The 244,728-nt window shown below is 40.5% G+C and overlaps 10 protein-coding genes, 1 long non-coding RNA gene, 2 other non-coding genes and 1 pseudogene across 23 annotated transcripts; 8 read left to right on the plus strand and 6 right to left on the minus strand.

The window, feature by feature from the left end:
- The first annotated feature begins 606 nt into the window (after positions 1–606).
- On the plus strand, positions 607–48,746 carry LOC115045873 (paired box protein Pax-7-like). Of its 6 annotated transcripts, none has more exons than XR_003840908.1 (10): positions 607–893; positions 1,808–2,064; positions 2,730–2,874; positions 3,152–3,280; positions 18,785–18,984; positions 26,652–26,817; positions 29,376–29,575; positions 40,739–41,003; positions 45,719–45,922; positions 48,076–48,746. XR_003840908.1 is itself a non-coding variant. In XM_029505813.1 (9 exons), the coding sequence occupies exons 1-9, from the start codon at positions 809–811 to the stop codon at positions 45,832–45,834; spliced, it is 1,563 nt and encodes a 520-aa protein (XP_029361673.1). In that variant the 5' UTR covers positions 607–808; the 3' UTR covers positions 45,835–48,746. The 6 variants fall into 6 exon arrangements, 4 of the variants coding, with proteins under 4 accessions (XP_029361673.1, XP_029361675.1, XP_029361676.1 ...); XR_003840907.1 differs by having other exon boundaries at positions 45,719–45,918; XM_029505813.1 differs by having other exon boundaries at positions 45,719–48,746.
- A 14,878-nt stretch (positions 48,747–63,624) lies between these two features.
- On the plus strand, positions 63,625–74,258 carry efhd2 (EF-hand domain family, member D2). The gene is made up of 4 exons (XM_029506466.1): positions 63,625–64,050; positions 68,044–68,191; positions 68,281–68,415; positions 70,501–74,258. The coding sequence occupies exons 1-4, from the start codon at positions 63,764–63,766 to the stop codon at positions 70,630–70,632; spliced, it is 702 nt and encodes a 233-aa protein (XP_029362326.1). The 5' UTR covers positions 63,625–63,763; the 3' UTR covers positions 70,633–74,258.
- A 1,931-nt stretch (positions 74,259–76,189) lies between these two features.
- On the plus strand, positions 76,190–91,563 carry LOC115045695 (protein FAM107B). Its single transcript, XM_029505486.1, has 5 exons — positions 76,190–76,244; positions 76,458–76,526; positions 83,189–83,291; positions 87,406–87,547; positions 91,444–91,563. Exons 1-5 carry the CDS (start codon positions 76,190–76,192, stop codon positions 91,561–91,563), a joined length of 489 nt encoding a protein of 162 aa, XP_029361346.1.
- Positions 91,564–96,422: 4,859 nt separating this feature from the next.
- Positions 96,423–109,771, minus strand: mfn2 (mitofusin 2). The gene is made up of 18 exons (XM_029507055.1): positions 109,445–109,771; positions 107,490–107,671; positions 106,238–106,373; positions 105,957–106,119; positions 105,725–105,849; positions 105,289–105,397; positions 105,013–105,120; positions 104,455–104,608; positions 104,030–104,097; positions 103,585–103,706; positions 103,352–103,478; positions 103,082–103,186; positions 101,882–101,984; positions 100,276–100,496; positions 99,903–100,058; positions 99,628–99,824; positions 99,366–99,500; positions 96,423–98,014 (listed from the first exon to the last, which is right to left on the minus strand). The coding sequence occupies exons 2-18, from the start codon at positions 107,665–107,667 to the stop codon at positions 97,945–97,947; spliced, it is 2,277 nt and encodes a 758-aa protein (XP_029362915.1). The 5' UTR covers positions 107,668–107,671; positions 109,445–109,771; the 3' UTR covers positions 96,423–97,944.
- A 3,282-nt stretch (positions 109,772–113,053) lies between these two features.
- LOC115046725 (zinc finger protein PLAGL2-like) lies at positions 113,054–121,612 on the minus strand. 2 transcript variants are annotated; one of them, XM_029507286.1, is made up of 3 exons: positions 121,476–121,606; positions 119,274–119,311; positions 113,054–118,323 (listed from the first exon to the last, which is right to left on the minus strand). In XM_029507286.1, the coding sequence occupies exon 3, from the start codon at positions 117,902–117,904 to the stop codon at positions 116,621–116,623; it is 1,284 nt and encodes a 427-aa protein (XP_029363146.1). In that variant the 5' UTR covers positions 117,905–118,323; positions 119,274–119,311; positions 121,476–121,606; the 3' UTR covers positions 113,054–116,620. The 2 variants fall into 2 exon arrangements, with proteins under 2 accessions (XP_029363146.1, XP_029363145.1); XM_029507285.1 differs by lacking the exon at positions 119,274–119,311 and having other exon boundaries at positions 121,476–121,612.
- A 36,108-nt stretch (positions 121,613–157,720) lies between these two features.
- On the minus strand, positions 157,721–167,285 carry LOC115045696 (tumor necrosis factor receptor superfamily member 14-like). Its single transcript, XM_029505487.1, has 8 exons — positions 167,241–167,285; positions 166,739–166,749; positions 161,141–161,193; positions 158,939–159,070; positions 158,748–158,906; positions 158,572–158,635; positions 158,023–158,109; positions 157,721–157,868 (listed from the first exon to the last, which is right to left on the minus strand). Exons 1-8 carry the CDS (start codon positions 167,283–167,285, stop codon positions 157,721–157,723), a joined length of 699 nt encoding a protein of 232 aa, XP_029361347.1.
- Positions 167,286–171,158: 3,873 nt separating this feature from the next.
- Positions 171,159–178,666, minus strand: LOC115046301 (tumor necrosis factor receptor superfamily member 14-like). Of its 2 annotated transcripts, XM_029506587.1 has the most exons (10): positions 178,280–178,666; positions 177,780–177,903; positions 175,516–175,609; positions 175,263–175,400; positions 174,511–174,666; positions 173,889–173,976; positions 173,622–173,785; positions 173,476–173,506; positions 173,259–173,304; positions 171,159–171,889 (listed from the first exon to the last, which is right to left on the minus strand). In XM_029506587.1, the coding sequence occupies exons 2-9, from the start codon at positions 177,819–177,821 to the stop codon at positions 173,274–173,276; spliced, it is 744 nt and encodes a 247-aa protein (XP_029362447.1). In that variant the 5' UTR covers positions 177,822–177,903; positions 178,280–178,666; the 3' UTR covers positions 171,159–171,889; positions 173,259–173,273. The 2 variants fall into 2 exon arrangements, with proteins under 2 accessions (XP_029362447.1, XP_029362448.1); XM_029506588.1 differs by lacking the exon at positions 178,280–178,666 and having other exon boundaries at positions 177,780–178,224.
- A 9,219-nt stretch (positions 178,667–187,885) lies between these two features.
- On the minus strand, positions 187,886–191,403 carry LOC115045697 (uncharacterized; annotated as a pseudogene).
- A 4,964-nt stretch (positions 191,404–196,367) lies between these two features.
- On the plus strand, positions 196,368–200,433 carry rpl10 (ribosomal protein L10). Of its 2 annotated transcripts, XM_029506305.1 has the most exons (6): positions 196,368–196,469; positions 197,678–197,736; positions 198,171–198,278; positions 198,553–198,691; positions 198,831–198,993; positions 199,361–199,732. In XM_029506305.1, the coding sequence occupies exons 1-6, from the start codon at positions 196,447–196,449 to the stop codon at positions 199,514–199,516; spliced, it is 648 nt and encodes a 215-aa protein (XP_029362165.1). In that variant the 5' UTR covers positions 196,368–196,446; the 3' UTR covers positions 199,517–199,732. The 2 variants fall into 2 exon arrangements, with proteins under 2 accessions (XP_029362165.1, XP_029362166.1); XM_029506306.1 differs by lacking the exon at positions 198,171–198,278 and having other exon boundaries at positions 196,432–196,469; positions 199,361–200,433.
- Positions 197,853–197,985, plus strand: LOC115046913 (small nucleolar RNA SNORA70). The gene has a single exon (XR_003840985.1). It is a non-coding gene; the product is annotated as a small nucleolar RNA SNORA70 (small nucleolar RNA).
- Positions 199,130–199,262, plus strand: LOC115046914 (small nucleolar RNA SNORA70). Its single transcript, XR_003840986.1, has one exon. It is a non-coding gene; the product is annotated as a small nucleolar RNA SNORA70 (small nucleolar RNA).
- A 727-nt stretch (positions 200,434–201,160) lies between the features above and the next one.
- On the plus strand, positions 201,161–206,435 carry dnase1l1 (deoxyribonuclease I-like 1). Of its 2 annotated transcripts, none has more exons than XM_029506298.1 (9): positions 201,161–201,254; positions 202,941–203,117; positions 203,795–203,883; positions 203,981–204,070; positions 204,204–204,316; positions 204,411–204,523; positions 204,716–204,873; positions 205,484–205,580; positions 205,714–206,434. In XM_029506298.1, exons 2-9 carry the CDS (start codon positions 202,968–202,970, stop codon positions 205,885–205,887), a joined length of 984 nt encoding a protein of 327 aa, XP_029362158.1. In that variant the 5' UTR covers positions 201,161–201,254; positions 202,941–202,967; the 3' UTR covers positions 205,888–206,434. The 2 variants fall into 2 exon arrangements, with proteins under 2 accessions (XP_029362158.1, XP_029362159.1); XM_029506299.1 differs by having other exon boundaries at positions 201,188–201,254; positions 202,899–203,117; positions 205,714–206,435.
- LOC115046141 (uncharacterized) lies at positions 206,149–207,591 on the minus strand. Its single transcript, XR_003840917.1, has 3 exons — positions 207,462–207,591; positions 207,288–207,375; positions 206,149–207,184 (listed from the first exon to the last, which is right to left on the minus strand). It is a non-coding gene; the product is annotated as an uncharacterized LOC115046141 (long non-coding RNA).
- A 1,259-nt stretch (positions 207,592–208,850) lies between these two features.
- On the plus strand, positions 208,851–216,253 carry LOC115046139 (tumor necrosis factor receptor superfamily member 14-like). Of its 2 annotated transcripts, none has more exons than XM_029506303.1 (10): positions 208,851–209,094; positions 209,581–209,704; positions 211,849–211,942; positions 212,074–212,199; positions 212,826–212,981; positions 213,517–213,604; positions 213,708–213,874; positions 213,991–214,022; positions 214,194–214,239; positions 214,344–216,253. In XM_029506303.1, the coding sequence occupies exons 2-10, from the start codon at positions 209,663–209,665 to the stop codon at positions 214,364–214,366; spliced, it is 774 nt and encodes a 257-aa protein (XP_029362163.1). In that variant the 5' UTR covers positions 208,851–209,094; positions 209,581–209,662; the 3' UTR covers positions 214,367–216,253. The 2 variants fall into 2 exon arrangements, with proteins under 2 accessions (XP_029362163.1, XP_029362162.1); XM_029506302.1 differs by having other exon boundaries at positions 208,853–209,094; positions 215,606–216,253.
- The last annotated feature ends 28,475 nt before the right edge of the window (positions 216,254–244,728 follow it).

Raw genomic sequence — 244,728 nt, forward strand, 5'->3', positions numbered from 1 at the left:
GAAAGGAAAGCTTGTCACAATCAGGTGGAAAATAATAAATTAGAGAAAAGAACTGAGAATCAGTCAACCTCCCCAATGAGGCTGCTTTGGTGTTTTGTATTCTACTGTGTAATAGCCTAATTTAAGAGGCACACACTGTGATGCTCAGAGTATGTGTGAGTCTTTACATTTGACACAATCTGACATTGTCTCCATTGTGTGCATGATGTACTGCTGCAGCAGCTGCTGTATTTCAAGGCCAGTGATGTAGACTTTCGCTGTGAATGTATCGTGTAAGCCTGTCAAGTGGTGTACGGACCGCGTGCGTGTGTGTGTGCGCGCATACATCTTCATCGCTCCGCTCTCCCATTGGCTGCTGGAACTTGTTGAGCTTTTCCCTCTCGAATAAGAGAAGCTTCCAAGAACCTATCGGTGCTCAGCCCCCCCCCCCCCCCCCCCCCCCCCCCACACACACACACACACACACACACACATATATACACACACCCCCGCGGCCCAGAGTTGTGTAGGGGACTGTGAAAATAGTCCAGCCTTCACACCAGTTAAATGAGCTGGTGTCAACAACAGACCAGCTTCATACTGTGAGCACATTATCAGTGCAAGGACTCCTGTCGGCCTGATGCTCCGGGGTCTTTCACACACGTATTAAATCTGTTCTGCTCCGACATTCTGGATGTGTCACATATTTACTACCATCAGCACATTGTGACCAAAACGGCTACACTTGAACTGGACTTCAAAAAACGTAGCACATTTTTTTCTTTTATTTTTGTGCATTTTCTTTTTCTTTCTTTTTTTTAATGGTGCCATGTCGTCTTTGCCAGGAACGGTACCGCGGATGATGCGCCCGGCTCCCGGACAGAACTATCCCCGCAATGGATTCCCTCTGGAAGGTAAGCTTTAAAAGCAACAACCGCTGAGAGACACGAAGGCCTTTACATCTGGAAACAATCTTGAGAGCAAGTTCAAAACTTCAGCGATCAACGTGAAAATAATAATAAAACTATATATATCCAAATACGCACAGCGATCCTGACTATACAGGAGGGTTTAATTAGTTTTTTTTTTTATTGTCGGTAATTAGCTGCAGTATCTAAAGGTGTGAGGTATGGAAGCATTTCATTTATTTACTACTTTAGCAGTAAAGGCAGTTAAAAAAAATGCCTGAATACCGAGGAAAGTCTCAAAAATCTGGAGCCAAAAAGAGATTTCCTCAACAACAACACGGGATAGAGGGTAACATCAATATGAAAAAGTTTGACAGCTCATCCTTGGGTTGGACGGCCCCGAACGAAATATCTCACCTATCACCAAAAAGTAGGCCTAAATGCTGTCGGTTTAATATAGTAACTAGCAGTGTGACATGAATATGCTCAATAATATATGTTAAAGTTACATTTCTATTATTAGCCCTACACTGGCAATCTCTTCAAAATTAAATCGAGTAGGCCTGCATTAATAAAATGTTCACAATTAATACAATCAAACTGAAATCGATCATTTTAATTAAACAATAAATGTAAACTATCTTTATATAAATTATATGTTCAAATTTTATTTGACCGTGTTTAATTTAATATATATTATATTTAAGGAGAAATTCTAAATGTAAATGATCAAACCTTTCTAAATTAATACTGTTAATAATGTTCAACCTACACTAATATCAGACCTTTCGATCCAACCTTCATCACTGTTATCAGATCAATGTTATTATGATGAGTGCGTATAAATATGATCGGATCTGTGTGATCAGACTGGTGTCCTTATAAACCATTTGATGAAATCCTCTCGTCTTGTGAAACAGACTGTGACCTGTCTCCCACAGTGTCCACTCCTCTGGGCCAGGGCCGGGTTAACCAGCTCGGCGGGGTCTTCATTAACGGCCGTCCTCTGCCCAACCACATCCGACACAAGATAGTGGAGATGGCCCACCACGGAATCCGGCCCTGCGTCATCTCCCGGCAGCTGCGGGTCTCCCACGGCTGCGTCTCCAAGATCCTCTGTCGCTACCAGGAGACCGGCTCCATCCGGCCCGGAGCGATCGGAGGCAGCAAGCCCAGAGTGAGAAGACCCGGCAACAGCAAGAACACCTATAAAACATATAAATATACAAAATTAGTAACAACAACAACAACAACAACAACAATAATAATAATAATAATAATAACCACTCACATTCACACTCCTACGGACAATTTTAGAGTCACCAGTTAACCGGAGGAAAACCATGCAAGAACGAGGAGAACATGCAAACTCCACACAGAAAGGCCCCATGCCTTTTTATTGTTATTATTATTATTATTGTCTGTATATGCATTGTTAGCCGTAAACTGATTTTTTAATATAAGTCATTCTGTTTTCTCAGTAAACTACATATTAGAGCTCGTAAAATCATGACATATGAACTGTAGTTTCTTACCCTGCAATTTTTGCACCACATCTTGTAACACATCTTTGAAGAGTGTTATGCATATTTTTGCACAAGAAGTTGATCTGAATATATATATTTCATTAATTCGACCTTTGTTTGAAGCACATTGCCGGTGTATGCTGTTTATACTTCTTTTGTCTGATTATTACAGCTTACCCCAACATATGTTAGAATACAGCTGGCAGTGGGTTAGATTTGGTGAGGTTTGAGTGACGTCCTTCCAGACCTTTGATTCGTTGCTCTCTCTGCGCGGCCCTCCTTTATTTTAATTTGCTTTTTTCTGTCTCACCTGTAGCAGGTAGCCACCCCGGACGTGGAGAAGCGGATAGAGGAGTACAAGCGGGACAACCCCGGCATGTTCAGCTGGGAGATCCGGGACAAGCTGCTGAAGGACGGTGTGTGTGACAGAAGCACAGTTCCTTCAGGTGAGGCCCTCCCTGGTAAGCCGCGTTTCATTCTCCTTTGATTCTCCTGCTGTTTTCCCATTCAGATCAATGAAAATACCATGTTCAAAATTAGGGCCAAGCTTGTGGAGAAAACTAAGACGATTACTGTTGATAATAGTAGTATTTTTAAATTGGCATGTGGTCATTACTCTGTTATTATTAATATATTGTTCATTATTATTATTGTCATGATGGGTTTTCTTAACATGAGCCTGTTATTCTGAATATTATTTCTGACTCCTTGTCGTTGATGCTGCCTGTGTGTCCGCAGTGAGCTCCATCAGCCGGGTACTTCGAGCGCGCTTTGGAAAAAAGGACGACGAAGATGAGTGTGAGAAGAAGGATGAAGACGGGGAGAAAAAAACCAAGCACAGCATCGACGGGATCCTCGGCGACAAAGGTAGGCCCAGAGCCTGCATGGGCCTGCGCGCTCAGCCGCGGCGTTCACTGCCTGCTGTACGCCTTCGGTTGCTGACTAATGTGCGTTAAACGGGCCGTTTTGTCTGCCCGGGGTTTTCCTCCTCTGAGCTCCACTCCCAGCAGACACAGTACACACAGCAGGTCTGCTGGGAGTCCGCTTAATTATTAATGATGAGCAGCAGCGGATTGAAATCTGCTCCCACCGGTGCTGTTAAACGCTCCTTTGAAAGCGATGTTGACACATGACCGACGTGCCAGTCAATATCAATTACAGGCGGCACGGACACGGACTGGGTGGGGGGTGGGGAGGTTACACAGCAGCCTGTAAGGATATGAGGAGCCCAGCGTGTGGGATGGGAGTTTCAGTGCAAGCACCAATACAGCTGAGAAAAATCGACCCGTGAGTCAAAGTCAGATTTTTCATTTCTGCTCACAGCAGCAGGCACCAGCGGCCTTGAATGTCTCATTTGCTCGGGCAGAGCGGCCTGGTGTTCCATTTCAATAGAATAATTGTGTGCACAATGATGAATCGCTAATTTTAAGGTTATATAAGTGTTTAGTGTTTCTCACTGGTTTTGATGGGCACAGCTTGCTGTTAGTGTGCGTTGGTTATTTGGAGCTGTGGTGCTTCCTGACCCTGCTCTCTGTTTTAGACCTGCCCTCATAACACATCAGCATCCCTCCCTCTCTGTCATCCTAGCCTTGCTTTTAATGATTTGAAGATTTAGCCTATTAAAGCTGGTAATGGAAAATGTGTGCATTGAATAGTTGTTTGTGTTGCAGAAGGGTGTAATAGCTCGCAGGCATGGTAAGAAATATATTTATCCCCTATCAGCCCTCACTCTACAGTTCCAGGCACATGCGTCCTGTTGCAGGCTTTAAAGCAGATTAAAGTGAGCCTTTTTATTTCTTTTTCACTTTCATCTTTCAACCGCTGACTTCGTGGTGTGAAGCCCGCGGCGTGAATCCATGAGATTTTGAAGGTTTCCTCTTGTGTTGTTTACATTGTGTTTTTAAATACTCATTTCATTTGTTTTTTATGGGATTGATTTTAGTGACATGATGACAGAGACAGAGAAAGTGAGAAAAAATCAACAACAAAAAAAAAACTGTGAGTGAGCTGAGAGAGAGGGATTAAAAGATAGAAGGTCTGTTTACCAAAGAGCCAACTTTATTTATTTTAGCTGCAAAGAAAAGAAAAAAAAAACACACACAAAAGAAAACAAGAAAAAGACATTTATGATTCCATCTGTAACAATGAGGTAGCAGCATTTTGACAGATTTAATATGAATGCAGTGACTACATTGTGAACATTGATTTATTAGGGCTCCATGTATCAGCTCAACTGCAGGTCACATAACCTGACAGAGGCTAATGCTCTTTTCATCTACACTCTAAGGCAGCAGTTAGTCACTGTGTGATGCTGCTCTCAAAGATACGCAGAACCTATAGTAGAAAAGCCGCAGTGTCAGTTTCAGAGTCCAGAGTAAGCCTGGTTGAGAGAAAAGAGAGTCGACAGCGGAGATGGAGGGAGGACTTCAAACAAATCCAATACAAGTGACAAAAAGGAGCTTTACAGCAAGCGCAGGCTGTGGGAAGTTCGACTGCAGCTATTAATAACACTTTTCCCCGGGCAACCACACTCGCTCCGCTCCATCTGCACTTTCTCCCAGCTATTTTGCCGGGTTGAAATTGAAGGAGACCCAAATGTTAGCTGGAGATAACACAATCATCACAGCCTTGGTCCTTGGCTGTGCATCTGTGTATTAAAGTGGGATTAACCTCCCCTCTCTCCTGTTGCCACCTCACACCAAAATGCACATTTTAAGGGATATATCAAAAAAAAGAGAGAGAGAGAGAGAGAGAGAGAGAGAGAGATGCAGGGGCAACACACAGCACCAGTAATAATGCTACCATCTTCATCATTGTCATGATAATTGTGTTGACATGCATTCATCGGCTCTGACTCTGAGATATTTAACTGTGGAGACCAAACAAATATTCAGAAGAATCATCCAAATTTCTTGCAGTCATGGTTTCAAAAAGGAAGTCGTTCACTGATTAGTGTATAAACAGCCCTCAGGCCCTGAGTCTTTGTGTCACTAATGCAAATACATTCAGTCTTCCATGGCAGCATGAAACACAATCAACACCTGGACTACTCTGTCACATTGTCACACTGTATTCATGTGACAGTTTTAAGATGAACTAAAACCAAATAAATTTGGTTCTGATTATTGAACTACAGCTTTCTCAAAGACTTCACCCTGGTAAAAAAATATAGAAACATGGGATGGGAAATGGACCATCATTCACAAAATAACATCTAACCCTGCCTCTCACATTCATAGTATCAGAATAAAATTGAAGTCATGTGACCTGATGTGGACATCAGCTGGTTTTGGTATTGCAGGTGAAGGATTCACTGTAAAAATATGAGCAGTGTCATGAGATAACAGATGAAATAAAATAAAAAAACAAAACACATACAAACAATTACCATTATGTAGACAAACAAGCTATTTACTTATTTTGTGGGATTTTTTTTAAATGCTATTTATTTATTTTATGTGATCATATGAAAGATATTCAGGTACCTTTTGATTTTGCACAGTTCATCATATAGTTAAATATGTGTTAGGATATTTAATGGGGCTGCTTTCAATATTAAGATTTAAGACTTATTATTATTATCATTTGCTGCAACATCTAATTTATCTGATTTATCAATTATTCACCTTCATCAATCAGGTGAACCACTGATAGCTTAATATAATGAAATAATTATTGCTGTTGTAGTTGTAGTAATTAAAACAGGATGACCGCTGCTTTCCTTGTTTTATTAACATTTCTGTCAAGCTTGACCTACTTGTTGATTTTCCTTTTGCATCTTGTAGCTCTCTGGACTTCTCAGTGACATCGCTGACAAAACAAATATATATAAAGGTTGGCCTGGGTGGGGGCTTTGAATAGGAGAATAGCAGCCCACTTCTTTGCCATGGAGTGTTCAGTAGCCACCGCTTAATCCGCCTTTCATTTTGCCGACAAATGCCAAGAATCTTTTCTGGCAACCCATTGGGAAGCTGATCAGCCAACAAAAGAGGAGTAGCGCACAAAGAACAAACACGCAAAACAGGGTGAGGGCAGTCAGAAGCCTTGGGCAGCCCATTAACAGCCCATTTGCAAAGGATACACACAGTACAATGGTGAATAGAGAAATCACAAATATAGCACAAACAATATGGCAGCAACAAATTAACAGATTGTCAACATTTTGGTTGGTCTTTAATTGAATTGAATCCTCACTGTGTTGTGAGGTGTAGCCAGAGGTGAAGATTCATGTGAATGTGGTTAACCTACACCACATAGATGCGTTTGTGTGTGTATTATGTGTGTATATATATATATATATATATATATATATATATATATATATATATATATATAGAGAGAGAGAGAGAGAGAGTTAATTTAAAATTAGATCCCAAGGCTTCAATCACACCAGATATGCTGAGCTAAGTCTTAGATCATGAATATTTGTTACAGTGTTTCAGTCAGAAAATGTAAATAAAAAACCATAAAATATTACAGAAAGTATTTAAGAGGTTAAATATCTGTCCTGTGTCAGTGTGTCAGGCTTTGAGAGCGAGACGTCTATTTCCAATTCATTTGTCCCTAGAACCCATTCCACACAAACCTCCACTCTCAGCTTCGTGCAAGATCACATACCGCCAGTGTCAAATGTAAAGACTCCTCATTAAATGGCCCTTTAGGTTCCTTCTTTCATGTACAGATGAATTCATTTCCACACCAGATGCTGAAGCATTTGTCACTTTCATGAAATACTAGATTAAAATCCTCTGCATGTTGTCAAAGTTGACAGTAGAATACATGTTGATTTACATGGTCACTATTCAGAAGGCTAGCACAGTGCAGCCTCTGGCTGGACCCTTAATTCAGACTGGATAACATGCTGAGGTCATCACCATCACTGCTTTGAATTATTGGAGTTGTCTCATTCTGAAAGCCAAAATTAAGATTTTGTGTTTATATATATATATATATATATATATATATATATATATATTATTTGTCATCTACTACAGCTTATCTATTTCAGGGTCGTGGGTAGCTGTTAATTTCAGTTTATTATTAGTGGAGTCTAGAGATGATGTAGACAGAAATGAAATATGTTTTATTGATTATTCATATTAGCAGTCCATCCTGGAATTTTGTACCTGGAGATGGCTGAAGTGACTGGATGCAGCTCTGAAATCCTGATTGAAATTTTCGAACAGAGGTCTGTCTGTGAGGATCTGTGAGATCGCTTATTCGTGGTCTTCTCCATCACTCCATGGAGTCACCAAATGCCCCCATCGAGTGTAATGGCTGGAAAATTACCTTGAACGTACAGAAATTAATGGGGTATAAAGGCTCTTTAATTTGGGGGGTTCGTGCTACTGAAAGGTATGAAAGTGGATTAATGGCCATTTTACTGTCACCGCGTTAAAATAATTGGAGCCACAAATTCACAATCTCACATTCTAAGGCCAAAGAGCCAAGAAATATTCAGAGTGTGAAAATGAAGGTAGGAGCACAGTCTGAAGAGTGGATCTTATACAGGGTTTAGGAGCACTTTATCGGACTGTCGGTGACGATGGAGAGAGGAGGATCATGGGGATGAAGGGAGCAGTGATGTACACTGAATTATCTTCAACAGATTCACTGACAGATGTTTCTGCAGATTGACATTATATCGGCCTTTAATACCTTTGGCAGTTGTGCTCTGAGCAGGTGCGTTGGTCCACATTGCATCGGTTGATAAAAGAAATGATTGAGTAAAAAATAAATGTATCTTTGTCAAATGCATAACTTCTTGAAGATTCCCTCTCACAAACTTATGAAGTCAGATCAGATTGGTCAACACTTCTAATATTTAGTAAGGAGGGATGGGGGGGGGGGGGGGGGCAGCACTCTTCCCTGCTCTGTCATGTAAGGAACCCGCACAAAAATGCAGAAATGGTCATTGGCACTAAAATTGCAACTCACAATTGATTATCTCTTTGCATTTCATTCAGGGTGACTGTTAGGATCTAGAAGTGTTACTGTATATATGGACTGTAATTACAAAATGATCCTGATTGTTGTGGCTGTTCAGGCCTTTGCAGTGCTGAAGAGAAAATGAAAAAAAAAGCGGGTCAGAATGGATCAGTTAAAAATAAAAATTAATACAAAAATAAAATAAAAATAATAGAAAAAAATTATAAAAATAAAAATAAAAATAAAAACAGAAATAATGATTGGACATTGTACATGATCAAATATTTTATATATTTTGTATTTTCATATATATATACACTTGAAAATATATATATACATATATATTTTCAAGTGTTCAGCCCTAATCATTATTATAAAACAGGTCATATGAAACTGCAGCTTTGATATGGATTCTGCCCTTTTTTATTTTCAACTTCAAATTATTAAAATTGTATAAATAATTTTATATTTAATCATGGTGAAATGACGCTTTGCTCAAACTGCAATATCATATTTCCAGTGGTTTTGGGCCAAGTGATGCTTTAACATGAAAGAGTGGATCATGATTAGGACCTTTTTAAGTGTGTATTGGTTATATAGATTTACACATTGTTCCTATGTGATGAGGCCCATTTTTTATCCATATCCCCACAACACAGACCAAATGACTAATTAAAGTAATTAGTTGCTAAAGGTGGGTAGTTTTAGTATTATATTGTGTGTAAGAGGGAAAAGAATCCAGGACCAGGACAACAGGGGTGAGAATGAGAGTCTCTCTCTTCTGCTTGTTAATATTTGCAGCCGCAGACATTGAGTGTATTTTAGTCTTCAGATACACAAACATTGACCAAAAAAAACAAAAAAACAAAAAAACAAAACTGAAACCAGGAGGCCCCATCTGTTATATGTGCCTGGATTTACTATTGAAGGAGTTGATGAACTCTTGCAAGTTTATTAAAGAGATGAAAAAAAAGATGAACCAAAGACTTGAAGCGAGCAGGCTGACAGTTTATAAAGTGGCGGCCATTGTGGCCTGGAGGCAGATGCATGAATACCTCTGAATAGACTCTCTCAAAGTGACACGATTGAGCTAGACAACAGCAAAAATGGTGAAAGAAAGCTTCTCCTGTGTGCTGCTGAGCTGAGCTGAACGGTATTTCTAATGCTGCCGTTCTGAAAGGGCCCAGATCTGCAGGGGGAGGGTCTGTTACAGTCCCTCACCACATTTGGGCTGCAGTTAGGGTGGAAGTAAAATCCTTCTTGAATAATGCTAAAATTGTGTCACTGCATTTGATAAAAAGAGAAAGGGAAATGGGATAAAAACTACTATACAGCTGCATGTCCTCTTAGCAGAAAGAGTGAAAAAGATGTCAGGTGTCTGTTTTCTTCAAAATGCTCCGAACAGTTCACTGTGACCCTCTGTGGTGCAGATAGGGATACTTACGACTAAAAGAGGTATTCCTTTGGAGTAACCATAACCAGTCAAACTCTTAAACATATAGTAATGACACTGCAACTACTACATCTAATAATAATAATACATTTTATTTATAGAGTGTTTTAACAACACTCATAGAAATTTTACAAGAGGCGAGTCAATAAAAACAGTAAAATCATACAGAAAAAAAAGAAGAGGAGAATAAAGTAGGTGAAAGAGTAATTGGTGATCAGGTAAATGAGGGAATTTGGAGTCATAGAAGGAGCCAGTGAGACGTGGGATTGTTAGTGGTGTTTTGGTGCTCTCCAATAGAACCACAGAACCTCAGCATCTGATTGTTTTCTACTTCCTCCTGTATCATATAGGCGGAGGTCAGTTATGACTGCTCTCTGGCTGCTGGTTTCTCACATTCTCATCCTGATCTGGACTCTAAGCCTCTTTTGGACACTTAAGTAAGCTTGTGTGTAAGTTCTGTTTTGTTTTCATGAATTAAATAAAAAATAAAACAGATGAATGAAGAAAAATCACTTGTTTGCCTTAAAGATGTTTGGACTTTGGTGAATTATTATTTATTTATTTATTAAGTCTCTGTCTTTAGTTTCAGCACGGACCAAAAGACCAAAAAAAAAAAAACAAAACTAAAAATTCCTCCTTTTTATTTTATGGACCAAACTTGACACACAGTCCAGATAGCCTTTTGCTCTTTTGTGTTTTTGCTGAAGCAGAACTCAGATCTCTTTGGGTTATGCTCTCTTGTTGTGGAATCTCTGTCTTCACACTGGTCTCCAGCAGGTGTATGAAGATCAGTTCAGGATTTTCCACTGCTCATTTTAAGTTTCTTTGACTGTATATTCAGGATCTAAGTAATAAGATGCCTTCCAGAAGGCCTTGATACATTTTTCTGGATCGGAGTCACAGACCCTACTCCTATTGACTTGTTTCATCCAGTCCATCAGTCGCCACTGCTTTATTTTGATGTGTCTGAATCCAAATAGCTTCTGCATCCTGATGATAAGTATTAGGCACAGTACTTTTAACAAGTAATTAGTTATTCTTACTAGTTCCCTCAAAAAGCAGCTGAGCTAGGAATTGATTTCGTCAGCATTATAATAGTCACTAGTTAGCAATTAAGGTAACCATTGTGTTAGATTGTTTTTTAATGTACCGGCATTTTAAAAAATCTATTTGTTTTCTTTTTAATGGAACTTTAAATTACATTTATTCAATTTTATTTTAAATAAAAACAGAATATTATATATTTTTAAAAGAAGGAAATGGAATGCTAACACAATTAATTATGAACAGAAAACGCTTAAATGTGTGCATTTCCAGGTGGTAAACACTATGTTTGATTTGCCTCGACTCGCCATTGATGTATGTGTCCCAGTTGTGTGTGTGTGTGTGTGTGTGTGTGTGTGTGTTCATATGTGCAGGTTTGTGGTACATGTATGAACACCCACCCACCTCTGCCTGTGATTGGCTTACCATAACTTTACTGTCATGATAAGCCAATCAGAGGCACTTTACCTTAACCACTCATCATCACTTATCATGTTTCCCCCCCGCCCCCCAAAAAGTAAAAACTAACTTTGCAGCTCCTCATAGGTTGAGAGCTTTTGATGACAGCTCAATAAACTCAATAAACTCAATTATAGTAATGTGCCCCATGCAACTGTCAGTAACGGTAAGTGTTGTAACCATGTAACCAACACTTATTAGACAGATTACCTGTTACTGAAAAAAGCAATGCTATTTATTTTAACTGCCTTACTTCCATCACTGCTGATGGTGCATTCAACCCTCAGTGAGAGTCACTGGATGTCACAGCAGTTATTTCGGTTACAGTTTCATCTGGCCTGCTTTAAAATGCAGTGACAAATATGTGAAAAGCTTTCGCTGTCCCAGATAAGCCCGGAGTGACATTAGCAGATGAAAACACCTATCCTCCATCTCCTACAAATGCACCAGTGCCTTTCTAAGCTTTTGAACCAAACCAGCCAACAAGCACAAATCACTGCATTTTCTTTACTCTGCTCTGATTGTTAATCTTTCTTCCAAAATAGGATTATTCTATTGCTCTTTAAAACTTCCTGCAATTGCATTCTCTAAGCCTGCAGCTGTCCACTGAGGGCTTTGCTGTGTCAAGTGTATCTTAAGAGGGCCTCTTATTATTATATTAGCTCCCAGCTCTAATCTTTATCACTTTTTATATTGACAGTCCACAATTTTTGTTTATGGCTATTTTTATCTGCTAAATAAAGACACATGTGTGCCAGGGCTTGCGGAGGAAAGAAGATAAAGACTTTGCATTAATAACAGTTTGCTAAGACATAATACCCTGATAAAGCAACATCTTTGTGTGGGCTGGATTGAATTCAGTGCCAGTTTTGTAGTATTTAGTGAGAGTGTGCTTCTCTCCTGTAATGGCTCCTACACCTTCTGTTTGTGGCTGCAGTTATGTGTTTCTTGCAGCAAGACAGCAAAAGTTTGGATTTCAGAGTTCCCACATCTTTTGGAAAATATTTGATCCATTATTATGAAAGTGTCTATGCTGCATACGCTGCAGTCCTTCTGCTTACTGTATACTTTTGGTGCATTAGTTGTAACTAAATACCATTGTGTGGAACTGTGTTGGAACAAAAGCAGGAACAATGCTGAACTGTGAATGGAAGTGTGAGCGGAGGCAGTAGCGGCATGATGCCGCTGGTCTCAGAATCAGCTCAGTTTTGCCCATTTGAGCTTGAATTTGAGGCCTTTGTTGAGAGACCAGCTCCTTGTGCCAACTGGCAGATTTCACTTCACTTTCTTTTGTGCTCTTGGAATGATTTTTAAAACTTTGGCTTTCGTCTCATTAGTTGAATGTTCAGACCCTGAATTCAAGGCTTGTATTGTACAGGCATAAAGATCCACAATTCAAATGAAAATATGCTGTAGCAGCAAAAATAAAATGAACCTGCAACTGATATTATAGTAAGCTGTGTTAAAAATACACATTTAATTGACTAAAAACCACCAGATTTCACCAAGTGCTGTTTAACCACAGGGAACAATCTGTAAAGTCTAAATACACGTATTCACATTTCCAGTGACATGAATCGTTTTTAAAAAACAAGGTGTATTCACAAACATGCATGATTCTGGCCTCATTAATCCAGCCGATTGTGGATAGTTCAAATGCTATAAATAAGGATGAACTAACATCCATCCCTCTTCTTTTTCTCTTCCTCCCCCCGTCTGTTCCTCAGTACCGTTTGACCTCTTTAGTTCTTAAAGTGCTCAGCTGCTCAGCTTCATTGACTCAGGCTGTGAGGGTTTATTGAAGCCATGGTGACTGCAGTTGGGGCTTCTTGTAGTCTTTCATGGTGAGTGACCCCCTGGGATGCTTCCTTTACTGGAGATGAAAGGGCCCAGGAGGCTCCTGGCTCTTTAAGGTGAGCCAACTTTGTCACTGAGGCAGCTGACCAGTCAGACTTGCACAAAGGACCTTAAAACAAGTGCCGAAGAGCCACCTTGACTTCACTGGCTGTGGAGTCTTTCTAATAGTTGATCAGTGCATTTGGACAGTAACTAAAAGTGGATCGCAGCTGTACCTACACCAAAACTAGTGATTTTTTCATATAAATGACATATAAGTTTCATGCAGCCTCCTCAATCTCTGTCCCCATTGTTTGGTAAAGAGTTTTACAGCATAGGGCCTGGATAACATACCTAATTGTCTGTTTGACAACTGACAGTGCTGTAAGGGTCATATTGTGTAGACAAGTGCTAATAATGTACACTGCCTTCCAAATTATTATGCAAGTTGGATTTAAGTGTCATATACATTAAATTTTTTGTTTTGGAAATTAAACTCATGGATGGTAATGTTTCTAAGAGCACTTTGGATCACTGAAATAAATATCAGACACCTGTGATTATTAGTCTGTCAGGTGAGCCCAATTAAAGGAAAACTACTTAAGAAGGATGTTGTTCAGCAGGTCGCAGATTTCAAGCAACATGGGAGAAGCTGGAAAAGGTACGAAAATATCATGAAAAAACTTAAGCATGATCATTGTACTATGAAGAGATTTGTGGCTCATTCGCTCGTTCGTGCAGATAGAGGCATAATGAGGAAGGTTTCTGCCAGACAAATTCAGCAGATTAAGAGAGCAGCTGCTAAAATGCAGTTACAAAGCAGCAAACAGGTATTTGAAGCTGCTGCTGCTGCCTCTGGAGTCCTGCCAACCTCAAGGTGTAGGATCCTCCAGAGGCTTTCAGTTGAGCATAAGCCTACCATACGACCACACCTAGGCAATGCTCACAAGCAGAAACAGTTGCAGTGGGTCCAGAAATACAGGTAGACTAATTTTCAAACAGTCCTGTTTACTGATGAGTACCATGCAACTAATTGGTCCAGATGGATGGAGTAGTGGAGGTTTGGTGGATGGCCACGATGTCCCAACAAGGCTGCAAAGTCAGCAAGGAGGGGGTGTTATCATGTTTTGGGGAGAGAGCTGGTAGGCCCCTTTAGGGTATCTGAAGGTGTGAAAGCAAAGCAAAGTATATAGAGTTTCAGACTGACCACCTTCTTCCATGGTACAAAAAGATGAACCGTGCCTTCCATAGAAAAATCATCTTCATGCACCATCTTATGCTGCAAAGAATACGTCTGTGTCATTGGCTCAAAAAATCAATGGATGCCAGAATTGTGAAAGTGTTATCAAAGAAGGGATTCCATGTTAACATGTAACTTGACCTATTAAGATGTTTTTGATTGAAATAGCTTTTGGTTTCAGGAAATACTGTATGACCTCCTAATGCTGCAAATTCAACAAATTACCATTTTTAGTTCTTTACAACCTATAAAATGTTTTGAAATTCGGTCATGGCATAAAAGGCATAATGATTTTTTTTTTTATTTTATTTTTGAAAGGAAATATTATCATTGGGAGGTTTGTTCAGTAAAATTCAAATTATACTCTTATATGGTTGACTTTTGCATTGACTATTTAGGAAAATCAGAGGAAAATATCAAATGCATAATAATTTGAAATGCGGTGCAAAAACAGCAAAATACAGAACCCAAGCCTAATTCTAAATTTAAGCGTGTGCACGCGTGTGCGTGTGTGTGTGTCTCCTTTTTCTTTTGTAAAAAGTTGTGCATGCAAATAAACTGCATGGAACTGCTACAAATTGCTCTACATGAGTTATGTGAATTTTTTTTTTTTTTTTTTTTTTTTTTTTTTCTTCCTCCCTTATGATTCTGGTCCCTTGCTGCCGTAACTCTGTCACCTGCAAGGCTCTCAAATTGGTACATTTAAGTCAACTGGTTACCTTCTGCTCACACTGGGAAACACTGTACTGAGACTTCATCACAGCAAACTGCACAGATACTCAGATGCTCAAAATACAATTGGATATTAATGTAGTATTACAGGGTGTTCTTAAAGTGTCTTTACATCTTAAAACATTTATTACAAAAGCAAATTAACAGATAAATATGTGGAAATTATTACAAAATGAGGAGAGGCACGAGGTGGCCATGGAATTGGGCCATCACTTCCTAGGGTTAGGGCATTTACCACTACCTGTTTAATCAACAGGGTACCTGAAATACACAAATGCAATGTGATTAAAAACCACTGAGTGCATACAACAAATCTTTAAGATATCTCATCAATTACCTTTTGTAATTTTTTTTTTTTTTTTTTTTTTTTTTATTGTAAAGAGATTTTATGGACACCCTGTAACTCTCCCTGGAACAGGAAACAGAATGATAGCCCTCATTATTAAGCCATCACACTGCCCATAATTCTTTGTGTGTGTGTGAACATGGATGTGTTTCTATATAATCATATTTACTGTGTAACAAAACCAGGGTTTAGTGTGAAACCCAGCTGTTTGTTATTTATACCACAACACATTTTGCAAACCCTGTGAATGTGTGTGTGTGTGTGTGAATGTATGTGGCGCATTCTCCTGATAAGACGTACCATCGAGGGATCTGGTGGAGACAAAGATGAAGTCCAGGTTTAGCCCCTCTATCGGCTCTGGGCGTCTGTCTCATTACCATAATCTCTGCTTTCCATTATCAGCTGCAGGAGAGTGGCCGACCCTCCTGATCCACCAGCCTGTCAAACTTTATTCTCCTCCATCCTGGGGATCCTTATTGTGGTGCCATCCAAACCAAGTATGGAGCTGCTGCTAGCATGTGCTGCCAAACCACCAGTGTGGTTGAGTTTGTCAGTGCAGCTTCCTGGGCAGCAAACTTTATTTATTACCCAGGGATCTGGGTCTAAGGGGCTCCCAACACTCCTTCACACTTTTACAATGCAATATACCTGATTCATTTTGGTAAAACATTGTTCTAATTTACTCAACTTACATATTTCATTTTGTGGTTATCATTACCATTAAGGGCTCACTTTCTTGTTCTGGTCAGTTCATGGATTTCTTCCTTTTTCTTCTCGTTGTGTCGCCAGGACCCAACCTTTCTATCTGTTCTTGTGTCAAACTTTAACGAGATATATACTGTTCATTGGAAAAACCTATAAGTAGCTCTTATAATGCATGCAATATTCTCCATTCAGAAGCCAGGGGATGATGAGAAGTGAAGTTTTCAAGGAGGATCAGGAGGCAGACCATTATTTCAGTGAAATAAAGTCTTCTGTTACATTTACACAAATGATACCCAAGCGCACCCACACACACAGGTTCAGAAGGTAAATAAGTCAAACAAGCTAAAACTATTTGGTTACCAGATCCTTCAGGGCTATCTAAATTAGCACACAGACAGACATACACACACACAAAAAAAATATATTGGATTTTCATACTATGTTGTTTCAAATATTAGATAATTGACAAATAAGGACAAATGTAAATAGAGAATGACGGAAGTGACAATAAGATGACTGATTTAGGAGTAAAAGAATTCTTAAGGAAAAAAAAAAAAAAAGCAAAGCAGGCAAATAAAAGCCACAGGCCAAATCCAGCAGAGAGGAAGAGTCAGAGAGAGAAGAGACTGAGGCAAGAGTGCCTAATTTTCTCTCATATCCTCCCTCTCCTCCACCTCTGCCCCTCTCCGCTCTTAAATCCAGCAGCATGTGGAAGGAAAACAAATGGAGTCCATCCCGCTGCAGCTGCACCCCGAGGACTCGGCGGTGCCTTTTGGAAAGTGATCCCAGCCCACTGCAGAGGCCTCAAGTGTTGTCACACTGCGTTAGTGCCAAATTGCTCTGCAAGCAAACAGCCCCACCCCCACATCTCACTGTTCCTTCACCTACCCACCAGCAACAAACAGCCCATATACTGTATATGGATGCTTTCTTTACAGATGTGCGTGTGTATAAATATATGTTGTTGGGTTTTTTTGTTTGTTTTTTTTTACCTTGTTTCATTGGAAAACAAATCTTTGCATGTAAAAGAACTGATTTAATTAATGCAGCAGCATGTCCTGCGGCCACATGTAATCCTTTCAGAATTCTCTAGCGGGAGCTTTCAAAGGGGCACTGCTAAGGGGAACACAAAAAGATATTCTCCGCAAGACTCTTCCAGTGGCCTGTAATGGGAGCTTCACACTAATCCCATAATTCCTTGTTTAATTAAACTGAAGAGCTGACCCTGTAGTTGTCTCAGCCCATTTGATGAGCTTTTTCTCTCCTTACCTCACTAGCACAAACTTAAGAATGACGATGCTTGTACAAACCAATAAATAAACCACGGGAAAATATACATTCTACCCTTCACTATCAACTACTGCACTGCAAAATGCATATACTATACATACATACAGGCTGGGGTTCAGGGAAAACATCAGAACAGACGACGGGAACATGGTGAATTGTTATCTTGACACTGTGGAAACTTAACTGCTTTATGGACCCATTTACAACAGTAATATGCACCAACATACACAGGTCCAAAAAATTGCCAACACCCCTGTGCTGACATTAATATTGATCATTTTCACTTTTTCCTCTATACAAAAGCTGACTTTAAATAGGCTCTGTTGCAATATCATTGAAAGGGAATATTAAAATTGTGACTAATTATACGTTACCAAAACACACAGGTGTAAGGAACTACTCACAATATAACAAAGTGGGAATATTCAAATCAGTGATTTCTCTGACTGCATTGGGGAAAAAAAGGTGGCAGGTTGAACCAATTTTCTATCAGCATCCATTAGAGTCAGCATCACTAATCAGTAGAGGTCCCTGATTCAGATTCGGATTTTCTGATTACTTTTTCTGTCCCTGATCTTGTCTGGTTGCCATTGGTTTGGTTTTGAGAAAGTAATTAATACTTGCTTTCCTATTCCTCTTGATTTCAGGGAGTTGAACATCATACCCAAAAGTGCCACAGGATTGCCTGTAGCACCTACTATTTCTCCTTCACAGCTTGATGTCTTCTCCAAAACTTTGGCAGAACATGAGATTGATTAGCGTGATACTATTGGACAGAACCTGTCCTTTTAAACGTCCATGTTTTTCCAGATACCAATTAATTGTAAGTTGAGATAGAGTCAGCTGCATATATCACATAACCTCCTTGCAAACTTGTTTAATTTTGGTGAATGTAATTTGATCACTACATATGACTAGGTGGCGTTTGCCTAAACCTGTTTTTCATATTATTGTCACTGGACAGCCTTGAACAAAAACGGATATGCAGGTTCTTGTTCAACCACTTGGGTGGTTGAATCTGAACATTAAATGGTAAATTGAATGACTGAATATTTTGCACATTCTCATTTTGTACAGTAAATGTGAATACATTAGATCTCATTTGCAAGGCTAATGTTTTGGATCACCTTTGTAGTGAGAGTTACTACATGGCCGCAGTTATAAATATGGTTGTGAAATCACATCCATTTTCAAGGGATTGGTGAAGAATTTAAGATTATCAACCTACAAACAACAAATTAAGAACCTTTCGATTTTGATTAAATGATGAAAGAGTTGCCACATGTTCACATGATAAAATATGCTCACAGGAAGTGATGCCTTCATGTATTTGTCCAGGCAGTCGGATGGATGAAGTCTCAGACGTGGAGTCAGAGCCTGACCTCCCCCTGAAGAGGAAGCAGCGCAGGAGTCGGACCACATTCACAGCAGAGCAACTGGAGGAGCTGGAGAAGGCTTTTGAAAGAACCCACTACCCTGACATCTACACTAGGGAGGAGCTAGCCCAGAGGACCAAACTGACTGAGGCCAGGGTCCAGGTAACAGACTGCCTTCATCCATCATATCTGTCTCTTTCTTGGTCTGTTTCTTTTTGTACCTCAAACAGAGCCCTTATAGCAAAAGTTGTGATGTCCAGCTCCATAAAATGGAACACTCACTCATCTGCTTTTATGCGGGGGTGCGGGGCTGCTGGAGCCAATCCCAGCTCACATCAGGTGAGGGGTGGGGTACACCCTGGACAGGTTTGCCAGTCCATCACAGGGCCAACAGAGACAAACAACCACTCATGCTCACATTCACACCTACAGTCAATTTAGAGTCTCCAGTTAACCTATACATACATGTCTTTGGACGGTGGGAGGACCTGGAGGAGACCCACGCAGACATGGGAAGAACATGCAAACTCCACACAGAAAGGCTGGGAACCAAACCCGCGACCTTTTTATTGTGGGGCGACAGCGCTAACCACTACACCACCATGCTCCCCCACAGCTGGTATGCTTTCCCATAATGACCCCATTATGATCCAGATCATGTTGTAATGTTTGCCACCATTCAGGCCACATCTATGATGATTCCACTGACTTACTCATTCCTTGGTGGAGTGGATAGTGTTAGTGCAACCTACCTCTTGGCTGTACCTGAAAAATGGATGACACATCACTTCAACACAGATGTGACTGTAACTTGAATTTACTGTTTTAGAAGCTAATAGTTGCAAAGTAAGCTGGAAAGACATACCTGTTACAAACTGAGCATTTAGGCCAGAGATGAGGTATACTGCAATGTTCATTTGTAATCGCGAAATACTGATGAGTATATGGAAGATTGTTTTGATGAAAGCCATCAGAGTTAAACTTTATTTTGAATTCTCCTCATGTTATTCTGAGCTGTAGTGATGAAGAGGAGAGAAAAAGCTTCATCACTTTCAAGATTCCTGTGGGATTAAGTCTTAAATTAGATATTTGTTCTGTTCAAGTTGAACTTTAATCTTTTTTTTTTTTTTTGCTGTTTTTAGTGTAGGTAGGGTAGAAGCTCAATTTAAAATCAGAGTGGACACCTGGAAAGACCTTAACATTTGTCACTTATTGTGAAACTCATTGTAAACTAGTTTGCCCTTCCTGGAATACTAAAGTGATAAAGATGTTTTCAGTGATCTGATTGGTATCAGAAGCCAGGCTGTTGGCAGGCTTTGATCTCACCTACTTAACCCCCGTCAGAGCAGGTGAACCCTACTGCATAGCCACCATGATGATCTGCCTGGTGTGAAAGTTGACCAGGTTTCTGATACTGTTTAGAGTGGTAGAGTTTAGTCAAAAATATCTGGATAATGTATAATATCACTTTAGGATCAGATTTATCTGTATAATTCCGTAAGACCTCACTTGATTATGATACCTCACAGATCAAATTTCACAATTACCCACTGACTCCAAGTACTGTAATAGTCAGTAATGTGTCAGCATTGGAAACTGTACTTTGTCTGTGTTTTGACAGTTGAACAATGTCCGAGTGATGCTGGCAAAAGTACTGTAGAGTTCCAACAACAGCTGTTAGGTGTTCAGTAGTGGGGTGGGGGCTGCATTCTTCATGCATGTCTCACTCCCCGATCTTGGCTGGTATCTATGTTTCCCACCACTTTAAAGACCACTACTCACTGAAAAATTCACAGCAGATCATATAAAAGTCTGGCTTTCTCAAGGGAGCTTTAATCCAAAACAGCAACATGGATCAATCAAGAACTCTGAAAAACCAAGAAAGTGAGACGCTAGCACAGAAGGGACGTTCAGAGGTACCTGCGGTTATCAGAAGTACTATTCAATCAGCATTCACTGATTCACTGACACAATTCACTCAACTGATAGAAATGGAAAAGTTAATGAATCTTTGGCACATCTGGATGATTCTAAGAATACTTTATCAGGAATCAGCTGCAGTTCTCCCAGTTTAGGGGTCACAACCTCTAATGTTCCTACCACTGGGATCACTTTAGGCCTTCAACTTCCACATCAATTCCAGCTCTTTCACACTGGTATACTTCTTGATCTTTTCTCTGATCGAACTGTCAGCTACAATGGTCATATCTATGACAACTGCTTTCTTCTGCCTCTTGTCAACCCCAAAATAATATTTGGTTGGTTAACCAACAGCTGTTTGTAAGCCTGGAACTTCAAGTACCGTAGTCCCACCATCTCTGCTCTGTTGTTCTCTACCACTGTCAGTGATGTGTCATGGGGACTTGGGGATTTCTAATTCACACTCTACACAGATGCACGTTTACCATACCAACCACTCTTATTGTACACAATCGCAAATTGCATTCTTGAATCCTGACACTACGTTCTGGACTGTCTGAGGGACGTCTTTGCACTGTCTGCACCTTGGTTCCTAGCTGGTGTGGTGGACACTTGCCTCTACAACCCCATATGGGCCTACAGGGTAGCCCTTCCTAATAATTCTTGATATTATCCAAGTGCTAATATAATGTAATTAATTAGAATGATTTAGATCCACACATTTCAGAGGCTGTGACAAATTTTCATCAAGACATTTTACCAACTGCCATAAAAGAAAATTAGCAGCACTGGGCACAGAGTGTTCCTTAAATGTGGCATAGCAAGGACAAATTTCTTTATCCCACAGTTTCCTTACTTAAATGATCCATGGATTGGGACCCTTCCTCTCTACAATCTACACCACCTTCTTGGGTCCAAGAAGCCACATGCATGGTTTCTCACATCACTGCTATGCAGATGACAACCAACTATAAACGTTGTTCCTGCCAATCAACCACAATGTTTCGCACATCTTGGCCCATCTCTCTGACATTTTTGCAAAGATAAAGGAGTGCTATTTTAACCAATAATTATGTAAGATTGTATTCCTAGTCACTCCAGCCAATCAACACAATATCGATATCACCTCTTCATCTCTTACACAAACCTGGGGGTCATGTTTGACGATCAGCTGTCCTCTGAAGATGTTTCATATATCTTCCAATTGTGCCGCTTTCATCTACACTACATTAAATTAAATTTGATTTATACAGCACCAAATTATAACAGATACTTGGATGACCCAACATATCCCTCCAAGAGTAAGCACCGTACGACAGTGGCAAAGAAAAACTTCCTTTAAGAGGCAGAAACTTCAGGCAGAACTGGGCTGAGGGAGGGCAGCCAACTGACTCGGCTGGTTAAGTTGAGAGAGAGAGAGAAAGTTGAGAAAAGGAAGGATAGAGAAAGGATAAAGAGACAACGAGAGCAGGAGAGAATAATACAATAAAGGCACAAGCAAAACGTAAACATGAAAAGAGGATTAATGACTGGTACTACTGAATGTGAATTCATAAATATCAGCAGTAAGTAAAAATAATAATGAAAACAGTAATGATGTTTAATGGCAGTTAATAATAATGAATAGTAACTATTGCAAAAGCAAGTGTTTAGCAGTCTAGTCTTTGTCAGAGAGGAATGTTTTAAGCCTAATGTTGAAAACAAAGCAATAACCCATCCCCGGACCAATACTGGGAGTTGGTTCCACAGAAGAGGAGCCTGATTGCTGAAAGATCTGCCTCCTTGATTACTCTTGGGGACTTAGGCTTTTCAGAGAATTGTTAGAGACATTGTGATAGTAATGAATTACAGTAGTCCAGTGTAGAGGTAGCAAATGCATGGACTAGTTTTTCTGGATTTTCATGAAAGATGTTTTTTATTGCACAAGTGGAAGAATCTACTCTAAATCTTCTTCAAAATTTGACCTAGAGCGTGGAGGTCAAATTTAGAGAAGCTAGAAGGCTGATGAAGTGGTCAAAAAGCAGAAACAATGAGGAGTAGGCATTTGTTCCTCAGTTATGTGCTCTGTAATCTATCCGGGGCCTGAGGGTACTTTCCTTCTTTTTAAAAAAGAAAAACCCTGCTCCCACGAGAGAAGATGAGGAGTGTATGAGACCTGCTGCCAAGGCCTAATGGATGTATTTCTCTACTGCCTCATGTTCGAGTTTGGAAAGGTTGAATTTGGCAACTGGAGGGAGAGAGCATTGGGGAGCAGCTCAATGGACCAGTCGTATGGATGGGGTCGGGGCTTAGGTGGGGACTTTCTCCTTACTGAAAACTAGCTTAGAAGAAAGATGTGTCAGATCTAGACGCTCACGAGGTAGAGTGTGGTTAGGACTTCGGGGGTACAGATAAGTTGGAGGTTGGTTGTTAAAGTAATAGTAAACACTACATCTGATAGTCCTAGCACATAACCACTCTATGTGGGGGTTTATGAAGTTAAAGCCACCAAGGACCTGATGTGAGTACTAGGAAATGGAATGACAAATAACCAAATGCTTTGTCTGGGTTACCTGAAGAATAAAATTGAGAGGCGCAGTCTGGTGTGTAACCCAGGCTGGGAGTCCACCATCCAGAGCACCAACATTTTGGCTAAGGGAGTGGAATAACTGGGAGGTGTGCAATGGTAGTTTACTGTACAGGGGGCCCACATCTGCACCAGACTCAAAAAAAAAAAAAAACACTATATGGACCAACATCTTTACTGAGGTAAAGCTGCTAATGCAAACTACAGTAGCTCCATATGCCCTTGGAAGGGCTAAGACAACAATACACAATCTTTGGCCACACAGTCTGTGCAGTAACCCTCATAGAAGGGGAGAATTGTATGGACCTGTTTTGATCATGGAAACCGAATCAATGGACAGATAATATTAGCATAAAAAATGATTTATTATTTTTTATTATTTGACAATATGTGAAAATGAAAAATGCACAGTTTTGGATGAAACTAGCATATAATTTTAAAATACAGTATATTGCATACCATAAGGCATACTGCATTATAAGGTGCAATATCAATGAATGGGTCTATTTTCATACATAAGGCGCACTGGGTTATAAGGCGTTTGATTATAATTGGATTATGACATGGATTTGAAAATTGGGCTTACAAAAACCTAACATTGCCTTGACGTCTAATTGTAGTAAGGTAACACTGACTAAATGTTGGATGATGATTGGTTGCCAACACTACATATTTAGTTATCTAATGTTGTCTGACTTTGCAATCCATATCCAACCGAGAACCAACGTTAATACAACGTCCCTGTGTCAGCTGGGAATGCTCCGACAATCCATCAAACTGAGCGGCTTCGTTACTTACCAAAGTCGCACTAAAATATTTTGACAGATTTTTGAGCGCAATCTACCACATAAAATTGGTTCGAGGTCAGTAAGTACAACAAGAATTCATACATAAGGCGTACCAGATTAGAAGGCGCACTGCCGATTTTTGAGAAAATTTAAGGATTTTAGGTGTGCCTTATAGTGCGGAAAAAACGGTACTTCTCTTCTTTTAGCCTGCCATCCACAACAGTTGCCTACATCTGAGCAACAAAACACTCATCTGGACAAAGACTTCCACCAGAAATCCACCAGTGTAGATCTAACCTGAAAGCAATGTATGGACAGGTATTACCAAAATATAATTCTCCCTTGAACAGTTCAAGGTTAAAAGGTGTGTCATGGTGTGTGAGCATGAATGCCATTCCTCATAAAAAATATTTGGGAATACTATTCATGTGCATTACCACGCTATTTATACACCTGTACTGTTCATTCAGGAGACAATTGTATGTCAGTTATATGAAATGAAAGTTATTTCAACATTTTCGTCTGCGAACCCAAAGCAACAGGAGCAACTGACAGGCTCATCAACACAAGGGTTATGTTGTTAAACAGAGGGACATGGGTGTGTGTGAGAGAGTCGGAGGTTAACGAGGAGATTTGATTTCAATCTGAGAGCAAGTGAGTGACTTCAGTGTTTTGAAATTCATCCTAGATGTCAGCTCCCTACGACACACACAGCGGTCATTTTCTGTGACTCTTCCATCTGCATGGCGGTCAGTTGCAGAGGGAGCTGCAGAAGTACCTCAGGGCAGCAGCACCTATTCTAATTCTAATTATTAGAGTCTCCTGTACAGAAATAGAACTCCAAATGATTTTCTCCACTTGAAAGGCGTATTTTCATTTTCTCTAAATGAAAAAGTCAGATTCCTGGAGAAAGTGAGCAGGTGCAGAGCTGGGGGCAATACGTAGATTCCACTCTGGATGTATGCTGTGCATGGTGTGTGTGTGTGTGTGTGTGTGTGTGTGTGTGTGTGTGTGCGCGTGCATGTATTCACCCATGAGTAGTATTGTATAGGTGAATTCAAATGGTGCAAACGTTAAAAATGTAGTTACACATGTGTCCTAATGAGCCAAGAGTGGAGAAGAGACAAGTCCAGGCTGGGACTCGCTTTGAGCCTTTGGTATTTACCTGGCTTTAATTAAGAACTAGAAATTAGTACTCTACTGAGCTGAAAACGAGCACAGTTTTGCGTTTGGCAATACATATCTTTGTCATTTGACAATCTGCCAGATTTGGCTCATATTTCTGGAGTAGGAAGTAGGTATGTGTATTATTCTCTTACAAGTTTTTTGAAATTACACCACAGCTCAGGATGGGTAGTGGCTATGAGGCTGTGATACACTGATAGTAGTATAGGCCCTTTACCTCAACGTACTTTGAGATTCTAATGTTTGTCTTTTTAGGTGGTTTTTGTGCATCATGCAAGCAGGCCTCTCTGAGTAATGAAAGAAATACCTCACCTCTATAAAGTGGTGTTACTTCTACCTGTGCTGCATGCATGGAAGATCAAAAGAGCTTGTGTACAGCTGGAAACAGAGGGTGAAACATCCTGGTTAATTGTTGTGTATAGCAATCAGAACAATCGTCAGGTCAATCAGACTGGAGTTGGATCATATTTTTTCTTCTTGTGTTTCCTCAGTACAACATATTTTATAAATAAGATGGCATTTATTTATTATCTGACTACACCAATTCCGCAACCACAGTTCACTTCTGTCTTCATAACATTACAGACTATGTTCCCAGCTTGGGTACCAAAAGTTGAAGAATGTTGTGATTTGTTATAGTACATGTATAATGTATTTTCTAAATAACCTCTGCACATGAGGTAAAGCTTTGAGGTGGTGTGGCCGGTTCTGTGATCAGTCATGTGTGAGGCATTTAGCTGTGGGTTGTTGACGCCTCCTCTCCCTCCTCTTTGGTTTCTATTCATTCTACTGAGGCTGCTCAGGAATCTGCAGCCCGTGAGGATTAATGCATGATTAATCACACATGCTTCCCCCATTTACACTTAATAAAATTCACCAACACTTTACTGACATACCGTTTACTCCCTCTTCAGTGCTGTAGATCGGTCGGGATTGTCTTTCCTGACATGTCAGATTCTTTTATGCTCTCCCGATGCATAAAATCTAAAAAACACGATGTTACATGTTATTTTCATGATGTCACACCACCAACAGCACTTAAGTCAATGACAGTAATTTGTAATTGCTAATGCGGAGTCTGTGTGCTACTTGAACACTGTTCACCATACACCAGGATTATATCTCTGTCACAATTCAGGGGCCTCATCCTTGAGAACATATTACATCACAATGGCAGGACTAAACTATGTAATTTCAATCTTTACTTTAAAAGTGTCCTTCTTTTGCAACAAAGGCTCCAAAATATCAACCAACCTCTTCCAAGATTCATTGCATCCTTTATATGAAAAGCTTTCCCTCACAGTGACAGGGCCGCAGCACAAACCCACTCTGAATCAGTTTCATGACTGATAACCTCTTTTTTTTTTCAGGTGTGGTTCAGCAATCGAAGAGCAAGGTGGCGAAAACAAGCAGGAGCCAATCAGCTAGCAGCATTTAACCACCTGTTGCCTGGTGGATTTCCTCCCACAGGGATGCCCGCACTTCCAACATACCAGCTGCCAGAGTCCAGCTACCCAACTAACACCTTGTCCCAAGGTAGAACAGATCACACCATCTGACTAATAATAACACCGCAGGATTGCTAACACCATGAGTTAGCACTCCCACAGTATTATTTACAGATTTTTTTTGCTGGTGAGTTAAAGCTCTATTAAACAGAACACCTACAGCACAGGGGTAGAAATGTGATGCTGGGTCCAACAATCCCAAGAACCCAGTGGAGACAAGACATCTAACCAGGAACACAAAGGTGAACTGCAGCACCCAGGCTTTCTAACTTGCTGCTCCGTTTTTTACTATTATCTGGGTTCATGTTTGTTTAACGTTTAACTGGAGAGATATGTTTAATTGTTGCTAATGATACAGTGGGAGTTATCTGCTTAACTGTCAAATGTCCTGCTGGAAGTTTGGAAAGCTCCCTTTAAATTTTTTATGTCCAACACAGCTCCTCCACACAGGAAAGTGACCCAAGCACGGCGCAAATTCCATTCAGTCTAAAAGCCCCATCAGAAGTGGGCTTTAATAAATCTAAATGTCTCAACATAACGTATTTCATTCATCAGGGTTCCTGCGGGTCCTTAAAAAGTCTTAAAATTACCATAAATTTGCTATAGGTATTAAATTTCCAGACAGTGTGTTTAATGGCGATGGGAAAGCACAGTGGTTGGCCGCAAAACATAGTGTGCAGCCCGTTTGTTTGATTAACTTAGTACAAAGCCTGTGTAGTAAATGAGAGACCCCGCCATTACTGTAATAGCCGTTTTACGGTACGTCAGCGACAGATTGACGTCGGGCTGCATGCAGCCATTACGCACCATGGTTGCAGTCGAAGTCATAGACATATATTTATGTTTATGGTCGAAGTGTCACACTGCCTGCTCGAGTAGTGCGTGTGCGTCGCAGAACCTGTTGCTTTTTCATTTTGGCGCCCATATTAATGGCTCAGAGCAGACACACTGCCTGCGTGAGCCGCTGCTGCGGCTCGTCATTCATAGATTTGAACTCTCGCCCATTGAAAATGACCTGTTTAGAGTCATATAGACATCATACCATCAACAATCCATAATGTACATCAATGTTGCAGTCATATAACTAACTGTGTTTTTCACTAGCACGTATTTTTTAACTTGTGACAGATTGACAGGACCATGTATTGCGCCTTGATCTGCTCCATAGGGGAAACCTGCTTGTTTTTGCTGGCTTTTGAATTTTGGAAAATTGTCATACATAATTACTTCACTTGAACCTTACTGCAACATGCAAAGATAGGGAAGTGCAAATTTCACAACAAAGGGATTGAAGAGGATGCATTTAGGCAGAGGCAAACCATCCTATTAGGCAATCCAGGCATTCGCCTGGGGCCTCAGGCCCCATACGAAGCCCTTTGGGGCCCCCCCAAAATGCCCTCTCTATATTTAGACAGATGCAGGGGCCCCCAAATCCTTGTTTGCCTGGAGCCCCCAAATGGCTAAGTCCACCACTGCATTTAGGTTGTGGTTGGTGCCTGCTGAAACAACAAATGAGCACGTTTACATGCATAGTTAAGTCGAGCTACAGTTATCGCTCAATAAAGAACTTTTCATTGTCCCAGTATACATGCACGGGAGTTAAATCAAGCTATTTGTTGAAATCATGTCGCCTCCATTACGATAGGTGGCGGTATGCACTCTTTCAGCATGTGGGTAATGGGCGACTGCTGATTTACCTATGACAGACCACAGCTGAGGTGGAAAGAAAAAAAAGATCGGTGAGCTAGCAAGTTAGGGACTTGGAGGTAAACTGGAACGATGTTCTATGTGTTAGCAGTTAGCTGGCATCTTTTGTCTGACCGCCTACATTTACGTTTTAAATGTCGTTCAACTTCCAGGTCATAGCTTGGCACGAAACTTAAGCACATGCGCAGATCAGCTCTCCTGCTCTAGTCCCGACTCCAGTCCGATTGTCTGTATACATGCAACAGTAGCTCAGCTTCGTTCGCATTATCTATGGGTGTTAGCTCTATAATGATAACTTTGATTTCAGGTGAGCTAACGTGTTTACTTGCACTTTAAAAGTTCAGTTTCGACTAATGCAATAAATCGAAGTGTCATGTAAACCCACTCAATGAGGCAATGAGCAAATTATGCAAATAGACATTTTCGTTAGGGGTCTCAAAGCTGTCGAGCTGTATGTGGCCGCGGCTAGCCACAGCTGGGCCAGGCTTAAATTGTCTCAAAGTAAAAAAAATAAATAATGAGTCTTAAATTTTATTTTTTGAGGTCTTAAAAAGGTCTTAAAAGCATTATATTTGACTTTTAAAATGGTGCAACAACCCTGTTCATGGTTCCATGGTTGCAAAATGGTTTTTCAACCAGTACAGTTAACAATCGGAATATTAGTTCAATTGACCTTTCTACCGTACAGTCCAGCAACCAAATACACAGTCAGGGGGAAACTGCTGGTCTTCCAATAAAAATTTCTTGGAATTTGAAAAAACAAAAAACAAATCCAGAACCTATACCGAATTACATGTGTTATTGCACATAACAACAGACTGGGGTGCACAGAATTGTTAATGTCGCTGAACTAGTGTGTTGGTGTGTTCTGCTCTGTAGATGGTGGGGGCACAGTTCACCGTCCCCAGCCCTTACCGCCTTCCACCATGCACCAGAGTGGTCTGTCCAGCACTGACAGCAGTTCCACCTATGGTCTGGCTTCTAATCGCCATGGTTTCTCCAGCTACCCTGACACATTCATGAGCTCTGCAGCACCAAGCAACCACGTCAATTCTGTTGGCAATGGACTCACTCCACAGGTAAGACATGCCGAACTACATCAACATGTCTCAATGAAGATTAACACCCATGAACTCTTGGCAATATCTACTCCGTCAAGAATCAGGTAGCTCGACCTGAACATTAGCCACATATACTGGGCACGGGTTTGCCCGAAGGGTGCCAGCCAGTAGTTCCATTTGGAGGGAAATGCATTAAACTAATTTATGTAAACAAAGTTGAGAGTGCAAGAAAAAGCAAAGGCATTGGTAAGTTAAACTGTGTCAGTTATATGTAGTGTCTAAAGCCTGCTGCGTATCATGTCCTGTGGCAGCTATTGATAGCAATGAAGTTTAAAGATGACACGTTTGCACCCAAGCCAGCATGTTAATAAATAAAAATTTCTTGGAATTTGAAAAAACAAAAAACAAATCCAGAACCTATACCGTCAGGTCTATTACACGCACTGTACATCATAAAAACACTGAAGACATTCAAACTACTAGGATACCACAGTTGAACCACTGCCTCAAGGCTTTGAGAAACACAATCACCATTCAAAGCATCTCACATGGAGGCTCCATAACAACTAGCAGTTTTAGCTGTCTCTTTATATATATTGAAGGGCTGAGCACTCCACACTACGAGAGCCTTTTGGTGGCGTTTGATGCCCCAAAAATAATAATCATGATGTCAGGACTGGCAAGAAATGTTTTCTTTTGTATGACATAAATTCACATGATAAAATGGCTCAACAGCGCTACCATGAAAGTATTATGTCAACATGAACAAAAGGTCTCTTGGACCCATAGCATAATTCCCACAGGAAATCACTAATCTCAATATGGAGTCATACTCAAACCTCCACCTACTGGACACAGAAAGCAAACATTTGAATGGTATGTTCCATGTGTGTTACCTACCGCATAATGTACAACTGGTTAGTGTTCTCTGGTGGCATGTAGTGGACACTTACAAAACAGTGTGAGAATGCCACCCCTGATGAAATGTTGGGTTTTTCTTGGGGATTCTGAGATGCATTGGTGTGCTCTGGCCTGTTGATCAGTGTTAGTAGCTTTAATTTCTTCTTTGATTTTTTTTTGTCTTATTTGCTTCTCTGAGTTTGTGCCGCAGCTTGGACCCCTCAAACCTTTTGATTTGAATATTGAATATTGATTTGAACTGCATTCATTTTGGACATGATATGCTCAATTTACTTCCAGTGTCGGAGGTCAGGGCTTGATGAGTCTTTGTTTCTTGTGGCTTGGGAGATAGAATAGGTTTTGCACACATTTCAGCTTGGGCAAGCCAAGATAAGATGGATTTATTGTCACTATATGCAGATGATATAGTGGAATTTCAATGTGTTTAAATACATACATACTTACACCATACACCATTCAGACATACAAGACGATATATAAATTAAATACATGCAGCAGTATTAAATGATAATATTTTTGCCCAGGTAATGGAAAGGATGAATGCCCCTGATGAGAATAATGCAAAGCAAGTTAAAATAAAATATAACATTGCACAGACGTAAAGTTATTGCACTGTTAGTGAAAATTATTGAGCACATAGAGGTATGAAGTTGTGAGGCTATTCCCTAGGTGTTTATTGAGGGTCTGGATGGCTTTGGGGAAATTACTGTTCAGGAGTCTGTTTGTATGCACTTTAATTGTCTTGTACCCCTTCCCTGTCGGGAGGAGGTGATGAGATTCGTCCCTTATGATGGTTTGTGCTCAGGAGAGATAGGAGGTCTAAGCGTGAGTGAGGGGAGAGGGCATACCTTTTTGGCTGACTTTATGAACCTCTATCCCTCTCTGGGATGGTTAGGGTTAGTGTAGGAGAAAGTAATCAGCAGCTTGTCACAGAGGTTGTTTCTTTTCAGGAGACACAGGAAGTGCAGGCTGTGTTGCACCTTTCATGTTCAGCAGCTGAGGTGTGGATTTACAAGGAAAGATTATCAGATATGTGGATTCTTGGAAATTACAAGATGTGGGCGATTTCCATTCTGTCCTCATTTCTAAAAGTGGGAGAGTGATCAGATCGGCATGTCCTGAAGCTCAAGATCTTGTTTGTGACTGGTGCCAGGTTGTTTGCAGAGCACTAGAGTTTGTGGACTTCATCCCAGTATGCAGACTTGTCCTCACCTGAGATGACACCAACCACTGAGGTGTCGTCCCTGAACTTTATTATGGAGTTGGAGGTGTGCAAGGGTGAACAGTCAAGTATAGAGAGCAGTGAGCTGAGAGCTATGGTGGAGGAGAGGTGGGGGCCTCTCTGACAGACTGAGGGCGGTTAGTGAGGAATCCAGATGCAGGAGTGAGAGAAAAGGCCCAGGTGACAAAGTTTTCTGATGAGTATGTCCCATATAATCATGTTGAAAAGCTGTAATTGATGAAAAGAATCCAGACATAGTACCCACTGAACCCACCATTGACCTCTGTTCACAGACCCATTGGCTGGGGTGGGTGATGATCTAGTCAAATCAAAATTTATTGATGTAATCATGTCACAAAGTCACTTCAAAGCACTCTTCATACAGAGCAAGTCTAGGCCAAACAGTTGAAGGCTCTGCCTCGCGTTCCACTCTTGGAGACTGTAGGAATCACAAGTAAAACCACATTTAGAGAGCAGAGTAATTGCCTGGGACAGTGTGGAACTATGAGTTCTTTGAGATACGATGGAGCTTGGTCACTAAGGCCTTTGTATGTAAGGAGCGATCTCTTTTTATAGATTGCGTTGATGTGTTGCAGCATTTTAAATCAACAGAAGAATAATAAAAGAAATTTTCACTGTAAAGTGCTTGGAGTGCTTGATAAGAGTAGAAGAGTTCTATGAAATGAGTTTACCAGTCCTTACAAGTGGTGATAAGTGAACTGTTATCGTGGCTTGTAGGTGATAATAGCGAGACACTGAACTGAAGTAAACTTAGAGTGCAGGCTGGTGTCCTTCCTAGATCTTATTCCTAGATTCACAAACTGAACACGAGCTGTCATTTTTCTGTTTCTGGGTCACAGGGGGTGTTGGAGCCAATCCCAGCTCACACTGAGTGAAGGAGGGGTACACCCTGGACAGATCACCAGTCCATCACAGGGCAAACACACAGAGACAGACAAAGACCAACAATCACTCCCACTCACACTTAGACCTACGGACAATTTAGAGTTCCCAATTAACCCAAAAATGATGTCTTTGGACGGTGGGAGGAAACCAGAGTACTTGGAGGAAACCCACGCAGACACAGGGAGAACATGCAAACTCTGCAAAGAAAGGCCCCCAGCGCAGGAACCGAACCCACAACCTTATTGTGGGGCAACAGTGCTAACCACTATGCTGACAGGAATGCAACATAATATTCATGGTTATGTAATCATCAGTGGTTAATCAACTGATGTGTCTGTGTGAGTTTTATGTCTACAGAGAGAGCAGGTCCCCTTCCACAGAGCTGCCAAATTGCACAGCCATGTTTCTGTAGTAGCTCAAAATGGACAAACCATGAACTGATGACATCGATAGGACCTTGGTTGCAACCTGAAGCCTCAGCACCAAGTGTCACTAAATGCTGTGTTCTGGTCCTTTTAGGTTTTTGGCAGAAAACATGACCAAGAGAAAGGAGGAAAGAAATATTTCTACAACTATAAAGGTGGAGAGCATTTATTTTGGAGATATAAAAAAATAGACCTGCTTAGTTTATGTCGACCTGTTTCCTGTTTCTAATCCTGACCAACACCCTACTTGGCTGTGGTACTTGGTTGTAGTGTAATTCAGGTCAGGATAAGCCAAAGTGATGTCTCACTCAGGTCTGAACAGGAGCTCTGTATATGACAGACACCAGAGTCAAACTCCTCCTTCCCACTGAATCAAATGTTGCTACCAGGGACATAGCTAGGTTTAGAAGTTGGGGTGGGCGTGCATACATTTGTGTGTGTGTGTGCGTGTGTCGGGGTGGGGGTGACTGCATGGGACAACAAGTCAAAACAAGACATTAGACAACTATCTACTAATAACCACTGAAGACGCTAAAATGGCAACAACTACAAAGCAAAGACATTTAATCTTCTTTAATTTGTCATATGCGGAGCAAGGGTTGCTGTCATGTTAACGTTGAGACACATCAAAGCTTCGTGGAGGAAAATTTAAAACACTCCTGCTCCTGCTGATTTGGTCTGTAGGCTATGCCAACTAGTCAATGTTCATTGAACATTCATTCAACATTGTTTGCCTCTTTATCAAATAAGGGCAATCTATTTACAGTGGTGATTTATTTAGATAGTACAGTAGCTTATTACAGGAGTTTAATGCAAAAAATAATAATAATAATGTGGCAGCATAACAAAAACAAGAAATAAATTCTCATGTAGTCCTAGACCCACACCTATCGCCAACATAATGTTAGCTCGGAATAATGTTGCTTTCTGCTGCTGCTTCCCTGTGGTGGAGCTAACATGCATTAATAACCACTTAAAATTTCACTAGGTACATTTCCCAAAATTCATCAAATTCATCCCCTTCTCCAGGCCTTGCCCCAGGGTCCTAGCACCCAGGATTTACATGACCACATGCAGTAGCTGTTCATTCTAGCCACTATGATGCCTGACAGGAGCTTTCGTGTCTTGCAGAGACAGGTTATTGGTCTTGCAGGGTGTTCATAGAGTTTTTTGGATGTCCGCCACTGTGATAGTTACTGGATCCTGATCAGGGAGGTTGCTGTGGTCTGCTCTCAGGTCACTGAGGAACTGGGCCTACTGTATGCACACACACACACACACACACACACACACACATATATATATATAATCCTGGAACTGTATGGCTGTAAATTGAGCACAATTCCCGGTCCCACATCACTTTTTCTCTCAAATTAAATAATTGACAAAGATCTTTGTAGGTGGGACGTGTGATTAATACAGTAAAATTACAGGAGAAAAAAACAGTTTCACTATTAGCTCAGGACAGGGTAGAGTGGGAATGAGTTGACTGTGAAAAAATTCATCAAAAGAGAACAGCTGCAGTGAGTTCATGTGTTGAGACTTCTTTGTTCTCTCCTGACATGCATGGAATTTTTCTGTATTCTACGTTGTTGTCCCCTCAGTCTCATCTGAATGGCATATAGTCCCAGTTGAAGATTTTCCATTATGGGTTCACCGCCATTAACCCTTTCATCGTGTTCATGGCATCTACATGAGATTAAAATGAGAGTGTTTTCACTTCAAAATTGCGGGATGGCCACATCCTGTACGTGTGACAGGGAATGATTCAATTTGAAACGGCTATATTGCATTTGGAATGTAATTCAGACATGCGATCTCTTTGCCTCCTCCTTTCAAAATGAATTGGAAAGAATTAGACACTGGCTTTCATGTGATGAAGATTGAGTGTGAAGCTCATTCCACATTTTGACAGAAAGACAAAATGACAGTACAAAATGCCATTCCTGTGGTGGCACTGCATGTGTAAATAGAAACCCTTTTCATAGCTTCTCCATCAGAATTGTTGCTCCCTGCTCTTCCCGAGAAAGCCTGCAAAATAAAGCCTTTTATTTTCTACTACACTTTCTGACAAATTCCCATAAATCTATTCTACTGTGGAGTTGAGAGAGCGGTGACAAGTTTTTCCTCCAGTTACATAGACTCTGATGCTGGACCACTAATCCCTCTCTGTCAGGTCAGACAACTTAGTGACCTGCCACTGAAGATGAAACTATTACTTCCCACAGTGACCCCAACACATCAACACATCACGAGCAAAGCAGAGTGCAGTTCTCCTTTTGCTCTCTCATTTCCTCTCTGGTTTGTTGTGAGAAGAAGATTTACCCTGCTTTGGAATGGTGGAGCTCTCTGGCTCGCTATTTGATGTCAGGGTGAGAGATAGAGAGAGAGAGAGAGAGAGAGAGAGAGTGGGCGAGTAAGGATAGAAGAGAGTGGGTTTCAATGTTGGGGGATCAGAGCTGCTTTGGTTCTTCCAGCTCTGTCTCTTTGATCCATATCCCCAGGCCTGCCTGCCTCGCTAACTCAGGCCTCTGCTCGTGATTCCTGACAACTGTCGGCCTGAGATAAGGAGGTGGGGAGGGGGAACGTGGGGGGCCTCTTTCACCACCCTACCCCCCACGTCCACCCACCGCACCACTGCACTTTATACACATCTATTAACATTAACAATAACCTCACCTTTCTTTTTTTTTTTAAGTGAGGAAATGTGTTGAATTTATTTTTAGAAAGCCTGAACAGAGAGGGACCTATTCCACATTCCCCAACTCCCCATGCTATCATGCACACCTCCAAACCCTGTGTAAAAATATATAGAAATAAATGCACTTCTATTCTTCTGCCTGCCCTCCCGCAGCCACCAGTTCAGAGGGTGTTGACATGCCTCTGTGTACCTGAATGTCAATGAGTGCACTGCCTTATTAGTCTCAGCCGCTATTAGACTTTGCAGCGTTAAGCCCTTTGACTGGGCACGTTGTCAACTGGCATGCTCCCATGTCAACAAATCAAAAAGGATGTACACATATATTTACATCATTCCCATAATGAGGAGAAGAGTGGAGGTAGGGGGGGTAGATGTTAATTAGAAATCATCTGAAAAACAGGCGCTGCTTCGTTTTGGCAAGAATCAAAGCAAAGGAGCTTTGTAACAAATAAATAAATAAATAAAGACCTACTCAAGAAATCTGTCAGGAAGCAGAGGAATTTAAAGCATACCCACTGATGGAATGTTTGTAGGATATATTCTTTTTTATTTATCAGAGTATGTTCCTCTGAACGCAGCCAAGGGTGCTGTATGACTAACTGAGTGGGTAGAAAAGTGTTAAGCCCTTCCACTTCCTGTGGTGTGAACTGATGGTAGGCGTTGATTCACTGCAGTAATGCTAACAATTACAACCTTAAACTTCCATCTGCTGTTTTATGTGTGCCATCACTGTTACGCACACACTACAACCATGGCCACAGAGAATACATTATCCTGATTCTTGTTTCAGCTATATGCATCTGGCTACAGCGAGCTACACTGAACCTATTTCCAAAAGAATCAAAACAGTTTTTAGTTTTGCGTTCACATTAGGGATAGCTGTGTCCTGAGTCTGTTCTATTTACTGGGGTAAGGATAAGTGGTAGCCCAACATAGCCACCAAACAATGATTTTTCACAACAGCACTTCAAACAAAGGGGTATGAAAAATTTCCCAGCATACATTGGATGCTCGGGCAATATACTAAAGAAACCAAGTCAATAAATTAGAATGTCATCAAAAAGTTCATTTGCTAAAGAAGCTGGTAGTTCACAGGATGTTGTATCCAAGTACATTAATGGACAGTTGGATAGAAGGAAGAAAGAATAAATATCTGAAAAGTACAGTCAATTCCAAAGTGCCTTAAACCTTAAATTCTATAGCCACCAGGGGGCAAGTCCACTGGTTGTATAAAGAAGTCACATTGAATTGAAGTCTATGGGTAAATGGCCCTACTTCATTTGATTGAAAGTATAATATGAGTCTATAGTTTTGTTTCTCATTCAACACAATCATGTTCTTTTTTATTCATTCATTTCAAACCAAACAAAATGATACCACACATGCAACATGACAAACAAACAACTCCGCAGGACACAACCGATAACAAACAATTAACCCTAATCCTATAAAAGGGGATGAAAGAAGCAAAGCTGATGTATTCTTTTTGTTCTTTGTTCTTCTTTCTATGGTATTTTTATTTATTTATTAATGGCATGGCTACATTGTATTTGACAGACACACAAACTGCAAAAAGATCAAAAAATCAAGATAGAGAAGGTCAAATCCTCTTCAGCAAATGTGGTTCCTTTTGACTTCAAAAAACAACATGGTAATGGCCAAATTACAAACGGGAGCCTTTTTTGTATTTAGACTTTACAAAAACTCTTCATTGTCCAAGTGGAATAGGATTAATTAATTAATCAATAAATTAAAATATAAAATAAAATATACTGCGAAGAGGCATTGCCACAGTGCAAAATTGCATCTAGTCTGATGGTCAAAAGATTCCTTTTGGAGTCTTCCACATGCCTAAGGGCAAACTCTAGATATATATGTATATATTCCTATTTTTACATTTTTGGGAAAAAAAAAACAAATATAATAATAATCAACACATTGTTTGTTGCCAAAAAAGTATTTTGTTCAGGCACTAAAATGCACAACCACAGTTTCTCCTTGTATACATACATATTTGTATCAATGTGCACCCATGTCAACACTCTACTCTGTCCTTTAATCTGTTTTTTATATTATATTAATATTGAGCTGTTCCTACTTTGGCCCACAAATATCACCTAAATTCCTCATTATATGTGTTATTCTTATTTCATGAATTGTTTCCCTCCATTTTGTTATTTGTAGTGTCACTGGATTCAGCCAGTTTTTGGTAATCTCCAGTTGAGATTTAATACGAGTTTCTTCAACAATAGCTTTTTCTTTACCACACTCCCTCAAAGTTTCAACAGGGGGGGAACCTGGGAAGCAGCTGTGTCCAGAATCTTTTCAATCTCAGCTGGTGAAGCTTTCAACTCCTTTTTTGCTTTAATGGTCTAATTGTATGCTGGAATGCTGATTAAGTAGTAACTCATCTTTCCAGATGCATATGTCATTATGTTGCAATCACTTAGGGCACATTCACTGCACTCTGGTAATTGTCAATTCACAAACTTTTGAGACTACAACACGATTTGGCTGGACCTTTGTCGAAACAATTTATTTAAAAGGAGATGAATATTTAAGCACCCACTTATTTTAATTTAAATTTTAATTGATTAAAATTACTTGTTTTCACTTTTCGGCAGCACAGTGGCATAGTGGTTGTTGCCCCACAATAAGAAGGTTGCGGGTTCAGTTCCCATCCTGGGGCCTTTCTGTGCAGGGTTTGCATGTTCTGCCCGTGTATGCATGGGTTTCCTCTCACCATCCTGAGATACCATGTTTGGGTTGAATGGTGACTCTAAATTGTCTGTAGGTCTGAGTGTATGTGTGAGTGGTTGTTGGTCTCTGCCTGTGTTTGGTCTGTGATGGACTGGTGACCTGTCCAGGGTGACCCCGCCCTCACCCAGAGTGAGCTGGGATTGGCTCCAGCACCTTGCAACATGGAAACAGAAAAGCAGAATGGATGAATGCTTAATGAATGTATTCACTTTGAGTTTTGTAAATTCTTGTCAAAATACCCTAATGTTATTGACCTTAATTCCATTAACAAAAACAGTTAAAAGAAAAAGTATTCTTTTGAAATCTAGAGTTTTATGGTCAAAAGCCATCTTGAGTTGCAGTTATTTTCAGTCCTACTGGATGACTTTGTGTGTACCAATCAACTTCTGATCACATCTGTTTCTTGTTGAAGCTTTAAATATTGAAATATTTTTTATTTCAAATCAAATCAAATCAGATTTATTTGTATAGCGCCAAATCATAACAAAGTTACATCAAGGCACTTTACATATAGATCAGGTCTAGACCAAACTCTTTATAAATTTATTTAAAGAGACCCAACAGATCCCCCGATGAGCAAGCACTTGGCAACAGTGGCAAGGAAAAACTTCCTTTAAGAGGCAGAAACCTCGAGCAGAACCAGGCTCAGGGGGGGTGGCCATCTGCCTCGACCGGTTGGGTTGAGAGGGGAGAGAGAGAAAGAGAGAGAGAGTGAGACAGGCATTGGAGGAGGAGGGGTGTAGGCAGGAACATGTTGCTGCAATGAGTCCATGGAGTTGAGCTGTAGTGCAGAATTCATGAAATATGGGACCAGCAGGTGTTGCAGGAACATGGGATGGCGATGAGTCACCACCTGCAGGATGAGGACAGGGAGAGAGAGAGACTTTGGCAAAACATGGTTAGTAAATGCAGTATAATTGCTTATTATACATTATATATTGCTTATTTATGCCTATGAACATTTTTTCAGTTTTTCTTTTTTTTTTCAGTCTTCAGGCTTACAGCCTTGCACAAAGGACATATCTGCTCATAGCAAAATGGCAGAAACTGATTGCATAATTACCTCAGATTTCATCATGATTCTATGTTCAGCACTGATGTGCTCAGTCTTCCTTCCATTTACTGTGACTGAGCAGGACAGGGATAGATCTTGTCTGACACCAACAGCCTCAACATCAGCCTTAATCCCAGCCATTGTACACAGACTGACACTGTGAGGTAAATCATGTTTTACAAATCCCAATTCCAATAAAGCTGGGACAGTGTGTAAAAATATAAATTAAAACAGAATACAATGATTAGCAAATCATTTTCAACCGATAATCAGGTATCTTTTGAAACCTGAAAACATTTCAGATTTACCTTCTCAAAGCTGCTGAAAACAGCTTGTTTGTGTCTTTTGACCTAAATGAAAGTTGGCAACACAATCGCAGTGAACAGGAATTTAAATTTGATTGTTCCGTTCCCCAGTTCAGGATTTCAAGTTCACAGCACAGTACAGATACAGCTATTTTCCTTTGGCTTGGCACTGTACTGATGGGTCTGTCCTCTCATGTTAGTTACCCAAATGAGGTTCTGATTGTTTAACAGAGAACTGTAAATTATATAAATTATGTCAATGCTGGTCTGAATGAATGTGAAGCTGGTGTCAAATTTGGCTGAGCAGAGAAACATTTTGAGTAAACTCACTGCAACTCCTCTCTGTCAAAGGGGAGGCCTGCTTATCTATTCTGTTACAGTTGAAATAAAAAACTATTTAATTGATGCTTGTGAGTTCATGCTAAATATAAATCTTTTTTTTTTTTTTTTTTTTTACACAAGCACAAAAAGGCTACTCTGCTGTGACATGCCACTTCCTTATTCACTCGCTGGAAGCCCCTTACCTCTTTGCCCAGCTCAGGTATCTTTTGAGGGTCTGAGCTTGAATCTGTTGTTTTGTTTTGTATTGCTAACCATTTGTGCTGTGCCACTAAGGCCTACTAACTACAAATTTCATCAAATGTGTGTCTAAAATTTGCACTTCAAATTAAAAGTTTCTTTCTCTGGGAAAGGAAGTTTGTGTGCTTCCAGGGGAACATTGTAAATATCTTGGTGGCATTAGAGGAGAACTCTGGCAGCCATAACAACCATTAAACATGAGTGTGATGAATATTCAGAGCAGGTTACATGCTCTAACAAGTGCTGGTGCTGATGAGACATGTTGTTCAAAGGAATATCTGCTGACAGCATCCTCTCTGTGTTTGCAGGTGATGAGCATCCTCAGTAACCCCAGTGTTTCCTCACAGCCACAGCACGACTTTTCCATCTCACCGCTCCACAGCACCCTGGATTCCTCTCCATCCAATTCCATCTCAGCCAGCTGCAGCCACCGTTCAACTGAGCCCCCCATTAAGACAGTGGACAACCTCCCGTCATCTCAGTCCTACTGCCCGCCCACATACAGCACTACCAGCTACAGCATGGACTCAGCTGTGGCAGCTGCTGGCTACCAGTACAGCCAATATGGCCAGAGTGAGTCCTGCTTTCCAGACTAACTGAACTAAAAACAATTTACCTAAAAAAAACAAAAACCTTGTTTTATTATGCAAATAATTGATATAGCCAAGTTTTGTCACACAAGCCAAGAGACAAATGGACTAATTCAGCACCGTGTTCAAATTCTGCTCTGCTGTTTATTTATAATAATACATACCTGGTCAGAGTCACAGCATAGACAAAATATGTGTAAATTGTGCAGTTTGCAGGATGCAGTATTCATATGCCACTCTCTCTTTTGTCCTCATTTTCAGTGGTACTTGTGTGCATGTATTCAGTGCATCTTTTATTTGTTCATGACCATGAGTCTTGTAATAATTGTGATCAGCACACCTACATGTAAGAATCATGGATGTGCTCAGGAAATTATATGAGAGATGCTCACTGGGTCTAAACATCAACACTGATCTCTAGACTATAGGCATTATTGAGATAAAAAAAAAATAAGTGGCACATTAACAGCTAAACAGGTTTACAGTAAAAAAGTTTTTCCATGAAACTGATTCCCACATTTTCACACTCACTATAGTCTTACAGCTGTGTTCCTGCCATGATGATTCAGAGCAGCAATGTCAGTTTGTCTGCCTCTGGTTTGTTGCATTAAACAGGCTGAGTTGGACAGACGATCATTATACAAAACCAAATTGTAAAAATTGCTACAGTTGCTGAAATATAAAACATAAAGTAAAAATTAAAACTTCTCCTTTAAATGTTGCTACAAACAATAATATTGTTGTGTCGATTTGATCATTCATCATAGTGTTTTAGCATTATTCCAGCTGATGGGTTAAGGACATGACCTAAGATGATCACCATCTTAGGGCTCAACATATACACTTTTAACCTTATAATGCCTCACACAAGAAATAATTGACTAATAATAATAATTGAAATAATTGAACAAAATGTAAAGGCATTTTTTGTTTATATCATATATGTCACATTACCTTACACTCAATTTATGCAATGTTAAGAACCTGGCCATCTGTAACATCTGCATCTTTATTTTTTTGGCTTTTCAATCTCTTTTTCTTTATTTTGCCAAGTGGATGGTCTCATAAATGTATGTCTAAAGACATACAGTACAGACCAAAAGTTTGGTCTGTACTGGAAAGTGTGTCCAACCTTTTGTCTGTACTGTATATACATTTATTTATTTTTGAATTAGCTTTCATCATCTAAAACGCTAATAAAGTTACATTTAAACTGTACATACATAAAGTATTCAACCCCGCCTCCTTAAAATTTTAACCCTTGGTTGCATTGTGACCTAACATTAAAATTTTTAGGTTAGTTTTTCTTCTCATCAATCTACACTCAGCACCCCATCATAACATTACAAACAGAATTGTAATGACAGAATTATTACATTACATTTTTGCTAATTTATAGAAAATGTATGCTCTGGCTGTGCCACTCAAGGATTTTCACAGAGTTGGTCCTAAGATACAAGCTGTGTTATTTTGGTTAGGTATGTAGGGTTATTGTTGTGTTGGATGGTGAACTTTCACCCCGGATTGAGGTCCTGAGCACTCTGGACAAGGTTTTAATTCAGGATATTTCTGTACTTTGCTTCATTCATCTTTCCTTCAATTACAATCCATTCGCCCAATCCCTGTAGCTGAAAACCCCCCCACAGCATGACATTGCCATCACCATGTTTCCCCATGGGCAGGTGATGAGCAGTACCCAGTTTCCTCCAAGCATACCACTCAGAATTGAGGCTAAAGTGTTCAATCTTGGTCTCATCAAACCAGAGAATCTTATTTCTCACAGTTTAGCAGACCTTTAGGTGGTTTTAGGCTTTCCTGTGTCTTGCACTGAGGAGAGGCTTCCGTCTGGCCACTCTGCCATATAGCCCAGATTGATGGAGGATTGCAGTGATGGTTGTCTTTGTGGAACTTTCTGCCGTCTGCCGTGTTGGTGGGTGTATCAGCTGCCTGCTCTGCATACTTAAACTTTTAATGCTGACCTTACCATCACCTTCTCAGACAGCCAGACGCAGAGGAATTGACACCATAACAAAGTGTGCCAGGACGTTTCACTGGACAAAGGAATATCCATGGTAAATGCTGGATCACTAGCAAATAAGACATTTTTTCTTAGGAACTTGGCTGAAAGTTGGTGAGTCAGGTCCTTTGCCAGAGGAGTAGTAAGTAATTTTAAAATTAATTTTAACTTTAAGAAACTGATGATGTTGTCTTTGCTTTAGTTTTGAATTGAATATGTTGAGAATCGGTTGCACCCACTGCTGTGCAGTGATATATCGGCCGCCGAAATATAACAAGGATTTTTTTGTTTGTTTGTTTGTTTTGGGTTTTTTTATTTATGACGGGCATTATGCGAGAATATGAAAGGGCACTGATCAGCTGAGAGAGGGGTCACAATTTGCTTCAGCTTATAGCACCGTACAGTCAGGGCCGCTACGACTGTAAAACAGCAGAAGTATACACCACTCTCTTTACTTCGACTTCCCACAGTAGAAACAGTACAAGCACACTCCCAGATGTATTGACAGTGCAGTGCTACAAGTATGATCAGTATAAATTTGAATTTTCTGTATGTGTTTGTTTAGCCTCATTGACTCTAAACAAAACTGTGATATCCCCCCATATGTTTCTAAGGAGTGGTGTTGAAGCTTAAAAGGGCACTGCTTCATATCTGCCATCATAGCAGTATATGATTCCATCTTTAATTACAGAGCGTCGATGTGAGTGGAGCTGAGACTTTGGTGCATATTGTGTGACATTTACAGACTCACACACACCTGTTACTAAGTGCAGCCACGGTTTCAATTGTACATAGATTTAGCTATTGAAAAATTGTAAATAGGTGAGTCATATAGATTCTTTTATTGCTGCCATCCAACTCATGACTCATGTTTATCAGGCTTTAAGCTTGGGTGCAGTATTTGCTAACACATCTGAGGACATCTGGACCTGTTGCATAAGAATTAATCTGACCCCACATCAACTGTCTGATAACCAATCTGATCACAGTAAAGGAAAACAGGGTATATGCACGCATTTCTACAAGAAAATTTGTAACTGATCCTAATGGAAAGTTCTTGAGAGAAGAGAAGACCCCCCAACCCCCACCAACTCCCCCTTCTAGAAACCATCCCTTGCTTCCATATAGACTTTACAGTTGAGTTGAGACATTTTACTTCTCTCTTGTTCTAATTCAGGAAGCTCCCGACAGATTAAAGTACACTCTGTCAAAGTAGCTGAGACACGAGTGCATGTGTGTCAGTGCACCTGTGTTTGTGCATGTGTGCATACATTTTGGCGTGTGTTATCAGATGAGCTCTATCTTAGCGGCAGAGGACTCTCAGCGTGACTGCTCAGCAGGGATTTAAGGCATAAACCTGGCTGACAGGAAAAACAGCTTCTTTTAGAGGGCCTTACTAAACCCTTGTGAGAGACAAACACACACATAACACTGTTCCCCCACTTGCTGTCTGGGTGACTGGCACCTTTGCAGACAGACCTTCCCACCCACAGGTGCCCCTCTTTCTCTCAGTCCTCAGCGCAGAGTGACAGCTTTTCTGTGCATGCTAACATCCTAACTGACAGGCCATGGTTATCATCCCCAATAACCCGAAAAACACACATACATGCAGACCCAAACACACTATGTCACCTCACATCTGCTGTCAGCTCTCCCCTCTGCTTTCCTATTAAAAAGAAGTTATCATCAGCAAACCAGGGAGGGGCAGTATCATTGACAGTGAGGGAGAAATATGCTGAGCTTTAATGCCAGCTTTCACACAAGCCCAGTTATTCTGGTGACTACCTGTCTGTCAGCCTGTCTACCTATTAAGGCTGCTTTTGTCTGACTGTCAGACAAAGTGTCCTATTCATTATTTGTAACTGAACAACAAACACCTCTGCAACAATACAACATGTTAGAAGGATAAGTGCCCATATTTAAATCCCATGTTCAGAGTGAAACCAACAATGATTTTAGATGCCTCACCAGGACCTCATGTATCAGCGCTTCACTGTGGCACACAAAATATAAAACCACATCTCAACGTTAGTCCATGTCCAAAGCCTTTTAAGACGAAAACATGGAAATTATGGACCTCATGTTCACCTTGGCACAGCATTCTGCACTGTCAGCTCACCTTTGGACAGCGCCTTTATTTTTATAAACAAAACAGCAGTTTAATAGGAGGCACTCACTCAAAGCTGCCAAAACTGAAAACAGAGATGCTCAGATTACACATACTTAGAGGGAGGGGGTGCCTCATTCTCTGCTCAGTACATTATTACTCCAACAGGTCTTTATAGAGAATAGTTATTATTTTAAAATCAAGTTTACAGAGCCTGTGAGTCAAACAAGAAGCTGTTAAAGTAAAAAGAAATCACAGACTGCTGTCCATCTAAATCCTATAGACAATGATTATGGACATTTTTTCACCTTGAATACTGTAATTTGACCTGTAATAAATAACCAGCATATGCCCTGGCCCAGAACTTCTGACCCTTCTGAACTACCCTGGCATGGTGAATTCTCTGTCGTGTTTCCACAGCAGCAGCGCAATCGTGTTGTACTCACTGCATATCATAACACCCTAAAAGTTGAACTAGTGAACGTTTCATTATTTTGACCCTTGCATATTTTGATTTGCAAAAAAGGGAATGGCAGATACTGATGACCTTTGTTCCTTGTCTCTTCCTCTCCAGCTGCTGTGGATTACCTAGCCAAGAACGTCAGCTTGTCCAGTCAGCGCAGAGTGAAGCTGGCCGACCACTCAGCTGTACTGGGACTGCTGCAGGTTGAGACGGGCCAGGCCTACTAGCATTGAGCTAACACATTGAAACAACATAACACCTGGTCACCAGCACAACCTGCACCTCCTCCTACTATCCACACAAATCTCCCAGTAGGTGTGTGTGTGTGTGTGTGTGATATGAGACTGATATTTTGTGTTTTATACTTTGTGTTAGTGTTTCTCCAGAATTCAAGGATTGAATGAATGAGCTTTAAATATTTCCCAGGGGACCAAATTAATCCACAGTGAGCATCTCCACTGTACTGAGTGGAGGACAAGTACCAGAGATTTTAAGCATAGACAGTTCAAGTGAAGTGTAACCTCCACAATATATTTCACACAACCTAAGAAGGCGTTTACTATGAAGTGTGGTAGGTCTTAATATGTTTTTTATTGGTGAGGACTCTCACAGGATTTCAGGTCGTTTTCTAAAATGTCTGTTTCCACGCTGAAACAGCAGCAGGTACACCTTTCCTTCTCCTCCTCCTTGGTTGGTCTACATTCAGAGAGAACAATGAGCACTTTGGTCACAATGAGTTCAAACTTTCATGGATCTGTTATTGACTTTCATTCCTTCAGAGATTTCTTCTGGCTTTGGTGTCAGACAACAGCTAATGAATTCAACCTCACACTCCACACATCATTCCAGCCACGTCATGGGAAGAAAAAGCAACGGGTTTATTAGTGGTAATTATTACCGAATACTACAGATATGGATACAGAATATCTTCACAATGTATTTGCAGGTTAAAAAAAATTGCTCTCAATAATCAGTATCTACCTGTGTGTGTGTGTGTGTGTGTGTGAGTGAGAAAGAGAGAGAAAGACAAAGAGCAAAACATCCCTGTTCTGATACCATAGTCCTCTATCAACCTCAAAACTTCCTTCAAATTCCAGCAGTGTTTTGAGATTAAGCAGCTGGTAGTCACTCTCCAGTTCTTGCAGCCAACCTGGTACCGGTCATTGCAATCTTTCTCCATTTTATTTCTTTTAATTGTAGTTATTTTTTACATTTTTCGACATCTTTGAAGACCAACATGAAGTATCCATTTTAGTGTTGACAAAGATCAAAAAGTCAAACCCTAAACTCTGACAATTGGTGTCATTGATTGGTGATTTCAATTTTGTGAATTGCCCACAACTCTTTCATGTTAAATTCTCCATGATATCATTTCAAATAGAGTTCATGTACCTGCACCATGTCATCAGTAAGTGCTTGGCATTATCTGCCTGCCTAATTTGAAGTGTGTTTGTGGCTGATCACAGAATGCCCCTCTGTCCCACTGTGTAGCTGTGAGGAAAATCAGGAGAGTTTATCACCTTGGGTGTAGTGCTCCCACAGAACACCAGAAATTATTGTCAGTTTGCAAAATCTTTATCTTCATCATTTATTTTCATTTTCAAGCTTTTGAGGTTTCTTCCATGATAATGCAAAAGCTGTCAAGTTCAGGTTTATTGTCATACAAATGTCATGTGTTGAATAATGTGGAAGAAAACATTCCACCTTAAAAGCGTGCAGCTAGCTTAGCCCCAATTTTGTAGAATGATCTCCCAGCTTTGTGTTAACTTTGCCTACACTGATCAAGCTCCTCATAAAATCAGTTTAATATTGTGTATATGACACAACTGACAACTGACATAAACTTCACTGTAGCAACAGTGGTCAGAAACATACGTGACTACTGTTGCAACCTGTACCCCAGCTGTAAGTGTCCTCTGAAACAAATAACACTACACCACTGTGCATGAGTGATAAAGAGCCTGTAAGTTTTTATCTAGTTGTATTTTTTAAATCTCATCTGAAACAGCCTCATATCTAAGATTATCTGACATTTTCAAAGAACTGCATTCATAGCAGTAAATTAAGCCTCTAATCTGCTTCCCAGTATGCATTATCTGCCTAGTAAAGAGCCAAGAAGACAAGTTTGTGTTTGCTGTTTCAGTCAAAAAAAGTCAATGCTTAATGCATAAATTTTTCTCCCACTGAGGGTACATCATGCCATTTTTCATATCTGCTCTAATCTAAGTTTTGTTTTTCATTTGCAGTAAATTAGCGACACTAAAAATATACAATAGAAAGCTCAAACTCAGTGTTTTTTATTTGATCACTGCTCTAATATTTGAGAAGTTATGGAAACAGAATTCATCTATGAAAGTAAAAAAAATCATCAAAATCCAATCATTTTACCACTGAGAGAACATTTTTTCACTCTGACATGTCTTTGTTTGTTTCATGTCATCCAATTTTGTACAACCTACAAATTGCAGCATCTGCTCGAAGGATGGGTTTCTAGTGAAGTCAAACTTTCTGTAATCACCTGCACTGACCAAAGGAAAGCTCCTCATTGCTCTGGTAAACCCAACTGCACAGCACTGCTGCGGAGACGCAGACCTCTCTCCCCTACCAGAGGATGAGTGGAGACCAGTGTGAGGATCATTCCCCTGTTCATCCTCACACAGGAAACGTCAAATGAAAGGTTTGACATGCTTCTGCTTTCTTTTACTCTTGGTTTGTTTGGGGTTTTTTTTTGTTTGCTTTTTTATTTGATGCAATTCCAAAAAGATGCTCGGTGTTTGACCATGTGCTCATTTGAAGATGATGACATTCCTATATGACACTAGTGTCCATATCCACTGCTGAGAACCATGGAACCTTTCTGGATTTGGGCTGTGTTAATATTTTATCTTGTGTATGTATATTTTTTTCACTGATGGAAAACCAAGGAGACCATTAAGGATGAACTGTATAGATGTACTGATTCACCCTGCTCTTCCTGTAGTCCTTGGTCTGCTGACTTTCTTCTGCATTCTGTTTGGCATGTGTGTAATATAATTTATTCTACCTGTATGAAGAACTAGACTAGTGACAATTTTGTAATACCATTTATTTCATCAGCCTCTTGGTGTGTCACTGTAACACTGGCATAACTGTTTGTTCATTAAAGCTCTACAACTGGACCAAGACCAGCGGGTTGTGTTGCTGCCCACTAACACCGAACTCGCTGATGTTTGTGCAAAGTTTAAGTTTGATGCTGCTGTGAGTTTAGGCAGGGGCCATCATACCGGAAATCACTTGTACACACTTAAAAGATGCTTAAAAATCTTCACTTGTTTCCATCAAAGAGGTTTTTACATTATTTCACAGTCAGGCTTCTGCTATTTGTGTTTTGTTTGTTTGTTTGTTTTTTATTGGTGGAATAATAACAATTATAATAATAACAGTAATGAGGCCCACTGTAGTTATTCATTGCTGTCCTAAGCTGTCAAACCTGAGTGGGTAAGTACTCAATTCTTTGACAGCAAAATGGATGAAAAACACAAATTTATATTTGTACTTACCCACCACAAAAAGTAATTCGTGGAAAATATCAGAACATTTTACATCAGAAAATTATTGAAAATGAAAACAAAATAAATCTGCCCATACAAATGTGCATATATATATATATATATATATATAATACATAAAAATATTTAGTTGTTGCACTTGAAAATATAAATTAAGTATACATCTATAAATGTATTACATATGATAATATATATGCATTTATATACTTAGAATATCTAAATAAAAATAAATGTAATGTAAGAAATTCCTTTGAATATACATTACTTTCATGGAACTTTAACAACAAGACCTTAAAACATTTGTCATTGTCAATGTAGTCATATCACTGATGCTCATTTGTGGTCAGCATGAATGTTCTCATTCATAGAACGTGACAGATCGAACACAGCAATTAAAGGATAGGCTGTAGACGGTTGACTCCCCCACACGGTGATTCCGAGGGTATTGTGCACTGGGAGTAGCGCTTTGTCAAACACTCAACACTGTCACAATGAAAACACATACAATGCCTAACATTTTCCTAAATCCCATAATTATTCTAGGATACATTATGTACCTGGGCTCCAGCTGTCTGATCACCACAGTGAAGGGATTGCACCTTCTACAATCAGCTTACAGGAGACAGATTGTTGTGATTGGCTAATAATATCAGCTTGTAAGTACTGTGCTTAAGGGATATGAAGGAGACAGAAGAATAAATGTGAAATAAATTACTCAATCCCTCTCTCCCTCCTCCCCAGCTGCTGCTGTTGGCCGCTGTTGTACATACTCTTCCGTATTTCAGCTTGCAGATTGAATTTTGCACATGACAAAAGAAAGTGAGGTGTGTTAGCCCCCGCTCCTTAGCTCCTGCTACTGTCACCTTCTTCATCTTTCATTTGGTGTCAAGGTTTTCCCTAAGTCTGGGTTTCCCCCCTCTGCTATAATCTCCCCATTCCCGTAGCCTTTTGAAATTAAGCTAAAGGGAAGTGGGGGTGTCACGCCAACCTCTTTATTCCACCACCAAGACCTCAATCTGTTTCCTCGGTATGGAAAACGGTTTCAGCGTGTCTGCGTCAACACATCTGAGCTAACAAAAAAACTAAACAAAAAATAAAATAATTCTATATAATACAATATAATATAATAATATAATACAAGTAACGTAAATGCTGCTAATGTACATTGTAGACCAGAGAATAGGACATCATTTGATAATGTTAGAAACATAAATTATTTATTCAACATGGATACAGCCTTTGGTAGGCATTGCTTTAATCTCAATAGATGTTCTTTGAGAAACTCCAAATGTGTCTAATGTTACAACATGTCAACTTTTTTGTCTTTATTGATTACATAAACAAGGAAAAAGGGCAGACTAAGGGAAAGCGTGCATAATTTAAATTGAATTTAAATTGAATGAAGTGTAGCACAATGATATGAAGTGACAGCAAAAGTAAACATTTTCAATTTCAACTGCAAGTAAATACTGCATTGATGAAATCAAATCAAACACGACAGTGATAACATCAAAAAATCATCAACACCATTAGTTTTACCTTGAACACAGAGTATTGTACTCTCTTGCATCTGTGTTGAAAATCAGGTGTGTTATCCTGACTTCCTCAGGAAATTTATAATAAATATTATAGTAAATGATATCATGATGATGCTTATACTTGGATGTTATCAGTGACAAGTGATCCAGCTCCACCATTCATCATCTGAATGATACAGCCTAAAGATGTGATCCTTACATCTGTTTCCTTAATGTCCTGTAAGCTGTGCAAAGAAGAGGAAAGCTCTCCCTTTCAGTGTCATTCAGTCAGCATGTCTGCTACAGGAAGATCTGGTCTGCGGGTAGATCTAGCATGGTCCTCAAGTAGTTATTTTTTCTTTAAATGATAATTTCCAATTTCTCATACATAACATAGCTGTATCAAATAGAGGAAGCTAAGCCTCAGGCACGCATGCACAGGAGTATTTAAAGACATAACCTTCTGCTCTTTGTGCTTCCCGTCTATGCCCTAAATTCCCCTTTTCATAAAGACGGGTCTTTAGACTCAAGTTGCTTTCTCAGCAAGATCACTGAAGGCCTGAGTGTCTGATGCACACATATAAATTGGCTTGAGCCATCAGACACCAGATTGTGGATGCTCCTGACTAGACCACTACAATAGGGGGGTAGTAAGAGGAGGATTGTTAGTTTGCAACTCTGCAAGCTGCATCTAACACATGGATGATTTTTAAAGCTACAGCAGCCTCTGCCACACACATACACACACACCAACACACATGCACTTCTCTCTTGTAATTCCTACGTTCATACACAGACACAAACACAAGTCAAAAATCCAAACTGAAATTGAACCAGTTTCTCTTAACTTGTAACTACAACTACATTCCAGCTCTAAATCTTTTTGGATCCCATTTCTTTCCTTAAAAACTTGCGATTTATGGTTTTGAAACAAATAAACACAACACAAGTATCTCAAGTAAGATAAGTTTCATTGGAAACCACAGCCATTATGAAATATTCATACAGAGTGTGACTCTGCATATCTAGCACAGCTCAGAGTTAAATTTGAGGCAATTTTCATTCATTTCTATTTTTAGTCATGTTTTAGTATCTGAAATGCTTTAATTTTTGTCTAGTTTTAGTCGTTGATATACCATTATAATTTTAGTCTAACAAAATCTATGGTAGATTTGGTCAATTAAAATCTAAAAGGTTTAATTCAAGTGCAATGCATCATTTTAGATATTTGGCTTTAATCTACACTTATTGGGAACATCTATTAACCTGTTAAAATATTAAGGTTAAAACATGCAGTAAATAAATGTGATTTGGCAGCAGATTGGTTAAATGGGGAGAGTTGGAAATAACGCCGGCTGGAACCAAACAACCATCACCAACAAGGACTTTGTGGCCTCCCGTTTATGCGGTGTGGACTTGACCCACTGTGCCAGCAGTGCCCCAGATTTAATTTTATGTTTCATGGCTCAGATCGAGCCTTTATTTAGGCAAATCTTAAAATCAGACATTTTCTCATCTCTTACAACCAAATTTTTAATGACTGCAAAGACATTTTTGCAGCAGCTGTTGATGGCCCCCAGGCCCAAACTCAAAAAAAGAGATTTGCTCTAAATGGCTGACGTAAATGAAAAAAAAAACAAAAAACAATTTTTTAAATGTTCCAACTGGCTTTCTGTTCCAATTCGTTATTTGATTTTTTATTAGTTCTCGTTTCACCTTCATCATCCGTTGACCATTTTGAGGAAAACATTTTTGTGATGAAAGTAACACTGGCATAGCTACTGGATAAAAAAGTGATGTTGAAATGGGCCTCAAATGACAAATTAAACTGAGCTGTGTGTCTGAACAGCAGAACCAAAACTGTAATTAATAATATGTTCAAATATAAAGTAGGCCTTTATGAGCCAAAACACTGCACTGAACGTATCACACACACTCACACACAGAAATGGCTTATTGGTCCTCTTACACTCATGCGTTCTGTCACAGCTCAGTGTGCTCAGTGTGAACTGACAGACCAGACACTTTCTCAATCACCTGCATTAAATATATTCAGCCCGTGTAGGATCTGCATAGCAGCTAAATCCTCTCCATTGTCCTTGTGAGCTGTCTTGATAGCTCAGCGCTGACTGACCTGCCTTTGGAAAGAAAGGCAATTACAGCAGGATTTCATGTACACCACTGCGCAGGATTACAAAAGTCTTATATCAGAGATGGTGTGACCCCACCCTCCATTTTGGCTCCATCGGAGGTATCCACCTTATCCAGCTGGGATGAGAAAATTCCAGACCTGGGAGGTAAATTTAATTTTTGAAGATCAGAGCCTTTATAATAATCACTCTGCTGCAGCAGTGGACTATAAGAGATAAAAAAACAGGATTACCCAGGTGAGGTGACTCAGTTTTTTTTTAAGGAAAAGATTAATTTAGGAGTGATAGAATATAAGAAGACACAGGAAAGAACAATGGGTATGATAATTTTTCTCACCTCTATCTGCAGTGTTGACCCTCTGCCATCATATGCTTGATGTTTCTAAAACACGCAATAAGAAATTACATCACTCTGCTTAAACTGAAGCTTTTCTTCACAACTGAGGGAATCACATCCTTGAATACTGAACCCACAGGCTTCTGTGAAGCATCTTCATTATCATATGAACAAGCTATGTGTAGGTCCACAGGTACAACTCTGACTGTGAACAGCATTATAATGCACATGAACAGACAAGATGAGACAGAGCAGAGGAATAAAATCTAATACAATATTAGACAAAAGGAAGTTTACGAAGGCCTCCATGTGCAGAAAGGGAATATTACAGCGGAATTTTAGTGTTTTTCCTCCTTTTCCGCACAGGATTTACCTTTATCATAGACAGCTTAGCCTTTAAAATAATATGCTCAAGTTTGAACTTTAGTTAGCACATCAGACAAAAAGCTGTCATTCATTTGCAATTTAAAAACGAAAAATATACATTCAAGGCTGTTCATTCCTTCATTCATCTTCTAGCTCTTATGTCTTTCCAGATCATGGGGAGTGCTAGGGCCAATCCCAGCTCACACTGGGTGAGGGAGGGACCAACACACAGAGACAGACAGAGACCAACAACCACTCACTCTCACACTCAGACCTACGGATAATTTAGAGTCACCAATTTACCCAAACATGATGTCTTTGGACAGTGGGAGGAAACCCACACAGAGACGGGGAGAACATGCAAGCTCCACACAGAAAGGCCCCAGGCCAGGAATCGAACCCACAACCTTTTTGCTGTGGCTCAACACTGCTCACCACTATGTCACTGTGGTGCCACAAAGAATGTTTTGATGTCAAAATCAAAAAACAATTAAATTTGGCTGTTGTACAGGTAATTTAAAAACAAACAAGCAAACAAAAAAATATGTTTCAAAAACAAAAATAGAAAAAAATTGGTGTTTGGCAGAAACAAGTAAAATAAAAGTCAAGAGGATTTTTAACACTAAGCAAACATATATTGCAGTACCACTGTGCTCTGTAAACTACAACTTGATTAAATGAGATGGGAGTAGATCAAATCTTAGGGGCCTTAAATGCCATATTAACATGAACCAAACTAATTTAAAAAAGACTCAACAATTTTGCATCATCCAAAGCAATCTAAAGTCCAAATCCAGAAAAACACTCACCCAACCTAACCCGTGGGAGCAGATGGCTGCCCACCGTGGGCTAGTATTTTCTACATTGCAGCTTTTTGGGATTTACTAATGGCAATGCTTGATTTGGATTAAAATTTAATTAATAGTTCACTCATAATACAAATGTATGACTATAACTTCCCAGTGAGAATGGTGTGCACAGCTCCTTGACAGTTCCCATCAGCAGTACATGATGTAAAAGTGATTGAGCGCTTAAATTCATTCTAATATCACACAGCCACATCTTCCCATGAATCACTTGCAAATAGAAGCTCTTATGTTTTGGTGCAAATGGTTGGTTAAGACCTCCGGTGCTGCTTTGCTGTCCCAGCACACAGTCATCTTGGAAAAATGATCAGAATCACAGCTTCAGGTTTCACCCAGACATGAGTAAGGGTTGAAGCCAAACAGTGAGCAAGCTGGGCCAGGGAGTCAAGGCCACCTTAAGGGGGGCATGCCACTTTCCCAGGCTCTTGACAATCCCAACAGCTGAGACACCCCCACACCCAGCATCCATTCCCTGCTCCCACGCACAGATGTACACACATATACTGTTGTACTAGTGTGTGATCATGTGTTGATACTTGTGATGTGACATTTCAGAGAGAGCTGTGTAATGTGAAAGAGAGGAGGTGGACTAAAAGATGACAATGTTTTTCCTCCCATCGGCAGCAGCATGGAACAGCAGCTGCGCTCTCTCTCACGATCTCGCTCTCTCTCGCTCTCTATCTAATAGCATATTAAACTGACCAATCACCAATTACATATACAGTTATTTTTGTTTGCGTTTGTACTGTATTGCTATCTATAAATTCCAGACTAAATGGCTGTCATAAACCTGGAAGTCACTGGGTCTATCTATCCCATCAAACCTTCTAATGTCTTCTTATGTAAAATGTACCTTTTTTTGTTGTTGTTTTGTCATGAGAACATATTCTGACATCTCGCAACTATGACTGAACATCTCTCACAGCAAGGAAGTTCTGGGTTTGAATCCCGGGCCTGGAGCCTTTATGTACAGAGTTGCATGCTCTCTCCACGCCTACGAGGGTTCCCTCTGGGTACTCTGGCCTCCTCCCCCAGTTCTAAAAACTTGCACATGTAGGTTAGCTAGTGGCTAAATTTTCCTTTGGCTTGAATGTGAGTTTTAAATAATTTTCTCTATATGTCAGCCCTGCAACAGACCTGCGACCTGTCCACAATGTACCCTGCCTCTGCCCAAGATGTCAGCTGGAATTGGCTCCAGCACCCCATGCGACCCTGAAGTATAAACGTTATACATAATGAGATGAAATTTGTCAAATGAAATATTAAGATTGATGGTGCTGACTGCAACACTAAGCTCCAACAAGACAAGTCTAGAGGTCAGACCTTTTTCTGGAGAAAATCATTGGTGACCTTCCCCTGTGCTGTTTTTGTGCTATATGGTAAGTCCTGACTGAAAATCTTCAAACAAACCATATAAGGATTTTAGAATTTAAAGGGAGGTTAGATATGGGTTTATAAATCGCTACAACAGCAGGCTCAAAGATAGGATTTTTGAGCAGAGGTTTAATAACTGCGGTCTTAAAATTCGGTGGTACATAACCTACTGATGTAACCAAACTGATCTGATCTAAAACAGTGTTGATGGCTTTGATCATGACAATGGAAGTTAGCTTTGAGATATTTAATGGTGAAAAAAATTGGTTACTGTACTGAACAGTAAGTCTTGCTAGCTGTGACCAGGAGATGATGCCTCTTTTTCTCTGATTGTCACCATTTATTTTGTATAGAAGCCCAAAAAGTCATTGCTGGTGAGCCATGTTAATTCAGCATCATGTAATAGGCCTCATGTCTTTCCCAGAAAGCCCTCCAATTATCTCCATAGCATTGGTAGTTTGGTTGAGTTTTGCGTGTACCAGGGTGTTCCATATTGGGATTAAACCAAACTATACTCACCACCAAACAGTATGGCAACCATTCCTTCCAGTTTACAGTAGAAAATAAATGGCAACTGTAATATATAGTTCACAGGACTGCTGATGTAAACATTAGACTGGTGCATACCTATTTTCATTTCTGATGGATCTGATGGGTCACTGTAAATTGGAGACTTGTAATGGGTTAGACTCTCAATCCATTCTCTGTTACAGTCAATCAGTAACATTCATCTCATTATCTGTACATCTGTCTGGGCCCCAAGGGCCAATCCCAGCTGACAGCCTGGACTGGTTGCCAACCTAACACAAGGCTGACACAAACAACATCCATGCTTACGGGCAATTTACAGTCATCAATCAACTCACACCTGCATATTTTGCGAGCACCTGGAACCCTCATAGGCGTAGAGAGAACATGTAAACTCTGTCCAGAAATTCTCCAGGCCTGGGCTTCAAACCCAAACCTTCTTGCTGTGAGAGATGTCATAGTTGCAAGATGTCAGAATAAGTTCTCATGATGAAACAACAACAAAAAGGTACATTTTACAAAAGAAGACACATGGACACATGCACATGGACTCAAGTCCTGTGAATTCAACCTAGACATTTTTTTGCTGTGAGTAAACTGCGCTGAAAACCATTGCACAAGGACAAATACTTTTCATCCTTTACATGCTTCTTTAGGCAACATCACCAGGAAGAGGCACACAAACTTTCATTCCAATGCAGGTGACACCCAGGTGTATTTATCAATGAAGCAAAATGAAGCTAATCAGTTTGTCAATCTTCAGGCACGTCTTACAGCCTGGATATCAGGGAACTTCTTATTCCTAAATTCAGTCAAAACTGAAGTTATTCTATGCGGTCAGTCAGGCAAGTCAAACTGTATTCAACTCATTTACAATAACTCAGAATATTGTTCAGTTGTGGCAAATACAGAAAAATACACTCACATTTTAAATCATTCGTCTTCCACAAATCCATCAAATTCCTGATATGGATTTGAAAACTGGGTTTACGTTGAAAACTTAACGTTGGCTTGAGGTCTAATTATAGTAAGGTAACACTGACTAAATGTTGGATGGTGGTTGGTTCCCAGCACTACATAATTAGTTATCTAATGTTGTCTGATATTGCAAACCATATCCAACCAAGGACCAACGTTAATACAATGTCCCTGTGTCAGCTGGAAATGCTCCAACAATCCATCAAGCATAGCGGCTTTGTCACTTCCCAAAGTCGCACTAAAACATTATGACAGATTTTGAGCGCAGTGTACTACATAAAATTGGTTCAAGGTCAGTAAGAACCACAAGAATTCATACATAAGGCGCACCAGATTATAAGGCGACTGCCAATTTTTGAGAAAATTTAAAGATTTTAAGTGAACCTTATAGTGCAAAAAATACGGCAATCACTATGGACAGCATTACTTTGGTCCTCAGTTCCACTGTAAGGAACCTAAGAGTAATTTTTGACTTCTTTCACATGTTCAATATTCACTATTAGCAGGATGTGCCAACAACAACTTGAAAGTGTCAATGAATTTTCTCATTTATCCAGGTCATTGTTCTCTCTCTCAAAAATGATTTGTAGGCAACTGGACTTGTATTTGTCTATCAGTTCATGCTTGTTTGTCTGCTAGTCCTCGCTAGTTTTTGGACTGTGATGTTCACTTTGATGAAGACAGAAACCTCCACATTGGGGTGTACAGGAAACCCACGCAGACCAATACCTACTTTTTGACTCACACCTTCCACTGGAGCACAAACTGAGAGTTATCAGAACCTTGCAAGACAGGGCCGATAATGTGCCAACCTCTACCTGGGCCCAAGTAGAGTAACATAAACATCTGAAGGCAGCCCTGAAAACTTGTGGCTATCTGAGTTGAACATTTGGCAAGACAACAGCACGCTCCAGAAAGAATACCAACATTGATGCTGAGAAAATGACAGACAAACGCAAAAACATTGTCATTCCATGCGTATCTGGGATCTCAGATCTTTTTAACAAACATCAAATCCCTGTAAGTTGCAAACCCAGTAGCACTCTCAGCAAAAACTGGTACATCCTAAGGACAAAGTACCACACAACCAATAAAAGCAGTATATGCTGTCCAATGCAGTGAAGAATGCAAGGATATGTATATTGGGGAGACTAAACAACCTGTAAACAAATGCATGGCCCAACTCAGATGGGCAAACTCCTCAGGTCCAGTCTCAGCTGTCTATTCCCATCTAAAAGAAAAGGCACACTCCTTTGAAGACAGCAATGTCAAGATTCTGGACAGAGAGGACAGGTGGTTTGAAAGAGGAGTAAAAGAAGCCATCTATGTAAAAGTGAAAAAACATCCCTTAACAGGGGAGGGGGTCTGCGATACCACATATCTCCCATTTACAATATCGCCCTTTCTTCTGTACCCAGGAGAATTAACAACTTAACCTCAGATGACTCTCAACAATTGTCGTTCACCAGGGGTAAACCTGACCCTAACGACTGTTGTTCACATGTGACTACAGCAGTGGTCAATTGAAACCAGTACTTTCACAGATACTTTTGGTGAACCTGGGTCTTTCTCCACTGTCTTGATGACAGACTAGTGCAGACTAGTAGACCAACAAGCATGAACTGATGAAGCCCCTTGAATAAGAGGCGAAATGTCTTCATAGACAAATACAAGTCAAGTTGCCTACGAATCAATTTTGACAGGGAGAACAACTTGAAATAGCTAGAAAAAGAAATCCAATTTTCTCCCAGTGAAATTCAGAATTAAAGATTGACATCCATGCAGAGCTCTTAATGACTAAGCACCAATACATCTCAAAGCGCTTGTAGTTTGGACCCTATTGTTCCAATGGGTCCCTTCATCCTAAATGTATGTTTACAAAAAGCTGCTCTTCTGTGGAAACAGCTCCCAGAGCCAGGAATAAAACTTTCCTCTTTGACAAAGCTTACAAGTTAAGGTGACCCTGAACCATCCCTTAGTTATCAAATAGTTCTTCTTAGCTATAGACCTAGACTACTGGGGGAATGCACTGAGCAGCTCTCTCAACTCTCATGCCTTCGCCTCACTCTCCTTCTCTCCCATCACATTACTCCGTCATTAACTTTGTGTCTTCCCTTTCAGTTAGTTTGTTCTTTTCCTGACTGTGCTCTTTCTCCTTGTCCACATTCCACAGGTACAGAACCACTGCTGCCACTCTGTTAACTTTCTACCTCACACTGAGCTTAGTTCTGCCTAACAAAATCTTTTTTTTCCTTCTTTTTAGCCTTTATTTTAGTCAGTAATTGGCAGAAAGGCTGACAGGAAACAGGGAGAGAGGGAGAGAAAGGGATATCGCCAGGTTTGAACAAGGCACATGGCACATGCTCTAACCAGTTGACCACCAGTGCTCTATGTATCCACCTCTAAAAGGAAATATTTTCTTTGCCATGAGTGCTTGCTCATGGTGGGATGTTTTAGGTTAGAGTATAAGAGTTAAATCTAGACCTGCTGTGTACTTCAAGTGTTTTAAACTAGCTTTGTTATTTAGTGCTGTATTTATATAAATAATATGTATGTATATATTTTATTGATAAATAAAATGTGATTTGTTTTAAACTACAGTTACAACAGTAATGCTTGTAAAATACACATTAATATGTTTCAAAATTTTGTTGGTGTTGATTACATTTCAACACCTTCCCACAAAATACTGTACCATCACTTCACAACACTGTATGTAGACAGAAGCCTATGGAACAAAGAAGATTAAGATTAGACCGGCATCATGTGCATAGTAGCCACAAATGTATATAAAGATGTGTCAGGTGCAAATTGTTCGGAAATGTGGTTATATTTTCAATGCAGTTAAATTTCAGGGTTACATTTTTGAGACAATATACGGCATTTTGTAAAATTTTTTGTTTGTTTGTTGTCTGTTGTTTGTTGTTTGTTTTGTCATTGTGGGCACCATATCACCTCTGCATAGTGGTGTGTGTAATGAATCAGTTATTGACAGTACTGTTTAACTCTATGAACAGCTGATTAAGGAACAAGGACCAGGAAGGATTCATTTGGACACCATATTGAAACTGTAGTCAGATAACAGCAGCACAAGAAAAACACAATAAATCTACAGTCTCTGACAGGTGGCTCTAACACAGAGTGGGAATGCAGTAGTTCAGGTTTCCACTTGCTTGAGTTTTCACCAGCAAGCAGGTAAACACAACACAGTACAGTCCTTCACTATCTGACAAAGACAAGTCCAAAATTTTGCAGGCAGATAAGCAGAACTGCTGGCAATAGTTTGATCCAGCAGAACCCTCCAGGGAGGGAACACACAGGGAGAGGAGTGGTACAGTATTAAGCTGGACAGGCAGGTGATATTCAGGCACATGTGAAGGTAATGGAGGTGATGAGCTGGCAGAGGCAGGTCCAGAGAGAGGTAAAACTGAGGGCAGATTTATGAAACTGCCACACCAGACATCAGGCATACCTTTCTACTCTTTGCATATTCTTTTAACAATAATGTTACCTGAGACTGATCAGTGGTCTTGATTTACCAAAGCCATGCAGGTTGATTAATTCGTCATGTGTAATGTACTTTGAGAAAAAGTTGTTGGAGCTTTTTGAGCATACACCGCACACTGTAATTCAGATAAGATACACACAGTTTACAGCTAATTGTATTGTGTGCTTTTTTTGTCTTAACACTTCACTAACACTGGAGGGCAACAAAGAGTGTGCAACTTTGAGGCTCTTGGTGCAAGCTGGCAGTATAGGATGTGTGTGTAGAACACACGTGTGTATTGAGACATCTTTTACCTGCCCAGAAACTTCCCTGTAGATATTATTTTAAGCTTTATCTTAATATTCCCACTTTCCAGTAAAAGCTAAGCTAATCATTGGTCAAGTTCTTAAGCAGGCATCAAATTAGGGAATGTTTTTCTCCCTCCTATCTTGAAACTGCCTCACCTACACTACAAAGGAAGTAGAAAACATTTGGAATGGGTCTATACATTCAACACTGCAAACTCATTGGTGTTTTCCTTTCCCTAATATTGTTGGCATACATCAACCTCTGTGTTGCTAAGGTTTCTGGAAAAAATGAAACAAAACAAAACAAAAAACAATGTTAACAATGTCAGCCAGAGTATTAGTTCTACCACTTTGGAAATCTGAGAAACCTCCAATGTTTGAATTAAAGATGAGGAAATTAGGAAATATGTTACATTTGGAAAAGATTAGGTTCACCATGGTGAATAGAGAGCAATCATTTCAAAAAATTTGGCAGCCAGTAGTAAATTTATTCAAAGGTTGAAGGGAATGTTTAATGTTGTCAATGTTCAATGCTTTGTTATTCAGTATAATCTTGTACCCTAATGAATGAATTGCATTTTAGTTTTAGTCTATCTGCCTGCTGTTTTGGGTTTTGTTTTGTTGTTGTTGTTTTTCTGTATATTTGTCATTTGCATTTTTTGTCCTGTTATACATATAAGATAAAGTGAAAAAAGGCCACTTGGCTATGCATGAGGAAAACAGCTGTTTAACCATAATCCCTTTCCTTACAATTGACAACTGCCTCTTAGAACAGTTACATTCTTTGCCCGCTTTGAGAATAACTCCAATAAAGGACCAATTATAATAAACATCCCACAAGAGAGTGAGCCTTTCAGGCTCCACCACAGTAAGTCCAGGCAAATTCCTGCATGAGTCCTGAGGTCAAGGACTTGTTGTGTTTGTGAATTGATTGTATTATGTTTGTGATGTAAACACAGTGTACAAGTTAATTTGTCCAAGTTTTGTAAAGATGTGTGTTTATATTGTAGTATATAAATACAGTACAAAGAAAAAGTATTAGGACACTTTTGGATTTGTTGTTTTACTAATTCTATAAAGACAATATATAATGAAGTAATTATATCTCAGTCCTTTAAGAATGCAAACTGTAATTTTGCATCAGTAATGACAGTCTCAAAGTTAAATCAACAAATAAACTGGATACTCAATATGTCTCAGTAAGATTCGATTGTATATCAGTGTATTTATTATGGAGCAATAAATATAAACATTTCAGGTCTAGTGATCAACAAAATGTGTGAAGTTGGAGAGAGATGAAAGCTTGAGTTCTTGTGCCCTTTAGTGAAACATGCTGGAGGGTTTGTCCTGGTTTGGGGCTGCAGTTCTCTCAGTAATATTGTCCAAATTTATTGGATCATGAAAGCTGAAAAGCACAGACAGGTTTTATTTCATTATGCCATTCTTTGTGGAAAAGCAGCTGATTGGGAATAATTTTATCTTTCAGCATGGTAACAATTGCAAGTACATTCTAAAAGTGGTAAATTAATAATTTGGGTGAATAAAAAAATAAAATAAAAATAATAACACTGAAATGATAGACAGGGGCTGCGTGGTGGTGTAGTGGTGAGCACTTTTGCCCCACTGAACCTTCAGAATCTTCCAGAAGCATGTCTTTATATTTCAACGACTTAGGGCACATTTACTGCACTCAGGTACTATCAACACAAATTTGGCTGGACCTTTGTCAAAATAGGTCAGTTACTTAAAAGGAGGTGAATATTTAGGCACCGAGTTGTTTTTCTTTAAATTTGAATGGATTTAAATTGCTTTGAAAAAATCTGTTTTTACTTTGGGGCAGCACAGTGGCATAGTGGTTTGTGCTGTCGCCCCACAATAAGAAGGTCGGTTTCTGCGTGAGGTTTATATGTTCTGCCCGTGCCTGCATGGGTTTCCTCCAGGTACTCCAGGTTCCTCCCACTGTCCAAAAACACTAACTGGTGACTCTAAATTGTCCGTAAATCTGAGTGTCAGTGTGAGTTGCTGTTGGACTCTGTCTGTGTCTGTGTGTTGGCCCTGCAATGGACTGGTGACCGGTCCAGGATGTACCCCACCCTCACCCAGAACATTGGCTGGGAGGGCTCCAGCAGCCCCCCGTGAACTGGAAACGGAAAAGCGGAACAAGATGGATGGATGGATGATAGACTGGCCGATAGACTGTAAAGGCATTGTGGGATCTGGACAGAGAAATTAAAAGAAAGCCTAGATCTAAAAAAGAACCCTGCAAAGTGGTGGAGGATGTTTGGCATAAAATAGCAAAATATTACGTCAGAAAACTCCAGGATTAACTCTGAGCATAGTTTAACCTGACCCCGTGCAATACCGTATTTATCCTAAGTGCACACTGGTGCGAAATAAACTTGAGCTCAGCATCCGGAATCCCCACTCGCCCTGAAGGTGGCGCGGGTGGCATCTTCAACACGGAGCCGAGCAGCCGCCTGCGCCTTTAAAAGGTGACACGACTGCGTGACGTAATCACGTAATGTACGTAAGTAACGAGCCAATAGACAACTTCCTGGAGTGGAGGCATTTGTAGGAACTGGGAGTCTGTGTCCTGAGAGTTAAACCTTAACAAGACGTAGGCTGTATTTTATCCTTTATTTGCTATTAGTTTTATCTCCTGCTGTTGCTCAGCTACATAACGTCTCCACATTGAAAATGGCCACAGATGAGCTCTCGTCCAAACTCAGCCGTCGGCTGCAGATCGAAGAAGGAGCCGAAGAGCCTGTTGCTGTCGTCGTCCCTGGACATCAGAACGGCTCAGAGGACAAACCCAGCACGGCCAACGCCGACTCCGAGCTGGGAGCCAAACTGATAAGACGAGGGGAGCTAAACGAAGGGCAGGGGGAGCCGTGCCAGCCCAGCATGAAGGTCTTCAACCCCTACACCGAGTTCAAGGAGTTCTCCCGAAAGCAGATCAAAGACATGGAGACCATGTTCAAAACGTGAGTGTGACAGTCCTGCTGGGTCCCAGTGGTACACCCTAAGCCTGCCCCGACACTAGTTGGGGTCCCCATCTTTAACTGATAGGAGCCGTTTGCTTTTTAGGGGAAGTTTGCTCATATAAGGAAGCGTGTGAGACACGTTGCTCATGTAGGTCACAACTTCTTCTACCAGACAGACATTTGTAGCAGGAAGGACTGCAGGGTGGGGCCCTTATGCTGTCAGTGAGAAGTACATGACATAACAGGTTTCACTGGCGTTTAGAAAATGTTCTCAGTCCAGGACCTGACGTGTACACAGTGAAATAGCTCTGGGTATGTGCTGATCGTTGAGACAGTGAACCGCAGTGGCTCTCATGTTTCGCCAAACCTCCTACCTGAATAATCGTATCATCTCCGTTAACTTTGGCTTTATCAGTCCAATTAGAGCATGTTCATGAAAAGAGATTAAGCATCACCAGAGCCACAAATTACTATATATACACGTGTGGGGAAAATGTACAAAGACAGCATAACAATACAATTAGATCAAGTGTATAATGTTAGCTAAAAAAAAAAAAGAAGAAGAATCTGTAAAGACACCAACATATGTGGGAATTGTTTTGTGTGTTTAGTACACCTTAATTCCCTGAATGAATGCATTGTAAATGATTGCCACAATGGAGAGAGGATGGGCAATGTAGTTAATGTAGTGGAAAGTGTTCATTTGAAATCATGAAATATTAATGTGTCACTTTGTGATAGTTCAACTCTTTGCTCACTGTTGAAGTCATCACTGATTATCACTGCATCCATTAGTCAAACAGGAGGTGAGTGGTGTGGAGTTATTGGTGGTGCTGCTGCTGGTAGTGACTTTACAGTGAGTCAGGCTCAGCAGCTGAGCTTGGGCTGGATGGCAGGAATTCAGTTTCAGCCAGCCTCTAACACGATGCCTGTTAGGAGCTAGAGTTAATGTCAGACGTATGTGTGGTAAATAGTGGTGATTGTATCTTTGCAGACCACTTCCTCTCACTTAACTGTTCTGACTTACACAGTAAATTTAGAAAGAAGCCTGTAAAGTCCTGACAATTAATGTTATTTCTCTAGTACATCTTTGTGTGTCAAAGAATATTATGCTTTGTTGAGTGATGACGGATCCTTTGGGCTGAAGAGCCTCAGCTTCCAGTCAGAGAAACTGTTGCCTAAGTCAGCTGTGAGGTTTTGTTTTTGCTTGTCCATAGCGTTTTGTACAATCATATTCCTAGATTTTTCAGCTTCCTGTCATGTCCAGACCTGTCCAGGTATTTTAGCTGTGATGCTCAATCTTTCTGTACGGACACATTCAAAGTGTTTAAATCAGTCACGCATTGCTCCCCATGGGTTCCTATGATGAGGGAAGTGTGTTCCCAATCAAACACTATTTTCTGATCATGGCATGTTGTGTATATCAGTATAATCTTCTCTTGAGACGTTGGACCTTAGGACGGAGAGGCTAAAATCCAATTGTATTTCCAGGTTAAAGCCTGAATGAAACTTCTTACTATTCACACCTTCACACACAGACAGACTTCAATCTTCTAATAAGCTTCTCCGGCTGTCCCTTTGGAAAATAAATACCTCAAAATAGATGTGAAACGTTGCCAACTAGTAAGTGCTACTTGAGAGAGATACATTTATAAGTTACTCAGCAGAGTAAATTTGATCTATGTGAACATTTATGTAAATCAGTATACAAATCAGTCAATATTTATATGATTAGTCATCTTTCTTTGGCCCTTTATTGACTTCAGGGTGAATATACAGGAAGCGATTAACTTGTTTGGACATGAAGTCTTGCCAAAGAGGAAATAATGGGCCTGCACTTCCTGTAGCTGTACATGAACCAGAGCTAACCGCAGCCATTAGCCCCTCTATCTGCTGACAGCTGTTGCAACAATGCATGGTTCTCAGTCCAGCCCCCTGTTGAGGATCTTTACAAACCCTGTGTCTTTTTCTAATATCCACAGACCCCATAGTGTCATCATGCAGGGTGATTTTTGTGGAGCCTCTCTTTATGGAGTTTTCATTTTCTTCCTTTGCTTTCACAGCATAGTAAAAAAAAAAGAAAGATATGCAGGTTAGGTTAATTGGTGACTCTAAAATTCCCAAAGGTGTGAATGGTTGTCTCCATATGACAGCCCTTTCATTGACTAGTAACCTGTCCATCGTGCGTTTCCCATGTCGACTAACAGGTGGAATTGGCTTCAGCTTCCCTGCCGTGACACAGCACAGATTAGCCATATAGATAATGGATGGATGGACACTCCTCCATAGAGATGAGGCAGGAAAGACCCCCTTTAACACACAGAGAACAGAAGAGAAGCAGATTCATGGTTGAGGCTCAGTAAGGGAGGAGGGGGAGAGAGAGAATGGAACTACGGATTGAGATGCAGAAGAACTGATAACATGTTAAGGAGGGAATACATTTTGAGAGGGGGAAGAGAGTGCAACTCAGTATGTCATAGGACATCCCAGCCATCCAGGTTTAGAGCAGATTGGTCCATGTCTGAGCTTGAATGTGGAGATAGGGTTTGTATCATGATGCAGAGGTGTGATTAGATATCTTGTTTGATATATAGCCCTTTTTATTTCTATAAGAAAATTATTGAAAAACTTTGGCATATACCATGCATACCATATACAACATGAATTCACAGAAGAGCAACTAGTTGTGTAATAAATGATCCTGGGTCTGTGCAATAACAACCTGATTAAGTGCAAAAATATTGGTATACAAGTTTTAATAATTTATTTGCTATTTGTGCCATTTATTGTTTCTTCTTTTATGATTTCAGCTTGAAAGTTAAGGCCACCACAGAGATGCATGAAATTTCATTGTAGAGTTGCATGTCACAGCAGACAGATAAAGTCATGTCATTTGTCATATCACAGATACATCAGATCTGTTTTGTTCTGTTCCGTTTTAGTCTCTACTGTCAATCGAGTGAATTTATTTTAGACCCGGCTTAGGCTTGCTATATTATTTCTAGATGACCACAATCTTACAATTCCATTTGTTTTTATTTGCCACTGTTGACAAGTGCTTGCTTATGGAGGGAATTTTTGGGTCTAATTTTAATAATTCTTGAAGGAGCTTTGTCTGACCTGTTATATATGTAAAATGCCTTAATGTAACGTCATCTTATAAATAAATCTGCTTCGATTCCCTTCCATTTTGCTATGCTTTGTTCTGGTCTGTTCTGTCCTCACACAGAGGTTTGATGCTCTGGTCACTTGCTGTAAATGATCAAGTGCCTTTGCCAGAGAACAGCTGCTCAGCTAAAATGGTCACTACCCTGGGAAATAGACTCCAGGCTTGTCTACATAAACACAATACCACCAGCAGCGACCTTTTGGAAAGTACCAATGGAGGGAGGGAGTTGAGAGCTTTATTGTTATTGTATGATATTCTTTAAATATACAACTTTAGTCACAGATTTTTCTGGCTTGTTAGGTTCAAACTCCAAAAATAATGAACTCAAACATGACCTATTTTCAGAAATGGCCTCTGCCCAGTGCTAAAAAACAGCAGCAGCATTTCTGTACTTAAATACAAATGAAGTGAATGGCTCCTCTGGTGTTTTCTAACGATATGTTATATAACTCATCACTAGCATACCTTTTCACAATCAGTGGCCCTGTTACTGTGGAGCAGATCTTCTCTTAGTATCTAACAGCCATGTGTTAGTGCAGTTTATTTATGACACTATTGACAGCACCAGCACGGACCTCATTCCAGGTGGTGGAAAGGGGTGGTGTATATTTAGTATAGAGTTGCTCTGTACTGTACTCTAGTATATAGTATAGAGAAAGAGAGCATCTGCATTTTCTTTCCCTGTTCATTTCTTTTTGTAAATACAAACTAAATTTGATTTGTAGACAGAAACTGCGTTTTCAACATTTACCTCCCAAACTGCCTGCACAGTTAAGATATGGACTTTTTTTCTATTCAGTGGTTTCCTGCATAAATTTATCCAGGTATGATGCTGGGAAAGACAACTATATCGACCTGATGGAGCTGAAGCTGATGATGGAGAAGCTTGGGGCTTCACAGACGCACCTCGGGCTGAAGAATATGATCAAGGAGGTGGACGAGGACCTGGACAACAAACTCAGTTTCAGAGAGGTAAAGAGAGAAACCAGATCAGAGACAGTCAGAGGATGTAACATTCTTTTGTCTATATCCATTTTACTGTTTCCTTCTGTCCTCTCCAGTTCCTGCTGATTTTCCGAAAAGCAGCAGCAGGAGAGCTGTCAGAAGACAGTGGCCTCAGTGTCCTTGCTCGCCTCTCTGAAATCGACGTCTCCACAGAGGGTGTCAAGGGAGCCAAGACGTTCTTTGAAGCTAAAGTAAGATGACTCCAAACGTCTATAACAAACACAGACAATATGCTGTTCAAAAGAATTTCTTGGTCCAACTAGTAAAGGTTGCGTCTACCTAAGTTCAGATGTGAATGCATACAAGATGAATTATGACACAGCTAAGTTCCAACCAAACAACCACATTTAGATCAAGTCAAATTCATTTATATACTGTCAGATCATAACAAAGTTAAGTCAAGGCACTTTTCATATTGCGCAGGTCTAGACCAAACTCTTTATAGAATTATTTAAAGAGACCCAGCAAATCCTTCTGTGAACAAGCTTTGAGGGATTGGGGTTCAGGGAGAGGGAGAGGTGGTGGGATGGAGAGAGAATGAGAGCAGGAGCAAAGAAAACGCAGTAAAAATGCAAGCAAAAACATACACATGCAGAGCGGATGGATGGTTGGTCCCAGAAAATATGCATAAGTAAATATTAGCAGTAAGTGAAAGTCACAGAAGTGATAATAGAATAGTTAATTATGGCAGTTAATGATAACTAATGGTAGCTATTGGAAAAGCAGGTATTGACCAAGAATGTGGAGCAAAGATGATTCAGCACCTGCACCATGAGGACAGGAAGGGCGAGTAGGGGACAAATGATGGGAAAGCGAAGAACCAAAGTTAGTCAGAGAGTTAGTCACATATAATGGAGTGGGTGGGAGTAAAGGCCGAGGACAGAAAAAGAAGTCTGTCCTCGAGACTTTTTTATTTGAGGGACAAAGGACATGTCCCAGTCAAAAATTACTCCAAGATTCCTAACATTGGAACTGGAGGCCAAGGTAATGCTGTCAAGGGCAATTACATGAAAAGATGATGTTTTCTAAGGTGCTTTGGGCCAAGTACAATAACCTCAGTTTTGCCTGAACCTCAAAGTAAAATGTTCCAGGTCTTTCAGGCCTTCGTGTTTTTAAGACATGCCTGAAGTCAGACTGGCTGATTAGTTTAATTTGGGTTCATCAGGAGTTCAAGAGGGTACCATCTTCATCAAACTGAAAAAAGGTGGCATATAAAGGGTGATTATAGATAGGGCCGAGTACAGAATAATGTGGAACTCTATGATTCAATTTACTGCGCCGCAACATTTAAAGGTGAAAAACACAGAAAATGTAAAACAGGTGTTGAAGTTGGTTCAAAGTTGCAGTATTTGATAGTAGATCATGCAAATGGCTTGTTTTACATTTTTAAGGTGTCTTTGCAGGTTAGACAAAATTCTTCTAGGATGCTGAATCGCCAGATGTTGTTTGGGAAATCTAAGATTTTATTGCCATAGTGGGGGGAGGAAATGGGTAATATAACCAAGGGAGCAAACTGAGGAAGAGGGCCGGTGGATGCTGGTCAAATCAAAAAAGGAATAAAACATAAAGAGGACTCATTGAGCTATTTTTCTCGACTTATTTTTGATTTCAAAAGAAAAGAACACAAAAGCTGCCTGCTTAACTAAAAACCGAAAATACAAAGGACTAGCACCCCTACACATCAAATATTTAACAAAACTATGTCAGTCTCCAGATATGACAAATAAAAAAAGGAGGTAAACCTGGCCACTCCTCTTCAGACTGTAAGGTTGGATCTATAAGGTTAGAACTAACAAGAAAACTCTCGAACAATGGAACCATCAGCTCTCAGGACTTCCTGATTACTTAGTTCCTCGATGAAGGCACAGTCGAGGCGTCTTTTTCAGACAGCCACCCGGACTGACTGACGAGTTGCCTCTCTTGTAGTCCGTAGTCGGGCAATTGGCAGGAGGCGCGGCCAGTCAGTCAGGTGCCACACCAATCCGGATAAGGTGGAACGGTCAAGGTACAACTGGAGGAAAGATGCCGTTCCAATCGGAGGGACGGAGGCGTGGCTAGGTGTGCGGGAGAGAGAGCGAGAGAAAGACACACACATACAGCACGGACCGCTGTACCCATCTCATACAACCGTAACACAACTTCCTTTCCAATTTCTGTAGCTTAAAAGCACGAACAGAGCCAGCCTCCTCTAGTAACTCAGCACCAGTTTTTCTGCACTGATTTTGATATGATTCTCTGCTCTTTCATCTGACCACTATGTTGTTTCCACGAGACAGGTCCAGGCCATCAACGAGTCCAACCGTTTTGAGGCAGAGATCCGCCAGGAGCAGGAGGCCAAGAAGAAGCAGGCTGAGGAGCAGAAACAGAGGCGAGCTGCGTTCAAAGAACTGCAGTCGGCCTTCAAGTGACCACTTTTCTCACCTCGGAACCTTTCTCTACCTGTGCTGTACTAATGCTGTGAGCTTGTCTGAGTGTGTTCAATGCTTCATACCTGATGGTGATAGACCTGAGTCATACATGGACCTAAAGACTTGGGTCTACCATATAACAGGGACTAAATGCACACAAAAAAATATCCCTGTACATGCTAAATCAATAAGTAATCAAACATCACCAGTGTATTTAGTTCACCATCACCCTCCAGCCTCCAAACACAAATTTAATAAAATTTCAGTACATGGACTGTCTGTGCTGAACTGAATGAACTGATGACATGACAGCTTTGTCTTCACTTCAGCAAGGAACCAATTTGTACACAAATATCAACCCTGTGGTCCGCAGAGCTGAAGCAGGGAAAAGCTAAAATAAGGACTGTCAGGAACATTATGCCTCTTGACATCATTAAGAAGCTCTTATCGCCATTCAGCTATCCTGAGTAGTATTTGATGACAGTATTTCATTCCACTTCAGAATTCCACACCCTAGTATTAAAAATAGATCTCCGATGAATGCACTTATTGCACTGCTTTGTCTACAGTTTTGACCAATATTTGATTGACTTCATTTATTCCAGAACTCATTAAAGCCACAGTGATAATGTGCAGTGAAATAAGCCATTGGTCTGTAGTTATATGTCGAACAAACAGCTGAACTCCCCATTTTAACTTTTAGCGTTGTGTTTTTGAATGATGGTGATGGATGGGTAGTGGTGGTGGCTTTGTTTTGTGAGTTAAATGTTTCCATACTTGATGGGAACAATAGCTGATTATGTTCTCATTGGACCTTCTCTATAGTGTGTCTGGGGGTGCAACATCACCTGTGCCACTCCAGCATTTTGACCAGTACCACTGACACTGATGTTTCACGGTGTATTACAACTTTTCCTATTTTACATTTCATCCAGTTCTCTCACTGTCAAGTTGTAACTAATGTGAAGTCCTTTTTCTTTGATTGGAAACCAGCCTTTGATGCTACTCCACTCATTTCCTGTGGTCCTCACTGGTTCTGCAATCAGATAGTAAGACCTGTGAATGCTCTGTAATCAGGTAAATCTTTTAGCTAAGGGGTTTGCACATACATGGCCATTTGATCAAAGTGTTTAGTGTTAATTGGTTGCAGGTTTGATGTGAAGTGATTAACATGAATTCAGTGCTGGTTTCATCATCATGACCACAATTGCTGTTGCACCAGAGTCTAGGACCATCACTAATTTTAAAGATAATGCAGCAGCAGCACACAATGTTTGGAATGTAAAATAATCTTTTATAAATATATGGGACTTTAAACCTGATTGTCACTGTTTGATGTCTAGTTCAGTCAAATGAAGAACAAACAATTGTAAAACACAGAAAAACCTAACATACATACTGAGGGACCAGCGAACAAATGACATGCTTCTTGCTGTCATGCAAACTTCCTCCTCTGTCTTGGCCACATTTTAGGTTCTAATCACCACATAGATGTAAAAAAGCAGAGGCGGGTCTGCTTTTCTCCTGAGAAAATGTAGCGAGAGATGGTGGACATGTTCCATAGAGGTTCACAGATCAGTCACATTATCTGAAACAGGACAAAAACATATGCTACTTTAGAAAAAGTTGTGCAACTATCTTAAATTATGTGTTTGTGAGGATGACTTATGAAGGTATTTTTTTTCCCTTCAGATAGACTGATGACATCATCACTCTGATTCTGAACATTCCACTCAATACACACACACGCACACACACACACACACACACACAGGACACCGAAATCTTCACCAAAACAGGAGCAAAATTGAGCATGATACTTGACCAGTCACTGTTCAATAAGCATGAAAGTTATCAAGAAGATGAATACATTCATGAAAATTTTGACCTTTTAAAGTTTGAATGTAGTCTGTAGCTGAAATTATGGAGAAGTAGTAGAGGTTTGAATGAGATTCAAAAATCAAAATTTTCACCTACTCCCATTCATATTGAGTGGAAGATGGTGAATGTTTTTACAGTAAAGCACACTGATCTGGCACAAGTAGTTGTTTTGTTGACAGAAGAGTAAAAAGAAGAAGAAGAATCCTGACCAGTAACAATAATTGTACCTCAATAGCTATTTCATAGCTATTTAGGGCCAGGGTCTTTGTGCACTTTCGTGTTGCACAAAAAAACAGTACATTGCTCCATAGAAACGAGACTGAGATGAATAACAATAGTTGCCTCAGGGCTACGCTCCCATGGCGCTAATTAAACCTGGTTTATTTGATACTCTTCCTGATGTAGTCCAACAGCACTGGTAATCCTGTATATATTCAGGATTGATGACTAAGACTTGATATGTTCTGTTGTAATGTATGTACTTTTATTGAGTCAAAACAACTGGGAAGAAAATCATTGTCATATTGCTGTAACTAGTCCAGTAATACATGAAATCTTAAGGAATATCACTCCATACCGTCTGTATTTGATGAGTTTGTATGGTGGCACAGAGCAATATCGATTATTTTATAGAATAATAGTAGATACACAGTAGATACAGATTTTTCTATCTTTACTTTTTGCTGTTAAGCCACTTTATAAATGTGTGAGGGAGGTGGATTCGGATACTGTATAAAAAAAAAAAAAAAAAAAGCAAGCTCCCTCAGTGAAATTATTTTTGCTGAAAAAAATAGTCACTGTGCACTGACATGTCACAGTAACTTGGGACTGAGGCATTCTTTGTAAGTCACAGAAGAAATATATCACTACAGCATGAATCACACCTGTTAACCTCACAGTTCAAATGTGATGGCTGGGCTCAGCTATTCAGCTTCATCAGTAAGCTGGGAGGACCAGATTTTTGCTTTTGGGGGGGAAAAATGATCAGTGAGGAGGTTGGTATTTTGTTAAATCTATCTTCCTGTTGTGTATTAATGTCAGCAGTAAGGCCCATACTTTTATAGAATGTCTGCAGTAATTTACTTTTGTAACTGAACACTGTTCATATTTGGATCATTGTGTGGATTTGGTTTTCATTGCTAGAATTGGAGAAAAAAAAAAAAAATACCTGCTATATTTTCTAAAACAGTCCTTGTTCTATATGCAAACAGGAAACTAACGTCATATTTATTTTGAACATAATCTTACTAATCAGCAGTGGCTTCACTGCCCACACAGGAAACTTCCTGTGTTGAATTCTGTTCATTCCTTCATGTCTTTTTGTTAATGTGCCAAAATGTTAAAACAACTGTCAGTCATTATTCCACTCTATGGCAATGCATTGTGGATGAGATGTTATGGATGACGACATGCAGTGATTAAAGGAGCTTTTCAGTCTGTTGGAGTTTGTTGTATCGTGTTCATGATATTATGGATTTAATTCCTTTCTGTGTCCACTTGTTGCAATAGTGCCCTCCTCGCTCATTGCTGATGTTCAGAAACTCAGCTGTGAACCATGTTGAATGTGAAAACTTCACTCTGAGCCTGGAGTGGGCCAATGAGGGTTAAAATTATGGAAAACATTTTCTGTTTTCATGTCTTTTTGGCAGGTATGTTCTGTTGTATCCTCGTGTTTTCAGAATACAAATGAGCTCTAACGCATCTTTATTTGGACTTTCAATAAAATGTATTTTTTTTTGGCAGTATATGGTCTCATCAACAGCTTCTTTTTAACATCAGCAAGAAAACACCAGGAGAGTCAAACTTTTCAGCTGCATGTGAGAAACATTAAGGCACAGACTGTTGTACTGTATTATTTTGTGTTTTGTTGTTGTTGTTTTTGTCTAAAACACTCGTTTTTAAGTGAGCTCAACCTTCTAGTAACTCGATTCAAAATGCCTTGGTAACAAAAATGTCTGACTGTTTAAATGAAAATTTCCTCAAAGAAATTTCCTGAGGGAAACTGGAAGCCAGGACAGGAGATAAGTGGCATTATTTACTGGACTTTCTCAGCAGCTTCGCAACAGCATGCTAAACCAATCAGAGGTGCTCTAGGTAAAGAGAGCATTACATTAATATAAAGGCACGAGTTAACATTTCCAGCTCTGAATTGGAAACAACAGCCCTGAGTCTTGCAAAAATTCTGTGGTGGAAAAACGTATACAGGTCAGGGACTTTTCTCAATTCTCAAACTGCATAAATGGGTGAAACATAACTGCAAGATTTTTAAATTTAGAGCACAGGCTAGATTTTAGGGGCCTGCTGTTAACAGCCACCTTAGAGACAATACTGTTAGCAGCAATAAATGGGACCTCTGTTTTGTCTGAAGTGAATTATAGAAAGTTGATGGCAGTTGAGCCCTTACAGTTGAGCCCTGCAGTCAGACATTGAATGTATTACTCCTGTGAGCATTGAAGAAGTAGATTTGCATATTGTTTGTGTAAATGTGGTTGTGAAATGATAATAAATTGTCTAATAATGGGTGGTAGTGGTTAGTGCCATTGCCCCCCAATAAGAAGGTCACAGGTTCGGTTCCCGGCCTGGGGCCTTTTTGTGTGGAGTTCGCATGTTCTTTCCTGTGCATACATAAGTTTCCTCCCACCATCCAAAGACTTCATGTTTGGGTTTACTGGTGACTCTAAATTGTCTGTAGGTTGAGTGTGATTATGAATGGTTGTTGGTCTCTGTCTGTTTCTGTCTGTTGGCCCTGTGATGGACTGGTGACCTGTCCAGGGTGACCCTGTCCTTGGCCAGTGTGAGCTGGGATTAGCTCCAGCACCTACTGCGACCCGGAAACGGATAAGCAGTTGAAGATGAATGAATGAATAAATGTCAAATAATGTGACCTAGGGCGAGCAGAATAGAATGTGTTGTGTTTTTGTTCCTCCAGAGTGTCTGTGGGCAGGGTGAGTGGCCAGTGTCAGCAAGAAGATGTGGTCCACCTGTGCAGCCTGGCTCAACTGCTCTTTGCTGGCTTCCAGACCATGTGGTGGTGGTCTCCCTCTCCATCATGCTGCACTCTGAGGAGACACCAGCTCCTTTTTCTGGGTATTTCCTTTAAAAGCCTGAGCCAACTTGTAACACATGGGGACTTGTCTGGGATTTAAATCAGGGTTTGCTCTTGGTTTCTTCTCCTGTAAGTATTGGATTTTCTGGAACTAAGGAGTGTTGTCTTGCTGCCTGCTGTTCCACAGACCATTTCAAAAGAAGAAACAGGTTTGTGTGTTTAAAATGGGTTAGAGGGTCTTGAGATCATAGCTAAAAATGTGAATTAGACACTGAAAGTAGTTGTTCCACAAACAAACCAGTGTTGGTTATGAATCAGGTGTCATTTAAGTGGGATCCTGAATGAGTTGAGTTGCGTAAACAAATGAGTTCCTGGTGTAGGAAATAGATGGTGGTTACCATCCATCTTCTATTGCTTTTCCGTTTCCGCCGTGTTTCTGAAACATGATAATTTTTCTTCATTTAACATTTTTTCCTGTTTTGAGATAATTATCTAATAAAAACAAGGAAAATGTTTTTGAATTAATGCAATAAGCCATGCAATATGTTACTTATCTAATAATTTGTTTGGTTATTGTTTACACAGGTCCAGTGGTTGCTGTGTTGCCAGGAATTGTATAATGCATCTTCAATGCTGAGGCACGGCAAAGCCAAGCATGAGGGAATGCAGGAAAACACAGATCGTGGTAGGTTATATTACATTTATTTTGCAACGATTCATTAAATACATTACAGTAACGTGATTCTTTCTTTCTGGGTGGCCCGGAAGAGCAGACAAAAATGTTTTGTTTTTTTTGTTTTTTTTTATGAAGTGCATATGGCACATGCTGACATAATCTATAAATGCTCAACGATTAAAAGCGTGTGATAATAATGCCCCAATTAATACCCCTCCGCAGACCCCTCTTACTTTGTCAACGTGAATGCGCAGAGTGGACACAGAGGTGCGTTCCTGCCCCACCAGTCAGGTAACACAAAAGTAAATCGATTCAAGTGCATTGTTTGACCCCTAAACTTCAGTTGCCGAGCTATAACTTGCATGTATTTGTCTCTGTGGTGAAGTAGCCTGTCTCGCCACACAGCTGAGCATAAATTAGCCGACTGCTCACCTCAACAAGCAGGACGCTAGCCCAAATCAATAATAGATGACCACCAGTAATATTGGGAGTTTGTCATTGGTAAAGCATTTGAATCTATCTCTATCTATCTATCTTGTGTATGTTTACATTAGACTACATAATTAACACTTGCAGTAATTTTATTGAAATGACAAACTGACAATTCCCAATTAGAAAGCGTAGCCTTGTGCCTTGTTGTAATGTAACCAAGCAGTCTTATTCATACATAAACCTGTTGGTCTCTTTTTATTTAGCAATTGCAGCATAATGCCGAGAAAAGGAGCTACAGCAGGCAGCCCAGGGAAGCAGATTTGCCATAAAAAAACTAAGTGTGGAGAAGAACGGCTCTCTGACCTTCTCCTGCTTGCCACAGAGAACGACATCCAGATAAATCATAGTGAGGTCATCAGAATCTTTAGACATGGCACCGAGGAGGATGCTGCTTTAGAGTGTGCTGCACTCTTCACTCACTTCAAATTGACACTTTGTACACTTCTTTTGTTCTGACAGGAAAAACCAAAAACCAGAAATAAATTAAGGCAGCTGGCAGTTCCTATGGCATCAGAACAGTCTCATAAAAGTGCATGCTTTTTGTCGTAGTTGTATTTCCGGCTTCACAGATGTAATTTTGAGACACACTTGCAATATCAATTCACGGCGCATATGAATTACTGAATGTGCATTTACAAAATCTGTATGTTGACTTTTGAGACTGACCTGACATCGCAGGTCAACCAACGTCCCCATTGGCTGATAAAGCTGTCAACCAAAATGCATGTTTCTGATTGACAGATTCATCAGCCAAACAGGTGTTTGCTTTCTCAAATCAAATCAAATCAAATTTATTTTTATAGCGCCATAGAAGAGGAGCCTGATAACTGAAAGATCTGCCACCAGATATACTCTTGGAGACTCTAGGAACCACAAGTTCCTAACCTCCATCTAGAGAGTGGAGTGGCCTACTAGGACAGTAAGTAACTATGAGCTCTCTGAGATATGATGGACCTTGGCCATTAAGAGCTTTATATGTTAACGGAAGGATTTTAAATTCTATCTATCCTGTGAATATTCGTGCAGCAGCGTTCTGAATCAACTGAAAGCCTTTCAGGGATTTGTTTGGACATCCAGATAGTTACAGAGTTACAGTTACAGCCTAGAAGTCACAAATGCATGCACTAGTATTTCTGCATCATCCTGAGAGAGGATGTTTCTGATTTTCCTAATGTTTCTCAGGTGGAAGAAAAGATTTCTGCAAAGATTTCTGGATGACAGAAGCAACCATATCTGGTATCTCAGAAGAATCTCCTGAAGTGGGAAGAGGAAGCCTGGAAAGACAGTCAGCTGTCACATTCAGTTTGCCTGGATGGTAAATGACATCATACATAAAGCAAAGCAGTCTAGGTGACCCTCTGGCAATTCTTAGTCCAGCGCAAACAGTCCCTATGGGTGTAAGGAGAGATGTTAAGTGCTTCTTGGTCAGTATGAAGCATGAAGTGGCATCCCTACAGGTAGGTTCTCCGCTTCTCCACCACCCAAACACATGCAAGAGCTTCACATTCAATAGTAGAGTACTGTTCAGCAGGGTAGCAACAGTCGTGGAAGCAAAGGCAACAGTTCTCTCTGTGTTGTCTGGTGGAGCTGAGTGAGTACAGCCCCCAGCCTGTGGTCAGATGTGTCAGTGGTCACTTCAGTAGGCAGTTAAGGTCATATAGTGCCAGAGCATGGCTCTCCAGTATCAGCAAAACTGGACTAAGCCTCAGTAGTCCAGATGAACATAAGATCAGTAGAGTCTTTGACAGTGGCAGCAAAGTTATAAATGAACTTACTGTACCACGATGCAAGACCCAGAAAGGATCTCAGGGAGGCGGGTCAGGGCAGGTGCATGAGCCACTGCACTGACTCAGTCTTTGTCAGGATGAAGTCCATCTTTGGATATGGTGTGTCCTAGAAAAGTGTGTGTCCTCAGAAGATACCTGATTGAATTTACATTTACGCTTGTTCAACTTGAGTCCTGTCTCATTCAAGCCATGCAGCACCCTCTGTAGATTGGCATCGTGATCCTGTTGGGTAGTACCATAAAGTATATCATCAAGGTAGGCCTGCACTCCTGGGAGGCCAGACAGTATGGTAGACATCATTTACTGGAATGCTGACAGAGCTGAAGCAAGGCCAAATGGAACACGACACAGAAGCGGAAAAGGCTGAGAGATAAATACTGTAATATCACGGCTATCTGGGTGGAGCAACATTTGGTGATATGCAGACACAAGGTCAATGGTAGAAAAGATAGTAGCCCACCCGCAAGTTGGTTAGCAGTTTGTCCACGTGTGGCAAGGGGTAGCAGTCACTGACAACTGATTTGTTCGGCTCTCTTAGGTCATCATGCATAAGAGGCTTTCCTCCACCTCTGGGTGACAATGATGGGAAAGACCCACGGAGATGCATCAATGCTGCATCATTCATGTAAAGCAGCAGTCCCCAACCCCCAGGCCGGAGACCAGTACTGGTCCGTGGGTCTTTTGAACCAGGCCGCACAGAAAGAATAACATTATTTATATTTTATTTATTATCTGAATCTGAACTATGTTTTATTCAGAAAAATGACCAGACTCTCTCCGTTACATCTGTATATGACTCACTCTTGTCTCGGTCACGTGATATGTTAACACTGGAGTCATCAGAGTCTCCGGAGACAACAGGCCCCAGGCAGACTACAGGAAAAGCCATTTCGTGGAGGGGCAAAGGTGATGATGTCCATAAACAACTCAGCTTCACAGATCTGGTAAAGCACTGTGATCTTCTCAGTGAGGCGGGTACAGCTGACAGCCGGATGGAGAGGTACAAGGACCTGTGTGTGTGTGTGTGTGTGTGTGTGTGTGTGTGTGTGTGTGTGTGTGCATGCAGCACCTTTGGAAACCTTTTAGTGAGTGTTGCAATTTGCTGGGGAATGGAGACACCTGTCCAGAGGCTGGACACACAAAGGAAGTGTCTTCTCCATCAGCAACAAGACCTAAGCTCCTCCACTGTGCCAGTACATGAGGAGCTTGGAGGGAAGTGTGTTCCCACCCTGTTGTGGTCATGTTTATTCTCAAATTAAGCTAGCATTGCAATTGCAGCAGTGCAAGTTCAGCAACACTGCTGGCTTAAACACTTCAAACACACCCTCCTTCAGTCCTTCATGGATTCCTGTAAACCCACCAATAAACAGAAATTGTTTAATATATTAGCTATAAGCCATCAATCATTCAGGCCTGCAGGTTTGTGGTTTGTATAATCTCAATGGCAGTTCAAAAACTAGTCTAACGTGACGGTTTGAGGTGTGTGGACGGATCACTCAAAATAGGAATAAGCAGCATGATGGAGACGGATATCTTTTCCAGACAGAACCTTACTGTTGGCTAAAAACAGTTGACAGCTTTCTGGTTCCCCATCTTCTAGTCATGCCTCACCTGTCTTAATCAAATGCTATGTGGACTTTGACTGAGGTTAAAGTTAGATAGAATCAGCAGGGCAGATTAGACTAACTGTATTCACAATTTTTACACTTGCTGTAGTAAATATTTTTATAATATGTTAATATGTAAACATAAATGTGTGAATAATAGCCTATAAATAACAAAACTAAATATATGAATTAACTTAATTTTAAACCTTACACTAGTTGTAGAGTAAAAAAAATGCCTGGGCATCAATCCTCCAGCTCTGCTTGTTAGCCTAAAGTTAGACTTTTTTGTTTAAATGCCTTATGTGCTGCTTCAAGTAGGTGTCCCCCCATGGGTATAGCCTATTATAGGACAAGCATGCTGCAGCAAACAATGTAATGTGTTCTCCACTAGGTGGAGACATGACCCTGCCTGACAACAATAGCAGAGAACTTTATATTTCTATAGACTATAGACTGAAAAATAGTGTCCTTAATACAGTATATGTATGGTACAGAGTGTTTGGTTATTCGGTATAAGGATGCTGTCACTTGCAGTTGGATAACCTTTTTATATGATATGAGACAGTCACACATATCCTTCTCCCTAAAACTACAAATTATAGCTTGTGATACAGTATTACAGTAAGATGGCATTATGTATAAAGAATGGTAGAGTAAAGATCATCAGCATCAAGATATTTGCTATTTCTACATGATTTCTTTATTAGCATGTCTATCTCCAAACTGAGTAATCAGCTCTTTTCATACATATTGGTCAGGATGAGACTGAGATGTCCACCAGACTGCTTGATATGTCTCTTTTGATGTTTTCTACCTAATAGTCAACTCCATTATAAGCGGATCTTCATTGACAGGTTTTTAACATTTCTGAGTAAATATGTGTTTTAAATCCATCAACAAGCCCTCTGTTGGAGCCTTGACCTGAGGTGGAACAGACAACATAATTACAGTATCCTTTTCTTAAATCAGGAACAGAAAAAATGGGATAATGGTGACAACATATGTTCATATAAACATGTACAGACATGTTGTATATGTGCTGTGCATTTACTTGTAGACTAAATTTGATTAAATAGAATGGACTTATTCTTAATATGATTTTTATACCTGACTGCTGTCTGTACTGCAGACAAGAGGGTGTTTTAACATCATTAATGTTGTATATGACATACAAATAGGGTAAAGCTATTTTGTTAGTGTAGAAGTGCAATGTCACCCTGTGGACTGACCACAGGCACAGAAAAGGATCTCAGGTAACATTACTCCCTGCATTATCACCCTGTTGTGGTTCCACACAAGGGCTAAAGTTCTCTGCCAGCAGCATCATGACAGACCAAGACAACTCAGGTAGGTTAACAGTCTTCTTAACGTTTTGATTCTACGGTGTTAGCTGAATGTTATATGAAAGTGGTGCTGTTTCTGACTATGAAAGACCAATTTAAAGGTTGATATCTAATAGTTGGGGGCACAGGCTGATCATGATGTGATGAATATATATGTCTTATTTAATGTTTTGGTTTTGTTTTTGTTTTGGGTAAGTCATTACACATCAATCTTGCTTGTCATATCATTACCTAACTCATTCAGCGAGGAAGGTGGTTGTTTCATATTCATGAGCATGGTCAGAAGATTGGCATAATCTGTTCATTGAATGGCTCTGCTTCAAATTCCCTGTATATATATATATATATATATATATATATATATCTCTTTTGTGCCACACTTTTTTGTGCCACACTTTATTGTCTCTGACCCTTAAGATGTAAGAAAAGACTGAGTGAGCGCTTTATTAGGAACACTATTCTAACATTGGCTCTCCAAGCCATGGATCCAACAGATGTTGAAACTTTCCTCTGTTGACATGACTGCATCAAACTCATGCTACCAAGCTCTAGGAGACTGAAATAAACTCATTCATGCTGATGAAACCAGATTGAGACAACCTCTGCTTTGCATCATGGAGGATTCTCCTGCAGCAAGTAACCATTAACTAGTTTATTTAAACATGATCAGAGTAAAATCTACTAACTCTGCAGAAACCCACATTCATCAGACCAGACTGTTTCATCAGTCTTCATATGTCCAGTGGATCTGTGTCAACTGTTGGTGAATGGAGGCAAAGCTAATGTGGTCTTCTGCTGTTGTAGCATGACCCAAATGCCTCAGAGATTTGCACTTAATGAAACACTCGAGCCAGCCTAACACCAACAGTCATCTCATCAACTTCACTGAGATCACATGACACAAGATGAACTGCAGCGCCTGACATGCATCTGCAGTTGTTTACACCCTAGACTGCTGATTCATGATTGGTTGATTGGATAGTAAATAAGAAGCTATATACATGTTCCTATTAAACATGTTTACCCTATCAATGTAAAACTTGTGGATTTTTTTTACATAATGAGAAAATGCATGATGTGGACTCTTTTGAGTCACAGCATTGTGGCAGCTCACCCTCAGGATATTGCAGAACAGAATTAAAGAATGCACACAGAATTAAACGGCAGCAGGGTGACATAGTGGTTAATGCTGTTGCCCATAACAAGAAGGTCGTGGGTACAATTCCTGGGGCTGGGACCTTTCTGTGTGGATGTTGTATATTCTCTCCATGCCTGTGTGGGTTTCTTCCGGGTACTCTGGTTTCCTGAAGTGGTTGTTTGTCTTTGTCTGTCTCTGTATGTTGGCCTATGTTGCCCCCATGACTCAGAAACAGAAAAGTCGTAGATGAGTGAATGAAAACAGAATTAGAAAGTAGAAATTTGTTTTCTCTTTTTTGATTACTCACTTCCTAAATTAGCACAAGGTTAGGTCGCAGAGCAGAAGAGGGAAACATCAAAATAAAATAAATATATCAAATGAAATCGTTAGTTTTGCTAAATACGTTACAATTCAGATTATTCACAGATGTACATAAAAATGTAATAAGCGCTCCCTAATGATCAAATTTAGTAAGTTGAGTAAGTGCAGGACTCAATTATGTTTAAAATGCCACTGAAGCTCATTCCATAAAGTATTCAGTGCCTTTGTGATGTTTTGGATATGTTTTTGATATGATTTCTCACAGATAATGGAGTCAATGCTGAAGCCTGTTTAGGTCATTCAAATCCCATCAGGTCTTTAAGGACTCACAATGAGCTTCATAAGGAACTGCTATTGGCCCACAAGAGGTGGGTACCATACAGGTGGAGCAAAACATTGTCATCCTTTCCAAAATTTTCATCTCATATGGTTTCACTATGAAAGAGAAACATTTTTTTCATAAATTGAAAAGTGCCATTAAAAAGCCTGAGTAATGCATGTAAAGAAGGTATTTTTTTCTTTTGTGTCTATTGTTAAAATGCAGCAAATGCCTCTCATTTCTCTGTAAAGCAGGTCTCATTAAGAATACATGAGAGTCTCTTTCTTTCACAAAGCTGCAATGATACACCTTCTCTTCAGGCTGCAGTCCTTTAGGCCACAGCAACCTGAAGCAATGTAAAGTGATATGCTAACAGGAGGACAGACCTGGCTCAACCACTGGCTTGACCTGATAGCAAACTCTGTGGTACCAGTGAAAGCAATGGATCTTTTTGTAGCATCTGTTTGCAATTTTCATTCCATAATGACTTTTCACCAAGTTAAAAATATTAACTTTATCTACTTTAACATTATGAGTCCATGATGATGCTAAAATTACTAAAAACAAAATCTGCACTGAGTAATTAGAGTCCTGGTATCATAAAGCATCATGTCTCATGTAACCATTAGCTGCACAATGAAATGTTTTGTTAATCTTTTATTGTTTCATTGTCATGCCAGATATCCAGATTTTACCAAATTTAAGTGAATAATCTATATTGCCGAAGCACATCAAACGCTGGTTTATTTATTTATCAATGAGTGGCCCCATTTTATCATTCATGCAGAGTATCCAGTGCATTTGCTCTTATATTATCTTAAAATCAGTTGCCTCATTAATATAGTGGTGAGTAGGGTTGCACATCTCTGTGGTAGCCGATTCAATACAATTCGATACAGTGTAAGAACGATTGCGATTCGATTCTACTGTTAACATTTGTTGATGTAGACATTAATCTTACATTAGAAAATAAAGAAGCCAATTATATAAAAGTGACATTCTTACAGTATTTCTGTCTGAAAACGAGCACATTTACATCCATTAACATTACCGTTGTTGCCTGTTTTCTGTCATGGTAATACCAGCTACGTAGTATAGTCGTTTCGTAGGCAGCCACCACTGCCTTGTTTTAGAGACGCAAACTATAAAGCCCGATTGCTAGTCTCGCGATACCCGATCCATGACTCTACAATTGAACCATCTATAAATTCATGGCTGATTTGTATGGGGAGATATGGCTGCTACCAGCGCAACCGTATCTCTCACTAACAGAATATCCGGTCGTATCGGTTTATCGTTCACAACCTAGTGGTGAGTATATCCGCTTGGTATGCAGATGACTGGGGTTCAATTCCCTAACAAGGGGTCTACTAGTGGTACTCTTGTGCCAGTCACTAGCCCAGATAAATGGGAGTGTTGCGTCAGGAAGAGCAAAAATGACTTGCATTGAGTTGCATTGAGGGTGTTTATAAACCCACAGTTTCTGGTTACCCCAGCTGTCAAAGTTGAGTCCCCAAAAAACCTTATCTTATAGTATCTTCCAAGGTTGCCTTGATGTGCACTTATTTGTAATGACTGTCATCCAAGGAGCTGGTGTGTTTAGATACGTCTCAGGTTAATAATCAGGAACTTCCTTTTGCAGTGATTTAAAGAATGCAGCAATCAGGTTTTTCAAAGTCATTTACTCATAAGATAGATTTATTTATTTCATGGTGTAGTCTGTGTGTTTGTGGAGGTGGAGTTTCAACAAATCTACTGTATGCCATGATCAACGATCAATGACAACACCAATAGCCTTATTCTGGACCATCTTAAGTTTTCACAGTGCAACAAAAAGGCCAATTAGGGGAGTGCAGTAGTAGAGGCAGGCGATCCAAGATGTGGATGAGGAGCGTTTCTTACTGAGCCATGTAAGGCCTGATTTTTCTCACATTGTTTAGTGCAAAGCAGAACGGCAGAGGCCAGATCAGAGAGGGAGAGCTGGTCATCGAACACGACCCTGCCTCTGGTACGAGATGATGAGGAAACTTTGGTTTTGATATTGTGATGAGACTCTTTTGAGGGGACGTTTGGTTCAAGGTGCAATCCAGGATCCATGCAGAGACTGTGGGATGGGTCTAGTTGGAATGGCAGGTCCAGATGGACGTTGTCAGCATAAGGGTGATATTACAAACCATGCAAACAGATAATATGACCCAAGGAGGAGGTGCATATGGCAAAAAGTAAGGTCCTTGTACCAATTTATATGGCACTTCTCTGAGAGGGGAATAGGAGAAGGACATTTGCCCTTGCTGTGACATGTTGAGTTCCAAAAGTAAACTTGTGTACTCATTTGAAGGATGCAGGAGACGTCCAAATCAGTTTCATATATTTTATTATCACATCTAACAGCAAAATATACTATAGAAAAAGAGATCGTTTACAGAGCTCTGGTCCAGACTATGTTTCCCTGACCAGCATACAACTCCAGCATCAGTTCACGAAGTCTGATACTCTATCTTTCCCTGGCTTGTTATGGTTGTTATGGTTACACAAAGGAAATGAGGTATGTGGGTGTAGTCCTCTTTGGATTGCACACTTCCTCCGCGTGTTATCTGACTCGATTCTCGCAATCAGCCCCTAGCAGCTGTTGATGGTCCCTGGTTTCTGTGCAAAAAGAAGAACAGACAAACTACAACCCCACTGTATCTTCTGCATTCAGTCAGCAATTAGTAGAAGGTCAGGGTTGCATCATATACTGTATATGGATATTTTATAAAAGATGTTTTTCATTCATGTCTGTCCATTCTATCCTCATTACATTGTGCAGTTGTTACTTTCTGTATTCATGTAAATGTCACTCTTTACTTCATCATAAGCATTTTGTCAAGTTAAAACAATATAATCATCAAAGAGTATAAAAGCATGTAAGAAGCATAAAATCAGATATTCCAACAGACACAATGGATGAGCACTCTGGGAGATAAGATTCAAACCATTATTGCACATTGCCTAAGATCCCCAGGCAGCCACATGTGTTGGTTCACCAATTCAAATGCAGCTGAGAGGTTCAACAAGATTGGAACTAAGGACTGCCCCTAAGACTTATGTAATAGACAATAAGACTGTCTCAGTGGAGTGGCCAAACTTGAAACCAAATGAATTTTAATCAGTTTGAGACCATTCTTTTAATAGACTTAGATAAGAATGGAAGTAGTAAGACAGGTGATTATCAACATTAAGAATATTAGTACTTAATAATAATTAATAACAATATCTCATAACAATTAAATATCTGAGAGAAAGACTAAATAGCTGATTGACTGGCAGAGAGATAAAATAACTCAAATTTTATTTGATGTTTGTTCAAATGTGTTACATGTAGGAAGAATGGGAAGAATTGCAGCAGCATGCTGTGCCATGAAGGCTGTGGTTTTATATTTTGTTCTTCCCAAATGATTTGTAGTAGAGTGAAAAAAATAAAAACTACTGGAGAAGTGAAGTTTGAGTACAAAACTGAAAAAAATCTCAGGCTACAGCATATCAAACATCCCCCTACCTGGATTCTTTCATGTTACTAATGTCAGACTAAGCACTAGAAAATCTGTGTGCTTTCCTTCCATATTAGGACATGTTGTTGTTTTTTTTTTTTTTTTTTTTGTTTGTTTGTTCTTTTTTTGGCTCAGATCACTTTTGATAAACATTAAGACATCTTTTTCCTGACATACTTATTCACTGTAGGAAATATCAAGTAAAATATTCAATAAAACACAAGCGTCTTCCATAAATCATATAAATGAGACTGCATATTCTCATCTGGTTTTTTCCACTGGAGACATCACCATTTTAATTAGCACACTGCCATATAGTGAATATACAGCTGTTGAAGCACATATTCAGTTATGACTGGTTGGCAACAAAGCCACAGAGTTGTTCACATTTCAATAAAACGTGAACACAGCACCAGACATGTGAAACCATCGTCTTGAATACCTAGCATTGGAAGGTCATAGTAAGGTGTAGAATGAAATTTTATTTTATTTTTTGGTTTCAGTTACAGTACATGTGCTGTATCTTTAAGTGAGTAAAAAAAAGCTCTCTAACATTTAAACTCTCATACTATCTATAAACTTCGACTCTTCCACCATATCTAACTCCAGCTGCTGCTTCTTTTTTGGGCTTAGGGGTCTGGTGCTGAACAGCAGATCAGAACTTCAACAGGTGCTGGAGAGGAGGAAGCGGGTGCAGAGTGACCACAAAGAAGATGGAGAGAGCAGGAGTCCTCTCGAGGATGTGCTGCTTAGACGTCAACAGAAACAACTTGAGGTAATCATTTCTGTTAGAAACCATGGCCAAACCAGAAGTCACGAGGAAGCTGTAAATGAAATGTAACTAGACATGTGACAAAATTGCTGAACACATAATCATCCCGGCTTAGCACCTTTTTACTTTGGCATTGTCAGGCTGCGGAAAAACTCCATCATTTACTTAAGTTAAGCTGAAGTCCCTCCAACATGAAAATTCATGTCACAGCAGCAAGATATAGAGATGTAACCACATATAAAAGACAAATAGAGACACTATAAACAAGTTACAAGTATAATAACCTTGAATAACCTTGAAACATACTGAACTGTAATATTGATATTGCACAACAGAAGGATAACATGCCGATAACAGACTTCAAATCAAATCAAATCAAATCAGATTTATTTCTATAACGCCAAATCATAACAAAGTTACATCGAGGCACTTTACATATTAAAGCAGGTCTACACCAAACTCTTTATAAATTTATTTAAAGAGACCCAACAGATCCCCCGATGAGCAAGCACTTGGCAACGGTGGCAAGGAAAAACTTCCTTTAAGAGGCAGAAACCTTGAGCAGAACCAGGCTCAGGGGGGCGGCCATCTGCCTCGACCGATTGGGTTGAGAGTGGGAGAGAGAGAGAGAGAGAGAGAGAGGGAGAGAGAGAGTGAGACAGGCATTGGAGGGGAGGGGGGTGTAGGCAGGAACATGTTGCTGCATGAAGTTCATGGAGTTGAGCTGTAGTACAGAATTCATGAACTATGGGACCAGCAGGTGTTGCAGGAACATGGGATGGCGATGAGTCACCACCTGCAGGATGAGGACAGGGAGAGAGAGGAGAGGAACTGGGAGAGACAGAGACTTTGGCAGAACATGGTTAGTAAATGCAGTATAAATGCTTAGAACTGGGTGAAACTGTGTTTTTTAAGAAGGATGGTTCTTATCAGCGCATGCAAGGGGGGAGGAAAGGAGAGCGAGCGAGAGGGAGGGAGAGGTGGAGAGAGGGAGAGAGAGAAGCTCAGTCCTTCCCCCAGCAGCATAGGCCTACAGCAGCATTGCTAAAGAGTAGAGTAGTAGACTTTAACTTTTTAACTATAAGCTCTGTCATACAGGAAAGTTTTAAGCCTGGTCTTGAAAATTACTAAAGAGTCTGCCCCCCGGACCAGTACTGGAAGTTGGTTCCATAGAAGAGGAGCCTGATAACTGAACGATCTGCCTCCAGATTTACTCTTGGAGACTCTAGGAACCACAAGTAAACCTCCATCTAGAGAGCAGAGTGGCCTGCTAGGACAGTAAGGAACTATGAGCTCTCTGAGATATGATGGAGCTTGGCCATTAAGAACTTTATATGTTAAAAGAAGGATTTTGAATTCTACTCTATATTTTACTGGCAGCCAATGAAGAGCAGCTAACACAAGAGAGATATGATCTCTTTTCCTCGTTCCTGTTAATATTCGTGCAGCAGCGTTCTGAATTAACTGAAGGCCTTTTAGAGATTTGTTTGGACATCCAGATAGTAATGAGTTACAGTAGTCCAGCCTAGAAGTTACAAATGCATGGACTAGTTTTTCTGCATCATCCCGAGAAAGGATGTTTCTGATTTTCCTAATGTTTCTCAGGTGGAAGAAAGCTGCCCGACTAACTTGTTAATGTGAGGGACAAAGGACATGTCCTGGTCAAAAATTACTCCAAGGTTTCTTAAAGTGGAGCTGGAAGCCAAAGTGATGCCGTCCAGACTGATGACATGATTAGATAACTTTAAATAACATTAAATAACTTCTGTTTTGTCAGAGTTGAGAAGTAAAAACTTTTCCAGTCATCCAAAGTTTTATGTCTTCAAGACATGCCTGCAGTCTGACTATCTGAGAGACTTCATTTGGCTTCATTGATAGGTACAGCTGAGTATCGTCTGCATAGCAGAGGAAGTTGATGCTGTGTTTCCTGATAATGTTGCCTAGAGGAGGCAGATAAAGCGTAAAGAGGATCGGTCCAAGTACCGAACCCTGCGGGACTCCATGACTCATGACAGTACATGAGGAGGAGCTGTTGTTAACATGAACAAACTGATGTCTATCTGATAAGTAGGATTTGAACCACCTTAGTGCAGTTTGTTTAATTCCAATTTCATGTCTCTGTAGTAAAATATTATGATCTATGGTGTCGAATGCAGCACTGAGATCTAGAAGGAGAAGTATGGAGGCTGATCCATTGTCTGAAGCCATTAGAATCTCATTGGAGACTTTAACCAGCACTGTTTCTGCGCTATGATGGGCTCTAAATCCTGACAAACAAACTGTTCCCATCCAGATGGCCGTGTAGTTGTTTTGCTACAGCTTTCTCAATGATTTTAGAAATAAATGGAATATGGGTCTATAGTTTGCCAAAACATCTGGATCAAGATTAGGCTTTTTAAGCTGGGGTTTAATGACCGCGGTCTTAAGTGCCTGCGATACATGACCCAGAAATAAAGTCAGATTAATCAAATCTAGAATGAACGGCTCAATTAAATAAAAGATCTCTTTAAAGAGGCTAGTTGGTACTGGGTCTAATGGACAGGTTGACGGTCTGGATGATGAAACTATAGAAGCTAGCTCTGAGAGATTCAGAGGTGAAAATGATTCCAAATGTAAAAGAGGCGTCGCAGCTGATTCAGAAGTTGCTGTATTCAGTAGGAGATTTTTATCTAACGTAGGCAAGAGCTGATAAATTCTGTCTCTGATTGTGAGAATTTTATCTGTAAAAAAGTCCATAAAATCATCACTGCTTAGAGCTGAGGGGATCACTGGTTCAACTGAGTTATGGCTCTTTGTCAGCCTTGTTATTTTGTGTATTTTATATCCATGGTATTATGTATTTATGTATTTTAAATATATATACCTATGTGTTTATAGTTGTCAATGTGTGTTGAAAATGTGCAAATATATCTATTGTCCTTTGAACTGTAAACATTTGCTTGGTTTGCTTCCACTGGGGGTGAACAGTTTATCGTGGTATAATTGAGCTCTCCTTAGTCCTGAGACTCAGTATTGAGTCTATCTAGGATGTGAAAACTATCATCTATCAAAAGTGGTCCAAGGAAAGAACAGTGATGATCCAGCCACACACACAGTTTGTTTTCAGGCTGCATAGCTACAGACCAGTCAGGGTGCCCATGCTGACCCCTGATCAGAACTGGACCACAGAGCAATAGAAGAAGATGGCTTGGTCTAAATCCTGCTTTCTTTTACATCGCATGGAGGGCTGGGTGTGTGCGCGTCACTTACATGAGGATGGTACCAGGATGCACTGCGCGAAGAAGACAAACCAGCAGAGGCAGTATGATGCTTTGGGCAATGTTCTGCTGGGAAACTTTGGGTCCTCCCATCCACGTGGATGTTACTCTGACATGTACCACCCACCTAAGCATTGGTGCTGACCATGTACCTTTCATGGAGACGGTATTTCCCAATGGCTGTGGCCTCTTTCAGCAGGATAATGTGCTGTGCCACAAAGCAATCCAGGAATGGTTTGAGGAGCACAACAAGTTTGAGGGGTTGACTTGGCCTCCAAATCCCATCTGTGGGATTGTGCTGAACAAACAAGTCCAGTCCATGGAGGCCCCACCCCAAAACTTACAGGACTTAAAGAATCTGCTGCAAACATTTTGGTATCAGATACCATAGCACACCTTCAGGGGTCTAGGGGAGTCCATGTCTTGAAGGAACAGGGCTGTTTTTGAAGCAAAAGGGGGGCCAACGCAATATGAGGCAGGGGTCATAATGAAATGCCACATCAGTATAAAGTGATTCCCAGAATTTCTAACAATCTATATACATATGTACATCATAAAATCATAAGTTTTTGACCTGAAGTAACCACTTTCTAATCTTTGCATGTACATGTGATGCTAATGCCTCTCGTTTTCTCTTGTTAGAAGGAGAAGGAACAAGAGGAGAGGCTGCAACAGGAAGCACAGTTGATGGAGTTTGTTCGAGTGCGGCAGAACCTCAGAAAAATCCACTCAGTGATGCAGAACAAAGTTGCACATCTGTGAAACAGGAGAGAACTCTGACCTCATGAACATCATGGTCTATGGTGAAAGATAATTAGTGTAAATGGATTGAATGCTGGTTTTAAAAGGACAGACAAATGGAAAAAAAATACTTGCTGCTTTGTGTAATTCAAGTATAAGAATTTTTCCTTGTTGTGTGTGCCTTGTGTCCTTTGATTTGTAAACATTAATAGTGTAAAACTCACACCAGAAGCATGCCCATGTGTTTTTGGGAGTGCATAAAAGCACACAAGTGCCATGCACTGTTCTGACGCAGGTAATGATCAACCTGTGATTTAAAAATTTAACTTTGATTTTTAGTGTGACTGTGAATCCAGCCATCAGATGATTCTGGTTTCCCCTGAAGTTATTATTATATCAATTTGTTCTCAAAAGATGTTGGCGTGCATCTGTAAAGACGTTCAGCTTGAATAGTTTGTCAATCTGATGTGTGATTTAAGTGGTTTTTTAAGCAGTGTATAGTTGGTTAATCAACTTCTTTTGGAAGATGTTATTTCATCTCATATTCAAGATAGGTAAAAGTCTTATTCTTCCTCTGTGATACTCTGTGATGCTTCATATCATTTGTGCATATAATATAACAGATGTTATTTCTAAAACTATTATACTACTATGATTACCTACTTATAGAAAAAAAATGTTTTTGCATCCCCACATCAGAGTGAAGCAATAATATTGCTATAGACATGGAGATTCTGTTATGGACTGCTAGAGCTTCCACCCCTCCTGCAGCCTCTGCACACCGCTCTCTGCTCAGCCTGCAATCATTCCTTTCCAGCTTTACCTGCCGCTGCATCATCTACACCCACCGACTGCTACCAGCTGACTCATTCTGCCACATGCCTGTTGCTCCTTTGCTCGTTACCCATCAGTATTTGTATCTGCCAGGTTGCCTTTGTTCTTTGCCAGATCATAGTCTGTGCTTCCCCTTGTCTATATATGTTGATCTTTAAACCTGACCTTTGCCTTTTGTCCGATGATTTTGTGCCTCTGCCTCACCATTTTAATTTATGATTTTGACCTCTGGGAGGGCCTTTACTTTGCTTTACCCTTATTTCAGTAAATATTCCCGCCTCTGCGTTGTGTGTCTTCCTTTGGGCCTTTTGATCTATGATAGCATGATCTGACCAGGAATGGACCCAGCAGAATTCTAGCACTTCTGCTCACACAGAGTCAAGGAATGCTCTGCAGTCAAGACTCATCAGAAAGAAATGGCTACAGTAACATAGCACCTGCAAGTACTTGCTAACAGTATTAATCACCTGGTGGGTCAGCTGCAGCAGCTCCATCCACTCAAGTAGCTTCTGCACCATCGCTGCACCCAACCTACTTATCTGTTTCATTATCTGATCACTCTTGATTTGATCATCGCTCTACTGGAAGGGAGAGTGAGAGAGTGGGGAACTTTTTCGTGGCCTCTCTGTACCTCCCAGGAAAGTTTTGTGCAAGAACTGAAGAAGGTGATTGATAGGTTCGCCAGTGGAAGGAGCAAGCACAAGCGTTGCTGCAAGCACCCTAGCAGACGATGTCACTCTAATTACACCTTTGATTTGAACTTAGCTGCCAATTGTTTCTGGAATGCAGATACTGAAGATAAAATGAGATAAGATAATCTTTTGTTAGTCCCTCAGTGCAGAAATTTGCACATTACAGCAGCATCGGACATATAAAAGAAAAAGAAGTAATACAAACCATGCTACAAGCTGGAAAGAGCACAAAGCAGTTTATTAATTCTGTTTTATACACACAGGCATTACAATGATCTCAGACATCTGTGGTGTGTATATCATCATCTCTTGACAGGTTAGTTTACTTGGCTGACTAACTTGAGGTGAAGATTTGTAGAAATAAGGACACAGTCTCTTCAGAACCTCCTGTCACTATCCTGACTTTTGAACAGCTCATGTAATAAAAGGGCGCATTTTCCCTCTGCACAAGGGTTTAATATCTCTAACTGAAAATCTTTGACCATGTCCTTTTGCTGAGGTTCCGGTGTCAATACTCCGGCTTTCACATGTTTTTGTATCATCTTTTCAATTCCATCTTGTGTGTCAAGAGGATATTGCACCTTCCAGAGCTGTCTACTCTGCAGTGGCCCAGAGAGCTGAAAACTTGTCATAGCCCCTGAAAACAACTTCATTTGACAACATATAAGCAACACATTTAATATTTAACATTCAAAGGTGTAACACATTAGACAATTATCAAGAATTACGCAATCAGACTTAAATTACCTATCCACATTTTATGTTTCCCCACTGAAACCTGTTAAGACGAGCAGTTTGAGAGTGAAAAAACAGCCCCTTAGTCAATCATATTTTCATTTTTGTGCCAACAGCTTTAGTGAGGGCAAAACAAAAATTTATTTTTAATAACACAATTGAATAATTGCATTTTCAAGTTTAATTTTGTCCCAAATAATGTGCTATTACATTACTATTTGAACACCTTTGTAGCTGTCCATAGTGACTGTTTCTGGCTGAACTCACACATAACAGAATTTATGGACATCTAATGTTTGATTTCTTTACATGTGTGGGTTGCATGGGTTGTTACTGACATCTGGTGAAATTTTTATGTCAGTAGCCCCTTTAGAAATATATTTCCTGAGAAAAATGGCAACATGTTCAATACTTATTTTACTTGCTGTATATAAACTGACAGATAGCATCTCAGTTGGTGTGGTCCCCCTCTGCTGATATTACTGATGACAGAAAAAATTGCCTTTCTTCAGTTGCTGATGAATGAGACATGGAGGGCTGTTCCAGTTAATCTTCACAGACAGATACACAAACTCATGTCTAATAGCTACAAAAATAAACCCCGCTCCTCCTTTTCATTTGGTTCTACATTAATCTTCTCTCCTCTCACACCCCCCTCATTCCCTTCTCTGAGCTATCTTGCACCCCATCTTTTTTTTTCCCTCCTCCTCTTTTTGATACATGACTTTCTGTTGTGCAGTGCTCCCTCATGAGGTGATGTTTTATGGCTTTGTAATGCAGGGAGCCCGAAAAGATGTGAGTGTCAAGCTAAACTTACATTGTTTCACCTTCCCTTTCTTTTCACATTCTGTGACCTCAACCAGTTTGTAGAGGTTGTATTTGTCTGTCCCCCTTGCCCCATCGACTGTTTCCACCCCCCCCCCACTGTTTGTGGCTGTTTGTCTCTGCCTGAAACATCAAAAACACCCTATCTCAGGAAGATGCAGAAAAACTAGTGCATGCCTTTTTTACCGCCAGATGAGACAACTGTAGCACATTACTATTTGGATGTCCCAACAATCCTGTGAAAAACTTCAGTAAATTCAGAACACTGCTGCATGAATATTAACAGGAACTTAAAAAAGAGATCACATTTCTCCTGTGTTAGCTTCTCTTCATTGGCTACCAGTAAAAAAAATCCTTCCCCTAACATACAAAGCACTTAATAACCAAACTCCTTCATATCTCAGAGAGCTCATAGTTATATCATATATATATATATATATGTGTGTGTGTATGTTTATATGTATCACTTACCTATATTTATTATATTTACATGTTAATGTCAGATAGGTGATGATTGGGGACATGGCAGTTTCACCTACTTATACTAAAATTAAAGTAATTAGTAAAGTAATATTAAATTTAACGAATCATGCACACATAGTTTTTACATTATAAAACATTTTGTTTTATAATATAATCAGGTTAACAATGTAAGAAAAGTTTTGAATAAGAAAAGGTAGCCCATTTTCATACAAATATGCCATGTTATGGTATGGGGGCTAAAAGGAATCAAAAGTCAGAAATTAAAATGTTTTTCCTAAGGACACATCACAATAGAATAAACACATATTGTAGCAGAATTTTTTACAGATTGTGTGTAGTCCATTATTGTAAAATCAGACATTGACTAAAATCAGAAATGGTCAGACAGAAGAGGTTGTTGAGGACATAGTAAATTGTTGATTTTGATGGATATCGATATGGTGGACATGCGGACAGGTATGTCTACAAGTGTCTATAAGTGTCTATAAGACACTAAGATCTGTCATCGGTTCATGTTTTCTTTTGGATGCGAAATTCTAGCTTGATATTGTGGGAGAAAGACAAGGTTCAGAGGCCTTGTCTCTGTTCGTGTGTCAATATGAGAATCAGGTCATCAGGACCTGCTCTGGCACCTAGCAAGTCAAAACAATAAATAGACATCTGGGTGCCCATGAAGAGAATTACACCACACATACGCACACAGAGCTGCACAGTCGCTGGCTGAAGGTCAAGATAAGGTTGAAGGCTATCCACACAACACACACACGTAACCAGTCCTAGGTATAAGAAGCATCTCACGTGTTTAGCTCGAGGGTTCTGTCTCTGACTACGTTGTTAGTAGGGCTGATGTGAATAAAGAGATTCCCCATCTGACACCTGTGTCTGGACAACCTGATTTCCACTTTTCCACCTCTTCCCGCCACAACAATATGAACTGGTTGGACTGTTTCTGTTTGTTATAGCCATGGGCCTGTGTCTCCACCCAGACACAAACACCAGTAAAGGTATCTGTACCTAAGCCTGGACTCTAACACAGGTGAGGGTGTTCAGCAGTTGGTGATGCCACTCTGCTATCTGTTGGTCAAATGATCACATCAGGCAGAGCCACTGCCCCAGACAAGTCCAGTACTCCAACATCTTGAATTATTGAAAATCTAGTATTTTATTTATGCTGTTAGTCTCCTGCTGCTGTTCTTCCTTAAGAGGCTAGTCAGGAAAGGTGCCTATTGTTTTGAATCAAGAAGTTGTGTTTTTGGTGCTGAGCCTTTTAGTGAGAGATATGGATAGTGAGTAGAGGAAGCTGTGGGCAGATGACTAGAAATTTTAACATGCACATAACAGAGGTCTTTAGAAGTTCAACCACTTATGTGACAATACAGCAGCCGTTAACTGATGCACTACCACATGAAAAATAAACCTGTTATGGATGTCACCTTTATTTTATTCATGCATGCCTTAACACTTAAACAGGCAAACAAACTAGAATCACTGCATGCAGGTACAGTCTAATCCTTGAAGACAAATCTTTAATGTTAAGAAAAAGAACCAAAAGCAGCAGCAGGGTAAAGTGCATGTGTTACAGTGGCAGTTACATGGCAGCACCTCCTGCTCTCATGACAAACATCCATGGCTTCAACCACAACTCACACTCAAATTTAGGCTGATGTGGTCTAAAAGATTAAAATTGAAAGAAATATTAAATTATATACATATTTCCAAAGGGACTGCTGCTAGATTTGGCCGCTTGCATATCCATCATGTGTGGCTGTTATTGACACTGTCTTCATATGAAGCTGAGGTTTCTACCTCTGCAGAAACCAAATTGCCAACACTCACACACACACAGTGCAAGACTGTAGAGATCAAACAGCACATCCTGATTTGCGATAATTAACCTGACATAACAAAATCTCCCTCAGCTTAATTTCACAGAGAAAGCATCAAATGGAAGGCGCCAGAGCAAATAATATAATACATCACCTGAGCCGAAACCACAGCTTCATAAAAACACATCGCAGAAACTCTCTGGTATGAATCCCTCATAGGTAGCAAATATAGAGCATAAGCTCAGTGTAAAACTATTTTCAGCAACCAAAAAATTGCAAAAGAGAATAATCACCAACAAGAGCAGTGAGCAGGAAGTGACTGAGCACACAATGGTGGATTATTGGTTTGGCTTTGCACATGGAGTCATGCTGAAATGAGAAATATGGTAAATAGTATTTCACAAGTGTCACTTCACAGAATGTGATGTTCGCTGTCAAGGGATCAATGCGTTACTGCAGAGCTGTCTGTCCCAGTGTCTTTTATAGAACTGACCTGAGATCAGTTGACCCCTACACCTGTTACTTTGTCTACTACCTCAGAACTGGAACTGTTAAGTGTTCAACATTACATCAAATCTAAACCACAGGTTATGTAATGCAGAGTGGCCTGGGATTCACAGGGCAGAGCTGATTTTCTGACAGGAACTGGGATTAGTCATTGAACAGCAGCAATCAGGCTGCAGAGCTCAGACTGTTCTGGACTCAGGTCTGACGTGAACAACATGAAAAGATGATAGAGACCAGGAGACGGACTGAAGTGATTTGTATTTCTAAGTCTGTTCTTGAATCGTACCTTTGAAGGGTTTATCTTTATTTTTGTGTGATAAGTTAAAGACAGGAAATGTCCAAACACCCAGACTACCACCACTCGGTGATTCCTTCCACTTATGTCAGGAGTCAAGCTGTCCGCTGCTCTTGCTGCCCCACTGCTGTGCACCAATGATGTTGTTTCTCTTCATCCTCAGGGTCCAGGGGCAGCTGGAGAAAACATCTGTTTCTCAGCTGCTTTACTTGCTGTGGTGGAGATACTGCTGGGTGAACATGTTGAGCTCGCTGTCCAGCCAGCCCGCCTTGTTCCTAATGCGCACACAGACACAGACAGACAGACAGACAGTTTTAGTTCAACAAAGTCATCATGTAAATCAGATTATATGATAGCGCAGACAGACAGACACACGCACACACACTTTTAGTTCAACAAAGTCATCATGTAAATCAGATTATATTTTGCTCACTGACATCCTGTGTCTGGTTGGTGGGCCTTTGGCTCATGATTGACACACACACTTGTTTAGGGTGGGAGTCACTTTATCAAAGACTTAAAAGGATGCCCTTTTGTGAGTGTCCACTGAGTGGTGCTAGAGAACATCGACTAATTTTATGTAGAAGTTTAGGATGTGGAGCACACAATCAGAATGTATAGAATTTTTATTGTTAGGCTGACCTCCTGTGTCCAGTAGGTGGCGCTCATGTTTGACTTAGCACGAACATGGATGTGTTCAGGGCGGGACTCTGATTATGCATGGTGTATTTGTGGCAAATTGGAGAACGTATGCAGGAGTTATAAAAATATCTTGTTTTGTGATTTAATTCCTTGATTTTCAAGGTGGCACAGTGAACTGTTTTTAGATTTGCATTTCTGCAACCAAAATGAACTGAAATTTCACAAAGCCCTGACATGTTGCCCAGGACTCTTGAGCTACCAGCAGGCCAAGCGCTGCACAGCTTTGGCGGTTGAGGAGGCAAAAACTTGGAACTTGGGGGAAATTCGGTGAGGCCATGGAGCAAGACTTTTGTTTGGCCCCGAAGAAATTTTGGCAAATTTGGCATCCCAAGTCGGGAAACAGAGGGTGACACTGTGTCCATACTGTTTACAGGGTGAAAGAACAAGGTCACCAATTCAGGCAGCTAAATTTAGCTTCCTTTGTGAGGTGGCTAGACTCAGCCTGAAAGGTAGGATGAGAAGCTCTGGATGGGGGAGGAAGAATGGCTCAAATATGAGCCCTTCCCAGATGTCAGAGTATCCAGTTGAGCTGGTTTGGGCATTTGGCCTGGGTACCTCCTAAGTACCTCCCTCAGGAGGTTTTTCGGGCATGCCAATCTGGTAGGACCTGGGGCAGACCCAGGACTCACTGGATGGACTTCAACTCTTGGCTGGTGTGGGAATGCCTCAGGGTCCTCCAAGAGTAGCAGGTGGAATTGGCTGATGGAATAGCTTCCTCTGTGTGCATTGCACCACCACAGCTCAGAGTGATTATAAACTGGCTCTAAAGACAGAGCCAGCCCTTTGCAGCAGTTTGTCCAGCCATCTTGCAGTTTTACAATGACTCCCCCGCAGACTTCAGCATAAAACATGGATGCCCATATTTCAAAGATCTAGTACTTGTCCTTTTGTTAGTGTAGGAGCTCTGTGTGGTACCATGCCTACCGCAGCAGCTTAGCCTTGCTCTGTAAGCTGTCCAGCAGCTCAATCTTCTTGTTCATGTCAGTGATCTCATCCTCCAGGTTCTGACGAGTGACATCAACCTGCTGGCAGAGCTGTGCAAACACACCTGCCAGCTCCCTGTAAACAACGGCAACAGAATAGGTCAGAATACAGCAGGATGATCATTTACAGTCTCCTTTTAGCTTGTACCAAAATAATGTGTTATTCTGCTCTAAAGTCAGTTAGTGTGTGTCAACATGCTCACTGCTGGACTTGGTGGCTGCAGTTGGATCCCGTATAGCTGACGATGAGCTGCAGCTTCTCACTGGCATACTCCACAAACTGTCTTTTAAAGGCTCTCTCCTTGGCCCTAGTGGTCCAGGTGAGCCGTTCATAGATGTAGAGAAGTCCATAGAGACCCACAGAGAGGGCAATGAGACGCCAGCCTACTGCCTTCCAGATCTGCACACATACCACAGCGTTAGTTTGTGTGTGCGTGTGTGTGTGTGTGCGTGTGTGCATGCACATGCATAGCCTCACCACTCCACCAACCACAAGGACACCCATGGAGGTACGAGAGGTAAGGGAGGCCAAACCCGTCACCATAGAGACCATCAACTCCTCCTGGGTCATGGCGCTCTGGGGGAACGGAGGCATGCTCGTACTGACTGGAGTCAGGGCCATTGGCCGAGGCACCTACAAAGAGAGCACAGCTGTTCAACACATCAAACTGACACGTCAAAGCTGATCTAACGGTGTTAGAAGCAAAACAGAAGCAACGTCCATTTCAGCCAAAACTAAAATTTGCTTTTTGCAAGACTTTGTTCTGATCTAATGAAAACACATCTTGCATCTTTTTCACAGAGCAATTCTGGTTGAGTCCCTCATTAGAATAAGTCCTTTGAGGTCTTACCTGGTCATTGTTGCCCATGAGGGCCCTCCGGGTGTTCTTAGGCCCCAGGAAGCGGTTAACTAGCATAGTCCACCCCAGAGAGAAGTGGAAGCTGATGTCTTCCTGAAAGTCACTGCAAAGTTTGTCACAGGCCAGGTCATAGCTGAGGCTGAAGCACTGACGAGGAACCAGCTTGTCCACCTGCTCTCTGAGTGGGCTGGGCAGAAGAGGCTTAAGACCATCTGCAAATGCATGCAAACACATGTCAGGACCTGGCATTCATCTAGATTTTAGCCAAAGAAGATAATGATGGAAGGTACATACAGACGGACCAGTGAAACTGGTTCAGAAAATTAAGATGGTACAAGACATGACAGCATCATGTGTGAGATTGTGTTTTATGGGCAAAAGTTAGGTAATGTAAAGTTAAACATCAGTTTTACTGTGTATTATTGATCAATGGCTGTGTGCATTTGCTGACTGTTATTTCTAGTGTCAGTCACTGGACAGCACTGTCGAGCAAACAGGTAGTTGGGAGAAGAAAAGAAGAGGGTGTTGTGGTTGGGGGTGACTGGTCTGTTTTTTTTTGGTGTGGAGATGACACTAAAGTTATGAGGAAAACCCACAACGCCTTGGGCAGCTTTTTTACCTTGTATTACACCCATGTCGCTTACAATACGATTATTTCATGGGGTAGTTTAAGAAATATCATGTATCCAGTCTGCTTTGTGGTGTTGTTAATTATGATAACATCACACAGCTGTTACCTTATGGGGAAAGACAGTATGTCTGAAAGCTCTCTGGGTCAATTACAGAAATGATCTGTGCTTAAAATAACAAGCCACTGTTAAATAAAAGGGAAATTTTTTATGGTGTTATTGATGTGAATTTCTTTTTGTATTTTAAATCCAACGAGCAGTTGGCAGGTGTTTCTTGTGGCCTTGAATGTATCAGACAGTACTTTATGTCTGACTTTTTTTTAAATGTTCATTCATCCTGGGCAAAGGTCAATGATTAAACTGGTCAAACAAAGCTCAAAACCTCTACAGTGCATTGATAGTTTAGAAACACTAGAGCTGAGGTTTGCTGTTTTGTGAAAGAAGAGAAAGCGAAGTTTGGACAACATTCTTTTTCTCTCTTTTTGTTAAGCCATTTTGAGTTTTTTTTTTTTTATTCTCTCAGTCACATGTTGTAAATACAATCAACTTAAAGTAAATTAAACCAGTTGAGTATAATTAACACATTTATCCCAGGTCTGTGCCCACCTAAATTTTCCTCTCAGTTTTTCAATAATGTGATATTAATGTGAAGACTGTTGTGAAGACCTGCTCTGCATGAAAAGTGGAATGAGAGAACTTCTGAATGTTGAGCACTCTCCCCTCTACATGCTTTTTGTCTGGGCTGATAGAGAATATAAACACTTGTTAATGGAGGGAAACACAATTCCACATTAGGATCATTACACAGCTCAGAAATTGAGTCAGGAAAAGAGTCACGTGACAACAGTACGAATTAACTGTACACAGCCAATCTTCCTTCCAGTTACCAGTGAGAACTGCAGGAGACGATTAAAGCAGTGACAAGAAGAATACTGCATTTGTATTGTTTAAGGTATAAAGAGTGTTACCAATCATGTCAGTCTGTGTGGCCTGCAGGGCACTAGTGATAGAGGTGGAGCATCTCTCCGACATGTTCTTTCCCAGACCCTCCTCAATATGCTGATGAAGTGCCTGAGACAAAACAGGAATAAACAAGTTATCTTTTTTCTTTACATGTACATTAATAATCTACAGTGTTCCTCAGATTAATGTATACACTCTTTTTAGCCAAGTCAGTTGTGATCCTTCCAGATACAGATACATGGGTCAGAAGTTTCTATGATGCCCTGACCATTACTAAGCTCTCACAGCCATGTAAGTGATTCTTGCAGTGCCAATTTTTTTTTTCTTTTCTCAACAGCAACATCACCAGTGGAGGCAATTCTTAATCAAGGATCAGTAAAGCAGGTGGTCCTTCAGTGGACTTCAGTAGAGGAGTCAGATATCAGTAATGTCATTTCTGCCTATAGAGCTGAATTTTGTAAATTTCAGAGTTCATCAGTATAGATGTGCTTCATTTCAAAAATACTGACATTCTCATCAGCTATACTTTTGGCTTTGTTACATTGAAAGGAGAAATGTTTTCCAGGTCAGTCTCACCTCATAGCCAACCTGTGGTCTCCAGCCTATATGTCACAAAAAGGCAGACACAAAAGCAAAGCAAGCAAAGCACAAAGCAAGTAGGAGGCCAGGGATGAGCTTTTACTGCATGTAGATACCAGACTGACAGAATAAGATTAAGATAACATTTATTGAGCCCTCAACAATGGAACATGTAATGCAAGGTTTAAATGTCTAATGTAGACAAAGCTGAGGAGCCAAGTGGTCTTGATGATTTGATTAAAATGTTTGAATAAGCAAAATGCACGCATGATTCTTTGGTTTTATTGCCATGTGATGAAAGAGATGCACTTGCTCATAGAGGGATCTGTTGGGCCTCTTTTGTTCCAGACCAGCTCTATGTGAAGTGCCTTGATGTAAGACTTGGCGCTTTATAAATTTGATTTGATTTTTGACTGTTGTGGCAGTATGACTGCACACTATTAGACTTTCATAAATCCTGCATTGTATATTTTTCACAGGCACAGAGGAAGAAATAAACTTACTGAAATAAATAAATGAAATCTTGGCTAACTTCTACTGTGATGTCTACTGTCGTGTTCATTCCAGCCCAGTGAAGGTGACCTAAAGGACAAAGATGGGTTAGATCGATTTTCTGATAAACTCACATTCTTATAGACCTTCAACACCACTGATGAAGGGTGAAAATCCACGTGGAAGTCATCCACCAGCACATGAAGCTTCCTGATCTCTTCTGCCATGGCATTAGATACCTGAATGTGAGCAGAGAGCAGAATGAAAACTACTTACTGGTGAGGAGTTCAGCTCAGTTCTCCATGTGAAGACAATGGGCATCTGCTACTCATGTGACTTGTGGAAAATAAATTTGAAATTCAAGTTTGCTTTTTGTTTAAAATTGTGATGTCATTGGACTTCACCTGTTTCTCCACCTCTTCAGTGATCTTCTTAATCTTAGTCTTGCAGTCCATGCTCAACAAGTCCAGCTGTTTATCAATGAACTCCAACCGGTCCTGACGGTCCTCTTTGGTCTCAAAGCAGTAGACCCTAAACACCACCCCCAACGCGCACACACACACACACGCAGTGAAGTAACCCCCCTGCAATCCAGATTGTGTTCACCAGTGTTGAAGTCTTTGAGTGTTTAACTTACCTCTGCTCTTGTGCAGCAATGTGCACAGAATCCATGATGTGGCGCAGAGCCTCAGAAATCTGCTTAGCCCTCACTGTGTGCTGCTCAAATTTGGTCTTGACTGCAGACTGGGAGATACACTCCTACGCACAGTAGAGCACACACAATTACACATAAACAGACAAGCCAACAATCAGGAAAACTGAAAAACAAGAGATGGACGTGAATGATGGAAGTGGAGCTGAAATTAACTTCTGAGGACTGTTTATTGTCTTAACCAAGTCACCTGTAAGTGCACACAAATAGTACAAACCCCAGAAGCAGGGACCACCGGAAACTGTTCTTAACATCACAGTGATAAAAGGAACTGGATAACCACTAGGAATAATTTATAAAAGGTGTCCGATTTATTAATTCAAACCCATGTAGATCTGTTTCTAAGTTGTCCCCTTGATGAAAGCCTCACCTCAAATCGCCGCTCAAAATTCTGGAACTCAAAAAGTCTGGCCTGAAATCCCTCAGCAAGAGCTCCACCTGAAAAAGGACCGCAACATATAATACATTAACAACATCCTGTCTGTGCTCAAATTAATGTGGGTATTTTGTGAGAAAACTACAACATTATTTTAGAAACTTGAGAGACTAATATGTTCTCCATAAAAAATATTTCATGGTTCTGTGAACCAAATTTGAAATAATTATATCTTATACCACATAAAGTTATGGTGGAAAAACAACATCCTGAGCAGAGAATGACCTCAAACCGCCTGTGTGTATTGTAAACTGACCATCCTGTCTTTGTTTTAACATGTATGTATAATTTTTCAGTGGTTTCAAAATCTTATGGTTGCATGGCTGGTTGCAAAATTTGACATGGACTACCAAACCTACCTGCTTCAGGCATTCCTTGAGCCTTCTGTACCCGAGCTTGAAGGACTTCCTTTGCCGAAACAAAGAAGATGCGATCACTCGCCTGATTACGGTCTACCACGGCCAGCTCATCTACTAGGAAATTGGTGCAGCGGTCCATATGCTGCCTCCGAACCTGACAGAACAACCGCACACTTTATTAATGACAATGATGTCAGCTGACTCTCTGTATGTGAAGAAAGAGTAAAAGAAGCTGTTTAGTTTATTCCAGGGCTACTTCACCCAGCCACCAACCAGACAGCAGCTGTATAACCAGAAAGGGGCCAGAATGCAGCTTCCCTTCACATTTCACATATTCATGTCAAAAGGTGTGAAAATGTGCAGATGCATATTATATACTGGCAAAAAAACTATTGACCTTTTGGGCATAAAATTTCACAATTTATCTTTATATTAGACATTTGTGTGAAATTGTGTCATAATTAGTGGATCAATACTTGAGTGATGACAAAACTGCCACATGTGTTATACCCATGTGTTGTATCAATCAAACCAAATGAACACACACACCATACTCACCTCCTCCATATATTCAGGCTCTGAGGCTGAGGCATCCCAGCGGTTGTTGAGGATGAAAATATTGGGACTGGAGAGCCGCTCATTGACCTTATGAAAAAAGGATTTTTCCTGCAGATAGACATGATGGAAAACAATTTTAAAAAGATGCCAATTTAAAGCAGCCTCTTATCTCATGATAAAACAGATCTCTCACTTCTGTCTGGACAGCTTCTGTATCATTGTTTATTGACCATTTGCTCATTTTAAAACCATGCTGACTTAGCTATAATGTCTCACCGTCTGCATTAGTGTAGACTCAGAGTTTGCCACCAGAACAAACACATCAGCATCCAGGCAGAATTTGTCGATCCAACTGTCCAGTTCTGTGGTAACATCGATACCTGGGCTGGAGTGAAAACAGGATGTGAGTTTTCTTGGCCGTGCAGTGCTCTGCAACTGTGTGGCAGAGGTTAGAAAGCTGTATTGACAAATGTAGGAGCGTTTGGCCTGTCTCAATTCAGTGTAAACACTTTAATCATGGCTATCAAAAAGAAACATGCTCCACACTAAAGCCTGGATAGATAATACACCACCAACTTTATATTTCATCTGAATTTTGTGTGCGAGTATAAGAATGGATGTAACAGGGCAGAGCAATCACCCTTAGAAGCTGATCTGTAAGAATGGTGCCTATAAGGTGATTAAGTGAATTTTTTGACGATTTGTGTCTGACCTGTCCACAAGCACCAGGTCATCCCTCAATAGAGCACACTTGGCTTTTGGCCACATAACACAGACCAAGCTGCCAGCATCAAGATCCTCATCCTGGTGGAGAGCATGAGCCAGCTGGTTCACTGTCTGTCAACATAAACACATTAGCATCATCTGAGTTACAAACAGCAGGAGAAATCTTAATATGGCCACAGGCTGGAGATAGGAGGACCCTGACAGTGGTCTCAGGTTACCTTTATGCTCTTTTTCTCTTCTGATCCTTCAGTGAGTATGAATGCCTCATTGCCATCCGTGCCCTCCACCCTTAAGAAGCAGTTGGTAGTGTGTCCTATTCCAGAGGGCAGCACCTTATCACAAAGCATGGCATTGATCACTGAGCTCTTCCCATTACTGGTCCTGTAGAACAAATGGCATGCCGGTTTGTTGGGTGACAGCTCCCTGCAGCTTTAGTTGATATTCCAGATAGATTTTTAGATTTATGAATGTTACATGACTTGCAATCATTTATACTTACCTCCCAAAGAAGACCACCTTCATATGCCTGCGGGAAAGCACTTCTCCAATCCCAGACACCTTGGTGAGATAACCTTGGACCTCCTGGACATGCTCCTCTGTGGTGACTGGGTCCAGCTCATCATTTTTGTAGGTATCTAAGATGTGGAGGTCAAGAGACAGAGGTCAACCAATCCTGTCTACATAAAAGGCTTTTGGAATTTTCTTAAGAGTATCTTGTGTCTTTCTAATCAAAAGACATTATGTACGCACATCTAAAATCACAACGGAAAATGAATATAATAACATAAAAAACACAACTAGGATAGTCAGCATTAACACATTAATCAGAATCGATAAAAATGTATAAAATATTTTTTTTTAAAATCACATTCATCGCGTGCTGCCATTTTCACCCCTTCACCCCTGACGCTGCATACGTCACGGAAGTGAGCAACAGTGACTCACTTCTGATGGTTCGTTTTACTTAAAAAATAAATAATGAGGGGAAAAAAAAAAAATCTAATTAGATTTATTTATATAGCGCCAAATTATAACAAAGTTACATCAAGGCACTTTACATATAGAGCAGGTCTAGACCAAACATTTTATAGAATTATTTAAAGAGACCCAACAGATCCCTCCATGAGCAAGCACTTGATGACAACAACACAAAAGCAATTACCAGTTTAGGTAAAGCGTAATTAAACATTTTATATTTCATATTTAAGGAAAGCTGTATTTCAGAGGTAGATATTGTGTTCCTTCAGGCATATCACACTTGTTTTGGTTTGAAATAAATCTAAAAAGGAAACTTCACAAAATTCTTTTCTTGATTCCTAATCAAGATAAATTGGTGAGAACTACTTCATATCAAAAAAAAAACAAAAAACATTTTGAAAATTATTGAAAAGATGTTTCTCCCCTGTAACTGTAGGTATATGGACATGACATCTTTCAGAAATGGAAGATAGCCACAAGTCCTCAATCACAGTAAAACAAAAAGCAAACGTATATCAAGTTCTTTAAATATATTTCAGCTGTGCTTCAATATAAGTACTTTCACTTTTTCTCTTGCTGGAGTATGTTTACTTCAGAGCAACATTGCTCCCTTGAGCTGATACTGTGAAGGGTTTTATTCCTTTCACATTTCCCAATTGTTACAATGACCTGGGGATCAGACGTTTACGTGGTACAATATGTTCAGCTGTCTTTAGATCTCCCAAAGGGTTTGAGAACCAATGGCAAGTGGATGGGTGCATGGGTTTGGGTACCTTCTAGGAAGGAAGCACTCTCCTTGATGTAGGCCCCCAACTGTTCAAAGATCCCATTGATCTTCTTCTTTGCTGTCACAAAGTGTTTGAGTGGTGATGCATTCACTTCTGCCATCAGTCTCTTGTCCTTCTTGCCGTGGACTGCTTTGGTGTTGGGTCGTGAGAAAACCAGAGACATGGCACTAGATGGAAAGGAAAACATCAAAAACACCCTGAGAATCATGCATGTAAGATGTTTCACTGAACTTAAAAATATGAAATCATTCACACACAGAGCATTTTTTAAATATAAGTGTACATACATTTGCAGTCTTCACTGTACTGGTTAAACCTCTCATTGTGCTGAGTTTGAATTAATTTGTTAGTTTGTTGTTGTTGTCATTGTGTGGAAAAGTATTTGACTCTGTCATTGCTGTGTGTCTGGTGATGGCCTCAGAACGGGTCAGACTTTTAACTTCCTGATCTGACTTTTTTTTAGGACTGTCCATTGAAGGAGAAATACTAAGCTACTCTTTCTCTGCTTATGTTCTATAATAGTATGAGAGTATTTAACCTTTAACCCCTATTCAATGAAGCATTAAATGTTTTACTGAATGTAATTAATTTCCTTATATCGTTATATTGCCGTATATTTTATTGCTGAACAAAAATCTCAGTGTAAATGCCTTATTACAATAGACATTAGATTGTGAGTGGTATTACGTCAGAAGCAGGAGACAAATATTAATACAAATACTCTGTGAATACATTGACAGTAAGTTTTCAGCCCAAAAGACAGAAGATGTAATTGGTACTGGCCCTCAATCATTCCCATGCAGGAGATGCTGCCTAGTCAGTGTGTACACAGCCAAACAGGATGTCAGTGATGACTTGCTTCCCTTTCTCTTGCCACTGAGCTACATGAACTATGTGGAGGGCGTGTCCAGACCTATGTTTAATATGCATCTTTAGTGATCACCATAAGTGGTCAGTGCTTTCTGTGTCTCTTTACACACGCTTTAAAAGAAGTCTCTGCATGTATCTCCACTGGTGAGCTGATTTCACAAGTGAATTGTAAATACACAGGTGTCATTGTCCATTGTCAATGTGCTAGTGCATAAGAAAGATAGAGAGGGGAACAGGAGTTGGGGACAAGCTCCAAAATACTCCCTCTGGAGGTATACCGGTGTCACATTGGCACCGGTATACAGGGGAGCAACATGAAGTGGCAAATACCTTAAATCTGCTGTTCCGTAGGAGACCATGCTGGTTATTGAAATTATTTCATCTTCTTTACTTCAAACGCATGCGTGTGTTTGAAATTAAAAAAAAAAATGTACTTTTGTATTTTCTGTTTCACCATAGCTTGATGGTCGTATTTGCCTGACTGACCGGATTTAAAGGATGGTAAAGCCTCAAAAAACCGCGGCCCCAGACACTCGCATCACCGCACCAAGCACCGGCCGCTCTGAGGCAGTAGATGGATCACCTGATGCCTGCGATACTGGCGGCTGTCACATGACCGGACTGTCCGGCTCAGGAAGGCGGTTACCTGGCTGTGACCTTCCACATGGTTTGAAGGTAACGCAGTTACATGCCACAGAGCAGTCTAAAGCGGGCAATGAGCCACCGCACATCATCAGCACAAACGGACTCAAGACTAGATTAAGTCCGCTTGAACTTACAGCAAAGTATTGCGACCTTCTTTAAGAAAGGCGTCGTCCAGCAGTGTGAGACGTTGCATTAAACTCCAACGTAAAGCGGAATCAAGGAAACAAATAAAATAACAATTAAACGTGTCGGTGGTTTCGATTTAACTTCCCGGGCCTGGCTAACACAATGACGCGTTTAATGATGGTAAACCATTAGTATGCCATGTTAGCTAGCCTGTCAAGGTAGCTTCATTAACCTTAATACTACTACTCCAATAACTCACTGAATACAACACTGGCTCTCAGTGCAGTTGCGTGACTTACCGTGGATGGGGTCGATTTCCACAACTACTCCTCTAGCATCCTACCCCCGGGGCCGTTAAAAGCTCTGAGAATTTAGCAGCAAGTCAATGTTGGTGAAAAGCCTTAGCTTCGTTAGCAGGCAGGTGACACTGAGCTCCGGCTGTCGAGCGGACTGTTTTTATTCCCAGAGACTCGCTTCATCCAACGAAGGTTTACATGAAAGCTCAGCGGACAGTTTGGTTTTCTCTGTTAACAGACAACATGTCGCGAAAAGCTTAATGCGCAGATAGTGTTCATATGAGCACAAACCAAGGCATATCAATTGCATCACCACTCAGCTCCGCCCACTTTTTCCTCTCAAAGACTGCTGACCGGCAACTGCGGAACGTCAGGGCGTCCGCCATATTGGTAGGGGCAAGTCCGCCCTATTAACCGACAATTAGACAAACAGACAGATTTTTATTAATCCCGAAGGAATTTTTAGGCATCCAGGGGTTTACTCATAAACGTACATAGCACCTATATATATATATATATATATATATATATATATATATATATATGTATATGTAACATATAACAACAGACAACCCACCATTCAAAAATGATAAGGCAAAAGCGGAATATATTAGAAAAAATAAATAATAAATATTTATATAAATAAAAAGTTGGATGGCCCTGGGAACAAAGGACCTCCTTTAGAGCATGACAGAGACAGAAGTCTGCCATTGAACATGTTCCTCTGTTTTGAGAATATGTTGAGTAGTGGATGCCGGTTGTTGTCCATGATGGTCAGTATTTTTCTCAGAGTTTCTCTGCAGCCATTGTCATTGTGTCCAGTTCAAGGATGACCACAGAGCCATCTTTCCTAACCAGCCAATCCGCATGCCCAGTGTCCCTCTTTTTAACACTGCCAACCTATCACACAACAGCATAAAAGAGAACACTGGCCACAAGAGACTGGTGGAACATGACAAGGAGCTTGCTGCTGACATTGAAGGACCGCAGTCTTCTCAGGAAGTAGAGCCAGCTCTGCCCTTTCCTGTAGAGGGCATCAATGTTTGCTGATGTTTACAAATTTTAACAAGAGACATACAATTCAATGCAATTCTTGTTTGATGAGTCCAGGCTTGGCATCCACAGAACTCATCCACCTTGGTAAAAATGAAGATGGGAGTTATTCAATACAAATATCCACATTAGAATTTTGTGGGCTGACTACAATGAAAACAGTCAGTCAGTGTGTGCTTATCTGTGGTGAAACTATAAGTTCACTGAATAACTACCTACCATCAGACTAATTATTTCCAGGCTACTCAGTTAATATTAAAAATTTTCTCTATAGATGTAGCCAACACGTTGTTTATTCAAGCTTTCAACATGATATATGGCTCAATAAAACCACAAATATAATTTTGGCTTACCTGTGAAAGGTAACTCACTGAGATCTGGTTCAAAACCCCTAACAACACCTTAGTGGGGCATCCTTCCTATAACAAGAGTTACAAGAGTGCCCACACAAATATGGCGGCAAAAGGGACGTACGATCATGAGTCATTGAGGGGTCTATGCATTGGTCTGCACTTCTTCCTCGGGGGCCTCTTCTTCTGGTTGACTGGTTGACATGCTTCTGGTAACCAGCATGCAGATGAATTACAGCCACCTAGTGGACTGAAGAATAGGGCAAATGATACTCAACCCCGTTTCCTAAGCAGAGGTTTACATCGCATCAAATTAAATTAATTAACTCGTTCATTTTTCAACCAACTATCTCCAAGTCGTTCCCCTTCCAAGGGCCTCCGGCTTAAAATTAATATGAAATTAATAAGCCACTGTTATTCGTAGAATATTTATTAAAATATAGTAATAATGTCTTTATTTGTGTTTGGCAGGAAAAGTTATATATCCGCATATATCCGCATTGACCACCCTGTATCTCCATTAGATGCATGAAACGCAGATACAAGGCTGTGTGCCCCTTGTTAAATTCCAAGGTTCTTAACAGTTTAACTGGAGGTCAAGGTAATGTCATCCAGAGTGATTACACGATCAGATGCTTGCTGTCTGAGGTATTTCGGGCCAAATATGACAACTTCAGAAATCATTAGTTCAATTGTGACAGTCTATAGTGCTGAAGAGAATCCGTAGGGTTGTTATTCTTTTCTTCTATTAATGTCAAAACATAGGAACTTCTGGCATTGCAGAGAGCTCATTTATACCTTTTTAAGCACTTTGTCTTGGCTAGATGAAATTCTTCTTGGTTGTTGGACCACCACCTTCCAATTTCCACACTATCTGCTTTAAAGTATGAATTTGGGAATCATACCATCATCTTCTGGTTCACTACTTTTTTTTCAGAGGGGCAAGAGTATCAAGGTTTGAACACAGTGAGGTCATATTTCTATTCTCATTATCATCAACTTGTGTAGCCACATGGGTGCATTACTAGAGGTTGGTCTAAAAATAGTCCCTATTGATTCCAATAAACTCATCTGGCGCATAATATGAAATATCATTGTATAAATTATATTATATTGTAAATGCAGAAAAAAAAACTAGGCCTTAAAAGCCATTTCTCTAAAACACACAAATGCATTGTAGCTGGAGTCAGTGAGAGAGAGACTTTTGATTCATAGTAAAATCAATAAGCTTTAAAAATCAAATAGTTCGTGTGACAACTATTTTATCTTTACGTGGCGGTTCTTAGTTCTTTTGGCCTCAGCAGCACCCACAAAAGCTTGAGGATTTTATTTTCCATATTTCTGCCTTATTCAGACACACACACACACACATATATATATATATATATATATATATGTGTGTGTGTGTCTGACTATTAATTAACGGCTGTGTGTGTGTGTAAAATTGCAATTCAGCAAAGATAGAACCACTGAGCATGTAAATTTGTATTTACATTCAGCTATACTACTTAGTTTATAATGAATATCTAAAATTTTCTGCAATATGTTTGTGAAAACACCACAGCACCGTTTCTGTGCTTTTTATGCCAGCCAGATACTTTTCATGCATTTCACATTTCATCGGTTTCAGGGTGACAGTATGTCCGCTCTGTTTTATCACAAAGGAAGTCAACAGCTCCTCCTCTTCCAGGCCCTTTGGATTACAGGTCAACATAACTGGAGCCTCTGGTTATCACTAAGACAGTACAACAATAATAGCATCACAATTCACTGGTCAGAACACACAGGTCACCCCAAAAAGGTCTCAGGTCCCTGGTAAAAGTTCCTGCTATCAAAATGCTATATTCTCTGTGTTCTCTCAAAGATTCCTTCGTGTCTCTGTCATCTGCATATAAACTGATATTTGGGTGGGTGATGAGATTCCTCTATGTGTGTTCTGCTGGTTAGGTGCTGCCAAGGATTGATGACAATGGCAAATAGGTAAGGAGAGCATATGAGATGAAGGGTATAGATAATGGATGGAAAACAAGACAATTCAGGGCAGGATCCCAGACCAGATGTCTTTGGCATGTTTCTGTTTGTGTAGATTAGATTCATCTAACACTGATTATGTCTGACTCAACCTCCCACTTGTCAACGCCATTATAGTCAAACACAGGGATACAATGGAATTCTAAAAATTTATTTATTTTTTATTACTTTATGTTGAGATAATTAGAAAATGACAACTCTTTTTCTTTTTGCTGTATTCTAGTCTATTAAGTGATAATACAAACACCTAAAGCGAAACTAAGTTGTGAAAACCTGCATGGTGGTGCTTCTTTGAACCGACCTACTTGCAGGAAACACAACAGCCCTGAATGACCATTGTAAGAGCCTGTGCCCCCATTCCAACTTCACCTCTCCATTTTCAGTCTGGAATGCTTCAGCTTGTGTTTAGTATTGTGTTACATACACACATCCCAAAAGCAGACATGTACCAACTTCATACTGTAACATGTTAATAACTCACAGACTGCGAGTTATAGGTTCACGGACAATGCGACATGACTCATCTATTAGGGAGGCCAGGTATTGGTCAATCATCTGCTCTCTGCCCCACCTGTGTATGTCATAATTTAATCAATTTGAAATTGATTTAGAAATATGCCCAGTGCATGAAAAAAACAAGGATGGACAATTTGCCATTATTGTTCTACACTGATGTGTTCACACAACTTGTTTTGTCTGAAGTAAACACATGACAATAATATCTATGAGGAAAACATATATATGTTGTTCTTCGTACACATTCCAGACTGAAGAGGTAGAGAGAGCAAATCACAACGTGTGAAGTGGCACAATGTGGTTTTCATCAAATGAGACATCTTTCTGCTGTGAGCTAACCTCAGTAAAAATTAGAACTACAAAGTACATGTGCTTGTCCTGACCAAAAAAAAAAAAAAAAAGAAAAAAAAAGAAAAAAGTATACAGTCATCATTTTCTGCAGTTAGATGGACAGTCACCTGTCTCTTCTCTGAGGTAGTACATAAGTAGAAATATCATTAAAGGCAAGTACAGAGGACTATGTTTGACTCTGGAATATGAAACCAGGACTGTATGAACCTAGTCCTACCAGTTCAACTGTGAACACATCCCAATTTTCAGTGGTAAAAACTGCCTAATTAGTTAGAACTATTTCAAATTATGTTTTGCAGAAGCATATATAACAATGTAGAGGTAGAGAGTTTTACTGAATTATCATGTAAATGACTGGAACTAGATAGAGTTTAGATCCCAAAAAAATCTAGCTTTACAGTTCAAACCTAATGGCACAAATAAGAGGCAACATAACTAAAAGCAAATACAAATCACAGAAACCCACTGTTCTGCATGTCTGAGGTACACTTTGAAATCAACCGTTTCAGAAATGTCATAAGTGCTTAAACCCAGCTGAGCGATTAGACAAAGAGGCACAACAGTAGCATTTTAAACATGGTGCAACGCTTCAAGGCTTGAGACAATCTAGTGAGACATCCTTCAACATGTTTGTAGAATTCAGGCAGAAGGGAGGGCATCCCCTGACGGGCTCTAATTCTCAACATTTAAAATCCAGCTGGAGGCTCCTACACACTCTCCGCGTGTCACTGACTTCATGAGTGGAGCGTCCATTATTAAAGGCTGCTGGCATTATTCTTTGCATTGCTGTAGTGTGACTACTCAATGAGCTGCGTATCTCAACAGACCAGTCACTCCTCTCCTAAACCAGGACAAGAGGGGTAGTCCCCATCTAGTCCCAGGTGCATCGTGACCTCCTGCGATCCAACACCACAGCCATGGACAAATGGCTGTGGGACACCGGCAGTGACTCTGTGACAGAAACAAATGAACAGACACAAGTGCTCTGGAAGACCTTCGTAAAATGTCTGCCACACTCTTCTGAAAGAATGAGTCAGACTTTAAAATTAGAGAAGTCACAGTCAATTCCAGTGGGTCAACGAAAGCACTCTGACATTTCCTTTTACCTAAATTACAGCGCAGTCCCAGGTGCACCTGGTCATGTCATGTGACCAGGGCTGCCAACATGCACTGTGAAACATAGAAATGGGGCAGTATCTCAGACACATACATTATTAGATTAATATATTGAAAAGTGCTGCTATCACCAAATGGGAGTCTAGAGGTAAGCAAGAAACGATTACGGCAGTGACAGTTACATTTAGCATCCCAGAGGTTGAGAAACAGTTTGTCTAAGCATTAAAAACAGAAACTTATATTGGCTGGTAAAAGAGAAGTACATAACATCTGCTGCCATCCATACACACTGCAGGTATATTAACATGCACAGGGGTGCACGTTGTTGGTTTGTAAAGTATAAGCATTTTTTACCTGATGGCTTAGAAGCTGCATCGTGGCAGGAATTCAATTGCCAAATCAGCTTGTTTGATTTGCATGTGTCTGTAGTTTGTGTAGCTCAGTTTAACAAGGAGTGCATGGCAACAGGACTGCAAGCAACATTACCCATAACAGCACATTTCTCTGCATATATCTGTGAGGACCTTTACATGCATTTTCAGAGAGACAAAGCAAGTCTCTGGGTTCAGGAACATAGAAATTCCGTCACTGGGCTGTTATTTTTCTACTTTACAGCCTTAAAGGTGATTACCTGTGACAAGGTAATACCAATATTCCCATTACAATTTTCTGAACATCTTAGGGATTCAATGATGTGGGTTTTATCGCAGCGCTTTTCTACCAAGCCTGGAAAGATATATTCTTTTAAAGGGACAGGCATAAGTTCTGAGGTCAGTGACAGAGTTGGCCCCTGGACTTTCCAGAGTTCTGCTTAAAATTAAAACGCAGCAGATAGATACAGCTGCTGCACCATCCTCAAATGCACCCTTGAGGCAAAGAGGAGAAACTGGACATGTAGTCTCAGCAATATCCTACAGGTTGCACTGTGTTAAATGCTCTGAACAAAAAAGGTCTTACTAAAATTTTACTTGTAGACATCAGCAGCTTTCTGCCTTTATGGTCACTTTGACCTTTAGCCACCTACAATGTTAAAAATTAAACTTAAGTGCTTCCTAATCTAAAGACACTAAATAATATAGCAAAAAAAAAAAGACAAAAAGTAGCTATGTAGCATTAGTATTTGTGTTACCGTGGTGATGGTCCCTTCTCATATACTTCCAGCACAGTCCATCAGAACCTGAGACTGACATTCAGATGCAGGGACTCCAAAAACATGTTACTGTTTGATTTGCTGAGAGACGTCACAGCTGATTTAATGCTTTAACCACCAAATGACAGGCTAGGAGTGCTACTCAGTTTCTCTGCCTGGGACTCAGTACACGCACAATTGCATTCTCTCCCTCTGTTTAAGGCTGTTTCCGCTCCAATCAGTCGCCTTTGGTAAAGAGGGTAAGCTTTTCTCTAACATGGTGCACAAGTGGATGAAAAATCTAAACCTAGATCACTCTCCGCACCTGTTACAAGTGTGGAAACAGGTCTGTTTTGGTTGCAGTGAGACCATCTACATTTCTTCATGTGTTCTCTGTAATTTTCTACCGCTTATTTGTCAGGTCACGTGGCTCATGTGTTTAAAGGCATCCTTTTAAATAATGAGGTAATACTGATGAGGTGCTTTGTTGTGTTTATCATAAACTAATAAAGAGTAGCATCAAAAGCACTGACAGGTTATAATTAAACATCTGTTTTACAATAAAGATGTTTTTACTCTTTCCATGGAAAACCTATGAGCACAACAAAAGCAGTGTTTGTGGGACAGAGCTGGTCACTGCTGAAAAGCCTGATAGTAGTGAGGTAGGGAGCTGGAAGTGCTCATAGCAGCACTGCTGTATGCCTGAGGTAGTTGACTGTGGTTGTGGGATCCAGGGCCCTGGGAAACATGAACTTGGGGGGGTTGGAAGAAGGTGAAAGGACCTGGGGCCTGGGAGCAAAACCCAGTAGAGGAGGATGGAGAAGCGGTGGTAGTGGTGGCAGGTGGGTAGTTCATCACTAACCCACTCATTCCTACGTGAGGGCTGTAGGGCGGCAGACTGAAAGGTAAGAAGCCAAGCAGAGGCCCGAGTTCCATGTTGGTGGAACAGGACACCTCGGCAGAGGAGACAGCAGGGCTGCGGCACAGTAGGTGGGGCTCACCATTAGATCCCACGCCTTCACCCAGAACCTCCCTCTGAGGGGAGGTAGAAGTAGAGGTAGAGGAATTACTTAGGTGAGGTGGGGGTGCACTCTGCAGGTCCAGCAGGAAACTGTCCACATCTGAACGGGGATATGAGGTAGATCCATGCTGGTACCTTGCCATGTTAGTGTAGGTTTGCTGCTGCGCAGCTGCTGGGGCCTGCAGATGATGGTGGTGAGAAGATTGATGTGGCATGTGGCGGCCTACACCCATACTTGAAGACAAGGAGCCCTGCATGAGACATTGAGGGTGGCCCATACCCGGGACAGGACTGGCCATGGGGTAGGAGTTGTACATGTCTCTAGAGAAAGTCTCCATTGGCTCCTTAGAAATGGAGCCTAGGTCAGAGGTCACAGGGCTAGGTTCTTGCTTCACTGTACACTGTGTGGCAGGGGTCGATGTAGCTACTGGAGTACTCGGAACACAAGTCGGCAGCAACCCTGACTCCTGGGCATGGCTCTTCTTTAGGTGGCGGGTCAGGTGGTCTCTACGCCCAAAGCGTTGGGCACAGCGTGGACACAGGAAGTCACGACGGCCAGTGTGTACCACAGCATGACGTCGCACATCCTTACGTGTGTAAAAGCGGCGGTCACAACGCTCGCATGAGTATTTCCTCTCACGTACTGCCACAGCAGAATTAGTGTTTCCCTCTAATGGTGGAGGCCGGTCTGTATGGCTGCCGAGGTGCTCCAGCAAGGAGGGTGCCCCCTCTGGGCAGGGGAGAACTGCTGAGGCGCTGTGGGATGCCACCAGGTGGCGTCGATAACCCAGTTGGGTGTTGTATTGCTTGCCGCACTCCTGGCAGTGAAAGAGTTGCCTGCTGGTCGTTTGGCTCTCCTGCTGGTGGCTTTTCAGATGATCTTGCTGATGGAACATGGTCTAATAGAAGGAACACTGCTGGCTCTGCTGCAGCACAGGGACTCTGGCAAAGAGCCTGAGCAAACACAGACAAGATTCATGAGTATTCTCCACAGAGCTCACCACGAGCCTACAGAACGCTGTTGTTAACTCAAGAGTGCTAGAATTAGTGCTAAGTGCTTGGTGACTGATGATTTCTTGTGGCAATGACTATACTGCCTTTCTGGGGCAAACTTGTGTCCAGCACTTTGTGTTACAGCAGATGCCATAGCAACCCCCCAAGGGCTGTTCTGATTAGGAGCTTTGGAAGCTCCGGCTGGATTTGTTTCCTAAGGAGAATTCTTTTGTTGGCCCACAGTCAGTTTCAGTATTGAGCCACCCTGAAAGCGTTGGTCACATCAGCTGAATTAGAGCAGCTGCTCAGCATCTCCACAGACCTGCGGATAAGAAACAACAGTGTCACTATTGATGCCCAAAGTTTCAAACATTCTATTCTAGATGCTAAACTGACATTGCATTACTTTGTAAGAGTAGAATGTAGACTACAGAGATTTTCACATACTGTTGCATCTGTTTTGACAACTCAAGGTTTGTCTTGTAGTGTGAAAGGACAGAAACCATTGAAAACAATGGCATAGACCCCCATGGACAGTCCCCAATTGGGTTTTATCAACCTCATCTTTCATTGGTTGAAGAAACAAGGATGATTAAATACCTGCATCAGCAAGAAATGTAACCCACATTATATTAACATCAGTGTTTGACACTGATCTGCTTCCACTGTGGACCTGGTCTCTAATTGAACATTTACTCCTATTGGAGACAATCGCTTGATCACTCTTCAAGAACTGCAGGGGTAATCTGGCCAGAAACAGGCAGGAAATCAAGATATATGGGCAATGATCAGGCATGACTAAGGGAATTAAAGAGAGAGTGAGAGAAGGCTAGGTAACATCACCTCCACTATATAGACAGTTTTAACTGTATCACTAGGTAGAAGGCATTGTTGTTTTGCTACTGAACCTGACCGAACCTGACAGTGTTAGTGTTATAAGTTATGCTGCCCAAACCCTATGACCACATCAAGCTCAGGCAAATGTTTCCTCTTCCAAATGTTGTTTAAATTAGTGATTAGTCATATTACAGAGAATGAAATTTAGTGGGCAATGATATTTTTTTTTTTTTAATCTGACAATTTGCTGATGTCATGGTGTCAACAGGACCCATATGGATGAATCCCTTCAAGATTGAAAAGGATTACAATCATTACAATCATGGAAGGTACAGCTACTAAGCCATACATGTCTGCTACATATAAAATTAATATTTCATATCCTCTACGTTGTTTATTCAATGGAGACACTGCATATCAGTTTTTCATACTCACTAGTGGTTCTGTTGCTCCAAACTTTGTCAACATTAACACTAAAAAAAAAAAAATCACAAATTGATTATTGACCCAAACATTTTAGTTTTATTAATAATATATATATATATATATATATATATATATATATATATATATATATATATATATATATATATATATATATATATATATATATATATATATATATATATATATATATATATATATAGTGGACTGGTCTTTTCCTATACAAATCTTTAGTTTGTTGCTCTACAAAATACAAACTCTCTCAAAGCCCCTCTCTCTCAGACACCTCAACCTCTCCCACATGCATTTGTATCACTATTCTGTCATTAACTTTGTGTCTTCCCTTTCCCGTAGTGTATATTTTTCCCGCCTACTCCCCTCCTACAGGTGCTGAATCAACACTGCCCCCATGTTGTTGCTCAATGCACACCACTGAACTATGACTTATTATTTTTGCTGTTATTAACACATTAATTATGACTGTTTTTTGTTTTTTTTTTACACAAACTGTTGATATTTACTGATGTACTTTTAGTAGCATCGGTCATTAATACTCATTTACTTTGTATCCTCCCTCTAACTGGTCAAAGCACATGGCCACCCACCCTGAGCCTGGTCTTGCACAAGGTTTATGCCCCTTAAAGGAAGTTTCTTCTTGCCACTGTTGCAAAGTGCTTGCTTGTGGTGGGGGATGTTGGGTCAGTTTAAATAATTCTACAAAACACTTGGTCTCGACCTGCTCCATATATAAAGTGCTTTGAAATAACCGTGTTATCATTTGAGGCTAATACTCTGACAAAAAACATTTAGACATTTAGATGGGAAAAAAAAACTCAGAAAATTATACTTTGGGTTCAGATCTGGCTGTCACCACATGACAGCAAGAACATGACAAAAGCTGTATAGTTGGGCTGACTTTACAGGGAGCGCTGTATTGATGGCTGACACTCTTTGGTCATTCTAGAAACATGATGTCTGCTGCTTTGTCACTTTTCAGTTAGAAGAGAACTGTTCTATGTTGATCCCACTAGTGCAGCTTCTAGTGTGTTTTCGTCAGCAGTAAGTAGTTAGAGTGCAAGGAGAGGATGGAGTATATGCGGACACTGTCATTCAGGGATATAATAAAAACTGGAGAATATGTAAAGCCCCAGTTTAAGTTATATGTGAGATGCCATTTGACATGACATGACATGGCCACGGTTACAACAGAACATGTCAACCATTCACTGATGAGCTTTCATTAGTTTTTGGAAACAGTGATGCTCTGTTGCACAGAGGAAGAGAATCTACATATACAAAAAAACTTGCAGACATTTAGTTTACACATGACCACTTATGAGTTACGTATATGGTAATTTCCTCTCTGCTCTGAAACTGATTTGATCACCAAATACGTAGGAGACTCATCAGAATCTGTTGCTTCAAAGTGAGGAGCAGCCAGTGTTGTCAGGACCTGGTGAACTTTCATCCTGAGCATAACCATGCTTCAGACCAAATTAACACATTATAGTTGAATTATATTTACATGGGAGTTCAATATAACAATGATCTATTCTTTATAGGGTCATTAGTAGCATAGTGTTGCAACACACTCACCACCGCTGAACGACTCCACAATACTAAAGTACAAGCCGATCAGAAGCCTTCGTGGGGAATGTAAAATGAGGTAGATGGAGCTTGTAGTGCCATCTTGTGGGTCCTCAACATGCATCTACCATTAAGCTTTTACGTACACACTTTTTTTGTACATCAACTCTCTGCTTCATGTGAAGTGAAGAGGGTAAAGTGTCTTCATTGAAGAGGGGTGCTTCCAGCTTGTTGATGGTCCCTGGCCGGAGAGACGGTGCTTAGTATAATGGAGACTGCCGAGACAGGGTCACTACCAGACCGGGGCTACATTTCACTGCTAGCTTCGTGGCGTCCTCAAAATATAATTGATTTCGTGGTTTTAGTGCCGGTAGTATTACGAACAGGAGTTTGGTTTTACGTCGATGAAACCTACCATGCAACATTAAAATGGCGATAAATGGAGTTGGACACTTAGTCGAGCCAGCGTGCTGCTTAAAAAACAAAAGATGAGGGGTTCACTAAGTTGTGTCGGAGTTTCAGTTGAGGGGGCTAACTCTTCTGCGTTTCACCGAGCGACTCTGAACTCCGGCTCGAGCCGGAAAACACGGATTTAAAGCAACCTACCGATTTACCCTCGGTTCCGTTCTTCATCCGATCTCCATTGTGTCTACACGTCGACATTTTTGCGACAAGTTATAAAAATGTTTACTGGAGTGCGGGCCTGGACTGCTGGGCGCCGCGCTGGAAGCCATGCATTCTGGGAGACTGACGTCACGCCCCGGGCTCAGAGGAACTCCAGCAGCAGATCCTGATGGTGGATGCTGCCGATGCGAATCATACACCGGCCCCGCAGGCGTTTGTTTTGCCTACTCATAAACTTCACTGTCACACACAACATAAAACGAGAGGGCGCCGTGATAACTGAACCATGTATACTGCTCAGTTGGATAATGTCTTCATTCTACATGTGTTATTACATCAAATAAAGACATGTCTACATTCCAAGTGTATGTTGCTTTATAACAGTCGCAGAAAAAAAAAAAAATAACAATAATAATAAAGACTCACCCAAAGATGTTTTCCACAGTGGTACTGACATGATCATTTAATTTTCTCAAAGTCAAAGCTTGTTTGCGTGTTTTATAATTAAGATGATTGTTTAGAATATCCGATAGCCCCAATTATGGAAATGTTTGATGTATTTGTTGAACTGCTATTTATTCATACTCTAAACTTGAAACTATGTTCAAACTTGTTCTGTAAATCTCCTGTGTTCAACTCTTAAATTCCACAGCAATAGTTCAAATTTCATGAATGTTTCTAGACCTCCTCAGATTCATACATTCACAGCTAGGGTGAATGATACCAGAGAGAGTGTGTGTCTGTGTTCAAATGGTCTGAAAATGTTGTTTATGTTATGTCCCCTAATGTGTGCTCACAGTTTAAGTTATTATTTTAAAAAATCGGTTTTATGTTCTTCATTACTTGATACGTTTTTTTTTTTCTTTGAAATTGTCTGTTTTGGTGTAGCAGTTACTATGGTGGGTGGGGAATTCAGATCCACTGCTGGGATGAAAATGACCTGAGGTAACCTGTGAGCAGGATCCAGTGTAGTCTTCTGATCTCATTATTCATATCTACTGATGAAGTAATCTTTCAGCTTTACTCACTGCTACATTTGATGAAGAGAACGTCTATTCACACCTGTGATGGATAAAGAGTGGCAAAAAAAGCCACTCATTAACCCTTGTGTGATGTTCATATTGTTGTTACTCAGCCAGTGTTTGTGGGTCTGATGGACCCGTTGCATTTTGTCGCTTTTAATGCCTCACAATCAAACACTTTTATGTTAAAATACTGAACAGATGTTTACCTTATCCCAATTACAAGCAGTATAAACAATATATATGGTTAATATTTGCCCTTTACCTTTGTTAGGTCACATTTATAACTTATTATTTAAAACATAAGAAAGAAAATCAATTAAAATCAAGATGTGAGTGGAAACAAATTTACAAGTGAAGCAAGGTTTTTCAAAACTACTGACTTTTATTTCTTTGAACTTGAAATTTAACCCATTCAGGTGCACAACACAAGCTGAACACATGAACACAGAGTAAACATATCAGTCAAGACAACACATCAGCCCCATTGAACACACGGCCTTTAGCCACTAGCCTATACAACACATGAGGGGCAGAGCTTTACTGTGTGTGTGTTGCAGATATACTTTTTGCACTTGATGCGTGTATATATTGTGTTTTCCTGTCCATCTTGGGTCCGCACACTTCGCACCGCTTCTTCTTGTTGCTGGTGTTCACAACCTAGAATAATGAAAAGATCAGGAATTTTACGAACACCTCTCTCTCTCTCTCTCTCTCTCTCTCACAAGACATGAGTGCCAGACATGTACTGCAACAGCATCACACACTTACTTCAGGCTCTGCAGATTGTGGTTCTGTCGGTTGGGTGGACAGGGCACCAGCATTCTCCTCCTGAATCCTCCTCACCATGGCTGCAGAGGCTGGGGTTCTGGGGATATCTTTTATTCTCTCAATTTGTGGTCTCACCAATGCCTTTCCCAGATCCTCAAGAAAGAGCCGTCTTTTCTGGAGCTTCACTTGTTTCCACTCTGGGTTCAGTGCCATCCAAATGACAAAGGCATTGTACGCTGAGATGTCCAACATGTCAAAGAATATCACCAGTGGCCAGCGTAGAGTCCTCCGTTTGCAGCTGTAGGCCGTCACCAGCTTGTCCATGTTGTCTAACCCTCCTTTTGTGGCATTATAATCCATGATGATCTCTGGTTTGTGATGTTCCTGGTCACAGATTCTTCCATCCCCGTGCAGTGCACTCATGAGAACCACATTCTTGCCTTTCTTTGGCACATAGGATACCAGGGATGTGTCAGCCGTGTATGCAAACTTGGAAGACTTGACAGGCCTGTTCTTTGAAGTCAGCAGTTGAGGTGGGAGCTCTGACCTGTTTTTCTTTATTGTTCCCACCATGGTCAGCTTCCTCTTCAGGAGCTCCTGTCCCAGTTTGTGCGAGGTAAAAAAATTGTCTCATGTGATGTTGTGTCCACTGAGTCCCTGAGACATGTAGAGGACAACTCTCATTCCTTGGTTTTTCTCGGGGGCTCCTCCATCAGGTTTCCCTGTGTAGACTTGTAAGTTCCAAGCATATGAGGAAGTGGCATCACAGGCAGCCCAGATCTTTATACCAGGTTTAGATGGTATATACTGCCGAAAGGGGCAGCGGCCCCTAAATGGCATCAGCTGTTCATCAATGGTGACATTTGGCCCAGGGTTGTACAGCAGGGGGAGGCGGCGCACCCACTTGTCCCACACTGTCCTGATGGCAGCTAGTTTGTCTCTCTGCCGTCAAGCTGGTCTGTCATCTCGGTTGTCAAAGCGGATAATCCTGGAAATGATGTGAAAGTTTTCCCGAGACATTGTTGCACGGAAAATTTCTCTGCCAGTTTCTGCATCCCACAGGGATTCTGCGGATTCCCCTTTGGACCTGAAAACTCCAGCAAGGATGAGAACTCCGAAGTAAGCATGTAATTGGGTTTGGTCCATTTCCTTCCACCTCTCTCCAAAAACATGTCTTCCTTCTAAATTAGTGCAGTCAAGAATAATTTCCTGGATGGAATCTGGGATGAAAAGCTCAAAAGAAGACTTGATGTCCTGTGTGTGAGTAACTGCCATCCGTGTGGGCCCTGGTTGCATCCTTATCACATTGGCAGCCTTGTGGGGTGGCTCTTTTCTTGGGCGAGAAGACCATTCAATTTCAGAATTTTTTGACATCCATATTTCCTCACTTGCTCCATACTGACTGGCTTGTTCTGGGCCTGGGGCTGGCTGCTGACTGCTTGGTCCTGGGGCTGGCTGCTGACGGCCTGGTCCTGTGGCTCGTCTTTGTTTTGGAACTAGCTGATGCTCAATCTCATCATCTTCTTCAGAGTCACTGTCAGACTCTGAATTTTCAGAAATGTGATCCTCAAATTCTGAAACCTCTTCTTCTGAATCCTCTCCCTCTACATCATCATCAAAAACTTCTCTCTCTTCCAAAATCAATTCCAGGGCCCTCTGCGCAGAGTGTGTGTGTGTGCATGTGTGGGTGTGTGGTACACAAAACATCAATTTCCACACTTCTATTAACCCCGGGTCCAGTGGACCCGGACATCTTATATGTAATAGAAATGTGTAGTGGGGGTGTATGGTGTGTGTTCATTAAATATGTATTCTGATATATGTTCTTCACAGAAAATGAGCCAAAGCCAGTGAGTCTCAGTTTGAAAAATTAATTCATTGTATCATTTTTCTTTTAATAAAAAATGAAAACGGGTCCCACAGACCCGAACACCACACAAGGGTTAAAGACAGAGACTGAATGCGGCTCCCGGACTGTGTGACCCAATGCGAGGAATAGAGAAGCAACCAGGGAGGGCAGTGAGAGGAAAATCTTGGTGTGGGCCATCAAGTAGAACTTGCTCACTCACTCAGCAGCTTCTGCAATGAACTCAGTTGACAGAGAAATATGTAAAATATTTCCAGTTATGAGTACGCCAGTAAGAAAATGATGCAGTACATACCCATAACCTCTCAGCACTCCCTTGCAAAAAACAACAATCGTCACAGATGTCAAGCATCAAACATATAAGTGAATATCTTGCACTTCCGACACATATTAAAATGGTCTCCTGAATACAGTTTTCTTACCTCCATCACAGAGAGTTTAAGATTCACGGAGGTCAGATTGGAGATCAGCAGACAGACATCAATGTGTGCTGCCAGATTGAAGAAGGGATAATGGAGCAGTTCAGTGATGGAGAGATTGTGAGAGCTGTCTTCAGAGTTATCAAGCCTGAAAACTTTCACAGATGTTTTAATGAATAAGGATTAGCAAACTGTCGAAAAATTTAAAGGCCTCTCCACTCACATCTTGGTGAGCAAAGCACCAACTCAAACTACTGCTTGCAGACACTAAAGTGAACAAGTGAGGCAATCTTAAAACAGATGACGAGGATAATTAATGATGAAAGTGAAAGACAGAGGTTCTTAGGTCCAACCACCTACCAGAGACCCACAAATGTGCACAACACTAAGGATGAGGTGAATGCTGATCAGACGTCCGGTATCAAGCAGTAAAATGTGTGAAAGAAAACAAGACCCAATATGATTCAACAGCTAACCAAAAGAGGTGAAAAACTTACCAGTCTTGTTAAACTCATGCAACAGACACAAAAGTCTGAACATGTCAACCACTTGCAAAAAAGGCAAAGCAGACAATGGTGATGAAACCGATATGGCTATAAGAAGCGTGTAGGACAGATTCATCCTGTCTGTACTATTGTTGCAAGGGGACTTACCAGACTGGTAAGTCTGGCAAACAAAGTGGAGAGACAGTTAACATCTAAATACAAAACAGTGTAACAGAGAACCAGAGCGACTTTCTGGAGACTCGTTAAATCCCAGCTGCAGCTCCCAGACCTTGACCTTAATGTACAATGGTGTCAGAGGTCACTTCTTCCAAAAACACCGCTACAGGCCACCTCAAGATCCATGATTTTCTGCTTCCTAGTCTATAAACCAGGGAATTGTGTTGATCACTTCATAGCGAAAACAAAAAAAAAAGTACTTTTCAAGTGAAGGATATTTTGTTGATGACCTCCCAGTGGAAATCATGAAGAAAAAAAGAATAAACACTGCTGAGAAAGTTATTGAAAGAAAAGGGACTGTGGTTCCAAACATTGGCACCATTTCTGAAAAAGGGATCCATAACATAATACAGTGAAAAAAGAGGAACAGAGAACATGCTGATGAAGAGCATCTTGGCGACTGACAAAGAAACCACCTCAGGCATTACCTCCTATGACACACCCCTGTCAGGACCAGCTGTGGGACCCTAGAGATGGCAGAAGAATTTGTGGGAGACCCAGATCCTCAAGCTGCTAAACATTGAGTGAACTTTTGAGATGACAGCACTTTTTCTCCCTCAAAGAAAACATGACTTGAGGTGCTCTCCTGGGCTAATATGAGGCAATTTAAGAATAATTCCAAAAAGCCTCAGAAATATAGGAGGTTACGACCAAGAGCTCTATGTTCAAATGTAGTTTGAATGTGTTGTGAGGTCTGGAATGGGGGGGGGGTGGAGATTCCGATCTCCCACACCCCTCAGACTTTAAAGAGACTGTTGCCTCCACAGAGATTTCCTAGATCTATGCTAAGTGCCATCCTGGACCTTTATCAAACAATAAATTGCAGTCCATGCCACAAATCAGCATAAACCTGTAAACCTGCCTAACCCCTTCTCTGACCCTCCACTCGGGTCGGCCTGATAACATTATCAGGCAACGGATGCAAATTGCCGCTCTGGAATGCATACAGGCCAACAAGTACACAAAGATTGATATAAGAAATTGGATAGTCCAATCAAATGAGAGACTACAAACATGCCGAACTGATTCCCCCGCGAGAAGAGGACTTCACAGCTGTTTGAACCATTTTTCTATAAGATAGAATTTACACTGGACAATGAACCATTCCAATTATGTAACAACAGCGCCATCTGAATGACGAACCACCGGAACTGATGGCATATTGCCTAAGCAGCGTAAATTATGTGCTTGGTTGTTGCCTATAACTCTTTCTGTAAAAAGAAAAAGAAACTTCATCCACAGTCATACATTTCTGATTTTCCATAGCCAGTCAAGACATGCATGAAAATTTTCTTAGTTCATTTGTTTGTGTGCTCTGAGATATTGTGATTACCAATAACCATTTAATTGTGTTTTACAGTGAATCCAATGAAACCACCAAAGTAACCACAAAAGGCAGAGAAAACTGTACTTATCTAAACGATATTTATTAATAAAAAAAACATTGTTCAGGACATCGTTAAAACATGTAACACAGAGACTCATGATATAAGTTATGCAAGACAAAAAAAAAAAACATGAAGATATTAATGTATGTAATGGATCCACCGGAAGACAGGGTAGCAACATGGTAATCAAATAATGATCTACAGCACCAGCACTTAAAATTAGGTCTTGGGACTCATTAAGTTCTTTTTCCTTTCCACCGTGGAGTCAAGTGAGCACAGTTCTTCACATTGCGTAAAATTAGCTTCATAGCATAAGTCTTATTTTGGACAAATTGTGAAATCTGCATAGCTCTACTCACCTAACATTACTGAATCACTGTGCATTAAAATGCAAAAGAAACTTAAAATATGATTTCAGGCAACTATACTAGCAGGCTAACAATAAAATAAAATGCTTTCAACATGTTATCCTGAAGGAGCATGGGTTTATTTACGCAGAAAAATCGATCAGACTACAAACATACAAAAAACACAAGGTAGTCTACAGAAAACAAGACAATGAATGAATAAATATATAGATTTTCATTCAGATTTAAGTGAACTCAGCTGATATTACTGAACAGTTGTTTTTTTAACTGAAGAAAGGGAAATGGAGGAATAACTGAAAACATCTGTCCATACCTCTGATCAGTGTACTGCTTTCATTTATAATTTTCTTCTCAGGGCAGTTATTCCATTTTTTATGAAATAAGAGACTGCTTTCCAGTCTCTATTTTGCAGCGCTTGAGGTTCTGCAGAAATGCAGCACTCACAGTCCTCTTTATCTGGAACAGTTTGCCTCACCATGCACCTCTTCAGGTGTTTTTCTACTGCAGCAATTTCCTCTGGTGTCCAACAATGTTTCACAGCAACTTTCCTACCTTAGTAGGCATAAAAAAATATATTATTTGATTACATTGACAATTGACATTGAAAATAAATGAGTGGCACTGGCCCAAAAGAGAAACAAGCACCAAAGATTACCTCTCTTTTTGCAGATACACTCTGGTTTTGGACTTGTGATGTGGAGACACATTTATGCACGGATGACATGCTGACCTCATCTTCTGACCCATGTTCTCCTGGCATACCGACATCTACACACAGAAAGAACTTTTCTTAAAAGTACACGAAAAAAGGAATCTTGTGCACTATCCTTCAACTTTCAAAAACTTATATAACAACGTTTCGGACCTTTTCAAGCAGAGATTTAAAAACAGTGACAATACAGGTAGATATACAGCCTACCCTGTCAGAGGTAGCCAATCAGAGGCTGAGTAGGCAGAAGGCCACAGTAAATCATAAAAATTACATTCTACTGGCAGTGATTCTGCTGCTTCATATCTTCATGAATTCCATACAGCATAATTTTCCTACCTACCTGCCTATCTTTACTACCAAATATCATCTCTTGCTCTCATTCTCTCCCTACTCTACCCAACTTTGCCTTCCTCCCTCCTCCCACAGAGGAGTGGTCAAGAACAATCTGCTTTAATCATTCCAGCTCACCTGTTGCGGACACTTCCTGGTTTTGGACTTGTGATGTGGAGGTACATTCTTGCAGAGATGAAATGCTCTCATGACCTCATCTTCTGACCACTGTTCTTCCTGCATACTGACATCTGGACACAGAAAAGGATTATTCAACCATGCAAGACAGACATGTCAACTGTTTGTCACTTTCCCCACACTGACCAATCAGGACCAAGAAGGTGGTTTCGTAACCTAGCAACAACTGCATTCTGACGAGAGAGACAGCCTGAGCCATGTCAGCATATTTGGTGGACACGGCACCTAAGTGTGCATCCCCACCTCCTCCCCAGCATCCACCTGTGGGTTCTGTTTCTATGATAACCCAGGGGGGTATCTCGCCATTCATTCATTGTAATATCTTCTCAGGCAGATCACATCAGGGAATGAATATACCAAGACAGAACCTGACACCAACTTGCTTTAATAACCAATAAAAGACATTAAATTAATCCAGTTGTCTGACTGGAGTAAGTGAAAGTGGTTCACAGCTGGTCAGCTTATTCTCCCTCTCCTTTGTACAAAAGTCTGTCCTGTTTTACTGTATGTTTCGGTGTCAGTGCTCGTTCTTTATTCTTCCGCTCCGTTTTAATTTGGTAGAACATGGAATATAATGGTGACCTATTATTCATATTTATCTAACTTAATAAACATCACCACTTGTCTCTGAAACGGTGAAATACAAGACAGACCTTTATGAAGTATTTGCAACGACTTCAGATGCTCTGCAAATGACCTAGTCACACTGCTGCAACTTTTCCCTGAAACATTCTAAAATGATTTGGGCTTGTCCTGAATCTTTGGTGTGAGCTTTATTTCACAGATAAATGACAGTTCAGAGAAATCAATTTGAACATGATCACATACCTTCCATGTCCTCTTCTAAAGGCTCCTCCATGCCAACGGTCTCTAAAATGTTAATTGATATAATTTAGTGGTAAAGCTGAAACTGTGGGGAATCAGTCAATGTGAAAGTAAACTAGAGACATGGGACATGAGGGGATAACAGTACTGCCATTCTCATCCAATCACCATTACTCCCTTACGCTTTACAGGGTAAATACTTGCTTACTGACTGCTGAAGACTAAATGTCATATTGGACCTTTAAAATATAATAAGACTTAGTACCTTGAACTTGAAATTCATCCAGACTCTTTCCTTTGTATTCTCCCAGGCGTCCCTGTTCAATTGCCAAGAGCACTTTGCTGATTTTGGCCAACTGGAGGGTGCCCTCCGGAAGGCGGTAGTGCTTTCTGTGGACAGCAATATTATGCCCAATGAAATCTGCCAACTGATCGAGTTCTGTGGTCTTCAGGTTCAATACAGTGGAGAGCGTGGAAATATGTTTCCTCAGTTTGGCTGATGTCAATGCGTTAGGATTTTTGATGTGATCCCATTCTTTCACAAACTGCCTTATGCAGTCAGAAGTCCTTATGCAATGGACAAAGTGTGGAAATGCAAACATATCTATTTTCACACATCACCCCACGTTCTTCTCTCTTCTCGGTTAGAGCATCAAGTGACTCTCTCATGAGGGGGGTCAAAAGAACTGGGACCTTTCTTCCTCGCTTTCCTACGATTGTAATTCTTACAAAATGCTTGCACAGCTTCTGTTCAAGAGGTGTAAGGGCCAAGCTTACATCGCTATGTGTGTCTGATGTGTCCTTTCATAGATGCGCTGACAAGAGCATCCTGGACACTTTCCCTCCTCTCCGGCGGTTAAACAATACAACTTGTGTCAGAATCACTTTGGCAAGCTCTTTCCAATTTGATGGTGACGGGTGTTCTTGCAGATCATTCAAATGTTGCTTCTGTTTCTCAGCTAGATGACAATGAAACTTTTGAATATCTTCTGTGAAAGGTAAGAGTTGAGGGGCAATCCATTTGCTCTGGTCAAGTTGAGTTAATACTTGGCTTGCAATATCAAATCTCCAACTTTCTTGATAAAGCTGTGCAAATTCCTCAGCATCTTCAATGGCTTGTTTATCTTTTTTTTTCCCCAGGCCTTCAGACTTGATAAACATGGCCAAAGAATGCAAGCTGTGTTCAACCTTGCGAGCAAGAGATGGACATTGGTATTTGCCAGTTTGCTTACTATATCCAGATAGAGTCTTTGCATCAGTGACGACCTGACTGTACTTTTCAGGTTTTATGAGTTCTCAGATGGTCTTCACTTGTGTAACTTTTCTTGCTGCCAATAACAGCCTGTCGAGCTCTCTCAGTTTTTGCCTAATATACTGATGTTGACTGGCCATCTTCTCATTCTTCCTGAACAGTCTGTAACCATACTCGAGAATGCAGTGGTCTTTAATTGCAACTGCAATCATGTCTTGATTCATTATACTTAAGAATTTCTAGTAAGCATAGCTAAATCCATATGGAGCAGGTTCAGCAAAAGCACACAAAGCTTGAACTCTTACCTGGTTTAGTATTCTCAGGTTTGAACCTGCACACCTGAAAATGCCGCCACATGGCTCTTCTTGAGAACAAGCCATTGCAGTGAATACAGTGTAAAAATTCCTGTCCGTCAGATTTTTTTCTTGGTTGCTTCCATGGGATGAGTTTGCCTTTCCGGGTCACATCACTGTTGTGCTCAAAGTTCCCCTTGTTTCATATATAGTCTAACTGAAGTCTCCTTTCTTTTGAGTTCTTTGGCAAGCTGAGTGCTTTTGCAACTTCCGTTTCATCTTGGTGTTTATGCCACAAGTGTCTTGATATTTTCTGGACAAACTGTCTGCAATAAAAGCAGAAATGTTTCTTGTTATAGCTTCTAGATCCATTCTCCTTCTTTAAAACTGGACGGACATAGACAACTCTTCTAGGGGCATTGAGACACCCACATCCTTTTTGGAATATGTTGCCACTATTTTCTTTTTATTCACATCAATTCTGTGTGTGTGGTCATGAGTCATTTCAAAGGGTCTCTTCTGGCTAAAATCAAGCTGGCTCTGACTGGAAGACTTGCTTCTTCTCTTACTGGAGGACTCACTTCCACTATCCCTGGGCCTGAACTTGCTCTGACTGGAAGACTTTTTTCTGCTCTTACTAGATGCACCTTTGTTCTTTTTTTTTTCTTTCCTTTTTTTTTTTATCTTCTTCGTTATCCAAACTGCTATCACTCTAAGTGCTTTCATCCATGGGACATGAAATGTACTCATCTTCACTACCTATGTTTGAGTCATCGGATTCCACAATCCTTCAAAAACAACAACAACAAAAAAAAGAAAAAGAACGAGAACTCATTTTATAACATCAAAAATGTTAATATACTTTAACTGTTCATGCATACTGAAGAAAATTCTGTATGGAGCCTTCTATATAGAGTATTTTAAGTTTAAGTAAATTTATAAATTAGAAAGACATACTGTAAATCTTATCCTAAAGTCTTATCCTAAAGATGGTGGGATTTTCAGTTATTTTCCGCTAGTGTTTCCAGTCAAACAAGAACATATTGCATGTGCTAAATGAGTTGTAGCCACGTTAGAGTTCTCAATGGACATGAAAATAAAGGCCCGAGTCGACCTATTCAGAATATGTAGAAACCAAGCCTGGTGCTATGGAGCTACACCATTGTGCACTCTCACAAGGTGCATGCAGTTTTGAGCAGGCAGGCAGAACTCAGCATAACGCCAGTGGCTCAAATCATAATACAGTGAGAGAACACATAGCCTATAGCTTCATGTTCAATTGGTCATACAAAAAACTATAAGCTACCCTCAAAATAAAGTTCAATCTTTGTCCTGTAAACTGTTAACTGTGCCCATCCCTACTTAAATCCCTTTAAAACAACATGAATGTCATATACAATAAAGCTTAAAAAAGGAACACACTTGGTATTAATTTACAAGACAAAATAGGGAAATACAATTAAGTCAGTACCAGGCTCACTAGCAAGAACAAAAATACATGTTCAGTCATGAAGACCAAAAAAAAAAAAAAACCTTGAGCGCCTTGTTTGCTGTCATCACTTGAATTGTAGAGACATCCAACAAAATCTTGTACCCTATCCATCTGCAAAAAGGGAGCCATGACCCCCCCCAATCAACAATCTGCTCAAACTACAGAAACATGAACACATAGGAGATGTAGTAGAACAGAGGTTGCCGTGTGGTTATCTTGCAACCTCCAGTGTGGGGGCAGGGGAGGGGAAACAACATACTGCTGTGTTTTAAATTTGATGGCAGTAACAGTTTTCGTTGGCCAGTCATACATAAAGCTCCTTTACGTATGTTTTATAACTTACCAGAATGTTTTTTGTGCGTCTCAGTGATGGAATAAGTTAATCTGATTGCTTGCTATAATGGTTGTTTGGAGAATCCTCATCACAAGTTTCTTTCACAATAGTTTCACCTGATTCGTACAAATAATCAGAAACATCTGGTCCACTATTCATCTGCCAAAAAAAAAAGTCAAGACCTTGACTATTCGATCATCAACCTTGTTGTTGAATACAACGATGAGACTTCATGTTTTCATTTGCCACACACTCGTTAAATCACAGTAGTCAACTCATACTAGTCATCCCGACACTTCCTCCAAAAAAGCATGCAGCTCTTTAGGCTCGCACTCATCACAATCATTAGGCTGCACTGTTATCTAATACCAACTGAAGAAGTTTTTTGGGTGTTTTAACTCTTTTGTCCAAAAAGATGAAAATGTCATCATGAAGCACAATTAAAACCAGTAACATGAAGGTTTATACAGTGACTTGACTAAAAACATTTTAATGGAATTCAAAGCATTGGAGGCATACCAGAATGTTTCTGTATTCTTCCTTAGGACATCACAGTGTGGAGTGAGAGTGTTCTTCATACAATCCTCAGTTTCATTACTATCGGAATAATCAACAAGCGAAAACCCTCAGACAGCAAAAACCTAAACATAAATCAACAGCAAAAATGTTAGTTAAAAATGTTAAAAATGTTAAGTTCATTTATGGCTGTATCTGTCAACTAGATGAGTTAGTCAAGGCAAAAACTGTTCCTGAGTTAGTAGTAACATAAACATAACATTATGAAACTAAAAACCTGTATCCAGAAAAGCAAATTGAACATTGGCCAGTTTTGGTGGTGGAACAATTTTTGTTTGTTTGTACAATGCCATTTTACCTGCGTGCTCATCTCATCTGGCTTTGATTCCTCTTGGAAAATCTGATGTTCAGGCCTAGTCTCTGTCTCTACTGCAGGCGTCTGAGGGCCTTTCACCTGAAATTTAGATACCAGACACGAATTGGGTCAATGACATGGCGTGCATATTTTTGTGTCTGAGTTGATTATTTCCTTCTGCTATAATTTAATCAATCCATGAGATGTATCACTTTATTCTACGTAACCTTTTAGTTTGAGCACATTTTCAGTACTTTCAAATAATTATTTTCTTTTTAGCTTCAGGTTGGCAAACCCCCAAAATGTCAGGTGGCGCACCTGTCCATGCAAATGAAGAGACGAAAAACACCATTAAAAAAAAAAAAAGAAGTATTTTAATGATAAGAAATTCAAAATTAAATATGATGGCATTACATCATGTTTTAAACCTCTCAAATGAACCTAATTTCACAACTAAAAGTAATTATAAAGCTGTTGATTTAATTCAAAAACATCTGTCCTACAATTTGCATGTTCTCAAATGTCAGTGTGGCATAAATATGGGACTGTGGTATTAACAATAAACAGGATGTTGCATCAGCCAGAAGACCCCAAGTGACCTTTCGGGCTGAGTGAAAAGGTTTGTATATCTCTAAAATATTGATTAAAAAAATATAGCTACTTTTAACTCCTAGGTGGGCTGGTACACTTTTCATGTCGGGTGGTACAACAAAACTAGGAAAATGTTATCATAAAAAACTGTTTTGTCCTTAAATAAATCAAAAGTAAGAACTTGCTACCAACATTGGAAGCTAATGCAGGTGTCCATGTAGAAGCCTATTTAATATGAAATTAGCTGTAAATGTCAGGTGGTGCAACCAGTAAGTCAGGTGGCACAACTGCAGGGAATGTCATGAAATAATTGATGTGATTTTAAAATTTGATATCATCTATTACATATCTAAAATGGTTATTAGTTTGAAGTTGACAATGTTATCCAATTTAAAACCTTTTTCATGATATTGTTTAATTCTAGATGCCACTATCAAGTAAAGAAAAATCACCACGGCACAGAAAGAATTAAAAATGATTCGAGCTTAAGAGAAGCCTATCTTGCAAAAAGAAAAGAAAGGTAATACATCTTGATCAACTATAGTGCGAGTATTAACAGTAATTTTGCAGTTATTACTTTTATACAGCAGACATACCTTTCAGTTTTTCTTTGCGTATTTGTGGTGTTTTATCAGAGAAGGAAGAGAGAGGGAAAAATTGTGAAACCCCCCCCCATCAGCCAGATGTCCAGAGCAGAAAATGAAAATGTTAGGCAACAATGGAGGCAAGATCAGAGGAAGCACAGGGAAAAGAAAAGAGGGATGGGGGAAATTTTGAATTTCACTCCTAAGTCAATAGATGCAACTCCTCCCGAACCCCCAACTGATTTTCAGCCTGACCCTCCCAACACTGATAGGGAGAATATTGTCAGTGTAGATGAACAGCAACCCAGAACATGCTCAAAACTGCAGAAAGTAGCAAGCAGTAACATGAAGTGGCAAAGAGCAAGGCAAAGCTGCGCTTTAAGATGCGCAAAATGAAAAAGGAAATGGAAGATCCAAAAACAAAAAAAAAATAAGTTCATGAATGCATTTGGATATTTGAAATTTACATTTTTTTGTTGATTTCAGCTGATGCTTGTTTTTAGTTTATCAAACTAAAACATGACTTTAGCAGTCACAATCCATTGACGTTTTGGTCGTTTGCACTGTAGAGTGTTCCTGTTATGTGCCAAGTTATCTCATGTGATGTAGCCTGTCTTTGATCACCTTACTATTTGTTTCAATAGACCATTGACTAAAAGTTTAAATTGCATTTGAAATTTAAATTTAATTACTCTGCAGTTTTCCTGCCATCTTGTCCTGCCCTTACAAATGGGCAAAACTGATAATCGTCAGATGGTGCAAGCAGGCAAAATATTCCTTTAAACCAATAAATAGGTTAAAATTAACAAATGTTTCATAACAATGATGTAAATAGGTATTGTATTGAATGCATTCATTTGTGTTTTTGTATAGTACTTTTTCTGTCTTTAAATATAAAGTCTGGGGCAATAGGTGCTGAATACTGAGCCACTAGAAAGAAACATTCTTAATTATTTTGAATACAAAACACAATCACAAAATAATGATGTGTTGGGCACTGTAGACACTCTAAGGGATACTTGCCAAAAATTACACTTAGAATAAATAGTAGGAAAATGCTTTTAAAAAAAAAACAAAAAAACAAAAAACATTTTGTTGTGCCACCTGACAATTTTTCAGCCTCTGTCAAAGTTATTTAATTATTTAACAAATGAGACATGTTTTAAGACGTCGTTGGACTCAAAAATATGCATTACATCCATTTTGATAATTCTTTTTAAAAATACTTTTTTTAGAAGGTTTGTCATTGACCCACTTACAACTGACAGAATTCATGACTGTATGGAGACATTCACAGGCTAATAAGAATACCCAATGGTAAAACAGTAGAAAACCTCAAACTGAGAGCACAGCTTAATCTTTCTGGGGAAACAGCAACTCTCACAACCCCTTACAAAGGTTTGCAGTGGCTAACATTCTCAATATCACTTTAAAACGTGTAACAACTCAGACAGCATACCAATATAAATGTTAAATTCAAAGCTGAGACTATGCCAGGTGGTGGACAGTGCCATAGAAACTCTCAGTGAGCGTTACACAGAAGGACCCCATACAGTAAGACTATAAATGTGTGTTATGTTAATCTCCCCCACCCAGGAGACAATAGAATTACAGTTTGTGACATTAAATGAATACTCTTAGAAAAATCTTTTTAAAAAAACAAAAAAACATACACTTAAATTCTCTGACAAAAGCAAAAAACCCACATATGACCTGAAACACAAATAAACTATACCCTGTACCAACTTTACTGTTTTGCTTTTGAAATACATAAGTTGCTTCAGGAAACCTTCTTCCACTTACCTTTGAAAATGTCAGTGAATCTTTCCATAAATCCCGACTTGTCAGTGCAAGACTGAATGTGTCTTTGCATCATCTGTAGGCTTTATTCTTCCTTTCCTTTTGGACATAATGGCTCTGTGAAAATAATTGGAATCATTACCACACATTCAGCATAAGAGAATTGTTCAGTAAGTCATGTTTATATTGTCATAAGTTGCCTAGATCTAATTTTCTATAAATTAATTGTAATTTTGTTTTCTACTTTCTCAACATTAGCCTATAATATCGCGAACGTTAGATGCTAAATTGTTAGCATCTATTATAATAAAGTAATTAACGTCACTAAGATATAAACAATATAAGTTGAACAAAAATCATTCCTACCTTCTGCGTGCAGATCGATCACTTTCTTGCGATAAATGTGGTAAAATATTCACAGATTTTCACCCACAATCCATCTTAGCCCAAGTACTTAAATCAGTTTTCTTGGATTCTTCTTCCGCTCCTCTCCCGATTTCGCGAGCAATTTGGCCAATCAAATTGCTCGCACACTTCCGGAAGTGTGTGTCCCTGTCGTACCACCTTTCCGGCTCCAGGGGCGCTAGTGAAAAAAAAACTATTCTGAATCAAATGTCTTTAGAGCGCTCTGAACTAATTTCTTTAGTTTAGTTTCGTTTTACCTTAGACGTTAAGCTTTAGCTCCACTGTTTTTATCTACCTCCCTCACACTATCTATCTCTGTTTGTTTCTCGCGCTGGTTGCACTCCACACTGTAGTGTGAAATACTAGCATTCGTGCAGCCAGTGGACGTATTAAACGCCATTACGTAGCATTACGGCACAGTATTTGTAGGAAATGTAGGAATCACTGCCAGGGGTACAAATGACCGAGAACAAAACATAGCGTGGAGTATATCTGACCGACGCGATTGCCTCAAACTGGCTAGTAAGTTTTTATCAACTCCTGCCAAAATTAATTTTAAACCGCATCTGGCAGGTTATAAAATAACCTGCCCAGAAACCTTTCAGATCAGGATAAAGAAAGAACATGTGGCTAATGTGACAAGGAGATCCAAGGCATTTATCACATTTGTCTTCCACTTCCAGATATAGTATAAGAACAAACTATCTTGTCCAGTGAGTCACAAAAATATTTTGGCAGAAAAAGAGGAATTGACTGGAGTAAAAATAGAAGTTTTGGTAACATGATAATTTTAACAACACTGATCTTGCCAATTAATGAGGGGGGAGGTTACCCCATCTTTGAATATCATATGCAAGCTTTGAGATAAGGGGAGTGAAATTAGCTGATGCAAGGCTGGATAAAGAATGAGTTATGTTAATAGGTATTTAAACCCAGATGGACTAAATTGAAAAGGTGAATCTGACTGTTGAAGATTACATGCTGCAGTAATAATGGGAAGACACTCACTTTTTCCCAAATTTAAGTTATAACCTGAAAAGGTGCTGAAGGTCTCCAGAATACTTTAAACAGCAGGGGTAGAGAGCGTAGGGTCAGTTATATACAACAACAAGTCAGACAGCGATAATTTATATTAGATTCCATTATGGGTGATTCCTTTGAATAAGGGGGAAGATCTTAATGCAAGACAGAGGCTTGATAGCGATGGCGAAGAGCAAAGGTGACAAAGGACAACCTTGGCGACTTCCATGACCAAGAGCAAAATCATCAAAATAAACATTAGCATGGACTCTGGCTTTAATCCAAGAAATAAATTTATCACCAAATACGAATTTCTTTAAAACTGCTAACAAGTACTCCAAAATGCATTTTCTGCATCTGAAGAAATCACAAATTCAGACAAGTTCAGCCGAATGTTCCGAATACATTATATTGAAAAGTGTACGAGTATTAAAAAACAATTGACGACCCTTTATAAAACTGTTTTGCTCTTTAGATATAATATAAGGAAGCACATTCTCTAAACGAGATCAATTACTTTAGCCAACATCTTGACATCAGCATTAAGCAGAGATAGTGGTCTGTAAGAACTGCAGGAGGTTGGATGTTTGTCCTTTTTGAGAAGTAGAGTTATAGTGGCTTGTGTGTTCAAAGTTCATTTTAGTGTTGTCTATAGGAAATTCAGATTTATATCATGAAGATTAAAATGATTTAAAAATAGCATGAATTTCCAAGGGATCTGTAGAAATAGCGTCATAATTGTTTTTAATACTAGGTATCAAATTGGAAGTGGCTCGACGTGGTAACTGATGTGCCAGTAAACGACTTGCCTCGTCACGATGTTCGTAAAATGAGCCATGAGTGCGTTGTAACAAGTGCTCTGCCACTTTAGTTGAAATGAGATTGAATTCTGTTTGCAAATCAAGACAGTGCTTGAGTACTTCAGGAGAAAGGTTCAGTGCATTTGAAAAACCCAGAAGCAAGAACAGAGAGTCTACTGGTTTAAGCCCCCCCCCACCCGTAGGGGTTGGGTTAATTTCTCTCACCCCTAACTCAGACTTCAATGCAAGACAAAATCAGCACCAAAATATCTTACGCTCCTCTTAGCCTGATAACTAAAAGATCTGCCTCCCGATTTACTCGAGACTCTCGGAACCTGCCTAGAAACAGCATTCTTCTTGTGTTTTCACAAATTGTCACATAATATAGGAAAAACAAACAGCTTTTAATTGATTAGATTAGATTTTATTGGCAGACTAAATGAAAAGACGAGAGAAATACACACAAAGGAAAGGAACATACAGAAACATAAAGAAAGAGAGAGAGGTAACAAGGAGTGGACATGGTTATAAGGGAGGCTGATTCACAGCTTTATGGGACTGTTAGATGTCAACTGGGGTCATTATGTCCATATTCTGGCTGTCATGTAGAACACAGCGATTCACACAGGGATTCACACAGGACTCACTATTGTCATCAAGGAGGTGGAACGGCTGCCAGTCCTCCGAGTACAGAGATGGTGGTTCCTCTTCAGCCTCTTGGAGACTTTGAGGAGTTCGTCGGATCATTTCATTGACCCAGGACGTCAGCTTCTGTGGAGGCGACCTTGTTGCCTTCTCCAGCTTGCATGTAACATCTTTAAGCTGTTTTTTTAAGTTGTGCTCTGACACAATCTTTTCATTAAGTTTTTTGATGAAATAACTTCTTGTCTCTATCAAGTGTATCCTAGCTTTCGCCAGCTGAGTCTGTAGATTCCTCGTCTCATTGTGGTCGATATTTTTGTGCCTTGCAAGCTCTGAGTTTAGACACATAAGATAATGTCTATAGACTGTGTTGGTATTTTCGTCCACCTGGATGTTCTTATTTCCTACATGGTGGCTTTGCAGTCTCATGACTTTGTTCCGTAGCTTCTTGGGATTTTCAATGTCATCCATGCACGTCTGAATGTCCTCTTTAATACGCAGCAGAGAGGTTTGCAGATGACCGACTCTGTCCCTCAGTATGCAAAAGTCTGGCTCACGGTCATTTGCCTTGTACCTGAGATTTCTGATTGTTTTCTTCAGGTCATAGTTTACAAGTTCTGACTTTGATAAAAACTTTAACTGCAGTGCCTCTTCTATCTCGGTTACTTCAGTGTGGAGAGTGGTGATGTTTTTGTCCAGTTGAATTTTCAAATTCTTATAGAGAACATTTGTTTCCTTTTCTGCCAGTAATTCATCAGTGATGTTGGCCTTTTGTAGTTTTAAAGAAACAATCTCCTCATTTCTAGTGCTGAGCTCTTTTTTTTGATCTTGGACAATTTCTCTTAAGCTGGCCACAGTTCTGTTGAGAGAGGTCTCCCTCCTGGTTTTTGATATAATAGTCATCCTCTGTTCTTCCACCGTCCTTTCCAGTTCTTCATGCCAGGAACTTCTTTGACTTTTGAAATGCTGAAATTTTTCACTAATCTTTTCCTTCTCCTTTTTTAATTTAGACACCTGAATTTCCAACCTGCTCACCCTAGATTTGCATTTAGGCTCGATCTTTGACAACTGCTCCTGAAGTTTTGCAACCTTTGAACTTTCATGGTCCAGTTTATTTTGCATCATTTTTTTAATCTCTTCCACTTGTCTTGCTGCTTTCTCTTTTTCCAATGCCAAAGCATTGTCATATTCTAAACGTAGCTCCTCTTGTACTTGGGCAAGTTGTTTAACCAGAGTATGTTGAGGATCAGATATCTCTACTGGGTCAGTCTGTGTGTGGACATGTTTTTGGAAGAACACTTTCTGCTCTTCTAATTCTGCCAGCTCACACATGTCTTTGTAAAGACTCTCATTTACTTTTTTGGTGGAGACCAATTGATTTCCCAGTCCCTTACTTATCCCTTTGTGAACTTGAAGACTTTCTTCAAGAGTCTTGATTCTCTGCTCTAGAAATTCTTTGGTATTAATGTGGCTCTCAGTTCTCTGTTTCCAGTGTTCTTCGAGATGCATTTGTAGGGCTCTCAGTCTGTCGTTCTGCCACTGCAAGTACATTACTGTCTGTTCTTCTATCTGTTCTTTGTCCATTGTAGATGGTAGGAATGCTGCTAGATCAAACTGAATAAACTTAGACCAAGCTTGTGTCTGTCATGGTTGAGTTGTGTTGTCTGGAGTCTAAACCTGTTTACATTCTATTAGCTATAAAGATGTCATGAAATTATGACATCACATGGAATCCTTTGAAGTTATTGGATACTCAACTTCAAAGGATTCTGTGTGATGTCATGATTTCTTGTCATTGTGGTTGCTTAAAAAATGAAAGGATGGGCAAGCAGACAGACAGACTTAACAGAAAAAGACAGAAAGGTGGAGACTAACAGAGACAGACAGACATAGACAGAGGCTAACAAAGAGAGACAGACAGATAAGTTGCAGTTTGAATCAACCTGTATTTCAAACAAACACACCACATATAACAGCACTGACTTTGTACTACACTGTCATATTATCTGATCTGTTTTTGCAATGTATGTATTTTCACACGTCTCGTTTAAAAAATGTTTGTCATAGGGTCTGTAATAACGCATCTCCTTATCTGGAAGAACATAGAGTGAATCTGCTTTCTCCTCAATACAGTATGCATTAATATGATCATCAAAATAAAGAGTAGCCACTCTGCAGGTCAAAATGAAAGCTTGCTCATGTATAATAATGTTGGTGACCTTTCTGAAAACAGGAATTTCCATATTTGTTCTAGGACAAACATTCTAATCTGATACTTTGTTCCAATTAGTGGTTGACACTTCACAGTATGCATTTACATTAAAGACAGAACTTAAAACCAAACCTCCCACCAAGCTATCAATAGCTTCTTTCTTCACTGGACAAAACTCAAATCTCTGAAAATCAAAATTCTCCCAGTGGTAAGCTAGGTGTCTCTGGTGTTGTTTCACCAATGCTTTTGTAAAATTTTATACATACATACATACATACAGACGGAGTTCCCAAAGTGAACTCTGGCGTTCGTTTGACGAAGGATGCAGGAGACATCCAAATCAACTTCATATATTTTATTTGAACAACTAACAGTAACATATAGTATAAAAAAAGAGATTGTTTACAGAGCTCTGGACCAGCAGACAACTCCAGCATCAGTTCACAAAGTCTGATGCTTTATCTTTCCCTGGTCCAGCTTTTGTTATGGTTACACAAAGGAAATGACATACAGTATGTGTTGTCTTCTCCGGGTTGCACACTTCCTCTTTGTATTATCTGGCTCCATTCCTGCGATCAGCCTTCAGTGGCTGTTGATGGTCCCTGTTTTCTGTGGATGAAGAAGGACAACAGACACAAACCACAAAGTAAAGAACCCCAATGCATCTTCTTCATTTAGTAATAAAAAGACCATGATTATAATATACTGTATATAGGTATAATATGAGATATTAAAACACACACACACACACACACACACACACACACACAACCAAGCCCACACAAACATGCAAACATCAGCATGCACATGTGTATGCGGGCCATATGCACAAATATACAGCAGGTAAAATAAGTATTGAACATGTCACCTTTTTTGTCAGTAAATAATTTTCTAAAGGTGCTACTGACATGAAATTTCCACCAGATGTCCACAAATTCAGTTATGTGTAATAAAATGGAATGACACAGGGAAAAAGTATTGAACACACTCATTTAAATTTATTTAATACTTTATAGAAAAGCCTTTGTTGGTACAAACAGTTTCAAGTTGCCTCCTGTATGGAGAAACTAGTTGCATGCATTGCTCAGGTGTGATTTTGGCCCATTCTTCCACACAAACAGTCTTCAAATCTTGAAGGTTTCTGTGGGCCTTTTCTATTAACTCTAATCTTTAGTTCTTTCCATATATTTTCTATTGGTATCAAGTCAGGTGATTGGCTGGGCCATTGTAGCAGCTTTATTTTCTTTCTCTGAAACCAAGTGAGAGTTTCCTTAGTTGTGTGTTTGATATGCTGTGCCATTTGACCTCGAAACATTGTGTGTATATTATGGCATCCAAAGAGTTCAATTTTGGTCTAATCTGACCATATTATATTCTCCCAGTATTTCACAGCCTTATCTAAATGTTGTGCAGCAAACCAGTGTTGATTGTTACCATCTTGCTTTCCCTTTCTGATGCCCTTAGTGTTACATTAGCTCAACTCATGACAAGTTCAGTTCATATCTCTCTTTATATGAAACATCATGTGAAGAAAAGGAAAGTTAATACCTTACGTTTAGTGAAAGCTGAAGGTGAATCATCATCTTCAACTCCCACAGGCTTGGAAAACTACTTACTTTATCCAGAGAAAATGCTGCTCTGTAGTCTTACTGCTTCAGACAGATCCACAAAGAGCGTGTAGATTCAACAACTGAATGTTGCACAATCTTTGGATGAATCATGGCCCCGCCCCCAGCACTGAACAATATCATTGGTTGAGATCATCTACAGTAAATCTCATACATTCAGGGTAAAAGACTGTAGATCAAATCAAATCAGATTTATTTGTATAGCGCCAAATCATAACAAAGTTATATCACAGATAGATACGTTGGATAGTTGCTTGTATTTACTGTCAGATAATGTTTCTACAAGGTAATATGTTTTTGTAAGATATCACAATCTTATTTTTGGTATAGTATAAAAAGCAATATTTACCAGGAACCTTCTATAAATACACTGGATAATCCCATAAAATAAAAGCCGAAACCTCTCATGATACATTAATTGGTGTTAAAGGAGGGTAGTTTGACTGTAATGTAACATTATTTTATTTATTTTACATCCAGAAATCTGTACTTTGATGGGGTATCTAAATATTACTAAATAAACCAAGCCTTTTTTAATTAGGTTTTTTTCATGAATTTTCGCTATATTTTTCATGTAATTTTATATAAGATATTTTTGTGTAACATTCTAGAGATGTTTTATAATGACAGTTGTTTATTCTACAACATTTTAACTTTAAAACGTCTACAGAAAAAATCTGAATTCAATTTAATGTTTTGCGATAAAATAACAGAAACTTGCCTTAATATTACATTCAGCAATAGGATGTCTTATTTTTGTATTTTTACATTGAATTCAATGTAATTTAACATTTAAGACCATAAAAATATTGAATAAGTCTGTTGAAAAATCAATAATATTCCCTTACATTAATATATACATTAGCTTTTATTTTATGGTCAATATTTTTACTAAAAATTATTTACCAGATTATTTTTAGCATTTATACTTAATCTGGAAAAAATTAAATAAATTGTCAATAATATAGTAAATTTCTGTGAAATTAACTTTTATTTTTTACAGTGCAGTTTTATGTTTGACCAAGGGTTAGGGTTAGGACCCAGACAGTGGAGAAAGACTGAGGTATTTAACTTCTGTGGGTGTGTTCAAAGTATCTGTGAAAGTACTGGTTTCACTTGACCACTGTTGTGGTCACATGTGAACGACAGTCGTTAGGGTCGGGTTTACCCCTGGTGAACGACGACCGTTGAGAGTCATCTGAGGTTAAGTTGTTAATTCTCCTGGGTAGAGATTAAAGGGCGACATTGTAAATGGGACATAGGTGGTGTCGCAGACCCCCTCCCCTGTTAAGGGATGTTTTTTCCACTTTTACATAGATGGCTTCTTTTACTCCTTTTTCTCCACTGTAACTGTATTAACAGTGACCTGGATGAATGAGAATATTCATAGACAGTGAGCATGCTAGTTACTCCAGTTTCTCGGTATTTGAGTTTTTTTTTTTTTCATGATTCAGTGTTGACCACATATTTCACTGATTGAGTGAAGATTTACTACATATTGGCTAAGAATTGCAATCCAGGGTCATGACTATTGTGCATTGCGCAAACATTAATAGCCTACAGGTTTTTGCATGGCACTGTGGGGGGAGGGAATCACATGCATTGCATAAAGCAGTCAAAATACATTTTACATGCATCTCTAAATATATTCATATTTACATAACTTAATATAATTTCTATGTACGATACAAGATATCCAACAGATATGTTGGTACAAACTATAATATTCTAATGTGTAGCCTCATAGATCTGGACAGTCAGTCAGTTTTCAGAGGGTGGAACTTAAGTAGCTCATATGGCATGACAGTTGGGAAAATGTAGAACCTTTTATTTAACAAATTTTTCAGACAACTTCAGAACTGGGCTACTTTTCACAATTTATGTAACCAAGCTACATTCTGTTAATGTCTGTTTTTGTTTTAGAAAACTTTACCTTCATTCATTTACAACATATTTAAATAAATAATAGGTTTTTAGGCAAAGTTGCTTGTCAATGGTTGTATTGCACTGAGGATGTCCCCAAAATCTTGCCTTCATTTAATAACATATTTAAACAAATAAATAATAATAACAATCGGCAACAAATTTGCAACTTTAGGGTTAGTATTCAAGTATTCACCAAATAAGTGCAACTTGTAACTAAACTATCATTAAGTAAAAGGTACATTAATGTGAACCTTGCTTCAAATTTGGTTAGAAGCATAAAAAACAAAACTGCAACTTTACTTGCATTAATAATGCCATTAAAAAGTACCCCGGTGCATACAGGTAAATACACACTATTCTAGTATTGCAACTTCACTTGCAGTAACTTAGGTTAAAAAACCTTTAAAGGTTGTGGAGTAACCTGCTCGGTGGTGTTGGTCTTGAACTCCCCTGGCAAGACTGGGAACTGACAAACCATGCTGGAGGGTACCATTGTGTTTTAAAGGGGGTTCCCCAGAGGAAGGTGCCAAGTATAGGAGAACCGGAGGGGTGATTTCAGGGGGATGAGTGTTTAAAGCCATTTTTAATTGTAAGTGAACAAAGTGCACAACTAAAATGTAATTTTATGTAATTGGGAATAGTATATTGTATTGTGTCGTGTATTATGGGCCTAGGGTCACTCTCCTGGGAGATAATTGATTCCACTTCCTAATTAATGTCTCTTGGTAGGATATAAAGGAGGAAGCTGTAGTTTTGAGGGGAGTTATTTTATTTATTTTTTTTTTCTTTCTTTCTTTTTGCCAGTCTGTCTGAAGCCAGTGTGGTGAGCTGCCGGGACCCCAGAACTGACTTTTCCTCAATCTTTTCATAGTTTGGCATTTAGTTAATTCTTTTATCTCCCTGTATTGTTTTTCTTTTTGTTTTTCTTTATTTTTTATTTTATTTTTTTACTTTTTTTCCAGCCCTGCACTGTACATACTGCAACATTTGGCTGATGGACGCATTATAAATTGTGAGGCTTGCCTAAAGAGGAAGTTGCTTGGGAGCCACATGCATTGATGTCACCTAAACATGAAAGCAGAAGGTTTAAAGGCTGAAAAAACAAGAGTCCAGCCCTTTTGCGCATATGCTCAGCCAGTTCCAGACAGTGTGAATGCACTTTTGGAAACTGGTGCTAAGCATACATGAAGATGGCATAAAAAATTTGTCTACAGCGAGAAAAACATTCTGATATTTGGGGAAAACCTGTTGAATAGGCATGGATATGATGCCACAAAACATGATTATATTAAGATTAAGATGTGTGAGAAAGGGTGGTTAGTTCCCCAAGGGCAGAAAAAGGGCAATTTGTCAGATTTTTATCTGCTGGCTAATTTCCCCCATGCCACTGAAGCAGTTAAAAATGGGTGGCTTGAATGAGGAAATAAGCACCATCTTTGGCATTGAAGTTATGCCATAATCTCAAGGAAATAGCCAGTATTATAGAATGTGAATCAACGATCTCAGGTGATGAGGATGCCGTTTGCTATGTAAGGGTGTTTAACAAATCTGTGACACCAAATGAACCCACTCACTTTTACAATCATATCCTTGATCTTGTTCTAACTTATGGCATTGAAATTGACAAGCTAACAATTCTTCCCCAAAATTCTCTCCTGTCTGACCATTACCTTATTACATTTGAGTTTACTTTAATGGGCTCCACAGCATTGAGGAATAAATTCAGCTATAGAAGATGTTTATCTGAAGCTGCTGTGGCTAAATTTAAAGAGAACATTTGGTCATCATTCCCAACAATGCCATATCTAAATTTAAATGAGGATTTCTCCCATACGCAGGTTGATGACCTTGTGACTAGCACTATGGCCACACTGCGTTCGAATCTTGATAATGCCGCCCCTCTCAAAAAGAAAGTATTCAATCTGAGGAGGATGGCTCCCTGGTATAGTTACCAAATCCGTACCTTGAAGCAGACATCAAGGAAATTAGAAAGAAACTGGCGTTCCAGTAAGTCAGAAGAGTCTCACAGAGCCTGGAAAGACAGCCTAAAAACGTATAAAAAAGCTCTCCGCAGTGCTAGAAGTTCATATTACTCAGCACTCATAGAAGAAAACAAGAACAACCCCAGGTTTCTCTTCAGCACTGTAGCCAGGCTGACAGAGAGCCATAGCTCAGTTGAACCAGTGATCCCCTTAGCTCTAAGCAGTAATGATTTTATTAGTTTTTTTTCAGACAAAATTCTCACGATCAGAGAAAGAATTTATCAGCTCTTGCCTACGTTAGATAAAAATCCCCTTCTGAAGACGGCAACTGCTGAATCAGCTGCGGCACCTCTTTTACATCTGGAATCATTCTCACCTCTAAATCTCTCAGAGCTAGCTTCTATAGTTTCATCATCCAGACCGTCAACCTGTCTATTAGACCCAGTACCAACTAGCCTCTTTAAAGAGATCTTTTATGTAATTGAGCCGTTCATTCTAGATTTGGTTAATCTGACTTTATTTCTGGGTTATGTACCTCAGGCACTTAAGACTGCGGTCATCAAACCCCAGCTTAAAAAGCCTAATCTTGATCCAGATGTTTTGGCAAACTATAGACCCATATTGAACCTTCCATTTATTTCTAAAATCATTGAGAAAGCTGTAGCAAAACAACTACACGAGCATCTGGATGGGAACAGTTTGTTTGAAGAGTTTCAGTCAGGATTTAGAGCCCATCATAGCACAGAAACAACGCTGGTTAAAGTCTCCAATGACATTTTAATGGCCTCAGACAATGCTCCTCCTCATGTACTGTAGTCAGTCATGGAGTCCCGCAGGGTTCGGTACTTGGACCAATCCTCTTTACGCTTTATCTGCTTCCTCTAGGCAACATTATCAGGAAACACAGCATCAATTTCCACTGCTACGCAGACGATACTCAGCTGTACCTATCAATGAAGCCAAATGAAGTCAGTCAGATAGTCAGACTGCAGGCATGTCTTGAAGACATAAAAGTCTGGATGACTGGAAATTTTTTACTTCTCAACTCTGACAAAACAGAAGTTATTGTACTCGGTCCTAAGCACCTCAGAAAAATACTATCTAATCATCTCATCAGTTTGGACGGCATTACTTTGGCCTCCAGCTCCACTGTAAGAAACCTTGGAGTAATTTTTGACCAGGACATGTCCTTTGTCCCTCACATAAAACAAGTTAGTCGGGCAGCTTTCTTCCACCTGAGAAACATTAGGAAAATCAGAAACATCCTTTCTCAGGATGATGCAGAAAAACTAGTCCATGCATTTGTAACTTCTAGGCTGGACTACTGTAACTCATTACTATCTGGATGTCCAAACAAATCTCTAAAAGGCCTTCAGTTAATTCAGAACGCTGCTGCACGAATATTAACAGGAACTAGGAAAAGAGATCACATCTCTCCCGTGTTAGCTGCTCTTCATTGGCTGCCAGTAAAATATAGAGTAGAATTCAAAATCCTTCTTTTAACGTATAAAGCTCTTAATGGCCAAGCTCCATCGTATCTCAGAGAGCTCATAGTTCCTTACTGTCCTAGCAGGCCACTCTGCTCTCTAGATGGAGGTTTACTTGTGGTTCCTAGAGTCTCCAAGAGTAAATCTGGAGGCAGATCGTTCAGTTATCAGGCTCCTCTTCTATGGAACCAACTCCCAGCATCGGTCCGCGGGGCGGACTCTTTAGTAACTTTCAAGACCAGGCTTAAAACTTTCCTGTATGACAGAGCGTACAGTTAAAAAGTCCTCTACTCTTTAGGTATGCTGCTATAGGCCTAGGCTGCTGGGGGAAGGACTGAGCTTCTCTCTCTCTCTCTCTCTCTCTCTCTCTCCCTCGCTCTCTGTCTCTCCCTGTCACCCTCTCTCCCTCTTTCTCTCTAACTCCCTCCTTGCATGCGCTGATAAAAACCATCCTTCTTAAAAAAAAAACAAACAAAAAAAAAAAAACAGTTTCACCCAGTTCTAAGCATTTATACTGCATTTACTAACCATGTTCTGCCAAAGTCTCTGTCTCTCCCAGTTCCTCTCCTCTCTCTCCCTGTCCTCATCCTGCAGGTGGTGACTCATCTCCATCCCATGTTCCTGCAACACCTGCTGGTCCCATATAGCATGAATTCTGTATTACAGCTCAACTCCATGAACTTCATGCAACAACATGTTCCTGCCTACGCCCCCCCCCCCCCCTCCAATGCCTGCCTGCCTGTCTCTGTCTCTCTCTCTCTCTCTCTCTCTCTCTCTCTCTCTCTCTCTCTCTCTCTCTCAACCCAACCAGTCGAGGCAGATGGCCGCCCCCCCTGAGCCTGGTTCTGCTCAAGGTTTCTGCCTCTTAAAGGAAGTTTTTCCTTGCCACTGTTGCCAAGTGCTTGCTCATCGGGGGATCTGTTGGGTCTCTTTAAATAAATTTATAAAGAGTTTGGTCTAGACCTGCTCTATATGTAAAGTGCCTTGATGTAACTTTGCTATGATTTGGCGCTATACAAATAAATCTGATTTGATTTGAAATGGAGTGAATGTGTTTCATCCCAGACCCTCAGGAATTTGAGTTAGATGAAATTGAATGCTCGACAGCTCCTTCACTTTACTCAGCATGTAAGAAAAAGGGATTGGAGAGGCACAGGAAAGGGGACACTCACTTGCAGTTGGTCATGGCATGGCTCGGGGGCCCAGTCCTCCGTGGTTGGGTGGCAAATGGCGCTGGTGGCCTTGGGGCCCTACGGCACACAGTGCAGTTGGGTGCCCGGGCTCTTCTAGTGTTTTGTGTCTGGACTTTGTGTCGTGGTGCTGTGTGGTGATGGGCCCATGGTGGCTCCCACCTGCTTCCCTTCCCCGTCCATCCTTCTGCATCTTGTCCGCCTTTCGTTCTCCTCCGATATTCACTGAGGTGTAGCACTGCCCTCCCTGCTGCTCAAAGGTCATTACACTCAATAAAGATCAGCAAACTATCTTCCAGGGAGGGCTGATGATGGTCACACACGCACTGAAATAATAAAATATATAGCTGCAAGACTATAAGTGCATCGATCTCGATCTGCAGACAAAAAAATATGTAAGAAAAATACACCAATTTGTTAACACACAAAGGGAAGAGATCCAAATAAAACTCACTGAGGAACCAAAATGAGACACTGGTCAGAACATGCCAAAGTTAGACTTTTTGAGGTTAAACGTTTTAGCCGTAGAAGAGAGGGAGAAGTATCCAAGATGTCCCTTATTGCTTTTACATTGCGAGATATCTCATCAGGTCATCCCAATATATATAAAACTTGCTTTGACAGACCTTGAGATTAGGCTTTGGAAGCACTTCCAGCAAATTGAGATACACACAACTGAAATGCAGGCATCAGTGGACTAACTTGTCAAAACTCACTATGACTGTGATGTGCCTGATGACAATCAGGAAAATTCATGTTTTCAAGACCTCAAGCACTCCATCACGCTCAGATATTAGCTGTTAGATTGCTTGAAGCTGTTGAGTAGGGATGGGTAAATGAGGCATCATGAAGCATTTCAACACATTGCCAATTGCTGTATTGATACTATGTCGATACTGTGTCACTGAATACTGACACCTGCTGGACCTTAAAAATCCCTGCAGGCAACCTAGTTGACAGCCTCAACTGACACTGATTTGATAACCTAGTATATATAATAATATTATTATAAGTCATTTTATTTTATATTGTATTATTTCATATCTTCATTTAAATTTAAAATATCTTTGATATTTTTAGATTGTCAATAAATAATGTGAACATGTATCATAATGTGAAAATCTAAGTGAACGTGAATGAGGATGCTTGTGGACTGAGATTTTTTTAATAAAAATTTTTAATAAAAAAAATACATTTCCAATTGGTTTTTCAAATGTTTTGAAATTGAGCCTATTACGCTTTTTTGATACAACCTCTCCAGCTGTAGAAAACACCCGCTCACACTGCACAGATGAGGCTGGAGTGCAGAGAAATTGTAAGGAAAGCCAGAAGAGGTTTGGATAGATTGTCTTTTGCTTGTCCCAGTATCTCATAGGGTCCTGGGACCTAGCAATATTGCCCTCTGCCAGGGATCTCTGCACCTCCTGGATGGCATCAGCTGTGGCACTTTTAGTTTGCCTGCCCACTTCGATGTGGAGATGTTGCCAAAAGTTATCTAAAAACAAATTGGCATTTTAGTACATGAAACAACAACAAACAAATAATGCTGAATAACATGCCTTAAGTGGGTACAGACAACTGTTGTGAAGACGGTCCTGGCTGGGGCTCATTTATGTGTCCAATTACAGGCGCACATTCTGAACGCAGTCTACTGATGGCCTCATTGCACTTGGAGGAAATGTGGAACCCGAGTGATTTAAATCTGGGGTCTAGAAGTGTTGCTAGGGTCAACACACTTAATGACTCCAGATTGGAAGCAGTGACTGTGACTTGACGCTTAAGGTGTTCATGTAAGTGTATGGCTGCCTCTGTGTGCAAGGTTGAAGCATTACGCTCTAGTGCAAGATAGATCATTTTCATCATTGGGATGACCTTTGACCCTGACTTGGGCCAAATTGTCAACAGTGTGATTTTGTGGAAAGTATTGCACTCCCAACACATATGTAAACAACTGCAAATTCTCATTAATGTAGTGACAGGTAAGAGCTAAGTAAGCCTCCATGTTCACAGATGTCCACATGCCAGCTGTTATACTCACTGCCACAGCTTGCTGTACTTCCATTTTCCAAAATGGCTGTATACCTGAGTTTATCCTGGGTGTATCTGGGACTTCATTCTCATGCCTGGCCCTATAATGCCTCAGCATTGAGGAGGTGGTTCTATTTAAATAGGAAAGTTCTGTCGAACAAATGCAACATTTAACCTGCAGAAAATAATTTGAATAGTAAACTAAGAGTCACTTTGAAATTAATTAGAATTTAGATAAATCAAGTGGAAACTCTGAGAGAAACAGGATGAAACAACAAGGAAATGAAGACAAATACCTTATTTTCCGATGAGATCAACATGGTCCCACATGGCGGAATCCTTTCTTTTGGCTTGAGGCTGCTCCATAATTCTTGATGAATTTGACGATGAACAGCAAAAGATCAGAGATTCTTTTGACAGATGCATCCCGTTGACAGATACACTTCCTTAGAAACAGTTTGGCGCGTACCAATGTCAGTTCGAAACAGTTCCTGTATTGGTCACGTGACTTAAAGAGATATAAGCACCGACACAGTGTTTTGCTCTATGAGCTCAACACATGCGCTGACGCATCAGTGTTGCCAGACCCATCACTACTGTGGAGCAAACAATGCAAAAACATTGTCCTCTAGTAAATGAAGAAAGCAAATGACCACTATGTCCAAGGTCCTTAAATTAAAAGATAATCAAATGGAAGACCTCTCTGACTTCCTCGGCCATGACATCGGAGTTATAGGCTGCCTGAAGGCATGTTACAGCTGGCAAAGATAAGTAAAGTTCTGATTATCCTGGAACAAGGAAAGTTGTCTGAATTTAAGAAGAGGGATCTTGATGAGCTTGCCATTGATTCACAAGGTATGATAGGACTTCGAATAACCAAATGAATTTATTTTTTTGCTTTTTTTTCCCTCTCTGCCCTGATGGTTTTATCATGTTCAGCACCAACTCCAACTGCCCTAAGTTCCCTTCCACCCTTTGGTGTAAAGTTGATTTCATGTAAAGATTTACATAAGTCTTATGTTTATGTCTAATGTTGACCAGGCCTGGACAAATGCTGAGCTTTCATCTCTACCATCACCATCACCTTCATTGGGTTTTGTATAAGGAATGGAGGGCACCAATGGGTTTCTCTGAAGATTGATTGATGTAATTTTGTCTATCCAATTTGGGGGCCATGCCAAACCAGACAGTGACAGATGAACACAGAACACTGTATTAGTGCATCAGTTGCTCCTGATCCAAATATATTGTATATCCAATCAGATATGGTAGTTTCAGCATTATTTTGATTTGCTCCAATCTTGGAATCCAATCCAGACTTGGTAACACGTCCTTGATGTATAATTTCTTACAGTATCTTCAGAATTGTCATATTCTTTGAAACACTTTAGGCTTTACATCTCATTCTGCAACAGTAGTATCAATCACCAGTTTCACACTACTTTCACTGCTGCAGATTATTATACTACTATAATTGAGCAGCAAAGTCATTAATTAGGTAATAAAATTAAGTAAACATTTATTATAACAGCTTCAGAGGACTGTAAATCCATGTAAAATGGTTTTAATCATCACGATAACTCTGATTTGTCCATCATGAGCAAAGTTTTTGATTTGAATATAGCAGCAACCTTTTCTCTTTCAAGAAATTGATATAACCACTATCATTTTAGTCTGTGTGTTGGCAGTAAACTTGAAATTAAATTAATCTTCAGAGACAGCTACTCCTTTTTAAATGTTGACCCAGCATAATAATGTAGAAGAGCCAATATTCACACACTTTGGGCTAGACTTGGCTCACTAGTTAAATTGTCTCATTTCATGGACAAATTAATTCCAACCAAAAATATTGACTCTGGCATAACAGGTTTTGGGGTTCATGATTGTTATGGCTTGGATTTATTACAATTGAACTGCATTGATATTACATGATTGAAGAGCATTAATTAATTTGTGTCATTTTATTTAGAGTTGCCAAAAGCGAAGAAAAGGAAATGGTCAAATGAAGAAATCCTGGCTGTCGAGAAGACGCTGATCGAAAGCATTAGGATGATGAAGGTTCCAAGAAAGGCAGCATGTGTGAAGTGTATTGAAAACCCCCCAGTTGCGTTAAGAGGCAGGTAATGGGCACAAGTAAAATACTACATTAAAAACAGAATTGATGCTGTTAAGAGAGAAGAAAATAGGTAAGCTCTTTTTTTCATTTGTCTGCTGTTTGACAGAAGGCAAAAGGAATGAGAATAATTCTAGTTTGAATTATCAATTCATGTGATTGTCATTACTGATTACTGAAAAGCCCAAGTGTGTTTTAAAGCACTTTAACCTGCTTTAAATGTTTTCATTGAGCGTGGACTCTAATGTGCACGTATCACTAATCAATCTTGTCAAATATTATTGGTCAATATACCTGCAAATGTAATATATAATTAAGAAAGATACAAATATAACACAGAGAGCATATATATCTTAAATCAGTCACAACGTTTGCATGACACCTTTTTTTTATATAATAGTTGGACTAACTCACCCCAAAGGGGTCCAGCAGAATTAACTTTAGTCGTTGGCTGTGTTCCCCCTGAACCTCCTGGGGGGTATTCCAGGTAGGAGGTTCAACGAACTCTTGAGTCTATCTCTGAACTCTGAGTTGACTTACTCTGAGATGGGGAAACTCTGAGTATCCGGTTCCAGAACAGCTGATATGAGTTGGTTCAATCAACTCTGAGTATGTTCACCTTGAGTTGCGCGCGTGCACAACCTCTATAAAAAGCCGTCATCAGTGGAGCCCCGATACCACGTGTTGCCATGACAACTGAGAAAAAAAAAGTTCCAGTTATTTCAACCCAATGGAGTTGGAGGTCTTAATGGAGGCCTGTGGAGAGTATGAGCATATCTTTTGCCATAAATGTAACTGCAGCAGCGAAGGAGAAACAGCATGAGAAAAAATTACTACCCTTACATCTAACAGTAAGAGATCATAGCTTACAGTTATAAATATAAATAGGAATAAAATCTGATTTTCATTTAGGTGCAGTCCATCAGGGGAGAAGTGTAATTGGAAGCAGTTAAAAATGAATTTCAATTGCACTATTGTCATAATTCCACTTATTAGTATTCATAAAGGCACTATAATTATCAAAACCTACTGCTATTATTCTCTTACTTTACTTTTTTTTTATTACTTAATTGTGGTAATTACACAGTGGTAATGTATACAACAATATATTGTAACGAGCGGTGCCGCAGTCTGTGTAGCATCACTCGTTGCCTGGAGATCCCATAGACATACTGTATAAACGTAGACACCGCACTGAGCGCTGAGCTGTACGTCAACGTCGCCGCCATATTGGATGAGGCAAGCATCAGATCAGCTTTTGGGCTTGTGTTTGCTGGCAATATTTAATAAACTGAAAGAGTCTTCTTTTGTGGGTTTATTTCTTAAGCCAAAGCTCAGTATATTAATTCATTCAAAATTAACTCAACCTTATCTACAGCAGTTAATGATAACACACATTAAAGCGATATTAATACAAAGTAATAACACTGAAGGGTCTTTTTTTTTTTTTTTTTTAATTCAGAGCGATAGTTGTTAATAGTTTCCAGTTTCTAATGTTTTGAATGCATAACTTAACGTTAAGGACTAAATCACCCTTGGACAATTTTGATACTCACTAGTTCATTTGCACACGACGGACCCTCCTTCACAGGTGTCAACGTCGATTGTGTTGTGGGTTGTTGCTGCTGCTGCTGCTGGCCGCTGCCGCAGGTGCAGTGAAGAAACTTATCACTTTCTGTAACTTAGACGTTTCCTCCTTCTTCCCCCTTTTTTCACCTTTGTTACCTGAAAAATTTTAACATTTTGTAAGTTGTCTGAAAAATTGCTAAAATGTGTTCTCTTGCCAGAAAAGATGGCTAACATTGTGTTATTATTTTTAAATGTATAAAATTTTATTTTGTTTCCTGAAAAATAGACCAAAATTAAATAAATAAAAGTGAGAAGTTTATTTTTAAGCCACACTCAATTCCTATTCCAATCTATAGCCTCTATGTATGTGAGAGAGCTCAATAAAGTTATTATTTTAGCCATCTGAGAAGATTGAATACATTGTTTTTGGTGCCTAACTGTCAAATATAGTAGTGCATGTGTGAATGAATAAATGAGAGGCATTAATGTAATTTATTTGTAGAAAGGCGCTTTATGAAAATAAGTCCCTTTACTTGTATTAGTTTACAGCACAGATATTGGTACATTATAAAAGTTTTTTAAGACAACAGTTAGTTTCCCTGGTGATTATTTACCTTTATAATCCTGAATTACTTAATTATAACACTGCACACATCATAAATACTAGTTTGAACACCAATTGTGCTGTACCTAAGTTTTCCTAGAAGGGGGGGCGGGCACAGGAGTCTGCCTTAGTTCAATCGAGTTTTACTATGAAAACGTGAAGAGATTAGAAAGTAGCCACACAGTTAAAACACAATGAGAGAAATAAAAGAATACTTAAGTTACAATGTAGTGAAAAAAGGTTAGAAAGCAGCCTGGATTCAAAAGAACTCAAAGTTTTAGTGTCTGTTTTAATTGATGCTTTAGGGCATGTTTGAGTTCAGACTGGTTATTGCAATGGAAAAAAAACTGTCTCAAAATCTATTTTTCCAGGCTTTTATCCACCTGAACCACCTTCCAGAGGGCAGCAGGTCAAACAGGACATCATCACGGTATTCGTCTGCCGCCGAGATTGGACCTGCCATTGTAGTGTTAATCTATTAATCTAATATCAGAGGCTGAGTCTTCTCATCTCCCTGGATCTCTAGTCTCTACTTCAAAGAGTCACACCTGTAACCCAACCAATTATAATGGCAGGTAGTAAGTTGCAGCTATTGACAAATGCAGCAGTACAACAAACTTAAATAATTGTGATGATTAAATATTTATATTTTGACATTAACCCTGGTGGATCTCATTGGTTAGCAAACAGCACTTCTCATTGTCAGGTAAATTGGGAGAAATACTATTTATTTGAAGTCAGCTGATTTTCTGCATAAGCGCTGTTCCACTTCAGTCCAGTTGTTAGGGGTAACGCATCCACATGTTGCCAAAGTCCAACAGGATGTAAATGGTTTCAGCTTCAGTGAAGTCTGATGCTTGTGCCAGCAGAGTTTCGTTCTGGGTGTCATCATCCTTTAAGGGTCTTTTGTCTTGCTTCGGCTCATAGCAGCTAAAGCACATTCAAGAGCAATAAAGGAAAAATATTAAATTGTTAAGTTAAAAAGCAAAGACAGGCCAAAAGTAAAGATTGCTAGGGATGCAAAGAAAGCAACAAAAATCAAATGTCCAGGAAAGTAAGTAAAAACAACAAAGAAAGTACAAACACCATGGAATGATTTCTGGATCCATCACTGCAGACGATATCAGTACTCGCCCCTCCTTCTTTTACCTTAACTTGGGTTTCAGAACAACTGCGGGACAGTCAAGAAAACAAGTGTGAGGCTGCCATTTACATGGCCAAAGAACTTGATATTGGAAAGATACAGGTGATTACCATCACTGCCTTAGCAATGTGGAACAAACTACTGAAGTTTCAGCCATATCTTCATATCCACATTAAAATCTATTATAACAAGGTGCTGAGCCATGAGCAGCAAGTTTTTGGTTCATAAATACTCATGGACTGTTTCCAAACTTAATTCTAAGAACAACACAACTTTTATTAAAAATATATCAATTGTCCTCAGACAACTGCATTAAATAACTCCAACCAGGATTTTAACTCTGATATCTAAATGTAGAAAACTTCTATTATGTAAACAAAATCAAAGAATGACATTGGAATGAACACTGAAAGTACTAGCACCTTATGGACCTGACTTAGGATCAGTTTTAGAGTCACTCTTTACTGAGTAATGCCCTACCGTGTTCACAGTTTGCAGGCCACAACATCCTGTGAAAAATAGTCTTCGCACACGTTGTCAGTTCTGCTGGTTCCTTAGAGAAAGATATAAAACTGCAGCTCAATGGCCTAGAACACCCCCATTTATTAGTGTGACAAAAAAGGATTGTTCATTTTCAAGAGTACTCAGGCCTTTATTCTTCTTACCAAGCTGTTTTATCCCCTGACCAGGAGCACATTGTGAATGTTCCTCTGCCATCATACATCCTTTATTGTTGGCCAGACTTTTGCATAAATACCCACTTAAGACGTCACAAACTGTATCGGCTGTAGATGTACAGTTCTGCAAGGCAAAGAGACCATGCACTAAAAAAAATTCATATAAATATTGCAAATACATGTATCTGTGTCACAGGGAGTGCAGGGAAAACATGCGTTTAGACCACTGGGGTTATTCATAAAAGTCCCACTCCTACAGGGGCTGCAGCATGTACCTAACTCTCTTGTGCAGTCTTGTTGAATAACTGTGCCTGTCAAAGACAACACAAGATTGACGAGAACATCACGTAAAGATCCAGGACCTGGAACTAGGTACTAGGAAGTCAGTTAGATGGGTTCTTCAATGAACTTTGGGCTGAACAAAAACTTTTGTCTTTGTTTTTAATAGTTTTTAATTGCTGGAATATGGCACAGTTCGAATATCATTTTTCACTGCAAGGTGAAGATGTTGAACCCCTCATATGACTCCGGCATGACAGATCGGGTTGCGTACTGCTGGTCAGCATGTGGATGATTGTTGTAGTTAGTGAGTTGAGTGGAGGGATGAGGAGAGGAAAACAGACTCCTCAGTTATATTACAAAAATGGATAATGAAATAATTCTGTGTCTGTCAAACAAATTGATGGAAATGGTCGATGGTTTTTAGAATATGTCAATGCTGAAAAAAGGATTTTCTTACCAGTCTTCTTCTTCTTCTAAGATAAATTATATATATTTTAGAAATATTAAAACCATCTCTGGGATGTGTTACAAAGCTCCCAGTGTACATAGTAGCGTGACTGCTTTGAAATCAACATATTTCATAAAACCATTTAAATACATTATTTCAGTAGTCGACACATTGAAGTTTATAATACAGAACTTGGGCTTGGGCTGTGAAGTTTGTGATCTATTGGAAAAATCACAAAAGGTGCTACGACTGTACAGGCTCCCCTGCTGCAGTATGAATCAGAGGGTTTGGACATACCTGACCTCCATCTTTGAACTCACAGAACTATAGAATGACTTAGCGTTTTAAATGTGTTATTGGTTAAATTTGGATTGGACATGCTGGCGTCCTTCCCTGCTGTGTCCAACCTGTCTCTGAAGATAAACACAGCGCTGACTGTTTCTGCTGCTTGTGAAAAGCTGTTTAGTGCGGCTTCACTCCAAGATGGGGAAGAATTACTTCCAAACTAGGAAATAATGCTAAAGCTGAACTCCAGTTTGAGTTTTAGACTAGAAGGAAGAGAGGAGAGATGAGTGGAGGAGAGGTAGGGAATTGGAGGAGAAGAGATTCAATAAAAGAAAAGGCAAACAAAATAAACAGAGTGATTAAAGCCTGGTACTACTAAATATGCACTAGTAAATAGTAGTATTAGATGAAAATGAGATTTTTTGTGCATGATAAGTAATAATGGAAATTGATTTATAGTGTATAATGATAACTAATGGTAACTATTGTAGCAGCAGGTACTGAGCAGGAACATGGAGCAAAGACAATCAGCACCTGAAGGACAGGTACAGGAGGGACAAAACACAGACGGCAGGAAGAGACAACATCACGGACACATAAAGTTTTGATGTACATGCATGGGCGAGAGAGAAGGAGGTGCTCAGTGCAACCGCAGCAGCCTATGCTTATAGCAGCATGACTAAAGAGTGATTTAACTTTATCTCTTAACTGTAGGTTTTGTCCTAAAGGATGTTTTAAGCTTGATCCTGAAAGCTGTTATAGAGTCAGCCCCCGAGGCTGATACTGACAGTCAGTTCCATTGAAGAGGAGCCTGATAGCTGAAAGATGTCAGTCTGCACCAGACTCAGGAGTCAGTATGTTCAACATGGTCCTCTCAGACAGGAGAGAATGACTTCTACTGTTTGATGGAAAGTATGAATTCTAAAAATATTAATCCAAAACTATCTCTGGAACAACTTGAAACTGACAAAAGTTAATGGCATCCATCATTATTTATTCAATTCTCAACCCAAATCTGACTTTTGCTTTTGATTTTACATTCCACTGTATATTTTACATAACAAAACAGACGGCATGTAGAAAAATTATGATACTTTGAACTTAGTAGTCTGCAGCACAGCCTCAGTGAGACTTTTGTATTTAGGCCTCTCCTCTTGAAGGGAGCTGAATCCACACTGTTTTCCGCATCTTTCAGTAGATGTTCACTGGTATTAAGATCAGGACTCATAGAGGGCCGTTTAAGGATGGTCCTTTGTTTTTAATCAGACTGTGTATGAATATAAGGTGGCTGTATGTGAGGCTAGTCAGACTGCTGGCTAACTGGGATGTGATCTGAACTTAAGGGTCCTGTTTACCAGTCTCTCACCTCGGTGGCACATTGGGCAGCACAGTCCGTCTCCTGTCGGATACTCCCTTTCTCTGCAGCAGGATACGGCAAAGATACTTAGACAGCCTGCTGGAAACAGCGTTTGCGATTACACCATTAGCACAGAATCTAACGACAGTTTGAACCTTTAAGGTAGCCAGAGAAATGGCATCTGCGCGGCGCTTACCCAGATAGAGCAACGTATATATGATACCAGGAGGAGAGCTTATTTCTGTCCGGACCGTGTGATTATTACACAAAACTACAAGACTCCTCTGGCAACACACTGCCTTCTACAAAGGTGTGTGTCTGTATGTGTGAAAACAGAAGAAAAGGGTCAGTCTGACTATCTGAGTGACTTCATTTGGCTTCATTGATAGGTACAGCTGAGTATCGTCTGCGTAGCAGTGGAAGTTGATGCTGTGTTTCCTGATAATGTTGCCTAGAGGAAGCAGATAAAGCGTAAAGTGGATTGGTCCAAGTACCAAACCCTGCAGGACTCCATGACTGACTGCAGTACATGAGGAGGAGCTGTTGTTTACATGAACAAACTGATGTCTATCTGATAAGTAGGATTTGAACCACGTTAGTGCAGTTCCTTTAATTCCAATTTCATGTTCCAGTCTCTGTAGTAAAATATTATGATCTATGGTATCGAATGCAGCACTAAGATCTAGAAGGAGAAGTATGGAGGCTGATCCATTGCCTGAGGCCATTAGAATGTCATTGGAGACTTTAACCAGCACTGTTTCTGTGCTATGATGGGCTCTAAATCCTAACTGAAACTCTTCAAACAAACTGTTCCCATCCAGATGCTCGTGTAGTTGATTTGCTACAGCTTTCTCAATAATTTTAGAAATAAATGGAAGGTTCGATATGGGTCTATAGTTTGCCAAAACATCTGGATCAAGATAAGGCTTTTAAGCTGGGGTTTGATGACCGCGGTCTTAAGTGCTTGAGGTACATAACCCAGAAATAAAGTCAGATTAATCAAATCTAGAATGAACGGCTCAATTAAATAAAAGATCTCTTTAAAGAGGCTAGTTGGTTCTGGGTCTAATAGACAGGTTGACGGTCTGGAGGATGAAACTATAGAAGCTAGCTCTGAGAGATTCAGAGGTGAGAATGATTCCAGATGTAAAAGAGGCGTCACAGCTGATTCAGGAGTTGCTGTATTCAGTAGGGGATTTTTATCTAACGTAGGCAAGAGCTGATAAATTCTTTCTCTGATCGTGAGAATTTTATCTGTAAAAAAGTTAATACAATCATCACTGCTTAGAGCTGAGGGGATCACTGGTTCAACTGAGCTATGGCTCTCTATCAGCCTGGCTACAGTGCTGAAGAGAAACCTGGGGTTGTTCTTGTTTTCTTCTATGAGTGCTGAGTAGTATGAACTTCTAGCACTGCGGAGAGCTTTTTTATATGTTTTTAGGCTATCTTTCCAGGCTCTGTGAGACTCTTCTGACTTACTCGAATGCCAAAATCTTTCTAATTTCCTTGATGTCTGCTTTAAGGCACGGTTTTGGTAATTATACCAAGGAGCCAGCCTCCTCAGATTGAATACTTTCTTTTTGAGAGGGGCGGCATTGTCGAGATTCGAACGCAGTGTGGCCATAGTGCTAGTCACAAGGTCATCAACCTGCGTATGGGAGAAATCCTGATTTGAATTTAAATATGGCACTGTTGGGAATGATGACCAAATGTTCTCTTTAAATTTAGCCACAGCTGCTTCAGATAAACATCTTCTATAGCTGAAGTTATTCTTCAATGCTGTGGAGCCCATTAAAGTAAACTCAAATGTAATAAGGTAATGGTCAGACAGGAGAGAATTTTGGGGAAGAATTGTTAGCTTGTCAATTTCAATGCCATATGTTAGAACAAGATCAAGGATATGATTGTAGAAGTGAGTGGGTTCATTCATATGCTGAGAAAAGCCAATTAAGTCTAGTAGGGAAAGAAACCCAGAACTAAGACTGTCGCTTTCTACATCAACATGTATATTGAAATCTCCCAGGATAATGATTTTATCTGTACTGAGTACTAACTCTGATATAAACTCAGAAAACTCTGATAGGAATTCTGAGTACGGACCAGGTGGACGGTATACTGTAACTAACAGAACTGGTTTTTCACCTTTCCAGTCTGAGTGGGAAAGACTAAGAGTGAGGCTTTCAAAAGACCTGCAGCCAGATTTTGGTCTAGGGTTGATTAATAGGCTTGACCCCACCTCCTCGACCGGTGGTACAAGGGATATAAAAGTTAACATGGGTTGGGGGTGTAGCTTCATTAATGCTAACATACTCGTCCTGCTGCAGCCATGTTTCAGTTATACAAAATGAATCAATATGATGATCAGCAATGAGATCGTTAACTAGTAGAGATTTTGATGATAATGATCGAATGTTCAACAGTCCACATTTGATTTCAGTGTTATTTGAGACTGAATTTGTGGCTTTTAATTTCAGTTAGGTTTTTGTTTTTAGCTCCTCTTCTGTTTAATTTGGGTTTATTAACTTTTCTAAATTTAGGTGGTCGGGGGACAGACACAGTTTCTATAGACCTAAACATAGACAGAAGACTCTATTCTATTCTCGGCAGGTGACCCCTCTGACTGAGGCGCAGAGGAGCGTGTTAAACTGCGGCTCTGCCTCCTGGTCTCGACTCGGGATTGTCAGTGTTTTCGATTTCTATTAAAATCGGCCATATTCCTAGAAATGAGAGCGGCCCCGTCCACGGTGGGATGGAGACCAGCTCTCCTAATTAGACCAGGTCTCCCCCAGAAAGACTTCCAGTTATCTATGTAGCCCACGTTGTTTTCGGGACACCACCTCGACAGCCAGCGGTTAAATGACGACATGCAGCTGTACATGTCATCACTGGTCCGATTGGGGAGGGGGTTGGAGAAAACTACAGTGTCCAACATCGCTTTAGCAAAAGTACCGATTCCACCTTAATTTTTGTGACTTCAGACTGGCAAAATCGGGTGTCGTTAATGCCGACGTGAATAACAATATTAGCATATTTACGTTTACCCTTAGCCAGCAGTTTCAGATAAGACTGGATGTCGCCTGGTCTGACCCCCGGGATACACTTCACTATGGCCGCCGATGTCGCTAACTTCACGTTCCTCAGAATAGAATCACCAATCACTAGAGTTGGCTTTTCAGCGGGTGTGTCGCTGAGAGGGGAGAACCTGTTGGAAACGTGAACTGGTCGGTGGTGAACCGGGGGCTGCTGCCTACGACTATGCCTCTTGTCTCAGACAGTCACCCAGCCGTCCTGACTAGATCCCGGCTGCTCGGGAGCCACTGGGGGGGAGGAAACTATCTTAGCTGCCGTATGAGCTCGTCTAGGTCGGCCCACACCGGCTACAGGGGGGTGGCTAGCTACACTAGCATAGGATGGGCTAGCTAAAGTGCGGAGCCGTGATTCTAACTCATTTATTTTCGCCTCCATTTCTACCATCATCCTACATCTATGACAAGAGGTACTATCATAAAAGGAGGCAGAAGAATAACTACACATGAGGCACACAGAACAGGAGAGGAGAGGAGGAGGAGAAGGAGGAACAGAGAGTGGAGACAGAGAGATTGAGGACATTGCTAATCGGGTAGTTTGATTAGCGGAGGAGCAGAACCGGTTATAACCTTTGGAGAAAGGGGAGATATTGACTTTTAAACCTAGTGTTGGTGTGAAAATAATTTGCTGTCGGATTAATCGAGTGAATTAGGAAATAATAGCAGAAGAACAGTGGAAACAACACACGAGATGACAGAGCACAGCAGAGAACACAACCGTCAGTGACCGGAAATGACGCAACACGCTTATCGCACCAGCCCTATAGGGGGGGTTATATTGGCTGGATCAAATTGTTGCGGGGGTCATGACCCCCTTATCCCCCGTGCAAATTACACCCTTGGCTACAGCTCTGCCACTCATGCATAACTAGACCAATCAAATTCTCATAAATGATTTTATGAAGTTTAGAATAAAGAAGTCTTAGTTCTACTTTCTATTGTTGAGGGAAGTGAAATTATAATACCTCCAAAGCCTGTCCTAAAAATCAGATTTTTTTATTTTATTTTATTAACTATATCTCATATCTATGCGAATGATACTTTTTCTTACGTATTTTGGTCCTCCTCTCTGCTTCTGAACAGCCAGACCATTGGAGTTTCTGGTTTATAAACACGGCAGGATTTTGTACTTTGTAAGCTAAACATTTAAACTACTTTGTGTTGCACTATTGTAGGTTCAGATTTTAACTGATTTTAATATGATATACGTGTGAGATTGTGTGTGTTAGCTTTTTTCTTTTTTCTGGAGACTGCTAGGAAACAACCACATTTTAAAGACTGCAAACTCCATCTTCAATTTTCCAATTCAGGGAAGTCATACGTTTAGTTTGTAATATACATATATCTACAAATCTAGATCATTTTCTTTGTAAGTGTAGGATAGTTGGGTATATACCCAGAAGAAAAATCTTTGGCTCCAGTGGTAACTTCTTGGCTAATATTTGATCAATCATATTAATAATATCTTGCCAGAAGGATTTCACCTCCACACATTCCCATATGCAGCTGTACATCATTCATCTTGCTTCATTGCACTTAATACATGTATCGGGGATGTTATCATTAATCATTAAACTTAAATTTGACTGGGGTTATGTATGTACACAGCCATTTATGCTGAATAAGTTTCAGGTTGTTATGGTTTGTTTCTGAGCTTTCATACATTCACCTTTCCAGTCTTGGAGTGATATTTCATCACCTATATCTACTATCCACAGTCTCAACTTATGTTTTGAATAAAAACATAAGTTTTTATCTAAAATGAGGAAGTAGTAGGTATGTCCAAAGAATAGCTGAAATAATATTTTCTTTAACTCTAAGAACTTTAACTCTTTCATAAAATGGTGTATTGTCTTCCTTGACCTGGTATGAGTGTTATCAAAGCCTGATGATCAAAAACAAAAAGTACCGTAGTTGAATAATGAAATAGTGCTTCATTTGCAATCTGTGCAAAGAACAAAAAAAAAAAAAAAAAGAGAACTTTCCCTGTGTTAGTGGCTGCAATGTGCCTGTGTTGCACTGCACATCCTCTCAGGCATGAAACTGCCACTCCCCAGTCATTCTCAATGTTGAGCTGAGATCTGTATTTCGTTTTCAAAGAAGCAACAGTCTTTCTTGTGTGTGTGTGTGTGTGTGTGATAGTGCTGGCTCTTTTGTGGTCTGCATCACAAATGTATCCATGTGGCTCACGGCTACCTGTTACCTTCTTGTCCCACTGCAATTTTCATTCCAACGTCTATCATTGTTTTTGCACTTTAGTCCCAGGTTACATTTTTCTCCCAGTCTCCTGATGCTCATTAATCACTTTAGTCCTTAATTATTACTTTGTTTGTGTGTGGGTGTTTTATTTAGAGTGAGTTATCTTTATTGTCAATAAAGAAAAGCATTTACAGCAAGATAGGCATGAAATTGAAAATTTCCTCCCATTTGTTCCCCACCAGTTGGTCGCGCCCCACACTTTGAGGAGCACTGTATTAAACTAACTTACAGAACGTGAACATCAGTGCAAGCTGTGACATACCTGTTGTTCATCTGTGAGGATGGGGAAATTTCTCAAGAGACTACTAATACTCAGCTGTTACAGGTCACCTAGGGTTCATGATGTGGTGAGCATCCCTCTCATTAGTCACATTCATTTCTGTTTATTTATTCACTAAATGGAACTCTGAGCTGGTATCCATCATTTGAATTCTGAATATTTTATTTTATGCTCATCAAAGATGAGCAGGAGTCAGATCATATTACTCTTTTTCAAGGGCAGTGTCAGACAGTGTCTGTGCCTACTTTAGTTGTTCCTGGTCAAATGGATGAGCTCATCATAGGGACAAATGTAATAAAGTATCTGACACGTAAACTCAAGGAGTCAGACAAATACTGGGAAATAATCTCTGAAATGACTGGTCCTAACACAAGAGGGCATGATGACTTCTTTGCCATGCTTGTTGGTGTTCATCAGCGGAAAGATGAAGATGTACTCGACATTGTGGGCACAGTCAAACCCACCAGTTCTGTAACACTCCTACCTGGACATGAACACCTGGTGTGGGAGAAGCTCCCAGGGAAGTCATGTGGGCCCCTAGGCTGCACTGTGGTTGTGGAACCAACACAGCTTTGTTCCATTCCAAAAACGTTTCTTTTCGGCAGAGTAGTGACTCCCCTGTGGAGTGTTGGATGGGTCCCTATGAAGGTCATAAACCTGGCAGATAAGTCAATCACAATCGAGAGAAATGCAAAGTTGGCTGATGTGTACCCATGCCTGGCTGCTAAGGAAATCCATCTCAATGATTGTTCATATCTGAAGTCCAACAGTCAACATGTTACAGCTGAACAGATTTCAGATTTGTCTGACATGGCTGAAGCCCTGACAGAATGCAGCTTGAGTGACTTGGATCTTGATTCCTGGGAGGTGCCAAGTGCCATCTCAAAGCACAGACTAGACTGCAGTGAAGTGAAGGACTTTGTTCATAAAATCCACGTAGTGGATGAGAGACCTCTCAAACTAACTTACAGGTGTGTGCCACCAGCTCACTACCAAAAGCTACGGATGACACTGAATGAAATGGAAGAGAAGGGCATCCTCAGAGAATCGTGTAGTGAGTTTGCTTTGCCAGTTGTCTTAGTCTGGAAGAGAAATGGAGAACTGTGCATCTGCACTGACTTCCGCTGGCTCAATGCTCGTACAGTGAAAGATGCACCCCCTCTTACACATCAGGCAGAATGCCTTGCTACACTCGGAGGTAATGTGCTGTTCAGCACTATGGATCTCACGTTTGGGTTCTACAACATCCCCCTTCACGAAGATCACAAGAAGTTCACTGCCTTTTCCTCACCTGTTGGCCTTCATGAGTATAACAGGCTCCCTCAAGGACTGTGTAACAGCCCGGCAAGCTTCATGCGAATGATGATGTTGATATTTGGAGATCAGAACTTCATGAGCTTGCTCTGCTATCTCAATAACTTGCTGGTTTTCACACCTAGTGAGGAGGAGGCTGTAAAGAGACTTGACATGGGCTTTGAGTGGTTGCAGGTGCACAACCTTAAGCTGGCCCCCAAGAAGTGCCACCTTCTGCACCACTCAGTCCACTTCCTGGGCCACGTAATTGATAGCAGTGGTGTTTCAACAGACCCTGCCAAAGTAGGAGCCATAACTAAGGCGTCCAAGTCAGATTTGATGTTTCAAATTAGATGCATGTGAGCAACGCTGGGTGACAAAGCCATCTGCCTATGAGTTTAACATGAAATATGTCCCCGGGCCAAAAAATGTTGTTGCAGATGCCCTTAGTTGAGAGCCGTCTGCAGGGAAGAGGATCAGTGAGCGCCTAATCATTGAGCCATACAGATGTCTGCCAAAAGGAGTCTGAGAGTCTGTCTGGAGGAGCTATTCAAGAGATCTTCAGGTGATCAAATGTTTGTCAAGCTGTCCAGAAACCTTCACGGAAAGGCAAGGTGGCAGTGCCTGAGAAATCCGCTCCATCAGTCAGCTCTTCTTCATTGTCATATTGACTGGGATACAGCTGTGAGAATCAGATCTACGGTGCTGGTTGACTACATCCAGAGTGTAATGTCAACTGGTCAAGACGTATTACCATCTATCTATAAGCAAGATCTCAGAGGAAGACAGCGGGAAGATGCTGACCTAGCAAGAGTAATATTCTATGTTGAGCGGCATCGTAGACCATCAAGGAGAGAGAGGCCCAAAGCCCAGGTCACCAAGATCAAAACAGAACCCTCTCTCTCGTTCTACTGGAGTTCTATGGAGATGGATGTAAGAGATCACGTTAAGCACTGTGCCAAGTGCATAGTAGTGCACCACTTGAGAGGATAGACAACAGCACCATTGGAATTAGTGTGTATAGACTTCTGGACAGCAGAAGATTCAAAGAACTGCCCAATGGGCTCTATGCACACATCACTTCCGCATTAGACCGAAGGATGGTATGATATTTCCGGTCAGAGAGGATGCTAGGTCAATCATGGCTGAATCAATGAAGTTCACCCATGCCTTTTGGAGCTACCCAAGTTTACTGTGAACGATGTACGTCGTATTGTGAAAGCATCAACCAAAACGCTGCAGAGTAAACTTGAAAAGAGCTTTAAGTTTTATGCTTCCTCATATCTCTGCAATTTCGAAGGTAAATTGTCAACAGTACTTCTAGCTGTTATCTAGTTTGCCTAAACTAACGTTATGAGCCTAATGATTTGACAGGTGTTTTTTAGTCATGATCCGCTCTGCTTCAGGTTAATCTTGTTACTAATATTGCCTCTTTTTTAACGAAATTGTATTTTTTTGTATAACAACCTGGCTGAAAGAATCATCTGTGGCACACGACAAACTCTAACCATGAGGAGGGGACTGGAGATGGAAGCAGGTACCTTAAAGGATTATGCAGTTGTGTGGTCTTGTGATTCATCCACAGGCTGGGTGCATCACCTGATGGGCTTGTATATGACCCACTTGAACGGCCATCATTTGGTCTAGTGGAAGTTAAATCCCCAAATGCACCGAGATACATCAACTGCAAGTTCCTCACAGCTGACCATGGTGTGCATAAGCTGAAAGTAAGCCATTGTTATTACTGGCAGGTCCAAGGACAGTTGCTGATCACATGTATGGAATGGTGTGATTTTGTTATCTGCACCCACAATGACATTTTTGTGCAGCACATTTACAGAAATAGCAGTGTATTGAGCTCTCTGAAACAGAGGTGTGATTTGTTTTTCTTTTATACATACAGTACAGGCCAAAAGTTTGGACCCACTTTCCTATTCATTTGAATGAGAAGGTGTCGCCAAACTTTTGGCCTGTATTGTATATGTCAAAATACCTGTCTATGCACAAGTAATTGAATGGACACAATATCCCTTTTATAAGCAGAGTTTCCTCAGAAAGCAACAGTTTGTGATTACAGACAGAACAGTGTTTCCACAGTTCCCAGGACACCAAATGATTATTTCATTAAAGACAAATTAAACCCCTATTTCCTCTAACTAAGCAGCTTTTAGTGCAAAAGTCAATAAATGTGAAATCTGCAGATTTAAATACAAGGCACAAACTAAGTTCCAATTAAACACTACTGTAGCTGAGACAGCTAACAGTTCATTTTGATGACCTTCCCCCACAACTGTAGGAGCCAAGAAGGACAGTCAGGTAACACAAGCCATGAAAACAAAAGGGCCCCACAGTCAAATAATTCAAGTATGAGTAAAGTTCATTCTAAAGTGTAGAACAAAAATGTTGCATTTGACTTTACACAAATCAGAACTATATATACATATTATATTACCATCCGTCTGTCTCTGCATTGACATTAGCAGTTACTTGCCCAGGCTTTAACCAATGGCCAATTTTGATAGTTGACCAAAAGACAGGCAACTGTGTAAAGCTGATTGATGCTACCTGGGAGTGACTGTACTGAATATCTTGTCCTCCTTCACCCTTCGAATGAGACGCTCAACATGGACTCTCAGGCTTATGATAGACTGCGTCTTCTTGACCTCTGGCCCAGATAGTTGGGCTCTCTTGGACAGAAATGTATGTATGTGGACTTTTCGCTCTGTCCTCTCCCAAACTCCGGGATGTGAAGCTGGAAGGGTGAAGCTGTTCCATTAACAAAGCACTGGAACAGCTCCATTCCTCAGGGGTCTGTGCCCAGCTGGGGTTGAAGGCTCGATTAGGTCTGCGAGCTGGAAATGCTGGCTTCAGATTCAGGAGCTTTCTTTGACATGGAAACCCTCTTTTCTTATGTTAACACTCCATCGCCTCTGTAACTCAATGCCTTTTGGGAACGTATGAAAATTTAACTGGGAGTTACACTTGGCTGATGCCGTGCATTGCGGTACACTGCAGTGGTGGCTGGATGCACTGTCCTCTCGCCTTTGAAAGGACACCTTTGTTCGTTTACATGTCATCTAGTAACATAACATAAATCAAAACAAATAACAACAACAAGAGTATTAGACTAGTTTATTTTCTTATTAGCGAACAACAACGGTTTCTGATTATCAAACAAGAACAATTTACAGTAGATTACTTTTCCGATTATCGAACAACAAGAACTATTTACAGTATACTAGTTTTTCTGACTCTCAACATCGACAAGATCAATTTCGATCAGTTTTTCTGAGTCACAAGCAGGTTATCTGTTGTTTTTCCAGGTTGTGATTTGGCAACTGGATGTTTACAAGGATCCTGAGCTTTAAGCGGAAATACATTATCACGTTCTGTGCATAGAGCCTATGATGTGGTAGTTGTGACTGACCACTTTACCAAGCTGACACACACCTTCTACTGCCCTGACCAGACAGCCAAACAAGTAGCACGGAAACTGTGGTATAGCTCCTTCTGCTGCTTCTTCTTTCGCTGAAAGAATACACTCAGGTCAAGGTGCCAACTTTAAGAGTAAGTTGATAGCATCCCTTCTTCAGGTTTCTGGTGTAAAAACGTCCCACACTACAGCCTCACTCAATGGGAAACAGATCTGCTGAGCGCTTCAACTGTACGTTGGGGAATATGATTAGAACTCTCCCACCACGAGCAAAACATGTTTGGCCTCAAATGCTACACACCTTGACATTCATGTACAGTAGCACCATCCATGAGACTGCTGGATTCCACCTTTCTATCTCATGTTTGGCCACGTCCCCCGCCTCCCTGTTGACGTTCTGTTCAAATCTAATATGAGAGAACAGAGTATGTTTCAGTGATGTTTCATTCCCACAATACATTGAAGAGCTGAGAAAAGATCTCCATGAAGCCATGATAATGGCAGAGAAACATGCCAGTGATGAGCAACAGTGGCAGGCCAAAATATACAACAGTAGAGTCAAAGAAGTGGAGATTGAAACCGGTTCTTGCAAGCAAGAGAGAGAGGTCAAAGAAAGTTGGCAGACTGATGGGGGGATGTGGTCTACACCATGGTCAGCAGCAATCCTCAGATCCACACCTTTCAGGTCTGCATTCCCATCTCGGTCAGAAAAAAGTTGTCTACCGTAACTTGTTGCTATGTTTAAACTTCCTGCCAGTCCTGCCAGCCCTGCCTGATGTCGCTGAAAGTGCCTCTCAGATCTCGTCCTGTGCTTCAGATGAAAATAAGGCTGTGGATTTCTCCACCGAGCAACAAACACAATCTGACTGTGCTGCTCTCACTCCCCCCTGTGCTTCAAATGAGAATGAAGATGTGAATCTCTCCAGTGAGCAACTCACAAATGACTGTACAGTGGACAATACTGCCCGCACTCAGCACTGGGTATCTTAGATTCCTCAGGTGGGCATACATCATCTGCCCAAAGTTCTAATACCACCTGCAAAAACCTGAATGACTGATAATATCTGTGAAGATGTGAGTACTGATGATTCATCTTCAGCTAGAGGTGTCCCCCCAAGTGACCCAGTACACACTTCTCAAACAGCTGTGTATGATCCATGTCCTGAAACTGTCCTGAAACTGTTACAAGTTTCAGGACTAGAGCTGGCCGTGCTGTTAAACCTGTCAGTAGACCCATCCAAACTATGAACACCCAGACTAATAAACTGAGAACAAAATCACAAAGCTTTTACAATTCCTGTCAATCTGTGTCCACCTGCCATTCAGGGGGTCCAGAGAGCGCTGTGTACACACATATATACTTATGTGCTCACTGCCACTCTCACTCAGCCTTGCTGCCACTGTGTTCCTTTTGCGTCACAAGGTGTGGTGGAAGCAATCCCAGCTCATCCTGGACAGGTCTAGTCCATTACAGGGCCAACACACAGAGACAGACAGAGACCATGGAAATTCCACACAGAAAGAACTTCTCGTTGTCAGTTGTACCTATTTTCTGTACACTGCAAGGACAATGTGTCAACACCCAACCTGAATATAACTGGATTGTTGAGCACATTTACTCTGCAGTGAACAAATCCCTGCCCTCATCTTTATCTCCAGTTTGTCTCTTCGACTGAGGAGAGAAGTACATTTACTTTAAGGAGAAACAACTTTGCAGTTCTTCACAACTCAGCTCAGTTCCACAGTGAATAATTCAAGAATACGATGCTGTCTTACCTTCTGTATTCAGTCTCATATTTGTCTCTTGTCCATCTGTGGTTTCCTTTTAAGAGATATGTTACAATTAAAATTGGTATTACAGATAAAAAAGATGAAATTATTTCGGGATTGAACAAGTATTATCATCTACCACAGTGTGCACACACGTACACATATATATGTATAAACATATATGTATAAACATAAATAATCAAAGAGACGACAACAAACATACCTTTGTGGGAGTTCTTCCTTTTTTTGTATGCCTATAATAAAAACAAAACCCAATAAAAATATCTTAATCACCAACATCTTGACTTGTCAGAAAAGATTACATCCATTGTACCATGATCATTTGTAGTCAAGGGACATAGAGCTTACATTTGCATAATCCTTTCTTCCACAAAAACAAAAGCGCAAATCCCAATATTAAAAAAACAACTAAACCAATCACAAGTGGTACTACATATGAATGACTGTTTTCGCCACATTCAGCATCAGTGGCAGAGGTTCCTGGTTTTATCAGCTGGCTCTCTGCTTCACATCTGGAAAGATGAAAAGACAAGAGAGGGACAGTTTTACAGCAACATGTATCAGAGCTACAAATTCACACCCTTCTGTGTCTGTGTGATGTGCAGCATCACTGACTGTGTGTGTTGTTGACAAGATGTAAATGTCCCATCTGAAAATGTTCCATGACTGCAGTCAGAGCACACAGTGTCCGTGGAGGTTGTTCCTGTAAAAATGATACACATGTTGAAATGAGCTACTAGTGTGCACATCATATTATGATGCATTTCATCATCCTGTCTGATTTCTATTCAGCAACCAGCATTTGCATTTAAAACCTTTGTTCTTCAGGACAGAGAAATATCCATGTTGTCTGTGTAACTTTGAGGAATTCGGTTTAGATGGGACATAATACCTGAAAGCAGCTAGTTTGCCAGTAAGTGTAAACATTATATGAAATATTCAGGGTAAACTCTTGATGGTAGCTCTTTAGAAATCAATAGTGCATATTGGCTGTTTTCCTTGGATAGTACTGAAGCCCACCCAGAGGGATAATTTACACAAGGACAAAGATTAAGGTTGAAATAGAAAAAAGATACACAATCTTTACTTCTGTAAATGAAGTCAGCTTGAATGTGGCTGCAGCCATTCAGCCTGATTCTCTTTATAGTCCCGATTGACCATGTGCACTGTGGCTGAGTTTAACTAAGCTTAAAATTCTATCTGAAGTATGAACTACAATTAGACGAGGAAAACTCACCCTTTGAACTGATGTATTGTCCTGGTTTACATGCTGTGTGTTTCTCTGCTGCCACACAGCTGTGTTCTTTGGAATCTATACAGTAGAATCCTTCCAGTGGTTCACATACTGTATTTGATTTTAGTGTGCATGAGCGCTTTATCCTTAGACCAGAACCTGTCAGGACACAAGTTACAAGTGGTTACATACTTCATTTAGTCTTCTAGAAAACAACTACCAAAAGCCTCTGAGGCCTTTCCATCTGAAGTTTGCAGTGTGCATATCCAAAGACTATTAGGCTAACTGCTGACTTGACAAGGCCAGCATACGAGTATGAAAGGTTGTCAGCCTCTACATGTTGGCCCTATAATAGACTGGCAAGGTTGTACTGGCCAATCACCAATGTTAGCTGGGTTCAGCTCCAGCTCTCTGCCAATCAGTACAGATAAGCAGATCAGATAATGGACGAATGTCAATAAAACATTGCAGATTAAAAGCCCTATTGCGTTTCAGTGGAAAGACACTCTTTGTGTCTTGACTCATCACTTCCTTTTGCCCTCAATTTTACATTCCCATAAGCGCTCTTGTTTGGCAACCAAGGCCTTGCTTGCGTCTTAGAATATACATTTAGGGGTTGATTGCACACCATCCACTGGACATGTTTACCTGAACTGTTATTTCTGTGTACCAAATCCTTCTGACCAATGTTTAACTAATCTGTTTAAATACTAATCTCTGTGTACCACCATGAGAAAATGTTTGGAGAAATTCACCTGGGTCACAGTTTGTGCAGGAAAGACAATTTTTAAGTCTAGTGTTCTGATTCATGTAGGTTCCTTTGCTGCAGGGCTGACAGGATGTACTCTTGAATGCCTGTTGTACTGAAAAACAGTCTGTTTTCACTCGACTTCCTGGTGGAAACAAACAAACAAACAAACAAAACAATGTAAAAAACTAAATAAAACAGTACTGCAAAGTCTTTTACGTCACAGTGAGCTGGTCCTTCCCTGTTCAGGTGCATCTTACCAGGTGAACATGTAGGACAGCATTCATTTCCTATCAGATACTCTGCTGGATGACATCTAATGGTACTTCCTCCTTGGACTCTGATCATCAGTATCTGTGAAGGATGAGACAAAGATTTTCCTTATCATTAAAATTTGGTTCACCTGTTGGCAGGGTCAAAAACTGAACTGAATGGCTGACCAAACGGATCATACACTGAAGGCGACTGACAGTCACCATGTGGCAGAGAAAGGCAACTGTAAGAGGAGGGAAGGTGAGTGGGGGGAGGATGCTGATGGAGGCAAGAGAGAAGATAGATGAAGCCAAAAGATGATTGTACGGTTGGACAAAAATCTGGAGAGGAAGGAGAAGAACATTTCAGAAGGTGACTCAACACCAAGATGACCAAAGAGCAAGAGGCTTCACAATTAATGTTCACATGCACTAGACACCCAGATGAGCTGATTTAGATTTTGGTCAAACATCAGTGCTGCTGTCACCTTGTTTGTTGTTATAACTCACAAATTCACTCACTTAATATGGCACAATATATAAAATATTCGCTGCCAAAACAGCCCTGACCCACAAAAGCCTGGATCCTGCTAGACCTTTAAAGGTGACTTAGTACAAACACGTTAGCAGCAGATCCTTTTAGTTTGAGAAGTTGTGGGGTGGGGCCATCTTGGATTAGACTTGTTTTAACATCCCGCAGTTCCTCAAACCATTCCTGTATCGCTGCTGAAGAGAAACAGGGAGCATTATTCTACTGAAGAGGAATAATACATAGGGAATGCTGATTCCATGATAGGATGTAAAGCAACATCCACGTGGATGGAAGGACTCAAAGTCTCTCTGCAAGAACTTTGCCCTACCAGTTTGCCTTCTTCCCATAATGCATCCTGGTGCCATTTTGGAGGTACTGACCACTGAAGACCAAAAGTTATTTTTCTTTCCATCTCATCCGGTTTAGGCCAAAAAGTTCACTGGCTGCCTAAGACATCCCACCAAAAGGCAGGTCCAATTGTAACCGGATATGTTGACCACTTCACCTGTCAGTAGTCATTGTGTTATGGCTGCAACATACTTTCACAATTATGTGGTTATAACTTAACCCTGTTTTGTTTATCACATTCACCATCTCTGCTCCTCACCCACCTGCATACTATCGCACTGGCTCAACATCTTACTAACTCTATCCAGCTCACTCAGTCTCCCACCCTGTCACCAACTCACTCAGCTACTAATTTATTTTATAATAATGTAACATTTCAGGATATTTGTAGATATCTCCATCATGGCTCCATTAAGAGCAGGTAATGGAAAGGATGCCAGGTCAGATTCCCCCAGTGCCCTCCATGATGAAGACACACCAAGTGGTCAAATTGATGCCAGGAGAGATTATTTATCAGGAGATCAGCTGTATGTGCTCCACAAAAAAGCATTTGTCTTGTCAGTGCTTCATCACCCTGCACTTCCCTATTAACAAGCCAGCCAAAAAGCAGTTAACAGGGCAGCTGCTTGGTAATAAATAATCGTAGATAGAAAATACAAGAATGACTCACAAGGTCTGAATAAAACGAGTAACATTGATAGGTATTTCATGCAAGGTGGGGAAAAAATCCTTCATCCCCTCTGCAATAGCCACTCTCAAAAATAAAATATAGACTGCAATGTGTTTTTAGGGATCTTAGTCATTTTATGTGTTTTTACTTATCTGCTGTAATGCGTTTTGATTGTGTTGGATTGTTTTTAATGTTTGGGTGTTTTTAATTTAGTCCTGAGCCATGACAAAAGAGAATTTCTGATTTTATGTGGAACAGACAATAGGGCAATCTATCTATCTTATTTTAATTGAAAAATAGATAGATAAATCACCAACCACAGTAAATGTTAGTTGCAGCCACATTCTCAATTAAAATCAATCACATGAGTGTGTGGGACTGATTTTTGTGCTTTAAGTGTATTTAAACTGACACATAAAGCACACAGTTTAAACGTGTGTACACAACCTGTGTTCATTTCTTCATCAGACACAGTCTGAGAATATAAAGCTGTGATACAGTAGTCTCTGTTGTTTAGTCATCTGCTGCTCATATGACTTTTCTACCAAGTGGAAAACTTTCAAAATGGCATTTTTTGCAAACCCCATCCACCGCAGATGTTCACTCACTTGAACTGATAGACAAATATTTACAATTATAAAATGTTGCAAAGTGGAAGCAGTGGGACGCTATACTTCATTACACAGCAATCGTCCAGTAATATTCAGCAATAAACAACTTTACCAACAAAGATGCAAACGTCACAGCTTTTCTTCTCCAAATCATCTTGAATGGTCGGTTGTCTGTTTACGAGGGCTGCAGATTTACTGAGATCTGGGATGGGCTGAATTTTAAATCCATCGAACATCTGAAAACAAAAAGTGAAGGTTTTCAATCTGCTAAATGTAAAAGTTAAACTGGTTAAAAGCTACATCTCTGCGACTCAAGCGGAACTGGCCCTAGTGTTAGTTTTACTTTCTACTGTTGACGGAAGTGAAATTGTACTACCTCAAAAGATTGTCTAAAAAATATCTGATTGTTTTTATTTTAATTTATTAATTGTATCGCACACGCGAACAATACTTTTCTAAAGTATTTCGGACCGAAAGCATTCGTGTTGCTCAGTTGTAGGTTCTGATTTAAACTCTCATTGGAACTATAATTATATGTACGAGTGTGTTAATGTGTCTTTTCTGGAGACGAACAAACGACTGCTATGACACAGGCACATTTTAAGGACTTACCGTGTTCGGTAGCTGCACCCTTCTTTCTTCCTGTCAGTGATGGACGGACCGATCCCACGGCGATACCAGCAGGTCGCCCGTTTTGGTATTGACTACTCCATTGAAGTATCAATTACTAATTAATAAATGAAAAATGAAGCGCATGTGTTTTTTCCAAACATTTTAGGTAACTTATTCCAATGTTTTGTGCAGAAACACCCCCAGCCCGCAGCATATTGAACTGGTCCATCCAAGTCACGTGACCAGACTGTAAGCGGATACTTATTGAAATTTGTGCTCCTCTGCTAAACTCAACACTACAATCTTAACGGTTCTGAAGGAGATATGCCCCGGAGAAATCCATCCGCGTTGGGGACCAAATTTGTTCCTTTTCATGATCCTGCCCCCCACATCACGCCTCTGCCCTCAACACTGGGTGGCAGCGCCCGATCGAGGCTGCAGCCATCCCCCTCTCCTCCCCCTTGATCGAATGCGGCGAGTTGTGTGAAAAAGTTTGGCAGTTTTTTTTTTTCTCACCAGTGGCTGACTGCACCGCGGTGCCCCCTGATTAGTCCTGCTTTCACTAGCACTCATATGTGCCTGGCATTAATCGGGTGAGGGCTCTATCTGGCGTGCTCAAGTGGCGAAAAACAACTTTGTCGTTGGCACACACCCAGCCACTTATTATCTCACTGGCTCAACGTCTTACTAACTCTATCCAGTTCCATCAGCTACTAACTTCTTTTATCATAATGTAACATTTCAGGATATTTGTAGATATCTCCATCATGGCTCCATTAAGAGCAGGTAATGGAAATGATGCCAGGTCAGATTCCCCCCAGTGCCCTCCATGATGAAGACACACCAAGTGGTCAAATTCATGCTAGGAGAGATTATTTATCAGGAGATCAGCTGTATGTGCTCCACAAAAAAGCATTTGTCTTGTTAGTGTTTCATCACCCCGCACTTCCCTTTTAACAAGCCAGCCAAAAAGCAGTTAACAGGGCAACTGCTTGGGAAAGAGCCCAGTTGGGGGTGCCGCGGGGTGGATTTGAGGGAGTGTGGCATCTGCTCTCTGCCTGCATGGTGAGGAGGTGTTTGTATGTTGGGCTGGGTGTTGAGTTCCCTTCGCTTGGCTGTTAATAAGGCAACAATTTGTGCCTTCTCTTCTCCTGCACTCTCCGTGGGACTGTGTTGTGCAGCCAGGTGATCTGTGCAACAAAGTCCCTTTTATTCACTAAGGTTTCCTCTTTCACATTACATTTGTGGTTGTATGTTCTTTGCATGACGATCGGCTGTCTTTGCTGTCAGGGAGCTGACTGTTTCTGCTGCAAGACTGTATCTCCTGGGAGGCAGATGACTGTTGACTGATCTGTTGTGTATTGTCAGTCACTGCTGCTCGCCACTTGCCCTCTGTCAGGCACCCTCAACACACTCATTCCTCATTTTACCTTTCGGTTCCGTAGGCCTTTCAAGTCATTCATTCATCTTGACACACTTTAATGCCTCTGCATACCATACCGTATTTGTGATTTTGTACCTCTGTCCTTCTTTACAGTGCTATGCTCACCACCACAGTTGCAGAATTTTGCTTGGCATTTTTGTCATATTTTCCATATTCATACTCTCCACCGCATTTTGCACATCTCTGCCTTCCTTTATGCTACAGGTACCGGCTGGCACCATATAAACAGCTTATACTCTTGAAAACAGGAGAAATAAATGAGAGGGCAACTTCAAGTCTGTCCATTTGTCTCACTCAGCAGAAAGAACCCTTTTTTTTAAACAAACACAATATCAACCCTCTTGTTGTACATGTTCACTACTTGTACTTCACTACATATACATCATCTCTATCTGTTTTATTTGACAAAAACACAACTCCAAAACAATAGTTGTACATTGTAAAAACAGGCTTGTTACTTCTTTTCATAAAAAAAAAAAAAAAACTCCATAGATGACGACATGACGTAAAAGCATACGTAAAAGTCGTGACAAACCAGAAAGGGAAAGAGGGAGAAAAAGAGGTGGGGACAGGTAACCACGGGAAGAAGTTGAGAAGTTGAAATGTAGCAGAAATTATCAAAGGATGTATTGTGTTTCATTAACAACAACAACAAAAAAAAAAAGAATCATTTTTACTTTTACTTTGAAAGTACATTTCAGAGCCTGTACTTTCATGCTGTTACTTGAGTAAAGGAGTTGAATCCGTACTTCTACCAGAGTATTTTTTTTTTTTTCTGTACTTCTACTTAAGTACAGAATATGAATACTGTTGTTATGTTGCTACACAGTCCTGGTTGGCTGTGGAGCAGTAAGGAACAGACAAGTTTACAAGTGTGACCAACTCAAGCGCCATTTTATTGTCTCTGGCAGAACACAATCTTTCAAGGATGTTCAATTTCAAAATCATCCTAATGAACCAAAAATATATTTCTGTATTCAAAAAACAGACATATATCCTTGCTTAACTGATACTATTTTCTGTATCTTCAGTTATTACTATCATTTCAATCACATCAGGTACATATCACCTCAGAGTCAACTGGTTTCCATTCCTAAAAGTATGGTTTACTGTTATACTGACTGAAAATAAGTAGTTTCAAGTACTAGTATTTTGGCCCTAATAATACTTTTACATACATGGAATACTTTTGCATAGATGCGCAGTTAAATGTATGAACTCAATGAAACAAACAATTAAATTTCATAATAATTTCAAATACCATTATGTAAAAACAATCTAATCTCACAACTTCAACATCAATTGAACATATGTGGAGCAGTAAGGAACAGACACAAGTTTATCCGCGTGTGACCAACTCAAGTGCCATTTTATTGTCTCTGGCAGGACCAACACGGCTTGAGTAAGATGTTTCTTACTGGACCCGGTATAACAGCGACACCTACTGTCGCCGGATGTAATAACAACATTCAACCCAAATGTCCTAAGTAACTTGCCATTTACTAAAAATATAATAATAATAATAATAATAATAATAATAATAATAATAATAATAATAATAATAATAATAATAATAATAATAATAATAAATAAGGGGCATTTTTTTACTACTTCTACTCAAGGCTTTTTTCCTATTCTCTACAAGTCTATGTGTTGCCACACAAAGTTAGGCCCCTGAGCAAAATATTGCTCCTCCTCCTTCTGAGACGGCTGGTCCGGCGAACTTGGGAACCGATGGGGTCCAGTAGAGCAGCGGTCCCCAATCCCCGGGCCGCGGACCGGTACCGGTCCATGGGTCATTTTAACCGGGCCGCACAGAAAGAATAAATAACTTACATCATTTATGTTTTATTTATTATCTGAATCTGAACTATGTTTTATTTTGAAAAATGACCGGATTCTCTCCGTTACATCCATCTATGACTCACTCTTGACGCATGCAAAGACGCTTGTCTCGGTCACGTGATACGTTACCGCTAAAATTAAACCCACAAGCTAGCGAAATGATTAAAAAAAGAGTTTCTTTGTGAAGGGGAAAAGGCCCAGTGAGGAGACAGAAGAAGAGCATGTTACGAGGGCGCTGCTAATAAAGGTGCATACGAGTGCACAGTGGATTCACGTTTATTATGAAATTTAGAAAATACCACAGTGTTTACGCCGATCGTATCATTTTATTTGTTGCATTTATCCGACACACCTTAAAGGCCGGTCCGTGGAAATAATTTCTGACATTAAGCCGGTCCGTGGCGCAAAAAGGGTTGGGGACCGCTGCAGTAGAGAGAAGAGAATCCTGTGTCTTCTTTTCTGATACGAATACCGTGTTAAATACACTTTGCATATATCCACTGATAACCGTGATCCTTTCCAAAGCCTTGCAGTTGGTCAACAATGAAATCTATCCCAACGTTCAAGTCGTACCTCCGCCAGGGAAGCGACCTGGTTCTCAATACTTTGTTTAAATGCCTCTCGCTAATAATGGATACTTGCTATGTTAGGCTTCTCAGAATGTCTTTGTAGCTCATCCCCAGCCTAAAATAAAACTCTATCATACTGTCCCTGTCCATCTGATTGTTTAGCGCCTCTTCCTCTGCGCCTTCTCCAACTGTTGGAGAAGGTGCGCTCTATTAATTAAGCTATTTCATGCGCACGTAATACTATTTCGTGGGAACGTTGTATATTTTTCTCCATGTCATACCTGGGGCTCCGTAGTGATCCCAAGTTAAGTATAGATTTTTTTTCCTGCTCTCCATGTCCCCTCGGGTGCTCTGTAGGGATGTCAATGATCTTCCGGGTCAGTTTGGTAACACGGGAGACAAGAACAACAATTGAGCTGTTCATAGAGTTTTATTTCGAATTTGGCCTCAAATATAAAGATATCAAATCAGTGCTTGATAGAAGGCACGGGTTTCGTATCAGTGAAGGACACCTTAAGAGAAAACTCAGCGGACGGGGACACGTACGACGCAAAGCCTATTCCCACCTGGCCGTCCTGGTCGAATTCATTAGCAACCAGCTACAGTACTCCGGACAGCTTCACGGTACAGGTGGATGTATGCTAAATGGCAGACCTCGGAGAATATTGACTGCGTGTGAGAAAAGACTCGGTCCGTTTGGTGTTGAAAGAGCTGGATCCCAGTGGAGTGTCATTAAGGCAAGCAGGGCGTCTGAGACGGGAGAATTACTTTTCAAAAGGACCGAACTTCATCTGGCATCTGGACTCATGATAAACTGAAACAATGTGGATTTTGTGTGAATGGATGTATCAATGGCTTTTCAAGAAAAATAATCTGGTTTAATGCTTACACAACTAGTAGTGACCCAAAGGTAATTGGTGGGTACTACATAGAAGCGGTGCAGCGTTTAGAGGGGTGCCCTAGAGTTGTGAGAGGCGATCTCGGAGCCGAAAATTGACATGTTAGAGGCTTCCAGCGTTTCCTCGTCCCTGTTCAACCAGACTACAACCTTGATAGCTACTAGGAGGGGTCCAGCACCGCCAATTAAAGAATTCGATATTGATGGAGTTTCCTACGCGGTCACTGCGTGGAGTTCTGGTTGGCCTTGTTTGCAGACCTCAGAGACAACTGGCATTTTGATTGCGAGTTTCTGGACAAAAGCCTCCTGCAGTTTTGTTGCCTGGGACTCATCAGGGTGAGTTGATGAATAATCTATTTTTATTTTGTGCGCATGTGCATGTGAGTGAAAGAGCGGGGAACGGAGAGGGAGGACAGAAAATGGAAAGGGAAAGGGGGATGGTGGAAAGGGGAAAGAGATGGAGAAGAGGGTGTTATGCCCCCGTCTAGGGGTGCCTAGAGCACAACATGATAAGGCCCCATCTTCCCCAAGTCCCAAGTAGCCACCGATAACAACTGTTGTAGCAATGGATGGGATTTTATTTACAAAGTGCTCTAGGCATAATACATATACAAAGATAAACTAAAAGGTGAGCGCTAAGCTTCAGGGTGAACCAAGGCCAAAACAACAAATAAAGGATTCCTGACTGTAAAACAAAAGGCTTCCCTATCCAAGACTACTCAAACAAAAGACAGAGGACTTACCTCCCTACCTAACAAAAACAAGAGGAAAAAAAACACCATTAACCTAAAGTAGCAGTCCACCCCTACTGCTCACAAGTTCCTAGTACCACCAAGCAATCTAGTGTGTCTAGTTGGGAGAGGGGGAAGATGCGCGAACGCTAGCTACCTTGTTACGTTTGCAGCCTTGCCTCATCTTATATCAGGTGGCACTGGTCGTCAGCCTATCACAGGCCAGGCTGGAACTCATCCACCAATCGGCTACCGGTTATGGAACAGACTTATTTACATAGGGGATAGAACACAGACACAGGACACACACACCAGGTCCAACCCACACTACCATGCACTTCTCACAAACATAATGACTCCAGTGTTGTTCTATATGTACAGCTCTTCCTAAATGTATAAATATATTCTTTTTAACAGGATGAGTTGGATGACACTGCACAGGTTTGGAATGCACACAACATCAGGGCATCAAGAAACCTGAACATCCCCAGCATTGGATTTGAAAATTTTAATTTGAATTTAATGTACAGATCCAAATATGACCAGTCTTTATTGTCCTTTAAATGATTACTTTAGTTCACTCTTTATTTTCTCTAAAGCTTTAGAGAAACACAACCATTCTAACTTGAATGGTTGTGTCCTCTACTTGTTTTTTCTATTTCTTTCTCTTGTCAGGATGCAACTGGCAAGGACTTGTACAGTCAGACTCCAGTAGGAATCATATGCATTGATGAAGAAAGTCCTCAGCTGAATCCATCTAGAGTAGGAATCATCCTGCAAGGGAGTGTGGTGATGGATGAGCTGACAAACCTTCCTCAGGCCTTCTGTGTCCTTTTTGGACTTATTTACGCCCTGCACCCGGATTATCCCATGTACATGAAGAACACTTTCTCCAACAGGTGATGCTCAACCTCGGGAAAACTGAGCTGGCACCCAAAATTCAGACACTGAAAAATCAGCTTAAAGTCTAAAATGGGGTTTCAAGTAGTTATGCTGCTGCTCCAGATATGAAGTGGTTAGTTTTTAATGTTACATGTTTAGAAAAGTGTGTTGCTGTTTTTGCAGTTTGCACTTTATCTGACAACATTGGTACTGATATCATGGGTTGTTGATCCTGTTGCTGTCATTTCATTGTTCGAAACATGTTATTTTATCAACCAGGTTTTTTAAACCAATGGATCAGCAGGTCAGAGCAGCACGGTTTGTGTTCAAAGCAAAAATCTTTTAAAATTTCAGCAATTTGTAGAGTATTCTTGGAATAATATTATATTTTAGTCTATTCAAGTAAAAATCCTGATAAATAAGAAGACTGTATATTTACCATGTCCTGGTATCAAGAAAAGTCGTTAGCTCCATACTGTCAGTATTTTTAACTCAGGATGCGGTTGTTGAATGATGAATTTTTCTGCTGCCATATTTTTCAAACTTGTAAAGTGGTATATTAATGTTTAAGTTTAATTAAAATAGAGGAATATCCATCATATTCATCCAGATCGTCTATATTTTGATGTAATTTGTTGTTTAGCCATCAGAAGTGCTCTTGTTAAACAGCTGAAAAAACCTTTTTCATCGTTTATGTGAATTATGTTCTCAGGAGCTAATGATTTAAGGTTGTTGTCTTGTCTGTTAATGCGTGGGCCTTCCAACCTGAGTTTTGAGTAGGGCATAGCATTCCTTCACTAGACTAAAATACTGGCAACTATCACAGAGAGAAAGGTTGGAAACATCTGGTTATATGTTCCATGACTTTCATGTTTTAGTTTGAGGTTAAAGCCTCAACCCTTCTACAGCAAAATAAAAAAAAATAAATAAATAAAAGAGAAAGAATGCATTTTTCTTATTTGCATTTTTGTTTATTAAAATTAATATTGCTACTGACTTTGAATTAAATCAACTTGGAATCAAGTTGAATAAACTCAATATATTAAGTTTAATAATTATACAAAACAATACTGAAAAATATTTAAATTTAAATAAACTTGGAATTCAGTGCAAAGAACTTATATTAAGTTTAATGATTATACAAAGCAATTGATATTGCAATCTTTTAAAATTAAATTAACTTAGCATTTAGTGTGTTGTACTTAAAATAGTAATTCCATTCCCATCAAGCATTTAAGTTCAATTCACTCAAGTTTTCTTTACACATTACTTATTTTTTTTTAAGGCAACTGGTTTCCTCAAATTTTTTTAAGTAAACTCAACTTATCCAGTCTTACAGTATACTAGTGATGGGCGATACCGCATTTCAATGTGATACCGATTACTGGCAATTTCTTATTGGTGAATTTTAAAATAACTTTAAAACAAATCAGATCAAATCAAGACCATGTAACAACTTTAATGTGCACAGTTCAAAATATAAAAGTTAAACAAATAATTAAGATGAATATTCATGAAATAAAACACATTTCTTTCACGCTTTCTTTGAACTTTCGCTGAGCAGCATTATTTTCAAAACAATTAAATGATCCTGACAGAAATGTAAATCAATACATTTACAAAATCAGATTTCAAATCAGATCATATTTTCATTTAGGTGCAGTCCATCAAAGGCATACTTGGAAGCAGTTAAAAATGAAATATAAAAACATCATTCAAAAAAGAGATAAACAGTCCACTTTTTTATGCAGATAAATTTTGGTTTGATGACCAGGAAAGGGAGTGGTGGCACAGCGTGGGGAATGTCTTCCTTTCCACACATCCTCACATCACTGCCCCAGATCTGCCTGATCAATCTGGTGTTTGTTCCAAGGATCTATACATTCATCTGGGTCATGCTGCAGAACATTACTGAAGGTAAATTTCAGTAAGCACTGGTGTTCATGGCTGCCATTGATAAGTCTCAGAGTGTTTCAGGTCTCCAAACTTAGATAGGGATAGAATAATTCCTATGGATTCATATACTCATTTTAAACAGTTGAAGAACTCTAATTTGAAACAGTGAAATTAAGGAAATAACAAGGCTGTTATTGCCTTTTAATGTGAATAGTAATATGTAATCACAATGACAAACAAGGAAAGGGTTTTGAATAATCAACACTGGTCAGTTTAACACAGAGGAGATCACTACACAGTTTCCACTGTACTTTTCATCCATCAATCTTCACGTTTTAATGCAAAATCTATGCGTCTGTTGTTGCCACTTTGTCTGATAACCCAACAGTTGCCTTGGTCCTTCCATCTCAGTGAAAATTGCATATGTGTGTGCATGTGGGGAATTTTTCCATCATCTAAATAACCCTACTAAAACGGGTCTTTAGCGCTGGAATACTCATCTTCATGTTGTGAATAGTTGACAGCATGTGGACTTTCACATCATGTTTATGTTTGGTATCAAAATATTGTTTTATATTAGCAAGTAGGTAGGCTATCACGAGCGCCGCTCATGTTTTGAGATCATGTCCTTCAAAGGACGCACCAATTCCTTTGTTTCATGACGTTTCATGTTGCCCGAAGGTACCTACCCTTTCTGTTGGGTTAATGTTGTTGTGGATTCTTTGTTGCTGTTGTGTTTTTCAATTTTTCGTTGTGATTTACACTTTCAGGTCACCTTAATAACCTTCACTAAATATATATATGTAATATTTTCAGTTTTCAGTTTTGTTTTGTTTTTCTTGACTGAGGCAGACTTGTGATTTTCCAAGTAACAAGTCTGGACTCACAATATAATGAGTTCTTACTGAAAAAAATGGCAAATAAATACAATTTTTGGTTGCAATTCATGGCAAAAATCCCAAACTTACCCTCTACAGATTATACATACTAAATCACAAACACATACCCACTCTTTGTTTTTCCAAATGCACTTAATAAGAAAATGAATTCCTTTACAATAGCATAGAACTCTAATAGATCAGCCTGTCTAGACATTTGTTTTTTCTGCTGTCCTTGAATACAGTCTTCACATTGGTATGCTGTGCTCCATGGGGATGTTACAGTCGTTCAGAGAACAGCGTGCACATGTATGGCTTCCCCAAACACAGGGACAGGAGGAAAATATGGATGGCTAAAGTCAGCAGGAAAAATATGGCCACCTTCAGTACTGTAATACAGCTGACGGTGATACCTGGACACATCCTCAATTCTCTGGGGATCATTGGGTGTTTTGGGTCTTAATCATACACCCTCACTCAGGCGACTCAGTCGGGGGCGATCAGTCCCCCAACTTGTGTCCAGGTAGTGCGCTATGCCATGCCTCCCCCCTCCTCAACCAGAGCCACTGTGATGCCTTTTCAGTCCACAAATCCCTAGGAGCCCCAGGACCCAGTGTAAGGACTTACCTGCAAAGCCCCTGCAGCCCACCTCAATAGGCTCGCAGCAAGCCTTCCACCCATTTCTCCAGCAGTCAGACACAAGATCTGAAACAATTAACTCAAGGAGCACCACCTGCTTGCTGGAAGTAGACATCAACACCATGTCTGGCTGGAGCGTCATAGCTGCGATAATGTCTGGGAATCGCAACTGCCTCCCAAGGTCAACCAGGAGATGCCAATCCCTTGCTGTTGTGAGCAGGCCCCTCTGGGTCTTCTTGGGGGGTTGAGGTTTCTCCCCTGCTTGGACAAAGGCAATCATTTTCTTGGTTGGATGCTACTGCTTGCTGATGTTGATGCCAGTGCAGATGGTGTCTGCTATTGCCCACAGGACCTGGTCATGGCGCCAGCGATACCTGCCATCTCCCAAGGCCTTTGAGCAACAGCTGAGGACGTGTTCTAGTGTTCCTCTTTTCTGGCAGAGCTGGCATACAGGTGAGTCAGCCAAGCCCCAGGTGAACAGGTTAGCAGGGCTTGGAAGGACATCATACACCGGTTGGACCAGGAACTTGAAATGGTGTGGCTCCGGCTTCCAGAGTTCAGTCCAGCTATGGGCTCCCACTTGGTCCAGGCCCCCTACTTGCTCATGCACACCACTCTGCTGAAGCGAGCCTCCTCCACCTCAGCACGAACCTCCTCCTGGATAAGCTTTTGCCTTTCCTTCCCTCTGGCTCTGCTGTAGCATGGCTTTGGGTTGCTACCCAGCCCAGCCTGACCTGTAGCCACGGTGCCCACCAGGATGCTGTGCCGCAGCCTCGCCTCTGCCGGCTCAACTGCGTCCTGGGCACGGCACTTCCTTCCCGTTCTAACCTCCACGTCTGCTGAAGATACTTTCCCATCAACAGAATCTCTGTAGAGCAGGACCTGTCTGGCTCGGGAAACCTTGAACTTCTCTGTCAAACTGCTGAAGGGAAGCTGTGGCTTGGTGTTGTGCCCAGCCACCTGCGCAGGCACTGGCTAAACTTCCTCTCGAAACCCTCCACAGTGGTAATTGGGATTTCGTACATCAGCAGTGGCCAGAGGAGATGAGGCAGGATGCCGTGCTGATAGATCCAGGCCTTGAACTTCCCAGGCAGTCCTGACTTGTCCACAGCTGAAAGCCACGTGTTGAGGTTATTGCTGGTGGCTTGGCATGCAGCAGCATCCTTCAGCTCACTGGTAAAGAGCTTCCCTAGACTCTCTGCTGGTTTTTCTGAAACAGATGGAATTTTGGTGTCTCCCAGACTGAAGTAGTCGGCTACCTCTCCTTTCCTCAAAACTAAGGACCTGGATTTCGTGGGCTTGAAACTCATTCTCAACCACGTAATGAGTCGATCAAGAACTTGAAGGAGCCATCTGCTACCTCAAAGATCGTGAAAACAAAAAAATATGAGGTAATCATATTCAAAATATACATTGCACATTTTCAAAGATACAAATACTGGTGGAATTTATTTAAACTATAAATCAGTCCAAGAGCTTCCATCCCTTACTGCTATTTTTTTCTCCGCTGTAGACAATGTTTGGGAAGCATAAGCAATTGGTCTCCCCTCTCCATTAGGCATGGTGTATTGAATCACTGCTTCAATGCCATATGCAGATGCATCACATTCCAAGGTGAGTGGAAGATGGGAGTCATTGTGTGCTAAAATCTGGTTGCTCATCAGCAGGTCCTTACACTTCACAAAGACAGACTGCTCTGCCTCAGTCCATTGCCAAGTCACATTTCCTCTAAGCAGTCTGTACAGCGGTGCCAAGACTGCTCTGCTTCGGCAAGAATCTCCCATAATAATTTAGAAGTTCCAAGAAGGCTTGGAGCTCCTTCACATTAATAGAGTAGAAGCTGCCTGTATTGCTCTCACTTTATGAACGCCGTGCTAATCCAGTACGTGCCCTATGTACTCTAGTTGAGCTTTGCCATACTCACACTTTGAGTGTTTCACCCATAATTCATTGTCCTGCAAGCATTCCAGGACCCCTTGAAGGTTGTGGAGGTGGTCTTCCTCCAAGAGTGCCATAATAAGAAGGTCATCAAGGAAAACTATGACTGGCAAGTCTTTCATCATGCTTTCAACAATCTTCTGGAAAATGCAGGGGGTGGAGCTGATCCCAAAAGGAAGTCTGTACTACACAAACACCCCCTGAACGGTGGTATATTCCACATCATGGCGTATATCACCCTCAGAAGGCTGACAAACTGCGTGTTGTGTTCGACTGCTCTGCAAAATTCTGTAGCACAAGCCTAAATGAACACCTGCTCCCAGGGCCAGACATGATCAATAACCTAACAGGCATTCTCATAAGGTTCAGGCAGCATCCCATTGCTCTTCTGTGTGATATAGAAAAAATGTTTCACCAGTTTCACGTCCAGGAAGAAGACCGCAACTACCTTCGGTTCCTCTGGTGGAAGAATGGAGATACAACCACACAGCCTAAGGAGTACCGTATGAAAGTACACCTTTTCGGTGCAGTCTCATCCCCTGGGTGTGCGAACTATGGATTGAAATATTTAGCCAAAGAACACAGTCACTCACATCCAGTGGGCGCCCAATTTGTGGCAAAGGACTTTTATGTGGATGACGGAGTGACAAGTACTGACAGTGTGGAAAGAGCCATTCAGTTGGCACAGGAGGCAAGGGAGATATGCAGCAAAGGTGGTCTCCATCTCCACAAATTTGTGTCAAATAACCATGCTGTTTTACAGAGCCTTCCCTCATCAGAGTGTGCAACAGAGACAAAGACAAAGGACTTGACCTTCACTGACACGCTGGAGCGAGCTCTAGGAATTCATTGGAGTATAAAGGAGGACAGCTTCAGATTCAACAACACCCTAAAGGCCCAACCAGCCACGTGCAGAGGCATAGTTGGCATAGATGCAAGCACCACTGGATATGGACAATGCTCTATTCTAAGATTCAAGAACAATAAAGGAGAGGTTCACTGCTCACTGGTGATTGGAAAGGCCCGTGTTGCTCCAACAAAAGTGACCACAATACCACGGCTTGAACTAACCACAGCAGTGGTTTCAGTCTCCATCAGCAACATGCTCAGATGAGAACTAGAATAGTTGATGTGAAAGAATACTTTTGGATGGATTCAAAGGTGGTGTTAGGATACATAAACAATGATGCTTGGCGATTTCACACCTTTGTAGCCAACCGAGTCCAGAAGATCCGCCACTGCACAAACCCCCAGCAATGGCACTACATCCCTACGGATGAGAATCCAGCAGATGGAGCATCCCGAGGTAAAACTGTAAATGAACTACTTACCTCCAACTGGTTCACTGGACCTCTAGGAAAAGGAGATAACCACTGTAAATGCTGCAGTACCAGACCTATCCATAGGGGATCCAGAAGTCAAAAAGGCACAAGTCCTGCAAACAAAAACCACAGAAATAATGAGTCTTGTTGACCGTCTGTCCAAGTTCTCATCGTGGTCCCGAGCCACCAGAGCTGTAGCCCGTCTTCTTCGACGAGCTAAAAGGGTCACATCACACACTCTTTCTACAGTAAGCGAAAGAGAAAGTGCTGAGCATGTCATAATCCGAGATCTGCAAAAACAAGCATATGAAAAGGAAATCAAATTGTTGAGCAAAGGTAATCAACTACAGCGCTGTAACAAGTTACACCACATTGATCTTTAAGTCATGTCACAGATTTTCAGCTCTTCATCAGAACTTTTCTATTTGTACTGAAATTTGTTTTTAAAGTTACTCAGAGTGTGTATTACGGCTGTAGCAAACCCATTTTTGGTTAGTGCGTGCTGTCTCTCGCTTTGTCCACCAGAGGGCAGCTTGCATTGTGATGGATATATATATATATATATATATTCTATAAAGATTAGTAAATTAAGGGGTTATTTCAGTTAAATGCATTTTTTGGCATGTTGTCAGCATGTACATGTTTCTCTTGAATTGTGTTTAGCGTAAAGTGTGATTTTGCTTCTTTCAACTGCATAGCGCCGTTTTTTGGAGTTTTGTTTTGTTAATAACGTCTTATTTTGAAAATCACTATTTCCTACTTCCTGTTGGTTCGTTTTGCCGGGAAAAAAAAGGCCGCTTTACTGCAAATGAAAGAGCTAAAGGTAAAATACGGGAAAAGGACAAAGTAATCAAATAAAAATAAGACACTTAAGGAGAAATTGGCTTGGCGAGAGAACATCGTAAACTGTACATATTGAGGCAACCCCCCGAAGAGGCACAAGGTTCGTGCGTGTTGTTATTTTTTTTTTTGTGTGTCAGAGCGTACAGTTAAAAAGTCCTCTACTCTTTAGGTATGCTGCTATAGGCCTAGGTTGCTGGGGGAAGGACTGAGCTTCTCTCTCTCTCTCTCTCTCTCTCGCTCTCTGTCTCTCCCTGTCACCCTCTCTCCCTCTTTCTCTCTAACTCCCTCCTTGCATGCGCTGATAAAAACCATCCTTCTTAAAAAAAAAAATAAATAAATAAATAAAAAAAACAGTTTCACCCAGTTCTAAGCATTTATACTGCATTTACTAACCATCTTCTGCCAAAGTCTCTGTCTCTCCCAGTTCCTCTCCTCTCTCTCCCTGTCCTCATCCTGCAGGTGGTGACTCATCTCCATCCCATGTTCCTGCAACACCTGCTGGTCCCATATAGCATGAATTCTGTATTACAGCTCAACTCCATGAACTTCATGCAACAACATGTTCCTGCCTACACCCCCCCCCCCCCCCCAATGCCTGCCTGCCTGCCTGTCTCTCTCTCTCTCTCTCTCAACCCAACCGGTCGAGGCAGATGGCCACCCCCCCTGAGCCTGGTTCTGCTCGAGGTTTCTGCCTCTTAAAGGAAGTTTTTCCTTGCCACTGTTGCCAAGTGCTTGCTCATCGGGGGATCTGTTGGGTCTCTTTAAATAAATTTATAAAGAGTTTGGTCTAGACCTGCTCTATATGTAAAGTGCCTTGATGTAACTTTGTTATGATTTGGCGCTATACAAATAAATCTGATTTGATTTGATTTGTCACTTATGCTAGCTTTTGCTTATGTGTTCGGCGGCACAACGGTATATTGCTTGATGTGTTACGGAGTTATGGAAAGTAAAAAATAGATTTATCTTATTAATCGTTTTGTTTTCTATATTTTATCAGTTCTTATGTTGGTTTATGGACAACAATAAAACCTAAAACCATCAGTCGAGTCTCACCATTTTTCGGAGGGTATGCTACAACGGCTCTTTTGTCACTTTTTAAAAAACTCAAGATTAAATTAATTTTGATTGACCTGTAATCATCGGCCTCCCACAATCCACCATTATTTTATTAATTTAATTATCTTTGTGTTTGTTGTTTAAAGCACTAAGTAGTCATACAGTTATGCATTTTGTCTTAATTTTCTTGAAATGATGGTATAATATTCTCAAGATCTCAGGAAAAAACAACTTGTACTGGGGTAATTCCAGAACATCATCCCATTATCTTGAGAAAATGGAGGAAATTAAATGTATAACTATATGACTGGCTGAGGTGTCCATACTTTATGCCTGTCAGTAATAACTGTTTAAAGTGCATTTATTACCCACAGCAAAACAGTAGTAACAGTATATGCAATAGCCATAACATATAACAAATAGTGGAATAAAAAAAAAAAATATATATATATAAAAGCTAACTAGCTTGACTCTAGCAGGGTGTTGAACTGTTTCAGGTTCTATGCCATGGATGACAAAGTAATGGATTCAGTGTGATTTCAAATTGAAATCTGTTTTTTTTTTTTTTTTTTAAATGAAGTGTTGGAGTGCCCACTGCACTGAGTAAGATGCCTTTATTTTATTCTCATTATCAGTGTCGTTTACAGTGAAGAAGCGTTCCATTATTTAACAATATTCCTCCAATGCTTGCACTGCCATCAAACGGGAGAGCTCCAATTTTCAACTCACATGTTTCTGCTCTCCTCCTTCACCAAGTCCTTTGTTCCCCTGCTGCTTCCAAACACCAGTTACCCATCAATTCACAGGGCTGGGCTCCACACATCTTCAGATTATCCTTGTTGCCAGTATATTATTTTTGTGGAAGAACCTCAGTGAGGGCACCTGACTCACGCAGTGACTTTCCAGGTAGTTGCAGGTTGGGATGTCTTTGCGCAAATCTGATTGTTTAATCATAGTGTTAAGGGCACAAACCACATAGAATCTGATCTTTTCAAATTGGATTTCTGACATATGTTCATATGCAGTTCCAAATTGGATAATGCAGCTTCAGTCTGAACTGGCATCAGAATTCCTAATTTGCCCATACAGGCATAATTTAAATAAAAAAAAATTAAAAACAATTGGATCCAACAAGTAGTATGACTTGAGCACTAAGGTTTGCAGTATGAACATAATTTTACCCGTGACCTTCCTGCTCTGACATGCTATAAAGCCTGCAGGTATGCTGTCAACAGTATGGAACAACAGGGTCAGCTATTATATTGATCAGTTCTTCATGTACCTATACTGTTTGTACAGACATTTTCAGAACTGTGGCCAAGGGTTCATTGCAGAAACATTTCTGGAATATATGCTTAAACAATGCAGTGACACTTAAAAAAAAAAAAAAGTCTTGCTGTTTCACTTCTAGTTTTCAACTTGTTTGTAATACAATATTTTTAATGATTAAAAGTTGTCAGGGCGGGACTCAAACAGGACTCAGGAGCAGAGGCTTTGTAAGTCAGACTTTATTCTCGGCAGCAATGACCTCAGAACCAAGTGAATAAAGAACAGGGCTATGAAACATTAACGGGGAGTCACGAGGGACAAACAAAACACTCCGTAGGGAGGAAAAACCTGACTAATAAAACAAAAGAAAACTCACTCACGCTACTAAGCAGAGGATCAAGGTAATTCTATGAAAATGTTATGAAACTCAAAATCACTCAAGGAGGAAAACACAAAAGTTATGAACATTAATCTATACAACAGGATTTACAAACAAAAGGTCACTCATATAGAGGAAAAAAAAACAAAACAAAAGGCTATGTTGAAAAAGCGCTAACTCTGATACAGAAATTACAAACAAAAATTCACTCAGTAGAGGATCAAAAAGGCTTACCCAAAGGGCCGAGGGCTGTGGCATGGACGTAACGCTGGTGTGGGACATGAAACGACGACACACTGGCGGAAGACAGACTATTTAAACTGTGGGGGAAAATGGGGAACAGGTGGAGACAATTGGTAATCAGGAGGACACACCGGAGACATGAGGAAGGGCAAGTGTTCTGAAACGAGAGGAGAGTTAGGCATTTCAAAATAAAACAGGAAATGACGAGACACAGTAAGCCCAGACAAGACACCACGGTGTGACAAAAGTTATGACTCAAGAATTTATAGTTTTGTCTTTTTCTTGCCTATGCTACAACACTTGGTTATTGAAATTGGCAAAACTCTCAGTTGATTATATATCTCACATTGTCTTTATATTTTTGTGTTTTGTGACTTTTTTGTGTTCTTCTATACATTGTTTACACAAAATCAACAGATTTTGAGGTGGAAAAGAGGAAATCAGGTTGTCCGGACACAGATGTCAGATGGGGAATCTCTTTATTCACCTCAGCCCTACTAACAACTTAGTCAGAGACAGAGCCAACCAGAAACACATGTGGCATGCTTCTTATACCTAGGACAGGTTACGTGTGTGTATTGTATGGATAGCCTTCACCCTATCTTGAACTTCAACCAAAGTGATTGTGCAGCTCTGTGTGAGTATGTGTGGTGTAGTTCTTCTCCCTGGCACCCAGATGTCTTCTACTTATTGTTTTGACTTGTTAGGCACCAGAGTAGGTCCTGATGACCTGACTCGCATATTGATGCATGAACAGAGACAAGGCCTCTGAACCTTGTCTTTCTCCCACATTTACACTACGCAGTGTTGCATTTCATTGAAATTTAAATTTTTAGAATTTAAGTATACCTGAATATACCTGCAAGTATACCTGAATTTATTTTATTCTTACATACAATACCACAGGGAGCCTGTAGCGTGTGACTACCAACACCACACCACTAGAGATCGCTGTGCAGCTCTGGCTTGGTAACTTTAGGTAGAACTACAATTCCCAGCATTCACTTGAACCATAAATGGTGTACTTAAATTAATTTTAAGAGCGAATATTTAAGTTACATTTTCAAATTTCTGCTTTTTCTCACACTGTGATTGTATGAAAAAAAACTAACCTGTTAATTAATTTAAGTATAATTTCGTCGGATGTCGCTCGTCCATATGACGCAGCGGAAATCACCTCCTCTTCCTTTCTTCCATTAGGTGAGTGCGTGGAGCGAACGCACCTTCTCCGGCTCTACACAATTTAGGCAGATTTAAAGCTCTTTATCGAAAATATTATCCTGGTTTTAATACCTAACACCTTTTCTATTTGATAATTTACAGATCGCGACCATGGGCCGCCGACCAGCCCGCTGGTAAGTTCTTAGTTCCACCGCTTAGCGAACAGAGCTAGACGAGTCCAGCTCGGAGTAAAATGGCGGCAGCTCCTGTTCTCACCATGTGCAGGCTGGGTTTCTCATTCGGGGCCTATGTTGTCGCTATAAAACTGGCTGCGTTTTCCCGCTGCTACTGTAGTGAACTATAGTGAACATCTCTTTGAACATGACTGCCGTAACGTCTTGCCACTAAAAGAAAACGCTAGCTTGTAGGCAGCTAGCATGACAGTCCCTGATATCCCCGCCATGTAACCGATATTTAACCCACATGTCATTACTGGGTATACTCATACCCAGTGATGACATTTGGAGTGTCATGATGGAGTCGTCTCTGTATGTCCTCCAGGATTTCTGATAGTTCCAGAGAGAGTATCTCCACTTTTTCCTTAGAATTTTCATTAAACAGTTATCTCAATCATCTTGCACTGCTCGTGTGTGGTCATCTGGTGCCATCAGCCCTTTTAGGCTTAAACTGATCTTTTAATCAGTTCCATAAGTAGTGAAAACGATGGAAAGCTGACAACAGCTGTCCTGTACAAAACTTGACATGCAGCTATGCATCACACTGGCCTTAACCCACTCCTTCAGTGATCCAATTACAAGTGGACAGCTCTAAAGCTGCCTCATGTACACAATTTCGCTTTAGAACTGATGTCATCCATCCTAAAACTCTGCACATGCCAAGTATGTAGGGAATTAACTAGATGGTGTCAATCGCACACATCCACAATATCTTTTAAGTGTTTAATTCTTGTGTACTCAAGTAAAGGAGTGTGAGCCCCAAAAGTAGATTGAGGGATATGTTGTCGACCTGGTTTCACTTTAGAAACTCGTGTTGTATTTTGGTTTTGATGGACAAAAACTCAGACCTGATACAGATCTGCCTTACAGATTATACATAACATTGAACATTTGTGTATTTGGATAGAATTTGAGGAAGTGATATCAGCTCTGAATACACAGGGACTCCAACCTGTTGTTACTCGGACACTCCAGTGAAAACATAAATGATTGTTTCAGCTGAGTTCAGCTGTTGTAGAAAATGACTTCGGCCTTTTTGCCAGCTCTGTTTGTGACCTGTTTGTTTGACTTGGAATTGCTACCCATAGACAGGACAAGCTCGGGGTCACAACAAATATAACAGCAAAAGTGGTTCAGTGATTTGTATGGATTGATGTCTCCTATAGCTACCGCTACTGCAAGAACAAGCCCTACCCCAAGTCCCGCTTCTGCAGGGGTGTGCCTGGTAAGTTCATCACTTGATTCAGCAGCACTGTTTACCTTAACATGTAGGAAGTTATGGCCTTGCCTGTACTGCAGGCTTTTTGACATGCTATTTACAGCACTCCTCCGTTGGTGATCCTGCAGCTTATTAAGCCGACCAGTTCTGCTCCAGTGTGTTTCTGGTGTGCAAAGGCTGCAGACAGTGACTCTTTGGTTGTGTATGTCCTCAGCTGGGAGGTGCTGAGTACTTTAAGGGACCACTGAGACAAATTGACAAAACCTTTGAGTCATGATAATCCTACCAGTCCATCTGTGTGGCTGGAGTTTAATTGGTGTAAATGTCAGTTTAACTAGTCTTTCAGCAAGCGGTTAATGCTTTTAATTATCTTTTATGTAACCACAAATATTTTAGTGGCTAATTCTTGTCTGTTTTTCTCCCCCTTTCCTTGACTGTAGATCCCAAGATTAGGATCTTCGACTTGGGCAGGAAGAAGGCAAAGGTAGATGAGTTCCCACTGTGTGGCCACATGGTCTCTGATGAGTATGAGCAGCTGTCTTCAGAAGGTGAGTACTCAATGAGTCAAACATGCTCCCCAAATGTGTCCTGTTTTTTCCCTCAAATTAAATCAAAGGTATAAACAGGTTTAAGGAATTGGGTTGGAGTGACTGCAGTTGTGGTTACAGCATAGTATTTTACAGCCACAAGATCCATTTTATAGCACTGATCAAAGATTCTTTAATGTGTGCAAGTCCTGTGTGAAATTGTATCTTTGTGTCTTTATGCTGAGATTGAGCACTATTTTGAGTTTGAGTCACACCCTCCCACCCCCCTTTGTAGCTCTGGAGGCTGCCCGTATCTGTGCTAACAAGTACATGGTGAAGACCTGCGGTAAAGATGGTTTCCACATCCGCATGCGCCTGCATCCCTTCCATGTCATCCGCATAAACAAAATGTTATCCTGTGCTGGAGCTGATAGGTGAGTTTCTGTTCAAGTCTTCTGTGCGGGTCTGTTCAAGTGACTGCAGTCTTTGTGTTCAAACAATTTAAGCAGGACCATTTGTCCTTTGTGTTGTTCATGTATTAAGTTTTTTCACTTTCCTTGTTGTGACTCTCAGGCTCCAGACTGGAATGCGTGGTGCTTTTGGGAAACCCCAGGGCACTGTGGCCCGTGTGCACATTGGCCAGGTTATCATGTCTGTGCGGACCAAAGCTCAGAACAAGGAACATGTGGTTGAGGCTCTGCGCAGAGCCAAGTTCAAGTTCCCTGGACGCCAGAAGGTAAGATAGCCCATGACTAGGTTCAACCCCCAGACATCACTTATTTATATATTTTATTTGTTTTAATCCCTTGTGCTGCGTTAGAATTGGGTATTTTAACACATGTAATACAAGTAGGAAATATGATGGCACATTTCTGCAGCTTATCAAATCAACCAGTTCTGCTCCAGTGTGTTTCTGGTGTGCAAAGGCTGCAGACAGTGACTCTGTGGTTGTGTATGTCCTTGGCTGGTAGGTGCTGAGTGCTTTAAGGGACCACTGAGACAAATTAATAAGCTGTTATGATTCAGTAATTTGCTGTTCATAACCCTCTTCAAATTTATTTTTATATGCCTGACTTGAATTCTGCCATTGCTATCACCTTTAGATCCACATTTCCAAGAAGTACGGCTTCACCAAGTTCAACGCCTGTGACTTCGATGACATGTTGGCTGAGAAGCGTCTGATCCCTGATGGCTGTGGGGTGAAGTACATCCCCAGCAGAGGCCCTCTGTCCCGCTGGAAAGCCCTTCATGCTGTCTAAGCTCAAACATGACCAATAAAACGGGGTTTGATTACAAAAGTAACAGCTCTTTTTGCCTTGATTTCACAGGATTCGTGTAAAATTACTCAGGCTCAGTTGGTCAAATCTCCAAACTGTAGTGTTTTGTGCTTTTTTTCTGTTTGCAGATCACAAAGTTGTGCAAACTGGGCTTATTAATAGGCTTTGGTTTAGCTTTCATTAAAATGTCATACTTCAGTATTAAATGAGTGACTCAAATCTGTGTTTGACAGGCTGGTTTTTGTCTTGGGAATTTGTACCCAAGTAAGCAGGGAGATCAGTGAAAAATGTGAGCTCAATTCAGAGCAGCAAATGAAAGATGGACATCAAAAGAATAGGAACTATAGAGGCAGGATCCCTGAAGGTCCTCCTGTAGGGCTGGGGTTATCCAAGTGTGGGGAATACACACTTAGAGGGGCATGTCAAATGGGAGGACATTTTTATTTTCATGCTTATCTATTAATTTCTTTATTGAAAACTTGGCGTTACTCCAACAAATTAAGAACATTTTAAGCTTGGTGTACTTCATTTGCGTTTTGTTGGGGAGATTGGGGCAAACTGAGGAAAGACAAGGAACTGGAGCGAAAAATACTAAAGGGGGCATGTACTGAAATGGAAAATACCAGAAAGAAAGCTAAGATATGAAAAACCTTAAAACCTTGTATTCTTGGTAGCAATTGCAGGTCTCTGATTTATCTGTTGCTTTCCTTCCCCCCCCTATCTAGCTGTGGTGTAATACAATCACTCTGTAGTCCACCTGACCTTCACTCCAGCACCCTCAGCTGCTCGAGTCCTCATGGATCAGAGTTGGGTGTTTTAATTGACTATCCCAGAAAATAACACGTCCTTCAAAGATCAATTTAACCGCAAAGAACCAGAACAGCAAAAAAAAAAAAAAATGACTTGCTGCTCTGCGGCACAAATGGACTTCCTAATTTATGAGATCAAAATAAACACTAGTTTGAACTGGTTGTCAGTCTGTTCCAGAAAGTCTCACATTGGCTTATCTGCCTAAAGATTAAATATTTTACATTTCGTGAAACACAATTTATCTAATAAACACAATCATCTACTGCTTATTTGTGATTGTTGACTTTGTCTTGAGAGCTTTTTACATTTCCCCAGAAACCCAGATAAGGACATGGTTTTCAGATCCCTAAGGGTGAGATGTGGTATCTGGCAGCAGGGCATTGTCTATTTGACTCACTGAGAAGAGATAAAAGAGAGATTAGGTCTGTGGACACCACCCTGTTTCTCCTCCACCTCTGTCATCCCACTGAGAAACCACAGCTTCTTCACAACAATTACTAAAGACTGGAAGTTCTATGCAAACCAGGCACAAAATTACCTACATTGTCATGTTTAAAAGCGGTTTAAAATATTTTCCCTCCAGGTGTCACACTTCCTGTAACTTGTACTTTAAGTTTCAAAATGAAGCAAAAGTGGGTGGAGTAAAAGAGAGAAAACATCAAACACATCAAATTCTTCCCAACTGTTGGTCTCTGAATGATTATCAGTGACTAAATCCCTCATTCCCTCTTTTAACAGAATGGCATTTATTCCCAGCAGTTCCCACTCCCACTGTAGTTAAGCTAGCTACCTAGAGGTTCCTCCCACAGGAAACACGGGGTCAAGTCAGCTTCAAGTTTCACAAGAGTTTCACGGGAGAGGAGGTGGTAAGAAACAAACAAACCCTGCACGTCCAGCAACTAAGAAGTTGGTGAGTTACAGTTTTATTTGTTTTATTCTTTTAACAACCGAGTCAAGGAAAGAAAACGTGTAGTGGGGAAGACAACTTGTAATGTGAGATGTTGGTATGTCAGTGGAAGTCAGTGTGAGTTTGTATGTTTGTGACACAGTTGTGTTTAATTTTGGATCATCCAGACAACTATTAGAATAATAACATTTCACCAGTCCTTAGTAGTTCTTTTATGACTTCATGTGAGTCCTCTGTCAAAATGAAAAACTAATCATACAAACCTTTCACATTTATCACGACTCTCACAGCTATTTTTAGAAACATGAACAGCTAACCCTGAATCGAGGGACCGAATATTGCCTTTTTATGCTTAAAAGTTCATCTGACTTGATACATTGTGTTAGCTTTTTTTAGGAGCCGGTCATATTAAAGTTTGGACAAAGCAAAGTTAGCTGCTTCTCTCCAGTAAATAAACTAGCCTCACTACTTCCATGCTCAAACATTGTACTTTTATATGAGACATAGAAATTATGTTGCTCTTCATATCTAGCTGTCAACAAGACAGCAGTATAATGTGTTCCCTAAAATACATTTGACAGTGAATATCTGTTAGCTGAACTGCACGCTTAGTCTTCTAGAGTAAGATCATGATAATTGGGTGTTTGGAGAAATTACAATAGATAACAAAGCAGAAGTCCCCCGATATAAGCTTGGTCAGACACAGAAAGATCTGTGTTTGCAGGGGCCAGAGTAAGTTTTTCACCGTACCTCATTGATCCACTTGCTCACCATGTGGACTTTATGTAGTAGTTAGGCTATCATTGATTTATTGTTATTCTTCTGAACCACATATCTCAACAAAGGAAAGCTAAAAAAAAAGTGCTCCGCTTGTCTGGCTGTAACGAGAGGGCTCAGCCAAGCAGTGCTTGGGCTGGCTGGATGCATGAAGAGAACTAGGCACAGTTTGGGAGCCAGTTTTTATCAGTGTACTAAGACTTTGGTGACGATTAGGTAAATCTGGAGCACAATGCAGTCAAGGGCTGATATGAAAGTAGCTTTGGGGGCTGAATGTTAGAGAAAGGTGAGTGTGTGTTAGGACAGAATCTGGCTGAGTGTTGAAGTGGCAGTCTGGCAGATGAGGAGGAAGTGTGGTATGGATGGATGAAGCGGTACTGGAGGACCACAACTGCAAGAAATCGATCAATTGCTGTAAGTTTTGTTACACTGTTATCAGGAAAGGTAGCCATGCCCACAACACACACACATGCACATACCTGAATAAGGCAGGAGAGCACGAAAGAAACAGAGGAATGAAAAATCAAGCCATGGCATGAGCTGTGGACCTTTCTGTCAGAGCCTGTCATAACAGTCTGCAGGCTGAGCAGGAAAGCCAGAAACTACAATAAGGAAAACACTGAAACTTTGTCTTATTGGACCTCACTGTCTCAGAACTAGAAATCAAATATGTATACAGGTTGTCACAGTGGGGTGGGAGATGTGATTGGATAAAGGTAAACAACAGGGACAGTAGACTCTGTAATGGGAGAAATTTGCTGCTAGGAAGTGCCAAAAATACTTGCAGATGACTCTTGGTTTCATTTATACTTTTGGCCAGGCGAAGCACTACACTACAATTTGTTTGAATATGTGTGTTTGTGTTTGCAGTTGAATAAAATCTGACCCTGGGTGTCTTTGTCTTCATCCCAGAGGTAACATATCCTATCGCTCTGGGACATGAGGTTGTCTTCCATCCTCCTTATCTCCTTCCTGGTGGGGATGAAGGAAGTTCGAGGGGGCTCGGACTTTAGAGTGTGCGCCTTCAACCTCCATCACTTTGGGGATTCTAAGTCCAAGAAGAGCGATGTCATGCACACTATCACAATGGTAGGATTAAAAAATAAATAAATAAATTAGTCACTGACACAGATGTGTTGGACTTGGGGGTGTGGCTGCTGTGTTGTGACATCACAAAGTTCCCAGGCTCATTTTCTGAAAATAGGTTGGGCATTTCTCTGTGGACTGAGAAATCTGCTTTATCTGCTTTATAATAAAAAACGACATCACCCCTTATACATGATAGAACCTTTAAAAATGATGATAGAAAGATTAATTTCAGTAAATAAAGTGATTCAGAATATATTAATATTGCTGCTATGAAACGAAGGTTGATTGTGTGAATGCACCATCATAGCTGTTGGTCTGAGTAACACTGATATAGATACAGTGATAGGTATGCGTAAGTTATTTAGGATTCATGGTGAAGAGTAAGAACAGAGGCCATCTGAAAAATAGAATTTATGCCTCCAAATTTTTGGGGGTGAAAAATGTATCCCATACTTATTTTGGTGACTTTGGCACAAAAGAAACAATCACATGATCACATTCAGGTCTACTGCTGGAATGAATAGACTCAAACAAAAGGAGAGGATTGACTCAGACTTGCTGCTGGTCTCTTAAAGGGAAGACAGGTGAAGGAACTGGTATAGATATAAGTCCTTAACTCAAAATGCAAAAGGTTGTTGAACTTCACATCACTTTTTCATTGACATCTGTTGTTCCAGATCATCTCTCGCTGTGATGTATGTTTGCTTCAGGAAGTGAGAGACAGTAAAGGAAAAGCTTTACCAACGTTGCTTACACAGCTTAACAGGTAAGACACACAATACACACAACAAAACTCAACTTCCTTTTTACTAAATCTGACCCTAACACCAGTATTAATTCCTCTGTGTCCCTCCAATATTTAGCTATGACCATTATCATCAGTACAATGCAGTGGCCAGTAAGCGGCTGGGCAGGTCTGACTCATACCAGGAGCAGTATGTGTTTGTGTACAGGTCAGCTGGTGTGTGTGTGTGTGTGCGTGCATGCATGCATGCACGTTTGTAAAAAAAATCATGTTGCTTCACAGCCCGCTGAGGTGAAGACATTGACGGTGATGTTGTACTGTGTCTGTTTGACTGTGTGCAGGACTGATAGAGTCACAGTCACTGGACAATATCAGTATCCAGACAATCGATGGGGAGCTGTTGATGCTTTCTCCAGAGAACCTTTTGTAGTCCGCTTCAGAGCCCCCAGAACAGGTCAGTCCTCAAACATGCTGGATGCAAGACAATGAACTGCATGGCGCAGAATAAGTGTAAACACCTGCACCCTTTCATCCTTCTTTACGTTCAGTTATAAAGGAGTTTGTCCTCATACCTCAGCACACCACTCCAGTGAACACCACAAGGGAGCTCGATGCTCTGTACGACGTTTTACAAGATGTGAGAAAGATGTGGAAAACGGAGGTAATAGAGCTTCTTTCTGGATGCATTTCTTTTTTCAGGGAGGTTTAACAACATTCACATTTTCTTGTTTTCATTTCAGTCACATGCTGTAGAATCTACAGTATGCAACAGCAAATGTAGCACTTTTTCCTGATCTATTCTTCCACCTCCCTCCACCCATTTATATTTGTATGTATCATTCATTTCATTTAGAATGTGATTCTTCTTGGGGACTTCAACGCTGACTGTGGCTACCTCGCTAAGAAGAACAGGAAGAACGTGCGTCTGATTACAGAGAAGGCCCTTTTTTGGCTCATCGAAGATGAAATTGACACCACAGTGCGATCGACCACCTCCTGCGCTTACGACAGGTGAAGCCACGCTCCTTAAAGTGATAGTTGGGGTAATTTTATGTGGAGTTGTACAACTTCCATTATACTTTCAGCTTTTATATTAGAGAGGAGCAGGAACACTGGTGCAGTAGCCAAATAATGTACTGTTCTAGATGGGGACAAAAAAATTATTGTAGCCATTTAAAAACATACCAGTGGAAAAATCATAACATTAGCTGCAGTGTATGCTTCAGAGCCTTTTCTAGACTTCTATGGCTAATCTGCAGAGTTATACAGCGTTAAGCTATTGCTTCACAAACTGTAGGTCCAAAGAAAGACAAAGGCAAAACAATCAAAAAGTATTTCACCATTCAAATGCTTCACCTGATATTAGCTGTTCTCTTTGCTTCCATGTCCATGCCCTGGCTGCTCCTCTAACCTGGAGGCCCACATAGTTTATTCAAAGTAATTATTTATAGTATTATTAATGTCAACAGACCAGATTTCACTTCTTTCTGAATGAATTTATTTGAACCTATTTTATTTAAATCTTGTAATGCCAGGGACTCCCCTCTTTAACATTTCTTCATGATTTAAATGAGGGAATGTCACTTGAATGTTGATTTTTCTGCTTTGTGTGTTGCAACAGGATTGTTGTGCATGGGGAAAAATTTTTCAGAGCAACTGTCCCTTTGTCAGCCAAACCATTTAACTTCCAAACAGAATACCGCCTCACAGAAGAGCAGGTAACTTCTCCATGTGCACCTCACTACCACTTGAACCTTTTGTCATGTCACACTGCTGTGACACAGTAAAGCCAAAATTATCATGAATCTGTTCTCTGTGAGCTGATATTTGCAAACTGTGCTTTGTTCTCAGGCACTGGAGGTCAGTGACCATTACCCAGTGGAAGTCCTGTTGGAAGTAGAAGGATCCTTCAATGGCGCCTCATGTTTGGCACTAACTGGCACAAATCAGAAAACATCTCAGTTAAAGTTCTTCTCTTGGTTGGTCCTTAGCCATGTTGCCTTCATGTTGTTCTTGTTAACTTGATAGTTTAATAATAATAATGCAGGTTTTTCTCAGGGCAGCTTATGACATTGTGATTCCAATGAAATGTCACCAGCAACACTCAACATAAATGACTGTTGAGTTCCCCAGAAAATCCCCAGAAAATGTCAGTCAAGTGAGAAATCTGTTCATTATTTCTCTCAGGTTTGTAATATTAATTAATTCCCTAAATGGATACAAAGTCCAAAAGAGGCACATGCTATTGACATTTGAATGATGATGAAAATTTTTATTGTGAGAGACAAAGGTGACAACACATTAGTGTAGATTAAATTAATTAATATCAAAAGTTTAGTGCTCAAAGCATGAAGCTGCAGGAATGAATGAAGAGATTTTAGCTAACAGAACAGATACACTGAAGACATAAAGCACCAAAGGGTGCAAGTGGTGCTAAAATATAGGGAATAAAGGAGTGACGTTTCTGTACAATACCATCAATGCAACTGTAAATAAGCTTGTTGAAACTTTGGTTTGCTCCTTTTATTGTCAGTCGAATAAATTGAGTTATATTTCATTTCTGTCTTGTGTCCCCACAACTTTAAAATTTTACCTATAGAGGGAGCATTCCTCTCAGCAGTGAATGCTACAGAATGTATTGTGTCCATAATGTAATCTCTCCATAAAGATTTGAATCTAAAGACTCTTGGACCTGCAAAACCTTAAACATAAAATAGAATGAGCTAGTTTCCTAAGCAAAAAAATGTTTCTTGTTAAAGCAGGTGTACAGTGTGTTTGTATGCAGACAAACCATTCAGCCATTACATTATGACCCTTAGATTATTGTGTAAGTGCTCCATTTATCACCAAAACAGCCCTGACCCATACACTAGACCTCTGAATGTGCACTGTGGAATCTGGCACTTAGATGTTACACCAGATCCTATAAGTCCTGGAAGCTGTGAGCAGGGGCCTCCATGGATTGGACTTGTTTGTCCAGAACATCTCACAGATGCTGTGAGTTGGCATATATATATATAAATCCAGATTGCAGACCTTCTTTTTTGGTGCGTATAATAAAAGCAAAACTCAATAAAAATAACTTAATCACCAACATCATGACTTGTCAGAAAAGATCACATCCATTAAACCATGATCATTTTTGTAAAGGGAAATAGATCTTACATGTTAGTAATAATTTTTTCCACAGCTCCACAAATTAACAAAAACAAACAAACAAACAAACGATCACAAGTGGTAGTATGTATAAACTACTGTTTTCGCCACATTCAGCATCAGTGGCAGAGGTTCCTGTTTTATCAACTGGTTCTCTGCTTCACATCTGGAAAGATGGAAAGACAAGAGAGGGACAGTTTTACAGCAAAATGTATCAGAGCTACAAATTCACCCCCTTGTGTGTCTGTGTGATGTGCAGCTTCACTGACTGTGTGTGTTGTTGACAAGATGTAAATGTCCCATCTGAAAATGTTCCATTACTGCAGTCAGAGCACACAGTGTCTGTGGAGACTGTTCCTGTAAAAGAATGAATACACAAGTTGAAATGAGCTACTAGTGTGCACATCATATTATGATAATGATTATGATTTCTACTCAACTACCTTTGTTCCAGTTCCCAAAATGATTGCTTATTCTTTAATGTTTGAGGTTTTATCAGCTATTGTAGTGCAGCTCTTTTCTCAGATAAGAGTAGAACAAGATGGGTTTGATTCAACTTCGAGGAGAAATCCTGGTAGCATTTTGACTAAAACTGAAATAAGCCAAATGATATTAATTTAATTCCTTTATTTTCATTATTATTATTATTATTATTATTATTATTATACTGGTGCTGCAGTGGCAGCTTTTTTCATCCATACTTTGTGACCGTGTTCACTGTTGAATGGTGTGCTATCCTGATGGCAGTGCAATGGGCTGAACAACTTGAAGACTGACATTTTGGTGTGTAGTGACTCTCTTTCTGTTGTTAAAAGTACCAGGATGGGCTCATCTCGGAGCTGGACCTTATCTATGAGGTGCCTTTGGCAATTAGGGATGTGGCAAGGAGGGAGGTTAAGGTATCACTGATGTGGAAGCCAGCACATACAGGTATTCTAGCAAACGGGGATGCCGAGGCTATCAGGAGGCTAGAAAAAGAATCAATGAAAAGAGAAACGTGTGAATGCCAGTCTGGGGGTCAGTTATTCTAAGATTGCATGTTATTTCATGTTGTGTATTTAGAGACCCCCCTCAATTTATTTTTCATGTAATCCAGTGAATTTAATTGTTCAAGTTGCAATACATTTAACCAATTTATGAGTTGAGTGCTATATGAGTTCCGCCACCAGACAATGCTGTTGAGTTAATGAGACAATTTGTTTAAGAGAAGAAACCGTGGTAAAAAGTTGTTATCCGCCTTATTTTCAAACACGGAAGTAACCATTGAGCCCAGATGTGTCCAATGTGCAAAGACTATGTACCAAACCATTTAAGCCTCCTCTTACATGCATTCTGTACCAAAATGTCATGTACCAATAGGAGTGGGTACACCACGCTAGTGGGTTTAGCAGCAAAGGACGTTGTTGGACTGTAGAGTTTGTACTGTGAGTACTGGCTTGTAAATATACATGTATATATATATATATATATATATACACGCTGTTTAAATTCGACGTCTGCGAGGAACTCAAACAACCACAGCCCCCCCACCCCCAAGCAGCTGCCCTGTTAACTGCTTTTTGGCTGGCTTGTTAAAAGGGAAGTGCAGGGTGATGAAGCACTGACAAGACAAATGCTTTTTTGTGGAGCACATACAGCTGATCTCCTGATAAATAATCTCTCCTGGCATGAATTTGACTACTTGGTGCGTCTTCATCATGGAGAGCACTGTGGAGAATCTGACCTGGCATCCTTTCCATTACCTGCTCTTAATGGAGCCATGATGGAGATATCTACAAATATCCTGAAATGTTACATCGAGGAGAAATCCTATAAGTATCCGCTTACAGTCTGGTCACGTGACTTGGATGGACCAGTTCAATATGCTGCGGGCTGGGGGTGTTTCTGCACAAAACATTGGAATAAGTTACCTAAAATGTTTGGAAAAAACACATGCGCTTCATTTTGCATTTATTAATTAGTAATTGATACTTCAATGGAGTAGTCAATACCAAAACGGGCGACCTGCTGGTATCGCCGTGGGATCGGTCCGTCCATCACTGACAGGAAGAAAGAAGGGTGCAGCTACCGAACACGGTAAGTCCTTAAAATGTGCCTGTGTCATAGCAGTCGTTTGTTCGTCTCCAGAAAAGACACATTAACACACTCGTACATATAATTATAGTTCCAATGAGAGTTTAAATCAGAACCTACAACTGAGCAACACGAAGTAGTCTAAATGCTTTCGGTTCCAAAATGACTAGTTAGTAATGGCTGCCGTGTTTACGGACTCCAACGGCCCGACTGTTCAGCGGCAGCGAGGAGAGGTGGAGTTCTTTGTGTCTAAAGTCCGAAATACTTTAGAAAAGTATTGTTCGCGTGTGCGATACAATTAATAAATTAAAATAAAAACAATCAGATATTTTTTAGACAATCTTTTGAGGTAGTACAATTTCACTTCCGTCAACAGTAGAAAGTAAAACTAACACTAGGGCCAGTTCCGCTTGAGTCGCAGAGATGTAGCTTTTAACCAGTTTAACTTTTACATTTAGCAGATTGAAAACCTTCACTTTTTGTTTTCAGATGTTCGATGGATTTAAAATTCAGCCCATCCCAGATCTCAGTAAATCTGCAGCCCTCGTAAACAGACAACCGACCATTCAAGATGATTTGGAGAAGAAAAGCTGTGACGTTTGCATCTTTGTTGGTAAAGTTGTTTATTGCTGAATATTACTGGACGATTGCTGTGTAATGAAGTATAGCGTCCCACTGCTTCCACTTTGCAACATTTTATAATTGTCAATATTTGTCTATCAGTTCAAGTGAGTGAACATCTGCGGTGGATGGGGTTTTCAAAAAATGTCATTTTGAAAGTTTTCCACGTGGTAGAAAAGTCATATGAGCAGCAGATGACTAATCAACAGAGACTACTGTATCACAGCTTTATATTCTCAGACTGTGTCTGATGAAGAAATGAACACAGGTTGTGTACACACGTTTAAACTGTGTGCTTTATGTGTCAGTTTAAACACACTTAAAGCACAAAAATCAGTCCCACACACTCATGTGATTGATTTTAATTGAGAATGTGGCTGCAACTAACATTTACTGTGGTTGGTGATTTATCTAACAATTATTTTTAAATTAAAATAAGATAGATAGATTGCCCTATTGTCTGTTCCACATAAAATCAGAAATTATCTTTTGTCATGGCTCAGGACCTAAATTAAAAACAATCCAACACAATCAAAACACATTACAGCAGATAAGTAAAAACACATAAAATGACTAAGATCCCTAAAAACACAGTGCAGTCTATATTTTATTTTTGAGAGTGGCTATTGCAGAGGGGATGAAGGATTTTTTCCCACCTTGCATGAAAATACCTATCAATGTTACTCGTTTTATTCAGACCTTGTGAGTCATTCTTGTATTTTCTATCTACGATTATTTATTACCAAGCAGCTGCCCTGTTAACTGCTTTTTGGCTGGCTTGTTAATAGGGAAGTGCAGGGTGATGAAGCACTGACAAGACAAATGCTTTTTTGTGGAGCACATACAGCTGATCTCCTGATAAATAATCTCTCCTGGCATCAATTTGACCACTTGGTGTGTCTTCATCATGGAGGGCACTGGGGGAATCTGACCTGGCATCCTTTCCATTACCTGCTCTTAATGGAGCCATGATGGAGATATCTACAAATATCCTGAAATGTTACATTATTATAAAATAAATTAGTAGCTGAGTGAGTTGGTGACAGGGTGGGAGACTGAGTGAGCTGGATAGAGTTAGTAAGATGTTGAGCCAGTGCGATAGTATGCAGGTGGGTGAGGAGCAGAGATGGTGAATGTGATAAACAAAACAGGGTTAAGTTATAACCACATAATTGTGAAAGTATGTTGCAGCCATAACACAATGACTACTGACAGGTGAAGTGGTCAACATATCCGGTTACAATTGGACCTGCCTTTTGGTGGGATGTCTTAGGCAGCCAGTGAACCTTTTGACCTAAACCTGATGAGATGGAAGGAAAAATAACTTTTGGTCTTCAGTGGTCAGTACCTCCAAAAATGGCACCAGGATGCATTATGGGAAGAAGGCAAACTGGTAGGGCAAAGTTCTTCCAGAGAGACTTTGAGTCCTTCCATCCACGTGGATGTTGCTTTACATCCTATCATGGAATCAGCATTCCCTAATGTATTATTCCTCTTCAGTAGGATAATGCTCCCTGTTTCTCTTCAGCAGCGATACAGGAATGGTTTGAGGAACTGCGGGATGTTAAAACAAGTCTAATCCAAGATGGCCCCACCCCACAACTTCTCAAACTAAAAGGATCTGCTGCTAACGTGTTTGTACTAAGTCACCTTTAAAGGTCTAGCAGGGATCCAGCCCTTTAGTGGGTCAGGGCTGTTTTGGCAGCGAAATATTTGATATATTGTGCCATATTAAGTGAGTGAATTTGTGAGTTATGACAACAAACAAGGTGACAGCAGCACTGATGTTCGACCAAAATCTAAATCAGCTCATCTGTGTGTCTAAGTGTATGTGAACATTAAATGTGAAGCCTCTTGCCCTTTGGTCATCTTAGTGTTGAGTCACCTTCTGAAATGTTCTTCTCCTTCCTCTCCAGATCTTTGTCCAACTGTACAATCATCTTTTGGCTTCATCTATTTTCTCTCTTGCCTCAACCTCCCCCCACTCGCCTTCCCTCCTCTTACAGTTGCCTTTCTCTGCCACATGGTGACTGTCAGTCGCTTTCAGTGTATGATCCTTTTGGTCAGCCATTCAGTTCAGTTTTTGACTCTGCCAACAGGTGAACCAAATTTTAATGATAAGGAAATCCTTCACAGATACTGATGATCAGAATCCAAGGAGGAAGTACCATTAGATGTCATCCAGCAGAGTATCTGATAGGAAATGAATGCTGTCCTACATGTTCACCTGGTAAGATGCACCTGGACAGGGAAGGACCAGCTCAATGTTGTGGCTACATTAGAAGACTTTGCAGTATTGTTTTTTTTATTTATTTATTTTTTTCATTCCGTTTTTTTTTTTTTTTTTTGTGTTTCCACCAGGAAGTCGAGTTAAAACAGATTGCACAGAGTTCAGGAGTACATCCTGTCAGCCCTGCAGCAATGGAACCTACATGAATCAGCCCACTGGACTTAAAAATTGTCTTTCCTGCACAAACTGTGACCCAGGTGAATTCAATTTTTTCATGGTTGACCACAGAGAATAGCATTCAGAGAGATTAGTTAAGCACAGGGCAGATTCACAAATGTATTGGTCAGAAGGATTTAGTACACAGAAATAAAAGTTTGGGTAAACATGTCCAGTGGACGGTGTGCAATCAGCCCCTAAATGTATATTCTAGAAGGCAAGCGAGGCCTTGACAACTAAACAAGAACGCTTATGGGAATGTAAAATTAAGGGCAAAAGGAAGTGATGAGCCAAGACACAAAGAGTGTGTTTCCACTGAAACACAATAGGGCTTTTAATCTGCAATGGTTTTTACTGACATTCATCCATTATCTGATCTACTTGTCTGTACTGATTGGCAGAGAGCTGGAGCTGAACCCAGCTAACATTGGTGATTGGCCAGTACAACCTTGCCAGTCTATTATGGGGCCAACATGTAGAGGCTGACAACCATTCATACTCATACGCAGGCCTCTGAAAAATGTCAAGTCAGCAGTTAGCCTAAATGTGCATGTCTTTGGATATGCACACTGCAAACTTCAGATGGAAAGGCCTCAGAGGCTTTTGGTAGTTGTTTTCTAGCAGACTAAATGAAGTATGTAACCACTTGTAACCTGTGTCCTGACAGGTTCTGGTCTAAGGACAAAGCGCTCATGCACACTAAAATCAAATACAGTATGTGAACCACTGGAAGGATTCTACTGTATAGACTCCAAAGAAAACAGCTGTGTGGCAGCAGAGAAACACACAGCATGTAAACCGGGACAATACATCAGTTCAAAGGGTGAGTTTGCCTCGTCTAATTTTAGTTCATACTTAAGATAGAATTTTAAGCTTAGTTAAACTCAGCCACAGTGCACATGGTCAATCGGGACTATAAAGAGAATCAGGCTGAATGGCTGCAGCCACATTCAATCTGACTTCATTTGCAGAAGTAAAGATTGTGTGTCTTTTTTCTAGTTCAACCTTAATCTTTGTCCTTGTGTAAATTATCCCTCTGGGTGGGCTTCAGTACTATCCAAGGAAAACAGCCAATATGCACTATTGATTTCTAAAGAGCTACAGTCAAGAGTTTACCCTGAATATTTCATATTACGTTTACACTAATTGGCAAACTAGGTGCTTTCAGGTATTATGTCCCGTCTAAACTGAATTCCTCAAAGTTACGCAGACAACATGGATATTTCACTGTTCCTGAACAACAAAGGTTTTACATGCAAATGCTGGTTGCTGAGTAGAAATCAGATATGATGATGAAATGCATCATAATATGATGTGCACACAAGTAGCTCATTTCAACATGTGTATCATTTTTACAGGAACAGCCTCCACAGACACTGTGTGCTCTGACTGCAGTCATGGAACATTTTCAGATGGGACATTTACATCTTGTCAACAACACACACAGTCAGTGATGCTGCACATCACACAGACACAGAAGGGTGTGAATTTGTAGCTCTGATACATGTTGCTGTAAAACTGTCCCTCTCTTGTCTTTTCATCTTTCCAGATGTGAAGCAGAGAGCCAGCTGATAAAACCAGGAACCTCTGCCACTGATGCTGAATGTGGCGAAAACAGTCATTCATACGTAGTACCACTTGTGATTGGTTTAGTTGTTTTTTTTTTAATATTGGGATTTGCGCTTTTGTTTTTGTGGAAGAAAGGATTATGCAAATGTAAGATCTATGTCCCTTGACAAAAAAATTATCATGGTTTAATGGATGTAATCTTTTCTGACAAGTCAAGATGTTGGTGATTAAGATATTTTTATTGGGTTTTGTTTTTATTATAGGCATACAAAAAAAAGGAAGAACTCCCACAAAGGTATGTTTGTTGTCGTCTCTTTGATTATTTATGTTTATACATATATGTTTATACATATATATGTGTACGTGTGTGCACACTGTGGTAGATGATAATACTTGTTCAATCCCGAAATAATTTCATCTTTTTTATCTGTAATACCAATTTTAATTGTAACATATCTCTTAAAAGGAAACCACAGATGGACAAGAGACAAATATGAGACTGAATACAGAAGGTAAGACAGCATCGTATTCTTGAATTATTCACTGTGGAACTGAGCTGAGTTGTGAAGAACTGCAAAGTTGTTTCTCCTTAAAGTAAATGTACTTCTCTCCTCAGTCGAAGAGACAAACTGGAGATAAACATGAGGGCAGGGATTTGTTCACTGCAGAGTAAATGTGCTCAACAATCCAGTTATATTCAGGTTGGGTGTTGACACATTGTCCTTGCAGTGTACAGAAAATAGGTACAACTGACAACGAGAAGTTCTTTCTGTGTGGAATTTCCATGGTCTCTGTCTGTCTCTGTGTGTTGGCCCTGTAATGGACTAGACCTGTCCAGGATGAGCTGGGATTGCTTCCACCACACCTTGTGACGCAAAAGGAACACAGTGGCAGCAAGGCTGAGTGAGAGTGGCAGTGAGCACATAAGTATATATGTGTGTACACAGCGCTCTCTGGACCCCCTGAATGGCAGGTGGACACAGATTGACAGGAATTGTAAAAGCTTTGTGATTTTGTTCTCAGTTTATTAGTTTGGGTGTTCATAGTTTGGATGGGTCTACTGACAGGTTTAACAGCACGGCCAGCTCTAGTCCTGAAACTTGTAACAGTTTCAGGACAGTTTCAGGACATGGATCATACACAGCTGTTTGAGAAGTGTGTACTGGGTCACTTGGGGGGACACCTCTAGCTGAAGATGAATCATCAGTACTCACATCACAGATATTATCAGTCATACAGGTTTTTGCAGGTGGTATTAGAACTTTGGGCAGATGATGTATGCCCACCTGAGGAATCTAAGATACCCAGTGCTGAGTGCAGGCAGTATTGTCCACTGTACAGTCATTTGTGAGTTGCTCACTGGAGAGATTCACATCTTCATTCTCATTTGAAGCACAGGGGGGAGTGAGAGCAGCACAGTCAGATTGTGTTTGTTGCTCGGTGGAGAAATCCACAGCCTTATTTTCATCTGAAGCACAGGACGAGATCTGAGAGGCACTTTCAGCGGCATCAGGCAGGGCTGGCAGGACTGGCAGGAAGTTTACACATAGCAACAAGTTACGGTAGACAACTTTTTTCTGACCGAGATGGGAATGCAGACCTGAAAGGTGTGGATCTGAGGATTGCTGCTGACCATGGTGTAGACCACATCCCCCCATCAGTCTGCCAACTTTCTTTGACCTCTCTCTCTTGTTTGCAAGAACCGGTTTCAATCTCCACTTCTTTGACTCTACTGTTGTATATTTTGGCCTGCCACTGTTGCTCATCACTGGCATGTTTCTCTGCCATTATCATGGCTTCATGGAGATCTTTTCTCAGCTCTTCAATGTATTGTGGGAATGAAACATCACTGAAACATACTCTGTTCTCTCATATTAGATTTGAACAGAACGTCAACAGGGAGGCGGGGGACGTGGCCAAACATGAGATAGAAAGGTGGAATCCAGCAGTACAGTAGCACCATCCATGATGGTGCTACTGTACATGAATGTCAAGGTGTGTAGCATTTGAGGCCAAACATGTTTTGTCTCGTGGTGGGAGAGTTCTAATCATATTCCCCAACGTACAGTTGAAGCGCTCAGCAGATCTGTTTCCCATTGAGTGAGGCTGTAGCGTGGGACATTTTTACACCAGAAACCTGAAGAAGGGATGCTATCAACTTACTCTTAAAGTTGGCACCTTGACCTGAGTGTATTCTTTCAGCGAAAGAAGAAGCAGCAGAAGGAGTTATCCCACAGTTTCCGTGCTACTTGTTTGGCTGTCTGGTCAGGGCAGTAGAAGGTGTGTGTCAGCTTGGTAAAGTGGTCAGTCACAACTACCACATCATAGGCTCTATGCACAGAACGTGATAATGTATTTCCGCTTAAAGCTCAGGATCCTTGTAAACATCCAGTTGCCAAATCACAACCTGGAAAAACAACAGATAACCTGCTTTTGACTCAGAAAAACTGATCTAAATTGATCTTGTCGATGTTGAGAGTCAGAAAAACTAGTATACTGTAAATAGTTCTTGTTGTTCGATAATCGGAAAAAGTAATCTACTGTAAATTGTTCTTGTTTGATAATCAGAAACCGTTGTTGTTCGCTAATAAGAAAATAAACTAGTCTAATACTCTTGTTGTTATTTGTTTTGATTTATGTTATGTTACTAGATGACATGTAAACGAACAAAGGTGTCCTTTCAAAGGCGAGAGGACAGTGCATCCAGCCACCACTGCAGTGTACCGCAATGCACGACATCAGCCAAGTGTAACTCTCAGTTAAATTTTCATACGTTCCCAAAAGGCATTGAGTTACAGAGGCGATGGAGTGTTAACATATGAAAATGTCAAAGAAAGCTCCTGAATCTGCAGCCAGCATTCGGCTAATCGAGGCTAATTGAGCCTTCAACCCCAGCTGGGCGCAGACCCCTGAGGAATGGAGCTGTTCCAGTGCTTTGTTAATGGAACAGCTTCACCCTTCCAGCTTCACATCCCGGAGTTTGGGAGAGGACAGAGCAAAAAGTCCACATACATACATTTCTGTCCAAGAGAGCCCAACTATCTGGGCCAGAGGTCAGGAAGATGCAGTCTATCACAAGCCTGAGAGTCCATGTTGAGCGTCTCATTCGAAGGGTGAAGGAGGACAAGATATTCAGTACAGTCACTCACAGGTAGCATCAATCAGCTTTACACAGTTGCCTGTCTTTTGGTCAACTATCAAAATTGGCCATTGGTTAAAGCCTGGGCAAGCAACTGCTAATGTCAATGTAGAGACAGACGGATGGTAATATAATATGTATATATAGTTCTGATTTGTGTAAAGTCAAATGCAACATTTTTGTTCTACACTTTAGAATGAACTTTACTCATACTTGAATTATTTGACTGTGGGGCCCTTTTGTTTTCATGGCTTGTGTTACCTGACTGTCCTTCTTGGCTCCTACAGTTGTGGGGGAAGGTCATCAAAATGAACTGTTAGCTGTCTCAGCTACAGTAGTGTTTAATTGGAACTTAGTTTGTGCCTTGTATTTAAATCTGCAGATTTTACATTTATTGACTTTTGCACTAAAAGCTGCTTAGTCAGAGGAAATAGGGGTTTAATTTGTCTTTAATGAAATAATCATTTGGTGTCCTGGGAACTGTGGAAACACTGTTCTGTCTGTAATCACAAACTGTTGCTTTCTGAGGAAACTCTGCTTATAAAAGGGATATTGTGTCCATTCAATTACTTGTGCATAGACAGGTATTTTGACATATACAATACAGGCCAAAAGTTTGGCGACACCTTCTCATTCAAATGAATAGGAAAGTGTGTCCAAACTTTTGGCCTGTACTGTATGTATAAAAGAAAAACAAATCACACCTCTGTTTTAGAGAGCTTAATACACTGCTATTTCTGTAAATGTGCTGCACAAAAATGTCATCATGGGTGCAGATAACAAAATCACACCATTCCATACATGTGATCAGCAACTGTCCTTGGACCTGCCAGTAATAACAATGGCTTACTTTCAGCTTATGCACACCATGGTCAGCTGTGAGGAACTTGCAGTTGATGTATCTCGGTGCATTTGGGGATTTAACTTCCACTAGACCAAATGATGGCCGTTCAAGTGGGTCATATACAAGCCCATCAGGTGATGCACCCAGCCTGTGGATGAATCACAAGACCACACAACTGCATAATCCTTTAAGGCACCTGCTTCCATCTCCAGTCCCCTCCTCATGGTTAGAATTTGTTGTGTGCCACAGATGATTCTTTCAGCCAGGTTGTTATACAAAAAAATACAATTTCGTTAAAAAAGAGGCAATATTAGTAACAAGATTAACCTGAAGCAGAACGGATCATGACTAAAAAACACCTGTCAAATCATTAGGCTCATAACGTTAGCTTAGGCAAACTAGATAACAGTTAGAAGTACTGTTGACAATTTACCTTCGAAATTGCAGAGATATGAGGAAGCATAAAACTTAAAGCCCTTTTCAAGTTTACTCTGCAGCGTTTTGGTTGATGCTTTCACAATACGACGTACATCGTTCACAGTAAACTTGGGTAGATCCAAAAGGCATGGGTGAACTTCATTGATTCAGCCATGATTGACCTAGCATCCTCTCTGACCGGAAATATCATACCATCCTTCTGTCAAATGCGGAAGTGATGTGTGCATAGAGCCCATTGGGCAGTTCTTTGAATCTTCTGCTGTCCAGAAGTCTATACACACTAATTCCAATGGTGCTGTTGTCTATCCTCTCAAGTGGTGCACTACTATGCACTTGGCACAGTGCTTAACGTGATCTCTTACATCCATCTCCATAGAACTCCAGTAGAACGAGAGAGAGGGTTCTGTTTTGATCTTGGTGACCTGGGCTTTGGGCCTCTCTCTCCTTGATGGTCTACGATGCCGCTCAACATAGAATATTACTCTTGCTAGGTCAGCATCTTCTCGCTGTCTTCCTCTGAGATCTTGCTTATAGATAGATGGTAATACGTCTTGACCAGTTGACATTACACTCTTGATGTAGTCAACCAGCACCGTAGATCTGATTCTCACAGCTGTATCCCAGTCAATATGACAATGAAGAAGAGCTGACTGATGGAGCGGATTTTTCAGGCACTGCCACCTTGCCTTTCCGTGAAGGTTTCTGGACAGCTTGACAAACATTTGACCACCTGAAGATCTCTTGAATAGCTCCTCCAGACAGACTCTCAGACTCCTTTTGGCAGACATCTGTATGGCTCAATGATTAGGCGCTCACTGATCCTCTTCCCTGCAGACGGCTCTCAACTAAGGGCATCTGCAACAACATTTTTTGGCCCGGGGACATATTTCATGTTAAACTCATAGGCAGATGGCTTTGTCACCCAGCGTTGCTCACATGCATCTAATTTGAAACATCAAATCTGACTTGGACGCCTTAGTTATGGCTCCTACTTTGGCAGGGTCTGTTGACACACCACTGCTATCAATTACGTGGCCCAGGAAGTGGACTGAGTGGTGCAGAAGGTGGCACTTCTTGGGGGCCAGCTTAAGGTTGTGCACCTGCAACCACTCAAAGCACATGTCAAGTCTCTTTACAGCCTCCTCCTCACTAGGTGTGAAAACCAGCAAGTCATTGAGATAGCAGAGCAAGCTCATGAAGTTCTGATCTCCAAATATCAACATCATCATTCGCATGAAGCTTGCCGGGCTGTTACACGGTCCTTGAGGGAGCCTGTTATGGATTTCCTTAGCAGCCAGGCATGGGTACACATCAGCCAACTTTGCATTTCTCTCGATTGTGATTGACTTATCTGCCGGGTTTATGACCTTCATAGGGACCCATCCAACACTCCACAGGAGAGTCACTACTCTGCCGAAAAGAAACGTTTTTGGAATGGAACAAAACTGTGTTGGCTCCACAACCACAGTGCAGCCTAGGGGCCCACATGACTTCCCTGGGAGCTTCTCCCACACCAGGTGTTCATGTCCAGGTAGGAGTGTTACAGAACTGGTGGGTTTGACTGTGCCCACAATGTCGAGTACATCTTCATCTTTCCGCTGATGAACACCAACAAGCATGGCAAAGAAGTCATCATGCCCTCTTGTGTTAGGACCAGTCATTTCAGAGATTATTTCCCAGTATTTGTCTGACTCCTTGAGTTTACGTGTCAGATACTTTATTACATTTGTCCCTATGATGAGCTCATCCATTTGACCAGGAACAACTAAAGTAGGCACAGACACTGTCTGACACTGCCCTTGAAAATGAGTAATATGATCTGACTCCTGCTCATCTTTGATGAGCATAAAATAAAATATTCAGAATTCAAATGATGGATACCAGCTCAGAGTTCCATTTAGTGAATAAATAAACAGAAATGAATGTGACTAATGAGAGGGATGCTCACCACATCATGAACCCTAGGTGACCTGTAACAGCTGAGTATTAGTAGTCTCTTGAGAAATTTCCCCATCCTCACAGATGAACAACAGGTATGTCACAGCTTGCACTGATGTTCACGTTCTGTAAGTTAGTTTAATACAGTGCTTCTCAAAGTGTGGGGCGCGACCTACTGGTGGGGAACAAATGGGAGGAAATTTTCAATTTCATGCCTATCTTACTGTAAATGCTTTTCTTTATTGACAATAAAGATAATTCACTCTAAATAAAACACCCACACACAAACAAAGTAATAATTAAGGACTAAAGTGATTAATGAGCATCAGGAGACCGGGAGAAAAATGTAACCTGGGACTAAAGTGCAAAAACAATGATAGACGTTGGAATGAAAATTGCAGTGGGACAAGAAGGTAACAGGTAGCCGTGAGCCACATGGATACATTTGTGATACAGACCACAAAAGAGCCAGCACTATCACACACACACACACACACACAAGAAAGACTGTTGCTTCTTTGAAAACGAAATACAGATCTCAGCTCAACATTGAGAATGACTTGGGAGTGGCAGTTTCATGCCTGAGAGGATGTGCAGTGCAACACAGGCACATTGCAGCCACTAACACAGGGAAAGTTCTCTTTTTTTTTTTTGTTCTTTGCACAGATTGCAAATGAAGCACTATTTCATTATTCAACTACGGTACTTTTTGTTTTTGATCATCAGGCTTTGATAACATTCATACCAGGTCAAGGAAGACAATACACCATTTTATGAAAAAGTTAGAGTTAAAGAAAATATTATTTCAGCTATTCTTTGGACATACCTACTGCTTCCTCATTTTAGATAAAAACTTATGTTTTTATTCAAAACATAAGTTGAGACTGTGGATAGTAGATATAGGTGATGAAATATCACTCCAAGACTGGAAAGGTGAATGTATGAAAGCTCAGAAACAAACCATAACAACCTGAAACTTATTCAGCATAAATGGCTGTGTACATACATAACCCCAGTCAAATTTAAGTTAAATGTTTAATGATTAATGATAACATCCCCGATACATGTATTAAGTGCAATGAAGCAAGATGAATGATGTACCGCTGCATATGGGAATGTGTGGAGGTGAAATCCTTCTGGCAAGATATTATTAATATGATTGATCAAATATTAGCCAAGAAGTTACCACTGGAGCCAAATATTTTTCTTCTGGGTATATACCCAACTATCCTACACTTACAAAGAAAATGATCTAGATTTGTAGATATATGTATATTACAAACTAAACGTATGACTTCCCTGAATTGGAAAATTGAAGATGGAGTTTGCAGTCTTTAAAATGTGGTTGTTTCCTAGCAGTCGTTTGTTCATCTCCAGAAAAAAGAAAAAAGCTAACACACACAATCTCACACGTATATCATATTAAAATCAGTTAAAATGTGAACCTACAATAGTGCAACACAAAGTAGTTTAAATGTTTAGCTTACAAAGTACAAAATCCTGCCGTGTTTATAAACCAGAAACTCCAATGGTCTGGCTGTTCAGAAGCAGAGAGGTGGACCAAAATACGTAAGAAAAAGTATCATTCGCATAGATATGAGATATAGTTAATAAAATAAAATTAAAAAATCTGATTTTTAGGACAGGCTTTGGAGGTATTATAATTTCACTTCCCTCAACAATAGAAAGTAGAACTAAGACTTCTTTATTCTAAACTTCATAAAATCATTTATGAGAATTTGATTGGTCTAGTTATGCATGAGTGGCAGAGCTGTAGCCAAGGGTGTAATTTGCACGGGGGATAAGGGGGTCATGACCCTCGCAACAATTTGATCCAGCCAATATAACCCCCCCTATAGGGCTGGTGTGATAAGCGTGTTGCGTCATTTCCGGTCACTGACGGTTGTGTTCTCTGCTGTGCTCTGTCATCTCGTGTGTTGTTTCCACTGTTCTTCTGCTATTATTTCCTAATTCACTCGATTAATCCGACAGCAAATTATTTTCACACCAACACTAGGTTTAAAAGTCAATATCTCCCCTTTCTCCAAAGGTTATAACCGGTTCTGCTCCTCCGCTAATCAAACTACCCGATTAGCAATGTCCTCTAGCTCTCTGTCTCCACTCTCTGTTCCTCCTTCTCCTCCTCCTCTCCTCTCCTGTTCTGTGTGCCTCATGTGTAGTTATTCTTCTGCCTCCTTTTATGATAGTACCTCTTGTCATAGATGTAGGATGATGGTAGAAATAGAGGCGAAAATAAATGAGTTAGAATCACGGCTCTGCACTTTAGCTAGCCCATCCTATGCTAGTGTAGCTAGCCACCCCCCTGTAGCCGGTGTGGGCCGACCTAGACGAGCTCATACGGCAGCTAAGATAGTTTCCTCCCCCCCAGTGGCTCCCGAGCAGCCGGGATCTAGTCAGGACGGCTGGGTGACTGTCTGAGACAAGAGGCATAGTCGTAGGCAGCAGCCCCCAGTTCACCACCGACCAGTTCACGTTTCCAACAGGTTCTCCCCTCTCAGCGACACACCCGCTGAAAAGCCAACTCTAGTGATTGGTGATTTTATTCTGAGGAACGTGAAGTTAGCGACATCGGCGGCCATAGTGAAGTGTATCCTGGGGGTCAGACTAGGCGACATCCAGTCTTATCTGAAACTGCTGGCTAAGGGTAAACGTAAATATGCTAATATTGTTATTCACGTCGGCAGTAACGACACCCGATTTCGCCAGTCTGAAGTCACAAAAATTAAGGTGGAATCGGTACTTTTGCTAAAGCGATGTTGGACACTGTAGTTTTCTCCAGCCCCCTCCCCAATCGGACCAGTGATGACATGTACAGCTGCATGTCGTCATTTAACCGCTGGCTGTCGAGGTGGTGTCCCGAAAACAACGTGGGCTACATAGATAACTGGAAGTCTTTCTGGGGGAGACCTGGTCTAATTAGGAGAGCTGGTCTCCATCCCACCGTGGACGGGGCCGCTCTCATTTCTAGGAATATGGCCGATTTTAATAGAAATCGAAAACACTGACAATCCTGAGTCGAGACCAGGAGGCAGAGCCGCAGTTTAACACGCTCCTCTGCGCCTCAGTCAGAGCGGTCACCTGCCGAGAATAGAATAGAGTCTTCTGTCTATGTTTAGGTCTATAGAAACTGTGTCTGTCCCCCGACCACCTAAATTTAGAAAAGTTAATAAACCCAAATTAAACAGAATAGGAGCTACAAACAAAAACCTAACTGAAATTAAAAGCCACAAATTCAGTCTCAAATAACACTGAAATCAAATGTGGACTGTTGAACATTCGATCATTATCATCAAAATCTCTACTAGTTAACAATCTCATTGCTGATCATCATATTGATTTATTTTGTATAACTGAAACATGGCTGCAGCAGGATGAGTATGTTAGCATTAATGAAGCTACACCCCCAACCCATGTTAACTTTTATATCCCTCGTACCACCGGTCGAGGAGGTGGGGTCAAGCCTATTAATCAACCCTAGACCAAAATCTGGCTGCAGGTCTTTTGAAAGCCTCACTCTTAGTCTTTCCCACTCAGACCGGAAAGGTGAAAAACCAGTTCTGTTAGTTACAGTATACCGTCCACCTGGTCCATACTCAGAATTCCTATCAGAGTTTTCTGAGTTTATATCAGAGTTAGTACTCAGTACAGATAAAATCATTATCCTGGGAGATTTCAATATTCATGTTGATGTAGAAAGTGACAGTCTTAGTTCTGGGTTTCTTTCCCTACTAGACTTAATTGGCTTTTCCCAGCATATGAATGAACCCACTCACTTCTACAATCATATCCTTGATCTTGTTCTAACATATGGCATTGAAATTGACAAGCTAACAATTCTTCCCCAAAATTCTCTCCCGTCTGACCATTACCTTATTACATTTGAGTTTACTTTAATGGGCTCCACAGCATTGAAGAATAACTTCAGCTATAGAAGATGTTTATCTGAAGCAGCTGTGGCTAAATTTAAAGAGAACATTTGGTCATCATTTCCAACAGTGCCATATCTAAATTCAAATCAGGATTTCTCCCATACGCAGGTTGATGACCTTGTGACTAGCACTATGGCCACACTGCGTTCGAATCTCGACAATGCCGCCCCTCTCAAAAAGAAAGTATTCAATCTGAGGAGGCTGGCTCCTTGGTATAATTACCAAAACCGTGCCTTAAAGCAGACATCAAGGAAATTAGAAAGATTTTGGCATTCGAGTAAGTCAGAAGAGTCTCACAGAGCCTGGAAAGATAGCCTAAAAACATATAAAAAAGCTCTCCACAGTGCTAGAAGTTCATATTACTCAGCACTCATAGAAGAAAACAAGAACAACCCCAGGTTTCTCTTCAGCACTGTAGCCAGGCTGATAGAGAGCCATAGCTCAGTTGAACCAGTGATCCCCTCAGCTCTAAGCAGTGATGATTTTATTAACTTTTTTACAGATAAAATTCTCACGATCAGAGAAAGAATTTATCAGCTCTTGCCTACGTTAGATAAAAATCCCCTACTGAATACAGCAACTCCTGAATCAGCTGTGACGCCTCTTTTACATCTGGAATCATTCTCACCTCTGAATCTCTCAGAGCTAGCTTCTATAGCTTAAAAGCCTTATCTTGATCCAGATGTTTTGGCAAACTATAGACCCATATCGAACCTTCCATTTATTTCTAAAATTATTGAGAAAGCTGTAGCAAATCAACTACACAAGCATCTGGATGGGAACAGTTTGTTTGAAGAGTTTCAGTTAGGATTTAGAGCCCATCATAGCACAGAAACAGTGCTGGTTAAAGTCTCCAATGACATTCTAATGGCCTCAGACAATGGATCAGCCTCCATACTTCTCCTTCTAGATCTTAGTGCTGCATTCGATACCATAGATCATAATATTTTACTACAGAGACTGGAACATGAAATTGGAATTAAAGGAACTGCACTAACGTGGTTCAAATCCTACTTATCAGATAGACATCAGTTTGTTCATGTAAACAACAGCTCCTCCTCATGTACTGCAGTCAGTCATGGAGTCCTGCAGGGTTTGGTACTTGGACCAATCCTCTTTACGCTTTATCTGCTTCCTCTAGGCAACATTATCAGGAAACACAGCATCAACTTCCACTGCTACGCAGACGATACTCAGCTGTACCTATCAATGAAGCCAAATGAAGTCACTCAGATAGTCAGACTGCAGGCATGTCTTGAAGACATAAAAGTCTGGATGACTGGAAATTTTTTAATTCTCAACTCTGACAAAACAGAAGTTATTGTACTCGGTCCTAAGCACCTCAGAAAAATACTATCTAATCATCTCATCAGTCTGGATGACATTACTTTGGCTTCCAGCTCCACTGTAAGAAACCTTGGAGTAATTTTTGATGTCCTTTGTCCTTTGTCCCTCACATAAAACAAGTTAGTCGAGCAGCTTTCTTCCACCTGAGAAACATTAGGAAAATCAGAAACATCCTTTCTCAGGATGATGCAGAAAAACTAGTCCATGCATTTGTAACTTCTAGGCTGGACTACTGTAACTCATTACTATCTGGATGTCCAAACAAATCTCTAAAAGGCCTTCAGTTAATTCAGAACAGCTGCCAGTAAAATATAGAGTAGAATTCAAAATCCTTCTTTTAGCATATAAAGCTCTTAATGGCCAAGCTCCATCGTATCTCAGAGAGCTCATAGTTCCTTACTGTCCTAGCAGGCCACTCCGCTCTCTAGATGGAGGTTTACTTGTGGTTCCTAGAGTCTCCAAGAGTAAATCTGGAGGCAGATCGTTCAGTTATCAGGCTTGGTTCTATGGAACCAACTACCAGCATCGGTCCGGGGGGCGGACTCTTTAGTAATTTTCAAGACCAGGCTTAAAACTTTCCTGTATGACAGAGCTTATAGTTAAAAAGTTAAAGTCCTCTACTCTTTAGCTATGCTGCTATAGGCCTAGGCTGCTGGGGGAAGGACTGAGCTTCTCTCTCTCTCTCTCTCTCTCTCTCCCTGTCTCTCCCTGTCTCTCCCTGTTACCTCCTCTCCCTCTATCCCTCTTTCTCTCTTTCCGTCTCGCTCGCTCTCCTTTCCTCCCCCCTTGCATGCGTTGATAAGAACCATCCTTCTTAAAAAAAAAAAACATAGTTTCACCCAGTTCTAAGCATTTATACTGCATTTACTAACCATGTTCTGCCAAAGTCTCTGTCTCTCTCAGTTCCTCTCCTCTCTCTCCCTGTCCTCATCCTGCAGGTGGTGACTCATTGCCATCCCATGTTCCTGCAACACCTGCTGGTCCCATATTTCATGAATTTTGTATTACAGCTCAACTCCATGAACTTCATGCAGCAACAATTTCCTGCCTACACCCCCCCCTCCAATGCCTGTCTCACTCTCTCTCTCTCTCTCTCTCTCTCTCTCTCTCTCTCTCTCTCCCCATTTATACTGCATTTACTAACCATGTTCTGCCAAAGTCTCTGTCTCTCTCAGTTCCTCTCCTCTCTCTCCCTGTCCTCATCCTGCAGGTGGTGACTCATTGCCATCCCATGTTCCTGCAACACCTGCTGGTCCCATATTTCATGAATTTTGTATTACAGCTCAACTCCATGAACTTCATGCAGCAACAATTTCCTGCCTACACCCCCCCCTCCAATGCCTGTCTCACTCTCTCTCTCTCTCTCTCTCTCTCTCTCTCTCTCTCTCTCCCCAACTCTCAACCCAACCGGTCGAGGCAGACGGCCGCCCCCCCCTGAGCCTGGTTCTGCTCGAGGTTTCTGCCTCTTAACGGAAGTTTTTCCTTGCCACTGTTGCCAAGTGCTTGCTCATCGGGGGATCTGTTGGGTCTCTTTAATTAAATTTATAAAGAGTTTGGTCTAGACCTGCTCTATATGTAAAGTGCCTTGATGTAACTTTGTTATGATTTGGCGCTATACAAATAAATCTGATTTGATTTGAATCTATATAATCACATCTGATTTAAGAAAAAATATTTAACCCTCCTAATGGTAGACCCAAAGTTACGCCCTTGGCTGTAGCTTTTAACCTAGTTTAACTTTTACATTTAGCAGATTGAAAACCTTCACTTTTTGTTTACAGTATTCAGCGGATTTAAAATTCAGCCCATCCCAGCTCTCAGTAAGTCTGCAGCTCCTGGAAACAGACAACCGGCCATTCAAGATGATATGGAGAAGAAAAGCTGTGACAGCTGCATCTTTGAATCTTTGAATCTGCATCTTTGTTTAACGTTGTTTATTGCTGAATATTATGATGACTATACTGTAATGAAGCATAAATGTCTCACTGCTTCCACTTTGCAACATTTTAAATTTGTAAAGATTTGTCTATCAGTTTAACTGAGTGAACATCTGCAGTGGGTGAGAAAAATGCTGTTTTGAAAGTTTTCTCCCACTGGGGAGAAAAGTCACATGAGCAGCAGATGACTGTGTCTGATAAAGAAATTAATACAGGTTCTGTACAGATATTTAAACTCTGTGCTTTATGTGTCAGTTTAAACACACTTAAAGCACAACAATTAGTCCCACACACTCATGTGACTGCATGTTATAAATCATATTTTTACATCATGGGAAGTTTCAGTTTTGTAAACCTGATTGACTTTAATTGAGGGTGTGGCTGCAACTAATGTTTATTTTGGTTGGTGACTCTAATTCTATTTTTTAACAAAAAATAGAATGCCAGGTCAGATTCCTCCCAGTTCCCAGTGACACACAAAGTGGTCATATTCATGCCAGGAGAGATTTTTTTTAACAAAAAATAGAATTAAACTTCTAATTGTTGTACAGAAGTTACATTTATTTTAGTAGCCCACAGAATAAGAGCATTAATCCACATTCATGTATAGTATTTCTAAACCATATCACTCCCTTTCCATCATTTAGAAAGAAAATGACCCTTTGAGGTGGTCAGTCATGTGACCAGTTGGTTGGGTGTCATTGTCTCGATATGATTTGTTGGTTTTAACCTTTTTTTTTTATTTTTAACATGATACACTTTTTTCATTCTGTATTTAGATGTCAACATGACTCAAAGACTCAAAGATAGAAACCCAAAATATATATCAGATCAGGCCATATTAATACAACAGAACAACAAATACTGACCATTTGTTGTATTTCCATGTGACGGGGTGTCACAGGCTGTGATATGAGTAATTTCCAGCACATCAGCTAACAGGTACCACAGGTGCCATCTTTAACAAGCAAGACAAAACAAAGGCTTTTTGTGGAGCACGTACAGCTGATCTCCTGATAAAGAAATTGGCATGAATTTGACCACTTGGTGTGTCTTCATCATGGAAGGCACTGGGGGGAATCTGACCTGGCATCCTTTCCATTAACTGCTCTTGGAGCCATGATGGAGATATCTACAAATATCTTGAAATGTTACATTATGATAAAATAAGTTAGTAGCTGAGTGAATAGGTGACAGGGTGGGAGACTGAGTGAACGGGATAGAGTTAGAAAGATTTTGAGCCAGTGAGATAGTAAGTAGGTGGGTGAGTGGCAGAGATGGTGAATGTGATAAACAAAACAGGGTAAAGTTAAAATCACAGAATTGTGAAAGCAGGTTGCAAATATCATCAGCCATAATACAATGACTACCAAAAGGTGAAGTTGGCCAACATATCCAATTACAATTGGACCTGCCTTTTGGTGGGATGTCTTATGCAGACAGTGAACTTTTTGGCCTAAACTTTTTTGGCCTGGAAAGAAAAATAACTTTTGTACTTCAGTGGTCAGTACCTCCAAAAAGAGGCTTATCTTCTTTCAGAGCCCCCAACACAGGCTCTAATGCATGATACGGGTTCAAATTAAATGTGTGAAGGGCAATAGTAAACACATAATTGTTCCTCCCACTCTTCCTTTCTCCAATCTTCATGTGTGTAAGCATGGGTCAGAGTTACCGTAGAGTTGCGCACATTTTACTTCAAATCTGTTTTTTATAGATCACAACCTTTGCATAGAAGTGACGTACGCAAATTTTACTAATGAGGCCCCAGATCTTAATCCAACCGTACCATCATCTTTTGGCTTCATCTATCTTCTCTCTTGCCTCCATCAGCACCCCCCCCCACTCACCTTCCCTCCTCTTATAGTTGTCTTTCTCTGCCACATGGTGACTGTCAGTCGCCTTCAGTGTATGATCCTTTTGGTCAGCCATTCAGTTCAGTTTTTGACCCTGTCAACAGGTGAACCAGATTTTACTGATAAGGAAAATCTTTGTCTCATCCTTCACAGATACTGATGATCAGAGTCCAAGGAGGAAGTACCATTAGATGTCATCCAGCAGAGTATCTGATAGGAAATGAATGCTGTCCTACATATGCACCTGGTAAGATGCACCTGAACAGGGAAGGACCATCTCACTGTGACGTAAAAGACTTTGCAGCACTGTTTTATTTAGTTTTTTTCATTATGTTATTTTTTTTTTTGTTTTTGTTTTTTTTTTTGTTGTTGTTTGTTCAGGAGTACATCCTGTGAGTACATCCTGTCAGCCCTGCAGCAAAGGGACCTACATGAATCAGACTTAAACATTGTCATTCCTGCACAAACTGTGACCCAGGTGAATTTCTCCTAACATTTTATCATGGTGGTACACAGAGAATAGCATTCAAATAGATTAGTTAAGCACAGGGCAGATTCACAAGTGTATTGGTCGGAAGGATTTGGTACACAGAAATAACAGTTCAGATAAACATGTCCAGTGGACGGTGTGCAATCAACCCCTAAATGTATATTCTAGAAGGCAAGCGAGGCCTTGACAACTAAACAAGAACGCTTATGGGAATGTAAAATTGAGGGCAAAAGGAAGTGATGAGTCAAGACACAAAGAGTGTCTTTCCACTGAAACGCAATAGGGCTTTTAATCTGCAATGGTTTTACTGACATTCATTCATTATTTGATCTGCTTGTCTGTACTGATTGGCAGAGAGCTGGAGCTGAACCCAGCTAACATTGGTGATGGGCCAGTACAACCTTGCCAGTCTATTATAGGGCCAACACGTAGAGGCTGACAACCATTCATACTCGTATGCAGGCCTCTGAAAAATGTCAAGTCAGCAGTTAGCCTAAATGTGCATACCTGGATATGCACACTGCAAACTTCAGATGGAAAGGCCTCAGAGGCTTTTGGTAGTTGTTTTCTAGCAGACTAAATGTAGCATATAACCACTTGTAACCTGTGTCCTGACAGGTTCTGGTCTAAGGATAAAGCGCTCATGCACACTAAAATCAAATACAGTATGTGAACCACTGGAAGGATTCTACTGTATAGACTCCAAAGAAAACAGCTGTGTGGCAGCAGAGAAACACACAGCATGTAAACTGGAATATTAACTATCAAAATTATCAAATGCATCTCTTCTCTTGTCTAATTACAAAACAGCAAAAGGTTGCTTAACACTGAACATCACAATTGCTGCTGAGGCTTCTGTGCGGGGGAGGTGCTCCCATCTTTCGATGCATGGTTGCATCATGGTGCCTCATGGTTCCTGGATCATGTTGGCCAGTGATAATGCACCTGGCACACACCTTGCCTTGGGTTGGTTATCTTGGTCGTAACAAAACCTAGCTCAGCATAGCCTCCATATTCTATTAGCCCTCCATGTATACAGATGCCCAAACCTTCAGCAGAACCTGTACCACCAATCAGACCGTGCCTACCTCCAACCTCTGGCCATAATCTCCACCCCTTTTATGCATAAAGCCATGGACATTGTTGGCCTGTTGCTGCGAAGCGGTAGAGGGCACCAGTACATTCTGGTGGTCTGCAATTATGCCATGCGGTTTCCTGAAGCCTTTCCTGGCATCCCTCATGGTGACGGAGATGGGCAGCGAAAGGGAAGAGGAGTCTACTCGAGCTGACCTCAACCAGTCTGCTGAACCTGTTGAGTCAGGTGTTCCAGTGAGTCTCCAAGCTGTTTGCTGCTATCCCAGGGAAGACTGATCCGGTGGAGCATGTCATCTGTCTGAAAGTCAGGGGGCCAGTTCACCAGAGGCCCTATCAGGTGCCCCAACACCTGGTGGCAAAGCTCCTGAAGGAAGTGGAGGAGATGCAGCGCCTGGGGGTAATCGAGCCATCGCAATTTGAGTGGTGCAGCCTGGTAGTCATCGTGGTGAAGAAGGACGCCTTACTCTGCATTGCATCGACTTCAGGAAGCTCAATGCAATTTCGGAGTTCGATGCCTACCTGATGCCCCGGATTGACGATCTACTGGAGAAGATTGACTGGGCCAGGTTCATTACCACCCTGGACCTCTGCAAAGGCTACTGGCAGAAGCCCCTACAGTGCTTTCCAGACACTTGGCGGCCTTTTTCCAGTTCACAGTGATGCCATTCGGCCTCCATGGTGCACCTGCATTTCAGAGACTGATGGACTGCGTCCTGCAGGGGTGCAAGGACTGCAGTGCTGCCTACCTGGATGACATGGTCATCTTTAGTGACACCTGGAAGCAGCACCTGTGTCACCGGGGCGACTCCTTAGCCAGATCCAGCAAGCGGGACTGACACTGAATCCAGCCAAGTGTCAGTGGGCCAAGGAGGAGGTGAAGTACCTGGGCTACAGGCTGGGATGAGGCGAGGTCCAACCACAGGTAGACATATTCGAGGCCATCCGCGGCTGCCCACTCCCTCGCATGAAGAAGGAGGCGAGGTCCTTCTTGGCCTTGGCCAGCTGGTACAGGAGATTTGTCCTGCAGTTCTCCACCATTGCTGCTCCTCTGACAGCTCTGACAACGAAGGACCAGAGGAACCCAATCGCCTGAAATGAGAACAGTGAGACCGCATTCCAAACCCTCAAGGCCTGCTTGTGCTGAGGAGTCACGACTTCAGCCAGTGGTTCTCAGTCCAGACTGGCACCTCTGCGGTGGGACTGGGGGCATTTTTTATTTTTTTCCTTTGGACAATTTAAGCCTGGTCCAGCTGTGGCTAGCCAATTGGCTAGTGACATATCAATAAAGCTATCAATAAATAGCTTGATTTGACTCCCGTGCATGTATACTAGAACAATGACATAAGTCCTTTATTGCGCTATAACCGTAGCTCGACTTAATTGTGCATGTAAACATACTCATTGTTGCTTCAGCTGGCGCCAACCACAACCTAAATGCATCCTTTTCGATCCATTTGTCTTTAAATTTGCACTTCCCCACCTTAGCATGCTGAAGTAAAGTATACCCACTACAAAAAAATAGACTGCCCTACAGATTATGTATGACAATTTTCTAAAACAAACGCCAGCAAAAACGAGCAGGTTTCGACAATGGAAACCGTAAATTAGATCATTATATTATATTAATGTATATACATCAATATACATTATGGTTTGTTGATGGTATGATGTCTATATGACTCTGAACAGGTCATTTTCAATGGGCAAGACTTCCATTTTTTAAATGACACTCTGCATGGACAGTGTGTCTGCTCTGCGCCATTAATATGGGCGCCGAAATGAAAAGCAGCAGGTTCTGCGACGCATACGCCCTGCTCAAGCAGATAGTGTGTCCCAGGCCTGAGCACTTTGACCATAAACATATAAATATATGTCTATATGACCACAACCACGGTGTGTAATGGCTGCACTTAGCCCGACGTAAATCTGTCGCTGATGTGCCGTAAAACAGCTATTAATCACAGAGTATCTCATTTACTACACCGGCTTTGTACTTCTGTTAAGTTAATCAAACAAAGAGGCTACACACTATGTTTTAAGGTCAACCACTGTTTGTTCCCATGGGCATTAAACACACCGTCTGGAAATTTAATTTAACCTATAGCAAATCTTATGACAAATTTAAGACAATTTAAGGCCTTAATTACCTGGATTTTAAATTAACACATTTCAAGACTTTTTAAGGACCCTCGGGAACCCTGCAATTTAAGCAAGACAGACATTTTATTCCTAAGAAGTACTGTACAGAGTTTCCTCTACATTCATTCCTAAATCCTAGCCGCCACTCCTTCAAATTAAATTTTTTTGTTTTACCATCAGCAACACCCTCACAGCTTGGTGGGAATTCCACTAAAAGAAATGGGTTCTCGAACACCCCTTGCTGGCTCAAGCCTATCTGGAACAATCCTGACATCCTACAAAATACACAAAAAACAATAAAACAAACAAACAAAAAAAATCTATACATTTTTCAGCAAGGGTTGATAAAGGTATAAAACATTTAAAGCATATCATATATAACCAAATTCATACAATTTAATGAAATCACAGCAAAGTATGATATTAACAATACTAATTTCTGGAAAATTTCAAGCTCCAATCTATAATTCAGGCACAGTCTGACCAAAACCAACTGGATTTAGAGCTTCCACCCAGAATAACAGATTTTCTTCTGCTTTCAACGCCTAAACTATTGTCTAAAATTAACTTTATACTGTCTAAAACAGATCTAACAATCTCTGTTCCTATCTCCAAATGGGCGAAAGATATGTTGATCAACCATGTTGAAAATGATCAACACATGTTCAAAATGACTCAAAATAGCAGCCTACAATTAATAAATTACAAGGTTCTACACAGAAGACACTATACAGGACAAATTATGTTCAAGATGGGCCTCACACAAACAAAGTCTGTCCAAACTGTACGACTGGCTCTCCATATTGCTATCTACATGCCCTTTGGGTTTGTACACCTGTCCACAACTTCTGGCATAGGGTTGGTGAAGATTTATTACAGTGGCCAGGGTACCCCGTCCCTACCTCCCCCTTACTTGATCTGCTAGGTGACCTCACTAATATATGGAAGTAAACAAATCCTGTATTCCCCCTTACTGCCTGGACAGTGCCCCTGGGTGGTCTGCCTCCCAACACTGTGTGGAAAATAGGGCAGTGACTTACCAGAGAAAAGATGGACTTATCAGCTTCAGATAGCTCATCATAGATTTAACAAGTTAAATAGACATTTGCATATTGCTGGCCAGTTAACGTTAACCAGTTAACATGACTGTAGCTTAAGTTAATTGGGCCTGGTGCCAACTCAGGGATGCTAACCTGGGTAAACAAATTGATAGCATTGAGCTAATATCAACATGATTCCATGGTGTTGATATATCAATACCTTCACGTCGCCCGTTTTGATATTGACTACTGATCAATAAATGTGAAATAAGGCAAATGTGTCAATTCAAAGTATTTTTATTCTAGTGTTTTGTGCGGAAACACCCTCCCCCCCAGCCTGCAGCATATTGAACTAGTCCATCAAAAATCACATGACTAGAAGATGAGTTGTGTGTTTACATCCTGCTAGCAACAACACGGTGAGGAGCATGCGCGTTTCGGACAGAGCAGAGAAAATGGAGAAATGTCTGACAGAAAGAGAAGCTCTCTTCTTGACACAAAAACATTCTTTCTGTACAAAAGTTTATAATTACATCTCTGTCAGGACCAAATTATGTTGGTCACCAAAGGTATGATTAGTTTGACCAAGCAAAAGTTCAACTGTGCAATTTTTTCCTTTTTTTACAATTTTATTTCATTCATATTTTTCCTTATTTTTTATTGTATTGATGGTAAATGTATTGAGTTACATTTCTGTCAGAATTTTTTCATTGTTTTGAAAATAATGCTGCTCAGAAAAAGTTCAAAGAAAGACTGCATGCGTGTTATTTTATTTAATGAATATTTATGTGAATTATTTGTTTAACCTGCTGACCCAGAGTATGTAGCGTGTAAAGCGGAGGAATTTACTGAAATTTTTGGCATTATTTCCGCACTTTCAGACCAAGATACAGAAAGCAAATTTAGAGGAAGACGAAAGATAGCGTCGATTTTTCCTGTTAGGAAACCTGTTGACTTTATGTCCTGGAGTTTTTGCAACCTCCACAAACACAATAATTTGCCATGATAATGAAAAATGAATGCAACACAACACTACTGAAAACACACAGACACGACCACACTACCTACTCCCACACTGAGTAATGTCCAGTGTTGCCAACTCCTCAGTAAGGAAAGTAGCTATTGGCTGTCCTAAAAGTCGCTAGATGGCGAAGCCTAGCATATAGTGCCCTCTGCCTGTCATATGACACGGTGTTTAAAAAAAGAGCGTTTTTTGAGGCTTAGTGTAACCGATGTGGGTTGGTAAAGGAGGATTCTCACAGTTGATTCCTCAGATGTATTTATTTCAACTGCAGGAGACAAGGACAGCATTTACATTTTACTGTGCGACGAGTCTGGTCTCCACTGCATTCATTCCCCTCAGCCTCAGCCTCACAACACTGTGAGGGGGGGCGGAGGGGAGGAGCTGCAAAACAAGGAGAGCTACGTTGGCTCAGTAGGAGCAGAATGAAAGAACAGACAAGCCCAACAGAATGTCTTGAGTGATAAAAACAAAATAAATATTTCAGGTGTATTTTTAACTCTGTTACACCAGCTCAAAACTATCACTTTTTGGACTAAATTTGCGCTCTCATGTCTTGAAGATGTTGAAACTTCTATAAACTTTTCAAATGGTATTTTTAAGACAAGATTATATTTAAATTTGGAAAAAAAAACCTGCAATATGCCCTTATTATTTATTTAATATTTCTATTTAATAAATGTTATTGTTGTTGTTGTTTTGTTTTAGTTTAGTTTTTTTACTTACATTTAGCCTTTATCTGACATTGTATATGGCTAGGATGTATAGGTTGTAAGGGAAAAGGGAATTTTCAACCAGCCAGCCAAGGTTGCAAAAGTTTAATCTGCAGTCAAGTGTAATTTGTTTACCTTGCCAAGGCCCCTAAAACTAAAAAATCCTAGAGGAATCACTGCTGTATATTTAACAATTTGTGACAGTCACCAGCAGAGGGGGTTTGTTCATAAGGGCGATAGGGCGATGCAACACCAAAGGGTTTTTTTTTTTTTTTTTATCATTTTCTTTACAGTGTTATAGTAGTTGTCATAGTTCTAGACAGTTGGAGCTGCTCTGTATGTCATTATCCGATCAGCGTAGGGCTGTGCTTCATGAAGTACCGTCGCTTTTGGGCGATTTCAGTCAGGAAGAAAATCGCCCTGACTGCCCTCATCGACTCTCATGTAATGTCAGTTTTTTCATATATTTCAGTTGTTACAATGCATTCTCCATGGGTTCCAGGAGGGCTCGCCCTAACGTGCTTTTGTCATTCGTAACGTGAGCATAGCCCACGTGGCCACCGCACTCGTCGCATTCAAGGTCAGCATGGCAAGTGTACGGAGCAACTCGATCATTTCCCTGAAAGAAGTGCCTTTCAGTCATTGCAGTTATGAAGATAAACTGGCAACGAAACAATTAGGACCTCCCAGACCAAATTTAAACATAAAATAAGTTTCTACAAAGGGAGGGAAATCATATAACCAGGGATTTTTGCTGAGCTGGTATGAGCGGAAAACCTTGCTAGCAGGCTGTTAAGCAGCTTTGTTCTGCTACTCCTGCACGTTGTTTTACCCTGATGGCAGCAACTGTTGATGTTGGTTTTTAATAGTTTTTTTTTTCATTTAAATGCTGATTTCAGGCAATATGTTCATCTGTTTATATTTGTTTGTGTTCATTTTTGCAAATCTCTACAATTGGCCAGAGATTATATTTGTATATATAGTTCACTGTTGAATGTGTGCACTTTAATTTGCACTTTTAATTAAACTGCACAAATTTTTTAAATATTGTCACTGATATGGCAATCTGTACAGTTATTGTCAGAGCTGATGAGAGTGAACCCAGGTGCAAAAAGGGGAAGCGAGGCAGAGGTAGTGAGTCCAGTAGGGCAAGAGCTTTTAATCCAAAGGGAGGCAGGGGTCATACACAAAAAGGCTGGCAGGATCAGGCAGACAAAACAGGCAAGGAGTAGGCAGGAGAATCAAACATCAAAAAACAGTACACTGGGAGCAAACAACTGGGAACGTGAGAGAGCTTAGCACAAGGGAGGTAACAAAGACAATCTGGCAGAGACATGGGGCATGAGGCAGGGTTTAAATACACAGGAACTAACACAGGTGAAACAAATTAGGAATCAACTCATGGCGGGGGAAGGGGCGGCGAGGGGAAGTAAACAGCAAATAACAACATGGAACACAAGATTTTCAAAATAAAGCAGGAAGTGTACAAGACAACAAAAACAGAGTCTGACAGTCCACACAAAACAAGCTGCCATTTATATTTAAAAAAATAGATTCTGCAAAAAATGGCTGAGGCCACCATGGCATTACGCTTTCGCTGAGCACTGTTCAATGCTGGGATGTGACCACATTGGAGAAGCATGTAGAGTGGCTTTCTCAGACTCAACTGCTGGTACCCACTTCAAAATGCACAGGACAAAGTGCACAGAAATTATCAATGGTGTTCTAGCACCTTACTTTCTGAAAAAGTTGGTTGCAGATGTGGGTGACCAGTGTTTCAGCCTCCTCCTTGAGGAATCCACAGATGTCAGTGTTTCAAAGTAGCTGGGGGTTGTAATAAGGTACTTTAGTGACAGCAAGCAGACAACTGTGTCTACATTTCTGGGGCTTGTTGAATTGGAGGGAGATGCCAGATCTATAGCCCGTGGTGTTGTGGCTTTCCTCGAGAAGTATAGCCTTAAAAAAGAAAAACTCCTGGGGATAGGGACTGACAATGCCTCTGTTAGGACGGGCATTAACAATGGGGTCCATAAAGTGCTGAAGGAGGAATATGGCCTCAAAGATCTTGTGCTTATTCGTTGTGTGTGTCACTCTCTGCAGCTTGCTGTTAGTCATGCTTCAAATGACACCATCCTTCGTAATGTGGAATACTTGGTACAAGAGACTTACAATTGGTTTTCAGTGTCTCCAAAGAGCAGGGAGGCCTACAAGGCCATATATGAGACTATTAACTGTGGTGAGAAACCCTTACAGATAACTAAGCTGTGTGCCACACGTTGGCTCTCTATTGAACCTGCAGTTTCAAGCATTTTGGACCAGTGAGAGGAGCTTAGGCTGCATTTCTCAGTCACAAAGTCCAGTCAACACTGCTACATGGCTGAGGTTTCATACAACATGTACAACGATCCTCAAGACATCTTGTATCTAACAAGTCAGTGTTGGGTGAGGTACAGTTGGCCATCAAGGCTTTTGAGGGAGAGCAGGTTGATCCTCTTAAGCTATTTGACACCTTGGTGAGCCTGATAAAGTCTGTGAGCAGCAGGGTGCTGAATCCACTGGCAAATGTTGATGTGCTCAAAGGGCCAATAGATGGACACATCAGTCCCAAACCATACCTTGGTTACCTTTTTGAGTCCAAGGCAGCTGAGCTCCACCTTGAACCTGAGGATGAGAAAAATGTCAGAAAGCAGTATCTAGCCTTCACCAGCCTTGTCTGAGACTGCCAGACAACATCAAAGCATTGCAGTACATGTACATTTTCAATGTGGAGGAAACACTGAAGCACAATAAGAGGCGGGGCCTGGTGGATACCAGAGCACCCCCTGCATCGAGACCAGAAAGCATGTGGAGTTGCTGGAGCAGGAGCTGACTGAGCTGAGGATAAATTTACTACCCTGTGTGAGTGAATCGAAAACACATAGCAATTAAAAGGTTGATAGTGATACATCTTCATTAAATTAATTAGCTGTTTTCTCTTGCTGTTTATTTTTTCTCTCTAAAGGGTCAACAGCAGCAGACGCATTAGGGCCTGCCCACTGAGGTCCTGGTGGCAAATGCCATGGAAAAAGCAGGCACCGTGCAGAGGTTAGAAGATATTAGAATATGACATCAACTTTTTACAGTGTTTTAGACACAAATTTCAATTTCATTCCATATCAAAGCATAATGTCCAAATATTCTTTTTGTATGTTCAGTCAGGCGAGAGTGAGGAGAAGGAGGAGGACCAGCTGGAGGAAGATAGCAAGGAGCAGAGGCCAGAGCAGCAGTTGCAGTTGGACGTGGAGGCACACCTTGTAGAGGTTAAAATTTAATAGAATAGACTTTAGTAACACCAGCTTATTACAGCATGTCAGAGACAGACATTTTCTCCCGTATGAAAGTATTTGACTGAAGTATGTCTAATTATTCTTTCTATATTTTCAGTTTGGCAACAGCAAGGATGTGGAGGCAGAGGCCGCAGCAGCAGCAACCATAGCAGCAGCAGCAACCATAGCAGCAGCAGCCACAACTGCAGCAGGGGCAGTAGCCACAGCCGCAGCAGCCAGAGGAGGAGTACGGGAAGAGGAGGTTAGGGAGGGCCTGAAGAAGTGACATTAGAGGGAAAAGCTGATGTGGTTTCATTATATCTAAGAATTTTTAAAACAACTTTTCTTTTTCTCTTTTCTAGAAAGCCAAACAGTTAATGCCAAAAACCACTGCCTCCACCTCCACCTCTGCCACCACCCCAAGCACCACAGCCCAAAACTCTGAAGACGAGGCCTCCATCGTGGAGAAAGAGAAACCGGTCAGAGTAAATGAAAACCTTGTAATTATGATCATGCCACAGTCCACATTCTCTGAGCTCAATGGTTACCTGTTCTGGTTTCTTAAAGAAAGACCAAATAAGAGGAAGGGGCCAACAGAAGCCCAACTGGGTCCCCCAGTCTCCAAAAAAGTTAGAGAGGTACTCGCGAAGGGCTGTGGTTGTCCCGAGGGACCTCTTCAAAGTCACTGATAAGGAAGGAAGTATCTTGCTTTAGTGTTTTAATGTATATAGTTTTATGCTCTTCAGCCCTTTATGCTGTTCTGTTGTATTCTACTTTATGTGTGCTTTATGTATATTAAGTTAAGTAGTTGTGTTTTGTTCATTGCTGTTTCATCTTATTCATTGTTATATTAATAAAATCCATTTGTATGTATTTTGTTGTGTTTATATATTCCACATTTGCACTTAGAGAGGCTTTTAACATTGAAGAAGTACTCCAAATATACCTATCTTTGGCTTTGACATTGGTAAAGTACTCAGGTCCAGTTATTCTATAGCACATTTTAAACAACAGTTGGTGCACATGTTAACAGTAACCAAAGATGAAGAGGCCTATTTAGAATAACTTTGTTGTGACATACATCAACTTGTGATGCAACTTGGACACATCAGTAATGTTACCCGGGGTCCTCGAGTGTTCCATGGAAGAGTAGGTGACAGAGTGAGAGACTGAGTGAACGATATAGAGTTAGAAAGATGTTGAGCCAGTGAGATAGTAAGTGGGTGGGTGAGTGACAGAGACGGTGAATGAAATGAACAAAAGGGGGTTAAGGTAAAACCAAATCATTGTGAAAGCAGGTTGCAGGTAATATCATCAGCCATAACACAATGACTACCGACAGGTGAAGTGGTCAACATATCCGGTTACGATGGGACCTGCCTTTTGGTGGGATGTCTTAGGCAGCCAGTGAACTTTTTGACCAAAATCTTTTGGTAGTTGTTTTCTAGCAGACTAAATGAAGTATGTAACTACTTGTAACCTGTGTCCTGACAGGTTCTGATCTTAGGATAAAGAGCTCATGCACACCAAAATTAAATACAGTATGTGAACCACTGGGAGGATTCTGCTGTATAGTTTTCCAAAGAAAGCAGCTGTGTGGCAGCAGAGAAACACACAGTATGTAAACCGGGACAATACATCAGTAAAAAAGGTGAATTTTCCTGTTCTAACTTTAGTTCATACTTCAGGTAGAATTTTAAGCTTGTTAAACTCAGCTACAGTGCACATGGTCAATCAGGACCATAAGGAGAATCAGATTGAAGGGCTGCAGCTGCATTAGAACTGGCTTCATTTACAGAAATTAAAATTGTGGATCTTTTTTTCTATTTCACAATCAACCTTAATCTTTGTCCTTGTGTAAATTGTCCCTCTGGGTGGGCTTCAGTACTTTCCAAGGGAACCCTGAATATTTCATATTACGTTTACACTAACTGGCAAACTAGCTGCTTTCAGGTATTATGTCCCGTCTAAACTCTAAATCCAGACAACATGGATATTTCTCTGTCCTGAAGAAAAAACATTTTAAATGCAAATGCTGGTTGCTGAATAGAAATCAAGATGATGAAATATATCATATGATGTGCACACTAGTAGCTCATTTCAACTTGTGTATACATTTTTTTACAGCCTCCACAGACACTGTGTGCTGACTGCAGTCATGGAACATTTTCAGATGGGACATTTACATCTTGTCACCAACACACACAGTCAGTGAAGCTGCACATCACACAGACACAGAAGGGTGTGATTTTGTAGTTCTGATACATGTTGCTGTAAAACTGTCCCTCTCTTGTCTTTTCATCTTTCCAGATGTGAAGCAGAGAGCCAGCTGATAAAACCAGGAACTTCTGTCACTGATGCTGAATGTGGAGAGAACAATCATTCATTCATACTCCCATTTGTGATCAGTTAATTCAAAATCATTCATTGTGTAGCTGCACTTTTCATTTTGTGGAAAAAAGAATTACTAACATGTAAGATCTATGTCCCTTTACAAAATATTTATCATGGTTTAATGAATGTAATCTTTCCTTACAAGTCATGATGCTGGTGATGCTGGGTTTTGTTATTATCACAGGCAAAAGAAAAAATGGAAGACCTCCCATAAAGCAGTGATGTGCGGTCAGGGGAGACAAGAGAGGCTGTGCCTCACCTGTCATCATGGAAAGAAAAAAATGTAAAATAGAAAAAATCATTAAATGGTTATATTTATCCAGTGATTTGCACTATAAAGTTCTTTTACATCTGACTTCACCAGTTTTAGATGATTTTTTATTCAAACTCACAAAATTTTTTCAAATACTGAGAATAGACGTGCGGTGAGGCAGCGGCCAGACGAGCCTCACCATGGATTGCAGTGACTCGGCTAACTGTGCTGGCATGCAGTGAGACCGTATTGTTGTCTCTCTGTATGTCGCTATTAAAATGTTTAAACACTTTTTGCTATATGAACTAAATTTCCATAGTCTAGGTCATGTATATAATGTACAGTGTTTTTTTTTTTTTGTCAACAACTGTATGTGTGCCACCAGGGTTCAAATTATACAGTAGCCCTCGGGGGAGCCCTATTTTACAGTGTGCACCACAACTGTATGAGACATGGCTGTTTTCATTTGGACATTTTCAATATCATTTGAGGATAATCCAAATATCCTAACATTCATTCATTCATTCAATTTCAAATATACCAACAAAAATTTCCCACAGGTCACTACGTAAGTGCGACTACGTAAATCTAGCAATTCTACCCCAGCGCAGCCACGGCCACAGGAGGAATATATGGAATTGTGTTAATTAGTTGAGACAAATTTTTAGAAATATTGAACATTAATGAGAAAATAAACACATACAGCCATGACATCTTTATTCTCTTTCATTTCAGGAACCTCTATGCAGGGAAAACATAATAGAGCTTAAAGTGGACACTTGTTTAGAGCAGAGAGCTGAGCTCCCCTGTAATTCGAACCATGAGTGCGACTATATTGTTGTCTCTCTGTATGTCGCTATTAAAATGTTAAAACACTTTTGCTACATGAACTAAATTTCCATAGTTTAACTGATGTATATAATGGTAGGGGGCACTTGTGATCCCAGTAATTCTTCTTGTGACTCCTCGGTCAGTGGAGTCAGTGCCTCAACAGCCATTAACCTCACTGCACATCACTGCCATAAAGGTATGTTTGTTGTTGTCACTTTTGTATATATGCACACTGTGGTAGATGATAATACTTGGTTAAACCCAATCTGTAACACAGATTTTAATTGTAACATATCTCTTAAAAGGGAACCACAGATGGAGAAGAAACACTTATAAGACCAAAAGGAGGTAAGACAGCATCGTATTGTTCTTGAATTATTCACTGTGGGACTGAGCTGAGCCATGAAGTCTGTAAAATTGCAAAGCTGTTTGTCCTTAAAGTAAATGTAATTCTCTCCTCAGTCTAAGAGACAACCTGGAGATAAACATGAGGGCAGGGATTTGTTCACTGCACAGTAAATGTGCTCAACAGTTAAGTTATAATCAGGTTGGGTGCTGACACATTGTCATTGCAGTGTACAGAGCATAAGCACAACTGACAACGAGCAGTTCTTTTGTGTGGAGTTTGCATGGTCTCTGTCTGTCTCTGTGTGTTGGCCCTGTGATGGACTGGACTTGTCCAGGTTGAACCTCGCCCTCACCCAGAGTGAGCTGGGATTTTTTCCAGCACCCCTTGTGATATATAGACCCATCTTTGTGATTTTTCAGGCAACCTCACCACCCAGTGGAAACATTTCCAGTGTCAGAAAGATGAAAAATAGTTATAACTAAGAATCTCTCCCACCCAGGCCACAACCTCTTTATCCTTCTGCCATCTGAAAGGTGTTACAGCGTACTTAGTACAGTAACAAAGTACTTCATTACGTTCCACCACTGTAGCTCATCTCATGGCTGCTGTACTTCACCGTAAATCTGTAATATCAAAGTGTGCGCACAACTGTTACAGGAGTTACTCAATGATGAATGTACAAAAAAATTATTAGAAGAACAGTAACACTATAATGCATCTAATGCACAGTAGATCTGACTGCTATTTACTCTGTATGGATTTCATAAAAACTAACTTTAAATTAAATGTTGTTTGTCTACTAGCAACAACAAGAGCAATAGCAGCACATCCCATTGCAAGAGCTCCATTTAAGAGCTGTAGGCTTTCCCACAGTGCTGGAAGGAGGTGGTGGACAATATGGTCAACCAAAGACCACCTCCGAAAACATGACGCTTTCAGGAAAAAGAGTGGAGAAGTTATTTGACACAGCAAACGCCACACAGAGCTTTGTTATTGAATGACATCCCATCTTGAAGATCGAGGTGAAATAAAACACACAGCCAGCAAAACAATACATCACCATCCAAGGCAGCAACACAAATAATCAGTGGATCAGCAGAGAGACTGAAGACAGATGTTACCAGTTCTCCCAGTAGAGCAGCGGAGGCCAACATAAATTACAGGACGGCATCCACATCAACAACTTGTGATTGGCTGCCATGGCAACACAAGACAATAGTAAATTAAAGTGACACGAAAGGGAAGTGTTGAATCTCCAGTGGGGATGATTTACCTTATCACCATCTCAGTTGTGAAAAAGGTGACTAACACTTCCCAACAGACTTTTGCTTTCAGCAGCTGTTTTTAACTCTTAGGATGGGACATGGAGATAATACGACTCCCACTATGCTTCAGACTCACAGCTGATCCTCACAGATCCATAAGGCTGGGGGACAGAAGCTGTAAAACTTGTTCATATCTGCACCGCCCTCAACAGTAACACTGTAGTTGATGTTCTTCAAGCTGCAAATAAAGCATTTTAAGAGTAGAAACAAAACAAAGATCCTTGTAATCATCAACAGGGTTGAAAGGTTGCTGCTGGACCTCAAAGGAATGTATTGTTTGCACATAAACCAAGCCCATGGAGCTCATAACACTATTTCATCATCTCATTATCTAAACCACTTACCCATGAGGGCCACAGGGTGTGCTGGAGCCAACCCCAGCTGACACATAGGGACATACAGAGACAAACAACCATTCACACCCACATTCATTCTTACTGGTATTTCAGAATCACTATTTAACCCACCATTGTCTTTCACTGAAATTTATTTATTACTCACCTTACTCTGTCAAGCAACTGAAAAATAGAGGACAGAAATCTTAATTCCTGTGGCCTCCCTTCTTCTTTATTTTAGCCCCTATTTTAGTGAATAGTTTTC

This window comes from Echeneis naucrates, chromosome 7 (genome assembly GCF_900963305.1).
Source record: "Echeneis naucrates chromosome 7, fEcheNa1.1, whole genome shotgun sequence".
Taxonomy (NCBI): domain Eukaryota; kingdom Metazoa; phylum Chordata; class Actinopteri; order Carangiformes; family Echeneidae; genus Echeneis; species Echeneis naucrates.

Excerpts from the sequence above, each read along its gene's own strand:
- LOC115045873 (XM_029505813.1), top strand. The coding sequence starts at position 809 with ATGTCGTCTTTGCCAGGAACGGTACCGCGGATGATGCGCCCGGCTCCC. Across the intron at positions 894-1,807 it reads CAATGGATTCCCTCTGGAAG|ACTGTGACCTGTCTCCCACA; the intron begins GTAAGCTTTAAA and ends CTTGTGAAACAG. Across the intron at positions 2,065-2,729 it reads TCGGAGGCAGCAAGCCCAGA|CAGGTAGCCACCCCGGACGT; the intron begins GTGAGAAGACCC and ends TCTCACCTGTAG.
- efhd2 (XM_029506466.1), top strand. The coding sequence starts at position 63,764 with ATGGCCACAGATGAGCTCTCGTCCAAACTCAGCCGTCGGCTGCAGATC. Across the intron at positions 64,051-68,043 it reads ATGGAGACCATGTTCAAAAC|GTATGATGCTGGGAAAGACA; the intron begins GTGAGTGTGACA and ends AAATTTATCCAG. Across the intron at positions 68,192-68,280 it reads ACAAACTCAGTTTCAGAGAG|TTCCTGCTGATTTTCCGAAA; the intron begins GTAAAGAGAGAA and ends TGTCCTCTCCAG.
- LOC115045695 (XM_029505486.1), top strand. The coding sequence starts at position 76,190 with ATGCTGAGGCACGGCAAAGCCAAGCATGAGGGAATGCAGGAAAACACA. Across the intron at positions 83,292-87,405 it reads CTGCTATTGGCCCACAAGAG|GGGTCTGGTGCTGAACAGCA; the intron begins GTGGGTACCATA and ends TTTTGGGCTTAG. Across the intron at positions 87,548-91,443 it reads GTCAACAGAAACAACTTGAG|AAGGAGAAGGAACAAGAGGA; the intron begins GTAATCATTTCT and ends TTCTCTTGTTAG.
- mfn2 (XM_029507055.1), bottom strand. The coding sequence starts at position 107,667 with ATGTCTCTGGTTTTCTCACGACCCAACACCAAAGCAGTCCACGGCAAG. Across the intron at positions 105,850-105,956 it reads AAGAGAAAAAGAGCATAAAG|ACAGTGAACCAGCTGGCTCA; the intron begins GTAACCTGAGAC and ends TTATGTTGACAG. Across the intron at positions 99,825-99,902 it reads TCCTTGTGGTTGGTGGAGTG|ATCTGGAAGGCAGTAGGCTG; the intron begins GTGAGGCTATGC and ends GTATGTGTGCAG.
- LOC115046725 (XM_029507285.1), bottom strand. The coding sequence starts at position 117,904 with ATGTTCCATCAGCAAGATCATCTGAAAAGCCACCAGCAGGAGAGCCAA.
- LOC115045696 (XM_029505487.1), bottom strand. The coding sequence starts at position 167,285 with ATGACTTCCCTGGGAGCTTCTCCCACACCAGGTGTTCATGTCCAG. Across the intron at positions 159,071-161,140 it reads CTGCCCAATGTGCCACCGAG|GCACAGTTATTCAACAAGAC; the intron begins GTGAGAGACTGG and ends TGTCTTTGACAG. Across the intron at positions 158,110-158,571 it reads GATGTTGTGGCCTGCAAACT|TTGTTCTGAAACCCAAGTTA; the intron begins GTGAACACGGTA and ends ACTGTCCCGCAG.
- LOC115046301 (XM_029506587.1), bottom strand. The coding sequence starts at position 177,821 with ATGATTTGGAGAAGAAAAGCTGTGACGTTTGCATCTTTGTTG. Across the intron at positions 175,401-175,515 it reads CTGTCCTACATGTTCACCTG|GAAGTCGAGTGAAAACAGAC; the intron begins GTAAGATGCACC and ends TGTTTCCACCAG. Across the intron at positions 173,305-173,475 it reads AAGGAAGAACTCCCACAAAG|GAAACCACAGATGGACAAGA; the intron begins GTATGTTTGTTG and ends ATCTCTTAAAAG.
- rpl10 (XM_029506305.1), top strand. The coding sequence starts at position 196,447 with ATGGGCCGCCGACCAGCCCGCTG. Across the intron at positions 197,737-198,170 it reads CTTCTGCAGGGGTGTGCCTG|ATCCCAAGATTAGGATCTTC; the intron begins GTAAGTTCATCA and ends CCTTGACTGTAG. Across the intron at positions 198,994-199,360 it reads AGTTCCCTGGACGCCAGAAG|ATCCACATTTCCAAGAAGTA; the intron begins GTAAGATAGCCC and ends TATCACCTTTAG.
- dnase1l1 (XM_029506298.1), top strand. The coding sequence starts at position 202,968 with ATGAGGTTGTCTTCCATCCTCCTTATCTCCTTCCTGGTGGGGATGAAG. Across the intron at positions 204,524-204,715 it reads GAAAGATGTGGAAAACGGAG|AATGTGATTCTTCTTGGGGA; the intron begins GTAATAGAGCTT and ends CATTTCATTTAG. Across the intron at positions 205,581-205,713 it reads ACCGCCTCACAGAAGAGCAG|GCACTGGAGGTCAGTGACCA; the intron begins GTAACTTCTCCA and ends CTTTGTTCTCAG.
- LOC115046139 (XM_029506302.1), top strand. The coding sequence starts at position 209,663 with ATGATTTGGAGAAGAAAAGCTGTGACGTTTGCATCTTTGTTG. Across the intron at positions 213,605-213,707 it reads TCTTGTCAACAACACACACA|ATGTGAAGCAGAGAGCCAGC; the intron begins GTCAGTGATGCT and ends TCATCTTTCCAG. Across the intron at positions 213,875-213,990 it reads GAAGAAAGGATTATGCAAAT|GCATACAAAAAAAAGGAAGA; the intron begins GTAAGATCTATG and ends TTTTTATTATAG.